This window comes from Anolis carolinensis, chromosome 3 (assembly GCF_035594765.1).
Source record: "Anolis carolinensis isolate JA03-04 chromosome 3, rAnoCar3.1.pri, whole genome shotgun sequence".
In the NCBI taxonomy this organism is placed as follows: Eukaryota; Metazoa; Chordata; class Lepidosauria; order Squamata; family Dactyloidae; genus Anolis; species Anolis carolinensis.
Genome location: NC_085843.1, coordinates 43,848,520 through 44,136,877, shown reverse-complemented (window position 1 = coordinate 44,136,877; position 288,358 = coordinate 43,848,520). Strand labels below are relative to the sequence as shown.

Sequence of the window (288,358 nt, the reverse complement as noted above, 5' to 3'; positions counted from 1 at the left end):
CAAAACTTACACATGGAAAAATTATTGTAGGTAGAAAGATACTTTAATCACAAATAAAGTGTTAAATAAATAGAAATTTATTTATGGAACATGGCCATACAGCCCAGAAAACTCACAGCAACCCAGTGATTTCAGCCCTGAAAGCCTTCGACAACAAATAGAAATAATATCAAGCTCGGGAAAAAACAAAATTCAAAATTCGGTTTATGTATGCATCAGCAATAACATGTTCTGAGCCTAACTTTATACACAATAAGCTTCGATAATACATAGTAAACAGCTCAGTGCACTGGAATCCCTTCAGTGTGCTCTCAGTAGATCTGTCCTTAAACTATCACATGGCATTCTTCTAACACAAAATTGTCTAGATTTAGCTTAGGCAAGTTCCTATTGTAGTCTATATCTAGCCTTAAATTGTTCCATCTCTCAGTCAAATCTCAGTCAAGTTCCTTAAAAAACTTTTTTAGAAAATACCCATGAACCATCTAAAGTTGTACTTTTATCTGCATCATGTCTGCAGAAAGCAATGGCTCTTGTACAGTCAGTTTCCTTCCTGTTGACCAACGTGTAATATATAGTACTTCACAGAAGTATTCACTCTCACGTTTCCACATGCTGTAGTGTTACAAAACTGAAATAGATGTAAGTGGTATTGTTACCAATTGATTTACACCAGCGAAACAACACTGTGAAGGTACAAAATATTTTTATTGTGGCACAGTAAACAAGAACAACTGGCACTTGGTGGCTGCCTAGGGATTTAGCTCTTTACCTTGCTTAGCTCTGATACACCTGAATAAGTTCTGGCATGAAAACCAAGGAACTATCGTACCAAGCACAGGAGAAAGCTTTGCAGAATTTCTAGTTGGGGTTGGGTTCTGAAAATATGTCCCATGCTATGAACATGCTACAGAGCACTATTAAATCTATTATTACACAATGGAAAATAATATGGCTCTACTGTGATTCTGCCTAGAGAAGACTGCCCATGCAAACTCAGTGAGAACTTTAGTCAGAAAAGCAACCAAAAGACCAGTGGGAATTCAGAAACTAGAGAGATCCACAAGTGAAATGGGAAAAATCACTCACTGGACAAATATCACCTGGATACTCCACAAAGCTCAGTTTTATAGAAGCACGGAGAATTAAATCCTGGTCATTTCACAACAAAATGGGGAGGAGTCAAAAGAAGATGACTACTTCTGCAAGAAACGATAAGCCTCTGGCCACCTGAAAATACTGTATGAGAAAACTATCCATGCACAGAATGGTGGCAAGGAAGTCCCCCACCACCACCTTTTCCAGTACCACTCCCATAGAGTAGAACTTCAAATGGTCGCTGCATGGAAAACCCAGGGTGAAATTCTTATACGTTCATCAGTATTTTCTAACCAGGTCTCCATAAGACAAGGCAGGCTGTCTTATAGGGTTAAGCACAGGATGGCGGCTGTTTTCAGTTATGAACCAGTGAGTCAGCAGCAGTCTTTTCAACCCAAATGCCCTGACAACAAAGCTTTCAGGCCCTCAGTACTTTTGTAGTCCCTTTCCTTTTGAAAACAGCTTTCTTCTCCCACCATGATAATTGTGACAAGTGGAACTTTGGACACCTACACATAGAGCTGTCTTGTAAAGTGGTTTGTGTCTGAACAAAAGTGATTTCAAAACTTGGTCCCCAAACACTGGAAATATGAATACTGTGCAGATTAGATGTAGGTTGTGGGCACCAAAATCAGTAGTAACTCATGTTAAAGCAGCAACTCCAGAAGATGTATTTGACACTGAACTACAAAAAAAGATTTGACATTTGATTATGTATTCCCCTTAAGAAGTTATAGGGCGTTTCAGGTGGGCACACAAAAGATAAGAAAGCATCCAGTTGGTTTTTGACAATGACATCATCTGGGTGTAGTTTGTGCGGCAAATAATGTGCTAGCGACATCTCCCAAGCATCCACAAAATGTACTCCAATTCCTGAGAACATTTTCCTCATGATTATGTCAAGCTGAACAGAATACCAGTCACTGTTGAAAAGGCTCACCTCTGGCCCAAGCTCTTGGACATTGGCAGTTTTGATAACTATCTGAGTTTTGGGACTCCGATCCAAAAGTCGGATGATTGACCTGCGAATGTTTCTCAATCTCCTGATATACACTTCTACTGGAAAAGTGCTAAAGTGAGACCAGATAGTTATGGCTATCACAGTATTCTTCCCACCAACAATGCGGTTGAGCTCATTGGCAATGTAGTGCAGCTCGCTGCTAAAAACTGTGAAAAACCGTATAGGAGGGCCATGGCAGCGGAATTTCAGGAGGATGTTATGCTTTGGGTCAACAGCCATGAAAGGACCAATCTTTCGAGCGCTCCCGAGATTTAATTCCATGATATCTACAAAATAAAAAGCATTACTATGTCATTGAGGGCAATTTGTCACCATTTGTAACTGTTAAAATTTTGTATGATACAGGCATACATCAATTATCAAAGTTCTGACAAAAAAGTTAATTCCTGCAAAGTCTTTTAATATCTTCCCAACATTTCCTTTATCCTGTATGCCCTATGTCAAGTTTTAAGTTTTTAAGCAGCACTGATATTGAGAGAATGGTGGGCTAGGAAAGAGATTCACTTCAGGCCAATCCTGCAGTTGCTATTCCTTCCCAAGTAAACAGCAGCTGCTTCAAGATCAGTCAGGATCTAGTACATTTAGGACCTACCTGTACACATATTTGCATTAAATAAGGTGAATATTTTCTTTTAACTGAACCACATGAACAGTTTATTCCTCATTAAAGACAATTTTGGTAATGCTTTACTGGACTTCCTCTGCACTTGATATTTAACCTACCACCAAGATCATGACATTTTTTAAAAAACTGTACAGTTTTTTCAGAACTCTATTCCATACTGTTTCTTCCCTTGACAAAAATTCTGTTTAAATATACAGTGTTCCCTCACTACTTTGCGGTTCACTTTTTGCTGATTCGCTGATTTTCAATAAACTCTAAAAGACTATTATAAAACATAAAAATTACAATTTACAGCCTAAGGAAGGAAGGAAGGAGAAGCCAAAGGGAGAGAAAAGGAGCCCAAGTGGCAATGGGAGGAAAAGGAGGCGATTTATCAACACACGATTGGTTGATAAAGACTTCAAATAACTACTAAAATAAATAAATAAATAACTACTAAAATAATGTATAAATATTAAAATAAATATAGGGTCCCTACTTCATGGATTTTCACTTATTGCAGATGGTCCTGGAACCTAACCCCCACGATAAGTGAGGGAACACTGTATTAACCATGAGGTTGGTGTCTTATACTGCAAATTTTTTTGCCCTGATGTACCAATGGACTCTCTCTGCAGTCAACTAGATGCATGTGTATACATTTGCATACACAATATTTTATATTTTTACTTCTAAATTTCTTTCCTTTCTTCTATCTGCCAACACTATTGTATATACTCAAGTATAAGCCAAACCAAATATAAGCCAAGGCTCGACGTTCAAAGAACATATACAGTATTATTTTTATAAACAAAAGTAAGGCAAAAAGTAATAACCTGGAACAAATGCTGTTAGATATTCAAACCACTGCCTGATTGTAGAGTCCCCAAACAAGTGGATAAGTTTATCCTGTAAACATTCAATGACCTCTGATGACTTGTTAAAATGACGAATCCATTGTGTTCTTGGTTGCCATTCATCCTGGTAAAAATGGCCAGAAGGGAATATATCAGGCTTTTGCGATCTTTCTAGATTGTCCATCTCTGAAAGAAACAAATCTGAATTATCAATCAGAAATAAAAAGGAAATAAGAGTACATTACATCAATCAGAAACTGTTATATAGCCCCAGAAAACCAACTCAGATATAATGACTTTATTATCAGAAGGAGTGTACAAAAATGGAGACGACTGAAAACCACGGTCACTTTACCCAATAATAATAGTTCTATCAAAATCTCCAAGAAAAAAGCTATCTTGGAAATTAGAAACAGTCCCATTGACAGATGGATATGTTTATTTTTATACAGTGCCATCATTTTATGTGGCATTGTACTAGTAAAACAATACTAAAGCCCCCAGGCTTTTCAGGCTTGTAATCGCATTAAAACATGACACAAAAGGAAAAGAGGTGGCAGTGTCTGAAAGGATTTAGCCCAGCTGATACAGACTATGTGTGTAAGGTACATATAAAACACAAATGAATTTTGCCTTTAGACTTGGGACCCATTTCTAAGATATTCCATTATGTATGTGCAAATATTTGAAAATGTGAAAAAAAAATCCAAAATCCCAAACACTCCTGGTCTCAAAGCATATTTGATAATGGATACTCAAAACAGTATATATAAGTGCATTTACAGATAAATTTATTAACTAATAAACAGGTATGATTTTGGGTAATAATACATCTATATATATGAAAGAGTGATGGCATCACGGCGACCCACAAAACAACAAAACTACAGGCCCCACAACCTCGAAATTTGACAACACAACCCATCATCCACGCCTCTAGGTTGATACAACAAAAAGAAAAGAAAAATAAAGTCCTAATTTTAGAGAAAGGAATAATTGCTTTTATCCAATTGCTGCCAGTTAGAAGGCTAAGCTCCTCCAACTTGGTCTCCTAGCAACCCCCCCAAAAAAACACTAAAAAATTAATACAATCTATATATATAAAAGGGTAATGAAATTTCGGCCTAGGACAAAACAACAAAACTATACACCCCAGAAACACTAAACTTGGCAGCACAACCCCTCATCCATGCCTCTACGTTCATACAACAAAAAGAAAAGAAAAATAAAGTCCTAATTAGAGGGAGAGGAATAATTGTTTTTATCCAATTGCTGCGAGTTAGAAGGCTAATCTCTGCCCACTTGGTCTCTTAACAACCCACTCAGCCCAGGGGATAGGCAGAGTTAGGCCTCACTTAGGCCTCTTTCACACTGCCTATAAAATACAGATTATCAGATTTGACCTGGATTATATGGCAGTGTAGACTCAAGGCTCTTCCACACACCTATATAACCCATTTATAATCTTATATTATCTGCTTTGCACTGGATTATCTGGACTCCACACTTCCATATAATCCACTTCAGTGTGCATTTTATACAGCTGTGAAGAAGGGGCCTCATATAATCCAGTTCTAAGCAGATAATATAAGATTATAAATATAACATGTAATAATTACTGTGATATAATAATACAGAACAATATAATCTCTAAAATCAGGACAGTAAATAAAGGGCAACACTCTGAAAGCATAAGCCACAGCAACGCGTGGCCGGGCACAGCTAGTTTATTTTATATAACTGTAGATTATTTTTGTGCCTTATTTTGTGCGCCCCCCCCCCCACCAGAAAACCACAGCAACAGGGATGGGCCACAATAATTTCACAAACCTGAAATTGCCCATCCCGGCCATAGTGATACGAAAAAGAAAATCCTTTACCTGCATGTTTCAAGGGCCTCACAATCACAGTATCAGGGCCATTTGAGGATATTGGCACTTTGATATTCACACCACTATATTTCAAAAAGAAAAAAAAAGAAACACACACAAGTGTTAAAAGAACATTCTATTTGTTAAAGTAATTTTGTATCAGGTCACATGTGTGCGTATATTTAAGGTATTTGGGCCCAACAGGTCAAACACTCAGAGCCCATGATATACTAACAACTTTAGCGCTGTTAACAGTATTAAGTCCTCTTTTGATTGTAGACCTGTATTAAAATACAATCTAGAGTACAGAGCTTCTGCACTATTACACAGCACGTACACAAGCAAAGACCTGTCCATCCTTCAGATGAGGCATGGAATCCAAAATGGTGAGCAGACATAGTCAAAACAAAACACAACCGTTACTTAAATAAAACGCGAATGGGGGAAATGATGTAAATATGTGTTACCAATGGAAAATGTTTTGAATATTTTTTTACAATACTTTTAAAAATAAAAAATGTAAATTAAAATATAAAAATAAAACTCTAATGGCACCAGATCCCAACTAACCTTGGAAGTTAAGCATGGTCAGCCTTGTTTAGCACCTGGATGGGAGACAGCCAATGAATACCTGGTGCTGTAAGCTATATTTAGAAGGAAGAAACTATGAAAAGGCCTCCCAGTATTCTTTGCCTAAGAAAACCCTATGAAATTCATAGGGTCACCATAAATTAACAGGTGGCTCAAAGGTATGCACACACGCATAGTGCTAAATCATTTTTGCCAAATGAGCTTTTTACTACCGTTATGCAACGTCAAAAATAATGGCATGTGCATAATACTGGCAACTAATCCAAGTCAATGGGTGTCTGAGAACTGTAAGCTAGAATTTTTGATTGAAGTGCCCTCACTTATGCTTTTTCAAACAAATTAAAAACATCACAACTAAGCGGCATATATTAATACATTCACTTCTGATTGCCTGGTACTAGGATTAACAGATTAACCAGTTGATTGGGTTTTATCTGAACCTATTGCCCATCTGCATCATTAGCTGGCATGGATTCCAAGCTTTCATTTTTTAAAGCAAGTCTCTAATCCTTATGAGAGCTGAACTATGGAGCAAACTGTGTAGCCCTATTCCCATCAAACAATGATGCTGTGATTTATTGCAAGTGTCTGCCCAGCAGCACCTCTCCAAGTAGTTCCAAAAGAAAACAGTGTGTTGCACAAGCATCAAAGCCAGGGATACCAAAGAGAGAAGGGACAGATGAGGATGTGGCATCTTTTTAAAAGATGTTATGACCCAGGGGAGCTAGAAGTGTGAAAGAACTTTGAGGGCAGCATGGAAGCAGATCAGACCAGGAGCTTGATGGCAACAATTCTATTTACAGCTGGATTACAAGATGGTTTGGTTCCAGCTTGCCCAAACACTTGCAGGAAACTGATGTTGGTATGAGTAAATGAATCTGTTTGAGCTCATGTTTTTTTTTAAGGAACAAACACTTTTTAAATGCACTTGGCAAAAATCAAGTTCGACTGAGTTTAATGAGACGTCCATGATGCAAGATAATTATAATATAGATAAAATAGCATAGATAAAAATAAATTGTAAACCAAAAACATAACAAATGAACAAAAACTACACGTGGAAGAGAAGTATACTACAAATGCCTGAAATCAGGAATAAAATGCTGTTTTGCTGTCAGTTTTCCAATCTAAAGTGTTCAATATTAGCATACACTTGACACAAACATTTAAGTGATACTTAGAAGATCATTTGGAAGGATCTCTATTTGTACAAGAACATTGTAAAATTAAACCAAACTGATTGAAATTGTCTATTTATATTTTGAATAATCTCTTTATTATTGCATCAGTTTTTCTATCAAAGGTAGTGACCAAACTCTCACATCATGGATCAATAGGTATTGAATTGGCTGGCCTCCAATAATCTGTTGGCTATTTCATTGTGCTCCAGTGGGAAAGAAGGAAATTTGGGATTTTTAAAACAACAACAACAACAACAACAACAACTTTATTTTTGTATCCCGCCTCCATCTCCCCAAAGGGACTCGAGGCGGCTAACATCGGGCCAAGCCCAAACAATTACAACAAAGCAGGATAAAATACATACAAAACACACAACAACATCCAATAAAAATGCTTACACAATAAGATAGTAAAACAAAACATAATAACAGTAGCATAAAAAACTTAGTATAAACAATACAAAATTTAAATGAGGGCGAGCTGGGCCAAATTGTGAGGCGTGGAAATTGTAAAACTGTAAAATTGGGTGAGGTAGATAAAGTGCTGCATGTATTGGAAAACTCGGATGGGATAAACAATGAGGTTATTCTCAACTGAGGGATGAGATAAAATGCACCAGGAAAACAGCTTGACACTGGGACGGAACCTGACATAGGAATCAATCTTCAAAAGCACACCGAAAAAGCCAGGTTTTTAAACTTTTCCTAAAGGCTAATAACTTGGCTTTTAAAAAACTATTCATTCTAGAGAAGAGAATTGTTCAGGGCAAACAATTCTAACATCAAATAAAATTCACTATTCAGAATTAGGTGAATCACAGCAGCAATGCACATGTTGCTTTACAAAGTTTTTTATTTCTGATTATCCGCACAAAACATCCCTTTAGGTGGGATTGGCTGAGAAAATGAGATTGCCCAAAAGTCCCAAATAAACTTCATGAGCAGAAAATCTGAACAGAATTTTTTTCTGTTCTATTTCCAAGTCTCTCTTCCTTATTTTACACCAGAGTAGTAGGGGTTTTTTAATATATATTTGCAAGTGTCTGCCCAATATATAAAGAATTCAAAAATCAAAACACCGTAGGAAAATTTACCAAACTCTACTACAATCATGTAACAATTTACAGTACTTTATGCTAAATAGCTATCCAGATTTGTAGAACAAGAACATGGCAACTCTACTTGGCACCCATTTTCATGAGGAATTTCAGCCTTCAAAGACTTCAATACAGGAACCTTTACCACCAATACAAGCAATTTAAGTGGAATTATTGATCTCTAGCGCCAAATCATTTCTGGCAACTTCAGTTCTGGAAGGCAAACCTATCACAGGGTTTTCTTGGCAGAGGAGTTGCCCTTGCCTTCCTCTGAAGCTAAATATGACTTGCCCAAGGTAAACCGCTGGGTTTCCATGGCTGAGCAAGGTTCAAACCCTACTCTTCCAGTGTCCTGGTCCAATACTAAAACCATTATACTATACTGGCTCTCTGAAATGGAACAGGGTTTCTTATTAAACATTACACAAACTAGCAAAAAACTAAACTAAACAGTTGAGTCTCAGCGAATACATACCTTTGGAAAAGTCGACCCTCCTCTGAGGTCACAAGGCCCTTTTGATATCCCCCCTTGTAATGGTTGATTCTGGTGGCACAGGAGAGTTTTCTTGGCTTGTAGCAAAACCATGGCTCCCCTGTGTAGGGATCTGTAAAGTTGCAGACTGGCATATCTCCATGCAAACACACATTGCACTCTGTAGCTTCTGAAATCCTCCCTGATTTGAACAGGCTTTTAAAATAGGCCCTGTCTGGTTTTTCCTCTCGTAAACGTTGCAAGACTTGGATCCCTTCACTTGGGTGGACCAAAGACACAGATACCATGACTTCTCCTGCCCAGAGTAAAGTGAAAAAAAGCCTGTAGGTTCCATTTTGGTAATCTAAAATTCTTCCAATGGCCCCAGCTTTAAGAGGAGCAGAATGGATTCTTGTTTGAAGGTAGTCTCCACCGTACTGCTTTGGCCGCCCTTCATAATCCTGCATGTGAACCAGTACCTCCAGTTGATCTCCAACTTTGTACTGCTTATGAGGATTCAGTATTACAAAGCTGCTAAGGGACGGGTCTGTACTCCTGACAAAGGGGATATTGTCCGCATGAGGTTTGGGCCACTGTAAAGATGCAAATAAAGCCTCTTCTTCCTCTCGTTCTCTTGTGGACAAAACTTGCTGTTCATAGCCGCAATACAACTTTCTGGGTATTTTAGTCCACTGTGATGAAGGCTGCTGGTAATCGTCTTCTATCAACCACTTTAAATCTGTTGTAGTCTATAAAAAAGGAAGCTATTTGAAAAATGCATATACAAAGCATACTTTCATCTCTAACATCAACATACAGTACCACAAGGAACTTCCAACAGAAACAACATACAAATACACTCTTTAAAAGCAAATCAATTGACCAAATTCCTCTAACAGAAAGTTCATCTGTTCCTCTTCTGCCTGCAGGAAAAGATCTATTTATCCAAACAGACTTTTGGTAGGATTGCTGTGGGTTTTCCAGGCTGTATGGCTATGTTCCAGAAGCATTCTCTCCTAACATTTCACCCACATCTAAGACAGGTACCTTCAGAGATTGTGAGACTTTTGGTAGTTCCAGGAGAGTTTTTAGTGTATGTGCATATTTGAGTACTCTATTAAGCCATGTATGTTTACATGCTTTAAATCTGCTTGAATCTGATAGTTTACTTATTTTTAGGGCTTTTAAAAATATAATGACTGATTGTAACTGTATAGTTATACCTCCACAACTGTAACTTTTGGAGATTTGATTAATATGCTCTCTCTAGGAATCCTCAGGATTTCTACCATTACGCTATGGTCCACCTCCACTAAGAGCTGCATTGGGGGACCCAAAGACTCCTAGAAAGGTGCTCTCTCAAATTTAAAAAACAGAATTGTAAATTCATTTTTGTGGAGTTTCTGCACCCCTACCTCATGCGAAAGTGGAGGGCTCATTGCATTCTGCTTTAACATTGGTTATGAAACAGATCTTGCAATGGGAGAAAGACAAGATATAATTAAAATAAAATTATATCAATACCTCAAATATTTAAACTTAAAATGTCATCAAGTGATCTACCCCCCTCCCCATTGTGTGCAAGTAAATGCCAGCACATGGAATGCCAGGTGCCATCAATGGCTCTTTCTGTCAGATTTTATGGCAGGGTTGAATAAAACCAAGTGTTATCAGTGCTTCATTCTTCACCTTTTAATGTCAATGCTCAACTCTAGAATATGTAACAATGAGAAGCTCAAAGCATATTACAGGTGCATTGCAAAAGGTCACAGCTATACTTGTACATCTGAAGTTACACCCACTCTAGATGTTGCCATTTCCACAGGAACTAGTTTTCCTATAGCAAAGTTATTACTTCTATTTCCAAGTGGGATTGTGCATCAGAACTTTGCACACCAAGTAGAAAGTGTGTGCTATAAGTGTGATCAAACGGTACTGAACTACAGTGGCAGAAAAACCCATGATATAATGATTACACTTCAAGCAGCAAATGTACTAATTGGAGGGTTGTTCCTGATTGACCCTCTCCCTAGGGAATGAGAACTACAGCTTTGGCTTGCATTGTAAAAACCTCCTTTACTGGTTTAGGTCCACAAATAAATAAATAAAAACTCTGGCAGATAGTCCATAAACAAAAGCCAACAGGCTTGTCAATATACTCACGAAGTATCTTTTATTTTGTCTTCATAACAAACAGATTTAAGGGCAAATCTTCCAGTCCTTCCTCATCCTCCTTTCCTTCTCGTCCCTATGTCTCCCTTTTCAATCTCCCCTCAGCCCCACCCTCTCCACATATATCCCTTACAATCACCCTGATTGTGATCAAAGCCTCCTGAGCCTCAGCATCCTTATAGGCTCACATATTCCTTTGAAGTAAGGGTGCGTGCTTTATTTTCCCTAATGGCGGTGCCCTCCTTACTGCTCACACTTTTACATGGACCTCCTACCAAGAGGGGACCACCCCTTTCTTGCATCTCAGCTGGCTCACCCTGTCAAGAAAAATAATCCCCATTAGCATGGTCCATTCCATGCCAGTGAGAAATGGTGACAGCTAAAGGTTGGCGGCTAAAACACCACCTAGTCAACCTAAGACTGGCATCCTTCACCCAATGCAACCATTGCAATGGGGCATAATCTATGACCAGCTAAAAGGGAGCACCCCATAGATAGTGTCAGGTTGTATATGGCCCATTTCACTGCCAGGACCTCCTGTTTAATTGTCAAATATTGTTGTTCCCTGGGACTTAATTTCTTGCTTAGATAAAAGATGGGATACGCTTCTGTGCCTTTCTGATGTGCCAAGATTGTCTCCAACTCCTATACCAAAGCATCTGTCTGAACAATAAATGGTTCGGCAAAATCAGGTGCAATTAATACCAGAGCCTGACACAATCTTTCTTTTAAGCCCTGAAATGCCTGCTCCTCTCGTTCTCCCCATCTGATTTTCTTCAGAAATCCCCTTTTAATCCAATCAGTTAAGGGAGCAGCTAAGATGGCAAAATACGGAACAAATTTTAGAACATTCTACCAACTCCAAAAATTGCTGTACCTCTCTCGCAGTTTGAGACCTAGGCCATCAGACCACCTGATCAACCTTTACTGGCACCAGGCCAGTAGCCAGGATTTTGATTGGGGGGCGGGGGGGGGGGGGGCTGAGTCTGAGTGAGAGAGGATCTACCCTAGCAAACCTTTTGTATCATTATCCCAACACCCCCATGTATATGGGATATATTGAGCATGGTGATCAGATCATGATATGAATAAACGTAACAGTTTAAATAATAAATGTAAGGCCTTCTCGCAGACCACCCTGAGAATTTCAGGGGGGGGGGGCGAAGCCCCTCAAGCCCCCGCCCTCCTCCAGCTACATGCCTGACTGGCACTGGTCTAATCTGCCCCATGCTTATGATGTAATACAAGTAAGGCAACTCTGTTTGTGCTGCATTACATTTCTTGAGATTGGCAATGAAAACAGTCTGTTTGTGAACCTCAAGAGCTCTCTGCAAATGAACCAGGTGGGTTTCCATGAGGGGTTGAAAACAATGATGTTCTTGATATATATACAGCAGCACAATCCTGTACTGGTTGTAACACAATATCCATCAAATGCTGCTCCATGCAACCAAAGGGCATGAAGATAAATTGGTAAAGGGCTCTAGGAGTAGCAAAGGTTGTCTTTTCTCATGGCCCCTTCAGTAAAGGAATCTGCCCATACCCTGTTATTAAATCCAAGGAGGTGAAATTTGCACATTTCCCAGCTTGCTCAACAACTCACTAACTCAGGGCATGGGGTAGGCATCTAACTTGGAAATCTCTGCAAAATTGCACACTACTATAATAATAATACTTTATTTGTAGCCCACCTATCTCCCCGAGGGGATTCAGGGTGGCTCTCAACATAATAAAGACAAACATTCAAAGCCTGTATAAAACAGAAGTAAAAATATAAACAAACAATAAAATACATTAGCATCTGGGTGGACATCAATATTGGCTGGCTTCTCCAAGGACTATGAAACTCCTGAATGACTCCCATTTTTAATATGACCTCTGCTTCCATATTGATGGCATCCTTTAATTTTTTGGGCCATACTCGTCCTGGACTCCCTACTATGTTTCCTGGTGTGATGTTGAATTAAACCAGTTCACCCTGGCCTGGTGGAAAAAACATCAGGATATGTTCTTTTCAGCTTTCTCACCTGTATGACCTGTTCTGAAGCAAGCTGTTCTCCTAGAGCAGTTGGAGTGTTCAGTGCTACATCTCCTACAGCAGGTTCAAAACCCTCTTCCTCCATGTCTGCATCCAAAACCTTTAACAGATTAACATGAATGATTTGAGTCCCTTGTCTCAGTCATTCGAGCTTGATCTCATAATCTACAGGACCCACTCTCCTAATCACCACTAAGGGCCCTTGCCATTGGGCAGACAATTTAGCCTCTGAAGAGGGTAGTAGGAGTAGAATCATCTGTCCTGGCTGAAACATATGCAGCCTTACCCTCTGATCTTAATAGGACTTTTGAGTTGTCTGGGCCTTTTCCAAATGCTCTTTCGCCAAATGGAGACTATCTTAAGGTGCTCTCTCATCTCCAGAAGTTGCAATACTAAACGAGTGAAAACGGTTTCCTCTTCCCAACCCTCCTTAACCAGATCTAAAGCTCATTTTGGTTGCCTCCCAAAGAGCAACTCAAAGGGGGAAAAACCAGCGGAAGCTTGGGATACCTCACAGATGGCAAAGGAAGGTCATAATTTGTGTTATTCCCTAGGTCTGGTGCCTGCTAACGTCTTAAGCATGTTTGAGGGTGTGATTGAACCTTTCTACTAATCCATTAGCCTGAGGATGATATATTTAGTTCTTTATAGGTTTGATCTTCAAAGTTTCCCAAATATGCATGACCAGCTGACTTAAGAAATTGGTTTCCTAATCCATTGAGATCTCCTTCAGGAAGCCAACCCTTGAAAAAAATGGGTAACAACTCTTTAACAATGGCCTGAGACGTGGTAGATCTTAAGGGAACTACTTCAGGGTACTTAGTGGCATAATTTATCAGTACCAATATGAGTATGCCCCCTGCTGGACTTCTCCAGTGGTCCCAAGTCCAAGTCCAAAGCAATTCTCCCAAAGGGAACTGTAACCACTGGCATGGGCACTAATGGAGCAGGGATCCAGGGTAAGACATTTGTTTTCTGAATTCAAAACGATCTTAACAGATTAGAGAGATGGGCCAAAACTAACAAAATGAAGTCAATAGGGACAAATACAAGATACTCCACAGGCAGAAAAAATGAAATACAAAGATACAGAATGGGGGACACTTGGCTTAACAGCAGTATGTGTCAAAAAGATCTTAAGAATCCTCATGGACAACAAGTTAAACATGAGCGACAATGTGATGAGGCAGATTAAAAAGCCAATGGGATTTTGGCCTGCATAAATAGGAATATAGTGTATCTATCCAAAGAAGTCAAGCTACCCCACTATTCTGCCTTGGTCAGATCACACCTGGAATACTGTGTCCAATTCTGGGCACTGCAATTTAAGGGAGATGTTGACAAGCTGGAATGTGTTCAGAAGAAGGCGATCAAAATGATGAAGTGTTTGGAGAACCTGTCATATGAGGAGCAGCTTAAAGATTTGTGCATGTTTAGCTGAGAAGGCTGAGAGGAGACATGATGGCCATGATGTGAGGGCAAATCATAGGGAGTGGGAGCAAGCTTGTTTTCTGCTGCCCTGGAGACTAGGACACAGAACAATGGCTTCAAACTACAGGAAAGGAGATTCCACCTAAACATTAGGAATAACTTCCTAATGATGAGAGCTGTTAAGCAGTGGAACTCTATGCCCCCGAGTGTGGTGGAGGCTCCTTTTTTGGAGGCTTAAAAAAAAAAAGCTTGATAGCCATCCGTTAGGGGTGCTTTGAATGCAATTTTCCTGCTTCTTGACAAGGGGTTAGACTGGATGGCCCACAAGGTCTCTTCCAACTCTATGATTCTATGATATCCCTTGCCAATAGAACATTTGGAGTAGTCTGTCTAAGGTCCCTAGCCAAAGATCATGCAATAGGAATATCATGACCCAGCCTCATGATCTCTAGGTGCAAAGCCTGGGGAACTACTAGCTGCCTCCTTTCTTCCCCTATACCTTTCTTCTTAGCTAACCTATACAGTAGATTTCCTACCATCTCAAATTGGGGATTTATGGAGTCTGCAGTTCCCTGAGCCAGACTCAATGTGTAAGTCAAAGAGGAATCATCTTGTTGTTAAGCTACTTATTGGGTTTGAGTTACAATGGCCACATCCCCAATGAAAAAATTATCCCCAGAGAAGGCTTCCCCATCCTCAGACACGCTGGGGTCAGTAGACTTAATAGCTAAATTTGGCCAATCTCTCCCCAGCATGGCCTCTTTTGACAACCTGGGTACAACTCTCACCTTAAGTCATCTTTTCTGCCCTGTTACTCTTATCATAGCCAAGGTGTTATTATATGGCTTCAAACCCCCATGAATGCATTTTACCACAGAATTTCCCACAAGGGAGGGCCAGCATCCTGAATCCACCAAGGCTGTGAATTTGACCCCATCTCCTTCTGCTGGTACCACCCATTCCATCTAGAGACAAAACATCACCTTAGACACTACCCACGTATTTTCCAGCTCACATTCTATAAATGAACAATCCCACTGCACATGTCCCTCCTGTCCATATGTATAACAATCTATGGGGTTGCCAGTTCCCTCTTCCTCGATGTCCCTGGAAAGCACAGAGGAATCCCAAAGAGTCTGTAGCCTCTTCCCGTTGTCTTATTTGTATAATGTGGCAACTTGGATTGTCCTCCCACATGTCTTGGCTTGTGGCAGACATTGGTTAAATTGACTACCACTTGGTTGTTTGGGTGCCTTCAGGGTATACCTGGTTGAAGGTGCCTGCTCTCAGCTTCTTCTGCCCCAGCAAAAGCTTCCATAAACCAGGTTGTTGTGTGTTTTCCAGGCTGTATGGCCATGTTCCAGAAGCATTCTCCTGACGTTTTGCCTACATCTATGGCAGGCATCCTCAGAGGTTGTGAGATGTGGGCAAAACGTCGGGAAAATACTTCTGGAATACTTCCAGCCCAGAGAACAGACAACAACCCTGTGATTCCGGCCATGAAAGCCTTCTTATATGAACAACACTGCAGCTTCTAGCATATCCATCTGATAGCATGGTGTCCAGTTTCAAAGGCAGAATATTGATGAATTCTTCCAGCACTACTTGCTCCACCACTTGTACAGCAATTTTACAGCAATTTCTGAATGACTGCCTTGGATCAATGATAGGCATCCTCTGATAAATTCAGGGTACTCAAAATTGCCTCCTTGACCTTCTCATAATCTGATGTTTCAGTTGGTGCCAAGGAATCAACCACCTCCTGGGCTAGCCCAAACAGACATGGAGCTGGCAGCAGTGGCCACACATTCAAAAGTACTTATAAAGGTCTCAGGATCATTGTCTTGACTCATATTATTCAATGTAATAGGAGGAGATATGTGGAACATAAATATCTCTGTTGGGTGAGTTCTAGCAGGATACACAGCTGCCAACTGCTTTATCATTTCACTTTGAAACTGTTCCCAAGTCTTAATAATCATTCCAAAACTCTAGGGTGTTGCCCTGCCAATTGCTGAAGAGGAACTTGTTCTGCAAACCAAGAAAAAAATCTGCTGTTGAGGGTTTTGTCCTTTTGGAACAGGCCCCACATTGGGCGCCAATGTTGTTGATTGACCCTTTTCCTGGGGAATGCAACTTCAAAAACTTTAGCTTGCATTGAGAAAGCTTTCTTTCTTGTTGTGGGTTCATAAATAAAATGTTTAAAACTCTGGCAGATAGTCCTTAAACAAAAGCTAGCTGGTTTGCCAAAATACTCATAAATGTCTTTTATTTTGTCTTCATAGCAGACAGATTTAAGAGCAAATCTTCCAGTCCTTCTCTCTTCCCCACATCTCCCTTTTCAATTTCCCCTTGGTCCCACATCTCCACACATCTATCACAATCACCAAGGTAATTGTGATAAAAGTCTCTTGAGCCTCAACATCCTTTGAAGTAAGGGCACATGTTTTATTTTCTATAAGGGCAGTGGCCTCCTTACAGCTCAGACTTACTAGAGTAATAATACCCTGTTCCCCCTAAAATAAGACATCCCCAGAAAATAAGACCTAGAAGAGGTTTTGCTGACTTGCTAAATATAAGGCCTCCCCCGAAAGTAAGACCTAGCAAAGTTTTTGTTTGGAAGCATGCCCAATGAACAGAACACCAGAGCATGCAGGATCGGTAAATGTACGTATCATAGAGTGTTGTACATGGAAATATTGGTAGTAACAAGAAATTCTTGATAGGATTCATAGTTTGTCTGGTTATGCTGGTTTGTGATGACAACTACTGTACAGTATATAATAAATGTTCATTTTTTGGTTCAGGAATAAATGTGAATTCTTCATGGAAAAATAAGACATCCCCTGAAAGTAAGACCTAGTGCATCTTTGGGAGCAAAAATTAATATAAGACACTGTCTTATTTTCGGGGAAATACGGTATTAATGAGGTACCTATGTGGAAACATATGCTTTATCCACTACAAAAAATGCATAATAGCAATAGCAGATCTTATAAGAACTGCCTTCCAGGAATACTAGAGTTCTGTCACTTTTCTTTTTAGCGAAGGACCATTATTTCACAAGAGAGAATTTAAAATATTTTCCTTATTGAAAACCTGTTGACCAGAACAGCAAAAACATGCGTTTTGAGGTGACAAGGAATCATCTGGCAATTTTTCAAGTATTTTGATGCAGTAAGCTAGGCTGCAAGTGTGGGAAATGTTTCCATGTTTCGACCAGCCTAAATACCAAGAGCTTAATTGGTTTGGTAATCAGAGAATACACCCTACCACAGCAGGTATGAACATAATGTGTGAAATAACTGATCTGCAAGGGTGGAGAAATTGCCCACACCAGTGAAATCATACACCTTCTGAATATTAAAAACACGGAAGAAGAATAGAACAATACATAAACATGAACTACAAACAATATAAGTAGATTAACAATGAAAAAATAGGGATAAATAAAAAGTTCGGTCCCACTGCCCTATCTTTAAGAGAGTTGAAGGACTCACCTCGACCTGATAAAAGTTATGAACAAAACCTAGGATAGCCAGCACTGTTAGAACCAAGCACAAAATTTGTATTCTGGAGTAAGTGGGCCACATGATCCTTTCCTCTCTCTTTCACTCACGTAAGATGCTGCCACATTGCCCATGCTCTGCAGGCACCAATGTCATTGTTGCTTGGTTTCACACAAGCAAAGTCACCAGGAGCCTTCTGCTGCATTGCATCTTCCTTTGAATATACATATCCTGCTCCAAAAACAGAGCTGAAAGAAAAGCAGATTGTGGAATGACAAGCATTATTTCTTAGCTGTGGCAGAATTGCTTTCAAATATATATCACATTACAGTCAACCTTGCAACTTAATTTTAGTACTGGCTTGGCTAAAAATAAACAGATAATGTGCTTCAAACTGGAGAGTTGTTTTGTGGATCCCTTTTCAAGGGAAGCAAATGCCTTCTGACCTAAATTGAACTTGGGATGAACATATTGATCATGAAAATAATCCTGCACTGGGGCCTCATCCAACTCATCTTGCAGTGCCCTGGTACATATTATAATGGTTTGTTTCTTCTCTTAGAAGTAGGCCTTTCTGACACCATTACAAGAAAACTAATTTTTTATCTTCCACATGAATATAGGTAAAAGTAAAACGGCGCTCCATGCAGTCATGCCGGCCACATGACCTTGGAGGTGTCTACGGACAACGCCGGCTCTTCGGCTTAGAAATGGAGATGAGCACCAACCCCCAGAGTCAGACATGACTGGACTTAACGTCAGGGGAAATCTTTACCTAAAGGTTTCCCACTGACATTAAGTCTAGTCGTGCCTGACTCTGGGGTTGGTGCTCACCTCCATTTCTAAGCCAAAGAAAGCTGGCATTGTCTGTAGACGCCTCCAATGTCATGAGGTCAGCACGACTGCATGGAGTGCTGTTACCTTCCCACTGAAGCGGTATCTATTGATCTACTCACATTTTTGCATGTTTTCGAACCACTAGGTTGGTAGAAGCTGGGGCTAACAGCAAACCATAACCAGTTGCTGACTGTGGGATTCTATATAGCTTTCCCAAGCTCCCTGTCTCAAGGAGCAGTTTGACGCAAGTTTGGCTCAATGTTATGGAATTATAGGAGTTGTAGTTTTACATTGTCTTCAGTCTTCTCTACCAAAAAGTGCTAATGCCTTTACAAACTACAATTCCCATGACTCCATAGCACTGATCCATAGCAATTAAAGTGGCGTCAAACTGCATTAATTCTACAGTATAAGCAACAGTAATTTCAGTACCACATCACCATTTCTGCAAAAATGCAAACATATACATTTCACACAAGCACTCTGCCACACAATATTGTACCCCATTCCTCCACTACACAAGCATACACATATCTCCCATCCCACAATGTTCCTGCAGTTTCACCAGCACTTCCTACAATTGCCTCACTGCTCTAACTGAACACTGCAAGGTCTCCCTGCAAGATTCAACTTTTCAAACACAACAGGCAAAACCAGGGGCTCTTTGCATTTTCTGGGAGGGGGGCACTGTTTGGGCAACTGATGACTATTTTCATTCATTATGAATGCCTCTAGATCTACATGCTATTATTTTACAAAAAAAGAGATAAGATGTAATCCTGAATTTTTTTAATGAGAGTTGAGCAGCAAGAGTGGTGCTTGTAGACAAGCCAGTGGCCACAGGTTTTATACTGGACATCCCAAATCAAGACTGAACTGGTTAGACCTCTTTTCTTCTCCCTGACCTCTTTTCTCTGAACTTCGTCATCATCAACACACTCTGACAGATAATAAAATACTAACTAGAGCATTTTGTTAGAATCAACTTGCTCTGCTAAGCAGTCTGTTAAGAAAATATTGAAATGAAACTGTGTTAAATACATTAAGACTCCATATCCATGGAGTATATGTTCCTGGCTGGCCTGCAGTTATACAAACTGTAGATAAGACCCCATGCCATTAAAATAACTCTACAAGTTAGCTGGCATTGCCCTTCCTGACGTGCGATGGGAAGTTGCTGCTAACGGTGAGAGAAAAAAGGTCGAACATTGTGAAAGCCACCCACTGCATGACTATCAGCCTCCTCCCACCAGACTCAAATCAAGGAAGGGCTTCATGAGAACCACCACTCCTCTTGATGTTCCTCCAGCAGCAGCAAGGGTGTCTCTCTGGGCAGCTAAACCTGGCAATTCTAACTGGATGGCCCCCCAAGAGGGTCTTCCTCCAGGGACAAACCAAGAATGGGCAACTTGGAAGTCCCTGAACAGACTCAGAAGTGGAGTGGGCAGATCAAAAGACAACTTGGCAAGGTGGCACTACCTGGAGGAATCCTCCACCTTGTGTGACTGTGGAGCTGAACAAACAACTCAGCACATGTATGCTTGCCCTCAATGCCCTGCCTCATGTACGGAGGAGGAGTTGTTTAAAGCTACAGACAATGCGGTTGCTGTTGCCCGCTTTTGGTCCAAAACTATTTAGTTGCTTGTGATTTCTTTTTTTTTTCTTCCCCCCCCCCCCCATTATTTGAAATGTATTTGTTGTACAATGCTTTTGACACGAAATAAATATTAAAATAACTCACTTTCAGTTCCAGCAAACCACAGAGTTGCATTTGAGGACCTAGGGATTATTAGAAAGCTGCTAGATGGTCCAGCACAACTCTATAGTAATTTATAGTAGAAGCATACCATCGAATTTGCCTGAAGGACCTGGAAGATGCCTAGTAAAACCAAGGCTATAGGTCTTATTGTAGTTTAAGACAGTGGTTCTCATCCTGTGGGTCCCCAGGTGTTTTGGTCTACAACTCCCAGAAATTCCAGCCAGTTTACCAGCTGTTAGGATTTCTGAGAGTTGAAGGCCAAAACATCCGGGGACCCACAGGATGAGAACCACTGGTTTAAGACTACAATAAGGCTCAGAAGATATTTTCATTAGAGAACACTGAATTAGTTAAAGTTTTATACCCAGACTTCTTCTTCCATTAACTCTTATTGTCTTTCAGTTTCTGTAATAGATCGTCTAATTTCTGTTTATGCTCTAAAATGTTGCAACAGAACTTGAGAAGAGGCAAAGAAAACATTAACAAACAGATGTATTTCATTATGTAATATCCCTGTGGGATAATGGATTGGATTATTTACTTATGAAATGAAGCTAGGAACATGCAAGGATGTACTTTTCAGTTCAGCATTTACAACCTGCTATTGCTGATACAATCACTTTCTCCTTATTAAGAAGCAGCTGTTCCGGAAATGTATTATAAATAAAACATAAATATTTATTTAGTTAAGACTCATTAGCAACATAAAACTATGTTTCTGTACATTCTAATAAGAGTATCAAAGTGTTATTTGAGCTGATGAGTGGAGAGAACTGTAAGCTTCATGAATGTATAGCTACTTTATCTTCTATATAGCAATTTAAAATCATTTTAGAAGGCCATCTTGCTTTCTGCTTTAGGTGCTTTTAGCTCCTTTGGAATCTCACTGTTACTTTTCAACCTGGTGGTTTTTGTTTGTATATATCTTAGTTTTTGGCTTCACTCTGTCAGAGTCTCCTTGCTGTATACCTTGGATTTCCTTCCAGTCTAATATAATTCTCTACCAATGCGGCCTACATTTAGGAGCTGATGAGCGGAGATAATTCTAAACTTCTTAACTCTAAACTTCATTTCTGATATTGTAAATTACTGGAATTGCTTCCACTCAGAGAGAGTTTAACACCATTGCCAATAGGCATTGTGAAGATATCCCATCTCTCCATCCCTTCTTTCCCTCCTTAATATATTTTTGGATGCAGAAAAAGGCAAGATAAATAATAGAGAACTACATGAAGTTTACAAATAAAAATAATGCTGGCAAAATTATTGGCGAAATCAACCAGGGGACGGCTGGGACCGAACAGTCTGTTTCAAAAGAGTGACATTCCCGAGACACCAGTCTGTCTCATCTCATTGGCAACTGTGGTCACATGGAAAGAGCCTTTTGACCCCAGAATTTGCAAAGATACTAATGTATATTCCTTTTGAAATTAACAGATACTAAAGGACAAGAATGAAAGAGAAAGGAGAAAAAGCACATATTTGTATATACAATTAGGTTGCCTTGTAGAAGTAAAGTGCATCATTTTGCATATTATCTTCCATCCCATATCCAGTTGTGTGGGGGCAAAATTGAAAACTAAGTTCTACAGATAATGGAATGGATGAAAGCACTAGTCTTTCTGAAAAACACGGGAGAGGGGTATGACCATGTTTGACCCAAGCCATTGGGCGGGGGGGGGGGGGGGGGATATGTACAAGGAAGTTATTTTTAGTTGGATTCTCTACAAGTCTGTACCTGAGACAATTTCAAGGTAAGTGTTGTCTGAACACTGCTTCTCAGACGACTAGCATGCAGTGCACCCATACAGAAGTAGCCTTTAACAAAATGACAACCTTTCTATCACAACAATGACAATGCTTGAATCAGTTTTTGACTACAGCTCCTAGAATCCCCCATTTAGTATAGCTACTCTGACTACATCTCGGAGGAAATGTTCTTATTTACACTTTTACATAACCCTCTGTCACACTTTTGCCTCCTTGGTTTGATTGATTTTCCATATAATAATTTCTTTTAAATCTAGTAAATATCCTGCGGTGCAAAAAGGTTGTATGTGGCCTATTATGCGGATTATACAAAGTGATTACAGCGATTATAAGCCATTCTGAAAAATGATTCCATGTAATGAAGGGAACACAGATGTGAAAATAAATTTTAAAAAGGAGGGAAAGGCTTGTCATATAAAACTGGACTATTTTCTTAGGATAAATAATCAAAAGAGCATATGTTCAGGGGATGTCAGAATAATATACTTTCTGCTATGATGATGTATAGGGCTGATCTGGAAAGAATAACAACAGTAGCTAAAAGATACTTCCTGTATTCGTTTCTGTTGTTTGAAATGTGGCTGGCATTTCTCCTCTACTTCCTCAAACCAAATAGCACACTATGTATGCTTTATCTTGAAATTCACATGAAAGGCGGCCTGACATATATTTGAGACCAGTCACAGGAGGATCTCCCTACTGGTTCTCTGCACAGCATGACCTATTTTCTAAGGATTTCATAATCATAACACTGACTGGGTAGCTAACAAACCCCTAAGGCTGCAGCAAGCTTCCCTCAGTTTCTCTAAGTTTGTTGTAGCATAGTTATTGGAGACAAGGGTAAAATGAGGGCAAGAATCCCCAAAATAAGAATTTTGCCACTCAATGCCATTTTCATCCATCCCCAAGAATCACTGAGAATGAAAATCATTCCTATCTAGAGCTCTCATGTTTTGCCATGCAGGAACACAAAATCAACACACCATCGAGTCTCTGTTTTAAAAAACCCAAAGGAGGACACTCCATCACACTTTAAGGCAGCATATTCCACTGTCGAACGACATGAATCGCCTTCTGAATGTTTAAGTGAAATCTCTTTTCTTGTAATTTGAACACACTGGCCCATTCCATGCAGCAGATAACAAGCTCGCCTCTTCCTCAATGAGACATCCTTTCAGATATTTAAACATGGCTACCATGACCCCTTTCAACTTTCTCTGCTCCAAGCTAAACATACTCGTATTTCCCCCAAAATAAGACCTACCCAGAAAATGAGACCTATCATGATTTTTCAGCATTTCTGAGGATGCTCAAAATATAAGGCCTATTTCAAAAATAAGCCCTAGATATAGTTAATTTAAAAAGTCAATTTGGAAAAATAAGACTGCCCCTGGAAACAAGCCCTAACACATCTTTTGGAGCAAAAATTGATATAAGACCCTGTCTTATTTTTGGGGAAACATGCTACCTAGCTCCCTAAGCCGGTCCTCAAAGGGCTTTGTTTCCAAACCTTTTATCACTTTGGTTGCCTTTCTCTGGACACGTTCCAGCTTGCCATTCCTTTGATAAGTTTGCTTCCCCCTTTTCTTAGTATTTCAAAAAGCTCGATTAGAATTTTAAGTTACCATAATACCCAACATCTGGAGAATGAAGGTAAATTTTATTAGTGCGCAGAATTCTTATTTGAGAAAACAGTGCCATCACATTGCCTCCTCTATAGCTATATCCCTATTTCATGGTCGGTTTTAGATGTCTCTACACTAATGCACAGAGCGTGAAAGAAAACAAAATGAACCTGAATTCTTAATACAGCAAACTAAACATGATATAATAAGGCATCACTGAAATCTGATGGGTGGGTCTCATGATTAGAATATAGTAATAGAGAGGTATGGTATATTTTTAAAAGACCAAACAGAAAAGAAGGAGGAAGAGAACTGTATATCAAGGATGTTTAAAACTGTGAAGAGATCAAACCCTGGAAGCCAGGTTGAGAGCACCTAGGCAAAAATTAAAGGGGAAATAAACAGCAGAGATGTCATTGCAGGAGCCTACAATAGACTCCCCAGACAGCCTTCCTGCAACAGATGACCACACATTGCAAAATAAAAGATTTAATAGTAATATGAGTTTTCAACTACTGTATCTTATATTTGCTGAAAGTCCAACTCAGTCAAGAATACTAGGTCCAATAAATCCCTCACTTTGATAATTATACTGTCTTGAATGTGGAGGAGACAACAAGGGGATCCACTATTTTAGTTCTGATCCCAACCAAAAGGGATGACCTGGTTAACAGGATGAAACATGGCAAGATCATTAGGTGGAAATGATCATATTCTTCCGAAGCGTTTTATAAAGCAGAAAGGCTCACGCACCCATAGTCAGACACATATTCTAGACTTTAAGAAAGCTAATTTCAGTAAATTTAGGGAGAGCCAAGGTGTGATTCAATGGTTACTAAGCTCTACTGTTATAACCTCTATTTAACAGTATGATCTTAATGATGGCATTGACTGTATGCCTTTTATATGTGTGTAAACCTCCCTGAGTCCCCATGGGGAGAGAGGGCAGTTTAGAAATAAATTATTATTATTATTATTATTATTATTATTATTATTATTATTATTACTACTACTACTACTACTATTGTTATTTTCTTCAGTATTATGGGCACTGACCTGGAGACCTGGTTTTACAAAGACATCACTTCAATACTGTGTATGTGGCCTTTCCACCACTAAGATCATTCCTGGAACTTTTGGTCATTTCTGTTGTTTATCTCTGTGTGTTTCTTGGACACAGCACTTCACAATTCTTATCTCAACACAGTTCATAAAGCAACTGTTCTTTGGTAGCTGACATGCCATCAAAGTTAATTGAGATCATTGCATTGTTGGTCCTGAAAAGGTTTATTTGTCCACTTGTTTGTTTATTTGCATACTGCAAGTCACTTCTGGTGTGAGAGAATTGGCTGTCAACAAAGACGTTGCCCAGGGGACACCCGAATGAGTTACCATCTTGCAGGGAGGCTTCTCTCATACTTGCAGGAACACCTCAGCAAGTGAGAGTCCAAAAGTGGTAGGCTAAAACCCGTGACCTCAATCAGTGACTGACCAGATGAGAAACTCCCTCCTAGGCACACAGAAGACTGGGCAACTTGGAAGGCACTGAACAGACTATGCTCTGGCACCACAAGATGCAGAGACAATCTTAAGAAATGGGGCTACAAAGTGGAGTCCACAGCATGAGTGTGGAGAAGAACAAACCACTGACCACCTACTACAATGGAGTTTGAGCCCTGCCACATGCACAATGGAGGACCTTCTTACAGCACTCCAAGTGGCCAGCTTCTGGTCAAAGGAAATTTAATATACAGTGTTCCCTCACTACTTCGCAGTTCACTTTTCGCTGTTTCGCTGTTTCGCAGTTTTTCAATAAACTTTTAAAGACTATTATAAATCATAAAAATTACAATTTACAGCCTAACGAAGGGAGGAAGGAGAAGCCAAAGAGAGAGAGAAGCCAAAGGAGCCCAAGTGGCAACGGGCGGAGAAGGAGGCGATTTATCAACACACAATTGATTGATAAAGACTTAAAATAGTGTATAACTATTAAAATAATGTATAAATATTAAAATAAATATAGCATCCCTACTTTGCGGATTTTCACTTATTGCGGGTGGTCCTGGAACCTAACCCCAGCGATAAGTGAGGGAACACTGTAATGCCAAGTTTTTAACTTTGTGGTTTTTAAAAATACATTACAACTGTATTCTCTCTTCGCTTCTGAAACGATAAATACATTCTTGTGGTCAGGAATACTAAAAGGGAAGGGAGTTCATGATGGATGAGAGTCTCTTAAAAGTGGGATACTGAAGGCACAACTTTGAACAGTTCCAATAAGGAGGGGATATGGGAGGCATCTAAACAAACCAGAATGGATCAGTAAAGAACTTTCAATTGAATTAAGATTTTAAAAGGACAGGTACAAGAAATAGAAAAAAAGGTGAAATCACAAAAGAAGTATTCAAATGAATAGCCAGGCAGAAAGTCAGAAAAGCAAAAGTGTAGCATGAGTTCAGGCTTGTTAGAAAGATTAAAAACAATATAAGGCTTTTTGGTTTATGTCTTAAGCAAAAGGAAGAAAAACTACAAAGAGAAGATGGTGAAAGCATAACAGAGGAAAAGCAAAACTACTCCAAAATAACAACAAAAGTGCTCAAGCTAGGAAAAATGGAGCAGGTTATATAGAAGGGGTTGTCAGCAAGGCACCACTCCAAAAGAATTATGTCTACCAAATTTGCAAATTTATGGTTAATGGAACATAATTAAGAGTTATGCAAACAAACAGTCTCAGAATAAGACCATAACAAACCCTCTCTGAATCACCCTTATCAAGGTAACCTAATAATAGCTTTGCCTTCAGGTTGCTGTAAGACGGAGATGACTTGAAGAGATACAACAATAACAAACAACAACACTACTAAAACCCAAAAAAATCCTTGCTGAGCTTGAAGATTTTTAAGTAGCTCCAGATCCATTTTAAATTTACTTTTGCAATAACGGATCTCTCGCCAAAGAAATCCATTATTGCAAAAGTCATTTCATCTGGCCTAAAGCCATTTGGAAATTCAGAAAGGAAGACCTAAAACTTCAGCAGCAGTACCAAAAGGTTTTTGCACTGTCAGGAAGGCAGCAAGAAGGGCAAACTCAGTGAAAAAGAAACCCTCTATGGAACTTTAGCTTTGGAGCAAGAGGTAAATTACAACCCTTTCCCTTCAAGATAGTTGTGTTCAAAGTCCCAGCTCAACCATCAGATGCACAAGATTGGTTTGGACAAGTCACTGCATCCCTTCATTTTAGTACATTAGGAGATACCTAGTATTGGTTGAATCTACACTGTAGAATGAAAGCAGTTTGACACCACTTCAACTGCCATGGCTCAATGATAGGGATTCCTGGGATTTTTGGTTTGCTACTCTTTTGAGGAGAAGGCTATGGATATTGTAAAGCTACAACGCCCATGATTTCATAATACTGAGTCATGGGCATTATCGTGATGTCAAACTGCATTAATTCTACAGTGTAGATCAGGCATGGGCAAACTGGGGCCCTCCAGGTGTTTTGGGCTTCAACTCCCACAATTCCTAATAGCCTACCGGCAGTTAGGAATCCTATAGGTTGAAGTCCAAAACACCTGGAGGGCCGAAATTTACCCATGCCTGGTGTAGATGCACCCATGGATGCTTTGGGCAAGTTACTGCATCCTTTATCCCCTTCATTCTGTATCTAACCTGAAAACTGCAGGAGGGAAAAAAGCACCACTAGGAATCTATTATTAGGTTATCAACAAGGATAGAGATACATTGGATTGTAGGCTTCACAGTGCTTTATGACGGAAGGTCGTGGTGATGGCTGCATGGGTATGAGGAAGTGGGTTTATTCAGCGTGGGTTGGGTTTTGGGTTTGTGCATGGTTAGTAAAACATTGTGTTGTCGAAGGCTTTCATGGCCAGAATCACAAGGTTGCTGTGAGTTTTCCGGGCTGTATGGCCATGTTCCAGAAGTATTATCTCCTGACGTTACGCCCACATCTATGGCAGGCATCCTCAGAGGTTGTGGGGTCTGTTTGAAATTAAGCAAGGGAGGTTTATATATCTGTGGAAGGTCCAGGGTGGGAGAAAGGACTCTTGTCTGATGGAGGCAAGTATGAATGTTGCAATTAATCACCTTGGCTAGCATTGAAAAACCTTGCAGCTTCAAGGCCTGGCTGATTCCTGCCTGGGGGATCCTTTGTTGGGAGGTGTTTGCTCAGTGGTTCTCAACCTGGGTTCCCCAGATGTTTTTTGCCCTTCAACTGCGATTTCTGGGAGTTGTAGGCCAAAAACATCTGGGGACCCCAGGTTGAGAACCACTCTGTTAGCTGGTCCTGATTATTTTATTCCTGGAATTCTCATGTTTTCAGAGTTCTGTCTTTATTTACTGTCCCGATTTTAGAGTTTTTAAAATATTGGTAGCCAGATTTCGTTCATTTGTTCAGCCAGGGATCTGCCAGGCCTTGAAGCTGCAAGGCTTTTCAATACTAATCAAGATGATTAATTGCAACATTCACACTTGCCTCCAACAGACAAGAGTCCTTTCTCCTACCCTGGACTTTCCACAGATATATAAACCCCACTTGCCTGGTTTCCAACAGATCTCACAACCTCTGAGGATGCCTGCCATAGATGTGGGCGAAACGTCAGGAGAGAATGCTTCTGGAACATGGCCATACTGTCCGGAAAACTCACAGTAACCTAATAATAATAATAATAATTTTTTAAATGCTGCAGCTCATGAGATTATGACAGAATTTAATACATTCCTTCTGCAACACTCACACCATGCAATCTCTGCGTCAAATCTTGTATAGCTTTTCAATCACAGCAACTACTAAAACCCTTGCACCCAGTGGGAAAAGAGAACAAGCTCCCAGCAAGACCCCCAACTCACCCCACTCAGAGGCCCAGGATTTCCAGCAGTGCCCAGTATCCCTCTCCTCTTGCTCTCTTCCTCCCCCTCCTTCAAGAGGCAAATAGAGACAGCAGAGAAGCTGCTCTCTCTCTCCCCCACGCTGGCCTCGCCCACCTCCCCTCGTTCAGCTTTCTCCTTCTCTGATTGGCTGCTTTCCCTTGGAGAGGCGGGCTCCCAGTAGCGAGATGGACGAGACCACCCCGAATTAGGGGGGGGGGGCCCTCGGGAGGAACTGTTGCGCCCTTTCGCCCCCTTCCATTGGACGCAACTATCAGCCCAACCATCAATGTGCCTGGGCGGTTCCTCGGCATCCCTATCGATCTTCCCTTTCGCTTGCCATAGACTTGCGTTGGGCGGTGGCTTCCCATTCTGTTTCTGCTGCTGCTGCGATGCACCTGCCGATGGTGCATTTAGAGCAGGCCTGGGCAAACTTAGGCCCTCCGGGTGTTTTGGACTCCAACTCCCACCATTCCTAACGGCCTCAAGCCCTTTCTTTTCCCCCTCAGCCGCTTAAGCCACCTTGGTTAGCATTGAATGGCCTTGCAGATTCAAAGCCTGGCTGCTCCCTGCCTGAGGTAATCCTTTGTTGCGAGGTGTTAGCTGACCCTGATTGTTTCTTATCTGGAATTCCTCTCTTCAGAGTGGTGTTCTTTATTTCCTGTCCTGATTTTATATACAGTAGAGTCTCACTTATCCAACATAAACGGGCCGGCAGAACGTTGGATAAGCGAATATGTTGGATAATAAGGAGAGATTAAGAAAAAGCCTATTAAACATCAAAATAGGTTATGATTTTACAAATTAAGCACCACAACATCATGTTATCCAACAAATTTGACAGAAAAAGTAGTTGAATAGGCAGTAATGCTACGTAGTAATTACTGTATTTATGAATTTAGCACCAAAATATCATGATGTATTGAAAACATTGACTACAAAAATGCGTTGGATAATCCAGAACGTTGGATAAGCGAATGTTGGATTAGTGAGACTCTACTGTATACTTGTAGCCAGATTTTGTTCATTTTCATGGTTTCCTCCTTTCTGTTGAAATTGTCCACCTGCTTGTGGATTTCAATGGCATCTCTGTGTAATCTTTCCTAGTTTCCAACAGACCTCACAACCTTAACTTCAGCACCATGATTTGACGACGATTTGGCCTTTGCATCTCGGATTGTGTTTCTTTTGCTTCTGACACTGCAAAACATGCAAAAAAAAATACTGTCACGTTTATGTCCTCCTAATAGGCTTCCCATAGGCAACTATCAGACCACAGTTTAAACAAAAAGTTAGATTAAATATGCTTTTAGTCATATCCAACATATACACTGTAAAGGTCAAGGTTTCCCCTTGACGTTAAGCCTAGTCAAGTCTGGCTCTGGGGGTTGGTGCTCATCTCCATTTCTAAGCCGAAGAGCTGGCATAGGTTATGTGGCCAGCATGACTGCATAGAGCACCCTTACCTTCCCACTAGAGTGGTACCTATTTACTCACATTTGCATGTTTTTGAACTGCTGGGCTAGAAGATGCTGGGCTAAAAACGGGAGCTCACCCCGTCCTACGGATTCGAACTACCAACCTTCCAATCAGCAAGTTCTGCAGCTTAGTAGTTTAACCTGCTGCGCCAGTTTAACTCGCTACTGTATTATAAATATTCCTATATCTATCTTTCTATCTGTATTTGTTATTGCATGTGTGTGTGTATGTGTGTGTATATATATATATAATTTAATACAGATTCTATATAGATAAATATTGAGAGAGATATCTATATCTATATGCACACACACACTTTCTTAGGTACCTGGCATTGCCCAGGTTAGGTCTTTTGTAATGCTATTTATTAGAAATAGCTATTGTTTGTTTGGATTTTATGAATGGTTCTATTATAAAATCTACTACTGAATAATGGGACAATTTATAAAATTGTAACTCATTACAACCTGTATATATTTACACACACATACGGTATATATAGGGATACAGATATTTATATAAAATCTGTATTTTTTATTGTTTGTTGTTCAAAAACAGTCCAGATCCACACTTTGTGTCCTCCTCCCCACCACTAGAATATAGTTTCCCATCCTCCTGTAACTTAATTTAAAGCCCTCCTAATCAGCTTTGCAAGACCCCCTTGCAAGAAGTTGGTTGGAATTCATAGCCCTTGGTAAGAACACGATGCTTTTGTCATTCCAGGCAGTAACAGCAAAATGTGGAGAAGTCAAAGGTGTGGTGGGAGAGAAAGAATGCATACTTCTGCAAGGTGCTGTGAATTGGTACACATGTTTGCACACTCCTTTGCGTAATTTGTGTGTTGCTAGATGACACTGATCAAAGCTATTGTCTGACTAAGGATGTTGTAATTTCGAGATTCAAAGCAAATACAGCAAAGGAAGAGGTAGACATCAAAGCAAAACATGTTATACACCAAAAGACCCCTTTGTGATCCTTCAAAATGGGCTTCGGATGTGTGACAGTATCCATGCAAACTTTACAAGCATGAATTATGCCTGGGGGGTATGAAATAAAACCTCTGAGCACACACAGAGTTTTTCTCCTTCAACCCTGGATATTCTGGATTTTAAAGTGCAAGGACAGCCTTTTAAAGGTATACTTTCAAATAGTAATCAAGGAAAACATCCTTGACAGTTTAGTTGCAGCTTCTCTGTGCTCTTTGCATAGAAACATAAATGGTATTGGCCACATAGCAAAACAGGGTTTTCTATTAGCCACTGTCCAAAAAGGTAATATTTTTTTGAAACAGGAACTGTTAGTTCTATGGAGATAGGAGCTGTCATGGTTTGGAAATTACCTGGCATTTTCTAAGTTAATACCTCCGGCCTAACCACCTGTAAGAGTTACGCCGCTGTAATTAGGGTGTGGTGGTTAATGAAATGAGAGTAGTATATAGGTTGTAGTTATATTGAATAAGTTTGAAGAGTGTTGATGAGGGACAGTTGGTGATTTGTAGTTTGTTGGAGAATTGCTGCTGTGAGTAGTGAGGAAGAAGAAGCTGTAAAGTTTGTACATTTTGTATATAATTGTATACTGATGCAACAAAGGAGAAAGAAAGTATTTACTGCTTATTTGGGAAAGAACAAAGGTCTCTGCGAGTTTTGTTATTCAAGTGGAAAACCACAACTCTGTTTTTGGATACCTGATTCCTTACCCAGAACTAATAGATTCACTTCTGCAAGAACAGGAGTTTTATGATGGCATAGAACCCCTTACAGGGGCAGGACTCAGCAGACATTTGGGTGGTGACTTGCAAAACTCATCTGTCACGACTCTTGAGTTGTACTCTTCGTTATTATTTTCCCATGCCTGATGAAGAGTTACAGAGAACTTCAAAGCCTGAAAAATCCGCAAGGCCTGTGTTTGTAAAAACCTTTACAAAATAAATATTGAATAGCACAAAGTGCATTATGCAAGTTTTTAAAGCTGTACTGGCTTCTTCATCAGAAGAAGTTAAAAATCATACAGAGGAAATATGTTAGAGCCACAGGCCAACATTTGTATCAGATGTTTCTCAGTTTGTTTGGAGGACCATTCCCCATCTTGGCCAAAACTCAATTAGCAGTAGTAAAGCAAGTTCTCTTGGGACCTAGGCTGTCTCCATCCTTTGTGAAGCCATATACTCCCCTTTAAGGCAGGGAACATTGAATTTCTGAAGAAGTCTGCTAATAGAGTTCAAATTTGACTGCTCTTTGTTGGCAAGAATTATCTGATTTTATTTCAGCCTTTTGTAAAAGGCAATTCCTCATAGTCCAGCATTCAGTGACCAGAGCTTCAGAATGGACATGGCCAACTATGAAGGGCTAGGCAAAGACTAGTGCATCAGAATATCACTGGGCCAGGAAGTGGATAAAGTGCAAAGCAGGGTCCTAGTAAAGCCTGGTTTTATCATGCTGACTCCATGTGAAACTTTCAAGCTGTTAAATTGGGAACAGAAGGCTCAGGCAGCCACAGCAGGAACAAAAATAAATCAAGAATAATTCATAAAACAGAGAGCATCCCGCATAATTTGGAAAAAGTGTTTATTCTGTTACATCAATACAAGTTAATCAGAATTGCAAATTTTCAAGATCTATAGCATGCAGGCCATTTTCTTTTTGTAAAAAAATGTTATAAAATTCATATTACACTTTCAGTTTAAAGTGAATAATACTTACATTTGTTCCTGACTGAGCAAACTGAAACAAATTATATTGCCTTTTTTCATAATGGTAACAGCCGTTCATGGACACAAATGTACGTATTTCTCTTAGGCCCTCCTGTGTTGCTTTTTTATATGAAAAAGACATAGTCTTAAGCACTATGTCATTCTGAAAGCTCTGAAGACCTTTCACAGGACTTGCTCAACTTTTCAATTCTGATCATGTTATTATTACCAATATATAATATTCTTAGCTTCTTTTTTTAAAAAGAATTGAAAATTGAGGGCAAAGATGAAAATGCAGTCCTAAAACATTTACAAAAAATGCAGAATCTATTTGATTTTAATAAGTATCTAGATAGTTATGGCTGGAGTTTAAATATAATGCATAAATGAAGCAAATGCTAGAGAACCTTAATTAAATCACTTGAAAATGCACACAGTTATAAGGAGGCTGCTTGTTCTGAGCCTTCCAAATTGTTTGTTATATGGTGACCCTATGAAAAATTTCTTGGCAAGATTTGTTCAGTGGTTTCCTCTGCTTTCCTCTGAGGTTGAGAAAGTGACTTACCCAAGGTCACCCAGTGGGTTTATGGCTGAGCAGGGATTTGAACTCTAGTCTCCAGAGTTGGTAGTCCAATGCTCAAGGGTGTTTAACAGGAAAATATAAATTTTAATGCACTTTAAAAAAAAAAAAACCAGCATTTTGCATAAGTGGCCTTGTTATAAAGTGTGTGTGTGAGGGGGGGGGGGGGGGGAGGGAGGCGTTATGAGAAACAAGGCATATGAGTTTTATGCCTCAGTAGCATAAAACTAGGAGTTCTATATAGCACCGCTTCAATGATCATAACTTCTTGCTGTCCCCTCCAGCAGTTTCATGGAGATTGGCGAGAACTACCGTAGCAGATCATTCCCAAACAAGCAAAATTAAATGCCATGGGATCCTAGACTCAATAGGACATAGCTGTGACTAACAAGAACTAGAGTATGATCCCCTTATCGATGGGACTGGTAGCCATGGCTTCATTTAATCTCTTTGCCAAGATACAGTCTCTCTCAACATTTTTTAGGCCCTCCAGCAAGACTCTGGTATTTTAGGGCTTAATTTCAGTAGGGTTCACTATTATTTGTGGTTTTGCATATCAACCCAGTCTAGGATATCACTTGTGGATTTGTGGATTGTACTACATTTATGGTCTAACTATGTTGCATGTAGCCCACAGGAAACAGTAAATCAAATGCCTGAAAAAAGTTTTCATACTTCTTACTGTTCCTTTGGCCTCCACTGGCAAAAAGAAAGCAGAGGATACGAAGCTCTCTCTTTCTTTGTCACACATACATATACACCCACACATTTTATGAATTCAGTGACAGTTCAAAAGGAACTATTTGAGTTGTTTGCTGGGCTAATACTTGAATACTCTTGCAATTAACTCTTCCTTTCCCAAGCTTATTCTTAATATTTACGCTACAACTTTTTCCTGCATGTTTACATATACTCATATGAGTTACAGGTAGATCTGTAGAAGGTAACCAATATCCTGTAACTGATGCCTACAAGCAAAGCAAAGCATACCAAACGGAACTGTTTAGTATGCCAAAACTGGGAAGAGTATATATTCATATTTTATATTGTGTATATCTTCACACATGCAGATATAAGCATGATAGCAAAAAAACAAAAACAAACCCACACCCTTGTATTAAGTAATATTAATTTGTAAGGAAAAACCTTTGTGCATGACTTTTCAAGCTCAAGCTCCATTGCCATAAATAAAAACTATGGAAATCCTGAAGCTTACTTGTAAATGTGGCTTTTCTGTAGAATCATTATGGTACTTACAAAGACCTTTTGACTTCCTGGGGATGTATTAAAATTGCTACACTATCTAGTTTTTCATTCTGGTTTTATTTCAATGTTCTGTCAATATTTTTACTCCACCTGTCTGCTCTCTGCAACTGTCCAACCATCTAAAATGCTGGCTCTTTCAACTCTCATTCGATTTCTGTGGAAATTGAAGACAAGTTTTATTAAGTTGACTGGAAGGCAGATGTGTTTAATCCCTTTGTTTTTCATGAAAAGAAACAGACATTTTATTTTATAAAGATAATTGTATAGAATTTTTAAAAATGTCAATCGTATTTAACGCCTATCAATTCTGAAGGATGAAATTCAAGCACACTCTTGAAGTAACTTTCCCACTGTAAAAGCTTTGTGCTCAGCCATCTCTCTATAGCATAGAGTAGTCATTTATTCAGTTAATTTCTTATCAACATAATGGATTTATGTGGTTCTGCTTTTATGTACAGAGATTAATTTCATATTTGGAACTGGAAATGGATTATAATCTACACATACTATGAAAGCAATTCTCATAATGCCAAGACATTTTAAAATGAGGGAAGAATGAGTGAAATATTGATGCAATATGAAAACACAATGGGCTTTCTTGAACCAACGCAGCTGAGATAAGGGTTAAAGACCCTCTAAGCAAATCACCAACTGAGCTTTCTCACATTCATCTTTGTTTTTCTAATACAAGATCACAGAATAAAACCTTGAATTCCAAAATACAACAGTAGTACACCTGAAGGTTCAAGTTGAAGTGATGAGCACTTTGACAAAATGCCTCTTTCCATGATTACAGCAAAATGCCATATGGCAATTCTGGCAATTTTCTAAAGAGAAAAACAGTCTGCATGCCACCTCTTGGGAACGTTCAAGACCCAAAGGTCTCTGTAATGCAGTAAAGATGGTTTTTCTAATAAGGAATTGTTCTTTTGTAGCAATCAGCTCCAATCACAGCCCTGTTGCCTTCCTACTGACAAGGACATCTACCAAAGCAATTTCTTTATCTATATTCAGCCCATCTTTCTTACGGTTCAGTTGCCAAATAAATACAGCACACTATACATAGCTAAAAGGCGCACCCACCCATATGACTGACATAAAATAATAAAAATAATTCTACCAGCAACCCTCACTTAGAAAACACTGGAATGTAGTGCTAGAGGATTACTTTCTTCCTCTTTAGCCCTTAAAATCTCCCACTGCATCCATCACCTTTAGAGAACACTTTCCCTGAGTTCTCAAAAAGCATAATTTGTGTACGAATAAGATATATACAAGTAAGCAAATCTTGTATTAAAAAATGAAATGTACCAGAGCTAGGACATAAGCCATTTGTTCTTGTGTCACATTGGCAATTAGTTACTTGTCGTGGCTGTAGTTGTAATTCACTACTATTCAGTAGAATGGAACAAGTTTGCTGCTTGTTATTCATGACTTGATTGATATGCCTTATTCAATCTGAGCAATGGGAGAAGGAGAAAAAGTATCTGCTTCATGCTGCAACTAGGAAGGATTGCTTCATTGTGCATGCATTTTTCTCAGAATTTCCAAGATAATACTATCTGATTTGGCCACTTTGGGGAACCAGAGTGAATTTGCCTATATACTATGGCAAACTCATATATAAATGAGTTACCTTTCTGGACTGCAGTTTAACAGTAATGATGTATTGCCTGATCAGAGCAATGAGTAAAGTAACGAGTGACTTTTGAAATGTAATATTCCAAGTTCTAATATATAGTTGGTCTCTATCTGAGGATCCTGCAGCTACGGATTTAACCATCCATAGTTTCAAAATCATTTTTTTTTAAATCCAAAAAGGACACCTTTTTCTATTTTATAAAAGAGACACCATTTTACTATGGCACTGTATATAATGGAGCTTAAGCACCCCAGATTTTGGTATTCACAGGAGGGCCTAAAATTAAACTCCCACTTACTGCATACATGCAACAGAAAGAGAACATAAAGTAAGATATGGCTTAGTTCCTGAGTTGAAGATTATATTTTTGAACTGTTGGTCAAGACCTATCATTAATTGTGAATGCCTTGTCTTCCTATATGTCTCATATTACAAGTATTCATTATTTTGTTTTATTCCTATAGTTTATTAAAATGAGTATCATAGTAAGAATGTATTATTCATCTTTCTTTGGGGGGGGATAACTGCTTAGTTCAACTAAGATAATATGAAAAGGAGTCAATCTTTTAAATTATATTTCTTAGAAACCTGTCATTGTTCAAATCACATTAAAAAAGTAAGTGCACTGAATTAATCATAGTGAAACATATCTGTTACAGTTTAACACAGTGTTAGAGATTAGGATTAGCAAAGTACTTCACAATCAAATTTGTTTTAACTGTCCCTCATTTCCTCCTTCCCCAAAGTATAGAAAATGTGTATAAATAACAAAAAGTGTGGATCTGCTACACAGATATGCTAACTGCAAATGCTTGGAATGAAGTGTCACAATCTGTCTGTTTTCCTTCTGCCTCATTGTTTTTCAAATGGCTGATTTCTGAAGAATGGTCAATTCCATCTTGTGTTGATGCAAGCACTCCTTGAGAGCCCAACCCAGCACTACATCCAATGTTCGGGTCTTCTGACGAAAGAGCTGTGGTAGGCCTGCTATTTTCTGCTTCACTTGTTTTGTCATCAGCCATATCTAATTGCTCAACAGACTTTAAATACTGTTGGAGAAGACTATTGTCCTGATCACTACTGAAGCTCACTTCACTGCATTCCTTATAGATCGCCTCAGTTTCTGATGGACATCTTGGAAGGTCATCTTCATTTGGTATGATTGTTTCCAAAGAATTCACCAGGGAGCTTTCTTCTACTTTCCCCCATTTTTCTTCAGGGCATTGTGATTCATTAAGGCAATTCTGGTCTGTCACACAGGAATGGAAGCCCGAGTCAGGAAACTGTGGTGTATATTTCGGATGACCAGCCTTAGCATCTGAAACCAGCCACATTGAACTATCAACAGGAGAAGACCTTTGATTGAGTTCCGAAGAGTCCATGGGTAGCTTGGAGGGATTCAAAATATTTGATTTTGGAATGTTACATTGCCAGAGAGCATTCAGATGTGGGTTTACTGAAAGCTGCCACTCCTGGATAGATCTAACCTGTAAATACCACAGAGAGAGAAAATTACAGTATCAGTAAAAGAGTCATACGTGCATATCATGTATTTACAAACATGCAGTTTTCTCTCACCCTATTGAAGATATATAACCAAAAGCAATATCCATAAGAATATGTGTTCTTTAAAATATCCCTTAGCTCAACTGGAGAATACAACACATAGTTCTCTTCCATTTATCTTCTAGGGCACCTTAGTTTTTATTGATATGGAGGAGAAAATGATTTAAATGTATGATTTTTACCTGGTTCCAAAGAAATTTAACAGCTTCTTCTTGCACAAGTCTTTGAAGCTTCTCTTCATCCTTTTCTTTCCTTAATCTACAAATGGTAAATACATAGAGGGTCTTTAATGTGGTTACAAATCCATCCAAACATGTTTACTGAAGCAATGGATGAACTCTTTCATTGACTTTCAAGAGTGGCTTTTGGAAGGTATTATACACTAACTAGGTCAGTGTTTCTCAACCTGGGGGTTGAGATCCTAGGGGGTCACGAGGGGGTATCACGAGGGGGGGGGGGAGGGTTCAGAAGGGTTGCCAGAGACCAGTATTTTCTGTTGGTTCTGGGGGTTGTATGTAGGAAGTTTGGCCCAATTTGATTGTTAGTGGGGTTCAAGGGGCTCTTTGATTGTAGGTGAACTATAAATCCTAGCAACTACAATTCCCAAATGTCAAGGTCTATTTTCCCCAAACTCCACCATTGTTCAAATTTGGGCATATTTACTATTCTTTCCAAGTTTGGTCCAGATCCATCATTATTTGAGTCCACAGTGTTCTCTGGACATAGGGGAACCACAACTCCAAAACTCAAGGTCAATGCCCACCAAACCCTTCCAGTATTTCCTGCTAGTCATGGTAGTTTTGCATGACAATTTTGGTTCAATTCCATCATTGGTGGAGTTCTGAATGCTCATTGATTATAAGTGAACTATAAATCCCTGCAACTACAACTTCCAAATGACAAAATTAATCCCCCCAACCCCACCAGTATTCAAATTTGGATGGATATATTGGGTATTTGTGCCAAATTTAGTCCAGTGAATGAAAATACACCCTGCATATCAGATATTTACATTACGGTTCATACAGTAGCAAAATGACAGTTATGAAGCAGCAACATCAACAGACTTTTTTGAATACAGGGCCTGCAGAAGAGTAATCTGGATTTAATGAACAGTCTTTGAACTATTTTGGACATCTGTCACAGAGTTGGTGATCACTGCTACTTGCCTTATTTAAGGAAGTAGATTGTTCAGTGCCATCATCTGGGGCAGCACTAACTAAGTACCAAGCAAGTATCTTTGCTGAGATACTTCAGTCCTGCTATTTTCTCCTAGGGAGACCCAACACTGTGCTTCTTGAGACATTACTCTTATTTTTTCTGTGGATTCCACTGGATGTTTTACACTTCTTGTATATTAAAAATCAAAAGTATTATTATTTAGAGTAAATTGCCTCATTACTTTTGAGACCTTCTGAAGCTGATGAGCTTTATTGACCTCAATCCCACTTCTACTCCCAACTGTAGATCCATTATATCAACAAAAATTTAAAAGGTACTAACTCACTAAGTTCCTATTTCGTTCATCCATCTACTCTAGTAGAGACAACCACTCAGATTTATTGCTCAGTAACTATCTAACTTGCTCTGAACACAGAATAAGAAACGACACATTAAAACATACACCCTTACCAATTGATAATGAAACAACTGCATCCTGCTACTGTTCTAGTGTCATTGTAAACAAGGTAAAGTTTAAAGATTAACTCCAATTGCAACAGCATAATTTCTATACTATGAACTTTCATCTTGAAAATGGCTGGTCACTTACTGGTTGATTTCTTCTGTTAAATGTATAATATGCTCCTGCATTCTGCGGAGTCTAATCTCATAGCGCGCCTCCTTGGCTTTGAGATTATAGTTCCTTGTATAAAATCCTCTCCAACAGGCTTGAAGCTTGATGGCTGCTCTGTTCATTTCTTCAAGCACACCTTCCCCTTTAATTAATGTAGATACATCAGGAGGGTTAGTAGATGCATCTTCTAGAGGTTTGGCAGAGGTGACAGTTTTGACTAAGTTCTCTTCAGTTGCACTCGATTGCTTGAGGCCATTCAGCTCCAGATGGTCTTCAGAAGGTGCTTGACAACTGCTAATGACAGCAGGTAGAGTGACAGTGGCTACTGATAAACTAGAAGTGGACAATGTGTCCTTGTCTTGATCTTCTTTTTGAGTTTTTATAATGTTTGCTGATTTGATGGCATACTCTCCATGAACCATAGAGGTCTTATCTTTTCCTTTATCTTGTTTATTAATCTCCAGATCGGCAGCCCCTAAGTCCTCCATATCAGCATCTATTCCTTGAAGCCTCAGCTCTCCAATACTAGGAGACACGGGAGATTGTCCTGAAGCAACTGGCATAAAAGTTGATTCAGAGGACAGAAGACTACTGTTCAATTTGTCTTCATCAGTTTGTATGTCATCCAGATAAAAATCCTCACAAGTACTTCCTTCAGCCTGCACTGAGGCTGGAGACACATTCTTGACTGCATAGGAATGGTCATCATTGGACTTTATTGCAACCCAAGTATTCTTCTTGATAACAGGTTCTGGGAAATGTAAATGAAATAGAAATGGACTACAATGCCTTCTATTATTATGTATTTTGTCAGACATAAATTATGCACTAACACACTAATAAACAGAACTGGCTCCCAGAGAGCACCTTCCTGTCAGTCATTACTTCAACATCTGCCCATTACTTTCCATGTACACCAGTCCACCAACTGCAGTAATTACACTGTAGGCAGGACAATGTATACTAAAGTTGAAGATCAGCCATGTCATGAAGGAGAGGAAAAGGTCTCCATTGCAGATGGCAATAATGCAAATGGTACTGCCCCATATTATTAAATGGTGATGACAAATAGTCTGTGTGCATGTCACTGCCAATTTAAGTAGTGGCTGTGACTAGCTGTGTTCAGTTGAAACTATGTATCAGGAAAACAGATCAGAAAGCCCCACTATATTCATAAAATCTGGTTTCCTATATTCTGTCAAACTCCAGTATGAACAAGACAGAACATAGAAAATAAATTTGACCAGACTCATTAAAGAGATTTCAGGTTCTACATCAAGAACTACTCCAAGGGGGCACCTGACCTTGATTACTGTGCACTGTAGAGAAGTTACACACGCAAATAACACCTTGCTGGTCTTTTCAAAAATCTCTAACTGTGCAAACAATCACAATAAAGCAATAAGAAATCAAACACTGGTGTTACATTCACAGTGTGACAAAAGGATAACTCAAAGCAAGGCTGCACTGAAGAAGACCCAGAACTTCAGACAAAACAGAGAGTGACACAGCTGTTTAAGACATTTTACATGTGTTGGTTAAAAAAAGAAAAGAAATCTTTACCTGTTACATTTTATATTACAGATCCATCTATCAGTAGCTCAACATCCCAGACATTTATGCTCTTTAGGTTCAACTCCCTCACACTCATCTGTTGCAAGTAATGTAATGTAAAGCTATAGATTTTTCCTAATGCCCGTTCTATGGCTGTTTGATCCCTAGTCAACAGAAATTGTTATTGTTAACTAGTGTACAATAGACCTATTTCCAGTAGCAGGAGAGTAGGAATCTTACCACTTTCAATCATTATTTGTGGCCTGTGGACAGGACTGTTTGGCTCACTACTAGCAGGCAGCCCTTTCTGCAGAGATGAATATACAGATGGATCTTCAGCTTGACTTTGGTACATGAGTTGCTTCTGGTGCAACCTGAAGATAAATGTCAGAGCCTGGTTTCATTTGTTAACTTAAAATACTGAAGCAGAGAAGTTTGCAGTAAAAATAACAAACACAGGTAAAATATTTTCTATAAAATAGTTCCTTTCATTGATGATGTCCAATATGAAGCCGACAGGTTGTTATTTCATTGCTTTAAATCAGTGGTGCTCAACCACAGATGTTTTAGCCTTCAACTCCCAGAAATCCTAACAGCTGGTAAACTGGCTGGGATTTCTGAGAGTTGTAGGCCAAAACATCTGGGGACCCATGGGTTGAGAACCACTGCTTTAAATAGAAAACCAGAAACGCACAGTTTCGCAAAGGCTAGGAACTTCTTATGACTTCATCACACACAATTAAATTACCGTTAGCAAACAAAATATTCAAAACATTCCGGAGAAAATAGCAAGCATGCAAATCCTGAGCTTTCGGTCTCTGTAACCTAAGCAAGCTTTCAGCTCCCCCTTCCTGTGTCAGGTCATAAAAGTCCTTTTGAACTCTTGCCTGAAACTTCTGCTGTGCTGCTTTTGCCTATCAAAAGGACAGCAGAGAGAGATTTAAGAGAGCTAATGCTTCATTTCCCCCTTCCCACCTGGAAGAAAGCAAGAATAACCCCACTATATATGTTGTTGTTTTTCGGGGTGTAAACTGAAGAGAGTAGTTAAAAAAAGAAAGAAAAGAAAACAGGAGAGGGACAGTGGGAGAAACAAGTCTTTACTATGTGATGGTAAATCGAACCAATAAATCTTGAAGAAAGTGGAGAATGATTAGGTGCTATGGAGGTAGGAAAATCTTCCATTTAATTTCAAAACAGAGTGTACTGAAATTTTATGGAAAACCTACTCTCCCAAACACTTGACATGTTCTGTGGGATGAAGTCCTTAGTGCCTCAACCTATCCCAAGTACTTTTTTTCTCCCTACCTACCTCACAAAAAAAGCTCCTTCACATACCCCAATGTTCTCTCTTTCCTACAGAGTGAAATGTGCTCCTTAGCACCTATGTGTTTTTCCAACATCTTTTGCCACCTCTGTTTTCTCCCCATTCTATGTCTATTTCCCTGGATTTTTTTTCTACTGTATCTTTTCAAGTTGTGCATTTTGGACTTATCTAAGGGCCTTCTGGAGAAATGAACAAGCCAAACTGCAATTTAATCAGCTCTGGAGGTTAAGGAAGCCTACCAAGTAGTGATTAAAGATTCAGCCTATAATCAAATTCCATGTAACTAGAATTAACATATTTTAGAAAACCAAACAAGTTGAAGTGCACAACCTAGGGTCCCCTTAGAATACTTGTTAGTTTCAAGTGCCTAGGTTTCATAGTATGGAGCTAGGGCATAGAAAGGCATAGGCAGAGTGTGGAGATAGAAGCCATGGGAGAAATGGCACAAGTATATAACTGTTTCACAGCTATCATGACAGCTTGCTGTGAAAGAAGTTACATTTCTATATATGTAATCGAATCATGGAGTTGGAAGAGATCACAAAGGCCACTCAGTCCAATCCCATGCCATGGAGGAACACACATCAAAACACTCCTAACAGTTTGACATCCAACCTCCAGCACACTGGGACAGCATATTCCACAGTCAAACAGCTTTATGGTAATAGGTGGATTCTTTTTTCCTGCAATTTGAATCTATTGCTCTGTGTCCTAGTTTCCAGAGCAACAGAAAACAAGTTTTCCCCTTCTCAATATGGACATTCTTTCAAAAAACTGGGTGTTTGAAAAAGAACTCCCTAGTTTTAATGTGTTTTAACTTAAAACTAGGGAGTTCTTTTTCAAACACCCTGTATTTAAATATGGCTATCATGTCCAAGCTGTCTAAGCACACCTCAACGTTTTTGTCTTTTGAACAATTTGGTAATCCTTCCTTGGACACATTCCAGTTTGTCAATATGCTTCTTGAATTATAGTGTCCAGAACCGGAGACAAATGAGGTCTGACCAAAGAAGAATTGAGAGGGACTCTAACTTCCCTCAATCTTGATACTATATTGCAATCAATGCAGCCTAGAGTCACACTGTTTTTTAATCATGTTCAGCTTGTGGTCTATTAAGGCTCCCAGATCCCTTTCACATGTACTGTTTTCAAACCAGGTATCACCTATCCTATATTTCACTTTTTCTGCCTAAGGGGAGTACCTTACATTTCTTCCTGTTGAAATTCATTGTTACATTTGATCCAGGTCACTAATCTGTCATTTTGGATTTTGATCCTGTACTCTGGAGTACTAGCTATCCCTCCCTATTAGGTGTCATCTGCAAATTTGATAAATGTGTCTTCTATTCTGTCATCCAAGTCAGGACAGGACAGAATCCTTTGGCACCCCACTGGTCCCTTCTCTCCAGAATGAAGAAGAACCATTGGTGAGCACCCCTTGGGTTCAGCCAGCTAAAAAAATTCCAACCCACATATCAGTACTACTGTTTAGCCTACATTTTGCTAGCTTGTCATGGGGATCTTGTCAAAGGCCTTTCTAAAATTGAGATATGTTACATTCACAGCATTCCCTTCATGTACCATGCATGTAACTATCATAAAATGAGATAAGGTTCATCTGGCATGACTGCAAACCCATGTTGACTTTTTGTGAGTATAGTATTCCTTTCTAAGTGCTTACAGATTGTCTGTTTAATGATCTGCTCCAGAATCTTTCCTGGTATTGATTTCATGCTGACTGGCAGTACTTGTTTTGGTCCCCTTTTTGAAGATGAGGAAATTTGTCTTCCTCCAGTCTGCTGGAACTTCTATTCTTCAAGAATTCTCAAAGATCATTGCAAGTGATTCTGAAATTACTTCTACATGTTTCTTTAATACCCTTGAATATTATTAGTGCTGGATCCTTCACTTTGCTTCTAAACATTCCAAAGATAACTATTTTTCCCAGCTAAAATGCATGAACTTAATTGGGTTATTCATTCACCCTCCTTTCTTCTCTGTTCTCATGCTGAAGGAGTAGGTGTTTTATTGTAGCTGTTCTGCTATAAAATACCACAGCTTTGCCACATAAATTTGGCTTCTTCACAAAAGAATGGGCCAAGGGTTTCTGGGAAACTTGAGTATTCAGAGGGGACTCCTTTCCTGGTAGCCTTCAGGATAAGTAAGTAACAGACCAGATATGCTAACAGCATAACAATTTTTGCCTGCTTCAATCCAGTATCTAATGCTACAAACCATCTTAATTTTTTTTACAGTAGTGACATTTTTATCATTGGCTATTTACAAATCTATGTAATGATCCATGAATGGATCAGACTCAGACAGACACAGACAAATGCATGTATTTGTTTACTTTATCTACTAACAACAGAATATAATGATCTTACCGTTGTTTATGTAATATTTTTTCCAGTTTGGCATCCTCAGCAGTTTGGAGCCCAAACATAGTAGTAAGGGGACACACACTGGCCAGATACTGTACTAACTGAATGTGCTGGCTTGGCCTAAATGATCTTCCCTTTCCCTGACTGTAAAGCCATTCTGCTTTCAAGCTATAGGAAAGAAATGGACACCCATCAGCTTGGTCGGAAATATTTAATGTGTATTGAAATGTCCTTTATATTTGAAATAGACAATGAGCTATATAATTAAATGCCCCCCCCCCAAAAAAAACAAACAAACAAACCCTCAGAGCCAATTCTAGAAGAAGGAAGCACAGGAAAGCACTGAAAGAAGGATCTTTATACTAAGACCATAATGAAAAGTACATATTAGAATCCATAGGCAAAAGAAGAAACAGATCTTCATGTGACTGATAATGTTCATATTTTATTAAACAGGCTGGTTATTTTGCTTTATATAAAGCCCAACCTGTTTCAGCCTTTATATTACACTACGTTACACAATTTTTGCTCCTTGTCATAAATATCATTTCCTAACTGGATGCATCAAAAAACATGGAAAAGGTTGATTAAACTGCAAAACTTTGTTTTTGCAGGACATCCTGCAGCATATTTTGCTATAGTTCTTCAATGAATATCTCACAGAGTCTCAATCAATTCAACATAGTTTGTGCCAGACACAAAAACAAAATTTCTGGAGTATAACAACTACTTTCAGAGTAAGTACCGCACAATTAAACTGGAAATAGTACTTTCAAACCCAGAACAGAAAATGTTTCAAATTTTGTTACATAGTGTTATTGATTGGCCTTCTTCAGGGGATATGCACCCAATTTAGCAACCACAGAAATGCCTGTAGTTGCTGAAATTGTAGTATACTCCGACCTGAAAAAACATTAAAATCCATGCATATTCTGTACAGCCGTGTTTCTCAGGATATATAATGTGGAGTACCACATTTTTCCCAGTGGACTATGGAACCAGCTTCACATCTGTGCTATTTTGTTACCATTTTAACACCGTTTCTTAGAAATGGGCAATCAATGGCACAGAGACCAGCACATGGACTGTCACCCTTGAATTATACTGCTGTGCAGCTGTTATTTGTCAAACCTAGCTCATGTAAAAGCTGTAGTTCAAAGTCAAAGCAATTAATTTTGATAAAAAACAAACATACAGGATGTTATTGCTGTTTAGTGATATTTATTACCCCTCTGTGGGTAGCACTGCTCTACAGCTGCTATTTGACAAAGCTAGGTAATGACAACAGCAGTAGTTATTTAGATATTCAAAGCAAAAGGAAGTAGGGAGGTAAGTAATTTCATTTTTAAAAACCCCATAAAGGATGTTGTTGCCATTAAGTGATGTTTGTTCCCCCGTGGCTTTAATTTTCTCACCTCTCCTTCTGAGAAATCACATAGCCATCAAGGACTTTAAGACTAAGACACCAACTGACAATATACGGTCGATAATCAAACCCTGGAATAGAAGGTGTGGCCATCACACAGGGATTGTTCATAATTGATAATTGTTCTAGTTCAGGGAGAGAAGCCAAGAAAGAAATCTGGAAAAAAAAATTAAAAAAAGCTTTGTGGGTCAATGTTCAGCAATTTCAAAAACTGAATACAGTACTGTGTCAAGTTATGTTCTATTGATACATAGAGGGTTAGAGGAGTTGCTAGATTGTGACTTTTTTACTGATAAACTGACTTTTTATGTTCTGTGTGACTAGAAGCTTACCACACTTACCACAATCTGATGTTTTCAGAAATGTCACTGTTATTTTGACAGTTGCTTATTTTGGATTTAATAATGATCTAATGCCCAATTATCGCTTTCTTTGGTTTCATTTCACCTTCAAATTAGACAAATTATGACTTTTTATCAAAGCCTTTGCAACCAAATGGCTGTATTCAATTGATACGTATACACGGTTGTGACTACTATGTAGTATTTAGAATTGTTTGATATGCTTCAGAACAAAAGGGAGAGCTGCAGAGCGATCTCTAGAGCATTATAATCAGGAAAACAAAATACAGTAGAGTTCCGGTTATTCGACATAAATGGGTGGGCCGAATGTCGAATAACTAGATCGACTGATAATAGGGAGGCCCATAAGCTACCTACCAACGCGCAGGAGCGCTTCTGCCCCGACTCTTGGGAGGCGCCCGTGCGTGTTGCTAGGTAGATAGCAAGCTATCTAGCAATACATAGAGGCACTTTCTAAGCCGAGTGCTCGCCGCCCCGCCCCTTGGGAGGCACCTGTGCACGTTGCTAGGTGGATAGCAAGCTACCTAGCAACGCGCACGGGCGCCTCTCAAGGGGCCTGGGACGTCAGATAATAGGGAGTGTCGGTTAACCGGAACTCGGTTAACCGGAACTCTACTGTAGCTAGCAGATGCTTCTAGCCCCCACTCTGTCTGCCTTCCACAGGGACCTGAAAACTGGATGATGGTTAGGCCCTGTTCATTAATGCCCAGCCCTAATTTACTGATAGATTGTACTCAGCAATTTACCCCCAGCCCTGGCCCTATAGTCTGCTTTTTGCACAAGTCCATGCCCAGCCTTCTCTAGTCTGATCATGCCCACCATTTTTTTGGTTACTGGTTGTTGTGGTTGGTTTTGATACACTTTTAATGATGTTTTTATACCCTGTTTTTTAAATTGTTTTAATTAGACTGTTATATGTTATGTTTTTAACTGTGTTGTATGCTCTGGGTTTGATCCCACCTCTAAGCTGCCCCGAGTCCCTTCGGGGAGATGGTAGTGGGGTATAAAAACAAAGTTGTTGTTATTATTATTATTATTATTATTATTATTATTGAACTATACATTGCTGAGAAGGGCAGGGTAGAAATATGGTAAATAAATAAATTCATTTCAGCTGTTTGAAATGAAAGCTGTTCTCACCATACAAACACCTCTAAGACAGAATAGTGTGTAGATGCAATATTACGTGTTGATACTATTGACTGACACCCATTAAGGGATTTAAGTTCATTATTTTTACAAAATATTCACATAATCTCAGAGCCATGTTTGATCCAGACATTTAGGTAAACTCAGAATTCCAGGAAGAGGCACCAATTCCTGCCCTATAGTTCAAACTGACAGCATCATTTATTATTGGGGAAGGTTAATCAAAATATTTTGAAAATCAGGGGATTTAAAATCTGTGTTTGAACATGGGTTCATAAAAGCAGTGATGGATTCAAGCAGGAGGAGATTCACTGCAGCAATGCATTTCACTTGAGTTGCTAAAGCAAAAAGGAATCGAAAGCAGAATGTCCTGCAATGCAACATTATATGGTGGAAAGAGAGACGGGATAATGGTCAGTTGAAAAGCCCACCTGGCGTCTGGCTCCCTCTCATTCTTTAGTTGTCATCTCACATAGAACTACAAAAAGAGATGAGACGGTGAAGCTCACTTGGCCCTATCACACTCTAACTTACCGTACTATATTCCACTTTGAATGCCATGTTGACATAATGTAAGTCCTGAGTTTCATAGTTTTAGTGCGACCCAAGAACTCTCTGGCTGAGAATACTAAATGACCCTTCCTAAACCATGAATCCCAGGATTTCATAAAATCTTGCCATTGCAATTAGAGTGGAATATAGTGCTGTAAGAGTGCAGTATGATAGGAATAATTTGGGTTCTTTTTTACTTCATTCAAGCTAGTTGCTATGAGAATGTTTTAATTTTTGAAATTAGTTCCTATATTCTCTTTAAGTATATTCTATCCTCACTATTTCTTTTGTGTCATGCCTATTAAATTATATCATGCAAATAGGGATGGTCTCATTTTAAAAGTTTTTGTACAGTGCTTAATAATTATTAAGGACATTAAAATAATAATGTTAATAATAACAATTCAGGTGTATCACAAAATAATTGTTACTAAAAGAAACTGTCACACATGTCTTCAGAAATAACTGCTTCATAATTGTTAATTATTGATTTAATTTTAGAACCCACAATTGCCCTATGCCAACAGCTACTTTATGGAGTTTCCCTATAGAAAATTAAAAATACAATAAATGAAATTTAGTTGAAAATACAATAGAGCAGTATATAAAATTAATTACTTATTAGGATACTTACATTCATTTTTAATGAGATATATTATTCCTACCTCATTTAAGTCTCTGATTTCATTTTCTGCCAAGGACAGAATAGCTAGACTCTGTGGCAAGCAAGAAGGTGCCATCCGTAATGTTGTTATAATATTTCCATGCAGCAACAGAGTCTTGAGAGACACCAAAAAGAAGAAAATATGTTATAAATGACCTTTGATTCACTCTACATAAAGTGGTTTGAATTTTTAAGAGGTATATTTTATTATTAGAACATATAATTGTGAAATAACAGAATAGAGTACAAATTGCGTTAATAACAGAATTACTTCCACCAATTGAAGAAAGACGGAGATATTTCCTACACTCTAGAGTTCCCCATGCTCTAGAATCCACTCTAAAAAAATAACAGTGCAACATTGGATTCTAGAAATTGTAAAATGTCTGACCACAGTACTTCCATTAAATTTAAGGCAAACAACATACCAAAAGAACAGCTGCCTCTTTATATTCCTTTTGGTTTCAGAGGATAAGATTATCCTCTTTTATCATGTGGCCTCAACTGTCATTTAAGCAGCCCATGGCACTACAATTGCTCCCCCAAAATTCAGTTAGGAATGTGGTTTGTCTTCCCCACTGGAGCTAGAGAAAGACAACACATTTGGGCAACTCTCCTTATGCCTCTAGTTTCTCTGCAGAATTGGGTGCCTGACATCTTATTGAATTGTTAGGAACAATTTTGTGCTGGAAAAAGTGCATTCTGAGTTCTGTTTCCTAGCGAAATCACTGGGATTTCTACAGCATCTTCAATGACAGCAGCTGTTTCAGCAAAAAGAAGGCCCCCAGGAATTCTAGGGATACAAGTGAAGCTCTCAAAGCTGCCCATGCAGCAGTGTGCTAAATGAAATCAAGAAAGCTTATCACAGATTTGATACAGTAAAATGAATAGGACTAGTTATGACTAGAAATCCCAAAGTGTAATGAACATGCTCTAGATTCAACCTATTTTAAAATAATTTGTATATAGAACATCCAAAATTAAATCTGAAAGTGTGTTACCATGCAATCCTATATGTGACCACCCAACAGAAAGTCCCACTGGATACAGTGGAATTTGTCACCTCATAATTGTAGAATATTGTGTCATAATTAAGGGCAGTCATTGCAGCAAAAAAAAATCCAATCCAAAACAACCAAACAGCATTCACCTTTAGAGACAAGAGCTTAGAGATGTCTCCTATTTGGGATATATTGTTGTCTGATAGGTCAAGGTGTTGAAGAGATGTGCAGCAATTGATCTGATCTATAGTCTATATAAAGAGAAAAATGTTAGTATTATGAATGTTCAAAAACATTGCATTTGTTTTTGAATGTGCAATTCAATCATTCGTTTAATATGAAATTAGCAGAAAACATTTTGCAAGTAATTCAAGTGTAATTGAAATCTAACATTCAGGATGAATTTATTTAATGTTCAGGTTCAAGAGAACATAAAACCAAAAATAAACGTACAATACCATTAAAAATAAAAAATCAAGCAGAACAAAAACAAAAACAAAAGATGAAATTGAGGCAATATATAAATATTTTTTAAACCACAGCCTCCCCCTGAATAATGACACAAAATAGATAAAATTAAATCCTAAATTTATTTTATGTTTAAATATAATATTGCATATGCTTGTGTATAATTTGACCTCATGCATAAGTCAAGAGCAGCTATATTTCCAAAAAGCTTTTCAATACCAAAGCACTTTCAGTATAAGACAGGAACATTCAGCAGCAGTTCATAAAAGCTTTAAGACCTTTTAAACAAATGTTGATCTGGTTTGAGCAAAGTGGGCTTCACTGGAGACGGAGTAAGTTTCACTGTCTGAGTTTGACAGCAGAAAAAGCAAGTAATAATCAAACATGAGTTCTAAATTGAAAAGATGTGTAGGTAGTTGTGAGGTTTCTCCACCTGTTCCACTGTTATAGCACCAAATCTGGGAATTTTCTAATCTAGGTGTTCCTGTGCAAGCTTTCATTTATATAATCTTACCACTGTATATCATGAAAACATATAGCATCTGTGATAGCATCATCACTGCTGCCACCATAGATTTTACTGGTTTGGAATAGTCCACATCAATAACACTAATGCTGCATTCTCAGGGGCACAAATGTATAATACAAAAAATAATTCATTCCACAGAAGTTCAACATACAGTAAAAAAAAGTATTTATTCGGCACATATAAATCCTAAATATCTAGTTCTAACATCTATTTCCCTCTCTCATGTTCATCACCTACAAATCATATCTCTTACTCTCATGGATATACCAGTCTTTTGAAACTACATTCAGATCATCTCCAACCAACATATTCTAATTTTCTAATACATGCTATACATTGTCAATATGATTGTATTTTGTTTTAATTACAACATCATTTCTCCCAAGGGTATCTAAATCCCTTGTTGAAAACAATATTAAACATATCCCTCAATATTTACCACTACATCAGTCAAGAAGGTAGGTCCATGTTAATCACAAATTGACCTTTAATACTTTTTGGCATAAAATTTGTATGAAGATTCTCCAATTTGGAAAGATCAGCCCAGTACCTTTGGTAACATCTGCATGCTTTTATATGCTATTTTGAAATAAGGAAATCTTACCTTTAAATTATTTCCTGCCAGGTTTAGCCATTCCAAATGCATGAGATCCTTCAATCCCTCTACATAACCAATACTGTTATTTGGCAAATTTAATATACGAAGCTGAGTCAGCTTGGATACACCATTCATCCTCACCAGCCGATTGCTGGCTACTGATAGCTGCAAAATAGGGAGATAAGAGACTTCATTTTGAGAGTCAACCTATCATGTGAAACTAGCTGAGGACAATCGGTAGGCCAGTCTTATCTATTAGTAGACTTCTGAGATCAGCTAACAAAACCATCATAATCTATATCCTATGTTTCCCCACAAATTTGGGACCCAAGACAGCCTGTAAATTGCATTATAACATAATTAAAACATATAGAAAGTCAGTATCAAAGAGAATGAAACTATTGAAACATACACCTAAAACCCACACCCAGCACAATTCAAAACATAGGACCCTCCAAAAGAAGGGGCTTGTACCAAATCCTAAACCATTATTATTATTATTATTATTATTATTATTATTATTATTATTATTAAACTTTATTTATACCCCGCCACCATCTCCCCAACGGGGACTCGGGGCCGCTTACATGGGGCCATGCCCAGAACAATACAATATAACAAAATATAATAGAACAACAAATAATAGCACATTAAACAACATAATAAAAGAAAATATACACTACATTAAACAAGATCAAAAGAACAATAAAACCAAGGGCGGGCCACATGAACACTAGATTAAAACTCGAGGTGAGAAAGGAAGTAGGACTAAAAACCACAGAGGACAGGGTCATAAAGTGGCGGTGCAATCTTTATGTGTACTAATGTCCACTGAGCTCTTGCCTTAAGATATATACAGCTGGTATATATCTTAAGGCAAGAGCTCAGTGGACATTAGTACTATACAGTAATAATGTAAAATCTTAATTTTACTTGTATCAAATTAAGATTTCAGTACTTTTCAAAAAGTCACGACATAATGAGCACATTTAGAAATTTGAAATATATTTGGAAGCAGAAAATCACCTTGTAAAATATGACGACAACCTCATCCAATGTGAAGACAAGATGTTAAGGCAAATTGATGGCAGTCTTTACTGATAACAAATGGTTCCTTTGCTGTTAGGTAAAGGTAAAGGTTTCCCCTGACGTTAAGTCCAGTCATGTCTGATACTGGGGGTTGGTGCTCATCTCCATTTCTAAGCCGAAGAGCCGACGTTGTCCGTAGACACCTCCAAGGTCATGTGGCCGGCATGACTGCATGGGGCGCCGTTTTACCTTTCCGCCGGAGCAGTACCTATTGATCTACTCACATTGGCATGTTTTCGAACTGCTAGGTTGGCAGAATCTGGAGCTAACAGCGGCCGCTCCCGCCGCTCCCGGGGTTTGAACCTGGGACTTTTCGGTCTGCAATATCAGCAGCTCAGTGCTTTAACACACTTCGCCACCGGGGCTCCAAAAGTGAGTAAGGATTTAGGTTCTGGTCTCCAGAGTCCTAGCCCAATGTTCTAACCACTATACTACACTGCCTCGCAGGATTACCATGGATCTCCATAAAATCGTATGTGAAAAAATTACATGTTACCAAATACTGAAGATGTCATAAGTGCCTATGTTGTACATGGGGGTGCCTTAAAAGACCAAACGGAAATGGCTACTGATTTAAAATAAAGGAGCCATAATCAAAATGCTGCTGACTGCAAAGAGTATATTACAATAGTTCAGTTTTGGGGCTCCATGCAGAGTGCTGACCCTATAGATCAGGGGTTCTCAAGCGTTTTCAGCCATGGAGCTCTTTTTAAAGCAAAAGGTTCTCATGGAGCCCCAATAAGTGTTTATATATATATAAATATATACACACACACACACACACATCTATCAGGCATGGGTTGGGCCAGTGGCAGATGGAGAATGAATGTGTGAACTAATTCACACAGTGCAAAAAAGCAAAGAAAGAACAATATAATATCTAACATGAAAAACAATTTAACCAACATAAACTTAACAGTATTTCAGTAGAAGACCCCCGGGGTCATAATAATAATCTATATATATAAAAGAGTGATGGCATCACGGCAATTCACAAAACAACAAAAGTACAGGCCCCCCAACCTCAAAATTTGACAACACAACCCATCATCCATGCCTCAAGGTTGATACAACAAAAAGAAAAGAAAAATAAAGTCCTAATTAGAGGGAGAGGAATAATTTTTTTTATCCAATGGCTGCCAGTTTAGAGGGCTAATCTCTGCCCACTTGGTTGCCTAGCAACCAAGGGACAGCCAGGTTTCAGTTAGGGGACAGGCAGATTTAGGCCTCACTTAGACTTCTTCCACAGATTATCTAATTTGCACTGGATTATATGGCAGTGTAGACTCAAGGCCCTTCAACACAGCTATATAACCCATTTATAATCTTATATTATCTGCTTTGCACTGGATTATCTTGACTCCACACTGCCATATAATCCACTTCAGTGTGCATTTTATACAGCTGTGAAGAAGGGGCCTCATATAATCCAGTTCTAAGCAGATAATTTAAGATTATCAATATACAGTAGAGTCTCACTTATCCAACGTAAACAGGCCGGCAGGATAAGTGAATATGTTGGATAATAAGAAGGGATTCAGGAAAAGCCAATTAAACATCAAATTAGGTAATCGTTATACAAATTAAGCACCAAAACATCATATTATACAACAAATTTGACATAAAAAGTAGTTCCATGCGCAGTAATGCTATGTAGTATTTACAGTAGAGTCTCACTTATCCAACACTCGCTTATCCAACGTTCTGGATTATCCAACGCATTTTTGTAGTCAATGCTTTCAATATATCGTGATATTTTGGTGCTAAATTCATAAATACAGTAATTACTATATAGCATTACTGTGTACTGAACTACTTTTTCTGACAAATTTGTTGTCTAACATGATGTTTTGGTGCTTAATTTGTAAAATCATAACTTAATTTGATGTTTAATAGGGTTATCCTTAATTCCTCATTATCCAACATATTCGCTTATCCAACGTTTTGCTGGCCCGTTTATGTTGGATAAGTGAGAATCTACTGTACTGTATTGTATTTACAAATTTACCACTAAAATATCACAATGAATTTAAAACACTGACTACAAAAACATTGATTATGAAAAGGCAGACTGCGTTGGATAATCCAGAACATTGTATAAGCGAATGTTGGATAAGTGAGATTCTTCTTTAATATGAAATAATTACTGGGATAGAATAATGCAGAACAATATAATCTCTAAAACCAGGACAGTAAATAAACAGGGGAATTCCACACAGGAAACAATCAGGGCCAGCTAACACCTCCCAACAAAGTATTCCCATCATCAAAGTCTGGCAAATCCTGTTTTCTCAGGGCCACAGACAGTAGAAGCACATAAAATATCGCAAACAACACCACTCTGAAAACAAGGGAATTCCAGACAGGAAACAATCAGGGCCAGCTAACACCTCCCAACAAAAAATTCACTCAGGGAGGAAACAGCCAGGCTTTAAAGCTGCAAGGCCATTACATCCTAATCATTTTTCCTAATTGCAGCATTCATACTTGCCTCCAACAAACAAACAAAAACCAATCAGAAATATTGTATATTCACAACCTTTAGGAAATAATATCCCCTGATGGTGCAGCGTGTTAAAGCGCTGAGCTGCTGAACTTCTGGACCGAAAGGCCACAGGTTTGAATTGGGGGAGCGGAGAGAGCCCCCACTGTTAGCCCCAGCTTCTGCCAACCCAGAAGTTCGAAAACATGCAAATGTGAGTGCATCAATAGGTACTGCTCCGGCAGGAAGGTAACGCCGCTCCATGTAGTCATCCCACATGACCTTGGAGGAGTCTACGGACAACGCCAGCTCTTCGGCTTAGAAATGGAGATGAGCACCAACCTCCAGAGTCAGACACGACTGGACTTAATGTCTGGGGAAAACCTTTACACTTTACCTTAACTACCACCAATTCCTCAATACTTTATTTCCCAGACCACCAGACTTCGCCACAGCAACGCGTGGCTGGGCACAGCTAGTAATAATAATAATAATAATAATAATAATAATAATAATAATAGCAGAAACCCCAGAGGCCATCAAGTCCAACTCTCTTCTATCATGCAGTAAAAACATAATCAATGCACCCCTGAGTGATGGGAGAGAAATAGAGTTTTGGAAGCAGGTGGAGGGCCAGAAAGAAAAGGAGTCTGGGCAGTGAGGGAGGTGGGGGAGAAGAAAGGGTTTGTGCCCCAGGGGACGCTGCTGCTGCTGTTTCTGGCAGCTTAAAACTTTAATTTCCCTGCATCTCTCAGGAGGAGGAAAGAGGAGGTGGTAGGAAGCAGCATAGTGCTGCTAAGCCCCTCACTATCACCTGCCGAGCACCATGGGCTCCAGGGAACAGAGTTTGAGAACCCCTGCCTTAACAGAATATTAGAAATTGAGGGGATCTGAAGTACTGCAGTACATACCCAGATATGTAGGCCAATTCTGTATATATAGTGATGATATAAACCCTGATTTTCAGATAAGATGCTCTTCGAATCTGAGAGAAACTTAAAAGTGTCTTATTTTGTTGGGGGGGGCGTGGGGGAGAGGGGGTAGGACACGATGAATGACTACACATATTTCAGCCCACTCTTGCAACTATAAAATAGTTTTCAAGTGATTACCACAATCTGCCTTTTTTGTGATTCTTGGTGCCCTCAAAACACCCTCACAACCCTCATATAGCATGAACTCAACAATAGTGCCATTAAGATTGTTATTATTGCTGCTGTTGCTGATGCTGTGTGACTTCAAGTCAAATCGAGCCCCAGTGGTGCGATGAGTTAACCCCTTGTGCTGGCTGGACTGCTGACCTGAAGGTTGCCGGTTCGAATCCGAGAGACGTGGTGGAGCTCCCATCTGTCAGCTCTAGCTTGCTGGGATATGAGAGAAGCCCCCCGGCAGGATGGTAACACATCCGTGCGTCCCCTGGACTACGTCTCTGTAGATGGCCAATTCTCTCCTTTTTACTCTCTTTTCTAGCTATTGTCAATTCTTAATAATTAATTTAGTCAGGGGTGGCAATTCTTTTTCTCCTGAGGACTGCATTACACTAGGCTAATCTTTCAGATGCCACATTCATGTGGTGGGTGGAACCAAAGTCAAACCTTTCCCTTTCTTGCCTCCTTTTTCCTGCCAGCCCCTTCTCTTTCTTCCTCCTAGTGAGTGGGCTGCTAAAGGAGCAATAGCTAATTGTTGCTAGAATTCTGCAATGAAAACTTACAAAGCGTTTATGAAAGAGACACAGGTTGCATGCAGAAAGAACTGCCATATATGCAAATGTAAAATATCCTTGAAAATGTTACTATAGTAATACTGATCCCCCCCCCGCCCCGCTAACCAGCATTTGTATGAAACCCCACTTCAAAACAACTGCTTTACTAAAATAAGGACATGTATGCAAAGTTGCAGAGTTCAACATGTTATCTTATATTCATATTTATTAAAGTTGGCATTGCATCAATATGAAAATTACTGAAAATCTACAAAAGGAACTTATACCAAAACATTGGGGCCGCAACCGTAAAAGGGATATTGGCATATTTGTATCACAGAGACAACTAACCTGTAGCAGGTTCCTGAAATTCTCCAGGTGCTCCAATTTAATTAGCTGGTTTTTATCCAGAACCAAAGTATGTGCATCAGCATCACAGGATAAAGTGGGTCCCAACTTCTGTAAACCCTGACCTGACCAGTTAACTAATGAACCTATGAGAATAGAGGAAAGATTAACGTTTATCAGTCTCAAAAATGGTCATGTTACTTACATATCCATGCACACACCAGTGTTAAAAATCATATGTCACCTGCTTCCCAGATTCTAACATTTAAAATAATTTGTGTTTGGTCTGGCTCATTCATCTATCTACTTTCCTGGAATGTTTATTCACTTTGGTGGAACTTTTAAGTCAAACGATGCTTCGCCAACATGGAGTTTTTTGGAGATAACATTAAGCATATGTGAAATGTACCAGGTGCTTTGAAATTTCTCATAGTGTTCAATACACACCAGGGAATAGTTGTATAATAAAGTAAGTTCTACACCTGTCTTCTCCTACTTGCATTTCACTGTTGTTGCCACTGTTGCTAATCTACCATGGTAAAGTAGTTCTGAATGCACTTCTTGAAGATATCAAATTAAATTTTGATATGAAAATGTAGTACAATATAAGGCTGAATTATTTTCTTGTAAGGAATGCTGACTTTAACCGAAGCATATCATAAGTTTTCTTCACACCAGAAAGCTTATTTTACTAAAATAAGAACCCTGGGGCCTAGAGAGTCAAGGAAGGGCCCCTGAATTTCTGATTGCAGAGGGGAAAAAAACGACAGCAGTTTTCCAGGCTTCTACCTGCCCCCAGGACAGTTTTGTTCTGCTTTGAATAATTTTCTTTTAAAACATGCATCTAAAGCCCTATCTACACTGACAACCATCTCACATGAAAGCATACTAAAGAAAATCCTTAATGTACAGCAGTGCTCCATGGTCTGTGTAATCACAATCCAGGTTTCACTGGTTCAAAGTTTTCCTATGGAATCGTCTGGACAGCAAAACCATTTTCTTGAAGAACAAATTGCATTAAATAATTACTGGTAGTGCACATGTGCCCTATGTAGGCATGCATAGGACCACACTTTATGGTTTATTCCAGCAGTATATAGTAGCAAATACAGTGATAACTTTGCATTCCTGAGCATTGAGGATTTTTGGAAACAAACAGTGCAAAATTACATCATAGATCAGAATGTTGATGCTCCAAACCTGCTATAAAACCACACCTTCTGACTTTATCCCCAATTCTAATATTTTTAGGGAAAAGGTTACATCTCATTGTTCAGAAGCTGAGGATGGGCACTCCGTGCATGCTCAAACGCATTCCATTGTCATTACTATTTTATGATACAATATTGTGTTTTACAATAAAAATTATGCTGCATTCCATTGCTACATTTTCACATTTAGGGGTGAAATAAAGCAGATAAGAGTCTGAGCACCAGTGTTCTTCACCCACAGAATTGTTTCCTCCTCTTACCACACTTTCATTTTTTTACCATAAAACCCAGGCATGGGCAAACTTGGGCCCTCCAGGTGTTCTGTACTTCAACTCGCACAATTACTAAAAGCCTACCAGCTGTTATGAATGGTAGAAGTTGAAGTCTAAAACAACTGGAGGGCCCAAGTTTGCCCATGCCTGATAAAACCACACCTACTGACATTTTGGAGGAATGTCATACATCAGAGTTTGAAAATGGGGCCTTTGCACATGATCAAATACACTCCATTATCCCCCATTTCTATAGTTTTTTGGAGAGTCGGATACACCCCCTTGTTCCAGGGCTCAAACACACTAAATTTTAAAGACTACTCATACTTCAAAATACATTCTGCAGAAAATTATATTTTTAAATAAATACTGTACCACCAAAAACTGCATTTTTTGCAGAGGCAACAACAGTCTCTGTGAAAACATTGTTTTCTTTGCAAAAAAAAAATGCTGCCTAAAAAAATTAGTTTGAGCGTTTATTCCTGAAGAATTCCTAACATTCAAATACAGAATCTTCAGCATTTTTAAGTATTCAAAGCTCCATTATCGTTACTACAAAGCAGAAATAAGACAAATAAAGACCCTGTTCCATAGAAATGTTTCTCATTCTAACCACTCTTTCACCTTCAGCATCAGGATCATAATACAGGGGAAAAACAGCTAGATATTTCAAAAGGAATGACAGAAACACCTTCCAGCCATTGTATTGTTGATGCTTTCATGGCCGGAATCACTGGGTTGCTGCGAGTTTTCCGGGCTGTATGGCCATGTTCCAGAAACATTCTTTTCTGACGTTTCACCTGCATCTATGGCAGGCATCCTCAGAGGTAATGAGGTCTGTTGGAAACTAGGCAAGTGTGGCGCATATATATATATATATATATATATATATATATATCTCTATCTATCTATCTATCTATCTATCTATCTTTGGAATGTTCAGTGTGGGAGAAAGAACTCTTGTCCGCTTGAGGCAGGTGTGGATGTTTCAATTGGCCACCTTGATTAGCACTGAATAGCCTTTCAGCTACAAGGTTTGGCTGCTTACTGCTGGGGGAATTGTTAAATAAAGTACACAATTCAGAAAACAGAGGGATTCCAGACATGAATCAATCAGGACCAGCTAACACCTCCCAACAAAGGATTGCCCCAGGCAGGAATCAGCCAGGCCTTGAACAACAAGGCTTTTCAGCGCTAATCAAGGTGATTAATTGCAACATTCGCACTTACCTCCAACAGGCAAGAGTTTTTTCTCCCACCCTGGACATTCCACAGATATATAAACCCCAATTGCCCAGTTTCCAACAGACCTCACAACCTCTGAGGATGCTTGCCATAGATGCAAGCGAAACGTCAGAAGAGAATGCTTCTGGAACATGGCCATACAGCCCGGAAAACTCACAGCAACCCACTTTCAGCCATTGTGTTATGCTTCTATGGCCGACCGCACCTGCCATTAGAAATCCACTTTATATGCACGAAGAGAGAGAAGCCGCAAAGGAGGGAAGATTTAGAGACAAAGGGGTTTCGCTTTTTTCCCCTCACAGCAGACAGAGCTTCCTTGTTCTCCTTCCAAATTGCCTTTGTCACATTATTCCTAATCCTCTCAAAGCAAAGAAAGACAACGGCCCTGCGCAAGACCCTCTGGGATTTGTAGTCTAGCCCTAACAAGACACTTAATACGTCAACCAAGTTGAGCGAGGACAAAGACTACAACTCCCACAAGGCCCCGCGCAGGACCTGCAGAACAACCAAACAGCCGTGGAGGGGTACTTTTTACCGCCTTTCCCCGCTTTGCCTTCATCGCTTAGGCACAACACACCTACTGTACGGATATGCGCACCTTCCTTGCCGCTCATGGCTGCCTTTGCCGCCTCAGGCCTCTTCCCTTCGGTCGCCGCCGCCATATTTCCCGCTTGCTCCCAACGCTAGGCAACGACGCCAGCGCCGGACGCTGATTGGTCAAAACTACTCGGCGAAAAATATATATATTTCCGGCACTTAATAAGCACCTCCCTGTTTCCCGTCGTGCTCCGCGCGGGGAGTATACAAGGCGGTTTCCCATGATCCTCTCGTTCTCTTCGCCGCTGGAGTTATATCCGAGGCGATCCTGCTGCCGCCATGAAGTAAGGACCGGGATGGGTCGCAGTGCTTAATCCGGCGCCATCCTCCGGTTTGGGGGCTCGGTGGGGCGGGAAAGGTTGGGGGTCCCGCGGTTTGTCGCTCGCTGACTCTTCCACACTCTTCCTTTCTTGCGCTTCAGGGTCGAGTTATGCAGCTTCAGTGGGTACAAGATCTACCCGGGCCATGGGCGCCGCTACGCGAGGACGGATGGCAAGGCAAGAAAGAAATACAGACCAAGGAACTGACGAAGGAATACAATGGGGCCTTGGTATCCCCTGGGGCCTGCTTGTAGAGTAGGCATGGGCACACTTCGGCCCTCCCGCCGGGTGTTTTAGACTTCCAACTCCCACCATTCCTAACAGCCTCAGGTCCCTTCATTTCCCCCCTCAGCCGCTTAAGTGGCTGTTCTAGAGTCTCCCCCCCCCCTTTTAATACCAAGATCCCATTCAGTGGAATATTAAAATGGTGTCCATTATATACAATGACAAAACCAAGGTTTGCTTATTGGATGGTTGCGTGTCTGTTGGTACAGAATCTGTGGGTACAGAGAGTCAAAGTGCTTCAGATTTAGGAATATTTCTATTATATATTTATTTTCTTCATTTTTATTTATATATAATTTATCAATCGGTATACACCCTTTTTAAAATATCTTAAACAAGGGAGTATGCCGTATTGTATACAATCCAACAGTAAAAGAAAAAAACAAACATCTTTGAGCACATTTCTCATCAGTTTTTAACTTTCCATTATAGCTTGTACTACATATAACTCCGACACACCTTTTATCTACTTATGCATTTTTATTTATTATTATAATACCTTTCCCCCCTCTTCCCCTTACTCATATTTTGTGCCCCCTTCACCAGGACCAACCAACTCATTGTTTTTCAAAATTTCATTGTTTCTATTGCTGGCTTCTACCCTATCCCTCATTAAAGATATACTCAATAAATTTTCCCCATATTTTCCAAAAATCTGTTTCCATATTCCCTTTTTAATTTTAATATCAGTTGAAGTTGATTTGGCAACAGCTATCCTCCAGATTTCTCAGTACCATTCTTCTAATGAAATTTCCTTTCTTTTTTTTTCTTTCTTTTTTTTTGGCTATCAATAATTTTGTTGCTATTAGCAAATTAGAGGCTAATTCCTCCTCTTGTGAAGGAATTGTATTGTCATGTATGAGTAATGCTGATTTTGGTGCATTCTCTATCTTTATTTTTATTATTGCTCTTCTTTAAATATCCTTTCTCAAAAATTTTGTATAATTTTACATGACCACCACATATGAAGATATGATTCCATTTCCTGACAGCCTCTCCAATACTGATTCGGGTATTTTTTTTATCAATGTGATGTAATCTAATGAAGGTTAGGTACCACCTCCATAATGTTTTGTAATAGTTCTCCTTAATTTGTATGGTCATACTTTATATCCTTGCCCATTCTTGATTATTCACTTTTTTCCCAAGTTTACTTCCCAAACTTCCTTCAAAATAACTTGTTTGTCCATTAATAATAGTTTATAGATGCCGCTTACTGTGCCTTTTAATGTTATATTCTCTTTAACCTCCCTTTGAGTTAGCTTTTTAATTATCTTTTATGTGATACTTTGGAGATGGGGCCCAAATCAAAACATGAAATCCAAATAGGTTTCATATACACTTCTGACATAGCCTAAAATTGATTGTAAGATTAGTTTTTGTGCATTAAATGGTATATATCAAATCATCAGAAAATAGTTGTCACTGGGTGCATCTGCACTGTGGGATTCAGTTTGACAACACTTTAATGCCATACCTTGATGCTGTGGAATCATGGGAGTTGTAGTTTTACAAGCGGTCTCTGCAAAGTTTGCTGGTGTCCCCCAGACTACAAATCCCAGAGCATTTAGCCATAGCAGTTAAAGTGGTGTTAATGTGTAGATGCACCCACTATCTCAGCCACCCACTGCATTTTGGACCAGTAAACAAGTGGTATTCAACCTGTAGTGGTCCAAGTTGTAATCTGATGCCTTAGTGTCATGGCATTTTTTGGACTTATACTATTTTTAGATTCTCTATGAAAGAGCTTTCTAGTCCATATCTTACCATACACAAAGTTTACATATATGATGGAAGCTGGTGTGGACTTGTAAGCTTTTTAATAGGGCCTAAAAGTGACTTTTACATATTCACAGACTGAGAGGATTCCAATGTTTGTTCGTTGTTATAATCAGGTTCATCTATGTACAACATTCATTGTGTTCTGAGAGTTTTGTGGGTTGTCAGCCGGTCATTTGAAGATTTATGAGAAAGAACTTGATTTTGACAGTATTTGGATCTTTATGGTAATGTGAGCTGTTTCTACATTGTTTCCAAACAAAGTAGAAACTTGACTATAAAATTATCTGATGTTCCAGGTTTTTCAGTTTTTGAATGCAAAATGTGAGTCTGCATTCCTCTCCAAGAGAAACCCCCGCCAGATCAACTGGACTGTTCTATACAGGCGGAAGCACAAGAAAGGGCAATCGGTAAATATGCTGTGACATTGTTGAGTCTCTGAAATTGAAAAATTATCATAGTTGCACTGCATTTCTAATCATTTACAGATAAGGACTGTTTCTGAACAGTATTGCTTTGTTAAATGTGATTTTGGAACAGAATTACAAATTACTATTTTGGTTTAACTTTTAAAATATTTTTTGTGTTGTGTTATATCCATGTTCCAGGGATGGTGGCTTGATCTGTTAAAACAGAGCCTTTAATCTTTCATAATCCTTTTCTTAGAGAACTGGATTTAGCATTTTGTTGGCATTTAAGGCCTCCCTTGAACTGCTTTTGAAAAGGAGAGCAGGGCATGTGTATAAGTTGACAAGTATAGTTTGGAAACCCTCTTAAGAAAGGTTCGTTACTAGTAGGCCCATGTTTCCTTAAACATCTGTAGTTAGCTTTTAAAAAGTAGGGTCAAGGGCTTTTCAGCACAGTCCTATATGTTTTCTACTTATAAATAAGTTGAATTTATTGAGGTTTGGTCCCAGATGAGTAGTTCAAGTTTGCATCCCAAAAAACAGAGCAAACAATCTATATATTGCTGTCATGACTCTAGGCTTTGAATTTCAGTGCATCCTTTTGAAGGGATTTAAGCCTTGATTCATTCATACATAGCCAGCCTTTGATTCACTCTCACCTTATCTAAAATAATGCTTAGATGTTTAGTCTTCCAGCAGTATAGAAGTTTCTCTCTATAAAGTTTGTTTTTCTGAAATTAAATTTATTTTAGTTGAAATGTTGAAAGTAGGTAGCAAATTATAAATATCAGATAAAATGACAGAGCATAAAATTGAGAAACACAGTTGGATTGGCTTAGATCAAAATAAAATTGAGCTGTATCACCAATTTTTCTTTTAGTTCTGATTCATTTGCATTTAGTAACAAGAAATCTTGTGAAAGGTAGATATAAAATCTGAGGATCCCACAATAAATACTGTAGTAAAGATTTTTAAAAGGTAGTTGCCTGTTTTTTTCTGGAAGTTATTAAAATTATAACAGCTTTCAAAGATGGCTCTTAAAATATTCTACACAGATGGTTGCACTTTTCTGCCAAGGCTTTTTAATTTAAAGTATGTTAGTAAAGTATAAACTTAAAATATGAGCAGAATCTTCAGGGCTTATGAAAAATTGCACTAACTCATTTCACATGGCTTCAGAAAGTATTTAATGTTCCTTTTTTTAAATTTTTCAGGAAGAAGTACAAAAGAAACGTACCCGCCGTGCTGTTAAGGGCCATAGAGCAATCACAGGAGCCTCTTTGGCTGAAATTATGGCCAAGAGGAATCAGAAGCCTGAGGTGCGAAAAGCTCAACGGGAGCAGGCTATTAGGTGAGCAATTACCACATTTTTCTTGGTTTTCATCTGTCATTCCATGACTACCTCTTTGTATTCAGTGTAAACAAGATACACTTGAATGAATGTTGTTATTAATATGATTCTGAAGCTTTTGGCTAGCCTTAGTAAAAATTGTTATTGTGATCCTATACAACGGGATCTTGTCCTCTCTACTGCTTGTAACTGTGGGCTCGGGCTGTGGCGCAGGCTGGAGAGCAGCTGCAATCAATCACTGCAATGAATCACTCTGACCAGGAGGTCATGAGTTCGAGGCCCAGCTTGGAGCCTATGTTTGTTTGTCTTTGTTCTATGTTAAAAGGCATTGAATCTTTGCCTATATGTGTAATGTGATCCGCCCTGAGTCCCCTTTGGGGTGAGAAGGGCAGAATATAAATGCTGTAAATAAATAAATAAACTATCCTGATTTCCAAGCTTGAAATGCAGAGGGAAATGTATATTACACTGGTTTCATGGCACTTAAGAGTGTTCTCAATTCTCTTACCTAAACAAACTGAATGGAGCCTTGGAGGTTATTCACGGATATTTCTGTAAGGGCTTCCAAGAGTTTTAGAATTTCAGCATCACAGCACAAAATATCACTATAATCGGCTTCTATCTCAGTACTATCTCAGCCAATTAGCATTTATTTTCCTTTTGGTGAATGTTCAAAATGGAATTGCTTTATCAGAAGTCTGAAATGTTCTACTGTGCCCTATTGCTTTATTCTGTTTAAATTGACGTATGCTGTGATTATAATTAACAGGGCTGCCAAGGAAGCAAAGAAGGCTAAGCAGGCAACTAAGAAGACTGTACCTTCCACAACAAAGGTAATGCTTCTTTAGAGATTGATGTTAAAAAATGAAAAGTTGCATGTGCTTTTTCTTTTTCCCCATTTAAAAAAAACAGTGTATTTACAAATAATTACATGCTTTGACTGAGATTTTTCAATCCACAATGTGCAAATATAAAAATTGAGTTTGTGCCATTTTCCTGTATGTTTTATAACAATTTGATGTGGAATTTTGCATTTTCTGTATTCTTTAATTGTTGGTTTGTTTCAAGCTGCTTTTTTAAGATGAGGTTTTGTTTTAATCAACATCAAATGGTAGACTACAAGAATTATTTTCCCAATATGAATTTATCACCTGGTTAGTAATATTTATTACATTGTGCTAATTCTCATGAACTCAATGGGACTCAGTTCAATGTAAAAATATAAATAGGCTATTAAGAATGCACATGGCTTTTGATCTTGGATTTCAAAAGTTTTGAATAGTTCCTCAGTGTAGTACACTAAGCTTTCCCAGCCAGCTCAGGTCAACAATTGAGTAAACACACAGGGGCAGCAATAATGCCAAAACCATAAAATTACAAAAATTTCCTTAGCCTACTTGTCAGTTCAAGAAATGTATAAACAAACTAGCTTCAACCCAGCATGGCTTAGCATACTGCATGGCTCTGCTTGCAAAGCTACTGCTTCCTTGGGTCATTTATTACTTTCCCTGTCCCAGACCTATTGTAAAATTTGCCATGTTGCCAGTATGTGGCTGTGGGGAGTGGGAGGTGTTGCAATAGTATCTGATTTTGTTCTCAGCCAAATGCAAGCCATTATATTCTGCTGGAGTCCTGGAAGTTGACTAATATAATCTGTTCATATCTTGATTATGAAGCATAGGTTGATCAGTGGAGGGAGGAATTCTATAATTGCAGAAGAGAAGTAAATGCCAACCCCTGTAAGAGAAAAGAAATGTACACATAGCAGAACACTGAGTATTCCACATAGTTTTTATTGGGATATCCTGATGGGTAGTCTGGAGTGAGCTTCACTTTTCTGATAGAATTTAATATTCTTACCTAATGATAACTCATACAATCTCATTGTATCTGTCTTTTTACAGGCACCTACAAAGGCTGCACCAAAGCAAAAAATTGCAAAGCCTGTGAAAGTTTCTGCTCCTCGCGTTGGTGGGAAACGCTAACTTGTGCTGATTTGGTTACGTCAAATAAACATTTGACATCAGTTACATGCTTTTAATGACTCCTGATGGTTTTTTTGTACCATTTTTCTTTTTTAAAGGTCTTCAAAATAATTTTCTTTTTTCTTTTTAAACCATATTTTTACTGTTAGTTTTTAATAACATAAAACACATAAAAGAAAACTGCATACACCACAGATATAAGAAACTGTTCAAGTCCAACACATGCAGTACTGTACACTAATCTATGAACACAACATCTACATTTATATTTATATATGAAAAGGACTAAACACAAATGGTAATAACAAGTAACTTCCAACTACTCAGCAAATGGTTCTACATATTTACTTATACAGTGTTCCTTCACTTATTGCTGGGGTTAGGTTCCAGGACCACCCGCAATAAGTGAAAATCCGCGAAGTAGGGACACTATTTATTTTAATATTTATACATTATTTTATTAGTTATACACTATTGTAAGTCTATCAACCAATTGTGTGTTGATAAATTGCCGCCTCCTCCTCCTGTTGCCGCTTGGGCTCCTTTTCTCTCCCTTTGGCTTCTCCTTCCTCCCTTTTTTAGGCTGTAAATTGTAATTTTTTATTTATAATAATCTTTTACTACAGTTTATTGAAAAACCACAAAACAGCGAATCCGCGAAAAGTACTGAGGGAACACTGTATCACTTCCTCTAACAAACTTTCATAAAACATCTAGATTGTAATCATAAACATCCCCAGTACAGCTTGATTTGTTCTTAACTGGAATTTTATTTTCAATTAGTACACTTACCTTATTAAAGACATATAGTACCTAAAAAAATCCTAACCATGCAAGCAATCACGTCCCATTTATCACCCTACACTTAAGAAATGTGGATCCCATATTGCGAGTATAACTCACTCCTGCCTATTTTAAATCCCTACTTTTAACTAGATTAAACTATACAGTGCATCTTTTGAGTGTTTTATTTGAAACGATTTTCAGCTCAATAAAACAAGCAAAATGTAGTTTGTGCAAAGTAGTTCTTGGTCAGATGTGGTCTTATGAGAAGCCTACTGCAAGATGTTTCAGAATGGCAATAGTATCATCAGGAAGCTTTAAAAAATGCTACCTTGAAACTACATTTTGTTCCATTCCACTATTACCTCTGCCTTGCTGAAGTGAACAATGGCTAAATCCCAGTGTACAGCTCCCCAAGGTATAAATAAGATGGGTTCTGTAGGTTTATACTTATGTTGAATTTGTATGTAAGTGGGAAGAGGTACCTATTTTATGTATAACTACAGCCAAAAGTATATTTTAGGTTTGGATAGCATAGGGAAGGGTTAACACCCCAGTGGTATTTGGTTTGCTACCTGTGCCCCTGTTCAGAAGATTTCACCTCGCTTTCTGCCTCTGATAATTGGATTTTGAAAAATGGTTTGTTGTGGAAACGAGGATTGGCGGGAAAGCTTCAGTGGAGACACCTTTTCCCCATGATAACTCCTTAAGGAGTGAATGTTGCCTTCCTAGGGGTAGATTTCTCTCACTTCCTACTGACTCACCCCCGTTTTTAACTTTGAGCCACTTGTAAGTCGAATGTTTGTACCTCGAGGACTGCCTGGACCAGCAATTGTTAATTAAAGCAGATAATACTTAGGAATTGAAATATGCAGAAGAGTTAGAACAATTATCATCATCATCTGGCACACTACATTCCAGTCACTGAACATCACAAAGTCCCGTCTGTTTCAGGTGAAATGCATTGATTTACAGAATTACAGACATGAATCAATCAGGAGCAGCTAACACCTCAAAACAAAGGATTCCCCCAGGCAGGAATAAAGCTGGCAAGGCCATTAAATTACAACATTCACACTGGCCTCTCCAACAGACAAGAGTTTTTTCTCCCTCTCTGGACCTTCCACGGATCTATAAACTACCCTTGCATAGTTTTTCAATATCCCTCACAACTTCTGAGGATGCCTGCCATAGATGCGGGCGAAATGTCAGAAGTGAATGCTTCTGGAACATGGCCATACGGCCCGGAAAATGCACAACAACCTAGTGATTCCGGCCTTGAAATCCTTCAACAGCATTGACTATCAAGCTCTAAAAACGCCGTTTAAACCCTGCAAAGTCTTATGATCGTGATATCCATGATTATAGTTTATAAGAGTTTAAGACAACCCACTTTAATATCAAGGGATTAACAACTGTCATTTTAAAGCTGCTAAGGTCTATGTTGAGTTAATGCCTGACACCCTCTGCAGTTTGGTCGCTTTAATTGGTATCGGTATACACTCTGTGCAATAATGTTCTTATTGGTTTAACTGTTATTTCAAAATTCATTGTATTCACTATGTTATTATTTTTCATTTTTTGATATTAAGCGATGTCGTTCTGGCACTGAATTACGTATTGCCGTTTTATATGTATGTAACCGCCCTGAGTCCCTCTGGGGAAAGAGGGCGGTCTAGAAATAAGGTTTAGTAAGGGTGGGGCATTTGGCCCGCTTCAAAGATGGCCGCCACTAAACCCCGTAGAAGACATCCTACACTAGAACTTAGCCTCTGGGCGCCGCTTTGCCCGCTTCCAAAATGGCGCCAGCGCTTCCACAAAAGAAAACCCCTCCCGCCCGTCCCTTTTCTCTCACCGGGAAGGGCTGAGGCTACATCTTCCCCCGACCTCACTTCCGGTTGTGTAGCAGCCATTTTGTCTTTCCGTTGCTCCTTCCTCGCACCCGCCGCCGCCGCGAACCGCGGAACTCCAGTTCCACTTCTGGATATTATATACTGCTTTTTGAATTTTTTTTAAATCCCCGACAACTAATTTGGGGTTTGCTTTTTTATTTTCCTTTGGGGAAATGGCTCTTTCTTTCCCTCCTTGAACACCTGTGACAGCAGGCATTTCCTCCCCCCCCCCCCCCCCTTTCATATATTCCCTCACTGAGGAAAAACTCGAACGGCCTTGACCTCTCAGTAGGCCTTAGGAGGAGGAAAGAGAGGAAGGCCTGTTATTATTGTCATCCTCGTTATCATGTCGAGCGAGGAGAGCTACCTGGCCATCTTGCGCTACCTGACCAACGAGCGGGAGCCCTACGCGCCGGGCACCGAGGGCAACGCCAAGCGCAAGATCCGCAAGGCCGCGGCCTGCTACGTGGTGCGCGGAGGGGTCCTCTACTACCAGCGCCGCCAACGGGACCAGCAGCGATTCGCCGAGCTCGAGGTGGTGCTGCAGGCCGAGCGGAGGGCCAGGCTCATCCGAGCCGCGCACCTGGAGCCCGGAGGCGCCCACCGCACCCGCCTACAGACCTGGCAGCGCCTCTCCAGGAGGTTCTGGTGGAGAGGTGAGCACCACACGGCGGGGCATGCTCCCTCTCTGTGTGCCTTGGCGCCGGGGCGAAGCGCTTTCGCCCCCTCAGAGAGCCCTCGCTCGCTCCGGCGCCGAATGGCGCCGGAGCGAGCGAGGGCTCTCTGAGGGGGCGAAAGCGCTTCGCCCCGGCGCCAAGGCACACAGAGACAAAAGCCACACCCCCTGTCTCTCTCCTCCTTCGAGAGCACCGCCCTTCAAGCAGCCTCTCTTCTCTCCTGACGTTTCCCCCACATCTGTGGCCAGGCATCCTCAGAGATTGTGAGATCTCTTAGAAACTAGGCAACTGAGGTTTATATATCTGTGGGACAATGTCCAGGGTGGGAGAAAGAACAATTTTCTGTTGGAGGCAAGTGTGAATGTTGCAATTAATCACCTTATTTTATTTATTTGTTGTGTCAGAAACTAACAGAGAGTACAAGTTGTAATGTATTTGAAAGCACAAAATTAACAACAACAACTTGGCATTATGTCCTTTGACCAGAAGCTGGCCTCTTTGAGTGCCTCTGTAAGGTCCTCCATTGTGCATTGTAGTAGATGGTCAGTGGTTTGCTCTTCTCCACACTCACATGTCGCAGACTCCACTTTGTAGGCCCATTTCTTAAGGTGGATGGCCATAGGACGAGGGTGCTTTGAATGCGATTTTCCTGTTTCTTAGCAGGGATTTAGGCCAGATGGTCCACAAGGTCTCTTCCAACTCGGTGATTCTATGACAGGGGAATTCCAGACCAGAAACAATCAGGCCAGCTAATACCTCACAACAAAGGATCCCCTCAGGCAGGAATCAGCCAGCAGAAAGTCATGGTGCCAGAGCACAGTCTTTTCAGTGCCTTCCAAGTCACCCAGTTTTCTGTGTGCCCAGGAGGGAGTCCCATCCGGCGTCATCCACTGATTGGGGTTCTGGGTTTTTAGCCTGCCACTTTTGGACTCTCGCTTGCTGAGGTATTCCTGCAAGTATCTCTGTAGATCTTAGGGAGCTGTGTTGTCGAAGGCTTTCATGGCCAAGATCACAGGGTTGTTGTATGTTTTCCGGGCTGTATAGCCATGTTCTAGAAGTATTCTCTCCTGACGTTTTGCCTACATCTATGGCAGGCATCCTCAGAGGTTGTGAGGTATGGAGAAACTAAGCAAGGAAGGTTTATAAATATCTGTGGAAAGTCCAGGGTGAGAGAAGAACTCTTTGTCAGTTGGAGGCCAGTGCGAATGTTGTAGTTAATCACCCTAATTAGCATTGAATAGCTTCATCTCCTGGCTTCTTTCTGCCAGTTGACGTCCTTTGTTCAAAGTCGTTAGCTGCCCCTAGTTCCCATGTTAGGGAGCTATTTCTTGATTTACGGTGTTGGTGTGCTGGCTTATACCCAAACGGGGTGGGCTAGAGATGTCAATGCCCTGGTCCTTTCATTGCTGGCTGCTACTTCCTGGTGGATGTCAGGTGGTTCAGTGCCACTAAACAGTATAATTTTGCCAGTGGTGTGTGGCATAGACATCCTGTGGTGATGCAGCATGTCTCATTAAGCGCCACATCCACTTTTTTAACGTGGCGAGATGTATTCCACACTGGGCATGCATATTCAGCAGCAGAGTAGCAAAGCGCAAGGGCAGATGTCTTCACGGTGACTGGTTGTGATCCCAGGTTGTGCCAGTCAGCTTTTGTACAATGTTATTTCTAGCTCCCACTTTTTGCTTGATAGTCAAGCAGTGCTTCTTGTAGGTCAGGGCACGCTTCAGGGTAACTCTCAAGTATTTTGGTGTGCTGCAGTGCTCTAGTGGGATTTTTTCCCAGGTAATCCTTGGAGCTCGAATTAATCACCTCAATTATCATTGAAAAGCCTTTCAGCTTCAAAGCCTGGCTGATTCCTGCCTGAGGGATCCTTTGTTGTGAGGTATTAGCTGGCCTGATCGTTTCTGGTCTGGATTTCCCCTGTGATAGAATCACCGAGTTGGAAGAGACCTTGTGGACCATCTGGCCCAAATCCCTGCTAAGAAACAGGAAAATCGCATTCAAAGCACCCTCGTCCTATGGCCATCCACCTTCTGCTTAAAAGCTTCCAAAGAAGGAACCTCCAAAGAAGGAGCCTCCACCACAGTCCGGGGGAGAGAGTTCCACTGCTGAACAGCTCTCACAATGAGGAAATTTTTCCTAATGTTCAGGTGGAATCTCCTTTCCTGTAGTTTGAAGCCATTGTTCCGTGTCCTAGTCTGCAGGGCAGCAGAAAACAAGCTTGCTCCCTCCTCCCTGTGACTTCCCCTTACATATTTATACATGGCTATCATGTCTCCTCTCAGCTTTCTCTTCCGCAGTCTAAATGTACCCAGTTCTTTAAGCTGTTCCTCATAGGGCTTGTTCTCCAGAACTTTGATCATTTTAGTTGTTCTTCTCTGGACACATTCCATCTTGTCAACATCTCTCTTCAATTGTGGTGCCCAGAACTGGACACAGTATTCCAGGTGTGGTCTGACTGTGCAGAATACAGGGGTAGCACAACTTCCCTGGATCTAGACACTAGACTACACAGTATACTCATATTATTGGCATAGCACAATATTAGTATTACATATTACTATATTGTACTATATCACTACATTCCAATATTATTACCGTAGTAATAACACATGTAATATATAATATACAGTTATTATCCTCATCCTCCTCTCCCCCCCCCCCCCCCCAATTGGGACTGGGGCCCCTTTCACACAGCTAAATAAAATCCCACATTTGATATTCTGGGTTATATGGCTGTGTGGAGGGGCCCTGGGACTTCTGTTTTGGGTGAGGGAGAGAGTTAAGGATTATAAAGACGAGAAGGATGACCTCTGGCTTGCAGTTGCCCGTTTGGTGGCCGCTGCCACTGTTGCTTCCACTGGTGTTTCCAGGGACTGCCAACATGCACCTTAGCCTGTGGGGACAGGGGTGGAGCATTTTTAAGCGTCATGTTGGCGGACAACAGCTGACACACCAGTGTGTCGTGACACACAGTTTGGAAAGTACTACTCTAGAGGCTTAAGTCTAGACCAGAGCTTTCACAGAATCCTAGCATTAGAAGAGAACCCCAAGGACCATCCAGTTCAACCTCCTGCCATGCAGGAACACATACTCAAAGCAGACCCGACAGATGGTCATCCAGCCTCATCTTTAAGACCCTCAGAGAAGAAGAGTCCACCACACTACATGGAGGCAGCATACTCCACTACCAAACAGCTCTTTCCATCAGTGAGTTTTTCTAAATATTTAGGTGGAATTACTTTTCCTGTTATTTGAATCCATTACTCCATGTTCTAGTCTCTGGAGCAACTGAAAGCAAGCAGCCTCCCTCTTCAATATGACATTCTTTCAAATATTTTAATATGGCTAAGGACAAATAACACATAAGCCAGTGTACTGAACTCAGTGTTGATAAGTCTTAAAGAGACCAACTTTATTTCATATATGATCATATTACTGAGCCATACAAAAATACATGTTCTTAGGATTCGATGCAATGTTCTTTTCCTACCTCTGAACAAAATGTGTAATAATAATAATAATAATAATAATAATAATAATAATAATAACTTTATTTTTATACCCCGCCCCATCTCCCCAAAGGGACTCGGGGCAGCTTACATGGGGCCTTGCCCGATAAAACAATCAAATATCAAATCACAGCAATTGTCACGACCCAGGCTGCAGAGCACCAATAACCATACACAGAGACCAGAATCTATCTAATATCTTTATTAAGGAAATATATAAAGTTAATAAAAACAAGTATAGGAAATAGTCCAGAAATAGACCTTTCAGGAAAGGTCAAAATTAGTCCAAAAAAGCAATGTCCAATATGAAATATTAAGGTCCAAAGTTGTAATCCAATAACCGAAACACTCACTTGCCAAGCAAGTGAGGGGAGATGACAAGGTCCTTTAGTCCATGAACTTGAGCAAGGCTAGGAAATAACTTGATTCTTGGCACACAAAGCTTGATACAAGGCAACAAGGAAACAAGGAGCAAGAACAAGATCCGTGGTAATTACTTGGCGAGGTCCGGAAAACAAGGCAAGATCCGGGGAGAAAACAAGGCTGAGAACGAAGGCTTGGAACAGGAACAAAGGCTTGAGAGCAGGAGTACCTGTCCACACACGCTGCTCCGGTAGCTGACGAAATTGACTCCGCAAGATTCCTTTGGGAGCAAGGAACCTAAATAGACCTCGTTTTCCCACCAGAGAACACTTCTCTGGGGAATCAGAAACGAAAGTCAATCTCTGTGTCCAGATGTATGACTCCCTAAAATTTCTCATGGGAGCAGGCTTAATCATCTGAATGCTTTGCTGCAATTCTCAAACTCCTGCGATTAGCCTGCTGCACTCCTTTTTGCTGGAGATAATAATTACGGCGCGAAAAAGGGGGAGAAATCGACTCAGGGCTTGTTTGGCAGATTTCTGGAAGACAAGCCTCCTGCAGGTGCAAAGGCTCAATTTCTGGCTGAAATGGTTCCTTTTCTGGCTGAAATGGTGGAAAACCCAAGTTTTCCTCTTCATCAATCACAACAGCACTAGGAATGGGACTACATGGCCCATGAGTCATCACAGCAATAAAACAGTTATCCAATAAAAACATCAATTACAGTAAAAACAATCGTTAAAATTAACATAAAACATACAATATTAACACTGGAGACTAATTCATAGAACCCAGGCAAAGTGCAACATGGGCTGAAATGGGGAAGGTAATTCACAGTTGAAATGGACAAAGTGCAATATAGCATTGGCAACACCTCGAGAATGGGGCTATTATAAAATGGCAGATAGATCAGTCCGACACCAAATTAAGTATCAAAGGCCTTTTGAAAGAGCCAGGTTTTTAAGCTCCTATGGAAGGAGAGGAGGGTAGGGGCCTGCCTGATCTCTCTAGGGAGCGAGTTCCAAAGCCGGGGGGCCACGACAGAGAAGGCCCTCTCATCCCCACCAACCGCAACTGCGAGGGTGGTGGGAGCGACAGAAGGGCCTCCCCCGACGAGCGAAGAGAACATGCGGGTTCGTAGGGGGAGATTCGGTCTCTAAGGTAGGTGGGTCCCAAACCGTTTAGGGCTTTGTAGGTGATAACCTGCACCTTGAATTGGGCCCGGAAAGTAAATGGCAGCCAGTGAAGCTCCTTAAACAGAGGCGTGAACGCGCCCTGTAATTCGCTCCGGTTAGAAGCCTGGCTGCCGAACAGTATGCACTGTTGTTTCTCAGCCAGATGTACAGGAAGCAGCATATAGAATAGAAAGTATGGGCATGATTGTTCCACATATTCTATGTGAATCATGTCATTTCTGCAACATGCATGATTTCCATTATTTTGTGCATGGATTTATGTAAGCTACAGGACTTTGTGTCTTGAGTCAACACACGATGCTCTGATATGTGGTGGGTATTATACAACATTTATTCTGCTTTGATGAATTATCAATAAAATCAAGGATTATTATTAAGGGAAAGATATCAATGGAAATCAAGAATTATTATTATTATTATTATTATTATTATTATTATTATTGAAACAATATCAGTGGAAATCAAGGATTGTTATTTATTATTATTATTATTATTATTATTATTATTATTATTATTATTATTAAGGAAATCATTTCCTAAACAACTGCTAAATATGGTAGTACCAGAAAGACAAAGACATGATTTTCTTATGAATAAGGATTTTTATATTTTTACTTTAGGTATTCTAAAGCAAGTTAAAGATTACATTAAAGAGTGTAGCAAATGCCAGGAAAAACTGGATCGCTCCAGATCTTTATCAGATCCATCTGAAATGCTGGAAGAGCTAGGATTAGATGTGATGTCTCATGAAGACAGTAATGAAACAGATGATGAAATAAGTAACCCAGCACCGATTCCAGCAGCATCCCCAAAACCTGTGAAAAAGAAGCCAATTGCTAAACACGAGCTTGTATTTGTAAGTAAATTTTCATATTAAGTAACTTTTACATTTAATTTTATGTTTGGATAATTTATAAAAGAAAGATAAGTTAAGACTTTAATTCTCATGTCTGATATTTTTTTAAAAAACAGGTTGACAGTAAAGGTCTTGTGAAACAAAGTTCTCCAAAGCATTGTCAGTCAGTGTTGAACCAGCTGAATCAGCAGCGTCTTTCCAATCAATTTTGTGATGTTACTTTGCTAATTGAGGGAGAAGTACACAAAGCACACAAATCTATTTTGGCAGCCAACAGTGAATACTTCAGAGAACTCTTCATTGAAAAGGGAGCTGTTTCTAGTCACGAAGCTGTGGTGGATCTTTCAGGTAACCAGTCCATAAAGAAAATGAGTGTATTACATTTCTACACTGGAGACAATTATTTTAAAATCAACAACTACATGCTGTCCATTTGGAAGTGGTAGGATGGTTTAATTTGACCCTTTATGAAGCTGAAAATCCTGGGTATTTTATTCTATTTCTTTTTATGCACCTGTTTATATTGGCATGCAAGCTGAGTTAGACAGATGTCTCTAACTGCATTTCAAGGTCTTAAATTAAGATGGCTTCCAGCAATAATTTTTAAAAAGTTAAAATCAAGCAAAATAAGTAAGTGGAACTTTAAACATGAACAAATTTATTATATGATAAGACTTTGTGGACATTGTCCACTATTCTTATGCCATAAAAGCTTACTCGTTTTAAAATGTCACAAGAACAGACTTAAAAAGACACCACTTAGAAAGTAATAAACACAGTTTATTTGCTAAGGAAATAGGGAATAATATCTGAACAAACTATTTTAAAGTATTTTTTTCTGATTTGTGCAGGATTCCGTAAGGCCAGTTTTCTACCGTTGCTGGAATTCGCTTATACTTCAGAGTTAATTTTTGATTTCTGCAACATGGCCGCCGTAGCTGAACTAGCTCAACATCTCCTCATGACAGAAGTCCTGGAAATCTGTGAAATTGTGCATAAACAGATGGAAGATAAACAAATCACAGTGTATCAGAAAGGAGATGTTCAAGTAGTAGAGGTAGCGCAGAATCTTTTAGAATCAAGTGAACATGAAGAAACCCCTCTGGACAGAACAGAGCAGCCTTTTTCTATAGAAGAGGCAGTAGCAACTGTGAATGGAACATATTCAAGCAGTGAAATGGAAGCAGAAGCCACGGCTGAGGCTGAGGCGCAAACTGCTTCAGAGGCTATTGTGGAAGATCCTCCAGAACCACCAGTGCAGTCTCCCAGGACAGAAACAACGGAAAGTGAAACAACTGAAAATAAAGGAAATGCTGATGAAACAATGGAATGTACCACAGATCAGAATATACCTATAGTACAGCCCGAGCCTACAGCAGTGGACCAAGAAGTTATCAGTACTCCAACAGAATGTGATCCTGATGAAAATGTAAACAATGAACAAATTAAAAAGGATGAAGCCAACACACAAGCAGCTGAGATTCCTGAAATTTCTGAAGAATCACAGGAAGGACTGAAAAAAAAACGTGGCAGGCCATGTAAAATGCAGAGTATTTCACAATCGCAGTTGGAGACCTCTATTTCCAGTCAAGATGACACTTACAAAAGCAAACTTCGCCAACGTTCTGTTACTGAAGGTGATTATATCCGATTGCACAAAGGTATTGAGAAAAAGCTACAGAATAGAAAGCCAGCCCCTAAATCAGCCATCCAGCAGGTATGATGAGTCTCTTAAAAAATCTTAAATCAAAACCGTTAAACAGATTTTCACATAGAGTGTTTTGTAGACATTTGTGATAAATCTTTTTCTTGAATTTCACTGTCACTTTCCAAGTAGTTGTAATGAAATAAACTGCTGAAAAACAGAAACCATGCCATCATCAAGGCAACAAAACAGTTCCATAACTACTTTTAGTAAATGTCAGTAGCAATTACCTTCATTCATAGTAATTGCCACAAAGATCCTGTATAACATAATCACCTTTACCATTTCCCTAAAAATTGAAAGACAGCGGTAGATCCATAATTGGCAGGATTTGGATCTTGTTCCAATCTGCTTTGAGGAGACTTGCCTTGCTAATGTTTGAGAATGTCAGCAACAAGGTATGAAACACAAGTTGGGGGTCAGCTAAGCCAATTTGTATTCTACATATATAGTAGTACGTAGTTTGGTGGGATGGGCTGTGTATGGAGAAATATTAGTGGTAACTTTCATTTGATTTTTAATGCATAACTGTATATTTGTACACTGTTAAATGTATAAATCTGAATTGATGTGAAGAGGTGGGTTTTATGAGCATAATCACACATCTTCTTCACATCCATTAGACAGTTACAACTGCAGTTGCTATGTATAATGGACCAGTCTTTCTCTTTGGTTGTACAGTTAATTTATTCATTTCTGCCTGTGTAATGTTAATTTTAATTAATAATTTTCCAATTAGGTTGCCATGAAGTTAGTTCAAAGAGGCAGGAAGATGAAGCAGCCCAAGAGAGACACCACAGAGCACAGTGAAAAAGAAGCTCAGCACAAATGCCATGAGTGTGGAGTGATTTTTCAAAGACGTTATGCTCTAATAATGCACACATTGAAACACGAAAGGACGAAAAATTATAAGTGTCCAGTAAGCTGTTCTTAATTTATTCTGCAAGGCACTTCTGAAATGTTGTGCCTTCAAGTCATTTCTGATATATGACTATCCTCAGGTGTACCCATCACCCATCTTGACTTTATATATTTTATTAATGTAATTGGTGTGTAATATTTCATTCTGCCTGGTCTTTTGAATGAGCCATCTATTCTAAATGTGAACTATTTAATGATGCATATGACTCAATTTCCAAGACAGATATAAATTCACAAACCTAAATTCAGTTGCTAGTTCTTACAAGAATATAAACATTGAATTTGTAGAATACATACAAATATTGACTTGCTATATTCCCACTGATTCAGTGGATCTGCTGTAGGTGGAACGAATAGTGTGATTTAGGCCGCAGTCCTTGGATCTTGAAATATTACATGATAAATTAGCTGCTTTCAAGTTTGCATACTGTGAATATATCTAAATCCGGGCAGACCTTAGCATTTTAGATTTAACTGATCTTGAGAGATCTGTATACACATTTGTAGTCATACCATCAGGGCCGGTCCAACAATTAGGCGAATTAAGCGGTCGCTTCGGGCGCAAAACATACAGGGGCGCAGTCGAGACTGCTTTTTCTGTTGATTTCTTGTAAAACATGATGTTTTGGTGCTGAATTTGTAAAATCTTAATGTAATTTGATGTTTAATAGGCTTTTCCTTAATCCCTCCTTATTATCCAACATTTTTGCTTATCCAATGCTTTTATTTTTCAGTGATTGGTTCGGGGGGGGGGGGGTACCAAAATTCTATTTGCCTACACTTGAAAAATACCTAGGGCCGGCTCTGCATACCATACATGTGTACTGTTGTTAATAGGTTTTGTCCCCAAATAAGAAATGCAGACATAGAAGTAACTTTTGCATGTACATGTTCATAACAAGACAGCATGATCTTGGGATTTTTCAGGCTGCTTCCAATTTGAAATCTATACAAACTTTTGTTTCCTTAGCTATGCAAAAAAGAGTTCCAGTATGGGGCCTCACTGCGAGCTCACCTTGTTCGTCACACGCGAAAAAATGAAGTGACTGTTGCAACTGCCAGTATAGAAGAAAGTGGAGGAGCTGTGAAGGGCAGAACTAAGCGGGAGTTCATCTGTGATATCTGTGGAAGAAGTTTGCCTAAACTCTACTCTTTGCGAATCCATATGTTAAAACATACAGGAGTAAAACCACATGCATGTAAGGTAAGGAAAGAAGTAAAACTTGATGTCCCCACCTTTCTAGCATAACTCTCACTATAATTAAACAATGTAACTTATAGTTTAGACTAGCAGTGAACAAAGTGCAGCTCTCTAGATGATTTTGGACCCCTTCTTTTTCCCCTATTTGGTATGCTTGGTCATGTTGGTGGGAGTTGTACTCAGATAATATCTGATGGGCTACACTGCTCACCCTTATTGTATACCAGTGTTGCTCCTCCAGATGGTAAACTGGCTAGGATTTCTGGGAGCTGAAGTCCAAAACACTTTGAGAAACAGTGGTGTATACTGTTCATTCAGTTACTATTTTAAAGTAACAAAAAATTTAACAAATAGCATATTGGCTTCTGAACTTCAGCAGAATAGGCTGGATGATATAATGCCTTAAATTTTAATATGGCTCAGATCTTGACACCATGTTGACACTGAAAACCTAGACTTTTGTAATTTCTGCCATCATCCAGCTCTCCGAATTCCAATGTTATCTAAATAATTCTTTCCAGGACATGTTCAGCTCGCATACAGTAAGTTTACATGCCCATATAGGTGCTGGTTTTTAAGTGCCAATTTTGTAATTTTGCCATTTCAGATTTTGATACTAGAATTTACTTTTTAAAAAAGGGTTTAGATCGTTAATTTCGAGCTAGGTGATTATTACAAAAGACCTCATGTTATGAGAAGTCTTAGTTTTCATGCTGAAATGTTCTTCTTTCTTGGAAAGTTAAAGTGCTTCTGCTCATAAAAGGTTTATCCCCTTCTCAAACAATAAGTTTTTCTTTACTATAAAACTTATTGACATTGATAAAACAGATAGTGTAATCCGCTCCCTGATCATACCACACAAATATATTCAGCACACTGCCCTGTATTCTTGTGTGTTGCTTCCTGTTTTGAACAATATTAACATTAACAACTTTGTATTTTATAGATTTGTGGAAAGTCATTTACTTATAAACATGGTTTAAAAATGCACCTTGCACTCCATGAGGCACAGAAGCAGTTTAAATGTGAATTGTGTGATAAATCCTTTGTCACAAAAAGAAGCCTTCAGGAGCATATAAGTATTCACACAGGTAAATGAAATATTAAATTTCAGTTTTCAGGAATGTGTGTATTGAAAATGGTAAATTGCAAACTTAACCACATAATTTACTAATTAACAATTGGATTCAGAACTCACCTACCATTCGGCAGAAGACTAGAGGCATTTTATAGCAAGTACTTGGATGGATATTCTGAACAAGTATACACAAGTCACTGCTTGTTCTGTATTTGTTGCTTATTGGCACCACATTTATTATTACTGCTTCTCAACTGCCCTGTTAGCTGCTTTGAATTAGCAGAATATAAATCGTATCCTTTTTAATCCTTTATCCTGAAATTGCTTGCATGTCTAGCCTTGTTGGTTAATGCCACACACTCTGTGGTCGGTATGTGTCTCGTTCTGGCTGCAGCTTCTCTCATTTGATTCCCCCTATTTGTAAGCACTCTGACATTTGCAGGAGTTTACAGTGTTTGCAGTGGTGTGCATTCAGCACCTGGAAACTCATGGTGAAAATTAAGTATTTAAGCTTTATGTGTAATTGGTTTGCAAAATGTTGTGGTTTTCACATTCAATGAAAAATCCCACATATACACCCCTTGTATATCCATCTTTTCATAGGCTATTTACGACTCATTCTAGTATTATTGAAATTATCTCTGACTTTTTTCTTTTTATCTTCTGTTCAACATCTATGCATCTATCTTCTGTCAGGATTACAATTTCTGTATCCACTGTTGAACAAATTCTTATTTCATGTCCTCTTCCTCTTCCCTCACAGACATGTTTCTGTTTAACATTTCTTCTTGATATTGAGCAATTATTTATTTTCCTCTTGCCTGGCTGTCCCTTTTTTAAAGACCACTCAGGTTACTGGGAACAAAATCAACAACAAAATGTTTGTTTTATATATTGTTTTATATCCTAGTTTTCAAACTGCTAAAGTGCAGAAGAACAATGTTTTGTGTATAATTAGACTACACTGTAGCTCTGTGTGTACTTATTGCTGTTGTGCCATAAACTGAAATATATTTATCAACTTAAATCCTTTCCTTCAGCCCCTAGCAGTAGCAACCTTTTCCCTGTTTTCTCCAAATTGCTTCTACATCTTTCATCCTAGTTTTATCACACCATCAGCCACTCATAATAACCCACTTTTTTCAATATATGATTTCAACATGTTTATTATTTTAATGTGTAATTAACTCTTTTACAATAAGCTGAACGTAATTGTTCCTATGTCATTCATGGTAGTATTTATTAAAGACAATTCCACTCCTACCTTCCCAGGAGAGTCAAAATATATTTGCTCACAGTGTGGAAAGCCTTTCTACAGAGCTTCAGGACTTAGTAAACACATAAAGAAGCACCAGCCGAAACCAAACATTCGTGGATATCAGTGTACCCAGTAAGTATAAATACAACTTATGGATTTAGAAGTCTTAAAAATTGCTTGGATCCCTCTCATTGGGTATAAAATAAATTCCAGTATTACTATCAAACAAGAAAGCATGAATAGGATAAGTAACTTTTTATTGCTGAGTAAAGTCTTCTGAGAACATAGTGGGAACTATTCAAAATTCTTTAGATTTATTTCTTACTGATTAGTTTTATTTTCTATATAAATGGAACCTACTTATATAGAGTGCTTCTGGATTTGAGTGCTCATGTTCATCCAGCCAATCATTTCTTCTTCCAGGATATTTTGTTCCAGTACTCCTGAAGCAGCCATTGTTTTCTTTATTAATTGAGTATATTCAGTCCTTATGGGGCTATTTGAGTTGGGGAGGGTTCTCCTTTTATTTTTTTCCTGCAGATTTCTTTTTGTACAGTTGGAAATGTGGGGATGTTCCTCATATTTCCCCTCATTTCACAATGGTCAAGTTTTGACTGATATCTTGTCAACATTTTCCCACAGAATATTTAATAATGTTGACAGGAAATGATTTATCAGAAAGATATAGCAAAATGTTATAGTGCATCTTCACCTCCTAGGGAAGAGTAGACTGTTCAGGATTCCAGCAATTCTCCTCCAATATATATTTAGATGTTAGGATCTAAAGCAGGACATTCTGTCTTCCAGATTTTATTGGAACTCAACTTTTTGTGGCTACCGAATATGCTCAGTCTTCACAGAGCATTTTTAGGAAAGAGAGAATTTCCTCAGTAGGTTTTTCAGCAAAGGTTTCAGGATCCTCCAAAGTATGCCTCTGTTGCTTACAGTAGTCTCCTTGCCCCAATCCGTATTAGTATTATTAAAAATATACCTACTATTTTCTAGTGCACCAAATCACAGCATCTTACATGAAGGGAAAGGGGGAAAACCAGTTAGGGTTTTGGATATCCAATGTCTTGCTTAAATAAAATAACTTTCAGTTGCATGTCAAAGGATATCTAAAATGGCAGTGAAATCTATTGTCTGGCACTCTAAACAGACAGCATCATCTCCTGTATCCATCATCCATTTTTTTTAAAAAAAGTAAGCAAAACAATCTAATGAATCATGGCATCTTCATAAAAGACTGAAACTATTAATTAGAAGAAATGTGAAGCATTCCTACAATTATTGACAGTCTTCTATGAAGCTTTACATGTAAACAGTTTTGGTATTGCTATGTTCTCATGTGTCTAAATGAATCATAATTTTATGAATCATTGAATACCATTTAGAATAGCATAGTAAGGGACATTGTGGTGCCAGCGGACTGTTTCTATGAGTAGGAAAGAAAACAAACTTTGATAATTATCTAGAGTTCTTGGAAAGGTTCTAGCATACTAAATGCATTTCGATTTTAAATTTAGTTTCTTTCCCCCCCTCTTGATCCCCAGGTTAGATATTCAATCAGACATATGTTGCACCTTAATAACTTTCCACTGTATAGTCCTTTATTCTAATGTACACATTTAAATTCCATTTCAGATGTGAGAAAAGTTTCTATGAACCTCGAGATCTCAGGCAGCATATGAACAAGCATCTTGGAGTAAAACCTTTCCAGTGTCAATTCTGCGGGAAGTGCTATAGTTGGAAGAAAGACTGGTATTCCCATGTAAAGTCCCATTCTGTGACTGATCCATACAGGTAAGTCAAATTAGCTAATCAAAGCTGAAAATAGTCATGTTATAAAAACCCGTTGTCAAGCCTATGTGCATAATTCTGCTTATGTGTAAATATGTATTTTGGATATATATTTAAAAGATTTATTGAGTAACAGCCAAGGGAAGTAACTAATATGAAGGAACTCTGCTGATTATTGTCATAGCATTGCCATGATGTAAAGTTGATTGTATAGAACTAGGTTTTGCTATACAAGAAAAACTATGTGTTTATGAGAAATGCAAAAACCTTTTTCTTGCTTTATGATGTCCTCAGTGTGTTAAAGAAACAGTACATACCCAAATCATTGATAGCTTCATTTTTGCAGTAATTTCATAAGACTGCCCCATCCTGGTATTTATTCTTTGATAGCAATTTGACAGACTTTGCTTTGAGCCAAATCATTCTCTCTTTGACATACTCCATATGATTCTGACAGCTAATTGCTCAGAATTCCAGAACATTTTTGACGGGAGGTCTGCAGGCAAAGAATATTGGGGGGGGGGGGGGGGGATTCAGTAACTAATGGTTCAGTAACTGGCTAAATAATTCTATTTATGCTCCACTTATCATTACCAGATCACTTTACATTACCAGATCAGTTTTTATGACACACTAGCTGTGCCCAGCCATGCGTTGCTGTGGCAAAGTGGTGGTGGTATTGGTTAAAAATTGTTGTGTAATTTTTATTTGACATTATTTGCATTTTTTAATTAATGTTATTGTCAGTTATATTTTTATATATTATATTTTATTATTTTCTTGTATTATTTTTAGTTATTTTCTGTTATTATAGTATTTTATTGTATTAATTTTTTAGTGTTTTTTATTTATTTATTTTGGGTTGCTAGGAGACCAAGTTGGAGGAGCTTAGCCTTCTAACTGGCAGCAATTGGATAAAAGCAATTATTCCTCTCTCTCTAATTAGGACTTTATTTTTCTTTTCTTTTTGTTGTATCAACCTAGAGGCATGGATGATGGGTTGTGTTGTCAAATTTCGAGGTTGGGGGGCCTGTAGTTTTGTTGTTTTGTGGGTCGCCGTGATGCCATCACTCTCTTATATATATAGATGACAATAAACTAGTATTCCAAATCATTTAAAATACTAAGATATTTCATGTACTGTACCTTTTCATGTACTGTACCCTGGTGGCACAGTGCATTAAAGTGCTGAGCTGCTGAACTTGCGGACCAAAAGGTCCCAGGTTCAAATCCCGGGAGTGGAATGAGCGCCCACTGTTAGCCACAGCTCCTGCCAACCTAGCAGTTCGAAAACATGCAAATGTGAGATCAATAGGTACCGCTCTGGCGGAAAGGTAACGGCGCTCCATGCAGTCATGCCGGCCACATGACCTTGGAGGTGTCTACGGACAACACCGGCTCTTTGGCTTAGAAATGGAGATGAGCACCAACCCCCAGAGTCAGTCACGACTGGATTTAACATCAGGGGAAAACCTTTACCTTTTACCTTACCTTTAAAATGAGCAGAAAGCAATGATATAAGAAGAAATTAAAGGTAGAAATAAATGGTCAGTTACCAAAAAAGAGGGAAATAAACAATAGGGTGGGATTTCCAGCCAAAATCAAATACTAAACAGTTCCCCATGCAAAATATTAATGCTGTGATCCAGGTTCTTGGCCTTTAAATATATTGCTAGAAAAGGGGTTTTAAAGAAACCAGCTAACAAAAGTATGCCTTTGTGCACATCTAGTCTGACCAGATCCAGAATTCTGTATAAGGTACCTGTCAATTTGTCTCAGAAAAAAACACTGAAGAATGGGAAAAGAAGCAGGAACAAACAGAATGCTGAAATATATTTCTACAGTTGAAAGTCAAAATTGTGTGGGGGGGGGGGGGGGGAAGAGCCGTGATAAGAGGTTTCTGAAATTGTACAGCTTTGGGGTATATATTTATTGCGTTGTTACAGCACTAAATAGCCCAAAGCCACCAGGTCCTATCTGATCTTGGAAGCTAAGCAGAGTCTGTTTGAACACCAGGTGATATATGCTACATTTCAGAGGATGGAACTAACAACAGCATCTGAGTATTGCTTGCCTAAAAAAACTCTGTGAAATTCCTGAGGTTGCCATAAGTCAACAAGTGTCTTGGAGGTGCACACATACACTTATAGTAATAGGTTACTCAATGAAACTTGCAGTAGATGCAGAAAAGGCCAAAAAGAAGCACTTATTTATTTATTTACAGCATTTCTATCCCGCCTTTCTCACCCGAGGGGACTCAAGGCAGCTAACAAAACTGGCAAAATTCAATGCCAATAACACAATACAGTAAGATAAAACATAAAACATTTAAAACAACTGGGCATTAATCAAATAAAAAAAAAATATATACAAAGCTTCAAACATGTGAAATGCTTAGATCCATTCATCCAAGAGCCTTGTGCATAATCCTTAGTTCATACAAGATGTCCTCAGTTTAAATGTAATTAACTGCTGCAAGATTGTCTACTAATGGCGTGAATATGGGATTGGAGTAACTCATGGAGGATTGCTTTATCACTAGATATTGGTCATGATAATTTAATAGAACCACTAGATTCAAGGGCAATATTCCTTTGGTTACCAGATCTTGTAGGGAGTCCCCGTCATCTGGTTTTGTACAAAATTGTTTGTATTATTATTCCCGTATTAGAGATGCTATAATCCATATTAGAGAATCAGCATGGTGTAGTGGTTTGAATGTCTGATTAGGTATTTGAGGCCTACACTACCCTATATCCCAGAATCTGATTTGAATATCTGCTTGTTCCAGATTATCTGGCAGTGTAGAATCATGTACTCCAGTTCAAAGTAGATAATCTGGAATCAGATTCTGAGATATAGGGCAATGTAGATTCAGCCTGAGAGACTAGGAATAGAATCCCCACTTGGAAATGTAAACCCATTGGGTGACCTTGAGTAAGTCAAACACTTTCATCTCAGAGTGTAGTAAGGGGAATGTCTTTTGAACAAATCCTGCCAAGAAAATCCAGGGATAGGTTTGCCTTGGGGTTGCCATAAATCAGAAATGACAATTAGAAATGGGAGCACGAGACTGAGGAAACAACTTGTAGAAAACTATCTAGAAAATTTATGGCTTATACCAAATTTGAACAAGGGAGTAGAAATACTTACGGTAACTTAACCATTTCCCCCCAGAAGTTGCTTAAAATTTGATTTAGTTTCAAAAATTGCCTGTCTATATTCATAGTGATTGGAAGATATTCTAACTTGCTTTATGAAGATAGGATTCTTAATATCTAAATTTGTCTAACAGATTGACCTAGATGATAGATGAATGCAGCTGACAGCTACTATGCAGGTTGCTTCAAGGATCAAGAAAAATCTATATTAGGCAGAGAACTTTGTGGATAAGAGTAAATTTAGAATGACATTTTTGGGAAACCATGGGTCAGGTGATCATGATTTTGGATTCATGAGGTCATTTGATCTGGGTGAAAACTAGGCCAAGTATTATTAATCTTCAAGTATGAAAACAGATCCAATGAGTCTACCCAATTTTTTTTTTGTTATTTAACACCCCACCTTCAGCCTTATTCATATTCAGAGAAGATAACAACTGTAGAATCCCATTATCATATGGCTGTTATGAAAGCAGATTAAAACTTGCACTGTAGCAGTTATTCTCAAAAGAATTGCCCATCTTTGCAGGGTTTTTTGAGATGCAGCTTTTTCCACCTGTTCTTTTAGGTGCAATGTTTGTGGCAAAGAATTCTATGAGAAGGCTTTGTACAGAAGGCATGTCAAGAAAGCCACGCACGGGAAGAAAGGGAGAGCAAAGCAAAATTTGGAGCGTGTTTGCGAGCACTGTGGCAGAAAATTCACTCAATTGCGAGAATACAGAAGACACATGAATAATCATGAGGGTAAACGGAACATGTTTGACTTTTAAAATATATATATTTTATTTAAAGGCAAGAACAAAAATTATTATTTTAGCCTAGAAATTAAAATACTTGTAATGCTGGAGAAAAAAAATCTACTGAGCACTATTGTAATATAGAACAAAGATAAACATGATGTAGTGGCTTAACTGCTGGACTAAAACTCCAGACCAGCATTTGAATCTCTGCTCAGTCACAGCAAACAACTGGGTAACCTTTGGGCAGGTTGCAATATATATAACCTCAATGCATACAGCAACAGGAGCAAAAAATAATTAGCTAGATATAAATGCTGCACTTGTGTAGACTTAAGCAGTGAATTAAATGGATAGGTGGGATTTTACCAGAGAAAACACACCCAAGATCTTAACTCTGATATGTCTTTGGAGCAGAGGTTGCAGTGCCTTTCAAGTTGTACTCTAGTTCTGTAAAGCTTTTTAAAATCTGTTTTTAAAAAATACCTTTGGCACCCAAATAACAAAATTATAAAAGGGCATGCCACATGTTAGTGATGTATCAGAATGTGAATCAATGAAATCGTTAGAAAAGTGTTTAGTTACTGTTAATTTTGAGATGACTTTGCTTAGTGTTTGCAAAATTGGCAACTTCCCCCCCCTTCTGTATCTTGTTGAATAGGTGTTAAACCCTTTGAGTGCCTGACTTGTGGAGTGGCCTGGGCTGATGCACGTTCTTTAAAGCGCCATGTGAGATCCCATACAGGAGAGAGGCCCTATGTGTGTCCCGTATGCAACGAAGCCTACATTGACGCTCGCACCTTAAGGAAACATATGACCAAATTCCACCGGGATTACGTACCTTGTAAAATAATGCTGGAAAAGGACACACTGCAGTTTCATAACCAAGGGACACAAGTTGAACATGCCATCAGTATTTTAACATCTGATGCAGCTGAACAAGAGGCAGAGGTTTGTAGTGAGGATATTGAGACTGTAGTAATGACTGAAGAAACACTTGACACTGTTGCAGCTACTGAAGAGTGTACTACAGTTTCTACTCTTTCTGACCAAAGTATTATGCAGGTAGTCAATTATGTATTGGCACAACAGGGACAGAAAATGACTGAAGTTACAGAAGCTATTCAGACTGTAGAAGTGGAGGTAGAACATGTCTCCGATCAGGACTAAATACAAGCATTTGTTAATGCAGAAAATAACGTAGGTGAAGCAGCATGTGCAATTTTCCAAGTATTAATGCTCTGACTGGATGTTTACAGTAATACAGTAATTCCAGAACCATCCCTTGAATTTCTTGGAAGTTTTAGTACTAACTTCTATTAATTGCAAAGTAAAACCGATGAAGCCGACAGAATAAGCCATGTAGACTTACATGGAAACTACTGCATCACTTGTAATCTTGGTTAAAAAATAAAGTCATTTGTGTGCTAGTGGTAAGTATGGTGTACTTCTTGTTTTCCTCTTCAAACAGTTTGCTTTTATGCAAATATTCTGCTCTGTAGAATGTTTTGGTAATCCAAAGGATAGGAATGTGATCCACAAATTAAACTTTTAGCTAGGTGTTGGTATACAAAGCATTATGTTCATGAAGGTGCTCACAGGTCAGTATGATTATGGCTCATCTGTCAAACCTACATAGCTTTTTGGGCACAAATATGAATGATGTAAATCTGTTATTTTCTTATATGTCAAGGCTTCTATAAAACAATGTCTGTAATATTCAAAATGTAATCAAGTTCAGATGTTTGGTAGTTCTGACTAATCAGTTACAGGCAGTATTGTAAGGAAGCTGGCTAGTATCAGTGACTTGTGTACATTCTTGCACTGTTTTGTTTTTTGTACATCCTGACAATTATTTCAAGGTAGTATTTCTTGAGACACAAGTAAACATGTATGTATACTTTATATTTAAACTGCTGAGATTATGCTTTATTTAAGAAACCATAACCCAAAAATGAACAAGGGAAAAGATGTTGTGTATATGAAAACAAAGTGTGCTTATTTATATTGATACATTTAGAACAGGAGTGAGCAAAATGTGAGCTACAGACTACAATTCTTTTATGCAACTCGGAAGTCTACTTGCATGAAATTTTGTTCAATATACTATTTATGGATAAAAACAATAGAGAGCCATTCCCTAGAAAGCCTTACAATATCATAAAAAGCAGCTCCCCCCACTTTTAAATGGCCAATTTTGGATTAGTTCAGAGTCTGCAAAACAGCATGACCTAACAAATGGCTTGAATCCTCTTATATAAAGAATATCCCTCTAGTAAAGGTGCCGAGTCTGTTTTATGCAAATTCTGATAGGTGGTATACAACTGAAGGAACAGCTATTCAAAAACCATTTTTGTAGTATCTTAAGTATGTCACAGAACTTAACTATATCTTCTATACAGCTCACTACACTCATCGTGCCTTAAGTAAGTATATCTGATGAAATGAGGACAGGATCCACGTTCAGTTCTTCCTTGCCTAAGAAAACTATGAAATTCATGACTGCCATAAATTGACATGTGACATAAAAGCGAATATGCACATTGCTAAACTAGAATCTTCCAGTCCAGTCACTTTTTTTAGTAAACAGACTTTTTCCATTGGAACACTTACTGGACTTTATATTAAAGCATGTTCAGGATTGAACACAAAAACCACACATTTAAAAATCTCTAGTTATTTATGGACACATTGAGGAGCTCGCACTGTGCTCTCTTCAACAAATATTCCTGCAATGTGGAATTCCTTTGATAATCATAATAACTGCATCCCTCAATTTAATGCTTGCTAAAAGATTCGTAATTTAAGATTGGAAAGATAAACATTCACCACCCACCTTTCAATGTCAGAAAAGCTCACTGCTTTGGCTAAGCATGACTGCAGTTTATAGACATCAACATCAAGAAAATGCATTCTTGTTCATATGGTCAGGTTATGTCAATGTCTAGCTAATGCTTATATCCACTACAGAATTTTTGTAATACATATTTTAAAAAATAAAATTAAAAATATAAAGGATTTTATTATAAACTGACCTTACTATTAAGCAGAGCATGTTTTAGTCAATCAGTAAGACTAACTCAGTCATATTTTAGATAAAACTTGTATCAGCAGGTATACTCTAAATACAATTAAGATTAGATCTACTCACTATCAAATTTTAGATAGTTTGTCTGAGCCAGATTTAGAAGAAAAATTATATATTTGTGAGTGCACAAAGGGGCCTAAGCCAAGGGATTTTGAAGAGACTTGTGTTTCTAAGTTTAATTAAAGAAACCATTCCCTTTGTTCAGAATATATGCAATTGACATGGAATCTAGTTTTACTTGCCAAATTTTTATATTTAAAATACAAGTCCCAGTAGCTAGAATTCATCTTGTACAACATTAACACAGGCAAAGCTCAATAAATAGTTACATCCTTTGATTCCCAATTTTTTTCTTCCCTAACTTGAAATGAATCATGGAAAATACTCAAAACTCTTCCCTATACTTATGATTACAATTATGAAACTTCAAGAGATTTGTAATTTTAGGCCCAAATTACAAGGTACACATAACAGCAGAGAGAGCACAGGACAAATTAAGTGCCCAAAACTGAAAAATCCCAGAGAACTGGTTACACACCAAAAAGGTTTTTTTCAGGAAGGCACTAATAGACTAAAATGTTTTCTTCTATGCCTGCTTAAATAAAATTCTGTTAAGGGTTTTTGCCATTAGTTTCAGTTACAGGGAGCCAAACAGACTTCAGAATACCTTTCCCCCCAAAAGTCTTGAACTTTCACATGTAGTTGAATAACTGCAGCTAAAGAGAAATCGCATTTACATTTATGTTTATAACAAAGAGAAAATATAATAGGCTTTTAACTCCAAACAAAAATTGCATACAAATATAAAAATACAAAAATGTTTAGAACTTAAAACACAAAGCTCTACATATTGGAATAATCTAAAATGCAAGAAGAAAATTTGGATGCAATGGTCTTAATCCAACAATTTCATTAATCTATATTTGTTGGGTTACCACAAGGGAGGGATCCAGTAGTTTTTCACTGTCCAATGCAAATCACACATGTGTTCTGTCTCTTGTGCTACACCTGTGTAACAGCGACATTCAGCTCAATTATGCTATTGGAGCATTTCATTCTTTTATCATCATGCTGTCTCTAGGCCTATTTGTCTTCAGCTACACTAAACCTTAGCACAATGAAAGATGTCAGTTACCTTGAATATATTCATAAGGTTCAAGCCAAATCTATAAGCTGCAGTTTTATCAAATACCATCAAGTAATGTAGACCCATATAATATTTTAGATGTGTTTATTTCCACTAGATGTGGCAATAGTGGCTATTGGTGCCAAGACAAACTAAATCCTGCTAAAAGACGTTATGTGTTTAAGACTGAAGGTAGATGAGAACGAACAGCTTTAATACCCTCTGCCATAAAACTTTACTTTTAAAAAAGGATAGTGTTGATAGTGTTTCAGCAATAAGAATAAAACAGCGTTAAAGATGTAATATTACTCACATTCTAACTCTATTTAATAAACAGCAATACTAATGTGGATTAAATGGTTGTCTTTCAATTTGATAGTATCTTAATTAAAAATATAAGGAAAAGTTTCTGCTAGCATTCAAAGTAAAGTTTCAAACTATCAATATATGGAAGCACATTTCTAATTTTTGCACTTCAGCAATCAACTACAGGTCTACTTGTGTGCAGCTTCTATTCCCCTTAAAGGGTTACAGAGGATAGCGAAACTAAAGTAGAATATGGAAAGTTATTCTTTTGGTAATTTCTTTGCGTGCTGATGATTACTGCATGAATCTGTTGCAAACTGACAAAAGAACACTAACAAACATTCATCAAGACGGACTCTTGATTACAAAAACATCAAAAATACTGATTTACCTTTTGTTATTATTTTTTGCTCTTTTCTAATATTGATACATATGCAAGACCCATCTCTAGGAGTGAAACAAGCTACAGAGTTTACATAGTTTGAAAACAGAATTATAGAGCTAAAATACCACATCCAGAAGTTTTTAGGTTATGTTTGAATGTACTAAATGATTTTACAGTACTCTAGTTTACAGATTGTATGCAGATTAGAATCGGAAGTAGTCTAGTAAGACTTGACTTATACACAGTGTTCTCCCTCTAAGAAAATAGCTTTAAGGAGATAAGCAACTCATTTATTACAGAAGAGGAGCTGGAAAGTTGAGTGCAGCAGCATTTAACTTAAACTGATTAAAGAGACAGTAACCTTTTCTCTGTCTTCATATAAGAATAGTTGTAAAAAGAAAATTCTTTTAAAAGGTACCACTTCCAATGTCTTTATTTTCCATAACCTTGTGAAATTAAATGCACAAAGCTACAAAATTAGCAAATGCTTTGAAATCTGTATACAAAACATAAATTACCTCTACTTTTAAACTCATTTTGTGCACCCAAAATAGCCTTAGACCACTCTAAAAAAGGAAACTGTTCCTTTAATATCATACCCTCCTGTTTCCCCAACACCCTAGATCTTAGTACAGAACTAATCTTCTTGTTCACGGACATTTCCAAGGTGGGATTTCATGTTCCTTTCCCATAGCTTCTGGTTGTCCGAAAATCCATGCTTTCCTTTGTTGAAAGAATTTGGTCCTGCTGAAGTTGGAGTATCCCTGTGGTAAAATATACCAAAGGAACTGGTTAATTTGAACCAGTATCAGTCATGTTTCAGAAATTTTAGTGCACATGGCTAAATCTTTTAACATAGACTGTACTAGTAGGTACTTTCAGAGGTCTGTTACACAGAAAAAAGCAAGATGTCACATTTTTCATTGTGATTGTTAGGAATAAGGCAAATTCAAAGATGCCTCTCCAGAGCAATTCTCACATGGAGGATACAGCGACTGAAGCAGATCTCCTTAATATCTCTAGAAAACACCAGGTAATGCCACTATGTTCAAGTTTCACAAATAATTAAGTAGTTAACTTGAATACACTCACTGAAATCTTGCATCACACTAGCAGAGACTTTACAATTATCTATGGGTAACTTCTCCCTCATCCCAACTGCTTCCTCACTGTAGACCTATTGCCAAGTTACACTGCTCTTGAATAGAGAGAGAAGCAGGGTTTGTCTCTAGTTCAATACTGCTCCTTCCTCTGCCAGGCTCAAGAATAGCTACAATGAGCCTACAGATAGATTGTGTTTGGCAGCTTCCAACTCTTGTCATATGCCAAGGTGGGGCCTTGGTAAAGAAGATATTGGATACCTCCTTCTGCAAAGTCTGATGGCTATACTCAGGTCTAACCCAATTATGACTTCATATGTTGCCTACAAGATGTGGGCCACTAGGTAGTGGAGGCGACAAAGAAAGGACTATTTGGTGTTCTGGTGTATTTAATACTCTCTGAGTGACACAGGAAAGGTACAAGGTATTGCAGGTTGCAAGATGTTGCAGGTTCTGTCCTTGGCACCTCTAAGTAGAAGACTTGCATATTTAACCTTGGATAATTGTGCTAGGTGGTAGGAACAGAGTTAACTGACTCAGTAGAGGAAAATTTCTATGATAGGAGTTGTATCTATATAATGAAATGTCACAGCCAGTGAACTGAATTTGCTACATTAGCTGCCATGAAAACTCCGTTTTGGTTTACTATAATGAGGGGGGGAGGCTAAATTAGTTTGAAAAATATTGTACTCAGATACAAAACCTAAATTTGGGGGGGGGGGGATGATAACGAGAAAAGTAAGGGATCAATTCTGGCTGTAGTTAGTTAAATCTGTGACAGGTTTTACATTTTTCTTGTAACAGAAAACAAAATTATAAAATGTTTTTGGACATTCATTCAATTATCAACATGCAAGAAATCCTGCAGATATTCCACTCCTTCCCACAAATGAACATGAGTTACTCTACCTTCCAATGTTCTTCATACGCATTTTAGCTTCTGGGGGCATCTCTTCAGGTTCACTCTAGTTACAAAGACAATATGAACAGAAGAAATAACTACAAATGCTAACTATTGATAATTTCCTGTCAATGCAATACATGACAAGTCTAATTCAACTTAAAGTACTTTGTTTGCATGTGGGAAGCAAAGTATATCTCAATATCCAGGCTCAGAAATTCAATTGGATATAGGTGGGGCTCATGTGCCTTTTTCAAAATTCTCATATTTCTCAAACACAACAATGTTGACAACATTACCAATAGCATACCGCCCCCCCAAATATATATAGATAGGTAAAGGAAGGGAGGGAGAAAGAAGGATTTTCCCGATAAATCAAAAACCTTTACATTTCTCCTATACTCAGATGCAGAGATCTAGGCTCAGAAATTCAACTCAGATAGCAATTGAATTAATATATAGATACCAGATGGCACTGATCATTTTTAGTTAGAGAAGTGGAAGTACAGACAATCACCTCTACCAGGTATGAAAGAGAACATCAAGAAGATGCATCAGAGTTTTTACAATATGCCATGTATGTGCAAGAATGTGAGAAATGCCAGAATTCTTGCATGTGAACAATCAAGTTCACAGAACGACTACAGGTTCCCAAAAGAACATTTACATATTTTCCATTTTATGAAAAACATAAGCCAGTTTGATCAGTAATCTGATAGACACACAACTCAGACTCTCTCTACCTAATTTAATTAGGTTTCCATTCTATGAGGAATTATTGACTTACATCATCATCTTCATTGAAGATTGCTGCTACAGAAATTGGTTTTGCAGCTAGGTTGGGAGTAGGCTCTTTAGGTTTCTGCAAGGGATCACAATTATGTTATTACTGTCAGAAATTCAAATGCAAATTGGTAATGTAAGGAACAATGCATGCTGTAGAGAATTATTATGATACCAATCTTAATTATTGCATGGTAAGTATTACAGAACTTTAACACTAGTTCCCAGTTCTCCAAGAGCCATTTCGGAACAGGAATCTTCCCTCTCCTCCCCATTGCTTGGCAAAAGAGACCAACACCATATGCAGGCCAGCCACTTGAAAAATATTTAAAATGCAAATGAACTACCTAAACAAAGAATAAGATCCAAGTGCATGCTGGGATAACTTCTCCTGTATCAATTTGCTAAGACTCTTCTCCAAGTGCCCCTGATGTCAAGGGTACCAGTAACCAAACAGGCTGTCTATTCAATGGTGCTTCCTCTTCTGTGTAATGCCCTCCCAAGGGAAGCACGTCTGCCTGCTCTGCTATTATTTTGATGCCAGGCAAACACTCCTAAATGCCAATGAAGCGTGTTTTTGATTCTTTCAAGCTGTTGTGAATTTTTGTTCAGTGTTGTGCTGCTTTACCATGCAAAATTTGTTTTTACTATTTCGTAAGCCTCCCTGGGAATCCTTACTGGCAGGGAATATTATTACACAGTACATATTGTTGCTGCTGTTGTTAATATAAGAAAACACTATTAAATGTTTTAGTAGCACTATCATCTCATGACTCTATTGACCAAGACTAAGCTGGATATCAATGAACACAATGCAGTACATTAAATCAAGCAGCACTTGTTATTAACATATGAATTAGCACAATGTGCATAACAACAAAATTATTTTGCTACAAACTAAGTACTAAGTAGAGACTACATTATTATATAATACATGTGTCAAACTCAAGGCCTAAGGACTGAATGTGATTTTATGTGGCCATCCAAGATGCTGGATTACAACTCCTGTACTCCCCAGCATTAAACATCATGACTAGAGCTGATGGGAGTTTATTTATTTATTTACTTTATTTCTATCCCACTCTATCTCAACCTGAGGGAGTTGTGATACAGTAATACCTGGAATCCTGCACTTTGTTCTGTTTAGTCTGAATAGTGAGGTTTGAATTTGGACAAAAAGCTTGTGGATATGATGTCTGACTTTAAAATGACATCTGGGATAAAAACAAAAGAGCACTGACCACTATGTTAATTATGATTAATCCTCTGTATCCATGGATTCTCCATTCATGGATTCAAAGGCTCTTTGAAGGCAAGCATAAGGCTGATGTGGCCCTCACTGAAAATGAATTTGACACTGTTGATATACGTAATGCATATTAGAGCAGAAGTCATCAGTTCCTCAAATATTCCAAGCAAATGTTACGACAATTAAGTAAATTCAGAAAATTTGGAAAATATATGGTAACAATGTTTTCCCAAACACTTATGGCCCAATTAAGTCTCAATATAAAATATTTTGAAGTTTTTACCTTTTTGCCAGAATTTCTACATTGTTAAAAACAAACATTTTATTCACATGAAAACAATCTAAGATCTTACATTTGCTCCAAGTTTGATGGATATTGCAGGTGGTTTTTTTGCAACCTGTGTGCCAATTGCAAATCCAACCTTGGACATTTTGGCTGGAGCTGGCTTTGTTGAGAAGTCTTCAGCTTCTTCCTCAGGTGCCTGCTTCTCCACGCTGCGACTGGAGCTTTCCCCTCCATTACTGGAAGAAACAGTCTTAGTTTTCACAGGTTTTTCTGCCTCTTCTTCAGGTCCTGGTGAAGTCGAAACAACTTACCAAGATGAGCTATTTTTACTGAGTGGACTGATGGGAGCAGCAACCTCATAAAGCACTGTTATGCAGAGGAGACTTTTGCACTTACAGTGTCAGCATCTCCACAACTGTTTATACAAAGCACACTGTAAGGATACAGACATATAGTGAAGGGAGCTCCAATCACTTGACTAATGTATAACATAAAAAAGAATCCAGTTACACAGAGAAAATATCAAAATATTTTGGATAGGCATTGAAAAAAGATGCAGCTTTAGTGAGGTATGGCACTATGGTAGTAACCGCAAGAGCCATTCAAGGCAAATCAATTTATGTGCAGATTTGTCCTTCTGGAATATTTAATAATCTGTTTCAGAACAGTCTCTTTTTACAATAATCACTGTGTCTGTCTTGGATTCCATATTCTCCTGATATATCAGTAGCTTAAATTAATAGCTGCAACAGTGCCCTCTAAATTAAAGATATGCATATTGAAAAGTTCTTGTTCAAGATGCTACAAAACTCTTGTTCTACTGTAATGAAAAACAAATGGCTCCACTTCTGCAGTTGTTATTTAAGAGGTTCAGCTCAAAAACAGCTCAACATCTTCAAAGAATATATAGCATTTGTTTATATTCAGAGATAGGAATACCAATTGTTCACGTATTTGAGCAAAATATATAACTTAGGTCTGGTGGGAATTGGAAAAACAATGGGGATTAGATAAGCAAAATCAATGAGGAACACAACCCTGAGGAAGGTACCATTCAAGCTACAGAACTATTTAAGAGGAAATTATTGAGAGCAAATGCGAAGTTAAAAGCAGTGTGTTAAATCCAGCTTAATTTGACATATGAAAAGACCTGTTGAAATAGACATGCATTACTCTTAACCAGTGGTTCTCAACCTGGGGTCCCCAGATATTTTTGGCCTTCAACTCCCAGAAATCCTAACAACTGGTAAACTGGCTGGGATTTTTGGACGTTGTAGACCAAAAACATCTCGGGACCCCAGGTTGAGAACCACTGCTCTTCACTACATGAAATCTTATTCCTTTCAGTAAGTTTTTTCTAAGACTAAATAAAACTCATTGTTTACGGCAATGTTCAATCTCTTAAAAATGTGTCAATATTTTTCTTTGATATAATACTGTGACATGACTTGCATAATTGAAGAAGTTTTGGGCCATAAATAAAACTTTCATAGAATTGTATTAAGGATTACTAAGCCTTAAACAAAAAAAGCCAGTTATTTCCCCTTTAACTATTTTAATCTCCATTGCCAAGCTAGCACTTGCCCCAAATCTTCATGCTATACGTTCTATTTGTGCTGAACTAAAGCCAAAGGAATACTAGCAGGGCAACACCAGCATAACAGATGACCCTCTTAAGCTGCAGCTCTCAGCTTTGTCTGAAAATTGGCTCTGAAGGTTTTGGGGTGCAAAGAAAAAGATGCAATAAGGAGTGGAAATTGCACACACACACACACACCCCATTTATCTGACATAAATAGTGATATCAGCTCTTATACCTTACTGGACCCCAGCCAACTCTGCATCCTCTGGATAACTGCTTTTCATTGGTTCCAAATAAAAAAAACCCAGCATTTGTTCTACAAAAATTAAACATTCTTTCATAAACAGTATATGGTCCAATTATGGACAGCAAAGATATGGAATATACATCCTCCACGGAGTCCAACATGGCTGTTTTTGTGACATAAACATTTTTGGGAGAAAGTCAAAAAGGTACCCCAGGCCTGTATTGTGCATGAGAGGTGATTCCTCCAGCCCCCCCCCCCCCCCCCCAGGCAATTTAGGCCCAGGAAATGTCTTTCTGAAAACAGGAAATTATCTAGAAACCCCAATAAAAGTCTTTAGTGGCCCTTAAAATTGTCCCTGCACCTCCATGACACTAAAAAAAACCCCTGATTTAGCCCTGCATCCCAAAGTACAGTCTGAATAGGTAGACCTTAAAATACTCCTAAAAGCAGAAAGGAGGAAACCATGAAAATGAACAAAATCTGGCTACCAGTAATAAAAAAAAACCTCTAAAATCAGGAGAGTAAATAAAGAACAACACTCAGAAAACAGAGGAATTCCAGACATGAATCAATCAGGGATATCTAACACATCAAATGATTCCCCAGGCAGGAAGCAGCCAAGCTTTGACGCTGCAAGGCTATTCAATGCTAATCAAGGTGGCCAATTGCACTATTCACATTTGCCTCAAACAGATAAGAGTTCTTTCTCCCTCCATGGACATTCCACAGATATATAAACCCCAACTGCCTAGTTTCCAACAGACCCCACAACCTCTGAGGATGCTGGCCATAGATGTGGGTGAAAGAACAGAGAGAATGCTTCTGGAACATACAGCCCGGAAAACTCATAGCAACCCAATGATTCCAGCCATGCAAGCCTTTGACAACACTTTGTTCAAATTATTAAAAATTACTGTATAAGATTATCTTTACAGTATGTGTAAAAAGTATATAAAGAAATACGAATGAATTTCTTGTTTGGACTTGTGTTCCATCTCCAAGACATCTGTTTATGTACATAAGGGAAAATGCAGGTATTTCCAAATAAAACCCAAAAATTGAACTCGGAAACATTTCAGTGAAAGGATATTCATCTCATAATATAATTCTAATTGTTTTTATTCTGATCCTTTAATTCAGGCACGGGCAAACTTGAGCCCTCTAGGTGTTTTGGACTTCAACTTCCACCATTCCTGACAGCCTCAGCCCCCTTCCTTTCCCTCTCGGCCGCTTAAGCGCTGTTAAGAATGGTGGGAGTTGAAGTCCAAAACACCTGGAGGGCCCAAGTTTGCCCGTGCCTGCTTTATCTCACGACGCTTGGATACGCAGATGGGCATCCCAAAACCGCGAGAAAAACCCAAACAAAACCAAAAAACCGAAATCAAAAATATTTCTGGTTCCCAGCATTTTGGAGAAGGGCGACTCAACCTGGGCAGCGCGCTTTAAATGGATCCATGGATTCATATGTGCCCCTGGCTTCCCAAGTTCAGCAATGCAATCCTTCAGGAGATTGCTGCGTTTTTCCTGAAGCGATGCGTTGCTGGACTTGGGAAGCCAGAGGCGCCAATCAATCACCCAACTCCTTCGGGCCATGAAGGCGAAAGGACGGACGTTATTTGTGCTGTCCATAAGAGCGCGGTGCCTTTAAGAGCGGGCCCACCACCCGAGGGAGAACGGGGATGCTTGAAGCCCACCGCCCGCCGACCCGCTCTCCCGGCCTGGAACCCCTGCAAACCCAATCCTTGCTCTAATCCCACCCCACATTCCCACCGCAGCCTCACAGGCAGGAAAAACGCTTCTGGAGCTCGAGATAACGGCGCAAGTTTTACCTTCGTCAAGCCGCGGTCGTTTCAGCTTCACCTCGCCTGCCTTGCTGTCCGCCATTTTCCCCCGCCGCCGCCTCCTCCTCGCCGCCGCTGCCTTCGCGTTCTGAGCATGCGCCGTAGCGTCCCTTTACTCCGTATGTTGAGATCTGTGCCTTGAGGCGCCGAGACTTCCGGTTTGAGAAACGTTGGTTCTTGGGACTTCAACTCCCAGCATTCCTGGCAATCGACCAAACCGGCTGGGACTTCTGGGAGTTGAGGTTTCAAAGCAAAGAGAGCCAATAAAGGGACCACAACTGGGGGGCTGAGCAGTTCAATACCAATGTGTTGTCGGAGGCTTTCATGGCCGGGATCACTGGGTTGCTGTGAGTTTTCCTGGTTGTATGGCCATTTTCTAGAAACGTTCCTCCTGATGTTTCACCCACATCTATGGCAGGCATCCTCAGAGGTTGTGAGGTTTGTTGTAAACTAGGCAAATGGGGTTTTATATATCTGTGGAAGGTCCAAGATGGCAGAAAGAACATTTGTCTGTTTGAGGCAAGTGTGACTGTTGCAATTGATCACCCTGATTAGCATTGAATAGCCTTGTAGCTTCAAAGCTTGGCTGCTTACTGCCAACGTCAACCAGAGAAGTCAGCCATAGCAGAGCACTTGATGAACCAAGCTGGACACAGCATATTATTCGAGAAATGCTGGACCACTCTAACAACTACCATGTATCTACACAGAGAAGCCATTGAAATCCACGAGCCTGTGGACACTCCAGAAGACAGGAGCAGAATTCGAAACGATTTTAACAGACTAGAGAGATGGGCCGAAACTAAAAAAAAATGAAGTTCAACAGGGACAAATGCAAGGTATTTCACTTTGGCAGAAAAAATGGAATGCAAAGATACAGAATGGGGGATGCCTGGCTCGACAGCAGTACGTGTGAAAAAGATCTTGGAGTCCTCGTGGACAACAAGTTAAACATGAGCCAACAATGTGATGCAGCTGCTAAAAAAAGCCAACGGGATTCTGGCCTGCATAAATAGGGGTATAGCATCTAGATCCAGGGAAGTCATGCTCCCCCTCTATTCTGCCTTGGTCAGACCACACCTGGAATACTGTGTCCAATTCTGGGCACCACAGTTGAAGGGAGATGTTGACAAGCTGGAAAGCGTCCAGAGGAGGGCAACTAAAATGATCAAGGGTCTGGAGAACAAACCCTACGAGGAGCGGCTTAAAGAGCTGGGTATGTTTAGCCTGCAGAAGAGAAGGCTGAGAGGAGACATGATAGCCATATACAACTATGTGAGGGGAAGTCATAGGGAGGAGGGAGCAAGCTTGTTTTCTGCTGCCCTGCAGACTAGGACGCGGAACAATGGCTTCAAACTATAGGAAAGGAGATTCCACCTGAACATTAGGAAGAACTTCCTCACTGTGAGAGCTGTTCAGCAGTGGAACTCTCTCCCCCGAACTGTGATGGAGGCTCCTTCTTTGGAGGCTTTTAAGCAGAGGCTGGGTGGCCATCTGTCGGGGGTGCTTTCAATGCGATTTCCTGCTTCTTGGCAGGGGGTTGGACTGGATGGCCCATGAAGTCTCTTCCAACTCTACTATTCTATGATTCTTACAGACCCCACAATCTCAAGAGGCTGCCTCCCATAGATATGGGCGAAACATCAGGAGAGAATGCTTCTGGAAAATGGCCATACAGCCCAGAAAACTCACAGCAACCCAGTTTGATGCCACTTTAAATGCCATGTCTTGGTTCTATGGAATCCTGGGAGTCTTCAGCCTTTTCTGCCAAAGAGTATTTAACTATGTATTTTCATAGCCCTATATTTAATTATATTTTAATGTTTACATTATTTTAACTTTTAGAAGGGGGTTGTATGAAAAAGTTAAAATTATCTTTTCTGGGCATATTTCATTCTGAACAGTATCTCCAAGAAAAAGGTGCTGTTATCCACAAAATGGAATAAAGGAAAAAGTACCCAATACAGTATATCCTCATTCAATACTGTTGTGACTGCGCCTTCAGGGATTATGGTTGATGGTGATGGGATTCGAAGAGGAAGAAAAAACCCTCGTGATGAGGGTTCACTGGAGGAGTTGCGCAGGAAGCGACTTAGAGAGCTATATGGGGGATCTTCTGAGGAAGATTCAGATGGGGAGTTTGGGGAAATGGATGCTGAGGAACAGGTGGTGGCTGGGGAAGTGGGCGCTGAATGGGCACAGCCACCGGAGATGTCTGGGGATTTGGGGCCTATGGATACCACTGAACCTGGGGTTTCTGCAGGAGCTGATCCCACTTGGGATGCTTGGAGAAGGGAGGATGGTTCTTTAAGTGTTCATGGGGCTAAGTGTGGGCAGGATGATTGGGACTCCGACGAATTGCTAGGTACTCCGGATCCACGAGCTCTAGCTGTCGATTTGGGACACCTGGTGTTTGGGTGTGAGTGTTTGGTCACCCAGGAGGAAGGGGAATAAAATGGGAATGTTTGGCCACTGCACTTTGCGTGTGGCAAGGTGTTGCTGAGGCGCCATTGGGATCTCTGTGTTTCCGTGAAGACTGGACTTGGACTGTGATTCGGATCTGCTGATACCATCTGGCTTGGCTCTCGCTGTGTCTTATCGTGGACCTGATTTGGATGACTGCACCCTCTTCGGACTTTGTATTGAATTTGACCTGGCTTCTGTCTACGCCCTCTGACTGACGACTACTCCCGGCTTCTGACTACTGGTTTGCCTTTCGGAATTTGCTGCTGTCTCCTGACCTGACCTTGGATTCTCCTGACAACGGCTATTCATCATCCCTTTGAAGCTTTCGGCTTTATCTGCACCGTGGAAGCAGTTTACTGCTCTTCTAGTTTGTATGTTTACAAGCCAGTTTGCTGTTTTTCTTTTGGGAACTGTCCCTTTAAATCTGCAGAGCCGGCTGTCTGTTTTCAGAAACGGTTTGAAGCCAAAAGAGGCTTTTGCACTTTCAGTTATACTCTGCAGCTTCTGAGCCTTTGTTTATTTTGCATATTTTCTTGCAGTCAACTCTATTTGTTCTCCAAAGCTGAATTGAAGCGTCTTTTAGTTTTTATTTGAATGCCAGCATGGGAAAATAGCGTGGCTTGTTTTGAGTTATTTTTGTCCAAACTACTCTTGAAACACTGATAAGTGAAGTGTTTCAAGGTTACTTTCTGTGTTTATGTTATTTTTGGCTTATCTTCGGAATAAACTCTGTTTTGTTTGTTAACTGGCGTCTGACTCTTGACAATACTCTGCAAAAAATATTGGCTTAAACTATATATTTTAACAGTACTGTATTATATTTAATATTTTAAGAAGTGTATGTTTAAGTTTCAATTTACACTTCTTAGAATTTTTAGTGTTGCCCTTCGTGTGTCTTCTTTGAGAAAAAATATATTTATATAATACCTATACCTCACCAAACCACAACTTGTAGGATTCCATAGCATTGAGCCATGGAAAATTGGTGTCAAACTGCATTCTTTCTACAGTGTGTATGCACCCTTAGACACAATATTGACTCTCCTTAAAAGCTGCAAAGTGGTTTCCTGTTCTATCTGGTGAAGCAAAAGTGGGACCGAAATCTCATTTTCTCATGATTGTAGAACTCAGTTATGAGCAGTACGTTTTGGACAAAGAAATATCCCAAAGCTACACATTGCCTGATCTTGGAAGCTTAGCAGGATCTGCCCTCTTGGATGGGAGACCACCAACGAATACCAGGGGCTGTAGGCTTTATTTCAGAGGAAGAAATTGGCAAAACCACTTCCAAGTATTCTTTGCCTAAGAAAACTCTATGAAATTAATGAGGTCATCATAAATTGACAGGCATTTTGAAGGCAATACACCTGGCTTATGCTGACCCCATGAATTTAATCAGAGTTGTATACACACATTCACACCGAGTATCCCCATGTGCTTGGGACAAGATGTTTTTTGGACTTTGGAATACCTGTATTTGTATATACACAGATGAGATATCTCAGATATGAGACTCAAATCTAAACACAAACTTTATGTTTTATATTATTTTTATATACCTTATACACATAGCTTTAAGGTAGATTTATACAATGGCTTTAATAATTTTTGTGCATGAAACAAAATTTGTGCACACTTAATCGTCAGCAAAGATGTCACTATCTCAGCCACACATGGAGTTTTCAATTTTGAGAGTGTTTTGATTTCAGAATTCCAGATTGGGAATGCTCAATCTATATATATACACCAGGCATGGGCAAACTGGGTAGGCTATTAGCAATTGTGGGAGCTGAAGTCCAAAACACCTGGAGGGTCTCAGTTTGCTCATGCCGTATATACACAGACACAGCTTTTGCACATAAAATGGCCAATATGTCATAACAGACACAAATTAAGGTGACTTAGGAGAGGATAAACCACATCCATGGTAAATTATGCCTATCATCAATTCAGTGCCAATTAGCACTAGTTTCTGGGAGAAAAAGAGAGAACTACTTAAGTTCCATAGAAAGTGTGGTTCAGAAGCAGCGCTTCTGTGCTCATCTTAAGATTTCTATGAATGCACTTTGAAGCAGCACCATCCCAATAGAAAACTCAGCAATCACAAGGCCTGGGTTTTAAGTAAAAAAAAACCCTCTAATTTTTTGAGCAAATATTATATTCAGCTATCTCCTTATGAAGAAACACTGACACCACAGTTGTAAGCAAAATGCTGAAAGATCTAGTTGGATACCTCTGAATTTCAGATTGACTATGTTTTTACTTAATCCTGCCACCTCATTGTCAAGAGACCTGGCATCGTATCTGCTGTTAGCTGCCCTGAGTCCCAATATTGGAGAAAGGCTGGAGGAAAATAAAGCAAATAAATAAAAATAAGCCAAACTAGACTTTATTTTCTAGCATAATCACAGCTATACAAATACTTATACATACCCACAATATTTATAAACCCCATAAAATTGGCGGAATTGTAAACTACCAAATCATGGGCTCATTGCTCAAACAAGGTATTTTAAAGCAACTGCAAGTTATATTGCCTCAAGTGTGGGAAACTGGCCATTACATTGCTTTTCCTTCTCTATGTCTATGGATTTCTAAATTTTTATTTACTTATTTATTGCATCATGAAATTTGCAGTTATGAATACAAATCTTTTCTGGCCCCATCATATATTATTGTTAGAAAAAAAATGGCTGCCAGGGCCAGAAATCATTGATTCCCTCACTAGAAATCGGGGAAGAGGGGCTACACAGTAGTGAAAGGCATAACGTCCACATTTTTTTGTCATTGGGTTTTTCAATCTCTTTATTTTCTCCTGTCACTAAACAGTGAATGACACTAGGCACAATTCAAGGGAATTTCTCCAACTTTTGAAGAAAAGTTGAACACGTTCTTGTCAAAACCACGGTGTCTTGAGAGTGCTAGAGAAACTTTTCAAATAGTGAAAAGCTAAACAATGATTTAAATTAGATTTCAATCAGGCATAACAGGCTGACTAATATGCTATTCAGATATATCTTCCCACCACTTCTTCTGTACTTGTTGTCTGGAAGAATCTGCTGAAAATGATTTCTGAGACTTTTCTTGGCTCACTCTTCTCTCATGTATTTTCGACTTCTTCCATGCCTCAATCTGATTCTTTGAAAAAGACACATCCATGAAGCCTGCATGTTTCCTGGTTGGAACAAACTGCAAAGCTTTCTTCCAGTCTCCAGTATCTTTCAGGGTTAGTAAGATAGACACCATCTGATTCAGAGTGAGATTTTTCGCTCCTTCCTCCCACTGCAAGTATTTGTCCAAAGGAAGTCGGGCTGTTGCCAAGTTCAGCCGTTTTGCACGTGCGAGGGAGACCCCTGTCTGTATAGACTTATCAACTAGGGATCCAATTATATAGATTTTATCATGCTCAAACCTTTGCATTACATTGGGAGAATCGGCAGTCAAATACACAAGTTGATCTTGTGGGAAGACCTCAACATGAGCCTTTTCCGTCACTGTCACAAATAACTTGTCCCATGCATCACCATAGCGTTTGATCAATTCTTTGTGATAGGCACCATCTGTCTTGAAATTGCAATAATGCAAGTGAAATGGGTCCAGAGCCCTACGATTCATGCCTTCAGATTCCAACAACTGTTTTACTGCATTTTCCATTTCTCTACGTGACATACAGTTTTCATAATCCATGTCAAACACCAGAGGCTGACCAAAGATCATAGCCTGTGCAGCTCTCCAATTGTAGAGAGCATCTTCTGATCTGGACCAAAACTTTAAGAGAAATGTATTTTTTAGTTCACGATCACCATCTTCCTGAGTTGGTGGATTTAATTCTCTTTTTTCTGCCTTTTGTTTCTCCTTCTTTTCTTTCTTGACTTTCTTCAGAATTTCTTTTTTAGCCAAGAATTGTAAATATTTCTTTTTGGAAGTTTTAGTTGGAGATTCTATTAGGATCTTTAAGTCCTGTTCACTGATATTTTCTGGAACAGCTTTACCTGAAAGCCTCCACATCTCAATAAGTTCCCTAGTAGCTGCAACACGGGGGTCTTCCTCACTCTCGGATGTTCCTTCCCTGATTTCTTCTTGCACAGTAGTTCGCATTACATCTTTCCATCCATCCAAGTCTAATTTCTCCGTTATACTTGGTGCAGTATTTTTGTTCAACCAAGCAGACAAAAACAATGTCCTGCAAGTCATCACCTTGCTGGGTGTTACTAAAAATATATCCTTTTTCATTCTATTTTGTATAGCCAACTGTACAGATCTTCGGACAACATTCAATAGATACATATTTAAAGTATTCATAGTAGGAAATATGGTGTGCAGCACTTCTGCAATATAGAAAGAAAATAAGAAAAAATCAGTATTAGTACATGGAAGCACAAATGCAATTGGATCTATTCTGTATTGGTCAGACTTCATCTGGAGTACTATGTCCAGTTCTGTGCACCACAATTCAAGAAGGATATTGACAAGTTGGAACATGTCCAGAGGAGGGCAACCAAAATGGCCAAAGGTCTAAAAGCAAAGCTGAGGAAGCTGGGTATGTTTAGCTTGGAGAAGAGATGGTTGAGAAAGGACATGATAGCCATGCCTAAATATTTGAGAGGCTATCATACTGAGGAGGGGGAAAGCTTGCTTTCTGCTGCTGTGGAGACAAAGGGTACATCTACACTGTAGAATTAATGCAGTTTGACACCACTTTAATGGCCCAGGCTCAATACTATGGAATCACGAGTTTATCTTTTAAAGGTCTTTAGCCTTCTCCATCAAAGTGTTGGTGTCACCCCAAACTACAAATCCCATGATTCTAATAGCATTGAGCCATGGCGGTTAATTTTACAATGTAGATACACCCTGGGCTATGAAGCAATGAATTCACGCTGCAGGAAAAGAGATTCCACCTAAACATTATGAAAACGTTCCTGATGGTAAGAGCTTTTCAGCAGTGAATATGCTGCTTGGGAATACAGGAGTCACTTCTTCTCTGTGGGTTTTTAAGAGGAGACTGGATGTGCATCTGTCGAGGGTACTTGCATTGTGTGTCCTTCACATGGCAGGGATTAGACTGGGTGGCCCTTATGGTCTCTTCCAACTATGATCTTAATCAACATAAAAGCCAGGAACAGATATTGCCACCATGGGATCTCTTATGTTTCCAGAAATAAACATGCATACCATTCAATCTATGTGATTATTGGGCTATTGGATTATGACCTGTAAGGATCACAACTTAATGGTGATTATGACCTGTTAGGATCATAACCTATTGGGTAGCAGAGTTTCAGGAATGTTCTTTTAGTTTCTTGGGAAATGGATGATCACTGGGCACACACACACACACACACACATATATATATTGTTTCTATTGATGCTTTCAGCAGACAAAGATTCAAGCAGACTTCTTTGAAAATAATATGTTTGTTTACTCATAACTTCATGTATTTAAAGATACAGGTACATTTCTTGTCAGGTTAAGCTTTAAAACATTTCAGTTTGTACCTTTAACTTATTGTCTTTAACAGTCTCTTCCAAACTATATTGCTCTGTATAGCTTTCTTTTATAACAATCTACTTCTAAAGAAACCCAACCCTTAACTGACTTCTAACTTCTAACATTGGCTTCTGCACTCTAACAGACTTGAGCCTCAACTGTCTTCTGTCATCTTTTAAAAACTAAACATTTCAAACTAGGCATGGGCAAACTTCTTTGCCTTGAGGCCACATTGTGGGATCAGCCAGAAGGGCTGGACAAGAAGGGAGCTGGGCCGGGCACATGCTGGGTGGGGAGGGCCAGGGAGAAGGCAGGGCCAAGAGAGGTCCAGGCCATCCTCAGATTGTCCTCCCTGCACAAGGAGGAGCCTGCTCGCCCCATCCTTATGCCAGGAGAAAGGCAAGACATGCAGTGCCGACCCTATCCTCCCTCCTGATTCTTGGGCTGTCCTCCTGGCACAGGCAGCAGCTGAGAGTGCTCTGGAGGTCTTTCACCCGCTGTGTGCCTTCCTCGAGCCGTCCTCCTGACATACAAAAGAGGTTGCACCATCCCTATGTCGGGAAGAGAACAAGACACATGGTGGCCGAGAGCGCTCCAGAGGGTTCTCGGCTATTATATGCCTTCCTTCCCCCATCTTTTTGGCATAAGGACATGACGAGCCACCATGTTATTTTGCCAAAAAGACAGGAAAAAGAGGGGGCCCTGAGATAAGCACTCGGGGGGGGGGGATTTCCCCCCCCCCCGCCTTAGTTTTCCCATGCCTATTCTAAACTGTAACTGAACCAGTCACATGGTCTACAGGCCTTCCCACTCTGTTAAGTACATAGAGCCAAGATAACTGCAAACCAAATAAGACATATACTTCAGGAAATAAACTGACACATTATAAAATAAACGATCATTAAATATAGGAGACTTGAGAAGGTTGCTATCTCCAAAAGTGATCACCTGAAGTATGGATTCCAGCCTTCTAATACAGAAAGAAAGAATGGGTGAATCTGTCTAACAGCCAGATGGCAAACATGAAGAAGTATTACACCAAAAATAATGGCTAAAAAAGGAGAGAGAGAAATGGCAAATCTAAGATATAAGAATTGTGAGTGTTGTTGTTGTTATTATTAATTCATTTCTATCCTGCTTTTCTTCTGTGGGTGGGATTCAAAGCAGCATACAACATAAAAAATTCATTGTGGTGCAGAAGCGAAATTGGAAATTTGGTGTAGGAATTTACATGCAGAAATTCAAGCACAAGCGCCGGAGACTCCCAGCCAACAGTCCCTGTTATGGTTACTTTCACACACACAAAACAAAATATGCACCACGTTCCTTAACTTACATCTGCTAAATAAGCAGTGTCTAATTCACAAGTGAAGTCCAAAAGCCATGCCAACTGGAGAAAACATGACAGTCAATAATCTAAAGGAAAAAAAAATGAAAGGGATAATAAATATATATGAAAGAGATACGTACATTTTATTGATAACGCGATCTTTAAGCATTAGCTCCTAATATTTGTGCATATTTTTGTTATTGTACATAATGAAGATACAAAACCCAATCCCAGCGGATACCAAGGGGGTAATGTACCTTCTCCCCCTATGTGGGAAAGGAGTACCGTTAAGACCAGGCATGGGCAAACTTGGGCCCTCCAGGTGTTTTGGACTTCAACTCCCACCATTCCTCACAGCCTCAGGCCCCTTCCTTTTCCCCCTCAGTCGCTTAAGCGGGAAAGGAAAGGGCCTGAGGCTGTGAGGAATGGTGGGAGTTGAAGTCCAAAACACCTGGAGGGCCCAAGTTTGCCCATTCCTGGTTAAGACTCACCTAAAGAACTGAGGCCGCGCGGGCTCCACACATGTTAGGTCCGCCCAAAATCACCTTCCCCGGAAGTCAGTACGCTGCTCGATAGTTCCGTTAACAGGCGAAGGGAAAGTGAGGCGCTAAATTGTATTTCGACGATTGGTCACATTCCTAGCCAATCAGAAGGCACTGCAGTTGGACGACGAAGCTGCTTCTTCCCAGGAAAGATTTTTGGGCGCATGCGTACGAGCTCCTTCGGCGCATGCGTACTAGCTCCTTGGGAGCCTTCCCTGTTTACCTCGCCATGAGTTTCTTTCTCCCCAAACTCACCAACAAGGAGGAGGTCGATGGGGCGATCAAAGCCGTGGCGGAGAAAGTCCTGGTCCTTCGCTTTGGCAAGGACGACGACCTCGTCTGTATGCAGCTGGATGATATCGTGAGCAGCTTTTGTTTCTTGTCTCTATGTCTTTCCACAGGAGGAGAAAAACGATGCACTTCCCTCAGGCTGGATCTATACTGGGTTGCTGTGAGTTTTCCGGACTGTATGGCCATGTTCCAGAAGCATTCTTTCCTGACGTTTCGCCCACATCTGTGACAGGCATCCTCAGAGGTTGTGAGGTCTGTTGGAAACCAGGCAAATGGAAGGCCCAGGATGGGAGAAAGAACTCTTGTCTGCCTGAGATAAGTGTGAGCGTTGCAATTGTCCAGCTGGATTACCATTGAATGGCCCTTCAGCTTCAAAGCCCGGCTGCTTCCTGCCTGAACCAACCTAGACACAGCATATTATTTGAGAACATGCTGGACCACTTTAACAACTAGCATGCCAGAGTACACACAGAGAAGCCATTGACATCCACAAGCACGTGGACAATTTCAACAGAAAAGAGGAAACCATGAAAATGAATAAAATCTGGCTACCAGTATTTTTAAAAACTCTAAAAATCAGGACAGTAAATAAAGAACAACGCTCTGAAAACAGGGGAATTCCAGACAGGAAACAATCAGGACCAGTTAACACCTCCCAACAAAGGATTCTCCCAGGCTTTGAAGCTGCAAGGCCATTCAGTTCTAATCAGGGTGGCCAATTGCAACATTCTCAATTGCCTCAGGCAGACATTAGCTTTCTCTCCCACCCTAGACATTCCACAGATATATAAACCCCACTTGCCTAGTTTCCAACAGACTTCACAACCTCTGAAGATGCCTGTCATAGATGTGGGTGAAAGGTCAGGAGAGAATGCTTTTGGAACATGGCCATACAGCCCGGAAAACTCACCGCAACCCATTGATTCCTGCCATGAAAGCCTTCGACTACACATTGGATCTATACTGCCATGTAATCCAGTTTCTGGATGTAAATTAGCTTCTTTTAAGTGGATACTATGGGTCTGCACTGCCATATAAAACTAGTTCCATGCAGTTAACCTGTATTCAGAAACTGGATTATATAGCAGTGGCATAAAGATATTATATGACCCTCTTTCATGTCAGTCAGTCTGGGTTCTGTTTGCAAAAGGATCTTGTGGCACTTACTACAATAATAAAAAGTATTATCAGTTTATCTTATATCAGTAGTATTATAATTAATATACAGTATTAATATTGTATTATATTACAATATTATATATTATATTGTATTCTTACTAGATTGTATTACATTACAATATTAATATATGTATCTACAATATATGTTATATTATTAGCATTGCATCTATATATATAAAAGAGTGATGGCATCACGGCGATGGACAAAACAACAAATCTACAGCCCCCCCAAACTCGAAAATTGGCAACGCAATCCATCATCCCCGCCTCCAGTAAGATACAACAAATTTACACATAAAATACTATCACAACACCAAAAAATGCCAAAACTAAGTACGCATGCGCAAAAACACCATGCTTCAACCCTTTATGGCGCTCGCGCGGCTCCAGTAAGATTTATATGACAAACACAATCACAGGGCCACAAACGGCCAAAAACTGCAACAGGCGATGTGCGCCTGCGCGCACCCCCCCATCCCTTCCCGCGCGCGCACACACACACCTCGCCTCAGAGCTGAAGGAAGGAAGGCAGGAAGGCCGATTCCTTGCTGGGCGCGGGATGGAGGAGGCCACGCTGGGAGGCGTGCGGGCCTCACGTCGCTCTCTGCCCTCTCCCCCTCAATCTCCCCCCCCTCAGGGCCCATGGAGGGCCCCGGTTGCCGTTCAGGCCCCCTCCTCCCGCCCCTCTCCCCTCCCCCCAATGCGAGGAAGGCCCCGCAGAGCCCCCCCCCCCGCCTCACCCTCTCTCCTCCTCCTCCCTTCTCGGTTCTTCTCGGAGGTCTTCAAGCTCTTCAAGGTGAGGGGGGAAGAGGAGGGCACGGCCCTCGAGCAGGCCTGGACCTCCCCTCGAGTTGTTTGGGGCGCCAACCCCCGCCCTTCCTGGCCTCAGAGCCCTTCCTTTTCCCCCTCACCCGGTTAAACGGCTGATGGGGAAAAGGAAAGAGCCTCAGGCCAGGAAGGGTGGAAGTTGGCGCCCAAAACAAGTCAAGGGAAGGCCCCAGTTGGCCCAGGCTGAGCTTCCCCCTTTTCTGTTGTTGTTATTGTTGTTGTTGTTCTCACCCACAAATTACAACCCCTCCAATGCCTCAGAAGCCCCCCTTTTTCCCCTCTCAAACCCTATCGCCCTCACCTTTCCCTTCCCTGTAATAATTATTAATATAATAACTGATCATCAGTTAAGAATGTAATAATCACCAATAATAATACTAATTTATTATTAGTATAATACTGATAATCATTCGAGAACATAATAATTCATAATAATAGTCAGTTCTTATTATTATAACACTGACAATCATTCAACAATGTATTAACAAATCGTAATAATAGAAAATTATTATTATTATTATTATAGTAATAATCATTCACAAATTAATAATTATTATTATAACATTGATAATCATTCAACAATATAATAACAACTAATAAGTAGTTATTATTTTTATCACAATGATAATCATTCAAGACTATAATAATTATTATTGTTATAACAGAAGGCGCCTCATATAATCCACTTCTAAACAAATAATATCACATTATAAATATACACTAGAATCTCACTTATCCAACATAAACAAGCCGGCAGAACGTTGCATAAATAAATATGTTGGATAATAAGAAGGGATTCAGGAAAACCAATTACACATCGAATTAGGTCATCATTATACAAATTAAACACCAAAACATCATGTTATACAACAAATTTGACACAAAAAGTAGTTCCATGCGCAGTAATGCTATGTAGTAATTACTGTATTTGCAAATTTACCACCAAAATATCACAATACATTAAAAACACTCACTCCAAAAACATTGACTATTAAAAGGCAGACTCCATTGCATAATCCAGAACATTGCATAAACGAATGTTGGGTGAGATTCTACTGTAATATGAAATAATTACTGTGGTACAATAATACACAACAATATCATCTCAGGACAGTAAATAAAGATCAACACTCTAAAAACACAGCTATTCCATCCAGGAAACAATCAGGGCCATCTAACACCTCCCACCAAAGGATTCCCCCCTTCACACAGGAAACCACCCACACTTTGAACCTACAAGGCCATTCCGTACTCATCACTCTCTCATCTCAGCACAGTAAATAAACAACAACAGTCTGAAAACACACAAATTCCATCCAGGAAACAATCAGGACCACCTAGCACCTCCCAACAAAGCATTCCCCCCCTCTAACACATGGAACCACCCAAGCTTTGAAACTACAAGGCCATTCCGTACTCTGGGGCCAATTTGCAATATATTAATATATATAATAATACAATACATATATAATACAATACATTGTATATACATATAATACTGCTAATAATATTATAATACACTACAATATAATACTAATAACAAAACAAAACAATATATATATATATATATATATTACTACTAATATTGTGAAATAGTCGTATATGTTATAGCGTAATATCCTATCATATGTCTTTAATGTAATAAATGAATAAATAATACTGTATAATTTTTGTTGACGGTCACAACAAAAATAAAACCCAATGTAGATTGACCAACATCACTAAAAAAAAGCCACAGCAACGCGTGGCCGGGCACAGCTAGTAATATTATATATTATTGTACTATATTATTATACACAATGTGAGTATGGAGAAGAACAAACCACAGACTACTTACCGCAATGCAGTTTGGGCCCTGCGACATGCACAATGGAGGATCTTGTTACAGCAACACCAGAGGCACTTAAGTGGCCAGCTTCTGGTCAAGGGGAATTTAGCGTAATGCCAAGTTTTTATCTTTGTGTTTTTTTAAACATTATAGCTGTATGCTCAATTTGGTTCTGACACAATAAATAAATAAATATGTTATTATACCACAAAACATACAATATACCACCAGTATATTATACTATTAGTATTATATATTTTATTAAAAGTTGTAGTATATACAATATGTAATATAAATAGTAGTCTGTCAAGGGATCTGAAGCACCTTAGAGAATACTAGGGGGGTTCATCTACACCAGTGATTCCCAAAGTGGGCGCTACTGCCCCCTGGTGAGCGCTGCAGCAATACAGGGGGGCGGTGATGGCACCTATTAGGGCATGGGGCGGAGCCAGGGGAGGGGCGGGGCTTCTTCCCAAGAGCCCGAGACAGGGCTGAGAATCTATACCTCTCCCGTCAGGACCCAGGCTACAGAACACCAATAACCATGCACAGAGGCCGGATTCTATCTAATATCTTTATTGTAGGAATATATAAAGTCAATAAAAACAAGTGAAGAATATAGTTCAGAAGTAGACCTTTCAGGAAAGGTCAAATATAGTCCAGGAAAGTAATGTCCAATATGCGATATTAAGGTCCAAAGTTATAATCCAATAACCGAAACACACACTTTGCCAAGCAATAGTGTGGGGAGATGACAAGGTCTTTTAGTCCATTGAAGCTTGACAACAAGGCTGGAAAACAAACTAGATTCTTGGCGAAACAAGAGTTGGTACGAGGCAAACAAGAAGCAAGAACAAGGTCCGTGGCGAGGTCCGCGGTCAAACGTGAAGCAAGGCAGGCTTGGAACTTGGTCCGGGAAACAAGGAACTGGGATTACTAAGTCCACACACGATCTCACTCCTCAAGCTGACGAGTTGACTCCGCAAGGTTTCCTTCGCGGCAAAACACCTAAATAGGGTCTCGTTTCCCGCCCGAAGAACACTTTCCCTGGAGAACTAGAAGTGAAACCCAACTCTGTCCAGATGCATGACTCCTTAGAATTTCCCAAGGGAAGCAGACCTAATCAGCTAATTGTTTGGCTGCGATTCTGGCGCTCCGGCGATTCGCCTCCCTAGCTCCTCTATCTCTATTATAATTGTCCTTTCGAGAAAACGGGGGAGAATTCTGCCCAAGGCTTGTTTGGCTGACTTCTTGAGGGCAAACATCCTCCAGGTGCAGGGGCTCCGATTCTGGCTGAACCGGTGGAAATCCCATGTTTTCCTCCTCGTCTGCCACAATAGTACTAGGAAGGGGACTACAAGGCCCATGAGACATCACATCTCCTGAGAGGCCTTTTAGGACTAAAGGGCAGGGCGGGGCCTCTTCCCAAGAGTGCGAGACAGGGCTGAGCCTCTGTATACCTCCCCTCAGGCGTTTGTTAGAACACGGGATGGGGTATAGAGGTTCAGCCCTGTCAGGCAATTGGGAAGAGGCCCTGCCCCCTGTGTCCTGGCAGGCACTGCAGGACAGGGATAGAAGCTCAGCCCTGCCTCAGAGCTCGTAACTCCACCCATCCCAGTCCTGGCTGCCCATTTGTGGCCCCGCCCACCTCCCCCTCCCCACCCTGCATCTTGGGCTAGGGGAGAGGCTCAGCCCGGCCTCTTGAGCAGGAGCCACGCCCACCCCTCTAAGCCACACACCCCCTTTTCAGGGGGCGCTGAGTAATATTTTTTCTGGAAAGGGGGAGGTAGGCCAAATAAGTTTGGGAACCACTGATCTACGTTGTAAAATGAATGCAGTCTGATACCACTTTAACTGCCATGGGTCTATACCATGGAATCTGGGATTTGTCATTTGGTAAGGCACCAGAGTTAGAGAAGGCTAAAATTTTTGTAAAACTGCAAATTCTGCGACTCCATAGCATTAAGACATGGTAGATAAAGTGCTGTCAAACTGCAGTAATTTTACAGCGCAGATGCACCCTAACTTAAAGAAATATGCAAAGGGATCTTGCAGTACCTTAAGAAACTGAGAAAAAGAACTATGCAAATAGATCGTATAGAACTTAGTAACCGAGGGGGAAAAGGCATAAAGGAAGTTACTCTTTGAAAACATGTGTTACCAATTTCTTTCTTTTAAAAAGTCTCTAAGGTACTACAAAATCCCTTTGTGTACCGATATTCCAGACTTACATGGCTATTATGTCTTTGAATTTTATCCCAATGGGATCTGTTGTTACTGCTTTCCAAATAACTAAATAAGGGGTTGTCAATTAAAGACTTGGTTTCTTATTCTCTTTAGTTATGCAGCACCTATTTTTCCTTGTCCACAGCTTGCAAAGACATCTCATGACTTAAGCAAAATGGCCACAATTTATTTGGTGGATGTAAGCAAAGTACCAGTTTACACACAATATTTTGACATCAGCTATATTCCATCAACAGTCTTCTTTTTCAACGGGCAGCACATGAAAGTTGATTATGGGTAAGTTGGCTTGTATGTAATCCATGTGTAGTTCAATTGGGTGTTCATTGCTTGTGGGAGATAATTTATGATGCTAAAATTGTGCCAGTGATCAAACTATGTGTCAGTTCCTTAAGTGTATGCATATTATGATTCCCTCTGCCCATTGCTTTGCATTTCCAAACTGTTACAGCAGGAAATATTTGTGTCATTCATTCATCTATGCTATGTGTATAGATCTCATTTCATTGTGAATTTCAATCCTGGAGTATTCTGTACGTACAAATTTAAATTGTATGTACTTCAAAATACCAGGAAACTTTATCTTCAATCCTAAATATATATGTGGATATGTGCCTTCAAATTGCCTGTTAATTTATAGTGATCCCCTGATTTTTCAAAATGTTTTATTTAAAAGATTAATAGATGAGTTTAAAGTTCAGATTTCAAATCATAAATATTTAAAATGTACACTCCAAATTATTATTGCTTTCATTTACATTTGAGTTTTTTTCCCCCTACTTAGATCTCCAGATCACACAAAATTTGTGGGAAGTTTCAAAACAAAACAAGACTTCATAGATTTGATTGAGGTGATTTACCGTGGAGCAATGCGTGGAAAACTCATTGTACGAAGTCCAATTGATCCAAAGAATATTCCCAAATATGACCTTCTCTACCAAGACATTTAAATGCCTCATCTGAAGAAAAGAGAGACTGCTTATTCAAGTCTTTATTGAATGTTTTATCACCTTTGAAGGAATATATTTATATTTATTTATCCTGAGGATCATATTGATCATCTTCCAGGGGGACAGACATTCTGTCATTTGTTCATTCTCTGAATAAAGTTATGTACATAAGTAAGTTGATGAATCTCTAATTTCACTTGTTCAGGATTGCAATATACTTACTAGTTTTAATCAGGAAAACTGCAATAGGGGTATTTGTTGGTATATATAGAAATAATTCTACTGGTTGTGTATCCTATTAAAACAAAATTAGTTCCAGGCAATTCAATGAACACATTATGTCCAAAACCACAATCATGTAAATCATGCAGTTCACAAACTTTTCAGACCCAGTGTTTTGCATCTATTACTGTCATATATTGATATATTCATACAGAATGACAATCTCATATCAGTGCGAGTTGAAAGGACGAGTGCTGTTTTTGAGGTTCTTGACACAGTGTTTTGTAATATGTTAAGTACAAAGGAATGCTACATTTCGAAATACACTCAACTGAAATAGAACATAAACAACTGTAATTCAGAATTAGATATTTCATAACTTAGTTATAACCAAACCTCCTCAAAATAAGTAGTTTCCCATACTTAAATAAAATATGCATTGCAAATGGGCTTGAGGAGTCTATGGCAGTGTACATCTTCCGCAGAAGAAGAAAAACAGGCATAAATCACATACACTCTTACATTTTCATTACTTTTCTGCTCCTTGTTGCAATAGGCGAACGAACAAAACGTTTTCTACTGCCAACTTTCAGTTTATTTTTTAAATACTTGAAGATGGACTGTAGACTAAAAGAAGGCACCAAGCTGTATTTTTCAGTTCCTGCAGAAACACTAGGGCAATCGACTTTCATAAAGCAGCCAACTGTCTTATCCAAAGGCTTACTGTCTGCTACCCACTTTCGACAGTGTCTCTGTATCCATTCCTGCAGCTGGGAATCACCTTGCGTCTGGTGCATTATGTGGTGTTTGGAATCAATAAGCGCAACAGCATATACTTTGTTCATCACCTCTAAAGATCTCTGCCTAAGCAAGTTGACGAAAACCAATCCCCCATAGCCATGGGCAATGAAAGCCACATTTCTAGCTGTGGTTTTTGAAATGAAGTGGTCCCAAACATATGTTGTATGTTCTTCAGGGCTTTTGCTGCACCTCTTTGGGATTACCCAAGGTAACTGCAGAGAAGAGGCAGAATCTTCCTCAGAGAAGTCTGGGATTTTGGATTCCATTTTTAGATCAATGAAATTGTCATTGGGGTTTAAAACAATCACACCCCAAGAGCACTGCAGAGCCATTGCAATGAATGGTATTTGAGATCCGTGTTGGAGACCTTCATGAATTATGGTCTTCTGTCCCCACTGACCCGCACGAGATGGTCCTTGGTCTTGAAGAAGGACAACTAGAGTGGAGCAATTTGTTAATGCATTCTCACTCATAAAAAAGAAAGTGCAAAGGTTACTGACCGGAGCATCTATTGGGATATAAGTCTTTTGCAGCTTAAAAGCCTTTTCCAGAAGTTCATATATATACTGAGTAATCGAATATCCAAGAATTTGATAGCGTTTGTGATTGCCATTATAAGAATGGTAATAATTAAAAATAAAAGGTTCATTGGTATCTTCATGTCTGAGTTCACCGTTTTTGTTAAAGTCATATTTGAGGTTTTCTGGACACCCTGAATCATTTATAAACCTCTTCAAGCTCAGGTCTTCATTTAGTTGTAACCACTGCAAATTCAAGGAAAATATGTCAAAAACATAATTTTTGAAGTATTTTCAGATTCTGATAACGAAATCACCTTTTATCTGTTCAGGTAATGAGGCTAAAAAAGGAGGAATGATAGGTGAAAATGTGTTGTGTGTGGTCTAGTTGTCTTACTGTTGTTTTGGTGTGTGTTGTGTGTGTTGACTGTGTGTGTGTATGCAGAGCTGATTTACTTTGCAGACATAAATATTTTGCTTGGTTTTTCTGCATGTTTTACTTGTGGGTCCTTGTTGGAATTATGTGGTTTTTTGGCTCAGAAGTAAGTACAGTGAAGTGGCAATTGATTAATACATGAAGATGAGTGATTTTTTTAAAAGGTGAAATCAATGTTGAGGGTATTGTTGAAGGCCATGGACAACAGTCACAGATGAAAGAGTATCTGAAAGATTGTTCCGTTGTAGGGGAACTTGGCTGTGGTCACAGTGCTGCCAAGACCACAGAATTTCACTGGAGGACTCAAAGATTCCTAGAAATAACATCTTAATAAAATTTGCCAATAATCAAATTGCCAAAAGTCAAACTCACAAACGTGTTGTGTGTGTGTGTGTATCTGGTATGGGAATGGAAAAATGTAGCATTGCACATCTGTTTTTGGTTCAAGAGTGGAGGTGAAGATGTAATTGACTGAAATATAATTTTTAGCAATTTTAGGATAATTTCTGTATTGCCATTTTGAAATGTGATTTCAAGTCCTGGCTAAATTCGGCTTGGGAAAATAACAGATAAAAAGAGTTGCAAAAATGCTCAGTGCAGCAACTAGGAGAGACAAAATCAGGAGATGGAACTGGGAGGAGTTGAGAGGTGGGCCAAGAAGAAAAGTATGTTAGTATATTTCTGTATGATTGTCTGTGAACTATAAATTGCAACAATTTTCTTTGTGCTGGGTGTGGTACATCTGGCTGTCCAGAGAGCACCCGTTAGTTTTCTGCTGAAGTAATAAAACTTCTGTAATTTTGGGAATTGGGAAACAAGATCAGAAATATTCAAAAGGAAAACCTGCCTTAACAGTGAGATCAATATTTAACCTATGTGTTTCTCTTTGTTCATTACTTTCGTTTTATGTAAAATTGGTATTTTATTTCGCTTTATGTGATTTTCAATTAAAAAAACAACCCCACCCCCATCTTGTACTCAGTTTCAGGGATTTGTTGCTTATTTCTGGACATTGTGAGCTTGACCTTCTGAAACATGGTTGGATCAGAAGATTGAAAATTCAGAAGAGTACTTTGGTGCCGGGGAACACCCTCTCTTGACTCTACCTTTTAGTCATATTAATTTGCCTTCTGGATTGTGACTGGCCAGATATTCCATGACAGTAATTCAAGCCTCCCATGACAGTCATTTCATGAAAGTGTCTTTGTTTCAAAAAATAAACGATTCCAAGAACTCCAGAATGCTGGGAACATCTGTAGTATTAAGAACCATTAGATATCCTGGTACTATCTGTAGGCAGCTGGGCACAGAAGCAGCTGATAGAAATACAGACAATTTCAGAGTGGAGGCCAGAGTTACCCAGTCAGAACTGTGCCAGGTCCAAAACCTGAGAGCTAGGGATGACCCATCATCACAGAAAAGGGGGCCTAGTGATGCAACAAAGGGGAGTCTCTGGTGATGCTATTAAGTATGCTATATTAAGCATCAACCAGAATAGAGGGCTGCCATTCAATTAAAAAACCCCACTAAGCTTGAATTAAGAAAAAATATGCAGCATTCGGAGCTTGAGATTCCTATTCCTTGCCCCAAGAACTGGGAATCTAAGGGCTGAGACAATTTTTTTTTCCTGTTGTTGACATGATTAACTTGTTCATCCTTACTTATTTCTATAGTATTGTTCTGTCACCCTGTTCCAAAAAAGGGGAGTGCAGTTATCATAAACTTTGATATCTAGAACATACTTACATTCATGTTGCTTGAAAGGAAAAGCAAAGGCTTCTTGAAAATTCAGTCTATATTTGCTTCAGAGATCTGTCTAAAGAGATTCAACAGTTGAATTGTTTAGTTTTATCTTGGTGGCAATCTCAAGTAAAGCACACCAACTGAATCAAACATTCACACTTGCCTCAAACAGACAAGAGTTCTTTCTCCTACCCTGGACATAAACCCCACTGGCCTAGTTTCCAACAGACCTCACAACTTCTGAGGATGCTTGCCATAGATGTGGGCAAAACATCAGGAGAGAATGCTTCAGGGAGATGGCCATACAGCCTGGAAAACACATAGCAAGCCAGTGATTCCGGCCATGAAAGCCTTCGACGACACATGAAATCAATAATAAGTGTTCACATACCAATTTAATAAGCCAATTGCAACTTGACAGCTGCATTATATCTTTGTATTAATAATAATCATAATGTGCATGAAATGTGCTTGTGCAGGTGGAATCCTTAGAAAGCAAAGTGTCAACATCTCAGCCTCCCAGGTGGACAATTTTGGATTTCTGCTGAATATCAGAGGCCTTTTACAAGGAATCTGGCCCCTTCCACACAGCTGTATAAAATCCCACATTATCTGCTTTGAACTGGGTTATATGGCAGTGTGGACTCAGATAACCCAGTTCAGATATTGTGGATTGTCTGCCTTGATATTCTGGGTTATATGTCTGTGTGGAAGAGCCTCTGGGAGATTTCTCATTTTCTCAGGAACTACCATCCAATAGTTAGCTCTTATAAATAGTTGGCACTGTCAACACATGCCTGGACTGCACAATGGCTTTAAATTAAGCATGGACAAACTTGGGCCTTCCAGATGTTTTGGACTTCAACTCCCATAATTCCTAACAGCTCATGCCTGCTTTAAAGTACACTTTTTCCAGCTGAACTCAGTCTCTTTCTCCTCTGATTGAAGAGTGGGGGAATGTGTGTTGTTGAAGGCTTTAATGACTGGAATCACTGGGTTGCTGTGAGTTTTCCGTGTTGTATGGCCATGTTCCAGAAGCATTCTTGCCTGACATTTCGCCCACATCTATGGCAGGCATCCTCAGAGGTTGTTAGGCCTGTTGGAAAGGAGGCAAGTGGGGTTTATATATTTGTGGAACGTTCAGCATGGGAGAAAGAACTCTTGCCTGCTTGAAGCAAATGTAAATGGTGCAATTGGCCACCTTGATTAGCACTGAATAGCCTTGAAGCTTCAAAGCCTGGCTGCTTCCTGCCTGGGGGAATCTTTGTTGGGAGGTGTCAGCTGGCCCTAATTGTTTCTTGTCTGGAATTCCCCTGTTCTCGAGTGTTGTTCTTTATATATATACTGTCCTGATTTTATAGCTTTTTAATACTGGTAGCCAGGTTTTGTTCATTTTCATGGTTTCATCCTTTCTGTTGAAAGGGCCTGGGCTGTGGCGCAGGCGGGAGAGCAAGCCAGCTGCCATTAACTGCAATGAATCACTCTGACCAGGAGGTCATGAGTTTGTGGCTGCTCGGAGCCTATGTTTGTTTGTCTTTGTTCTATGTTAAAAGGCATTGAATGTTTGCCTATATGTGTAATGTGATCCGCCCTGAGTCCCCTTTGGGGTGAGAAGGGCGGAATATAAATGCTGTAAATAAATAAATAAACTGTCCGCATGCTTGTGGATTTCAACGGCTTCTCTGTGTAGTGTAACATGGTAGTTGTTAGAGTGGTCCAGCATTTCTTTGAAGCTGCAAGGACATTAAATACTAATCAAGGTGGCCAGTTACAATATTCACACTGGCGTCCAACAGACAAGAGTTCTTTTTCCCACCCTGGACATTCCACAGATACATAAACCTCACTTGCCTAGTTTCTACAGAACCCTCAACCTCTCAGGATGCCTGCCATAGTTGTGGGCGAAATATCAGGAGAGAATGCTTCTCGAACATGGCCATACAGCCTGGAAAACTCACAGCAACCCAGCTGGGGAAGGATCTCCCAAACATAAACAGCTCTTCATGGCCTATCTCTGAAACGAGGAGTTAAATCCCCACGAAAATAACTCTATCGTGCACACAGCTATAGCTCTATACTCCACTTGGCCCCACCCTCTAGATCCCTGGGGCTTGTAGTTCAATCAGACTCAACAGCTCGGCGGATGTACATTGTAAATGGCCCCGCTCTAAACTACACACCCCAGAACCCCATTCGGTGTTGCCATGGCAGTTTTGAAAAAGAGCGGTGGGGGCTGAGGGGGCGTTGTCTGTACCGGAAGCGGCCCGCAAAGGTCCTTCAGGAATAGCGGCCGTCAGCGTAAACAAAAGCGGGGGCGGCGTGAGCGGGCTAGAGCCGGGCAGGTGAGCAGGGGAAGGCCCAAAGCGAGGGGCGGACTTGCCTCGCTGCCTGCTCTGTTGTCTTCCTCGGAACAGCCGGAAACGCTTCTTCCTCCTGCGCTCCTTAAATGCGTCGGCAGCCCTCCGAGGGTTTGGACTTAAAGGGGACGAGCGGGAGGCTTTGAGGGCCTCGGCTCGAGGAGGAAGGCCAAGGTTGGAGTCAATCCATATACCTTTTTAAAGTTGTAGTTTTTACAGTATTTTAGCATTGGCTTGCCGTGAGTTTTCCGGGTTGTATGGCCATGTTTCAGAAGCATTTTCTCCTGACGTTTCGCCCACATTTATGGCAGGCACCCTCAGAGGTTTATAGGCAAGGGAGGTTTATATATCTGTGGAATGTCCAGGGTGCGAGAATGAACTCTTGTCTGTTGGAGGCAGACAATGTTGTAATTAATCACCTTGATTAGCATTGAAAAGCCTTGCAGCTTCAAGGCCTGATGATTCCTGCCTTTGGGAATCCTTTGTTGTGATTTGTTAGCTGGTTCTGATTGTTTCATGTCTAGAATTCCCCTGTTTTCAGAGTGTTCTTTATTTACTGTCCTGATTTTAGAGGTGTTTTAATACTGGTAGCCAGATTTTGTTCAGATTTTATTTTAGCATTCTCTACTAAATAACACTGATGCCTCACCAGACTGCAAACCCCATGCTTCCATAGCACTGAGCTGTGGCAGTTCAAGTGTCAAACTGTATGAATTCTACAGTGCAGATCAGGCATGGAAAACTTCGACCATGGACAATTCCTACTGGCTGTTAGGAATTGTGGGATTTGAAGTCCAAAACACCTGAAGGGCCAAGATTTCCCCATGCCAGGTGGAGATGCACATAATAATAATAATAATAATAATAATAATAATGCTTTATTTGTAACCTACCCTACCTCCCCAGGGGAACTCAAAATTACAGAATGTTGTACCATCTCGGGTGGCTTAAAATGCAAAGTTAAAATATGAAGAAATTATGAAACCATATTAAATTCAAGTAGGTAATAAAAGTCTAATAAAATTGTGGGCACTCTTTAGGATGATATAGGGGGTAGCACCTGCTTAGATTTATAAAGGTACTAGCTGTGCCCGGCCACGCGTTGCTGTGGCGTCGTCCTTAGTGGGTTTTTGTTTATGGAGGCAAGTATGAACATTGTAATTAGTCACCTTGATTAGCATTGAATGGGCTTGCAGCTTCAAAGTGTGTTTGTTTCCTCCCTGGGGGGCTCCTTTGTTGGGAGGTGTTAGCTGGCTCTGGTTGTTTCCTGTCTGGAATGTAAAGGATGCACTGCATTCTTCTCATTCTGGTTCTGCTTTCCCAGTGCTTTTGGCTTGGTTGCTTTAAGGGGAGGGGCATCTACACTGATCTAATAAATGCGGTTTCAAACAGCTATGGAAAAAAGTGGTTTCACAGTGCAAAATATCATATGGGAATTTTAGATTTAGTTTGAGGCCTAGATGGTGATTGCACAAATGACAGAACACTGATGCACATCAAGATTTTTTTCTGTGTGATTTTGTGTGAGTTAATTGTCCGGCTGCCACAGTTTGAACTTCAAACTACATTAAATGGTCAGTGTAGGTGAAGCATAAGAAAGAAATACTGACCTACTTAGCTAGAGTAGATGTGTTGAATCAGTTGCTAAATAATGTTAGCATTGAAATACACCCTATTCAGTCAATGAGTTTATTCTAGATAGGACTTGAAATTGAACTTTATTTATTTGCTCTCTTCTCTTTGCATGTGTATAGCTTAAGACAGGGGTCCCCAAACTAAGGCCCAGGGGCCACATTTGGCCATCGAAGCCATTTATTTGGTCCTTGCGGTGGCAGCTCCCTCCTCCGCCGAGGAAGGCGCATGCGGCGCGAGGGGGGAGGGAAAGGTGTGCACCTTACAAAGCTTTGCTTGTTTATAATGGTATTTTAACTATTATTTAATAAATAAATAATTAATTATTAAGGGGTGCACTGCTTTGCTAGTGATTTTGGTGCACAAAGGCAGCAGGAGGTTGGACTAAATGGCCCAAGGGGTCTCTTCCAACCCTCTTTATTATTTTGATTATGATTATGATTAACATTGAGGTTGTATTTATTCCTGTTTTGTTTTATTTCCTTCAAAATAAGATATGTGCAATGTGCACTGCATAGGAATTTATTCATGGTTTTTTAAAAAAACTATAGTTTGGCCTCCAATGGTCTGAGGGACCGTGAACTAGGCCCCTGTTTAAAAAGTTTGGGGACCCCTGGCTTAAGACATTGCATCCAACCACGGATAATTATCTCAATCACACCCATATAGGTGTACTTCCTGTAGTGCTCGATGCTTCAACAGCTTTAAAGAAACATTCTGGATGAAAGCATGCAAGGCAGCAGTTTCAATTTCTCTTTTGATTGTGATATCTACTGTGAAGAATGACCCACTGATTTTATATGAAAGCTACCTGTTTACGTGGGGCTCCTCTACACTCCCATATAATGCAGTTGCATAATGCAGTTTAATTGTATTGAACTGCATTATATGGCAGTGTGGACTCATATAATGCAGTTCATTGAGTTAAACTACATTGTATGGCAGTGTAGATGGGGCCTCGGAAGCAAACTTCATGAACTTCAGTGGGACTGATTCAAGGTAAATGTTGAAAGGATTCTGATTTAATCTCTAGAGAGGCAAAAGTGTCAGTGTAACTGACTCCCTCCTGTATTCAGGAGCACTGTACTCGCCTCTTAATAGAAACAACATATGCAAGACTGAGAGATCAAGTTATGTTGGGAAGAATTAGGAGGTGCTTCTGCTTTCCTTTGACGGATGTTTTGGCGTGAGGGAGCACACACACGCGCGCGCGCGCACACACACACCTTGGCCAGAAATTGTGCTCAGTGGAAATGGAGAGAATGTGAGAAGGCAAAAACTGAGGGAGCGCGCACACAACCACACACCTTGGGCAGAAAATGTGCTCAGTGGATGTGGAAATAATGTGAGAAGGCAAAAACTGTGGCAACGAAACACATTCCACAAAGGAATCAGAAGGAGACAGAGTATCTATTCTCGTATTTCTAATGAAGGTGATCATAACTTGTGTTGTATGAAAGCGTATTTTAAAAGCACCAGATCTAGTAGACATAATTTTTATCCTGTTTGGATTCACCCCATGATTTGTTGTTAGATCTAGATTCTAGAACAACAAACCACAATTTATATCACTCAGCACATCATCTCTTCAATCTCGACTACCAAAATGATCTGGTGGGCTACATTAGAAACCACTTAGAGAAGCAAATGCATTGGAAAATATGGGTCCGTTTTAGTCAGCTTACGTGTAATGTGTATTCTTTCATTTGTTTTTCTGAGAACTTGCCAAACAGCCAATAAATCAGTCACCTTAAAATAGCAAAAATAGAGGCAGGATCCACCCATAGACTGCCACTAGTGAAAAATGTTTTGCATTGGAGGGGGCTGATCCATATCACTTCTCATGTATCTCAAAACAAGACTTTAAAACCATCTGGAGACCCTTTTAAATGGCATGCTGTTTTGCCAAAGGAAAGTGTTATTTTCTTCTTTTTTGGATCCGGAGGCAATACGTCCTCAAGTAATTTACAATTAAAAAAAGCAATTTATTGTAGAAACAGGTATAATATCAGAATCACAGGAAAAAATACAAACGAAACATGTTTCTCCATCAAGATGACAGGGGAAGAAAGTTCCAAAAGTTTCACCAGCAAAGCATTAAATCTACGAGGATTGAATGAAAAGTAATGCGTCCACCTTCGTTACTTGGGTTTGGATAGGAATATTTTAATAAATCAAATGCAGAAATTATCCTTAGAATGTGCTCTTTAACTACCACTATTCACTATTTCACATAATTACCAGACAATTGGATACATTTCTGCCAACGATGAACAAGTTTTCTGAAGCCGTCACAGAAGAAGTTGACACTCTTTTTCTGCAACCAGCGTCTCACAGTTCTCTCAACGTCTTCATCAGAAGCATAATGATGTCCCTGCAGATCTTCTTTCATTATCGGGAACAGATGGAAGTCAGACGGTGCTAAATCTGGACTGTATGGAGGATGCTGTACGGTGGTGAGATCTAATCTGTGGAGTTCTGCTGTGGTGGCATGTGAAGTGTATGGTCTGGCATTGTCATGCTGAAGGAAAACACTTCCCTTTTTCTTTTGGACCCTTGTTAGCCGTCATTTCAAAGTTCGCAGTATTGTGATGTAATTCTCTGAATTTATTGTTGTTCCACGTTCAAGAAAATCAACATGAATAACACCATCTGCATCCCAGAACACTGTTGCCATGAGCTGAGGGCTGTGTCTTGAATTTCTTTTTCTGGGCGAGTCTTTGTGTCGATATTCCATAGACTGACGCTTCGTCTCCAGGTCGTAATGGTGTACCCACGTTCCATCTCCTGTCACAATTGAATGGAGAACGGCGTCACCTTCATTCTTGTAACACAAGAGGAGTTCCTGGCAAATTCCAAGTCTGCAATTTCATTTCAGGTGTCAGCATCCTGGGTACCCATTGTGCACAGATCTTCCGATAGCCAAGCAAAGCAATAATGTGACCCACACGTTCTTGTGAAATGCAACTCGGTGGTTGCTGTCACAGGTTGTCCAACTCTTTGTTTGTCACACAAGTCAGATGTTCCCACCTCAACATCTTTAAACTTACTTGCCCAATGATGCACAGTACTCACATCAACACAATCACCATAAACAGCTTGCATTCTGTGATGAATCTCCTTTGGGGTGACACCTTCTGCTGTCAAGAATTCAATGACTGCACGTTGCTTAAGTCGCATTGACTGACCGTCTGCGCAGGGTTGCATACTTCACACTTTAACAACACAACGGTTCAATGCTAAGGCTTCCCGCCAAATGGAACTGTAGAGGAGAGTCTCCTGAACAAGCCAGTACCTGCTACATACCAGTACTGCCATCTGTTGAGGCATTACGAAGGTGGAGGCATTACTTTTCATTCAACCCTCGTAGCTACCACATAAGAGATCAGTCCTTGAATTTCTCTTTATTTTTTGACTACTTTTTTATCTCTGTACAGAAGAGCAATTATCCAAGAAGTGTTTTTATTCACAAGGGATGTGCGTATCTTTAAGACCTAGAAATAGGTTCTGTCTAATAGGTTGAATCATTCTTAATTAGTTGTTTTTGACAATGCTTTCTTATAGCAAAATGCAGAATATTGTTTGTTTTTTATCTTTTCCATGTAGCAGCAATTATGGAAGGACATGAGAAAAAGTCATCTTTAGTTCAACAAAAAGTAAGTGGCTCCTAAGGTATATCCCTTATTTTGGCAATATGGCTGATGGTATTCTGCAGGTTTCCTAACAAATAGAGGAAGTAATGTATAGAAGTAAATTTTAAAATGTATGAAACATTTTTAGAAATTAAACATGCATGTCTGTAGCTACAAAGGCAGAATTATAATACCAAAAATATTTGGGAAATTAAAATTATACATCTAATGAAGATTGGCTTTATAAATAATGGTAATTAATGAATACTTTACTTGTGTTCTGTAAAATCACCAAATAATGAATCTTAACTTGTTTTTGTACTTTAAAATTTGGGAGCTATTGTTTCCTGCTTGTATAAGCAATGTGTGTACATTAACTTGCTTGTTTCAGTATCGAATACCAAAGAAGGTATCAGGAACACAATCAGATGATGTCCATGCTCAATCTCCATTATCAAGACTCGCAGATTCTCATCAGTGGGATAACCCATTTCAAGGGGTAAATACATAACATAACTCATTACTAGGGGTAAATAGCATTTATGGTCAGTTCTACTCTGACTTCAGTAGAGTAGAAATATTTTTAAATAAGCATTGATAATTTTTTGAAAAAAAAATATTCTATAATTGTTGAAAATGTACAATTTTGCAATTTTCTGAAACCAAGTGAACCATTGATACATTGGCAAAAGCATTTTAAAAATATGGTGAAGAAGGAAACCTTCTAATTAGCAACTTACTTCCATATTTTGGATTATAGTTAATGAACATATGAAGCTAGGTTTTTCAAGTCAGGAAGAAAAGGAATAATAGTGATTGGAAATATTTGGGACACACAACATTTGTAAAAATGGGAGACTATTATTTGTCTTAGAAACTGAAATATTTAAAAATGTTTTGAAAGATTTTTCAGCTGATAGAATTGGTGATTTAGTGGAAGCTATGGTGGTGAAATGGGGGAGATTACCAGGCCTGTTGGCATGATCAGTCTTCAACATCCTGAGATTTGTAATTTGGAGAGGCATCAGTACTTTTTACAGAGAAGACTACAGATCTTATAAAACGACAACTCCCATGGTTCTAGAACAGGGGTCCCCAAACTAAGGCCCGGGGGCCGGATGCAGCCCTCCAAGGTCATTTACCTGGCCCCATCCTAAACTTTAGACTTAAGGTTGACCTAAGTCTACTTGGTCTTTGGAGGTCTCTTTGCTTACCTATGGTCTTACGAGATCATCTAGATGGTCTTTGAATGTCTCTTTGCTTAGCTACGGCCTTATGAGACAATCTAGATGGCTTTTGGAAGTCACTTTCCTTACCTAGGGTCCTATGAGACCATCTAGATGGCCTTTGAGGGTCCCTTTCCTTACCTATGGTTTTATGAGATTGTCTAGATGGTCTTTGGGGGGCCCTTTCCTTACCTATAGTCCTATGAAACCATCTAGATGGCTTTTGAGGGTCCCTTTCCTTACCTATGGTCTTATGAGACCATCTAGATGGTCTTTGGAGGTCTCTTTGCTTACGTATGGTCTTATGAGATCATCTAGATCAGGGGTCACCAAACTAAGGCCCATGGGCCGAATGCAGCTCTCCAAGGTCATTTACCTGGCCTTTTAGGTTGACCTAAGTCTGAAATGACTTGAAGGCACACAAAAACAATCCTAATTTTTGACTATTTCATCATAGTCCGGCCCCCCAACAGTCTGAGGGACCGTGATCCGGCCCTCCACTTAAAAAGTTTGAGGACCCCTGTTCTAGAACATTGAGCCATGCCAGCTACAGTGGTGTCAGACTGTATTAATTATATGGTGTCTAATTCCTGAATTAATATCCTTGTTTATATTTTGGACTAATATGTTTATTCCTACTGAGTAGAAAACAACATATTTTCATTCATGTTGATGTCATAGTGTTACATTGTTACACTAGGATGTTGTATTATTTGAAAAAATTACAGTGAAATCTTAATATTTGTTGGGTTTTTTTTGTTTGCAATTTTAAGGTAATTTCTTTTTCAATTTTCTATTTGCTTCCTTTTCTATCTTTTCATATACTTAATATCTGTCTATTCGATTTCCTCTACCTATTTCAGTGGACATCAAGATCACAAAATAAGTTACACCCAAACTGGAAAAAGAAAAGACACTCAGAGAAGTATGGCTTTAGTGATGAAGAATCTGGATATGGGTAAGTGATGAGACTTCAGAAAGCAGGGACAATCAACTCACTAACTCATAGTCACACAATTTGATTACAGAAACTTCTATTTCTTATGTTGTGTGTGTCCCCAAAATGTAAGGTGGGATTTTCTTTTCTTCATCTATCATCGTATAGATAGTGCTATCAGTTTTATCAAGCAAATCAATTCCCTATAGCCACTATGTTATTGTAGCACTAAGTTATTGCATTTTTTTAAAATGTGCTTTAGTGGAACATCCTCTTTTTCTCTGTAATATCCTATTAATATTTACACAAACTCTCTTTAAAAGGGCAACTAGTGTAGTTCTTTTCAAGCGTTATGCCAACATAACATGGTTAGTAGCATTGCAGTGGTCAAACTGGTGTGCCTTATGCTAAGCAGTGTAATAAGCCAGATTGGAGAACCATGTTTTTCACCTGTCTTGTTTAGAAATTAGCCAAAGTTTGTTATAAGCTATGATCTCTGTTTCACATGCAAAAGCAAACTGAAATTGGGAGAAACTTTTTTTTTTCATGTCAGGAGCGACTTGTGTCACTTCTGGAGTGAGAGAATTGGGCGTCTACAAGGACGTTGCTCAGAGGACACCCGGATGTTTTGATGTTTTTACCATCCTTGTGGGAGGCTTCTCTCATGTCTCCGCATGGAGCAGATAGAGGGAGCTCATCCGCGCTGTCCCCGGGTGGGAGAAACTAAAGCAAAATACTGCCAGAGTTATCCCCCAGAGCATTGTGTTAGCAGCTAGTGAAATGCTCTCATTATGAAAGTCAATGGATGATAGCAATAGAACCTATATTTTACAAGGATCCTTGTGAATACAATGGTTTTTGTTGGTTTTGGTGTAATTTCCCCACATTTAGTGTGACAAATAATGTGACTAAAATGAGTATGTTTATCACTGACAATTATTTGTGTAAAGTAGGCCTGCATTTGTCACATAATAAGAATTTCACATAATGTCTAGAATCCCTTTTTTCTGATGTAGCTGGTTGGGTCTTCCCCACAGCTGGTGTTCCACTAAAGCTGAAAATATTCTATAACCAGAATATCCTCCTGCCTCGCCTGCTACTTCATGGATGGGAGAGTAGCCAAAGGGACAAGTCATATATTGAGGCACTTGCTGCTCTCAAAACTGAACTCCTCAAAGCAGTCCTTTCCCCAGATGCCAAATCCTGTGGGAAGCCCTGCTGCATGGAGCCATAGACCTCTCTGCCAAGAAGGGAGTTCATTCCCCCCTACTGAGAGAAGTGCAGCTGTTTCTTCCATTTTTATCAACTGAGAAAGGAGGTTATCTCCTTCCTCTTCTGAAAGAAATGCAGCCAGGATTCAATTGATTTTCTCAGCTGAGATGGGAGTTCTCCTTCCTCTGCCAAGGGAGGCTTATGGCTCCATGCAGAGATGGTTACTTTCAGAAGTTCAGCATAGGCAGTCCCCCACTGCTCTAGCTTTTGTCTAAGGAGTGGTTTTCATGTATAACAATCTGCATACTACAAGTGCAAATAATAAGCGAGCATACTATCATTTACAGTTATCTAGGTATAATTGTAAAACCAAAGAATGTGCCTATACCAGTATCACAATTCACCACATATTAGTCACCACCGCATAATAGTTTCATCCCTTTCCTTTCCTCCAAAAATTGGCTCACAGTCTTTCTTCGCATAATCGTCTCACAGCCCTTTGGGGCTCAAATTCTGCCTTATTTCCTTCTTTTTCTGAAGACAAGGCAGTTTCCAAAATCTAAAGTGGAGTTCTTTGGAGCTCATATCTTCCTCCTCTTCTCTGTGGCAAGACAGTTTTTTAAAAAAAACAAAAAAACCCAGAATTGAGCTGTTTGTTTGGGGCTGGATCATCCCTCATCCTTGGCAGTTTTTAAAAAAAGAGTCTCCTCCTTTTTTGGTAAAAAAGGCATAAATGTGTGACTATTATGCGAGGAAATACAGTATACTTATTTCATTGGGTTCTTTTTCATTTTTATTCGGTGTTAGGTTTAAGATACAATATACTCTAGCTTATATCATTCTGACCAAGTTTGTTACCATGCGCTATACAAATGTTGAGTGCTGAAATGTGAAATTTTGCATCATTCTGGCCACAGAAGCCCCATTTTCACTGACCATTTAATGCAGTTCAAAGATAGTTTCAAACTGCAGCAGCCATACAGCAGACGCCAACTAAAATGCATGAAAGAAAGACCTTATTAATGCTCTGGTTTGTGTCATTATCATCTGGTCCTCAAATTGGTTTCAGGATTTCTTATGTAATCATCTCAACAGTGAAACCACTTTTTTCAATACTGGTTTGAAACTATGTTAAATGGTCAGTGTAGGTGGCCTAAAATTAGCTTTGTCTAAGAAGCTGAAAGTGTTTTAATTTTCTGTGGGACATTAACTTTTTGGATATGTGAAGGGTTTTTTAAAAACATATTTAGTTGTGAGAAAAGCAAGTGACTTTTCAGTACTCAGAACCTTCTTTGTATGTGCCATATATCAACACATGCAACACAAATATTTATATGTTTAAGAAATGTAGTTAAACAGATCCTTTTCTTTTTTTGCCAAGGAAATATTCTCCTCATAAATAAAGATTGTTGTGATTTTGTTATCAGAAATTAAAGAGTTCCCTCTATCAAAGGAAGACTCTTTATCCCTTTCCTTTTTCTGAAGTCACTAAAACAATCAGAGCAGTTTGTTCTGTTAAGGAGTCATTGCCACACACCCATCTGGAGGAACCTTGAAGGGGTATCGACAATGAGAAAAGCAGAAGTAATTGTTGATTAGTAAAAAAAGTTACATTTTACACAAGAATTCCTACAGATGGGCCTATTACTACACGAGTCCTTGGCCTTTGGTTTCCAGAGCTCAGAAATAAAAGTTAGCTTTAACCTAGAGGACTCAATTGTTCTGAAAGTATTACCCTGTTTCCCCTAAAATAAGACATCCCCAGAAAATAAGACCTAGTAAAGGTTTTGCTGAATTGCTAAATATAAGGCCTCCCCCGAAAGTAAGACCTAGCAAAGTTTTTGTTTGGAAGCATGCCCAACGAACAGAACACCAGAGCATGCAGGATCAGTAAATGTACGTACCATAGAGTATTGTACATGGAAATAATGGTAGTAACAAGAAATTCTTTTTAAGATTCACAGTTTGTTTGGTTATGCTGGCTTATGATGACAACTGCTGTAAAGTATATAATAAATGTTCATTTTTTTGTTCAACAATAAAAGTGAATTCTTCTTCATGGAAAAATAAGACATTCCCTGAAAATAAGACCTAGAGCATCTTTGGGATCAAAAATTAATATAAGACACTGTCTTATTTTTGGGGAAACACGGTAGAACTTGTCTTAATCCCCATCTACACTGACCATTTCATTCAGTTAAAAGATAGCTTCAAACTGGCGGCTAGACAAACTCACAAAAGTGCGGATAAGAAAAATTTCAGTGTGCATCAGTGCTCTGTGGTTTGTGCGATCACCATCCAGGCCCTGGTTTAAAGGATTTCCTATGTCATTATCTGCAGAGCAAAGCTAGTTTGTTTAATACTGGTTCGAAACTGCATTTAAATGTTCAATGTAGATGGACCTTAGAAGCTCTGGAATGTGCATCCTAGCATAATGGATTTTGCTGCAAGTTATAGGCTATTTTTATAAGATTAGTCGGTGTATATGTGTGCCCTCAGGTCTCCTGTTGAGTTGTAGCAAGCCTATCAATTTCATAGTGTTTTCTTAGAGGGGCTATTCTTATGATGTAGTTTTGGTTATTCTTTCACTATGAAATGCAGCATATAGCAATGTTCTGCTAGCATTTTGTGAGCACACCGCTTGGTGTTGTGCCTCTTCGTATCATTCTGACTAGGTTTTTTTTTCTTGGCAAGATTTATTCAGGGAAAGGGCTTTTCCCCATTTCCTTCCTCATGGATTGGTAGAATGTGACTTGCAAGTGGGGTTTCTTGGCCAAATGGGGATTTATGCCTGGTCTCCCATTCCAGCACTTAGCCCACACACTGTGCTATCTATTAACACATATGCTCAAATTTGATACTATAAAATTCCATAGTTGAAGGGTTTCCTTCTACATGTGCAGAGATTTCTCAAAGGTTTGTTATTACTTGCTCTGTCTTTAGCATCAGTCACTTCCCGGGACCTATACACATCCTGACAGTTCTGATGATTCCACCATTTAAACATCTACAGCAGTGGTTACCAATCTTTTTTTGACCAGGACCCACTTTGACCGGGACCACTTTGACCAGGGACCACTCTCTAACATTAGTACCAAAAGGGTTACAGATCGGTTTTTGGTCAACTTTAGATTTGTTTTGGCTATTTGGGGTGCTGATTCAGAAAATAACATTGGATAACATGAGCTCTAGTTTCTGATATAGAAGATAAGCTATTCAGTAGTCACCATCTGCTTGCCCACAGAAAATCATATTTATTAATCTAGAGCTGATGTGGTCTATCCAATGCAATGGTCAGCTCTGCAGAAAGGAGTGTAAATAAAATTAATATAATTAAATAAACAAATAAAGAGGGAGGAGTTTTGTGGACCGGATTTTTATTCTCTCGGCCCACTGCTGGGCCGTAGCCGACAGGCTGAGAACCACTGATCTACGGGAATGCTTTCTAAAGCACCTATTCTGTAAGATTTTCCCCCTGACTGCTGTTACCTTGCTAAACAGACAGCCACAGCTAGGTACCCTGCCAGTGCACAAAGATCTCTCTATCATTCATTCTGACTCTGTGGTGGCCAGTTTTCATTCCCAGTGTATATTTCGCCTTCCATAGGTTACAGGAAGTAGTCCTCTCACCCTTCAGCCCTTGGCCATCGAAAGAATTGAAAAAGATATAGTGCAACTTGAATGCCTGCAGGTGCTCTGCATATAAGAGGTACGACAGAAAAGTAATGAGACTGGCAATGTTGTGCACAAACCAACGAATTGTTAGCTCTCCCTTCACGTGGCAATTAGGGTAACTCCTGCCGTAAACTCAGTACAAGTTTAAACTTGGTTGCAGTTGCTATGCAATTGTTAAAAGTGCCTGATGTGACTTTGTGTTTGTGAGGTGCATTACAAAATGGACTGGCAAAAATTAGAGCAACGTTGTGCTATCAAATTTTGTGTAAAGCTTGGCAAATCCGCTGTTGTGACTTCTGAAAAATTACAAAGGGTTTCTGGAAGGCTTTCGTCATTCAGGCCACAAGTTCAGATGCAACAAAGCCTTTTTAGAGGGCAAAGAATAAATGGAAGATGAATCTCGTGCAAGGAGATCTTCAAACTCAAAAACGGACAACAATGTGGAAAGCATGAGGACTCTGATGTAAGATCGTTGACAAAGTGTCAATCAAACTCATTTTTTTGACAGGATCATCAACAAGGAATTTTTGCCTCCAAGACAAAGTGTCAATCAAACTTTTTATCAGGAATCCTTGAAAGCCACAGGAAAAGGGTGGTACGTGTGCAACCAGGCATTACATGAACTTGGATGTTGCACCACAACAACTCCCTGTGTTGGATGGCAATCTCTATTAATGAATTTTTGGCAGAAAAAGGCATTCCCATGGTTCCCCAGCCTCCTTGTTAGACAAACCTCAATCCCTGTTACTTCTTTTTACTTTCCAAGCTCAAAAATTACCTGAGAGAGCACTATTATGATACTTTGGATAATATTCAGAGTTCCAGGAGAAGCCTCCTAGCTCTTCTACAAACAATGGAAACAATGCCTTTCACTGTGTAGCTGCCCAAGAAAACTACTTTGAAGGGGATAATCTTGATTTGGACACAGAATAAAACTCATGGTTAAAATAAAATCAGTCTCATTACTTTTTGTTATACCTCATATCTGAAAATGACAATCAGTTTTTGCTTCACCGAAGCCATTTGTCTTCAAGCCACATAGGTGGAACAGACCCTGCATTATAACCTGCTATGACTCCCTGGAAATTCCACCTCTAAGGAATATAGTTAGGCACTCCACTAGGAATGGGGCTACAACAGCAGTGTTGTCCACTAATGTTCTTCTAACAGAAATCTCCAGTGCTGCCACGTGTAGGCCGCCTGTCATCACTATAAGCTCAACTACCTTTAATCAGGTGATATTGGCTTTGATAACAGGGTCCTACAGTAGGCAGTAAAAACCAAGAATATTGGGATCCAGCACCATTCACTCTAATGTGGGAAGCTCTGACAAATCCCAATATTTTTGGACATTACTCCTTTTGTCCACTGGAAAAAGAACATTTTTCTTACATTTTCAGCAGACAAGGAACTAATGTCCTTCCCATCCTTTGAGGTGCTGACATGCAAAGATGTTAGATTGTACATGGCTCTTGCCCGTAAGAAGCAGTTATACCTCAGACTTACCTGGCTTCATATCTGTTTAGGTTTATATGCTAATAAATTATTAAAGGTTTTCTCTACCTCTGGAGCATTCATTTCTTCATTTCTAAGCATAGTTCTCTCACATAATTTTCGGTCTATCTGGAGTGAGTGAAAGGAACCCCCAATCCTGTAGGATATTTCTCCCCTGTCAGATGAAAATGAATTTATCACAGGTAAGATAAAAGTTCCTTTATCTTCATTTGTGTTGAACTGGACCCAGAAGAAGAAACTCCGGCTTTGCCACTTCTGGCTATTATTTTGGACTAGATGGTTCTCATTAAATTCTTTTTTTTTAATATATATTTTTTATTGAAGTTTTGCCTTATAAGATAGAGTAAATTAACATTGAAAGAGTGAGAAGATTTGATTGTATAGAAAGTGGGAAAACTAAGATTTAAAAAGGATCAAAAAGGGAGAGAGAGAAAACCAAAAACCAAAAACAGCTAAAATGTCCATCTATATATATAAAAGAGTGATGGCATCACGGCGATTCACAAAACAACAAAAGTACAGGCCCCCCAACCTCAAAATTTGACAACACAACCCATCATCCACGCCTCAAGGTTGATACAACAAAAAGAAAAGAAAAATAAAGTCCTAATTAGAGGGAGAGCAATAATTTTTTTTATCTAATTGCTGCCAGTTTAGAGGGCTAATCTCTGCCCACTTGGTTGCCTAGCAACCAAGGGACAGCCAGGTTTCAGTTAGGGGACAGGCAGATTTAGGCCTCACTTAGACTTCTTCCAGAGATTATCTAATTTGCACTGGATTATATGGCAGTGTAGACTCAAGGCCCTTCAACACAGCTATATAACCCATTTATAATCTTATATTATCTGCTTTGCACTGTATTATCTTGACTCCACACTACCATATAATCCACTTCAGTGTGCATTTTATACAGCTGTGAAGAAGGAGCCTCATATAATCCAGTTCTGAGCAGATAATATAAGATTAGAAATATACAGTAGAGTCTCACTTATCCAACGTAAACAGGCCGGCAGGATAAGTGAATATGTTGGATAATAAGAAGGGATTCAGGAAAAGCCAATTAAACATCAAATTAGGTAATCGTTATACAAATTAAGCACCAAAACATCATATTATACAACAAATTTGACAGAAAAAGTAGTTCCATGCGCAGTAATGCTATGTAGTATTTACAGTAGAGTCTCACTTATCCAACACTCGTTTATCCAACGTTCTGGATTATCCAACGCATTTTTGTAGTCAATGCTTTCAATATATCGTGATATTTTGGTGCTAAATTCATAAATACAGTAATTACTATATAGCATTACTGTGTACTGAACTACTTTTTCTGACAAATTTGTTGTCTAACATGATGTTTTGGTGCTTAATTTGTAAAATCATAGCTTAATTTGATGTTTAATAGGGTTATCCTTAATTCCTCATTATCCAACATATTCGCTTATCCAACGTTCTGCCGGCCCGTTTATGTTGGATAAGTGAGACTCTACTGTACTGTATTTACAAATTTCCCACTAAAATATCACAATGAATTTAAAATACTGACTACAAAAACATTGATTATGAAAAGGCAGACTGCGTTGGATAATCCAGAACATTGTATAAGCGAATGTTGGATAAGTGAGATTCTTCTTTAATATGAAATAATTACTGGGATAGAATAATGCAGAACAATATAATCTCTAAAACCAGGACAGTAAATAAACAGGGGAATTCCACACAGGAAACAATCAGGGCCAGCTAACACCTCCCAACAAAGTATTCCCATCATCAAAGTCTGGCAAATCCTGTTTTCTCAGGGCCACAGACAGTAGAAGCACATAAAATATCGCAAACATCACCACTCTGAAAACAAGGGAATTCCAGACAGGAAACAATCAGGGCCAGCTAACACCTCCCAACAAAGTATTCCCATCATCAAAGTCTGGAAAATCCTCTGTTTTCTCAGGGCCACAGACAGTAGAAGCACATAAAATATCGCAAACAACACCACTCTGAAAACAAGGGAATTCCAGACAGGAAACAATCAGGGCCAGCTAACACCTCCCAACAAAAAATTCACTCAAGGAGGAAACAGCCAGGCTTTAAAGCTGCAAGGCCATTACATCCTAATCATTTTTCCTAATTGCAGCATTCATAGTTGCCTCCAACAAACAAAAAAACCCAATCAGAAATATTGTATATTCACAACCTTTAGGAAATAATATCCCCTGATGGCGCAGCGTGTTAAAGCGCTGAGCTGCTGAACTTCTGGACCGAAAGGCCACAGGTTTGAATTGGGGGAGCGGAGAGAGCCCCCACTGTTAGCCCCAGCTTCTGCCAACCCAGAAGTTCGAAAACATGCAAATGTGAGTGCATCAATAGGTACTGCTCCGGCGGGAAGGTAACGCCGCTCCATGTAGTCATCCCACATGACCTTGGAGGAGTCTACGGACAACGCCGGCTCTTTGGCTTAGAAATGGAGATGAGCACCAACCTCCAGAGTAAGACACGACTGGACTTAATGTCTGGGGAAAACCTTTACCCTTGACCTTAACTACCACCAATTCCTCAATACTTTATTTCCCATACCACCATACTTCGCCACAGCAACGCGTGGCCGGGCACAGCTAGTATTTATATAAAAAAGAAAAAAATCTGAACAAATGGCAATATAAAAATGCAAAGTACTTGGCAAAGAAATACACCAAAAAGCAAAAGCAAAAAGCTCACTGTTTCACAACCTGTTCACAAGCCACCAGCAATTGTGAACTGTAGTTCTTTTTTTTTCTTCATCATGACCTCTCTTTTTTTTTTTAACAGAAGGAAGTTCTCATTAAATTCTTGATTTCTCTGGCTTCTTCAGGATTTATCTATGACAAAGGGATCTTGTGTCTCAGACAGTCTAAGCTTTACTTTACTACATTCCTATATGTTCATGATTTTTCAATTAAGGCATAGCATATGGACATGGCACAAATGCAGATGTTGCCCAAACAAGACTTGATAAACCTTTCAGGCATAATTCTCAAGCATCATTTTAAAGAAAATCGAAGTGACCAAATGCTAAATATGAAGTGAGGAAAGTTATCTCAAGGATGAATATGCAGAAATATTATATGAAGAAGAAACTTAACTTCTTCCATTATAGTAAGATACAGTACATGTTTTTGGTTGAAGTATTCTAAAATGAGGATATAACATTTGGATTAGTATAGGAAACTTCACTGAATTCATGTCTCTTATTTAGACTTCATTATTTATCGTTATCATTATTATATGTATGGCAGGCAACCCAAAGTTATCTTGACGAATGTCCTGAAGACGGATGTAGGAAGAAAATACACACAGACACAGCTTATAACTGATGCTAATTTATCTCATGGTGTCAAGTTGCAATCAGATCAACAAACCCCATCGTCTGTTGACACTGTAGAGATATGGCAAATATTCAGTCCTCTTCATGAAAGCCTTTTTATATCTAAAAGGTATGTTTTGCTAAGTCTGACTGTTTCAGGCAGCTTTGCCTAAATATTGTTAAAAGAAATTGCATGTTAATGTTTTTCGTGAATAGGTATTCCATATTACACTGTTGTCATTAGCCATTTTTCACTTTCAGTAAAGTGTTATGAGGCATCTTTGGAACATCTTTTTTCAGTTGAGAAAGAATTTGTCAACTCGCATATCTTGTGAGACTCAAAATTAGTTGCTTTCTAACAGTGAAACTAATTTATTTGCACTCCTGGTGAATTCCTCCTCTTATTCACTTAAATAGCAGTATATATTAACATCCTTCTGTATCCTAGGAAAGGAAACACTTCAGTTTTTCCTCTCATTTTTAATATCCTCTTTGGGCTATTACTTCAGTTCTCCTCTTTGCCCAGAAGGCATATCAATGGCTTACCCATTCTTTTATCAACCTCTTTCCTCTTCCATAGGACTTTCAGTATAGAACTGAACATTGTGTTTTTCATTAAAAATGCCATTTGATATCTCTATAAGAGTGCAGAGAATGAAAATAATTTATTGGTTGATAAGGATTAAAAGCAGCCTCATACCAGTGCTTGAAATTCCTTTGTAATGTACCTCTTTCAAAATGCCTCAGCCCTGCTTGTCCTCTTCCTTACCTTTTATCCACTCTCTAATTAAAGAAGCAGTGGCAAGAAATTGGAGCAGCAGTTTCTACTTGCCTTACACACTCCCTTTGAGCGCTGGATGCTAGTTAGATCAAAGAGGCTTGGCTAGGATTAGTCGGGACTTTGGCAGGGGGCCACAGGGAGGAGAACAGGTTGTCTTTGAGGCATCTAAAAGCATCTTGTCAAGGATCCCCCAAATTCATATGGAAAATTGGAGAGCAATTTCTCTTTGTATTAAAATTACAACTATAGATTTCATCTACATCTTAATGAATACTGATGGAGAATCTGTTAAAATACATCCAAGTGGAAAGTAAAATAATAGCTGAGATAATTTCACAGTCTGCTTAACTGATGGCTGCAAAAATAGAGATCTACTTTGATTAAAGATACCTTTCTAATTTTCAGAATTCAGTGTCTTAGTTTATTTAGTATGTAACTTTATGCATGCTGGAGTTTTTCTTGATATGAAATGAAAAGCCAACAGCTAAAATGGCAAAGGCAAATTAAAATTAACATTAACATTTCTAGTTGATCTGATCTTCATCTGTCCATTGGGACCCTTCACTTACTTGTCATCTCCTGTTTTCACTCATTGTTGTCAGCTTCTTGGTAGTTTCACTTAATAAAAATTGGAATTCCTTAAACAGCTGTGATATAATCATCCAAACCAAACATTCCTTTGATGGATTTCAGAATTTTAATTATTATATGTACGGCAGGCAACCCAAAGTTATGTTGACGAATGTTCTGAGGACGAAAATGGGAAGAAAATACATGCAAAAGGATCTTTTAACTGATGCTAATCTATCTGATGCTAACAAGCTGCAATCAGGTGAACCAGCCTCCTCATCTATTGCCAGCCTAGACTCATGTAAAAAAATAAGCTCTCAACAAAGACGTATTTTATCTAAAAGGTATGTTGTTCAGCACAGTCTTTTTATTTTTTTTATTCTTATAAATAAAACTGGTATCTGATTGTAATTGGTGTATGCAGGAATATTTTTTGAATGATAATGGTAAAGCACAGTCCACAGTACTTCTAGTTTTAAGTGATTTAAAAAGGTGTAAACATGTTTAATTCCATAACTGAAATTAGTGGCATTTGAGATAACTGGTTTTATTTATATCTGACAGCGAGCAGATATGCATGCTCCTTTAGCACCTCTTTTCATTCATAGTCATGTTTTAGAGTGATTTTTGTGAAACACATGGATGTTTTGAAGAATTTGCCCAGATTTAACATCTTTTATCTGCATTTGTTTGAAAGGTTAAATCAGAGGTGTATCTTCATATGGATAAATGTGAATCCTTTAAGTCTCTACATATATATACCGGGCCTGAAGTTATATTTAAGCATATCAAGAAGAAGAATATCGGAGTTCAGCTTACTATATGTATAGCTACTTATTGAGCACATAAAATGCAAGCCTTGCTGAAATAGAATTAATATGATTTCTGCAAAAATAGGTCCTGTCTTGCCAACATTTTACTGTTCTTTGAAAAGGTCTTATAAGCATGTGGACAGATATGGTCTTGTGAATGTTTTTCTAATAGGACCTTTGAAAGGCTTTTGTTAGAATACCACTCAGAAGTTCCTGAACAGACTTCAACTCCTCCTATGCATCAAAAACTGGTTAAAAAACAGAAAGCAAGTGTAAATAGTTTTTGAAATAGAGGACAGTGTTAGGATGGGGGTCCTAAAAGATTTATACTAGGACAATTTGACCTTTTATAGGGGGATTACAAACATGTCGGCTAAGGTTACTGACAACATTAAATTATTAGGAAATAGATTGCAAAGGGATCGGAATATCTCCCCAAACCAAGAGAATGGGCAGTGTAATGTCACGTGAGAATCAGTGGAGGTAAATTGTGTATGTGTTGGGTGCAGTGCCAGCTTTATAAAATTATAGAGTCTGAAGGGCTCTTTGAGACATTGGGTCCAGTCTGCAGGATCTCCAGCTATAGCAGTAGTTCTCAACCTGGGGTCCCCAGATGTTTTTGACCTTCAATTCCCAGAAATCCTAACAGCTGGTAAACTGGCTGGGATTTCTTGGAATTGTAGGCCAAAAACATCTGGGAACCCCAGGTTGAGAACCACTGAGCTATAGCATCCCCAGCAGGTAGCTGTCCAACCTCTTTTTGAAGACATCTAGAGATGGGACGTCACCATCTCACTAAGGCAATCAGCTCCATTGCTGAACTGCTCTCACTATTCCTTCTAACGTTCAGTCAAAACCAGTAATTGAAAATATAAACACTGATGGGGTATTAGCTGGCTGTAGCTGATCATGAAGGAATCTCATGATGATTTCCATGTGAAAATGTCAACTCAGTGTATGCTGCTTTTGTCCTCCTGTATTGCACTGCTTCAAAACTGGAAGCAAATGAATGGGGAAATTTTATGTTGAACATGATTAGGAAAGGATTTTGAAATATTACTGTCAATATAATACTGTCCTTATAGAAACCTATAGTTGAATTTTATCTTGAAAACTATATGCAGTATTGGTCACCATAAAAGAGAATATTGTAGAATTGGAGAAAGATTCAGAAAAGAGTAATCAAATAAAAACAAGTTAGGGAGACATAATAGAGGTAAGGAAATTACACATAATTGGGGAAAAGAGACAGGGAAGAGCTTTTCTTCTCTCATCAAGTCATCTGAAGAAACTGTACCATGGGATATTCATAACAGATAAATCTGTTCCCTTTATCCATTTTGTGTTGGGATCATTTACTACACCTGGAATATACACACCTACTAAAATGGCACAAGCCTTCTTTGTTAGTCCAAATTAATAGCTATTTCTTGGAATATTGGGTATTTGTATATTGATGAACAACGTCCTGAATCTAAGTAAATAAATATTTGTAAGTAAATGAAGCTGAAGGCAGTATATTTCAGGAAGCATGCAGTTAAACTACATGTAGGGTACCGAACATCTTTATGCAGGTTAGGGCTGGCAAATGGCTAATATCTGGGATGCTTATGCATCAGTATGCCTCTGCACCATTTACTGGAAGTACAGCCACATTCTGGTGATGGGTTTTCCAAGGACAAGTTTGTGGACATTGTGGGACTTCTAATCCTACATGACACTTCTTTTTGGTCTTACAATCTTAAACCATTTTTTTTTTAAATTCAGAAAGGAGTCTATGGATTGCTTTGAAAAGGGTAGGGTTTTTGACATTTCTGAAAGTACTTGTCAAAAATAACAACCGACTGGGAAAAAAGCATGAAAAGAGGGAAGGCCAATAGTGGACATCAACCTAAAGCCCTGAACTGTTATGTCAGATGCCTGCCAGCAATGCTGCTAATTGTGTGATATAACATTAATGTAGAGTTTTTTTATATTGCAGTTGAATTGGGCTTTCAGTTCTCATCATAACTTTGGATTAGCCACATTCAAAATAAGTACAGTAGAGTCTTGCTTATCCAACATAAAGGGCCAGCACAACGTTGGATAAGCGAAAATGTTGGATAATAAGGAAGGATTAAGGAAAAGCCTATTAAATGTCAAATTATGTTATGATTTTACAAATTAAGCACCAAAACATCATGTTTTACAACAAATCAACAGAAAGAGCAGTTCAATACATAGTAACGATATGTAGTAATTACTGTATTTACGAATTTAGCACAAAAACATCGCAATGTGTTGAAAACACTACAAAAACACTGACTACTAAAAGGCAGAATGCGTTGGATAATATAGAATGTTGGATAAGCAAAGGTTGGATAAGCGAAACTTTACTGTAATGTTTAATAATGGTTTCCTTTTTCATAAAATATTCGGAAAATGGGAATCCATGGTTTTCTTTAATAGTATGATGTCTGGGAGAAAACAGTTTCTAGATAATCAAAATGTTTTAAGAGTAAGATTATCAAAGAATATATACAGAGATTCCCAACTGTCATTTTAAATTAAGTTAAGAATAGCTTTGTGTTCAATATGCTTGCAGAATTTGTGAAAATGGGCAGACAGAATAGAAAATAGAAAACAGAACAGAACAGAACAGAAGATACATAGTAAAAAATTAAACATGTGTTTAACGAGTGCTTCTTACTTTAAGCTTTCATAAGCTTGTTTATTTGAGTTGAATAGCAAGTTTAGTTTTCTGTACATCCTTTTGTCCCCCTGTATTGCACTACTTCAAAATTGGAAGCAAATGAAGATGCTATTCCTTTTGAACCTTTATGGGGACATTTGAAATCCTGTGGAGCATGTTTTTTTCCTGGAGTCAAATAAATCTATTGTGAAAACATTGACATTGAAATAAAGAATACAATTTTGTTTCTTGGGACTGTTTTTTTCAGTGCAATTTTTAGAAAGGAAAACGAAATATATTAACAAATACATTTTAAAGGGAATATGGTGCTTTCCTTTAAAAAGCTAATTATACTCTTTATTTGATATTAAAGTATCTGTTAATTGTGATATTTGAATGTTAAGGAAAATTCAGAGTTCTGTCTAACACTACTGTAATGGATCTCTTGCTATTTGACTCCATCACAAACTATGCATTTACATTTTGGAGCGGAATTATAATTTGCAATGATGAAGAAAGTATTTTGTAGATGCTAACTTTGGTTGGGTTATTATTAATGCTAGAATAATGACATACTTTTCAGACCAAGTATTTGCACAGAACATAGCTTTGGACATGCCACAAAAACTTGGGTGATCATGATTATGACTCTTATTCTTGGTTGTCTCCTATAGAATCCAGGCATTGCCTGGATGCACTGAACATATGAACCATCTTATTTTGTGTACTACAGTACAACATGGAAAGTTTTGAGCTAAAAAAGCCACTAAAGCAAACTTATAGCAAAAGAATTAAAATAATATAAAATAATCCAATAGACATTATGACACTAATAACATGCATTAACATTAAAACATATACCCTGTAAGATAATTAAAATACATTAAAAATGGCTATCATAGGTGTTCTGACTCTGGGGATTGGTGCTCATCTCCATTTCTAAGCCAAAGAGTTGGCGTTGTCCGAAGACACCTCCAAGGTCATGTGGTTGGCATGACCTCATGCAGTGCCGTTACCTTTCCGCCAGAGCGGTTTTTGAGCTGCTGGGTTAGCAGAAGCTGGGGCTAACAGTGGGAGGTCATTCCTCTCCCCAGATTTGAACCGCTGACCTTTTGGCCAGCAAGTTCAGTAGCTCAGTGGTTTAATCCGCTACGCCACTGGGGGTTCAGAGCCGGACATGACTAGACTTAATTTCAGAGGAAAACCTTTAACCTTTTATCATAGGTGTTCACCTAAAATATGTCATAGCCTCTATGAAGGGAAAATATGTTATCCAACAATCTGATGGAATTAATTTAAAGTGTCCTAGTCATCCTCCAAAATCCAAATTTCAAATTGATTTACTGCATTTTATTTTAAATTAATAACAAAATTTAGGCCAGAATTGTTTCTTTTATTTGGAAAATATGCACATTAATAATTAGTGTAAGATATGATCTACCTTCCAATATCTGTTTTCCTTTAAAAAAGATATTTTACAATGGAGGAGCCTTTAGTCATATGAGCTATCCATCATCTGAAGAGGTATGATTCAAACTCAGTTTTTTTTATCTCCTTGAAAATTAGGCCTAGGTATCAATATAAATGTGTCCAATGGTACTTACGACCTCATCAGATGGCTGCCGAGGTCACTCCACTTCGTATAGGGGTGTGGGTAATCCGACGCCCCATGCCCTGCATTGCCTAACTCCAGCCAAGGGCGATCAGATGTGGGGAAGCGTGAGCTTGTGGCTTCCCCCCATGCATTGCCATGGCAACTCAAGAGTCCTTCCATGTATGCCCTGCCTGCATCATCCACCGGCTCCGCCCTCCTTCACCCATGGAGCCAGCATGGCATCATGTGATGGGAGCTGGCTGGCTCGGTGGGTGACCAGGGCATGCCACTGAAGTTAGCCCTGTGTAATGAGGTGGTTAGTCACCAGTAACTGGGATTGAAGCATTAATGTCTGTGTATATACTAACTAACATAAAGGAAAGCAGAAAAATATCTCCAGTCATCTTTTCATTCTTTCCTTGTAGTGCAAACAAAAATAAGGGGGTGGGGGGGGGTGTTAGACTCATATTATCGAAATTCTTACAGATCTGACCATTGGACATATTTACATTGACATTTAATTTTACAACTCTGACGTGAATTTTGGCAAGAACTAGGAGTCTTGTTGAGATTTGTTTGGGGACAAATACATTAAATTAAGTGAGGCTTTAGAAATCTACAAGTCCAATGGATAGTTGTGACATTAAGGAATACCTGTAAAAACTATCATGCTTGAAATATGGGGGATATTTACATTTTGATGTTTTTCTGCCCAGATATGAAAGATATCGGAGAAAGCCAAACAACCAAAACTACTCAAAGGATGCCGAAAGTAATAATGCTTTGTTCTCTCTACGAAGATGCGATGTGGTGCTAGAAGGTTTGCTATTAAGAAATTTTTTGACGAATTATTCAGATGTGAAAGTGGTAAAGCCACCATTTTCCTAGGTCCTCCAGCAGAGTTCTGTGGTCAGCTTCCAATAGAAGCATTCTGGAAGACCTATAAATACCTTGAAAAGTGTGCTCTCTAGAAATCTCTAGGTCCCCAGTGCAACTCTGTAGTGACCATTGATTTGTAGTGGAGGACCTAGAGATTCTTGGTTATTATTTATTAATCTAATCCATGAACAATCAAAGTAGCAATAATAATAATAATAATAATAATAACAACAACAACTTTATTTTTTATCCCGCCCCATCTGCCCAAGGGGACCCGGGGCAGCTCGCATGGGGACCAAGCCCAACAACATACAATAAAATACAGCGGTATAAAATACATAGTATAAAATACAACAATATAAAATACATAACAATCACAACAGATTAATTAACATTCACTACAACACAGCTTCACAGAGTAAAAGCATGGCCAGTGAAATCTACAGATGTCGAGGGCCACCTGTAATATCTGAATAAAGCAGACCAATAAGGTTTCTTGAGAAAGTATTCTCCTGTGTTCAAATAGAGACACTGTTTCTAACAGGATTACAGCAATAAAACAAAGATAGTACTTATTTGTTATAAAAATATTGAACAATAACTATTAGGACCAATAAGAATGCTGCATATCTGTGCAACACTTGAACTTCTCTAGAATCAGATAATGGGAGAAGAAGCAAAGAAAAAAGACTAAAAATTAGGCAAATTCTTTGACTGTGAGGCTGACAGTGTAAACCAAGTCTTAGGATGTCTACTGATCAGTAATCAGAGATAACAGTAGGACCTCCCCATCCCTCCATTTCCATTGTTGCAAAGTCAGAATTCAGCTTGGAACTGGTGAGGAAGCTGCTTTTAAGCTACCATCTTATAACTTCTTAGCACAAGTGAGCATCACTGAATACACCAGGAATTATGTCCAGGTAACATGCAAAGGACTGCAGTGTTTTGTCCTATTTAATTTAGATTTTTCTTCCAGAAGTTTTAGATTTAAAGTAGTAAAACTGTTCTTAAATAAATGTTAGCCTGTATTTAACTATTGATTTTTGTTGTTATTGTTGTTTTTAAATAAAGACTGTAGTGTAAAAAATAAAGGAAATTGGCCAGTGAAAGGAAGAAGAGATGCCAAGAGCCTTTGTCTCAGGGAAGCAAGCTTTCAGAATAATGAGAGCAGAAAAAGAAGGAGTGATACTTTCCCAAATCAACAGAATGCATATTCACCACCGCCAAGTGTAAGTAACTTGTGCATGTTTTTTTGTATACATTCTGTATATAATCCGTATATACTAATTTGCGGATATGACATCTTTCTTTCTACAGAATTCACATTACTGTAGTCAGAACTTGAGATAGGTCACAGTTTGCATCCCAGGAAGCAAAAAACAAAAACAATTATTTCCTGCCTCAAACCATGAGGAGGCATAAAAAACAAAAGTATTATTATCATTATTATATTTTGAAAAATGAATGTGATCAGAATACATGAGTGTAACAAGAGTAAAACCCACTATACAGGACTAAGAGGTTCCATTGTCTCCCCGCCCAAGTGACATCCAGTGTATATACTAGTACTAAGAGGTCTTAGTATTTCTCCTCCCAACTTGAATGGAGCCTCTCTACACTTGTCACTTGTATTTCATCTGGTTTGATAAGGCAGCTTATATTGTTTAAAGTTTATTAATAACAAGATGTGAGGAAATCATCACTAAGGGGAAAAAATCATCATGCTTTGTTTTTGTTTTCTGTTTTGATAGAAGGAAGAAAGGAGGGATCAAATCCAATCATTTGTTTGCAGAGACTTAAACAAGAACCATATGAATAATTCCCAGCAGGAAAATAATCCCAAACCTGTGGAATTGGATAGTACTGAAAAAATCATGACCATTAAACAAGACATTCATGTCAACAGTCCAGAGGAAAATTCCTCAAACTCTTCTTCCAGCAGATGTCAGCATTCTGTCACCAGGAAACGCAAGGAGGTTTCACCAGTCGCCAATTCTCCTAGAAAGAAGGAAGTGAATATAACTTTGCCTCCAGAAGAGCTTCTAAATGAATCTGAAAGAAATAAAGACACAGTAGATTCAATTGATCCAAGTACATAACTCCTCTCTCTTTGTGTAGAAAACAGATAGCTAGACAAAAATAAATATTATTAAATTAAATTATAGCAATAACATGCTCCTGTGTTGCTGTGTTTCAGTTGTTCTGTCTAGTGATGAAGAAGGATGTGCTGAAGCAAAAGAGCCAGTATATTTGCAAATTGGGAAAGGCCATGCTCCCCTGAAGAAAGAATCAGAACAAGAATATGAACTGCCTTTATCAGAAGAGCTATCACAGAGCATACCTGGAGGCAAAACAGAACAAGTAAACCATATTGCTCTATATGCAGTCTGTGTAATGCAATCATGATGGTTTTATATGTTTACTTCTATGCACCAAAAAGAATCTATATTTATATGTCACTCCAATGACTGATGTTTTTCTGTTTTGCTTGTTGAGAGCAGTAAGAATACTATATTAGTTCCAAGCATGTTTTCAGTGTATGTTGCTTTCAGCAACTCTGTTTCAGAAAATTGTGGGCCTATAATGAATTGCATTTGTAAAAACCCTCCTAACATCAGAATTAGAATGCAGACCACACTTCTCTTGATTAATAAATATGTAAATGGCATCACCATGTGATTAAAAAGTAAAATTGCATGTTCAGTGTCTCACTGTGATATATTTACTTGTATAGATTGTATAGTAACTGATTGTTATCCATATAAACTTGGAATATGGAGAAGTTCTTTTTTATAGAGTTTGGAAACATCAGTTTTGGATGGCATCTCCCAGAATCTACTAGACAGTATGACCATTGGCTTTAAATCTCCCCCAACCTTTCCAAACTTTGATTTGAAAAAAGAAATTAAAAGTATCTTTATAGCTATTTCAAATTGATAGAGAAAAAACAGTTAAGACATGTATTACATCTTTATATTTCATAGGTTTCAGAAGAACCACTAAAACATCAGCCCTCCACAGACTATAGTTCCTCCAGTGAAATGATGGATCTTGCCTTAGATATAGAGTTTGAAAAGGTTTTCTTTGGAAGACATAAAGGAAAAGCAACAGGCCATGCCAGAGTAAGTTTATTTTTATTTATTAAAATGAAAATTGAAAGAACTCTGAACGATATACCTGAAAGAAACTTGTATGGTTTGATCAGAAGCCTCTCTTCATTTTGCATAGAAAACTACAGGCTAAATCTAAGGTCTTGTTAGATGTTTGGAATTTTCTTCCCCAAGCTAGTTGTATAGAAGAGTTTTCCTTTTCTGGTTCTGTTGGATTTTGCTAATAGAAGTCCTCTGTTCAAGTCCACTCTGCCTTTGAAACTGAGGGAAGAAGATCAAAATAAATGTGTGAATATGGCATTCAGGTTGACTGTTCAAAAGTCCAGTATTTCACTTGACTAAGAATAGAGGCTTTTATGTGAGCCTATGCAGCTCTTTGAATTCTAGCCTAGGTTTCTAGTTCAGCACTCTACATACATATCCTGATGGAATTCAGAGTGTACTTACTGAGAGCTAGGTATATCTAACAAGTGCAAGATTACTACAACGATGATATAAAAGTATGATTAGTTGCATGTAATACAATCATAAACTGAAAGTTCTGTTAGTCACAAAATAGTTGTCACTTTGTTAAGCTGGGGTCAGGAATACAGGTGTTTAGTGCTGGATCCTAATAATTGATTTTGAAATAAATTGACCAGATATGCATGGTCATTATAGAAAAGACTTTGAGGTGACTGTACTACGAATTCATAGGCAATTACTAATGTTGAAAAGTCAGATTTTAGCATTTCTAACAAAATCTCATTTTTGTGAGGTCAACTATGAAATGCAATAGTTCTTTTCACAATATTAATTTTATGTTCTGTTTTTTTTACTTTCAAGTTTACACCTACATATGGCAAGATCCCATTTGAAGGTAAGAAAATTTACTGATTGACAGCATCTTAAAAAGGGCTGCTTCAAATAGGTTTTCACAAAAAAATTCGTATTTGATGTTTTAATGTAAGCTGTTGGTATTAAATCAAAGGATGCTCTTGAAGGTGTTTTGAGCCATAAAATTAGAATACTTAATCCAAACTATTTCTACAGCTGGAATTGGAATTTTTGGACCTTTAGCCTAGAAGTTGCAATAGCCTTACCCAGCATTATCAGTAAAACTATAGTAACTGTAGTCTAAACAGAGTAGAATACTGTTATAGCAGAAATAGTGATAGATTATATGCTTCACCTACAAAAGCTGCCTGGTTCAATATTGAGTATCTCTAGTTCAAGTTGTATGAACCAGTCAGCAGAAACTCTTTGCCTAAGATTCTGGCAAGCCAAAGCAGTCAGTGCTAGACTAAATAAAGCAGTAGCCTGACCTGGTGTAAATGTATGTATGTATGCACTTAATAAATGGTATAAAGAAGCACCAGTTGTAAAATACTACTCATTAAATTTGACTTAATAGGCTAATTGATTTTTTGAAAGAAATGCTATTTGAGATATTTAGTATTCAAGTTGAGAAGACTATATATTTCAAATATGACAGTTGTGATTAATTTCCATTTACAATCTTAAACTTGTTTATGAGTAGTTCAAAGTTTGAGTTTGGTAAATGAAGTAATAATCTGGCATTTTCAAAGCCCTACTGGGTCATACAGTCATGGAATATCTCCCCACCCCAGAAGTGCTTTATTTGTTATTGTTTCTCTTTCATGGATTTCAAGGATTAGGGGATTCCTTTTGTCAGCTATACACTATAAATAATAATAATAATAATAATAATAATAATAATAATAATAATAATAAGCTTTTATTTATACCCCACCACAATCTCCCATAGGGACTTGGGGTGGCTTACAAATAGCACATATGGTGCCACACCACATATAAAATACAGTATATCAATATTAAAAATACAATAACATACCCTGTTTCCCCGAAAATAAGACAGGGTCTTGTATTAATTTTTGCTCCCAAAGATGCACTAGGTCTTATTTTCAGGGGATGTCTTATTTTTCCATGAAGAAGAGCTCACATTTATTGTTGAACAACAAAATGAACATTTATTATATACTGTAAAGTAGTTGTCATCACAAACCAGCATAACAAACTATGAATCCTATCAAGAATTTCTTGTTACTACCATTATTTACATGTGCAACAATCTATGGTACCTCTTGCAGTTTAGGTTTCACAAGGTTTCCATGCTGATTTCTCTCTATTCTAGTTTCAATGTAGTCATGAATGATGAATAATATAATATACTATAATAATAATATGATAATATAATAATAATATAATGATATACAATATATTAATGAGATAATATAATATAGGATATAATAATAACAGAAAATGATAATAATATGGTATTAATAGGATAATATAATAATGGGATATAATAACAGAATAGCATAATAATATAATAATAATAGGATAATATAATAGAATAATAGAATGGAATAGAATGATATAAAATATATTAATAGGATAATATAAAATGGGATATAATAATAATAACAGAATATGCTAATAATAATAAAATAATAATATGATAATATAATAGAATAATAGTATAGAATATAATGATATAAAATATATTAATAGGGTAATATAAAATGGAATTTAATAATAACAGAATAATAATATAATAATATGAAAATATAATAGAATAATAATAGAATAATAATATAATGATATAATAATAATAATAGAAAAATATAATATAATGATTTAAAATATATTAATAGGATAATATAATAATGGGATATAATAATAGTAACAGAATATGATGATAATAATATGGCAATAGAATAATAGTATAAAATAATCAGTTTCATGGCATAGGATAGGAAGATGAGAGGAGAATCCCAATGCGTCCTGTACCTTTAAGGAGCGAAAGCAGCAGGACGAAAGCCCTCTTCCTTCCCTCCCTCCCACCCTCCCTTGCCCTGGCTCCAGGAGCCAATCAGAAGCCTCTGGGAAGCAAGGCAGCATGGCCAGGAGGGAGACGGAAGGAAGGAAGAAACGGCAGTGCAGTAGCAGCCACGGAAGGTTTTTCAAGCCTCGGCTGGGGGACAGGCAAAGAAAGGCAAGGCAGGGAGGGAGGCACAGAAAGCAAGCACTTTCCCTCCCTCCCTCCCTCCCTCCCTCCCTCCCTCCCTCCGGTGTGTGTATGAGTGCTGGTTCTGCCCGGCAGCCATGCTTCCCAATGGAACTCTGCTGCAGCCTTAGTTGCTAGGTCTTACTTTCAGGGGAGGCCTTATATTTGGCAATCCCCCCAAAACCCTGCTAGGTCTTATTCTTTGGGGAGGTCTTATTTTCGGGGAAACACGGTACTTAAAGCCAGACATATAAAATTGACAAAAATAAAATACAGAAATAGTCATAGATTAAAAATCCATGCAATCAATTTAGCCTTCCCTGGCTAAAGAATACTTTGGCTGCTATCTTATATGGTAGAGTCTCACTTATCCAACATTCGCTTATCCAACGTTCTGGATTATCCAATGCATTTTTGTAGTCAGTGTGTTCAATACATCGTGATATTTTGGTGCTAAATTCGTAAATACAGTAATTACTATGTAGCATTACTCCACATTGAACTATTTTTTTCTGTCAAATTTTTTGTATAACATGATGTTTTAGTGCTTAATTTGTAAAATCATAACCTAATTTGGTGTTTAATAGGCTTCTCCTTAATCTCTCCTTATTATCCAACATATTCTGTCGGCCCATTTATGTTGGATAAGTGAGACTCTACTGTACTTCAGTTTGCGTAATGGCCACTAGGAGGAAAGTGAGTGTGTGGGTGGGATGGGATTTTGAACCTAAGAAGTCCAAGGTTTCTTCCAATCTTCCTCCTGAATGTCACATTTTGAGGTATATTTGCAGTAGATCTACACTTATAGACCTTTTCATAAGTATATCAAAGACCGATATATAACTCCCTTGGTGGAGGAATTTCTCTCTGCCAATGGAAAGATCCTCCTCATTTTTCCCTAATCCCGCCAACCAAATAATCTGGGAATGAGATGCTACCTAGAGTTATTATTTTAAAAAATTGTAATGTTTCAATTCAATCTTTTATGTTGGTGTTGATTTAAAATTTTCTTCCTCACAGTGGACCCTGGCGAGAAAATGGAACTGTCTCTTGATTTACTGCATTTAAGAAGGTTTGGACTGTGGATGAACAGTGATCTGGGGAGTGGGGCTGTTCTTTTCCTTTGGCTGTCATCGGATTATATTGAACAGATTGAAAACGAAAGAGAAACTTCCACCATAAACAAGCAAGGTGTGTGTTTGCTATAGTTATAATTAAAATGTATTTAGGCTTTCTTAGAAATGTGTAGTTATATATTAACGGCATTTAGATTTAGCTGTATAATGTATAAATTGACCTCATTTATAAATTGAGGACAGGTTTGGAGGCCAAATATATGGATTTTGAGATGACCATGGATAAGTCATTTATGGAGAGGGAAAAGCACCTAAGCTGCCTCAGGAGGTGAGCCACCCCTAGTTATCGCCACCATTTCTCAACCAAGGCATTTTTAAAGGCCAAACTATTCTCTCTGCAGCAGAGAGAGTAGTTTGCACTTCTTTTAAGTTTTCTTGCTTTCATCACTGTACTCACAAATGGGGATGGTTCCTTTTTAAAAAAATAAAAAAAATAAAAGTTAAAGTGCAGTGACCCATGGTTAAGCCAGTTCAGGTTTTGGGGATTCATTTTGACTTTCTAAACTTGTTAAATGGATATATAGGATAATAAAACAATTGTCTATGCTAAAGAGAACAAACCTTTGTATATCTTATAATGCATTTGCTGTGGGAGGTTTTGTATCAGATAAATTTGAAATCTTTTAAACATTTTAATATTTTTTTATAATTTCTTTATATAGTATCTGCATAAAACCCAGAGTAACATTCTAGCATACTGTTTCCCCCCCTGAAACATTGTTTATTCTTCTTACAGCTAAAAGCACTGAGTTCATTTTTATTTTAATGCCTGAGCCACTTACAGACAAAGAGCTTGTCATGCTGAACAAAATAATTGTGGAAGTGAGCAAGAAAAACATATCCCCAGAGCTCACTGAATCCTTACTTTGGGAGCAAGCCGTAAAAGAAATTTCATGGGAAGAAAACTCCTTCATGAATTATTGCTATCAGTCATATCATATGCAGTTACAAAAGGATAATGCATCCATTCTGACAGAGCAGCCATCACAGGTAAATTAATTAATCTCGACTGAAACATTTCAGTTAAGAATAATTGTGAAAAATTTACATGAAAACGCCGTTTTGCCAGTGAGAGCATTTTTAACAGCTTTAATGTTTACAGCTTGGAATCTTTACAACTATTTTAGAAATATAGCTTTGTTTAATGAATTGGAACAAACGTCTTGAGGCACATTACAGATTAAGAAGTTTTTCAGGACATAATTTTTCCTCTGTTTAAAAATTAGGTAGTATATGAAGTTCTCACTAGCCTTAGTGTGTTTACAACTTGGATATTATAGATCTAATCCCTGATTATAAATTATTTTGAATTAAGGGGTTAGTAATGTGTTAGCCAGTTTGCTGATGACTCTGAATAATTAATTTTTTATATATTATACAAAAGCAAAGTACAGTTTATCTAAAGCTTTTCTCCAAATCATGACAATAGGTGTATTGCAAATCGGATTTAGTGTAAACAAGTATAAAGTTATGCATATTGGGGCAAAAAAAAATCTAGCTTTATAGACATTAATACTAAGATGTCAGTGTCTAAGTAGGAAAGAAACCTTGGAGTTGTGGTGGATATGTACAACTGACACAAGAAACTCAGATTTGATACTGGGCATAATAGAAAAGGAACTTAAAATAAAACTGAAGTAGGGGAAGATATGACATAGGTGTGTGAAATGAGGCTTAGTGTGTGTAATAGTAGAAATTAATGCTATCTATTGAATCTGAACATTGGAAGATTCAGGGCAGATAGAAGGAGGTATTTCTCCACACAATGCATAGTTAAAGTGTTGATTTTGCCACCAGAAGTAGTAGTGATAATCATAGAATAATAGAGTTGGAAGAGACCACATGAACATGCAGGAAAAGCACAATTAAAGTAACCCTGACAGATGGCCACCTCTGTTTAAAAGCCTCCAAGGAAGGAGCTTCCTTCACACTCCAAGGCAAAGAGTACCACTGCTGAACAGCTCTTACAGCGAGGAAGTTCTTCCTAATGTCCAACTTAAACAGCTTTAAAACAGTATTGAATAAATTTCTGGAGGATGGAGGTGGTTACTTGTCATGACTGCTATGTACTTCTTCCAGTACCACTTGTTTCAGTGGTACACCATTTTCTGAGGAACTTGAACAGAGGTGCTGTCTCTGTCTTGCCATATGCAATTACTTAACTGCTAGGCTAGTCTTTGGTCTGATCCAACATTATGATGTTTATGTTTTACTTTCTTATTGCAACCCAGCTCTTGTTTTTTGAATGAGGAGGTATAAGGCATAGAGTTTTCATTATTGTGGACCTTCATTGGTGACTGCAGGAACAAACTAAGAATTTTGAGCACATCAGCAGAATTTCAGTCGTCTCTTGTTAAAACGTGTTATGCAGAATGTATAGTAAATATAGATGAGATAACAATAGTATTTTGACAATTCTAAGAATTTGTTTAGCACTTTAATGGTGTATTCCAGTCAACGAGAAATCCAAGTTAAGGTTCAATATAATACCAGGTGTTAGGAATTCCTAGATATGTTCTCATTTCTACCTTTGGATTGCTTTTTCTCCAGACATGTCTCTTAAAGGCTAGGGCAGGTTTTTAATGGTACCAATTCTCTGGGGCCTGAGCATTGTTGGCAATTACTCAACTCCATTTCAGTTTCTATAAAATTGATGATAACCCTCTACATTGCATGGCTGGTTGAGGCATCAACATTTATAAGCCATTTCCAAGGGGAGGTGACATGTAAAGGCAATAAACTGTATTTTTTGTTTTATATATATATATAAATCATGATCAAATGTTTACAAAATGGGAATCCATCAGGTTATTTGGTAAAATACCTCAATAACAGTAGGATATTGTTTCAGGCTGCTGAATGTCAATGTTAGAAATGTCTAGATGAGAAGCTATCTTTCTTCTGAAGATATTTATATTTTGACTTGGCATGATTGACAGATAGGGGTTATAGGCAGAAGACACGCACAAGCAATTTAAAATAAGGGTTGAAAAGTAGGCAAGTGATAGAGGTTATTTTATCATGAATCTTGCAGTACAAATTACAGATTTTGTGAAAGACAAGAAATCTCTTACTGATTTTTTTTTTTAAATAAACTATCACGAGCTGTTTCTTGCAGTCAGCATTACAGTTTTGGTGGTCCTACTTGCATTCTCTTATACAGTTAATGGTTGAACATATGGTTGGTTTCTTTCTTTCTAGCAGGAACCAAAGGCTATCCCTGCCAAACCCAATTACACTCTACTGCAGAAGCAAAGTAGTGGACTATATTCCTTTTCTATTTCTTCGACAAAAATGAACAAATGGAAGGAACTGAAGGAAAATGGTCCTGTAAAAAAGTATGTTTTGTTACTTACATGATATTGAAATATCCAGAAGTTGAAGGACAACTTAATTAATTGCTCTAAATTATCATGGTACTTGTGCTCAAAAGGCAATATGAATGCTACAACGGATTTTAAAAATAATTAAAAACGAGTAAACTATATACAAATTCAAAATTAAAACTAAATGAACGCCGTAGCACAACAAAAATAACAATTGCATAATCTAGCCCATTGCATAAGACCCACTCACCTAAACAATCAGTCTTTAAAGGCCTGTTAAAGCAGAAAGGGCTTCACCTGTTTGCAGAAATAGAAGAAGGAAGATGCCAGTCTAACCTTTCTGAAAGAGGAGTGTCAAAGACGGGGCAGCTATTTAGAAGGTGCTTTCCTGTTTTCCTGCCAGATATTCTGACTGGTGCTTCATTAGACCTACTCCCAAGTTTTCTGCCAACATTGCTTAATGGCCTTCTCACTTGTTTCATCATTACCAGGTCCTGGAAAACCAGGAATCGTCTTGGCTCCTCTTCCAATAAAACATGTGATTATGTCAGTCATCCTGGCTGCTTCCTCATTCCAGAAGTTGGCTATCACATTAGAGTTGACAGAGTGGATAAAGAGTATGCATCCCATCTGAAATCCTGTTGGTGTCTCCTGCAGAAATCTGGGGCTTGTAGTTTAGAAAGACCCAGGATCTCTCTGGCTGAGCATTTTAATCCCCCACCACCACCACCACCAGCTACAAGCCCCTGAATTTTGCAGGAGGCAGCCACAGGATTTCACATAGGATGCATACTCTTTGCCTACCCTTTCACCTCTAGTGTGATAGCAGCCTAAGACTGAGACAGAATCACATGTCAGCACAGCAGTAAGCTCCCCAAGAGCTATCAAGAACCCATTAGGATCCACAAGTCTCCTGTGGAGACCATCTCAATGTGTCTCCCATCCTGGAAAGAGTCTGAGTCCCAGCAAATACTAAACACTGGTTGGTGATCTATCCATAACAGCAGAACTATAGACGATTATTCCTTTCCCAGATCACACTCACCTCATCACTACAGAAAACGGTTTAGATTGTGCCCACAAACATCAGTAGGAGCAGATCCATATTTTCCTTTTGATTCTCTTAAGCCTTGGAATTCCACCATGTTTATTGTCATTTTTGTCTTCCAGCTTGATCATTTATCCCCCTCCACCTGCCAAAGGGGGACTAGGTGTCACAAGAGAGGATTTGGAATGTTTAGAATATGGAGAATACCTGAATGATGTGATCATTGACTTTTACCTTCGGTAAGTAATATGATACATTCATTTCATTCTCAAGTGTTGTCCACTTAATGTCAAGGCAGTCTTTTACCACTGAATGCCAGGACAATAGACACTGGGGCTAAATGAAGTTTTAGCATTGAGACTGATTTTATTTCCTTTATGAGAAAAATGTTCTTTTAAAATAGTGTCTAGTAATATAGTCTGAAGAATCTGTGGTATCAGTACAGTTATGAGTTTATGAAATAAACTGGTTTAGAAAAGGTTTCAGTGTAAGAAACCTGTCCATCTTTTATTGTTTTGTTAGGTATCTATTATTGGAAAAGGCCCCCAAAGAACTTGCTGACCGCTCACATATATTTAGCAGTTTCTTCTATAAGTGCCTGACCAGGACAGAGAAAAACTCAGAGGAAAATCCAAGTCTTTCGTAAGTTGTATTTAAATTGTTCTTTGTTGTTTGTTTGCTGTTGAGGCAACTTTAACTTATGGTATATTTTGGATAAGAGCTATCCAAGAGTCTCAGTCATCAGTTGCCCTGCTCAGGTCTTGTAAAGTCAGGACCTTGACTTCCTTTGACTGGATCAATCCAACTCTAATGTGTTATCCCTCTTTTTCCTCTTTTTCACTTTACCAAACATTGTTGTCTTTTCCACAAATCATGTCATTTTGTGATGAAACTGAAATATGATAGTCTCCTTTCAGTCATTTCAGCTTCTAGCGAGAGTTTGGGCTTTATTTTAGCTAGGAGTCATTTTTTGGTAATTTTGGCAGTCTATGGTATCCACATGACTCTCCTCTAGTACTGCATTTCAAATGAGTTGATTCTTTACATGTAAGGTTCCTTCCCTGTCCAGTTTTCACAACTGTACATATAAATTGGAAATTGATATAAATGCATTAATACATTTATGTATTTTAACTGAAAGTGAGCCCACCACAAAATAATCATGCATCATCTGATGTTCTACACCACATGTCAGATTCAAGGCCCACAGGCCAAATACGGCCCACCATGTCATTTTATGTGACCCTCCAGATGCTTTACTACAACTTCATCACTAGACATCATGATTAGATCTGATGTTGTGATACATTAACGTCTGGAAGTCTGCAATTTGTTCTGTTTAGTCCGGATAGTGGGGTTTGGATTTAGATACAAGCCTTGTGGCTATGATGTCTGACGTTCACATGTCCTTTGACCTTTCCTTAACCTCAGAGCTACAAGTATTGTTGGGTTACAATTCCCATTATCCCCACCCCAGTCCACATGGCAGATGTCGTTCCATGACATATGGGGACCCAAATTGGGTAAAAACTAAAGATCACGACCACTATGTTAAAAAAAATTATAGTTGACCCTCTGTATTTTTCATCCATGGATTCAAAGGCCGTTTGAAGGCAACCATAAAGCTGATGTGACCTTCGATGAAAATGAGTTTGATACCCTTGCTCTAGAGCAGGGGTCCTCAAACTTTTAAAGTAGAGGGCCGGTTCATAGTCCCTGAGACGGTTGAGGGGCCGAATTATCATTTGAAAAAAAATTACCAACAAATTCCTATGCACACTGCACATGTCTTATTTGTGGTGCAAACCTCCCCCCAAACAACAATTATTTATTTATTTATTTACTACATTTATACCCCACCCTATCTTGCCCCGAAGGGGACTCAAGAGCGGCTTACAAGTTGTATGTACATACCATGTATTATATTAGTGTTATAGCACAATATTAGCATTATATATTACTATATTGTATTATACCACTATACTGTAATATTATTAGTAATATTACATTTAATATATAATGCATAATTAATATTATTATGTTGCATTATTATAAGTATTATATTGTATGGCATTATAATATTAGTATCAATATTATATGTACATACAATATATTATATTACTAGAATAGCACAATATTAGCATTACATATTACTATATTGTATTATACGACTATACCGTAATATTATTAGTGATATTACATTTAATATATAATGTATAATTAATATTATTATGTTGCACTATTATTAGTATTATATTGTATGACATTATAATATTAGTATCAATATTATATGTATACACAATATATTCCATTATTACCATAGCACAATATTAGTAAATGAAAGAACAATACAATATTTAAAAATAAAAACAATTTTAACCAACATACAGTAAACCTATCAGGATTTCAATGGGAAGTGTGGGCCTGCTTCTGGCCAGTGAGATAGTCAAGTTAAGTAGGATTGTTGTTGGTGTTGTTGTTGTGTGCCTTCAAGTCATTTTAGATTTTGGATGAGCCTAAGTCTAAAACTGAGAGCAGGGGCCAGGTAAATGACCTTGGAGGGCCGCATCCGGCCCCCGGGCCTTAGTTTGGGGACCCCTGCTCTAGAGCATAGCTTGGAGGGGTTGGCAGGGAAAAGGGTGACATTCTTCCCCAGTAATATATAGGGAGTTCTCCCAGTTCAGCATTTGTGTCTTTGTTTCTTTTGAAGACAGTCCTATATTTAGGTAACACAAATTAATGTTTCTTTCAATCAGATCTGACTTACTAACACATCTCCCAGTTCTGGGGACAGACATAGGAATGATTCAAATGATAAGCTCTGCTGTTCTGAAAAGTTGAACAGCTTGTCCAAAAAGCTGAATTTACTTATCTTGCCAGTTAAGGATTATATAAAACAGTTTAGATCCCCTATGATGGATGTGGGCAGAAAAATAAACATATTTCATTCAGTCTCTGACAAGTATCGTGTAACCATTGTTTTATATCCATACAGAATAGCACAACGAAGACACAGAGGAGTAAAAAGGTGGACACGCTATGTAAACATTTTTAGTAAAGACTACATCTTTGTACCTGTGAATGAAGAGTAAGTTTGCTTCATTGAGACCTCTGTCTTTGTAATTTGTACTAAGGAAGAATAAAATTACAGGTGTACCTCAGTGATGAAGTACATATGTTTCTGAATATAGTTTCTTTAACAGAAAGAAACTGTATTAGTACCAGAGACAAAAATAACATGGAAATAATAGGAATAAGTTCCTATACCACATGAAAAAAGCAGTTCAATATTTTTTCTCTGTTATGCTTTTCTTATAGTAAAGAATATGTATAATCATACCGCTCCTCCTCCATATTTTCGCTTATGTGACTTATGCCTAAAACTGTTTTAACTAACATGGCTCTGTAACTTATATAGTATGCCTTCTCTTGTTTCCCATCTCCCCCTTCTTTTTTCCTTTTTACTGTTCATTTGAGTTAAAAATATTTTTCTCTTTTTTAAAAAACAAAATAAAATTTATTTGAAGACCAAAAAAAGCCCCATAATTCAGCAAACCTTTGACCCCAAATCAATCATATGCACATGTGAATTTCTTTTAAAAAATAGATCACGGAAACTTTGCATAAGTAAACAAAAACTTTAGAATTTTTTTGAGACAATTTGGAAGTTCTTTACAAAGTGCATCCCAGGATGATTTCCTTCTTTTATCGGCCTTTGCTTTTTTTTCTTATTTCCATTTTGGTGACCAACCTTAGATAGCTTTTCGAAAAAAAACTTATTGAAGGTAGCTGTTGAAACAGAACTATCTGCTTTCTCCTTTTCCTCTCTGTTCATGCATGCTTAGTAAGGGATTCTGGGGGCAGCAACTACTTCTTACCTTGCCTGTTGTAGGCAGGTATACGGAGTTACAGTAGGATCAGATAGAGTAAAACACTATTCTTTCCCACTTCAAGATGTATTGCATTGTTTACTGCAGACAATTTGCTATAACCTAATATCAGAAGTCTGTTTCTCAAGCTCTCCTTCACCATCTTCCTAATGCTAATTTTCTTTCCGTGTCAGGAGCGACTTGAGAAACTGCAAGTCGCTTCTGGTGTGAGAGAATTGACCATCTGCAAGGACGTTGCCCAGGGGACGCCCGGATGTTTGATGTTTTACCATCCTTGTGGGAGGCTTCTTTCATGTCCCCTAATGCTGATGCAACTAAATTACTTAGAGCTAGATAGGGCAGTAAGAAGGAAAAGCAGGGCTAGACAGGCATAAACAGATTTTTAAAAAAGTATCTTCTTTATCATAGACTTTGTTAGCTGAGGTATGCCTGTGGATGTTTCTCTTGATTATAATTAATTAGGTAATTGCATATCATGTAATTAGGTATCATGATGATAATGAAAAAAACTGGGAGCAGTGGACTCAGGATTGTTTCCTACAAAATGAATATCTTGATTGCTGTGCCTTAATGAAAATTACAGCACATTCATAGTCCTTTCATTAATTCACTTGTTCATTCCTATTAGAATAGCCAATCCTGAAGTTTTCTTCCTTTGCTTACCAGGTCACATTGGTACATTGCAATCATTTGCTTCCCTTGGCTAGAAGAAGTTATAGAAGACTCTCCAGACCAGTGTTCACTGCAATCAAACTTTCAGAAAGCTCCACATCAGACAGACATTAAAACTGAGTCTGTTAGAACAGAAAGTGTCTTGGTTTTCAATGATGCCTGGAGTGATAAAGAGGAACCAGGCATAAACAGCAGCCTACAAGCCAGTGGTAAGGAGAAGAACATATGCTGGATAATGTTATATGGTTTTTGGGGCAGAGGTTGAAAAACAATGTGTAGATCTCATACACATCAGTAAGCCTTTGGTTTCTTTGGTTTCTTTATAGCCCATGTACACTGGAAAAAAAAGTTTAATGGCTCATGATTATACCTTAAACCAGGGGTCCCCAAACTAAGGCCCAGGGGCCACATGCGGCCCATCGAAGCCATTTATTTGGCCCTTGCGGTGGCGGCTCTCTCCTCCTCCACCAAGGAAGGTGCTTGCGGCACAAGGGAGGAGGGAAAGGTGCGTGCCTTTCCCACCTCCTGCCTCGCCTGGTGCGCGCCTTCCAAAGCTTTGCTTGTTTATAATGGTATTTTAATTATTATTTAATTAATTATTAAGGGGTGCTTTTCTAGTGCTTTTGGTGCAGAGGGGATTGGATTAAATGGCTCAAGGGGTCTCTTCCAACCATCTTGATGATGATGATGATGATGATTATTATTATTATTATTATTGACAGAAGGACACAATATATAACACAGCAAATGAGATATATATGCTGGATTTCGTATCACAAATTCACAAGTTGAACACTTCCCAAGAAGTTAGGACTGTGTGATTTATTATTATTATTATTATTATTAATATTAACATTGAGGCTTTATTTGTTCCTGTTTTGTTTTTTTACTTCAAAATAAGATATGTGCAGTGTGCATGGGAATTTGTTCATTGTTTCTTTTAAAAACTATAGTCCAGCCCTCCAACAGTCTGAGGGACCGTGAACTGGCCCCCTGTTTAAAAAGTTTGGGGACCCCTGCCTTAAACATTCAACATAAGAATAGATCCATTGAAATCAGTAGAAAGCAATGAATTGTTGAATCACAAGTGGCATTGTCAATGACCACAAATGCAGATGAAGTTCATATACTTTTTATGTTGAAAGCCACTTTTGTCCCTGGGGAAAATGGGCTGTAAATAGTGGTGGTGGTAGTAGTAGTAGTAGTAGTATTAATAGTATTATTAATAGACATATAGTAGCTGAGAGACTGAGCATTCAATCAGGAAATGTCCAATTCAGATCTTTCCATGGCCATAATCTTCACTAGAGGGCCTTCAAACCATCATTCTCCTCAGTCCTATAGCTGGAACAAGCAACTTGTACTACTGACCTATTTAACAAGATCTGTATAAGGGTTACGAAAAGATATTGTAACTGGAACTTCTTCATATTTTAAACAGCATTTCTCAGGCTATGTGCTGCAGCAGTATTTTGGGTTTTTGCTCCCCCTGGCTTACATGTTATAGCTATTAATTTTATACTATAATACTATTGTGGTTAGATTATTATTATTAAAATATACAGAAAGGGTGAAGGTATAGTTTTGCTCATGCCATACATTTTGGGTATAAGTCCGACCCATAAAATTGGGGTTTTTTAAACTTCCAGACGTTCAACCAGCAACTGTATCTCCAGGACTGGATTCCAGTATATCCAAAGTAAGTGCCTTTGAAAACATTAAGGTTCTCTTATTTTGCTGAAGTATAATCATTTTATTTGTGCATGTAGCTCCTTCACTCTCTTTATGGTATAAGCAATAAAACCATATTTAATGAACCTTCCTTCCTGGTTTTGCCTGTATCAGGAAACTGGAATAAGCTGGGGTATTACATGTACATATAATTGTGGTTTCCTGGTTTGGAAGGACTGGAAAAAAATTCCAAATTCTTCTTACAATTGACAGGAGGAATGAAGAGGCTGCATGCATGGGAAAATATCATAGTTTGCTTTATTTCTCCTAACACAGGAGTATAATTGATTTACAATATAGTTAAAACAAGCCAGAGATAAAAATCTGATGAGTAAAAAAATCAAAAAGCAATTTATGAGGCTGTCATATTAAAACGCCGTTGATTTTTTAAAATATAAAATAGTACAAACCCTTTATCTATGGATTCAGAGTTCAGTGGTTTCACTTATCCATGTTCAAAACCAGACCCCCACCTATAAGTCTTTGTGGGCCTCCTAGGTTGTCCAGTGTGCATCTGGCCCAAGGGTTTGCTATTATCTGCAGTTTTAGATAAACACAGTGGGTCTTGCAATGTATCTCTTGTGGGTACAGGAGTCGTACTGTAGAATAAAGAGGACTCCCCACAACCAATTAATCATCAGATGCCTGTTTAAATAAGAAAGGTCTTTACATGGAAGAGGGAGAACAATCTAATCTCCAGTGAAAGGGAATTTCACAGCAATTATAGAATCCAGTTTTGAAATAGTTGAAATAGCAATTACAAACATTGTCAGGTGGAAGAGCATTTTTTTCCTGCTTACCAGAAGTTTAAAAGGTCTGCTTTAATTTCCAGTGTGTGTGTGTGTGTGTGTGTGTGGGGGGGGGGGGGGTTCTATATTTGAGGCAATGCTACAGAGAAAGCCTTGTTACATATACCCCTCAATCTAACTTCACAAGTATTGGGATATGCAATAGGGCCTCCTCCTAAGATCTTGCAGGCTCATGTGGGAAGAGTTATCTTTCTGATATCATGGCCCCAAGTCATTTAGGGCATTTAATGAATGGTGCAGTAGCTGTTTTTGTTGTTTGTTCAGGCCAAGAGTCATAACATAGAGAAAATAATTGCAAAAACAAATTGATGACTGAAAGCAATTACTTGCTATAATAACAGTATGTCACAGCCATATTAAACAACTGCAGTGCACCTGGGGGTGTAGAAAGGCAAGCTTTTCAGTATTACTGTAGTTTTTTTAAAAAAAATTTGGCTAATAGAACACAGTATTTCTTCTTTGTGGTCTCTGACACACATAAAAGAGAGACTAGCAAGCTGCTAACCATAGGTGGCAGGAGTGTCTTGCTGCAGATGAGGAAAATACTTGTCTCCCTGATGCTATGTCAAACCAGAAAACAGTAAGTTCTCCCAAAGGCAGCATCTGCCCTGGCCTAACATCTATAAGAGAGATAAAGGATTCTTTAGCTTATTTATGATTCTTATATTTGCTTCTTCTGATTTGTGAATGTTTTTCAGAGCTCTTCAAGCAGTTCCAAAATCAAGAAACTTTGTAAACGGTAAGCATTTGCATGTTTAATAATAATTCAATACAATGTAGTTTGTAAAAAGAACCAGAACAGAGTAGTGGTTTGAATGTTGGACTAAGTTAGGGGGAGACTAGGGATGAAATCCCTGCTCAGTCATTAAAAACCACTGGGTGAATCCGGCAAGTCATGTTCTCCCAACCCCAGAAGAAGGCAAAAGGAAGCCCTCTTTGATCAAGTCTTGCCATGAAAACCCTGCAAGAGGTTCATCTTAGGGTCGCCAGTAGTCAAAAACGACCTGAAGGCACAAAGCAACAACTGAGTTAGCTTTTATTAATTTTTTAATAACAATTTTAAATTTCAGCTAAAATTTCCCCTGGAATAGAACAAATAAGAATGGAATAGAACAAATAAGAATGGAACTACTGAGCAGTGGAAACTGAAAATAGTTTTTTTTTCCTCCCTTTTATGTAGGGCATGCATCCTCATCTTAGATTCTCTGAAGGCAAGTTCTTCACGGAATACAGTTCAGGTCTTGAGAGAGTGAGTAGCATTTTATTTGATTCTGCATTTTCACAGTTTATGTCAGATTAATTTATAGGACAAGAGATGCTCCATCATAACATGTGAAAATCCTGTAGTCCCGCAATGCTTTGTGTTCCTTAGGCCCTGAAGGCTCCCCCCTCCCATGAGCCAAAAAACATAAGATTTGTCTCCAAGAAGCTTGCATAGCTTCCCCACCTGCATTTTACTTGCATTAATCAGCATTAAATATTCAAGATGGGCAATTTTTTCTCCCAATTTAAAAAGCAAAATTTCACATGCATTTTTTGGGTTTTCAGATCGTAAATATTTGTGTAATAAGGCTAGGTATGTTCTAAACATCTGTACAGCAAGGCTGTATGAAACAGAATTGAACATGCAAGATACTATCCAACCTATCAATACGTGTTAAAGAAAATTATAAACTGGTTTGGAAATGGTATTTAACACCAGTAAAGGTAGCAAACATCAATAAAAATGCCACAAAAATTGTTGGAGAGGTTGCCAGGAGGTGGGAACATAAGTGGCAATGTAAATATGTAAATGTATTTTGGGGGAAGGTATTTAGAGAAATAGAAGTTATAATGGATAAGAAGATAGAAAAAAGTGCAGGTATTGCATTGTTATCATTATATAATGTCAAGAATTTAAAAAAAAACAGAAGGATGCAATAAATAATATGTTAACTGCAGCAAGGTTGTTGATAGCAAGGAACTGGAAAGGTAAAATAAACATACAAATAGAAGAATGGTATAAAGAACTATGGAAATTAGCAATAAACGATAAGTTGATATGTAGGTTGTTAGGAAAGGGGTACGGAAGGAAAATGACTTTGATGAGGTTTGGGGAAAATTAGTTGAGAATGGTTTAAAAGAAGTAGATGGGAAATTACCTTCACAAGAAAAAATGGTATTTTGGAAAGAGAATGCAAATGGAAGTGGCTGGGGGGGCACAGAGGTGAATAAAAGTGAATAAAACAACATACAAGATATATATACATATATAGTTGATGCAATGAATTAAGTGTGAAATATAAGAGTATGAAAGGTATTGATGTATTTTAAGAAAACTAATAAAAAAATCTAAAAAAAACATGACTCTTAAATTATTTATCAAGTATCCAAAGAGTGCGTTGGATTTAGGTAAGTCTAGTCATATTTAGGTTTTATTGGTGTGAAATTTAGTCAGCCATTACTAACTTTTCACATTGATTGAAATGGGACATAATGACAACTAACTTTGGATTCACCCCACCACTTTTATTACAGATACCTAGAAGCAGAATGGGAAGCAAAATGCAAAACACGCCGTGAGTTCAGCAAAACTACGATGGTGTCTTTCTATCCAAGAGTCCCTAAACAGGATAATAACAGTGACTGTGGAGTATATTTACTGCAATATGTAGAAACTTTCTTCCAGGTGCAAAGAATTTTATTGTTTGTTTTTTAAAAAACTTTTCTGGGAAATTGATAACTGAAAAGGCCAGTCAGTTTTGATATGTTCCACTTATTTCTGTGGGGAAGTATAGATGCAACCCACTATTCTTATATCTGTCTCTTGATTTTTCTAGTTTTTAATATAGTAGATATAGGATTGACCAGCTTGGTAGAACTGATTCTATTGGTTTGAATCAAATTAGTCTTCTTGGAAATTTGTCTTGATTATGCTGAAGTCCTTCAGGCTCGTAGTTTCATAATTCCAGGGAAAAAAACTTTAACCAAGCACATATCTGTAATGTCTTCCAGTATAATGTTGAGTGCATGGGTCTGTCCTATCCCAGTGCCTTTCAAATGGGTTATTCACTTGCTGATGCAACAATCACACTTCTATCCATCGTTGAGCAGCCATTTTCATAACAGTAATGAAATGTTTACTGTTTTTAGATTATATAATAATAATAATAATGCTTTATAACCTGCCGTCTTTCCCCGAAAGGACTCAGGGCGGTTGAGAATATATACAGTTGTCCTTCCCCCTTTGCGTTTTGTTTTTTTATTTTTATGGATTTGATTATTCATGGATTTGATTAAAATCCTCTCTAGGAATTTCTGGATCCTCCTGTGTGACTCTCTAGTCAACTTTTCCAGTCATACTGGAGGAGTTAGTGCAGGTCTGTACAACCTGTGGCCCTCCTAGTTATTGGGCCTCCCAACTCCCAGAAGCTCCAGCAAGCTTATCCAGTGGTCAGGAATTCTGGGAGATGAAGTCCAAAGCACCTGGAGGGCCTAGGGTGTGCAGACCTGACTTAGATATTTCAAGAGAGGACAATGCCATTCTACAGTCAGCCTCTTGGGTAATAAAATAGTAATTTTTCATGGTTTTTCATTTTCATGGTGATCCTTTGCCTCTAACCCCCGCAAATGTGGAGGGTTGGCTGTATTTCTTCTTCAGGTAACTTTTTTTTTTAACATTAGGGACATCTGACATTTTTGCCAAGAGATAGTGATATTTGACTTTAGTCCTCAGAATAATATTATAACATTTCTCTCCCTTTTAAATCATCAGAACCCTATTGTTAACTTTGAGTTCCCAATGCGCTTGGAGCGATGGTTCCCTCGTCAACTAGTGCGAAGCAAGCGGGAAGAAATTAGAGACTTGATCTTGCAACTTCATTTGCAGCAACAGAGGGGCAACAAAAGTTAGCCAGATTTTTCTTCTGACCTTGAGAAACAAGACTTGTCCTGACATATTGGAAATCCAAACAGCAGATGTTATGCTTCCATCTTTGAAAAGAGGAACAACTGCATACAACGTTGTATTTCTGTGTTTGTCTTGGGTTTTATATTTGCTTTGTATTGCAGGAAATGTAGGCATATGAATTATAATGATGTAATGTAAATATTGGTTATACTGTCTAATTGGATTTTTATTTGGAAAAGCAGAAGCAGCATAACAGAAATGTGCTTCCTTCCTTCACTAAAAGATCTGTGCCTGCATGAAAGAAAGAGATTGAGAGAGAGCCATAAAGGTACCATCTTAGGAATGTTTTCCATGCTGAAAAAATCAAACTGTGTGCTCTTTCAAATACCATAAAAGATGTAGACAAAAGTTTTATATTTGTAGTTACTATAGGAGAATATCTATCTGCTTCAGAGTACTTGATATATATTGGCTTTTTTCAGATACTGATGCCCACTAAAGCGTTCTATTTTTCATTTCTAAAACTTGGAAATTAGGAAATCACTTTTGGACTACAGCTTCTATAATGCCCCAGCTGCCATGACCATTGGCCATGCTAGGGTATGAGATTCTGGGATGTATAGATCACATACTATTTTTGCCAGGGTTTGCTAAAATTTAAGAACAAAATATGGAATTATGCCAAAAAGGTAATGAGCTTTTTTGGGAGTGCAGAGGAAGGCAAAGCTGATGTCACTTTTTCCATGTCTGATGATCACTTACACCAGATTTAAAGTCCTATTCTTTCTGCTGTGCAGCACTTAGTATGAATACTGTGTATTTTAATATATACTAATACAAGACTCTGTGATCTTTGCTGTACTGGGTGCAGCTGTAGCTTACAGCTGGCAAAGTGTCATCTTGATAAAAGTTGTTAATGTTTTGTGATATTTATCTCAATAGTGAGGAGTAGGTGTTTTTGCCACAGTCCTGTGCACAGAGCTGGGAGTAAGTCCCAGTGAACTTATTTAAACCAACTGATGTTAATAATGTAAACAAATGTTATGTAAAGAATAGCCTTGATTTTAAAACAAACGTTCACTTTGTTGCTCAAAAGATTTATAATGATTCAAGACAATATGTGTTGAAAAGCAGAATATTTGTGAATCTCAAGTACTCATACTTGTCGCTAAATCTATTCATTTTTTTTCGTGTCAGGAGCGACTTGAGAAACTTGTGTGAGAGAATTGGCCGTCTGCTAGGACGTTGCCCAGGGGACGCACGGATGTTTTGATGTTTTTACCATCCTTGTGGGAGGCTTCTCTCATGTCCCCGTATGGAGCTGAAGCTGAAAGAGGGAGCTCATCCGCATTCTCCCCAGGTGGGATTCAAACCTGGCAGCCTTCACGTCAGCAACCCAACCTTCAAGTCACAAGGCTTTAACCCACTACACCACCAGGGGCTCCTCAATCTATTCATGGAATAGATATAGAGAAGTAAAGCTTTGTGAAGTGGTTACATATTTAAATCTGGATTGGGTCCATATTTGATAAACTAACTGAATAAATAGATATTTTTTCAAAAAGATTTGAGCTCATTTATCTGCATGTTTCTGCTGCGTTTGTTCACAGAAGGAATAAGGAAACTGCTACTGGAAAAAGGTTTTTTGTTTTGTTTTAAAATAAATTACTAATACACTGTTTCAAAATATTTTTTTTCTTTCAAAAATTAAAATCCCTACATTGTAAGGTGTTCCTGTCTATCATTTCAAGTCATTTCTGACTTATGCCCTGAGAATATGTGATTTGCCCAAGCTCACTCAGTGGGTTTTTACGGCTGCCTGGGAAATCAAACCATGTCTCCAGAGTTGTAATCTACTGCTCAACTACTGCACCATGCAATATCATAGCATTAATTATTCAGATAGAATAAAAGGCCAAAACCTGAAGTGAAAATTTATTTTACCACAGACATACTTGTTGTTTTCAACATACTACTTATACTGGATCACTACATTCCCTTAGTACCTGGCAAAAATGTTGCCTGCTAAAATGTCAAAGTCAAATGATTTTGAAGGCTCAGTTCATATGACCTTTGAGATAATTGGTGCCAACTGCATGTACGCTGACAGTTCTGAAAATGGCAAGATGTATGTATTAGGTTAGTATTTGAAATCTGCAGTAGGTTACAAAACAAGTGTGACCTTAGCAAAAGAGACCTTTGATGTTGCATCCAAAAATATATTTCTCTGTTCTATAAAGCGAGTTACTTCTATGTAGCAAAAATGGTTTGTGTGGAGTGGCATTAATCCAAAACAGTAAGTGTCCAAATGTCATAGGAAGAAGAAAAAGTTGTAATGAGCACCGTATTAAGACCCTTAAGGACATTCAGGCACTCGAGCTCTTCTTGGACACTGCACAACACGCTGCTGTAGATCTGCAGCCTGCATCACACCAACACCACCGTGACCATGATCAGGAACCTTATGGGGAGATCAACTCAAAGGTAGACAACCCTCAGGCTTGGAAGGAGGTCACCCATAGAAGGAGACACAGGACCAGGCAGCCTCCGCAGAACTCCTCTGCTCAGCTGCATTTACACAACAGATTTGAAATTCTAACACCATTAACATACAATCAGGAAACACATCTTGTGGAGGACCACAGTTTCTTAGATACCACTCAGTGGGCCACCCTTGATCAATGCGCAGGGGATAGCCCTGACGGGGACAGTGCATCACCACATTCACACTTATGTAATCATGCAAATGCTCCATCCCCAATCGTAGACCAGGAGCAACAGGAACATCCTTGGGAGAGTAATGGGCTCTTGGATGTATCTCAATGGATTGTCATTGATGAATGCACTGGGGATGTTGAGGAGGAGGACAACACTTTACACCTGCATGATTCACTTCAACAGGAACACTCTTCAGGGGACATACACACTGTCTTACACAAAAGGGACCCTTGTCAATCCTCAAAGGAAACAGGTCTTGGTAGTAGGTGACTCCCTCCTTAGAGGAACGGAAGCCATCATTTCCAGACCGGATGGGATGGCTCGAGAAACATGCTGCCTCCCGGGGGCAAAAATACACCATATCACTCAGAGGCTCAGCAGGCTCCTAAAGCCCCATCACCCTCCCCACCTTATGTTGATTCATGTAGGTACCAATGACACCGCTAGGCATACTTTTCAAAAGATCACAAATGATTTTCAAGCTCTGGGAACAAGGCTAAAACTGTATAATGTACATGTGATCTTTTCATCCCTCCTCCCCGTTGTAGGGCACGGCTCTACAAGGGCCGGAAAAATAGTACAGGTCAATAACTGGCTCAGAAAATGGTGCCAAGAGGAGCATTTTGGCTTCCTTGACCATGGTCTACTCTTCCAGGAGGATGGCCTATTGGCAAGTGATGGGGTGCATCTCACACAAGCAGGAAAACATCTTTTTGCACACAGACTCACAAATCTCATCAAGCGCACTTTAAACTAGATCCACTGGGGGAGGGGAACAACAGCCTGGCGAACACTATATTACCCACGACCACAGGGAACCGCCAAAAGGCTAAACGGAGGGCTGCACAAACACAGCAAGGACCAAGTACGGAGAGCACAATAATCCCAAATAAACAGCTCAAGGGGAGGTCACAGGGGCTTACATGTCTTTACACCAACGCTCAGAGCATGGGAAATAAGCAAGACGAACTCCAACTCTTAGCACAGCACCACACATACGATGTCATAGGCATCACTGAAACCTGGTGGGATGACTCCCATCACTGGAATGTAGCCATTGAGGGCTATAACCTCTTTCACAGAAATAGAACAAAAGGGAGAGGAGAGGGAGTAGCTTTATATGTCAAAAACAGTTACGTTGCAGAAGAAATGCAAGACTGTAATCCGGGAAACCAGCTTGAAAGCATCTGGATAAGAATCAAGGGAACCGGGACTCAAAAATATCTTGTCGTGGGTGTCTACTACAGACCTCCGAGTCAGGATGAAGGACTTGATGAAGCCTTCTGTCAACAGCTGACCAAACAGGCACAAAGAAGAGATATAGTAGTCATGGGCGATTTCAATTATTCCGATATCTGCTGGAAAACAAACTCAGCCGAGAGTACAAAGTCCAACAAATTCCTCACTTGCCTTGCAGACAATTTTATGGTCCAGAAGGTAGAAGAGGCAACAAGAGGATCAGCAACTCTTGATCTAATCTTAACAAATGTGGAAGACCTGATCAACACAGTTGAAGTGGTTGGATCCTTAGGGGCAAGTGACCATGTGCTCTTGCAGTTTGCAATACAAAGGAATGCTGAAACTAAGACAAGTCAAACACGCATTCTCGACTTTAAGAGAGCTGACTTCCAAAAAATGAAGGAATTACTGAGCGGCATTCCATGGACGCCAATATTAAAAAACAAGGGAGTTAAGGATGGATGGGAGTTTTTCAAAAGTGAAATACTCAAGGCGCAAATGCAAACAGTGCCAACAAAGAAGAAAAATAAGACAAGTGCAAAGAAGCCAGAATGGATGTCCAAAGAACTTCTAACTGAGCTAAAGCTCAAAAGTGACATGCACAAGAAGTGGAAAAGGGGAGAAATCACCAAAGAAGAATTCAAACATATAGCCAACACCTGTAGGGAAAAGGTTCGCAAGGCTAAAGCACAAAATGAGCTCAGGCTTGCCAGGGACATAAAAAACAACAAAAAAGGCTTTTTTGCTTACGTTGGTAGAAAAAGGAAGAAAAAGGAGGCTATAGGGCCTCTGCAAGGAGAAGATGGGGTGATGGCGACAGGGGACAGGGAAAAGGCAGAACTGCTCAATGCCTTCTTTGCCTCGGTCTTCTCACAAAAAGAAAGCCATCTTCAACCTCAGCAACATGGAATGGATGAAGGATTGGGGGAAATCCAACCCCAAATAGGGAAACAAGCTGTCCAGGAACACCTGGCCTCTCTAAACGAATTCAAGTCCCCAGGGCCAGACCAGCTACATCCAAGAGTATTGAAGGAATTAGCGGAAGTTATTTCAGAACCACTAGCAATTATCTTCGAGAGTTCTTGGAGAACGGAAGAAGTCCCAGCAGATTGGAGGAGGGCGAATGTGGTCCCTATCTTCAAGAAGGGAAAAAAGAACGACCCAAACAATTACCGTCCGGTCAGCCTCACATCGATACCAGGCAAGATTCTGGAAAAGATCATCAAGGAAGTGGTCTGCGAACACTTAGAAACAAATGCGGTCATTGCTAATAGTCAACATGGATTTACCAAAAACAAGTCATGCCAGACTAATCTGATCTCTTTTTTCGATAGAGTTACGAGTTGGGTCGATACAGGGAATGCTGTGGATGTAGCCTACCTGGATTTCAGTAAGGCCTTCGACAAAGTCCCCCACGACCTTCTGGCAAATAAACTAGTAAAATGTGGGCTAGACAAAACTACGGTTAGGTGGATCTGTAATTGGCTAAGCGAACGAACCCAAAGGGTGCTCACCAATGCGTCGTCTTCATCATGGAAAGAAGTCACGAGTGGAGTGCCGCAGGGTTCCGTCCTGGGCCCGGTTCTGTTCAACATCTTTATTAACGACTTAGACGAAGGGTTAGAAGGCACGATCATCAAGTTTGCAGACGACACAAAACTAGGAGGGATAGCTAACACTCCAGAAGACAGGAGCAGAATTCAAAACGATCTTGACAGACTAGAGAGATGGGCCGAAACTAACAAAATGAAGTTCAACAGGGACAAATGCAAGATACTTCATTTCGGCAGAAAAAATGGAAATCAAAGATACAGAATGGGGGACACCGGGCTTGACAGCAGTGTGTGCGAAAAAGACCTTGGAGTCCTCGTGGACAACAAGTTAAACATGAGCCAACAATGTGATGCAGCAGCTAAAAAAGCCAACGGAATTCTGGCCTGCATCAATAGGGGTATAACGTCTAGATCCAGGGAAGTCATGCCCCCCCCTCTAGTCTGCCTTGGTCAGACCACACCTGGAATACTGCGTCCAATTCTGGGCACCGCAGATGAAGGGAGATGTTGACAAGCTGGAAAGCGTCCAGAGGAGGGCGACTAAAATGATTAAGGGTCTGGAGAACAAGCCCTATGAGGAGCGGCTTAAAGAGCTGGGCATGTTTAGCCTGCAGAAGAGAAGGCTGAGAGGAGACATGATAGCCATGTACAAATACGTGAAGGGAAGTCATAGGGAGGAGGGAGCAAGCTTGTTTTCTGCTGCCCTGCAGACTAGGACACGGAACAATGGCTTCAAACTACAGGAAAGGAGATTCCACCTGAACATCAGGAAGAACTTCCTCACTGTGAGGGCTGTTTGACAGTGGAACTCTCTCCCCGGGGCTGTGGTGGAGGCTCCTTCCTTGGAGGCTTTTAAGCAGAGGCTGGATGGCCATCTGTCGGGGGTGCTTTGAATGCGATTTCCTGCTTCTTGGCAGGGGGTTGGACTGGATGGCCCATGAGGTCTCTTCCAACTCTACTATTCTATGATTCTATGATACCTTAACTATTTCTAATATAATTAACAAGTAGTGGTCTTTAGCAGCAGTACTTGGCCTATATTTTGTGGCCTAAATTTGCTGTTTGGATTTCTACTCTGATTTCTTTGCTCTTCATGTGTCAATTAAGAGTTGCAGTGTGACCTTCAGCATTTTAATCTACGTATTTTGTCTTTTTAGACTTAGGTATGCTTGATACTCGTCAACATACACATTCTGGTTTGCAAGCACATGTTAATCCTATGTATGTATATGTCTGTTTTTGGAAGCCGCAGAGGCTGGGGTTGCGTTTTTCCACACCCAGAACACCTAAACATCCCCCACTTCCCCCAGACCTACAATAGACCTTCTGAAGCCTCTCCTGGGGTGGGGGGGGGGGGGGAGGATAACCAGAGGAATCTGGCTATGTCCCCATAGCCAGATGAGAAATGTGAAATGTTTTGAACTATGAAGGATATTGGTGGATGAAATTGCTTCATGTCTGGCAATGGACATGGCCAGACACTTCTGTTCTGTGTTTCCTCCAGAATGGACATCCCAGGGTTCCTTAATTTGCATGACCCCACCCACTGCCTCTACCTTAACCTTTCCCTATGGCACACAGCAAATAGAGGAATTGATCAGAAGCTGAACACGAGGTTTGGGGAGAATTCACCATGATTTACAGGCATTGTTCCTTACCTACATCCAGAGTATAGTGAACCCAACCAACGATGCATCTGGACCACACTTGCCATGGATGATGGGACTTCATGTGTATGTTGTCCAGAGGAAAGGAAGCAACACAATTTCCCATATTTGTGTCATTTTGTTGCTGTCAAGCAGCTTGGGTTGGTATACATGATCCCCCTTCTGAAAAATCCTCACAACAACCCTGTAAAGTAGTGGGTTTGGCCAATGTTCCATTGCAGAGTGTATTTTAAAACCTGTATTTCTTCAATGCTGCATATCTTTTCAATGCTGCATTAACGCTATAATGTTGGTTCTTGCCACAAGATTTGTATTACAATGTGAAAGATTTCCCTTTAAGAAAAGGTTGGATCCAAATAAATGTGTATATAGAAGGACTTACCTTTCCTCTTAGCATATTTCCCAAAAGGCTCCTTCAAGAGTTACATGATCCCTCTAAATGAGGATGAAGTAAAGAAGAAAATTGCCAAAAATCAGATAACTATTTACTTAAGTGAAAATTCAGCTGCAGGAAAGCACTTGGCCAGCACTATATAATCATAGCAACAAAATAAATTGCTTTATATTGAACCAGACGAAAGATGACCAGTTCATTTAGTTTAACGTCTATATAAGGGTTCCCTAAGCAATTTTCCATTTGAAATGAAATGAAAGCATGAGTTTCATTGCAGAAAGGTCGCCATGGGGTGAAGAGGTAAACATTCAGAAAATGGTTGCTGTGGCAGTGATTCTAGAAGACAATATGCCTTAACTTGAATGCAATCCACTTAAAACTACTGCCTTCTCTGAATCAATCCGTAACACCCATCTCTTCATATTGTGCAAACACAGAAGACTCGTGCATGCACATTCTCACTCATTTTTAAAAAATCTATACATCCATTCACAGGCTTTCCATTCAACCATTGCTTTACCATGTGCAACTTCTCTTCCCTGCTACCCATTAGTTGCTCTCTAACCAGTCCAATGTAGTTTATGAGGAATCTCCCTAAAAACTCAACATTCTCACAAACCTTTCTGTAATGTGAGCAGGAAATAGTAAATGCCATTTTCCTGAGGACTTTTAAGGGAAGCATCTGGCTTGCATCTCCCCCATGTTCAAATGGGAATGGATGGTCCTTGTGGTATTTTCCAGCTCTGTGGTTGTATGATTCTACATTTTACTGGAATATTTTCAATATATTTACAACTTGGGAGTCCTTATCACATTCATGGGACTCCTTGTAATCAATGTCTGTTGCCAGTAATGGATTGTGTCAGGGCGAACAAATTGAAATTAAATCCAGACAAGACAGAGGTGATCCCAGTTAGTCAGAAGGCTGATCAGGGAAAAGGGTTTCCGTCTTGTGCTGAATGGGATGAAATCTCAGGCTTGTGGTTTGGGTATGTTCCTGGACTCAGATGTGAATCTGAATGACCAGGCTTCAGCTGTAGCAAGGAGTGTATTTGCAGTTAAAACTAGGGTGCCAGCTGCATCCATTTCTTGAGAAGTTAGATCTGGCTAGGATGGCACACACTTCAATTACATCTCATTTTGGCTGTTCTAATGCAGTTTACTTAGACTGCCTTTTGAAACTGTTTGGATCTTGCTTTAGACCTTGCCTTTAGATGACGTGTCTCATATTGGAATGTATTTTAATTATATTTTATGTCTGCTTTAATTTTTATAATTTTATTTCATGTATGTGTTTTATGCCCAAGGCACTGTATAAGTGCCGTTTGTAAGCCTTCTTGAGTCCCCTTCGGGATAGAGAAAGGCAGGATATAAATATGATAAATAAAGTAGGTTCAAAATACTGCACTCAGGCCATTGACCGGGACTGATTACAGGGATCATGTGATTTCCCGTTGAAACAGCTGCCTTTGCTACTAGACTATTTCCAGGCAGAATTTAGAATGCTGGTCCCCTTAAATGGCCACCCGGAAATGAAAGTATAATTGATTAAAAAGAATGGTCAAACAAGTAAACAAATCAACTTTTTTGTAGTTTCCAGTGCACATGTAGTGGTTAATGTCAATGGGTTTCTTAAAGTCAAAATATAATATGCAAAAGACAATGATTGCTATGGAGCTACATGCTTCTGCCTTACCACCTGAAAGAGTGAGAAACATCACAAAAGAATCACCAACAGGCCCTTCCTTCATTATACCTAGTCATAATGCTAAATCAAATCAATTGTGCTTTTTCATGCTCTCATATTGTAACCCATGAATAGCTTGAGAAGTTGCTGCAAACCATGATGCTAGCATACATTATTTGCCTGGACAACAAGCTTTTTTTAAAAGGAAGTCAATCAAAATTGTGCTTAATTAAGTGTGAAAGGTACTGTCCTTGCAAAGGCTGCCAGTTAACAACATGACAAGCTCTAGTAAAGCTGGCTTAGCAGGCAGCTTAGAACAAAAAAATTGTCTCCGTGGTCCATTGGCTAACATCAAGACGCTTCTCCTGCAGCACATTTGGTGATTTCCAAAATGAAAATGAAATCGTTCCTTTTAAACAGGAAATAATCTAGGCATTTTGGCATGCTTTTTGGGGTGTTGGTAGAAAATAATCCTAACCTTTTATGAAAGGCAATTAGATGTGACGCCAGAGCCTCTCCAAGAAGAAAATCTCCCTGGATGTTTAACACATCCAGGACAGTTGACACTTCTAAAAAGGGATTTTGTTCTTTTCCCTTTGCCTTAAAAGAAAGGACAGAATTATGTGTGACTTTTCTTGGAAAATCTATTTAGGGATGTGTTTACTAGTGCTGTTTGAAGGAGATTTTCAAGCATTTGCAGGTAAGAAAATGTTCCATATTTTTATTTCTAGCCCTTATTGTGTGTATTTGAATATTTGGCTGATTTTGAACTGAGTTATATTTAGAGTAGACTCCGTGAAATCAAGTCTAATTGTAATAATAGCTAAATTTAGACCCATTTATTTGAGCGATTCTGCTCAAGGCTTCACTGAATCTGGGTCAAATCATGATGTTTAATTTCATTTTTTAATTTGGATGAGAAGAAATATACTTAACAGATATGACACTCAGATTCTGTCTCTTTCTTGAGGCTTTCAACAAGATCTGCCATACTTGACAGGAAAAATTAGTAAAAGCTATTATATATAGCCTTCTTTAATATGTTAACATATATTTATACAATATTTGCCATTGAAATATATATACTCTTTAAGATTTTAATAACTGAGTATCTGTTTATTTTGCCTTAATATCACAGATTCAATATTAAAACATATTTAAATTTCAAGGATTTCTTTTATATTAGTTACTATATACCAGGGGTCCCCAAACTTTTTAAACAGGGGGCCAGTTCACAATCCTTCGGACCATTGGAGGGCCGGACTATGGTTGGCCACCGAGCAATAATAATAATAATAATAATAATAATAATAATAATAATAATAATAATAAACAACAATAATAAAAAGAGGGTTGGCAGAGACCCTTTGGGCCATTGAGTCCAATCCCCTTCTGCCTTTGTGCACCAAAAGCACAAGCACAGCACCCCTGACAGATGGCCACCCAGCTTCAATGTTAATAATAATAACAATAATAATAATAATAATAATAAGGGTTGGAAGAGACCCCTTGGGCCATTTAGTCCAACCCCTTTCTGCCTTTGTGCACCAAAAGCACAAGCAAAGCATCCCTGACAGATGGCCACCCAGCCTCAATGTTAATAATAATAATAACAATAATAATAATACAGGGTTTTGGAACACAATACTCCTGACCTCACAATCATGTTAAAAAACAAAGTATAGATTGTCGATGTTGCAATCCCAGGTGACAGCAGGATTGAGGAGAAACAACTGGAAAAGCTGACATGATATGAGGATTTAAATATCGAATTACGAAGACTCTGGCACAAGCCAGTCAAGGTGGTCCCAGTGGTGATCGGCACACTGGGTGCAGTGCCTAAAGGCCTTGGCCTGCACTTGAACACAATAGGTGCTGACAAAATTACCATCTGCCAGCTGCAGAAGGCCACCTTACTGGGATCTGCCCTCATTATTCGCCGATACATCACACAGCCCTAGACACTTGGGAAGTGTCCGACGTGTGATCCAATTCAACAGCCAGCAGAGTGTCTGCTGTGGACTCATCTTGTTGTGTTTGTAATAATAATAATAATAATAATAATAATAATAATAATAATAATAATAATGGGAGAAGAGACCTCTTGGGTCATTTAGCCCAACCCCCTTCTGCCCTTGTGCCATGGGGGCCGGATAAATGGCTTCGATGGGCCGCATCCGGCCCCCGGGCCTTAGTTTGGGAACCCCTGCTATATACCATCTGACTACTGATTATCACCCAAATTACCACACTATCATCTTAAAAGTCTTACGTTAATATTTTAAAGAACACTGAGATCTGGTAATCCCCACTGAATATATTTGCTGTCATTCACTGGTCAACAATTGTTTTGATATCCCCCACTCCACCTAAGTTTAAGTTAATTTTGATTTAAAATTATTATTTTGCCAATATGAAAAATAGTCACTTCAGCCACACCATATGAATTCACAAAACCTTATTCATTCCAAATATATCATAAGAACTTATTCTCAAACTCATTTTTCAAACATTCATAACTAATTTTAACTGGTTCATTCTTTTATGAAATCAGACTATGCACATAATGTATCTGTGTATGTGCTTTTTGTTACTGTCTGCTTATAAAAATAGCTATACATTTTTCATATAAAACAAGCTGTTGGAAACCCTGTAACATGGTGGGATCAATCTGCAACAACAATAGTGTTTCATGATATGACCAATGGTACCATAATGCATACCTCTGGGTGGAAAACAATTGGGCAGAATGCAGAAGATCCTAAGCAGCAAAACAAGATATCTTGGCAATCGAGTTGGATGAAGCATTTGTGCTTTCTTGGAACTCAAAGTCTTCTCTGTTAGTTTCCAAGTTATCTAAATGGATAAAGAAATAAGCACAATACTTTGTAAAAAAAGTTTTGTTAAGGACTTTATTTCTTACTAAACCTCAGTGGTATTGTGACTTTGTTATGTGTGACTATTTAAAAGGATATGTTTGCGGTGTCCTTTTTCAGATGTGACCCAATTACCTGCAGAAGATATAGACATGAAGGAACCTACACCAGATCTTCCACCTAATGGCTGGCGATCAGTTAGAAGCCACCCCCAGTTTCTCGATTCTAGGCATCTCCTTGATTTCAGGGAATCTGAGAAATTAAGCAAGCGCATGCGCTTTCGAAGAAAAAGATCAATTTTCTTTCCTACTGGAGTTAAAATATGTCCAGATGAGTCTATGGAACAGGCTCTTGTCAACCATTTGAAATATTTCAAACTCAGAGGTAAGCAAGCAATACAAGACTCACATTCTTACAAGCCATACTTTGAGATGTAGGTATTCTAACATTGAATGTCTGAAAATAACCAATTATACAAATTATTCAAATTGATGTCTGGTGAATAATTTCCCTATTAGGGGCCTATTTGAATGACTTTTAGTTCTATTGTTTTTCCTTTGTCTAAAGGTGTTTCTCCATGATATAGCCTTAAGCATTCCTGAGGACATTTTAGGGATGCGATCTGGCCACAGACGATACAGAGGGTCCCCTAAAGTTATAGTAGTGAAATAATCAGCAATAGAAGTAATTTTAGCTATCAGACTAAGTAAGGGAAATAATAATAATAATAATAATAATAATAATAATAATAATAATAATAATAATAGGAGATTAAGAAGAGTTATGTTGATATGAGTGTGGTAATGTAGGGCAATGGGAAATATAAAAGAGATAGATCTCCATGATTTACTTGGATAAGCAAGGAACACAAAGAACGTTGAAGACGGAGTACTCCAATTTACTCTTGCCTAGACTTTGATGGTATACTTTAAATAGATAGCTAGAACTGAAGGAGGGAATACTACATGTATTTTTTCAACCCAATTATGGCATGATTTATAGATCTTTACTATCAAGGAGAGGTCTCCATCTACTATCCCATCCAACCAGATCATTATGATTGCAGAAGATTCATATGTAAGCACAATACTTACTTCCTTTTTTCACCAAATATGTTTCTTAAGCATATTTTTGGACGTCAGCACTTTCTCAGCTCCTTGAGACATGTGATCTATTTTATACATGTGTGAATCTCTTCGTCTCTGAGATTTGTATACTCAGGAAAAGAGACCACTCATATGTATGAAATAATAATGTTCCCTTAAAAGGGATTCAGTATAGGTCCAGCCATTCAAGGCACTGGACCTGCTGACCTGGAGATGATGCATGTGTACGTGTGAGGGAGAGAGACTGCAAGATCACAGATACAAGCATAAGCTATATGCTGAGGTTAGGGCCAGAGCCTATATGAGCATGTGGGTGGAGGTTTAAGATTAACATCCTTGCTGCCGCTAGAGATTTAAGTGATCTGGGGATAGTGATATATTATTATATTACTACTACAGAAGTTTGAAATGCACCATGATAGACATTTATGAAAGTGAATGACAAGGAGGTGCAGTCCCAATAATACATGGCAAGCTTCATACCTGCAACAGAGTTTCCTAAGCCATCCATTTCTAAAATGTATTTGTGCCGACCTGTCATTCCTTTAAACCAGGAAATGTTTAAAAGCAGCCTCTAACAGCTGTTCCTGGGATGACAAAAGGTGAGCATAGATGGAAATGCTTAGGGCACCAGATCTCATCTAAATCTTGGAGGCTAAGTAGAATCAGACCTAATTATTACTTGAATGTGAGACCTGCAATGAATACCACATGTTGTAGGTTATATTTTGGGGAAAGGAACTGTCACAGCCACTTCTGAGTATTCCTTGTCTAAGAAAATCCTATGAAATTAATGGGGTCATCATAGGTCCACAGGTGATTTGAAGGCAAACACGCACACACAGATGAAAATATCAGTATAGTGAAAGCAACTTTGTTAGATGACTTTTGTTGACAGTGTGTATATATCCATCAGTTACAAAATATAGTATGTTTAAGATGTAATTGTTCTTGTGTGCTATTATGTATGGAACTGGCTCATCTCCTGAATCTCTTTTCCATTGTCTGTGAAGATGAGAAGCCATAGAACAGTGATTCTCAACCTGGGGGTCGGGACCCCTGGATAGGTCACGAGGGGGGGGGGTGTCAGAGGGGTTGCTAAAGACCATCAGAAAACACATATTTCTGATGGTCTTAGGACCCCTTTGGCAGAGAAGGCTGGATGTAGGTGAACTACAACTCCAAAACTCAAGGTCAATGCCCACCAAACCTTTCCAGTAATTTCTGTTGGTCATGGGAGTTCTGTGTGTCAATTTTGATATAATTACATTGTCGGTGTAATGCTCTTCAATTGTAGGTGAACTATACATCCCAACAAGGACAACTCCCAAATGTCAAGGTCTATTTTCCACAAACTTCACTAGTGTTCACATTTGGGCATATTGAGCATTTGTGCCAAGTTTGGTCTAGATCCGTCATTGTTTGGGTCCACAGTGTTCTATGGATGTAGATGAACTACAGCTCCAAAACTCAAAGTCAATGCCCACCAAACCCTTCCAGTATTTCCTGTTGGTCTTGGGAGTTCTGTCTGCTAGTTTTGGTTCAATTCCATCACTGGTGGAGTTCAGAATGCTCTTTGAGTGTAGGTGAATCCCAGCAACTACAACTCCCAAATGACAAAATCAGCGCCCCCCTTATCCCACCAATATTCAAATTTGGGCGTATTGAGTATTTGGGCTAAATTTGGTCCAGTGAATGAAAATACATCGTGCATATCAGATATTTACATCACGATGCATAACCGTAGCAAAATTACAGTTATGAAGTAGCAATGAAAATAATTTTATGATTGGGGAGGTTGAGAACCACTGCTGTAGAAGATAAACATCTATCTGCATATAATACACTGTTTCTTTGACTAGGTGGGCCCAAGGCCTTACCTCACAGAGGCAATCAGAGCTGATTGCCCTGTGAGGAAAAGCAACAGGACCTTCTCTTTTGATGGCATGATGATAGGTATCCTTCAGTCCTCCAGAAACCTTTACTGCAGTGGCTGCAAGAACAGGAAAGTAGCAGATTCCAGCTAGGCCTCAGATGGTTGATGTTCCAACTGGGACGACTTGATAACTTTCAGCTAAATTTAAAGTATTGTTTAAAAAATCGGCTATTTCTTCAAGACTTTTTGAGGTCTTTTGTAAAAACTAGCCATCTCCTGCAAAATTGGTCAGTACATAAACTGTATAACACTGAGAATTGGTGCTTGGGCTTTCCTTCTCCATCACTTCTTTCCCTTATATGTTGTGTCTTTGTAGGTTATGATCCTGAGGAGGGAAATACTCTGTGCTGAACATTTGTTAATATAGGAAAAGGATTGTTTTCTCCAGCATTTGCAGTTTGCACCTGTACAATGTTATAAATTCTCTTTTCCCGCCATTGGTATGATCTAAGTTTAAGGATGTTGATAAAGCTGTCTTTCCTTATGTCAAGGAATATGTTGATATAGGCGAGAGCTAAAAGGATACTAATTTGTGCTTCTTATAAACTTGTTGTACACCTGCCTGTATCTGACAACACTGACTATTTAGGAGTAAGAGAATGCATAGGTCCTGCTAGAAAGCTTTATTTGATGGAAGTACTTCCTTGACTCTAATCCCCAGCATTAATTTAGCAATTGTACAGCAATACAATCCTCAGGAGTGAGGCTCCCTGGAGGTATCCCTTATTACTGACTTGAATCCTCAGCTCTAGTACATTTGGCTGTTCAGTTTTCAAGGAGGATAGTTTTTCCGAGTGAATATACTCCTAGTTGCCATACATGGTTCAGCCCTTAAGAAGTACAAATTGGATTACATCTGGATTAAATCTGAGCACTGCTCATTTACACAAATGAGCAAGGCACCCCACCCCCTAACAGCCATCAAGTGCTTGTCATGTACTGTCCCTCCAGTTAACCTAGCAAATCCCTTTCTGTAGAATCAGATGTAATAGGCTAAATCACTCTTACTCTTTGGGCAGATAAATAGATCTTGAACAATAAAATCTGTGCCAAATGGGCACTTCCTGAAAAGAACAATGCCTATTCTTATTAACTGTCCCCTTTAAATAAATAGCGATAGGCAGTATTATGAATACTTCAGCCATGTTAATTCAGGCATGGAGTACAATCAAAACAGTTAATAGAAGCATTTCTTTAGATCAGTGGTTCTCGACCTGTGGGTCCCCAGATGTTTTGGCCTTCAATTTCCAGAAATTCTAACAATTGGTATACTGGCTGGGATTTCTGGGAGTTGTAGGCCAAACACGTGGAGACCTACAGGTTGAGAACCACTGCTTTAGATGAAATCTGTTCTCACCTCATACCCCCTAAATGTGGTGGTTGAGAGTTGTGAAATGGCTGTAGTCATTGAGAAGGAATTCCTCATCAAAGGTAATTGTTACAGTCGCCTGTTGGCACTTGTAACACCTTTCAAATAGTTTTACAAATTGCAATGACTATACTTGCTGGAGAAAGAATAACATTTTCCTGTTAACACATACCACCTAGATTTCAGTACTGGGAAAATGCAGTATGTACAGTATTTGAAACAGAAACTTGATGATCCCACAATACAAATGAGCAACAATTGCACATTTATTGCTTAATGCATAATTTTCTTGTGGTACGCAGAGCATTTCCAGTAGCTGATGTACAGCAAAATTCAGGTTTTTCCCTTGGGAACCAATTCACAGTCACTTGGCTTCTGTCAAATTTTAAATACTGGACATCAGCTAACAAACTATTAGAAAACTAGATTGTACAAAGCAGGGGTCCTCAAACTTTTAAAGTAGAGGGCCAGTCCACAATCCTTCACACTGTTGAGGGGCCGAATTATCATTTGAAAAAAATATATGAACAAATCTCTATGCACACTGCACATGTCTTATTTGTAGGGCAACCCCCCCCCCCAACAACAATGAAAGAACAATATTTAAAAATAAAAATAATTTTGACCAACATAAACCTATCAGGATTTCAATGGGAAGTGTGAGCCTGCTTCTGGCCAATGAGATAGTCAAGTTAATTAGGATTGTTGTTTTTTTGTTGTTGTGTGCCTTCAAGTAATTTCATACTTTGTGCGCGCCTAAGTCTAAAACTAAGGCCCGGGGCCAGGTAAATGACCTTGGAGGGCCGTATCTGGCCCACAGGGCTTAGTTTGGGGACTCCTGATACAAAGGGATCAAATTCCAGTAATTCTAAATCCATCCATTCTTAGAGAAAAATGGAGGGTGCAATCCCTCCTGGACAACTTCATGTTGTCCTATCCAGCAATCATATATCCTGATCTCATTGGGCAGGGAGAACTTGTTTAAATCACCTCATCTCTGTATGTGCTTCTGATTCAGAGCATGTATGGAATGCAAAAGAGTTGCAAAAGCCTAAACAAAGACTAGAAAAAGTAGACTGCTCGTGGTTTGATCATGTGTATGTTGTATGTTTGGGGTAGGGGAGAGCTACTTTAGGATCATTTTAAAAATATTTCCTCATGAGCCACAGTACCTTCCATCACACCCATGAAAACTCATTGAACTTCATATGGAGATCCATCCAAAGGTAGGGGTGCCAGAGTGAAAACTGGAAAATGTTCCAATGCCTTTAATGGAGATGATTTCAGCCAATCTTGCTTATTACCTGTTTCACACAACAGTTAATGGTTCAGAAGCCCTTTTCAGTTTCCTATCTTGCATCCCTAACTGGGCACCACCCTCTAGTAGGAAGACTCTGACAGACATACTTTTTTGTATATCCACTGCTCCTTTGCTTCCTAATAAATACAATATGACACAAAAATTGGAGAAAATAAGGACATAACGTTTTATTGGTTATAGCTGCATGAAATGTTGGTATTGCCATGGGACCATATCTATATATTAGTTAACTTGCCTTTGGCTGAAGAGCCAATACTCAGGATGATAGTTATGGGAGTTTACATGGGCAGATGCCACTGTGTAGCTTCCTTCTCATGTGATGGTGTGGGATCACAACATCCCCATAACCCAGCCTCAATGTTAGTTAATGGGACCCTGCAATACTTTTTTGGGTTCCCGTAACATATAAATGCTTTCCTCCTGGATCCGGAAACTATGCCTACCTACCAAAGAGTTGTGACCAGGGCCGTACCCAGAAAAAAATTTCGGGGGGGAGGGGGTTTGAAAATTTGGGGGGGGTGGTGGTTAACCCCTTGCTCACACCCCTCCCCGCTACAAACCTGTCAATATCTGCTTGAGATAGTGCCTGGGGGGACTCTTAATGTTTTGTGTCTCATAGACTCAGCATGGGGATTTGGTTAACCAGTTAAAATTCATGAGTAAACCAGGTTTTTTTTATAACCTGAAAAATTTCGGGGGGGGGGGGTGAACCCCTAAAACCGCCCCCTCGCTACAGGCCTGGTTGTGACAATAAATCATGTGCACAACAGTTAGCCCTGGATCATGAAGGTCTGACACAAACTGATGTTGGTGCACTGGGGGACATTTTATATATATTATATATAAGGTTCTGCTGAACAGTCAATGGTTTTAATTCCATTAATTCAGTGGTTCTCAACCTGTGGGTCCCCAGGTGTTTTGATCTACAGCTCCCAGAAATCCCAGCCAGTTTATCAGATGTTAGGATTTCTGGGAGTTGAAGGCCAAAACATCTGGGGACCTACAGGTTGAGAACCACCGCATTAGCTATTAGTTCCCCTCTTCCCAGAGCCTATGCAGGCTGTTTTCTGGGGAGGAGATGCAAGCATGGCACCAATCAGAAAATGGCATCACTCATTCCACAGTTAAACCTCCCCCTTCAGAATGCAAACCTTCCTTCTAGTAACTCAGGGATCATGCTTTTGAAAACAAATGGGGCGGGGGGAATGTTTCTGAATACATTTCAAAAGAGGGTTTGCCTTTAGTTTAGCCTCAAATGTGCTCATGGTAGAACTGGTTGTGTTTAGAGTATTCATTACATTGGACTTCAGTAACATACAAAAGTAAAGACTGACAATGTGACACTCTTTTAGTATCTGCTTCATGAGTTAGTCCCAATTGATGTGCTGTTGCTTATCCTCAGAATTTATAGTAGTAGTAGTAGTAGTAGTAGTAGAAGTAGTAGTAGTAGTAGTTATATTTATTTCTATCTCCCCTATTCTCTCTAAAAATAAACCCAAGGTGGCTAGTTTGGAAGAATGCTATGATTTAGATCCATTTGAGGAGGCAAATGGCAAATTGTTCTTTTTACCTATTAGACAGATCCTTCCAACCACATTCAGCAGTTTGAAAATGAAAAATAAGACCTTTCTTTCTCTTTCTTTCTTTCTTTCTTTCTTTCTTTCTTTCTTTCTTTCTTTCTTTCTTTTTTAAAAAATACTTATATTGCCAAATGCAGACCCAAGGAGCTCTACATACTGTATATCCCATTTTCCTAAGTAATGAAAGTGGAAATCTACAATCCGTTTGGATTTGCCCGACACAGCAGAAGGTGCACTGGCCTCCCAAAGCTTTATCCTTTCTGTCTGCAAGAAAGGCCTACCTTCCTAAGTTCACGTTTGGTTAATGCAATAAGAACCTACAGATGGTGCTGAGATTTTGCAAGTGGACACAGTGGGGTGGCTGTCACACTAACTATTACTAACTGGAAGGGCAGATACTAAATCCCTAAGCTAGCAAGAGCTGATTGAAGCAGTTAGAGGAAAAGAACAGCTTGCATTTCAATACAATAGCTTTACTTAATTCATCCAAAAATTAATGAGAAGATGATGAACTAAAAAGCATCATCAACATAATCATCATGAGGACCCTCACGGAAATCAACAGGGGTCCCCAATAAGAACATTCTTTCATGTTAAAGTAATTTGCCCTTAATGAACTCTTCCAATTACTCTTAAGCTTCTCATTCGTCAGGTAATTGTTTGTTAGCATTTGTCAATTCTGCACAGGCACATAAACCTCTTCAGAAATCTGAATGCAATAACTTGAAAATGTTGTACACTTGTATATATCTATGTGTCTCTAGAGCAAAATAGAGAATGTTTAGGTTAATGGGCACCTTATCTATGATATTAGAGAAGCTATCCAGCTGGAGTCCTCGTGGACAACAAGTTAAACATGAGCCAACAATGTGATGCGGCAGCTAAAAAAGCCAATGGGATTCTGGCCTGCATAAATAGGGGTATAGCATCTAGATCCAGGGAAGTCATGCTCCCCCTCTATTCTGCCTTGGTCAGACCACACCTGGAATACTGTGTCCAATTTTGGGCACCGCAATTGAAGGGAGATGTTGACAAGCTGGAAAGCGTCCAGAGGAGGGCGACTAAAATAATTAAGGGTCTGGAGAACAAGCCCTATGAGGAGCGGCTTAAAGAGCTGGGCATGTTTAACCTGCAGAAGAGAAGGCTAGGAGGAGACATGATAGCCATGTACAAATATGTGAGGGGAAGTCATAGGGAGGAGGGAGCAAGCTTGTTTTCTGCTGCCCTGCAGACTAGGACACGGAACAATGGCTTCAAACTTCAGGAAAGGAGATTCCACCTGAACATCAAGAAGAACTTCCTCACTGTGAGCGCAGTTCGACAGTGGAACTCTCTTCCCCGGACTGTGGTGGAGGCTCCTCCTTTGGAGGCTTTTAAGCAGAGACTGGATGGCCATCTGTCGGGGGTGCTTTGAATGCGATTTCCTGCTTCTTAGCGGGGGGTTGGACTAGATGGCCCATGAGGTCTCTTCCAACGCTACTATTATATAATTCTATGATTCTATGGAGGCAAATGCTATTAATATACTTATAGCCTTAGCATTCTTCAATGCATTGTTAAAGGTAGCAGGGAAGCCTGTATTCCAAAAAGTTATAGTGTAAAGTTACATATAAGAGAGAGTGAGACCTAGGTAGAGGAGGAAAATTCAAGTACAGTTGGACCCCAATATCTATGGGGAATACATTCCTGGACTTTGCATAGATATGCAAAACCTATTGAAATGAAAGACTTCTTACCCAAGATACAATAGAATCATGCTGGAGGACATAAAATGCCTAGAGAGGACATATCTTGTCATTTGTCTATAAATGAAACTGTGGATACAGGTCCTGTGGATTCAGGAGTTGTACTGTATTACAAAATAATGTCATGATACAGTCTTTTCCTTCCATAACATTCCTCTCCTCCTCCTCATATTGTCACACAGAGGGGTCTTATTCCCTAAGACATCAAGCAAGTTGTTGATTCATTAACACTTTTATTGAATTAGATTGGTTTTCTAAAGTTTTATTGTAAAAATATCCCATACAAGAAACCCTGTTTGTCTCTTTCTTTGAAAGTCTGGGGATTGTCACCACACCATTTCTCTTTAATTATGGAAAATGGGCAATATGGAGTTACATCATATAACAAAAACTCTTATTCTCTCTCTCTCTCTCTCTCTCTCTCTCTCTCTCTCTCTCTCTCTCTCTCTTTGAAATTCCAAAGATTGTCAGCATGCTACTTTTCTCTAATAATGAAAAATTGTTGATATGTTTTTTTTGGTTTGGGTGAGGAATGACAGCATTAATGATAAGAGATACTATCTCAGCAGCTAAGGTGGCCAGGTGCAAAGTCGATCAAAGCTACTGTGCTTTTAAGAGCTGCAGTTAACAGAAGTGCAACATTCTCTTCCCCATAGCAAACACCTACAGCATTACATGATAGGAGAAGCCCAGATGATCCAAATTCTCTATTCTTCACAGCCAGTTAAAAATACCATCTTGTTTCAGTGTGTCAATTACAACCAATTTAGCTGTCTCAAGTGGAACCCAGATGTCCACCACTGACTACTACTGACTACTATTAAGAAAAAAAATTCTGCACTACTCCATCCTAGTTCTTATTTTTATCTGTCACCTCTTATGCTAGTGCACAATAGCTTTTTCTTGGACTTAAAAAAATTGAATTCTACTAAAGACATAATTGTTGAACTGAAAGCTAAAGTATCTATAAAATTCACAAAAAGGGTGCCTGATTGCTGTGCTGTCTTTATTATACTTAGGACTCATCCTGTTTGGGGGAGAAAGCAGGTAAAAGTGGGTAGAACTTCCTGGAGTTGCATTCCGTGACTTTCCATGTTGTTTAAAAACAGAGAATTTAGGTAAGGTATCATCATACGTGATAGAATCCTACCGTCTCAACAGCAAACACCCGCTTTAGTTAAAATCACACAGGGAAATGTAGTTTCCACCTATATCGCTTTCTTTTTTTTAAAGGAAACTGCCCAATAGCTGAAGTGTGAAGTCTCGTGATTCTTGACAAAATGCGACCTAGCAAATTCACGTGGTTTTTCCCCCCTGGGATCATATAGTTCGTGATTTCTTATAGCTGTGACAACTTTTAATAATGGAAACAGTTTTATCTGTACTGCTGGTGACCAAGGCCTAAAGAAGAGAAGACTAAGAGGAGACATGATGGTCATATATAACGATGTGAGGGGAAGTCATAGGTAGGAGGGAGCAGGATTGTTTTCTTCTGCCCTGGAGACTAGGATGCGGAACAATGGCTTCAAACTACAGGAAAGGAGATTCCACCTGAACATTAGGAAGAACTTCCTCACTGTGAGAGCTGTTCAGCAGTGGAACTCTCTGCCCCAGAGTGTGGTGGAGGCTCCTTATTTGGAGGCTTTTAAACAGAGGCTGGATGGCCATATGTGCTTCGAATGCGATTTTCCTACTTCTTGCAGGGGGTTGGACTGGATGGCCCACAAGATGTCTTCCAACTCTATGATTCTATGATTCTAAGAGTCCGTCCTTGTGGAGTAGAAAAGTAGAAATTAGGAAAACTTAAGACCATCCAATTGAATGCCCACAAATAAACATAATAAAATGATACTACATGAGAAATCCAACAGTTGTCATCACACCTTAAAGTATGGGTCTTTTCCTGCTTCTAAGCACATAAAAATGTCTGATTTGATAGCTGCCCACCTCCAAAAATGCCCCATTTCTAAACATATTAAAATTGAAGTCCCATGGGCAACCCCCAGAAATAGTCTTGTGTCATTTACCAGCCTCAGTAGGACTCTCAATTTAAAGTGTTTAGAAATTGGGAAAGGTCTGCAAGGATGAAGTCCTTAGAAAATATATCCTTTTAAATATAGTTCAGACTACATATATCTTAAAGGTGTGGAATTGGGTAGCGGGGTATAGTTGCCTCTAGTATAAATTCTGAATATCATGAAAGACAGCACATGTGGTCAGTTGCTTACATTTATCATTGTTGTTACTACCATGAAGTCAGAGAGACAATTAAGGAAACAGTGAAACAAAATGTATATCAACGAACAGAAAAATACAGAGAGAACAATTACTTTAAATTACATAGAGTTTGATTAGGTTGAGCTGATACCACAAGGAGTTGATTTGTCTTTAAAATTAAGTTCAGATTATTTGCAAGAGCAGGCAATTGAGAATTGTTCTGTTATCCACCCTTTCTTAGCAGTCTGAATGTACAGGTAAAACATCCTTTTCCTAGAATTCCAAAATTCGAAATACTCCAAATCCAAAATTGTCCTCCTGGGAAGCTAGGACAGTAACACATCTGCTTTCTGATGATTTGGTGTACACAAACTTTGTTTCATGCATAAAAGTATTTAAAATACTGTGTATAAAATTACATTCAGAGTGTGTGTATATTATGTATATGAATAATATGTGAACTTTACATTTTGATTATATGTATATACAGTAGAGTCTCACTTATCCAAGCTAAACGGGCCGGCAGAAGCTTGGATAAGCGAATATCTTGGATAATAAGGAGGGATTAAGGAAAAGCCTATTAAACATCAAATTAGGTTATGATTTTACAAATTAAGCACCAAAACATCATGTAATACAACAAATTTGACAGAAAAAGTAGTTGAATACGCAGTAATGTTATGTTGTAATTACTGTATTTACGAATTTAGCACCAAAATATCACGATATATTGAAAACATTGACAACAAAAATGGCTTGGATTATCCAGAGGCTTGGATAAGCGAGGCTTGGACAAGTGAGACTCTACTGTATAAGCAAATACAAATATTCTCAAATCCAAAACCCTTTTGGTCCCAAGCATGTTAGATAAGGAGCACTCAAACTGTATTTGCTTAAAATAGCTTCAAAGTCAGCCTTTTTCATGTCCTGGCTCTGAATCTAAAAACTTTCACATAAGAAAAAAAAACCTCTTCTGAATAGAGTCCCACAATCAGATCCACCGGCATTATAGCTGAGATTCAATTTGCAGGCTGAATAGAAAGCCATTTCAATTCTATCCCATTTTTTCTTTTTTTATTAAGCAACTAGGAAAATCCTTCCTGTTCCTTTATTTATCCTGGGTCACAGAAAGGTTCCTGTGTGAACATGATGTAACCAACTGTTCTGACTGGCAGAGAGAAGAGGGCGGAAAGGGAGGGAGAGTCGCTAGGTAGGAGCTCAATGCACAGTAACAAGAAATCTATTCCTGCTAAAGGTGAGCTATCTTTTTACTGAGAGCCACAGGAGCTTTATTCTCTTCTCCGTGAATGGCAGTCGGTGACTGTCATGTCAGCAGGCCTAATTGCAAACTTTAAAGGAGCTATCCAAAGCACAGAACCTATTTTGGGGATAAGGTTCAGCACCTTTGATAGCTCCATTAAAATGTAGACTAAAGACAGCACTCACCCATTCACTGCAGTGGCAGCTTCTGGCTTCCACTTGTCTCTGCACACTTTTGCAGAGTAACCATTTGGCCTTGGTGCAATTCTCTATCTATTTCAGTTTCATGTGTATTGAGAATGCTTTGAAGACTATGCTAAAATATTTAGTGAGGTTTCTCCCAGCATGGTACCCTCCAAATATGTTGGCTATAAATCCTATAAATCATAATCGAAACCACTGCTTCCTAAACTGTGGGTCTGGACCCACGTTGGGATTTCCTTAGCTCAGTGTTGGGGTCACAAAATTTTGCCAAAGTAAAAGTTTTTTGAATGTAAATCATTTACACAAATCCATTAGCAACACCGTGCCATGTTTACAGTGAACTCTGCAGGAAATGCTTCAGCTTTACTTCACAAAAAGAAAAATCAACCAGTTTAGCAAGCCTTGCAAATGCTGATTTTTTTCAATAAATGTTTGATTTTTATTCCTATTTTATATGCCTAAATATCTGGGGTCAGATAAAAAATTATCAGGCAGAAAGGAGTTGTGAGTGGAAAAAGGTCAAGAAGCCGTGATCTAAACTATTTGGAGTTGTAGACCAACACATGCAGAGTCGATCAGGTTAGGGGAGTGTTCCCTAGTATAAATTTGCTTTGGGGGGTATCCCTATTTTTTTATCTCCATTTGTATTCTTGTTCCATTAATTAGACAGAAGCATAAGGTCCAGCCAGATCATACTGTGATCTGCAGGGCTGAAGATTCTATGTGTGGTGGGTGAGGATAAGCACTAATCGATGTCCTATATACTGGCTATATATCTGAATTGTTTGCTTGGGTTTTTTTTTTAAAAAAAAACTTATGGGATTTCCCGACATCTGTCTGTTCACTCTAAATTTTATGTGACTCTCCAAAATCTACTCCTGAAGGGTGAACAACCATTTATAACAGAACAATATGGTATGGTGGGTGTAGCAAGAAGGGGAAACACCAGAAATTGGTGTGGACTTTGCAATTTTTTTTTGCTCCCAAAGCATATAAAATGTGCTTTTTGGATTATAACTCCAGGATTACTCTAGCCGACATGCTAAATGTAGGAGTTTCGGTAGTTATGGTCCAAAAATAACTTTTCAAAGCAGTTTTCCCCCTTGCCCTGCTGAAAAGGTGGTGCTAGATAAAACAGCTGTGTGTACTAGTTTGATTCAGCGGGGAACTGTATAGTGATAGATAATCACAACAACTGCAGATTAAAAATATACATTTTTCCTCTTCCTCAGTGTGTCAGGAGGCAGTCTGGGAAGTCTTCAAAACTTTCTGGGATAGGCTTCCAGGACATGAAGAATACCAAAAGTGGCTGAATCTGTGTGAGGAGGGAACAATGAGTATATTTGAGATGGGCTCCAACTTCAGTCAGTCAGAGGAACATCAAAACCTCTTATTGAAGGTAAGAACAAATAGATTTTACAAAATCTTTACCATTTTTTCAAAATTTCTGTTCTTCACAAACTTTCTGAACTCTGTGGGATAACTAGTAAGAGATAAAGAACAGAGAGATTTCGTGCAATCCTACATGATAATATAACTCCGATATAAACTTCTGAGTTCAGTAGGACTCCATCACAGGTAAGTGGCAATAGCACTGGAGCCCTAATTACCAGTGATGCTTCCTTAGGTCTCAGTGACATTGAAGAAATGTGTTTCATGCATGTTGCTTCATAAACACTAGCATGAACACCCTCCAAACTGATATGTTTCCACTTGGCAACAATTCCGTTATTTTATTTCTCTCTAATTTTCTCTTTTCTTCATTAGCCTCATGAGTCTTTTGTTCAACTTTCCCCAATAGTTCCAGTAACAAGTACAGTCACCCTTGCATTGTTTAACGTGGAGATTTAGCTTGCTCTCTTGTTATTTTTCTGATAATTTTGATATTCTGATTAGTTGTGCATGTTTTTGCATTCTTTTTAGTGTTGCTGTTGTTGTTAATTTACTCAATTTCAAATTATTCTGTGTTGCTTTGTGAATGCCATCTGATGCTCATTCTAGAGCAAGGGTGGAAATTGTTCAGCCTTTTTGATGTTATTGGACTGCAACTCCCATCAATACACAGTTCATAGTAAAGATGGTGTGAATGCTGCTTCTCTAACACCTGGAGGAATGCATTTTTCCCACTTGTGCTGTAAATTAAGACTATACAGGAATTAAAATTGGTTTGTCAAGCCACACATGGGACTTAGTTGTTATTTCCTTAATATTAATCTTAATTTTGATTTTAGGACAGGAAGATATAGTCTAAATGTTTTTTCCCTCACCCCTCTTTTGCTGCAACCCAGTATGACCTCCTGCCCAATATGTCTATTCGTAGGCTGCTGGAGTGTGGGAAGGGTAGCAGACAATTGTGTAGCTATGCTTCTAAAATTGGAAGCAAAGACCTGAACTCATCCTTTGATGTCATGTGTTCAGTCATAGGAACATAGTTGGACGTTTCTCCAGTGCCTTCATCTCCATCAGCAGCTAAATGATGTTGTTGCAGAAGATGCTGCACCTGAAGTATGGGTTTGGAAGGAGAAGGAAGGGAATTTTGTGCAGAACTTTACATTATATCTTCCTGTTCAAGGATTTGTTAATATTAAAGATATGGAATCCCTGTTCTGTATTCATTGTGGTAATCCTCGCTGTGAATAAAACTAATCTCTGTGTTGTCGAAGGCTTTCATGGCCGGGATCACAGGGTTGTTGTATGTTTTCTGAGGATGCCTGCCATAGATGTGGGTGAAACATCAGGAGAGAATGCTTCTGGAACATGGCCATGCAGCCCGGAAAACATACAACAAAGCTAATCTCTGTTCACAAGAACACAGTCAGAGGGAATATTGTTGATCTGGGTTAAACCTTTAAAGTTAGTTGGCATCCCTCATGCTTTTTTTGTTCTTCAGATACCATATTTTTAGACAGTAAACCTGTTTCAGATTATGGAACAATACGTCTGGCTCAAGGGTTGCTGGTGCTCCAGTTTGGACAGAGGGGTGGACTGAATCAGTTTTCTTTCTTTTTTTGGTCACTCTCCATATCTGATTCCTTCCTTGGTTTTTCCTAAACTCAACATTTTTCTAAGGCTCAGCATGCCAAGAAAATATAGACAAAGTAGAACTGATCTTTCAGCCAAGAAGCTAATTGCTCTTGTCAGAGAAAATAATCTTATGACATCCAGATGGTATCTATTAGTCTCAAACGTGGATTTGTAAAGTGATAGGGTGATGAGGATGGGCTGTTGACCAAATTTTATATCTGTCTAAAAACCTTATCAGGGAATTAGTTGTATACAACTCTATTACGAAATACTATCAAAGAGCTGTTCAAACTCCTTTTTCTATTGGCTGCATTATTTTCAGCAAGCACAGTAAGTGTTGGTATGGACCAAATTCCTTCGGCATAATGTAGAAGAGTGACTGAGATAGACATAAGGGTAAAACAAATAGCAAAAATAATATTGTGGTGTCATTTAGAGCTGCCCTCATATTTTCTCAAAGATAGTACTAAATTATACCACAGTATTATTTTTGTTATACTACTGGAGGGGGTGGCATAAAGAGTTGTATAAAAAAAAGCCAACTGAGAGCACAGTGGTATTGTATCAGATGGGATAATCTACTATTACGCTAAAATACTGCTGATGTGTGGAGTTCTTTTTATACACTTAAAACATATTTTTAATGATGTGATTTATATATAATTTAATAGTGACAGCTACAGGCATCAGATCCCATCTGATCTTGGAAGCAAAATGTGGACAGCCCTTGTTAGTATGAGATGATGGAGCACAGACAAATGCCAGATGCCATGAGCTATATTTTAGAGGAAGTATCTGGCATAACCATCTCTAAATATTCCTTGCCTAAGAAAACTCAAGGAATATGAGGAAATCACCTTAACAGTCGGCACAAAATAGCTCCTTGAAATATTCAGTCAGATTTCATATGCACAAGCACACACCACTGTTCATGTGCACAGAATTAAACTAATACCAGATCAGAAAGGCGATATCCTAATCCTCAGAGGCTTAATTGTCAAGAACATATTCCCTTTCTTCCTCCTTTGTGGAGCGCTGTAGTAAATGAACAGCAGTGCCAGGACAATGAACTCAAGCAAAATTACTCAGAGGTGGGAGGGGTAACGGTCTTTCCAGACCTCCAGTCTTTCAAAGACTGTTTGCCACTTCTAGTAGTTGTGGGAAAGTTTTAGTCTCAGCGGAAGGGGGAGAGGGTTTACATCAGGCATGGGCAAACTTCAGCCCTCCAGGTGTTTTTACTTTAACTCTCACAATTCCTAACAGCTGATAGGAGTTGAAGTCCAAAGCACCTGGTGTGCCGAGGTTTGCCCATGACTGGTTTACATACATGCATGTGCAACCCATGGGCTTCCAGCCAATGCAAGATAAAGCTCTCAGGGCCCCCATAAATTGTATGTCTCAGGCATACACAATGGTGAGTTGAGATTAATATTTCAACCCTGAGCAAGAGAAACAGCACAAAATCATTTGTAATGATTGATGCTGCTGTTCCATCCTTGTCAATATCAGTGTTGACTGTTAACATATTGTTATTCAAGTTATCTGATGCAGCATTTTTTTTCTTAATGTGCCATGAGATAGACATAAGGGTAAAACATGAGATTATCAGGAGAGTCTTTTCTCTCAGTCCCATCACCATCACAAGCACGGTTGGTGGAGATGTATGAGAGGGCCTCTTTGGCAGCTGTATCTATACCTTGGAACTCATTTCCCAGGGAGGCCAGAAGGGTCCTCTCCTTGTCCTTCTTGTCACAGAGTAAACCCTTTTTTGAATAAGGCTTTTAAAACAGAAAGTTTTTAAAGAAAGGACCAATGCTTTGGTTTAATGAATTGATTTAAACAGATTTTTATTGTTTATTCAAACTGAATTGTTTTTATATTTGTATAAGTTTAATTTCATTTTAATATTTACCCTTTCAACATATTAAATTGCATTGGTTTTAAATGTGTGGCAAATTAGGCCTCAGTCCTAAGGGGGGGGGGGGGAAGTGAATTATAACTAATTAAACAAAGTGCTGCTTGGCTACATTTTTTTTTAACTTGGTGGAAATTCTTCATGGATCAGCAGTCAGTGTCATGGGCAATGGCACTTGTCATGGGACCACTTTGAGCAGTACCATCTTAAGCCCCATCTACACAGCCATATAATGCAGTTTCAGAATGCAGGTTAACTGCTTTGAAGTATATTATATGGCAGTATAGATTCATATAATCCAATTCAATGCAGTTCAGTCTTGATTATACGCGTCTACACAGAGCATTATAATGCAGATCAAACTGCATTATATGGCAGTGTAGATCGGGCCTTAGAGATCTACCACCAATAGCACTTTCTCTCTTTTTTTCATTCTGTGTAATCTCTTGGTTTCTAGATCCTCAGTGTGCTTTCTTCAGGAACACAAATTTCCAGAAATACACAATCACTCCCATCTTCCTTTAGTTACTTCACAAAACGTCCAAAACATGATGTTCAGCATCAAATTGTTGCATTAATATGAGAAGTGCATAATGTTCAGCATCAAGTTGTCATACTGCCATAGCAAGTGACTTCCTCTGGAACTCTTTGGCAAGGATTATTGGATAGAAATGAATATGTCACAGAGAGGATATGAGCAAGCTGGATTTTTATTGTATTTTTTCATAAGTAATATATCCAAACGGCTTGTATGATGATGTCCACACAGCTATAATGTCTTGGAATCTAGCACATATGGTGAATTAATTTACTAATCTACAATTCCAGTTTCAAGCCAGACATTTAATATTATCATAGGTTTGCCAAGATAGAATGCCTTTGTGAGATTTATTGGTAAATTCTATGAATTATAGTACAAATATATCTGTACTGACATATATAAGCATTATATGATATTGCATACATTATTATATGATACTAAGAAACTGACCTGCTGTTTTGAATCATGACATGAATTAATTAAAAGTTTGAAGAGAAGCACCAAGAATCCTTTACATTTCTAATTTCCATGCAAAATGAAACTCAAGCAATGTTTATCAGGGGGAGATAATGTTTTCCAATCAGTCCCAAACTTGCATGAAAATCTGTGGGATATCTATCTAAACATAAATATCAGGCACAGGTCAATATCAGTTCACAAATCTGCTCCCTACAAAATGGCAAAATCTCAAATGTTTGGGAGAGATATTAAGAAACTGGCAAAATTACTCCAAAATCTGACTATGTTTCTCTTTCATTAAAGTATCTGATCAAGAATGTGGATTTATTTGTATAGCACAACAAACACTTTAAATTATAGTATAGATTAGGCACTATTAGTTAAATAGTGATGATTGTAATGTTTCTCATTTTTTTTTATTTTAAAAACATTAAATAGATTTAACTGTAAGAGGCTGACATTTGTAAACAGGACAGTTATAGCTTTCCCCCCCTCAGAATCAAATGTAATGAACTGTCCAATAGATCTATTCCCAAGATGTTCAGTGGCAGCAGGCATCCTTTCAATGGATCAGGCAGCTCTACACATGTGTGATTGTAATTCTTATTTCCATTAAAGTGAACAGAATCCACTGCAGACAAAAAAGTTCTTTATGAATATTGATGTGAAGGAAGTTGTTATTGTCGTTTCTGAGTTATAGCAACCCTAAGGTGAAACTATGATGGCAAGACAGGAGGATACATGAAAATAGTCCCAACAGCAATGAGAACACTATAATTCCCCCAAATACCTCCATTTTCTACCACAATCATTCTCAAAATGGTTAAAGGAAATGATGGGATTTGCAGAAAAACATAGAAGTATGTGGGGTTGCTCTGTGTAGTCCCTAGGAGGTTCAGAGGAGTGGGATTGGCCACAGTACATTTGCCCACCACAGATTGTTTTGTTTGACTTAAAATCCCTCAAACAGTTGAAAGTCAAGAAATCTACTAGGAATGAATCAAAGGGAGCTTGCTGTTGCGCCACAGGGACTGCAACAAAGGCTTTCAAAAGAAAGAAACTAAGGATTTCATCACAATAGAGCATCTATCCACTTTAAACTGGGTTGCTGCCTCCTGTAGTATTTGGGGGTTGGTAGTTTAGGGAGGGACCTTTAAAATGCTCAGCCAGAGAGGTCCTGGACCTCACTAAACTAAAAACCTCAGAATTCTGCAGGAGGCAGCAACCTGATTTAAAGCGGATAGATGCTAGTGTGATGAGGTCCTAAATGAAATAAGTATATAAATTATGGGCATCAATATTAATGTCAAAGCTTCTGATGAATTCCATTAGTATTGTTAAGTACTGTACTCCACATGAAGCCCTGATTTTAAACTCATCTATTCAATATATTACATTTAAAATCAGTATATTTTCTAAATATTTATATCTTGCAGTTATAAAAGTATTTTTGACTCTACAGATTATTTTGTGCACTCTGTAAAAGCCAGTTCCTCAAGATCCCTAAGCCTAGACAAGAGGAGTAGATGCTTAATCCTTCAAAATCCAGCATGACAGCACATTTAAATTTACTATCAACCCCAAACACTTCTGGTAACTGTTATTTAAAGCCTGCTATTCTTGACCGGGTCAGTTGTCTAAGCAAGGTACAGGGAAGTGTGTTTCAGAGAAATAGCTTTTATGCTATTCATGTTGTGCTAGATTCTGTTTCTGAGGAACTGTAAAGTTGTAAAGCAGATTAGTGGATATAATAATAGGCAACTACAGTCAGCTAATACTTTCTGGTATTTTGTTGCATTATTCAGTAGTTCTAGTACTTGTTTCAGAAAGCTGTGCAAAACAGAAAAATATATTCATATTGTTTGTTCATCAAAAGTTACAGCAATAATAAGATATAAATGCAAATGTATATTTTAACATGTATTTTTTATAAGAACGTTATTAAAGATATTAAAGATACTATATATCAAACTCCTTTCATCCATGTAAAGGTATATGTGACTTAAAGAATCCAACTACATTGTAGAATTAATGCAGTTTGACACTGCTACAACAATCATGGGAGTTGTCGTTTGTCAAGGCACAAAAACTATTTGTCAAAGAAGGCTAAAGACCTTGCAAAAAATACAACTTCTAGCATTCCATAGCATTGTGTCATGCCAGTTATAGTGGTGTCAAAAAGCATTAATTGCATAGTGTAGATGCACCCTGAGAAAGAATTGCCCACTGTAAATCTAAACTTTGTGGACAGTCTTTTTTACATGAGTTTTTCTACATCTAGTGTGATGGCACGCTGGGGGGAAAAGAAAACTATATGTCTGGCTAACCGGTGGCTATCGGTATACCCGCTGATGTACTTCAGTTCTTAAAATAAAGACTCTTGACAATAAATAAAGTTAACCAAATAGGTTTACTGAGACAAAGGCAAAGTTAACTTCAGTCAGGATTCTTGAAAGGTTAATCAAAATAATATATTACAGAGATGAGGTTTGTTGATTGAATTTAGTTACACTGGAAATAAACACTTGACTATATTTGTATAGTATGAGGTAAAATACTTGAATATAATTGTGGTAAGCCACTTGGTTATTAATACAATACAGAATCAAGATGGCAAAGTACTAAACTATAATGAACTACACTATGTTATAATGCTATGATGTGGAATACTCCAAACTATAATGATATGGTACTATTTTGATGAAAAATGAAGGTTATAGTGGTAAATGCTAGGCTATATTGTCTATAAAGTGAACTAATTGGCTATAAAGGGGTTTTTTAGGCTCCACCCCTAAAACTAAGTGCAAATGGAAAAGTCCACACCAAAGGGAGAGTTAAACCAGGAAATGAACAGAGGAGGGAAAACCTAGGCAAGACATCACACCTAGAATGTTCATAAATTATTTTAAAAATATAATAATTGAAGTTTCTAAATGATATATTTGTCACTAAGATATTATTTCATTTCCAAGTTCTGCAAGTTCTAGGGATGGTATGTAGATTTCTGCATGCACACACTTCCAGCAGTAGCCTTTGAACTGTCTGCTTTCTAAAGAGTTTGGCAAGACATAAACAATTGTATTCACTTGGGATTTTAACAAATTTTCAGAATCTTTTCAGACTGTATGAGCTGACTGTATTGATGCTTTCATGAGTGCATCAGCTAAATTACATTGTTCAATCGCAAGCTTTTTAACCTTGAATTGAATACAAATTGAGTACAACCTAGTAAAAGTGATTTCTCACATAAAAAGCCAACAAAATGTTACTGGTAATTTTCTTCCTACCACTTTGCGCTGGATTATGGTACTTTAATTGAAATGAAATACACCTTGGATTTGGCAAAGAAATGGCTTCTATTACAACACTAATACTACTTTCTGTTATTTCTTTCGTATTAGAAATAGTGGCTTAGATCCAAAGATGTATGCATATATGTTTACAGCAGTGGTTCCCAACCTGGTGGGCTGCAAGACCTAAAATTAGGTCCGTGAGACATGCGGGGAAAATCATCTCAAGATTATTAAATGTGGTTTTCTGTGGGTGAGCATATGGTGACTACTGAATGGCATAGGTTCTGTATCAGAAACTAGAGCTGGTGTGGTCTATTCAATGCAATTTTCTGAATCAGCACCTCAAATAACCGAACTGAATCTAAAGTTGACCAAAACTGTTTTCTAACCCCTTTGGTTCTAATGTTGAAGAATGGTCCCTGGTCAAAGTGGTCCCTGGTCAATAAAAGGTTGGGAACCACTGGTTTACAGGGACCCCAGAACTGTTTTAAAAGTGGTTGAGTTCAACACTGGAAAACATGTTTGTAGTAATTTTGTCTACCTACAGACAACAGGCAAAATACTTTCCTTATCCATTATCATGAAACATCTTTACATGTGCTGACCCTTATAAACACAACAGGTACTCAGAAGTACCATCCAAGTGTTTAGTGTAGCTTATTCCCAAGCAAGGGTGAATAATATAGACTGCAAGCAGTCTATAATATTTCTAGAAGGGTTCAACAAATAGCTCTCGTAATATTTCTTAGTGCTTGATCATTTAATACATTCCTCATTATATATTTCAGAGAAGGCTCAACTACATAGGAGTATTCATGATCTAGTTTTGTCACATCATTGCATGGTTGGGGACAGGCTTGTGCTTTCCCAACCACCCGGAGTTGTCCACGTGAGCCAACTGCATTGCAGTTGTAACCAATAAGTTGTGGCCTGATAGCTATCTGTCTGTCTATCTATCTATCTATCTATCTATCTATCTATCTATCTATCTATCTATCTATCTATCTCCAACATATATATCTGTTTTCCAATTGTATCTGGAACAATGGTGTGGTATTGCAGAGATGTCTTGCCCTAAACAAGCAATTTGCCAGCATGGCTATGGACCTCCTCTCATGAACAACGGGAAAGCAGAAGGAACCGTCTTACCCCATTCCCTGCTGTCTTTCCCCATCTTTTAGGATGGCCAGCCATCCTAAGTCCTTTCAGCAACATGGTCTGCCTTTCCCCTGCAAGGTCTGCATTTGGAGTAAGGTAACGGCCAACTCCTGAATTGGTTTTAGTACTCCATTTCCATGTGCAACAAAAATGGAGCCCTGCGGAATCCTACCAGACGTGCCCTCTTCATCATGTGATAGCCTCCATGGGATTCCCGTGTGGCTCTGTTTCCAAAACGCATGGAAATAGCCCTAAAGCCATGGAATGAAGTCCTTACTGTGCTGGACCATTTGCAGGAACAGCAGAGTGATGTTGGATGGGCTGCCATATGCAGCTATCAGCTTCTTCCTCCTCCTGACAAGTTATGTGCCGTTGCTTGCCTGGAAGGAGAAGGAAGTGGCAGCCAATAGGTTTAAACCTCAGTATTGGCCAAGGGGGTGGGGTAGAATGAATACTACAGTATTTACTCAGGTCTGCCCCTGGGGTATATAGGCTGTTCTGGGAACTTGGGCAGGCCTTTAAGTGCTTTCCCACCCACCTATCTTTCTATGCTTGCTTTTTTTTTTAGCATGCAGATGTTTCTTTTCATTGGTTCCATTATTGTATGTTATCAACTTGTTTTTTTCTAATCTTGTCCCAACTAAAGGTGGTGGCCTTTGGCATGGGTCCTGGTGCATTAGGGCATATGAGGGGTGCCAGCTGAGGCAGGTCTGGTGGGGTACCAAGGTCAACTGCCTTCACAAGGCCAGGAGAGGTGGCCATATGGGATGGGTCCCCATGTTGTAAATCCCTGTCATCTTCAAGGATCTAGTATCAGGCTGGATGAATGGTTTCATCCATCAACAGTCAGATCGATCAGTGCCAGTATCTGGGACCCATGTGTTGCACTACTTGCATTGCAGCTGTAACTAATGAATTGTGGCCTTTTATTCACCACATATATCCGTTTTCCAATTGTAACAATTATGGTGTGTTATTGCGGAGGTGGAGCTGCCTCGCTTTGTATACAAAAATCACATAACTTTTTCAGTGTATAAAGAAGAGACATTCATTTTATCATTGAACATTTTTAAGACTCTGAAGCATATTTATTGTAATCTGTATTAGTATTTAATCTATATTGGTATTAGTAATCAGAACTTTCAAATACAGATGACTGGTTTAACTGTTCCTAGCCTGGTTTTGCCAACACACTTCTAAAGGTGTTTCAAATCTTTTAGTTATATTCTTTCAATTCTACATGTGGTCTGGAAAAAAATAGAGTTTGATCTCAACATAAAGAAAACAATTTTGTCTTGCGCTATATATATTTTTTCCCCCTGGAACTCCCAAATTTAATATGTCCAGATTGTGGGAAATGATCTTTTAACCTAAAGTCTAAATAACCACACCTAGCATGTAGCTGTTGAAGTTTAATAATAATACATTGGATTGAAATAGCCCTCTACTCTGCAGAGCCTTAACATACAGTCAACACCTTTGTGTCTGTGAACTTGTTCAACCTGAAGATCCCCTAGATTTATGTTTCACTGTAACTTCTATCATGATAGGAATTGTAATCTACCACATCTGGTGAGCACAACACAAGAGAAGGCTATGTATGCTCTTCTACAATAAAAACTATGGTAATGCTATTAGCAAGGGTGCAAAAAAAATTAAAATTTCATACTGAAAATACTTATTTGGACTTCGCTTTTATCTCTTTTTTTCTAGAAACTATCCTATGCTAAAGAAGCAATGGGTGGGTGAGTATCTAAATGTCATCTATTTTAGAATACATTGTGAGAGGTATGAAGCACCATTTCATTCATTTATACACCTTTTATTCTGATTTCTTGTCAGTTCCTGCAGTGATTGGTCCTGTGGGTAAGTCACTTACTCTATATTTAAGCTTCTGTGCCATAACTATATTTCAATAATCATTGTAGGATCTTTTTAAAAATCTTTAATCTGTTTCTTTAAGATCCATAAGCTTTATTAGAGGCTCAGACAAACTGAAGATCCTACATGGAGATTTCAACCAAGTCTAGCCCACATGTTCTGTTGTGCCTCTGTGCTCAATATACCACTTAAACTTAACATCATGCTACATGCTAATGCATGAAATGTGTTCCCTCAGTAGTGCCTTGTGGTCTGAGCTGGAGGAACCATCACCTTGAAGTGGTGATGTGCCTCCTCTGCTCTGTGTTTTAATTACAACAGAGAACCTTTTGAAGGATATAAACAGTGCAGATGGAAAGAGCCTTGTTTGTTCAGACTTTTGGCCTGATGTCCAATAACTTCATACCTATGAAGGAAAAATTAAAAACTCCTATTCTGTTCATTGGTGTTTGACAAGGAACCCTTCAGTTTTGAAATCAAAGAGTTGGGTAGCTCATGTCCTGCACCTAAAGGAGTTTGGCCAAGATATATTTGGATAGCAGCCACTCCTCCCACATGCTAAATAATTTTCAAAACTGAAAGGGTTTTCAAAACCAATTTGTGATGTAACATAGAGGTCTACTATTCAAAGGAAAATAGTCTTTAAAAAATCTTACTGGGTCTCTTGAAATGCCTTTCCAAATATTACACATAAGGGGTACCGCAACCATTGACCATCATTACAAATAAATTATTTGACAGAAGATCGAGGTATGTAAGTCTACAATAATATACAGATAATATAAATGGTTCATTAAAACAAAATATAACTGATCTTATAAAATGATTGCATAACCGCAGTAGTAATAAAAATGTGAAATTACAAAATTTGACCAGGTTAGGTACTAAACTAAATTAAGCACATGTTGTTTTCCACACACGACTGAATGTTTTGCCTTTTCTCATTTTTACAAATTCTGTGATTTAAAACAAATTTCAGGAAATGAGATCTACCCAGTTTCCCCTGCCACGTGTTTTGTTCCATACAATGCCAAAGAAGTTATTTTTAAACAAAGTTCTTAGGGCACTGGCTAGGAGAATGGATTCATTTTAGGTACCTTCCAATGTTGCTGGACTCAGTACTCCCATCATATGTATTTATAGTAACATAACACTTGTATTTGGTGGCAGTTGTATCATTTCTATGCCAGCATAAGTAGTTACAGATTTAGTAATATGACTTGCCCAACAACAAGAACAGTAGTACAGAAGGTTTACATTGAATGTTATCCCTGTAAAACATTAAACCCCAAAGAAGATAAGAAAGGAGAACAGAAATTATTTTCAGCATCTGTCTTTAAGGGCTATTGTAAGTGTGTTTGCACAGAAACCCTCCCTCATTGATTTTCACACTTGAGAGTCCACATGAGATTTCAAACTCAAACTCAACCTCCTAAAAATTTGGACTAAAATAGTGATCTGTTTGTTATATCAGATTACTTCTACCTTATGAGCCTTTTACTTAAGAAGTTTGCTATGAAGTGTCTTTAAGTTATTTCGAAAGTATGGTGAACCTAACGGAACCCATCATGTCCTCTGGACATATCTTGCAAAGAAAACTCCATGATGGGTTCTTTGAGTGTGACATGCCCAAGGTGACCTAGTGGCTTTCAATGCCCATGTGGGGATTCGAACTCTAGTTTCCCGGAGTCCTTATCCAACCCCCAAACCTGTTCTATCCCATTGGTTCTTTATAACTGATGAGTACAGTAGAGTCTCACTTATCCAAGCCTCGCTTATCCAAGCTTCTGGATAATCCAAGCCATTTTTGTAGTCAATGTTTTCAATATATCATGATATTTTGGTGCTAAATTCGTAAATACAGTAATTACAACATAACATTACTGCATATTGAACTACTTTTTCTGTCAATTTTGTTGTATAACATGATGTTTTGGCGCTTAATTTGTAAAATCATAACCTAATTTGATGTTTAATAGGCTTTTCCTTAATCAATCCTTATTATCCAAGATATTTGCTTATCCAAGCTTCTGCCGGCCCGTTTAACTTGGATAAGTGAGACTCTATTGTACTTTCATGTTAAATTGCTGCTGAAAGTTCCTGTCATAACGTATGGCTCAAGCCAGCATCTTGTGCATTGATGGCAACTCAGGGCCCATCTACACATACCACAAAATCCCAGACGTGGCCACACATTCTGCGTCTATCCTGCAGTAGTGGCAAGGTGGAGTCCTGCTTGGCTGAAGCTGATTTGGACATTGGCGGAACATCACCTTACCCTTCTTGTCCCTGTTACCAATACTGGAGCTCTGTGGCCATCTGCTGCAGTGTCAAGAGGCAACATGGCCCAACCCCTTCCCCTTTTCCTGTGGGAAATGGGTATGATGGCACAGCCTTTGTGAACAGTGGATTAGTTTGCTTTAGAGCAGGTCATGCTGTCTGCACTCTGTCCAAAGTGTGCGGTTGCTCTGGAGTTTTACCATATTAAGGACCAGAAATCCTGTAACATTGTTTGGGCACTCAAGAGCAACTTCAGGTCTACTTTGGGTTTTAAAGCCTGTGTAGACAAAACCTTGGTTTTCAAAAAGGCAGTACAGATTTATCCCAGACAGCTTTGGCACAGATATTTTGGGCAGAAGTAGGTTTGGAACATACGTTGTAGTGAACACTTGCACCAATGGGCAGGAAGGGACTGCAGGCACCAGTATGATTATGGGACAATTCGGATTCTTCCAAGTTCTAGTTTACCATATGAATGTCAAGATTATTTTCATAGATTTGCATCTTTTTGCGGTATTCTTGCCCATGCTACCTTAGCAGGTCTTCTTCCAAAATATATTTAGGTCTTTCTTATATACTCCAGGAAAATGGTACCCACATGATCTCTTCTGTTCTGTGTCTAGTCATGCCTCTGTATTTACTCCAACATCCAATTCACTACTTTATGAATTATGCATTGTTGTGATAACAGAAGCACCAATCCCTCTTGTAGCAAGAATTAGGAGAATGTCCTGTCCATAAACAGTATGGTTTTTTTTGGCTTTGCCCTTTTTTGTTTTCCCTGAGTCTGGAGAAAAAACCAAAAGTAAAGCTTGACAAACTGGTTATTTGTGGTTGTATGCATAGATGGTTTTATATCCTTAGCTTTTGCACTTTTACATCTTTCTGAAGCCAAAGAAACAGTAAATGAAACTGCACAATGGAGCCATATATACTGATTTACTTTGATTAGTATTTTCCAGCTATGAACTATTTTACATAACCTGACATTTAGCCATTAAAAATGACCACAAAGAGCTAATTAAGCTGATGCCCTGTTTTAGGAACAAAAAAAATTAATGCAAAGAATGATTTGTTAAAAATGAGCCATTTCCTCTGTAGTACAAACAAGTATAAGTCATTTTAAAAGACATATTTACAACATAGTGCCTTTAGAAGAACTGGAACATGTGTACCCAAGTGCCAGGAACTTGGATTCTGTTTCCAAGGCTGAAATGCCAATATATGTTCATTTTCACCCAATCAGTTGAAGGCCTGGGAGTCTTTCCAAGCCCTGACATTCCAAGAAGCGATGAACTGGCATTGTAACTAGTGATTGTATTTAGACGTCAAAGAACTATGCTGCAGTGCTTTCTATTAAACATGACAGGAAAAGCTGATCCTTTTCAAAGAGCAGCTAGAGAATAATAAAAATATGTCTGAAATAGAATTAATTTTAATATAGTTGCTTGTTCTCACTTTCATTGCTGTCTAACTATACAAATAATCTGGAGACTAAGATGATTCCCACTGTACAACAGTTTTGTTGAGTTGCTAATACATGCAAATTGTAAAGCACAATCACGCATAATCAAATTGTAATGGCTGCCAATGTTTGCATGTGCACATTTCCACATGTAATGTTGATGGAGGCATCAAACCTGACTCTTATTCCATACCAACACTTCACTTATTCTTTTAGAATCTAAATAGTAGTTCAGTGTTTCTATAAACAATCTAACATAAAATTGCAGAACTGCAGCCATGATCATACCGTATCTTCCCAAGACTTCACCTATGTTTCTTGTGACATTATTTATATAATTGAGACATGACTGTCATTTTATATACAAGTTCACCGTTTATATTAGTATATTTTCTTTAGTATGAATTCTACAATGCTGATATCAATCCTACAGCCTTTCCCTTCTCTAATCCACATGGTGCTCCCTCCTCTTAATTTTCCTTAAAATGTCTGGCCACTGCTGTTTTTACTTCTGTGATCTATATGTATTTCCACACCTTTCCTTTAAATGATTTCTAACAAAAATGTTTCTGCGGTGGTTGGGTCTAGAGGTCACTAGCACTTATTCCACCATAGAGAGACAGCCGTGAATGCCGATGTGTTGTGCACTTTAAATACACACAATCATCCAGGTATACTGTTAATTTTATCTACGGTATCTCCCACACTTGTTTTATTTTTCTATTATATCTCTTTTTATTGTGTAAAAGTGATATACAGAATGTAAAAGAAATACATCAAATACACATAATACAAATATATCTCCCTACCACACTCACCTCCCACTTGTAACTGGCTTTGTCTTTCTGAATGCTGTGCTTTTGTCTGTGCTGCCCAGTAACATTATTTTAAAAGACATATTTACAAAAAAATATGGACGGAGAGAGAAAAGACAGGGCAGATCCCTGCCTCAGGTATATTGCAGACTTAACTCCTTCCAGGAACTGATAAAATCCTGCTCCTTTAATCTGTTTGCCGGGTTTTGCGGTTCTCTCATCCCTGTTCTGTTTTCGGAGATTATATAAAATGGTCCACCGAATATTACAAATAATTTATGTTCAATCTGATTCGGTCCCAAGCCTACTTTTCAGTCCCGATCCCTTTTCTAAAATAAGGTCATAAGATCTGTTTCCCACTGTATTCTGAACTGTGTCCTATGCTTTTCCATGTGAACTTCACTGGTTGTGCACAGACTTTCTCTCATTTATAGAGTGCCTTCAGTCTTCAGCTTATTTGTCAACTCATGCCACTTGTTTTATCTGCTAATCTTTCAGCTGCTCCCAGATATTGTTATCCCATCCCCATTTTGGTTGTAATAGGCATAACTTTAGTAGATATTCAGTACTACATCATATATTTTTATATATTCAACATTTCACAGATGAAAACCAGGACATATGTGGCCAAAAATTAGTGTGTGATCAAGAGGGCAAAGGTCATTAATGAAGAAGAACATGTAAGCTAGGAAAGGCTGCAGTGGCTTGCTTTTTCTTGAGTCTTCTGGGAAGGGCAAGATTCTGTGTCTTCTTCTCCGCTCCTATCCCCATATTGAGTGACGTTTTGGAAAAGTTTACCTTATAAGATGGCAGTGGGGTGTGTGTGTGTGTGTGTGTGTGTGTGATCATTTCATAAAGTAAAGGGAGAAATTGTGAAGAGATAGTACCTTTCAGTCCTCCATCGCCCCGTTTCATGACCTTTCCCCTCATCAGACTATCAAACTTTGGAGTGCTTCCCCATAGGCACCCGATATCTTCCTTATCATACAGAGCCAAGAAGTCTCTGACTGCCGCATGTTTTTTTTTTTTTTGCTACATCTTAAAATTTCTATAATATCCGGACAAGATTCCTTACCCAGGACTGCATATGTATCATAACAGGAAATAATAACAAAAAGTTCTTTAATATTTATTACCACTTGGATTTGGAGTTCCTACATGGACAAAATAAAAACAGATTCTATTACTATCAAATTACATTTTGAAATACAAGTTTAGGACAGGAGTGCAATAAGAAAGCCAAGTATTTTTTTTTGAAAACAATTAAAGAATTTAAGAGTAAAAAATAATAATTTTAAACCAACTAGCAAAGGAAAATCATCCGTTCTTTCAGTTCTCCAATGCCTCTATTCTGCAATATCTGTCATTTCTAATTTTAAAAATTTGCAATGACAGGGATGACAGCTCACTGCTCTAAGGACCACCAATCAGAATGGCAACCACAAAAACGGACGGAGACAGTCATGCACCCCATCACATGTCATTTTAAGACAAAATAATGGGTCCTTCATGCTTTTTGTGTGTGTGCTAATTTCACGATTTCTCTCTGTGATCACAGATCAGCCCAAATGAATGATAGATATGTAGTTGTGTGACTTGGGGGGGGGGAGGTCATCAACGACTGGAAGTATGGCATCTGATGGCAGCCTTGACTCCCCATTATTTTATGGTAGCTGACAGTGAAATGGAGGGAGCGGGGAGAAGATTGTCCGTCTGATGAGGTCATCTGAGGACAAAGGGAGAAGTGTGGAAGATGAGAGAGAAACTTGGACATTTAAAAATTATTTGAAAAAGTTGGACAACAGAGTATTAATCAGGACTGTTTTTGCCAAATATGGATAGTTAGAGTATGCATTTTATCACCATACAATGAAATATAACCTATGTCACAACAAAACTAGAACTGGAACTCTCCTCCTCTAGCAATGTGAATATCAAATAAGAGCCTGTAACAAAGATGGAAATCATTTAACTCTCAAGCTGCCATTCCAATATCCCTGACCAATAGCTTTGCTGCTTAGATCTTAAAGTTAAACATCATCCAGAGGCTTACACAATTCCCGCTTCTGGCCTATAGACAAGAGTGAGAAGCATAGATTATCATATTATTACTTAGAATTGCTTTTAATTAAAAGTTAAATGGCATTTTATTCCCATTAAACCAGTATCTAAATATTCTGTTCTTGGAACAGTACTACTTACTGTATGTATTCTTACCCTTTCAATATGAGATATTCAAAGGAACTCTACTAAGGTGATCAGAGTCAGCACTTTTATCTTTCAGACACCATACTGAATTCTCTACTTGGAAAAGTTCAGTGTCAATTTCTCTCCCGTGCTGTCATCTGGTATTCTTTAAAACTTGATACAGACGTACTGCCTTTTTTGTACTTACTGCCACCATTGTTATGCCAGCTCATCAGAGTCAGTTTGGACACTATAGTGTATTTGTAATATAAATAATTACAGATGCTATTTTTTGGTAACATTTGACAGATGTGAAGCTGGCATGTTGTTTTTAATAGTTGTATTCTTTAAATTTTATGGTCTTATGTTACATTTCAGAGTTTGCTGTATAGCCAGGTAGTATATTAATTGTCAGTATAAAATTGTTGTTGTTGTTGTAATAGACATGGCGCCTTACAAGTTAAATAACCACAAAACCCATCCAGATGTTCCAAATAAATAAATTTATTTTATTTTAACAAGAGTAAGCAAAGCAGATGTTAGGATAAGGAGATTAATTTTCCAGTCATAAACAAAGATATTTGGATAGGTTTTCTTCAGTTGTATCACCCTATACCTTTACCTAACTTTGACAGCATGAACAGTGACTTCTTCTGTAGCATCTATAGTAAAGTTATATTTTGGAACGAGACAGGACCTGCCATCCAGTGAGTTTGAATCTGCTTCGGACTCATTTATAGGTGGGCCCAGCTGGAGTGGTAGGTTTCATTCCAGTAGGTTTGGTGTATAGATTTTTGCATGCACGCACTTTCAGCAGTAGTCTTTGAAGTGACTGCTTTATGGTAGGTTTCACTCTGGTAGGGACAGTATATAGGTTATTGCATGCACACTCTTTCAGCAGTAGCTTTTGGAGTGTCTGCTTTCTAAACAGTCTGGCAAAGCTTAAACAATTGTATTCACTTGGGATTTTAGCAAATGGAGGACACCATATTGCTTATGATGTTTGTATGTTTTTCATGTTTCATAATGCCAGTGATACTTATCTTTGTTTTACCTGGAATTCTACATCTTCCTTTATTCTAGGCTGGTTTCCTTTGACTGCAAACCATCTTGTAAATCCATTTGATTGAATGTAGATCCACATTCCTGAAATAGATACAACTGAATGTAAAAATGTAGGAGACTAATTTTCTAATCCTGAAAGATAGGTAGGAGATTCTTTGATGTCATGATTACTTTTTTAAAGTGGAACATTTCAGTTTAATGAGTTAAACCATTACATAAAATGCTTTACCACTTTACTTCAGTTGTGAAACACATGATATGTTAGATCTAGATTGCTATCTCAGTGTTATTTAATTATTTATTTCTTACACATATATCCTTCATTTCTAACAAATAGTGCTCCAGGTAACTAATAACAATAAAACAGAATATAGTGTAGATGAATTGTTGCTGAATGTGGAAAATGGCATCAGCCAATTGAACTAACAAAGCCAATTGCATAGAAGACTGGCTAAATTGAATGTATAGATTTTTTTCCATATGCACACTCTTACCTCCTTTTTTCATGCACATGATGTTTAATGCATCCTTTTGGAGGGATTTTATAACTAGTAAAGAGATACAGAAAATGGGGAATACACAATAAAATTATTTCTGGCATCACATATTCATTATTGATTTTCTAAATAGTATATCTTTTTATGGTGTATTACACCATACTATGATGTACAATGAAAAATAATCAAAGATAATAAAATGATGATAAAATGCAAAATTAAAAGTACATAAAACAAAGCAACTAAAACATCAATAACCTCCATTACAGCAATCGGGTGACATGAATTGATTCACAAATCAGCAAGAAAAAGAACCAGAGTATGGGGCCAGCCAACAGAACAAAGTTATGCTTTTTTAATGATTATGCAAGAAAAATGTTTCAAGGACTCTTTAAATGGAACACAAGGATATCTCAATCTTATTTTAGTTCCTTTGAAGTTCTACTGGAATCACAACAAATAATAGAGTCCTTAAGATATCATAAAAATAAGATAATGTTGTTGAGCAGATTGTAAAACCATAGAGTGGGGTACAATTTATAAGGATTGTTCAATTGTTTTGGACTTGCATGTTTACCTTACAGAACTTCAAATGTTGGATTGTAGTTTGGGGAGATTATGATGAAGGGAAGATTATTCTGTTGGACACCATCCTCCCCACGCTACTTCCCCTCTAACACAACAAATAGCTATGGGATGTAATGGACGTCTCTCAATATTGTGCTTTAAGATTTTAAATACAATGAAAAACCCTTTGTCTCCATGCTCCCCTTCTTCATCAGACTAGCTCTTCTAGTTTGTAAAAATTTAAAAATTAAACATGCAAGTCCAAACTACAAATTTAACTGTGTAATTTCACCTTTATTGGAGTACTAGGGATTGAGTGACACCACAGTTAAATCTGCTTGTTTATTTTATTTACAGAGATTTTGTTCCAACTGGAATTAACAACCAATATTTTTCAGCACTGAACATTTTCAGAAGCTGAGCTCTCTTCATCATACTTCACTTTGACAACAACAAGCACTAGTATACTATGAAAGAAGGCGATTGATTTACTTCATGGGCTGAAAATCTCTGTAAAAATTAACAGGCAAATTTCCTCCAGTATTTTATAGAATTGAGTCTGACTTCTCATATTTGGGGCACTACTGTGGCTGGATGACCTCCAAATTTTAAGATACATAGTCTTGAATGAATGAACTCCTCTGTTTTATCTGATGTTTAGTTTTCTATTATTCATTATCCATTTTTAAGAACCTGCTCGTGCATGGATACATGTATACATTAATATTTTGCTTAATATCCAGCCAAGCTGGTCCAGAGCTTCATATATGCAGGTAGGCAATAGATGTTCTTGTTGTGTCCTTCTATCTAGATGTTACCGCAGCTGGACCAAATTTTTCTCACTGAAGTCATTGGGCTGTGTGACTGTAGCTAAGGACAAGCTCTTCTTCCAATGCACAGCTTGGTATTCTATTATAACTAACTATATGTTTTCTGGTAAAATACAATAAAAGGCAAACATCTATTTACCAGTATGTTTATTTAAAGGGTAATAGATATTTCATTTTGAATATCATAATTAGAAATGTCTGGATGTTGGGTCTGGGCTTTCAGAAGAATTTCAGTTCTTCAAGAGATACAGAGGTGTGTAGTCTGTTATGCCCTCTCTGAACCAACTCGGCCTATATTTCTGTTTATAATTTTAATATATATAAGGGAAGACTAAGGCAATTAAAAAACAGCTTCTGTTCTTATGGTTACATAATTGACTTCAGAAGTATGCATTTAAGGATAAATTTGGTCCTCTTACTTTTTGTCTGATTTGTTCTTAGGATTTCTTTAAATATAGCAACATTGCATCACTTAACAGGTATCTAAATACTTCCGGTTTTGGTATTTTTATCTGCATATTAAAAGCCTAATAGATTTCATTTTCTTCTTCTGTAAATAATAAAACTCAGAATTTGTTTTTTTACTACATCATTTGTGTAGCGAGGTAGCATTGTCAACAAAGATTGGGCCTTCTCAGTATTTATCTGAAGCCAAATGTTATTACTTTTTGATATTCAGTGGAAGTGTTCTTGTTTTCCTGTGATTTTAATGGCTTTTAATAGTGTTCTTGTTACTTTTAGTGGCATGGTGGTTTTATAATGGCCCAGGACAATCTGCGTTATTGTTGGAAAATGCTGAGTTTTTTTTTATTTTCCATATGCTTTTCTTTCATTTTTTATGATTTTGCAAACCAACGTGGTAATGTTGTATTGGAAATTGGATATTTTCCTACCAAATAACATCCAGTAGTAAACTGGTGAAAATGGTCTTAGCACAATCTACCTGGCAAACTAGCTTTCCTTTTACAGAATTTATTTATTACTTAATGTGAAGAATAAGGATGCAAGTCAAGGTGCCCTCAAGCCACTTTACACCACTTTTAGAGGGATGTAGTGTCACTCAACTTCTTTGTCTCTGAGACCCTTCCAACTTTTAGACCTCTTTACAAATTCTTTTCAATCCCAGTCCATTTCCTGGCAACATTTTCTAGATTCATAAGGAGAGTGTTCCTTGTGAAGTGTCCGTGCCTTGGATCAAAGAAGAATGGTGGTCCTCCATCACAATATAGTTCTTCCTCCTATGGATAACTGACTAGTGAAACCAACCTGGTCTGGCTTCTTCCCAAAATAATTTGATGAATTATAACCTGCTTCTGTCAATGGAGATTTTGGCAAACTGTCGGTCTCCCTCCCATATGTCAGAAAAGCAAGTAAGGAGTTGTAGGAGAGAATGTGTACTGATGTTTATTTTATGAAAACAAGAAGTCACCCAGAGCTATTTTAGTCATCCCAAAAGGTGATCTTTAGTTTCTTTGTGATTTGTCCTGCTTGAGAAGCAATGACTTCACAGGTTTTATGTGAATGTTTGACCTTTGACTACCTCTTCCAGCTTGCATGCTGCACATAAAAACTTCTTGTTGATTGAAGGGAAAGAGGGCAGCACTCATCTGCCAAAAGCCATCCCAGCATCCAGAGATTTTGAGTGTAGTCCTGTCTTTAAAGTAGAGAATAGAACTGAACTTCTTTGTTGTTCCCTTTGTGATGGTTACAATGCACACATTTTGCCAACCATCTGGATTTTAAATTTGCTCTTTAGAGAATCAAAAATGCTAAGCATGTCTGAAGGTTCCCTTGTGACAAAATCAGTCAGAATCTGATTATACACAAAGTCAGAGCGGTAGTAAAAAAAAAAGGTAGTAATTGATAGTTTGATGCACTTGAGTGATTCTTAAAATTTGAAGGTAGCCCACTTTTACACGTATCATAGTACAACGGGCCCTAATATGGATACCAAACTTGAATATGCATCTCCTGATATTGGGGTGTAACTGTGACTATCTGTAAAAGTAACGCCCAGCTTTATGGAATCAAAGTCATCCCCCTAGACCCTTTTTCCCAATGCCAACAAAGGATTCTACTATTGTTGTCATTACTATGTTCCCTTAAATGCTAATTTCCACAGTAGACAATGAAATCAGTAAAAGAGGTGTATTGGACACACATATATGATTTAATCAGTGTTACTCTCTGAATGGAAGGTAGATATAGAATAAATATAACATAAATATATTTTTGTTACCACAATAATCCCGGGTCATTTGCTGTTTGTGTGTGAACCGCAATAAGTATGTTTTTTAATTCCCGTAGTTCCTTGTTTCTTATCTTGTTCATATTCCTCTACTGTTAACCCATTCAAGTTCTGTTCAAGGCCACACTTTACTGTTGTTCTTGACCAAAATCTAGCATTTCACATGCAAGAGATATGTTTATATCCAGTGCAACCCAGTTCAGATGTCAGCTCAGTCATTGGTATATTGTGTGTCTTTGTTCAGAGCTGATTGTTTCATTTTATATTTGGATGTTATCAGAGTTGAAAGAGACACGGGAAGTGCTAATCAGTAGCATTTCATCTTTGATTCCTTCATTAGTGTTGAAGCAGAGCCCACTCTTTTCCGTTCAGAGTAAAATATTCAAATAAATAGTTTTATATAGGCATCCCTGTATGTTTGGGTTACGGTATTGGTATGGTGACTGTGCCGTCCGCCGGACAATAAAAAACTATAAAACTGAAACGTGCTGTCCTTTATCCGGGCGAACTGCAAATCCCTATAAGCTGTCCTATAGATATTGAACGACTGAGTCTGGATAACTTCAAAAAGGATGTTTATTCATACAAGGTTGTAAACCTGGCACAGATCTTAAAGTTGCAGAAAATGAAACAAATTTCTATAGGTTTTAGGTACAGAATTATCCCTGGTTCCAGAAAGCAAAGGTGATTATAAAACCACTATACCCTAATCACGCTGCCTATATTAGAAGGAGAAACTCTTTCCTTCCCTATCTTTACAGCAAAGATTAGTTCTAGAAGCGACAGAATAACCCTGCTCCTCCAACTAGATTTCCTATTCCAGATCAATATAATTCAATACTTATCTAATTTGGATAGGCTTAGATTGGCCTGGTTTTGAGGATGATTTGTCCCAGTTAGCCTTGCACAGCTCCAGCACGTTGGAAGACTATAGCCAGAATGAAGCTCCAAAATGGAGACTAGACCCTGGTAAAAAGGGCGGTCCTAAGATGTTGCACTCTTTGACCAATCACTGCAAAGAAAACTGCAGCCAGCTATTGCAGATTCCAAGCCACTTTTCCTAGGCTTTTGCAGCCAGAGGCTCAAACAAAATGTAAAGGAGGGAAAACAAACAAACGACCAATAGGTAAGGCAAACCATCGTCCTGGGGGACGGAACACTCCCCGCTAAATTCCCAGGATGTGGGAATTTACCAATCAAAAACATACAAACACCTTTGTATACACAACACAAACACTAGAACTTTAAACATCTCCAATAAGCAACACGAGGTCACTAATTGGTCTGTCCAAAATGGACACTTTGCCTCTGTTGCAAGTCTTTAATTGAACTTTCCTGACCTTACCATCCGGGCAAGGAAAGGTCTTTAATACAATGCCCATGGGCCATGCATGGCGGGGCAAGTCTTTGTCCTTTAACAACACAACGTTGTTAACCTCAATGTTGTCCTGTGGGCTTTGCCAGATTCTTCTAGCTTGAAGCTGGTTTAAGTACTCAGCTTTCCACCTTTTCCAAAAGTGGTTGGCCAAGGACTGCACCTGTTTCCACAGGGCACGGTGAGTTCCGTCCGGAACTGGCAACATGACGTCCTTCCATCCTGGCACCTTTTGTGTCAAAATAAGTGCAGGAGTCAGTGGTTGTAAGTTCTCAGGGTCACTGGTAAGGGGAACCAGCGGCCGGTTGTTGATAATTGCGGTAACTTCCGCCATAAGTGTCACCAAAACATCATGCGTCAATGACCTATGACTCAAAAACATGGCATTAAGGATTTTGCGACTAATACCAATCATCCTCTCCCAAACACCACCCATATGGGAGGCGTGAGGAACATTGAAAGTCCACATAATTTGTTCAGTATTCGTAAAGTTCTGAACCTTTGGGTCTCTCCCAAACCTAGACACACAATTGAGTTCTTTGGTCGCACCTACAAAATTGGTGCCACAGTCCGACCGAATTGACTTAATTGGCCCTCTGAGGGCTATGAACCTTTTTAATGCGTTTAAAAATGATGAAGTGTCCATCCCTTCTATGACTTCTATATGGACAGCTCGTATTACTAAACAAGTAAACAAAACTGCCCACCTCTTGTTATTTACAACACCACCCCTGGTTTTCCTAGTGACAACCTCCCAAGGACCAAACACATCGATTCCCACATGGGAAAAGGGTGGGTCTGTCAAAGTCCTATCCTGAGGTAGTTCTGCCATCAACTGACTTTGACAGTTTCGCCTAAGGCGCCTGCATTTAACACATTTGAAAATACAACTGTTGACCAACCTTTTGGCATTAACTACCCACAGACCTTCATTTCTAAGGGCTGCCTCAGTTAGAGTTCTACCCTGATGATGGATCCTTTCATGGTGATGCCGAACGAGCAGCAATGCAGTGTGACTATTAGGGGGTATGATGATGGGGTTTTTTATGCACGCCTTGAGTTTAGCTTTGGCTAACCTTCCTCCAACTCTCAAAATACCCTCCTTGTCTAGAAATGGGTTTAACTCATTTAGAAGACTTTGATTAGGGATGTTGAGCCCTTGCTCTAGCCTAGCTATTTCCTGCTTGAAAGCAGATCTCTGTACTGACTTGAATATGACGCTCTTAGCCTTTATCATATCCTGGACCTGTAAAGGCTCACTATCTTTGCAAGCTAAACGATGTATAAGCCTAGCTACTGCTCTAAGAAGACTGTGCCACTCCGAAAAACGTTCAAAACGGTGCGGTTCCAGGCAAGATCTTTGGCCCATCTTGATTTCTGTGGTTGATTTGCAGGCTTTCACCTCTGCACTTCGTGAGACTTGAGCATTCATAATGTCCGAAACCCTTTGCTCATCTTTCGAGAGCGCTGTGGCTTCGTCTCTCTCAGAGACTTTGAAGATGGAGGAATACTCTGGAGTTATTGCTTGGCAGTAGACTGAGATGTGACTTAGGCAACTGCGCACAAGTGTAGGACGTCCACCTTTAAGCACCTGTGCTTGATTGGAGTCCAACGACGATGGTGGGTGCATCTTGTTTATACACACTGGGCCTATGACTGTCCAGCCTAATGGTAGCAGCTGAGCAATGGGCGCCCCTGGAGGTCCCTTAACTTGGTCGTTCACATAGAACAAGTTCGGACAGTCCGCACCAAGCAGAAGGGCAATGTCCACATCTGGACGGAAAGCAGGTATGGCATTCTTTAATCGTCGCAAATGTGGATGAGCCTCCACAACTTCTCTAGTTACAATTTGTTTTTTGTTCCGAGGGATGGAGGAACACTCAATCAGGTCTGGCAACTTGAACTGCCTCTTCTGGTCGCAAGAGGAGACAACAAAGCCAGATGCTATGCGACCCTGCAACTTCTTTTTTCCTGCACACGTAGTCATAGTGTAGTCAACCATCTTGGTTTTAAGGTCAAACATGCGGAAAAACTCTGGAGTCGCCAGGGAGGCGTCGCTTTGTGAATCCAAAGCCACGTAAAGTCTCTTTTTAAGCCAAGGTCTTCTGGCTGGATATACATCCGCTAGGCAGATAGGATGACAAACTCTGTACTGGTGCGAGTCAGAACACAGCTCTGTACAGGCGACTGCTGAAACCTCCACCTGCATCTCTGGTACGACTGGCTTGTCGGTGTCTTCGACTGCTGACTTTTCTTTTGGTGAAACGTTCCCTTTGGGGTGGGAGATGACACTGGAGTTGTGCATTGCGGTGCAATGCTTGAGGCTGTTGCATTTCTCACACTTGACGTTTTCTTTGCAGTTGGACGCAAAGTGTGGAGTTGCTCCACAGCATCTAAAGCAGATTCCCTGCTTTTGAACTAGCTGTTGCCTCTCTTTGTATGACTTTCTACTAAACTCCCTGCAGTTGGCCAAGCTGTGAGGCTTTTGGTGGATAGGGCAAAGCAACTCTTTTACCTCCGACCTGGGTTCATCAGTCTTGTGTTGAGTTTCGACTGCCTTTACGCTGACAGGTCTATTGGCCTCTCTAGGTGGTTTCTTGTCCACTTCAGATGCCTTCCCTGGATGGGTCCCTTGGTATAAGGTGGGGAGGCCCGTCTGCGGATCATTCCTTTCTCTGGCTGCCCTGGTGATGAACTGGACCAAATGAGAAAATGGAGGGTATGCCTGGGAGTGGGCCTCCTTGTAGTTGAAGACCTCCTGTCCCCAGCGTTCTTGCAAAGTGAAGGGCAGCTTGGTCAAGATCTGCCTCTGGGACAGGTGCTGATCGAGGCACTTCAAACCGGGCAGTTCTGGATTCTCCTTGGCCGACTCTAATTCCGTAAGGAGATCGCAAAGGTCCCACAAGAGTTTGAAGTCTTTGAGTTTCAAAGCTGGGAACCTTTGGAGCTTGTCCATAAGAGATGCTTCAATCTCTGTGCTGGCCCCATACCTCTGCTGCAACCTGGCCCAGGCCTTTTCCAGGGCTTTGTCGGGATCGGCTACGTGGGCTGCGTAGATCTTCTTAACTTGTGAGGATGAGGCTGGGCCCAACCATGCAGCCAGAAGAGTCAGTTCTTCCTCAGGCAATAACTTTAAGTCTCTGATTGCTCTCTGGAAGGTGGCCTTCCAGAGAAGAAATTCCTCAGGCTTGTCCGAAAACTTTTCGACACCCTTGTCCTTAAGATCTCTTCTGGGGCTTCTGATGATGGAGACAAGCTGGGACTCTGGCGTCGAAGGGAACAATTGAGGAGTTTGCTGTTGTGGAGTGGACTCCCACCGTGCACCTTGCGTCAACCTTTGGCCTCTTGGAGGGATGACATCGACCACTGACGAATCGGTGGCTCCCTGTGCAGCTGTCTGTAAGGGCCAACTAGCACTTGGCCTTGAGGCCCTGATTGACTGACCTAGGGATTTAGCAGGAGGCACAGGTAGCTCGGGCAAGGGTGAGCTCCCCGCTATGACGCTCTGCTCTGCAGGAAACTCAAAAGTGACTTTGGGGCCCTGCTCTGGGTAAGGAGAGAAGTCTTCCTGTTCCTCATCCGAAAACTGGCTGTTTAAGCTATTAAGATGCACAAGCACCTTGGAAGAAGGGTCCTGCTTCGGCAACTGACTTACATTTTCTTCTGTGAGTGGCTCAATTAGGGCCTTGGCCAAAGTCTCAGCCCTTACCTTTTTGGCAGTAGCATCCATCCTTATTCTAAGCATTTCTATTTCACCTTGCCTTTGGGCCTGTTCCATTTGCATTTCGCTTTGTCTACGGGCCTGTTCTATTTGCATTTCGCTTTGTCTACGGGCCTGTTCTATTTGCAGTCGTTGCTCTTCTTCTTTAAAGGGAAGGGTGAGATCAGCTGCCTTAGCATCAGCCTCCGCCCCCGCTACCTTGCTCTTTAGCTTCAGACGTGCAGCCTCCTTAATGTGCAAGGCAGCTAGGGAAGAGATGGCACTCCCAGCAGCAGAAGACTTGCTAGAGTGGCTATGTTTAGATGATGCACACTCCCTTAGCTTAGATACCTGGCTAGAGCGGTTGGACTTAAGACTAAGTGCCACAGCAGGTGATTTTAAAAGATTGGTCTCATGGCTGCATAAGGAAGACTGATTTCCTTTTGGCTCAGACCTTAGATTAACAGGTGGAGAACTAAATTCCAAGGCATCTAGAATTGCCCTCACCTTATTTTCTTTCTCATTAGTGTCAGCTAAGACACTCACTATTTCTAACTCTGAATCCTTGGCGTTAATGCGCTCGAGGACCTGGACTATCTTAGACACCAAACCCCTCCAAATACCGAAGGTCTCTTCAAGGTCGGTCTGTAATATGGATGGCACCCTTGTAATACCCAAGCTCTCAATTCTGTCCATCAATGTTACAATTCGCTCCCATGCCGAACCTAACCTCACATGGAGGAGCTCCTTTTCACCTATTAGATGGGCTAGCATCTTGGCTGAAGGGTGCTTTATCCTTTGGGGCCTTTCATTCCTACTTTCAGCCTCAGAAGGAGGTATACCATCTGTATCATCTTGAAATTGCATAGACATTATGTATTCTTAATAGCAAGTAAATTTACAACAAAAGCAAATACAACATACCAGCAAGTAAATTTACAATAAAAGCAAATGCAATATATAATACAATGCACAACACTTAACCATAGCAATATATATCACTAAGTAACTATACTTTACAAAGATTGTGACCTTTGGCGCCAGATTTTAGTGGGCAAGCTGCAAAATGCCAACTGACAGCAACTTGCCACTTGATACCTCCCTTGCCCGAGTGACGTAAACTGCCAAAATGGCGACTTCGCCAAATTTTCAAGCACCTCGTGCTCTGCGGCTCGAGGCCTGCCGCCGAAGGAGCACCGAGGCTGGCTTTGGAAAGGAGGAGAGAAAAGACGCCTCCTCCCCGCTGTGAAGGGAGGTCACCACCGCAGGACGATGAAGCAGGTCACCACCGCAGGACGATGAGGCAGGTCACCACCGCAGGACGATGAGGCAGGTCACCACCGCAGGACGATGAGGCAGGTCACCACCGCAGGACGATGAGGCAGGTCACCACCGCCAGGCGATGAGGCAGGTCACCACCGCAGGACGATGAGGCAGGTCACCACCGCAGGACGATGAGGTAGGTCGAAGCCGGCCGAGTGCTCCGGCCGAACTCGCAGCAGCGTTGCCAGGCCTGTCCAGGTTCTAGCCTGGTTCTGGTGGGCTTCACGCCTCAGAGCCAGCCAAAGAACTGTCGCTGGTGCTCCGCGGCTCGAGGTCTACCGCCGAGGGAGCCCTGGACGTTGCTGGGAACTGCACAGCCTGTGCAAACCCAGAAAGCCACTGGGCCACGTGCGCACACGCGAGCCAAATAGCAAGGAAATAGAGCCCCACTATTTGACTCCTTCAGGTCTGAGAGCGGGCTCCACTGCCTCAGACGCTGGTAGAGTCTTTAGGTATGCAGACTGAGCTCAGGCGGAAAAGCCGCGGCCTGAACTAAACTTCCTAAACTATAAAAAACTATAAGCCGTGCAAGCTAGCTCAAGCGGAAAAACCGCTGATCTACCTCAAAACTGTGCCGTCCGCCGGACAATAAAAAACTATAAAACTGAAACGTGCTGTCCTTTATCCGGGCGAACTGCAAATCCCTATAAGCTGTCCTATAGATATTGAACGACTGAGTCTGGATAACTTCAAAAAGGATGTTTATTCATACAAGGTTGTAAACCTGGCACAGATCTTAAAGTTGCAGAAAATGAAACAAATTTCTATAGGTTTTAGGTACAGAATTATCCCTGGTTCCAGAAAGCAAAGGTGATTATAAAACCACTATACCCTAATCACGCTGCCTATATTAGAAGGAGAAACTCTTTCCTTCCCTATCTTTACAGCAAAGATTAGTTCTAGAAGCGACAGAATAACCCTGCTCCTCCAACTAGATTTCCTATTCCAGATCAATATAATTCAATACTTATCTAATTTGGATAGGCTTAGATTGGCCTGGTTTTGAGGATGATTTGTCCCAGTTAGCCTTGCACAGCTCCAGCACGTTGGAAGACTATAGCCAGAATGAAGCTCCAAAATGGAGACTAGACCCTGGTAAAAAGGGCGGTCCTAAGATGTTGCACTCTTTGACCAATCACTGCAAAGAAAACTGCAGCCAGCTATTGCAGATTCCAAGCCACTTTTCCTAGGCTTTTGCAGCCAGAGGCTCAAACAAAATGTAAAGGAGGGAAAACAAACAAACGACCAATAGGTAAGGCAAACCATCGTCCTGGGGGACGGAACAGTGACAGTGTGCATGCAGATTTTGGACTTCATCACATGGACCTTGAGAAGCACGGAGGACCATCTGTCTAGCAAAAGGAATTGTACCTTTTGATCCCCAATCACCCCATTTCAAGTTCTGTCTTCTCATCACATGTGTTTCCCTCTTCAATTTCTCCCCAATTTTTCCCCATTGTTGCCCGCCTTTGAACCGTCACACGTAGAATCCTTTCCTCCATCCTCTCCATATTTCTTTCTTTTTAAAAAAAATCAGAGAAAACTTCAATATCAAAAGCCAAGATTCCTATGGACCTCATTCCCGGGGGGGGGGGGGGAGGGGGAGGGGAATTTTAAACCTCTTTGGCTTGATATCTCTTTCCCATGCCTTCCTTCCCTTCATTAGACCAGCATAATCTTAAACCCCTTTGCAACTATTCCCTCTTGCAAGACTGTGCTTCCCTTCATTGGATCAGTGTCATTTTTAGATACTTTGGCTTGATAAGTCTTTCTCATGCCCTCCTTCCCTTCATTAGACCAGAGTTATGTTAAAAACCTAGCAATAGCACTATCTCGAGCCTAGATTCTTGTTTACTTGTAGTATGCAAGTGGAAAGCAACAGACATGTGCTCCAGCTCCTCCCTATCCCTTCCACTCCCATCCTCCCTGTGTGAATGGAGAAGGACTGCAAAGAAACAAATGCTAGCTGTATGTCAACATGGTTACAGAGGCCCCTTTGATTGAGAACTCTGCCTTATCAACAGTCCTGCTTTCATGAGATATACAAGCAGAGTAATTTGTAAGGTGTATGGTCAGATTAATTGTTTATCTTTTCTGTATCACTTGTCATACATCTCTGAGAATGAAAATGCATTTTCAAAGAATTTTTGTTGCATAACTTCAAGTCGTTTGTGTGTCATTGTGGTGATCCTATCAAAAGTTTTTTTTTGTTTTTTGAAAGAGAGAGGTTGCCCTTACCTCCTCTGAAGATGAAAGAATGTGACTTGCCCAAGGTGGGTTTCCATGATCAAGTGGGGATTTGAATTACCCTAATTCTCTTCCGAGAATTGCCTATCACCTCAAAACAGATCAAAGCCTCTCTTTTTCTTTCCCCAGCATTGATTCTCTACTGATTTCCAGTGATGTCCTATTTGTTTTATCATGTTACAGCTTACAATAATAATACTGAGAAATCTTCACTAAGAAAATGTCATCAAAGTTCTGTAGCAGCTGCAGCAACAGTCTACATGTTAAGCAACTGCCATGGCTTATGCCACTATAGCCAAGGAAAGTTTCTCATTGTAACACTTCTCCCCATCATCACTTCAAATTCCTGTTTCTCATTCTCTGGCCTTCTCCCTAAACTTGGAGTAGGAATGGGAACAATAGTGAAGAAGACGCAGTGCTGACTCCACCTATAGCATACCCTCCAACATTTTACAGATGTTGAATGTAAACTATTTTTGTACTTTTAACTCAATTTGCAGCAATTGGAGTGAACCAAGGACTAAATGAGAATGCGGGATCAGGACATTTTAAAAACATGAAAAGTTGGATGATAGAGGATTAATTGGGACTATCATCAAATCGGGACAGTTACAGCATATGCTATATTATAACCCCCTTGTCTCATGGAATGGGAGGCACAATGCAGAAGGGGCCTATTACCCATCCTTCATACTTTAAAAACAACCTATCCCTGTTTTGTGGTGCTCCCAGCACAGCTTGAGAAAATTAGAACTTGCATTGCATTAAAGTTATATGATGAGCCAGTCTTCCCAGTTTGTTAAAGTTCTCCCAGGGCTTATATGAGGTTTTGTTTTGTTTTGTTTTTTTAAAAAAGAAGAAATACATACATCCCATTTTTACCATTAACCTTTTTTTGATCTTTGATTTTCAGTTTTGGGATGCCAACACCTTCTCCACCTGGTGATGCTACCACATTAAGAGGTCAGTTCTTCCATATTTAATTATTCATTGCTTATTAAATTGATGGAGAGAGTGACACCTTCAATTTTCAATGAAAGGAATGATTCATAGGATATCAAAGTACCCTTTAGTATCTTCTGCCCTCTCTAGATGACACAATTTTCTGTACAGTGGGGTGTGCATCATTCACAATGAGAGAACTCAATATTTGTGTTGCTGCAGCTTACAAAAATCCATAGGATGAATAATACTAGTCATATGTCAAGTACACTTGTTGAAATCAATAGAACTTGAGCTAGTCACTATAAACTTAAATACAAATTATTTCAGTCTTGTCAAGGCACAGTATAGCTAGGTCTGATTCTCACCAATTTAGTATTTTTAAAGCTTTATTGTGTGATGTGAACTAGAGTAGAGGAGATAATATTCTACCATAGAGCTAAAATAGTCATCCTTCCACATTCGCTGAGTTGGGGCACAGAACCACTGCGAAAGTGAAAAACTGTGAATAAAAAAATTGCTATTTTTTTTTTACCTGAGGGAACACTTTTCTGGAAATATCTAGGTCTTCCAACACAATCCTATGAACAGCTTCCAGTTGAAGTTGTCCATAGAGTTGTGCTGGAGAGAGATGTTCTCTCTAGAACTCTAGGTCCTCCAACATAACTGGAGAAAGTTGACCACTGACAAACCTAGAGATTTCTAGATAGAACATTTTAATCAAATCTGTAAATCATCAAATTCATAAGAGTAAAACCTGCAAATATGGCAGTACAGTGATGTTTTATTAACTAAGGCATGTTATATTTTTCCTCTCTAGATGCAGCTGCTAATGTTCCACCACCAGATGTAGTGTCAGTTGAGAGTCCTTCAGACATTACCACTGAAAAGATTGAATATTTTGAAGTATGTGCAATGGGCTCTATGTTATACTTGTCCAGTAGAGTGGAAAGGCACTTCTAGAATTGTTGTCACTTTTAAATAAAATATGTTTATGGCTCCACAGTATTTCAGGGAAGTGAAAGTGTTCTTCCTGAGCCAGTACCCTCCAATATAACACATTTCCCCTTCTCAAATACTCCTGTACTAAGCTCACAACAGAATAAGAGACAAAAATGTGAACTTTATTTTCTTAACTTCCTTCTACTCACGAGATCCACTTTACCCTCTTCACCCAGCTCCCCAATATGTTCCCTCAACATCACCCTGCGGGGTAGAGGGGAGGAAGCTACTGCTGCCATTTCCCTTCCCAGGCATTCAAACAGGCCAGAAGCAGTGCCATGGCAAAGAGAGTGGGGGAGGGGTCAGTGCTTCTTTCAGTGCTTCCCTTGGACAGATGAAGTTCTTACCTGTCACCACTTGCCCCAGAGAAAAAAGTTAAGGTACATTATTCACATTTACCTTGAATAAATTGACCCAGATTTTGGGGGCTGATTTTTTTTGACTGAAATTTCTGGACTTATACATGAGTAGATAGGGCAATCTGTTTCAAAAACTGTACTATTGAATGGAAGATTTCTAAATCCATTAACTATTTTTTTGCTAGATCAATAATGAGATAAAGCGAGATGATGAAAAACTGGTGAAACCATCACCTGAACAGATGGTCGAGTTCAGCATACTTCTTCCAGAGGAGAAATACACCGATGAGCTGAGTGACCCCTTTACAGAAGAGTACCAGCAACTCTCACTACAATTTGTTTCTGAAGTAATTGTGTTACCTGTACACTTTTGCTATATGCTTTAAGTATCAGGGAAATTGTTTGAGTTGCTTTGGGGAGGGGGATACTAGTTAAATTCTTCAAGGATTTGAGCTTCAGATCTATACAGTGAGAACAATGCATGGTTTCCACTGAGACCAGTATGCTCTTGGTAAAATCTATTATCATATAATGTGAGATCATCATGGTTGAATTCTGATCCAATAAGGTGAAGTAGTTGAAACAAAACTCTATTAACATGCTGGCTCACATATCTCTTTGAGCTGAATGCTATGACTTCATCACATGGGCAAAATTGCCCACAATGTAGATCTACTTCTGGTGGGGCTCTGTGCCTGAAGTCATAAGAGAAGAACAGGAGGAAGCCAGGCGGCAACACTTCCCCCCTGTGGGATGAGGTGGGGGGCAATGTGATGAAGCGGATAGTGGGTTCCCCACACCCCATGCTGGATTCGCCACTATTCATGGTGAATTCCCCTGCTATCGCCCGTAGTTGGGACCTCAACGTGATGAGGTCCTTAATGGTGAGATATAGAATTAGTGGCAGTTGGGTTTTCCTCAAGACATTAATTTGTACCTAATGATGCTTCCAGATGGAGGAATTTAAAATCCCAGGAGTTTCTGTTTAGCATAAGTGTTTAGTAGCTGTTAGTACAAAATATAGACTGAGGCTATGTCTACATGAGCCAAATAGTGTGGGCTCTGTGTTGTCGAAGGTTTTCATGGCCGGAATCACAGGGTGGTTGTGTGTTTTCTGGGCTGTATGGCCATGTTCCAGAAGTATTTTCTCCTGATGTTTCGCCCACATCTATGGCAGGCATCCTCAGAAGTTGTGAGATATACCTCACAACCTCTGAGGATGCCTGCCATAGATGTGGGCGAAACGTCAGGAGAGAATACTTCTGGAACATAGCCATACAGCCCGGAAAACACACAACAACCCAGTGTGGGCTCTCCTTTAAGTTGCTTTAGGGAATCCACCTGACATGCAGCTGGATTTGTTTGTAGAGGTGCTATATCCAGTTTTTAATCTAGTTCAAGGATAGATGGGATTTACACTGGCGCTTCCAGAAAGCTCTGGTGTAATCAGGTTGGATCGACTCCCAATTCATTGCCCAGGTGACCCGTTGCTATGTTGCTGGTGACAAGCAGCTTCCTTGCAGAGGCTTGCTGGCAACATAGCTTCTGGGGAGGTAACAATCATGTGACCAGGGAAAGTGATGTTACCAGCAAGCCTCTGGGAGAGAGTGTCTTGTGGCTGGTGACATAGTGTCAGTGGTAGCACCAATGTCCCCTTGGCCTAGCTGGTTGTCTGGACACCAAAAGGGCTCTGGGCAGCTCCAGAGCAGTTTATTATGGAATATCTGGTCTAGAATGTGGCATAATTTTCACATTCCAAGACACTCTTCTACAAAAGTCCAGTTCAAGTTGGTACTCATTTATTTTGGTATATGTCCCCCGTTTCTGTGTATCGCTGCAGCACAAAACCAGCTTTATAGTTGTCTGCAAATACTGATGATACAGTTGTGAGAGTGATGTCAACGTTTTCATTACTTTATGTAGTTTATGAATGCCAATGGCAGAGAAAGCTATCATTTCAATGCCTTAAAGCAATTCACCCTTTCAAAATATCACAATGAGCACATCATTATGCCAATCATCACCTAAGAGCTCAAGTAGAACAAAATCAAATATACCACCTTATTTTGGGAGTTTAAAAATTAAAACAGTGAAAAAGCCACTGTCTGGTTTACCCACCTTTATTGATAGGCTTTGGGTCACATACCTGTACACGGGCATACTGCCTTCTAATTAAGGGAGCCCGTCCGTACACCTCTACACTTGCCCTTCTCTCACTTGTTCATTCATCCTTTGTATGAAGTTACGAAATCTGAGGATTTTATTTTTCTCTTAATCTGGGATCCTTGTTGAGGGAGGTGGACACTGAAATAAAATATGTTATTTGTGATCTGGAAATCCCCTTAGCTTCCTCTGCCCTCTCACAGGAGATAACTCACCCATGCAGGTGTGTTCATACTGCTGTAATATTATTGAAGTAACTGTAAACCTTCCTCTTTTCATCAAAAATTTTGCCCTTTCCCATGACCTTGACTTTTGTTTATATTGCAGGCTGCTTGAAAGAGAAAAACAATAAGTTTTGATCTATTTTTCTTTATTGAGGCACGGATTAGCTCAGCCTGGGTGATCGAATTAGTAAAAGAAATGGACAGTCTCATTCACAAATACCATCTTCCAAGAATGTAACATTATCTTGATCTTCCCAGCCAGTTGGCATGACGAGATGTGTATGATCATTACCTAGGGGTACTTTTTCACTAACCTTGTCAACTTACCAAGACAGCTATTTTATATAATTTTTGAAATAAGAGATATGGAATCTTTTTTCCAACTTACCTTGATCTTGTCTTGGCTAGTCCTGTTGAATGTATATACTGGTCTAGTATTTTGACAGTGTTTCATATGGAAAATAGACACCCACTTCATCCCATAGCCAAAGAGAATCACTGCAACAGTTATCCATGGCCACATTAGTCCAGACATCTAAGTTTTCTTGGAAATGCGACCACAAAGCAGTGCCATACTATAAATGAAAGAAATGTCTGATCAGACAAAAGCCACTTTGGCAGCTGGATGTTTCTTTCATCCTTTGCCTAGTTCTCTCTGTGCTTGGACAGAGACACCTTTCCAATTTGGCAGCACTTGGATAGTTTTGATTCTACGCAGAGATTTTTACTGAAAAGAAATAAATACTAAGGTAAAAAGGCAGATTGTTTTCCTGTGCATGAAGTCGCCTTGTCCTTAGATTTAAAACACATTCTTATAATTCCTTCATTTTTCATTTCTAAACTGAAATGCCACCTTTGCAAGTTTGTTTATAGAATTCAGTGGCTAGCACAACCTGTTTTCTAATTAAACTGTATTTTAATTTAAACACTATGAAAATAAAGTTTTTACTTGTCTGAATGGCACTATCTATAGATGGGGAGGATTGCTTTTCATATATCAAAACCTTTACAGACAATAACATAGCATTTGTGACGCATTCCAATAGGCCTTGATGTCTCCTTTCATGAAGATCTCATTAGATTATTTATGTAAATGAAAATCAGAAAGCTTTCATTGCAAGTAGAAGGAAGAAACCAGATGTATCTTTCTTCTGTGATAATTTTGTTTCTTATGGATCATTACATTAAATGAAAAAGTTGGTCTTGCTGGTGTCTGTCCCTTTGAAAAATTAGGAATTCAGGAAATGGGGAAGTTGAACCTCTAAACCGGTGAAAAAGATTTTGAAAACCTAGAATAAAACGTTAAATCCAATGTTGTACAAATGTACATCTACTCTGCCTAAATACTGTAAGGCATCTGATCCTGGCTGATCTTGGAAGTCAAACAGGATCAACCTCGGCTAGTACTTGGATGGAAGACCTCCACCAAATAGAAGACACTGAGACTATATTTCAGAGAAAGGAATAGGGAAAACAACCTCTGAGTATTTCTTGCCTACAGTCAATAGTTGACTTGAAGGTACCTATGTACACATATCTTGTAGAAAAATAGAATTTTCTCCTTGGGTTAAATCCTTGTGCCAGCAGGACTGCTGACCTGAAGGTTAGGTTGCTGACCTGAAGATTGGCAGTTTGAATCCGAGTAGTGTGCGGATGAGCTCCCTCTGTCAGCTCCAGCTACCCGTGCAGGGACATGAAAGAAGCCTCCCATAAGGATGGTAAAACATCAAATATCCAGGCGTCCCCTGGGCAACGTCCTGGCAGACAGCCAATTCTCTCACACCAGAAGCGACTTGCAGTTTTTCAAGTCACTCTTGATATCAAAAAAATCTTGTTTAGCCTTCTGAATCATCCAACATCTTCTGTGATTATTTCTCAACATCATATAACAGATTAAATGGCATACAGGAGGTTATAGCAGAGTGAAAGGAAAAGGAAAGGAATTGCCCAACTCCCAATTCTGCTGGTATAACTTACTGTGTTTAATTTTGACCACAATATCCATATGGGGGGAAATTTATGTTGCTTTTTGTCTCTCTATATTTATTTCTGTCTTGATCTAGCTCCCACTGGAGACCTTAGTTTTACAACAATTCTTTGAGATAACATAGGCTGCACAGTAATTCAAGGCCACTTGTTAAACTTCAAGGTTGAACAAGGATTTGGAACTGTTCTTGGTTCTCTTAGCATAAATACATCACATTTTTGCATTTGCAATATAATGATAAGAGAAGGAAAACAACTTTACTTTACTTTGTGCCTTTCAGATGCATTGGAATACACCATAGCCACCTGAATGCAACTTAAATGGAGAGTGTAAAACAAATTAAATAACAACTGAATATGGTGCAATAAACAAGAAGCACCTAGAAAGGGAAAGTTTCTTATTATTTTTGTCTTTGTCTTAAAAATAGATTCAAAATGCATATGAAGGTCTGCCTGGATACAAGAATATTCATGTAAATGAATTCAGGTATGACATTCTCTAAGCAAAGGAAAATAAATCTTTTTCTACTGTATGTTAATGTAATTGATGCTACTGATATAATCCAGACTTAATTGAATCTTGATTTACACCAGCTTGATAAACTATAGCTTGTTGAACTACGTATTTTATGTCAAAGAAACCACATGATCTGTTATAATAGCAATAACAGCTGACACTAATAATGAGAGATTTCCAAACCCCAGTCATATACTGCCTTGCCCATGACTTGTAAATTCAGGACCATGGCTTCCTTGATTGAGTCTGTCCACCTGTAATGTGGTCTTCCTCTTCTCCCTGTGCCTTCCACTTTCCCTTGCATGTTCTAGTTAGCTATGTCAATTAATGATATGTCCAAAGTATCTTAGCCTCCATATAATAATGGCTTTCACTGATATCCAGACTTTATTTGCAGTCTATAGTATCTGTAGAACTCTCTTCCAACACCACATTGCACATGAATCAATCAAATCTTTCCCTGCCAGCTGTTCAGTTATCTAGTGATTAGAAATCAAGTACTTAAATATGTGCTTCACAGTAGTGCTTTGATAGAAATCATGGAAATGTGTTGCTTTATTTCTAACTTTTCTTTAGCATTTGATAGTTTGTCTTAGGTCCAGAACTTTGTATATTACATCACAGACCTAGAAAAATTGTATATTTATGGATTTTCAGATTTTAAAATTTATTGAATTGTACTAGAGGTGGAATTTTGTTCAGTATGAAAAAAGTGTATATTTAATTTTGTACTGTTGTCTTAAAAACATCCTAGTTTGTCTAATGCTAGCTTTTAGTGGGTTGGTGATGGACTGATAAATAGTGATTACTTTGGAAGCATATTATTATTTTACTTTTTTCCTATCCCATCATTTAGGCCTTCTCAGGATGACAGGTAAAAAAAATCTAAATAATTATTTTTGCATATGGTATATTATTAATTTTCCATGTTACAAGAGACTGGTCAAGTGAAACGCACCATTGCATTGAAGCTAAGCATTTTTTAAAAAAGCTATTGGAATAAATAAACTCCAGACTTCTTTAGTTGAGCCGAATGTTACTCAGGAATTCTACAGTGTTCCAAAGCAGCAGCTATGTAGTCAAAGCCATGCTGTGATATCAGAGCAGGCTATGAAATGTGATGCTAATTGTAACGTCAGAGCAGCTGTGCCCGTGGCAGCCAGAAGCTGATACTTGAACAACTGACTCATTTGTAACATCCATTATGACCTCAAGAGGCCTTTTGCGATGAAATGAAATAGCTGACAATAGGTATTGGAACCAGTGGAAGCTATTTTCCCAAGGCTAATTACCTTAGTTGGTTTTTGTAATGATCACAGCCAGAGTAGGGAGATAGCCGTTGGCACTTACTTCATCCTGAGCTGTAGTCCCAATGTAAATCATGCCACTGGTTAAAAATATTCTTAAGTTTAAATATGCAATATGAGCAATATCTAATACAGTTCTCAGGCTTGGAAAATGTTGTTCCGAAGAATGTAGCAGCTATTTAAAATACATTGATAGTCCCAGGGCTGGAGAAAAACTGAGATTTGATAGATAGGTAGATGATAAAAATAGATTATAAGATCATAAATATTATATAATTGTATATAATTGGTGAAAATTGCCTACAAGTGGGAAAAAAGATCTTAACAGAAGCAGTACAGTATGTGCTTCTTTCTAATAGTTCCCTTTTAAAATGTTTAGTGGCATGGAAGTTCTATATACAGTGGTTTTTGATGGGGAAGCTATCAGCAATGCCACCTGGGACCTCATCAATCTTCAGTCCAACAAAGTGGAGGACAACGCCTTTTTAGAGATTGAAGATAACCCAACTGTTGTTTACACAGTCAGTGACTTCAGGCATTATATTGCTGAAATCCTCCACAAGAACACTTTGCTTGAGAATGCTTCATTGAACTTGGATCCTGATTCTCTCCAACTCATTAATGGTGTGTATTAAATAAAAATAAAATTCCGATGCGTTTAGTGAAATATGTGCTATGACACTACCAACAACCTACAGTAATTTAGTTGGATGTGATAAGTTCCAAGTCTACTGTTTGATCTCTATGGCAAAAATTATGTTTTGCTTGTCAACATCAGAACTCTACAAGTCTCATATACATTTACTCAAGTATAATGCACCATCAAATGTTATGCACACTTCAATTTTGAAGGCATATATTACAAAAAAAATGGACCCCTCCCCCCCAACAGCTTGCACCCAACAGCTCAGTCATATCCCGTCAGGGGAGCAGGCGGCACGAATGATGCCATTTGGGAAGTCATGCCACTCCATCAGGCCAAGGCTAGTGAACTCACCAGCCTTGAATGATTCCTAATTGGCCTCATTCACGAGGCTTTCAAACCCAAGAAGGAGGTTTTGAAGGCCTCGTGAATGAGGCCAGTTGGACTGAGCATGTGACTGAGCATAGGTGGGTGGGGGGTGGAGGGCAAAAGACCCTGAGGGATGTCCGGGAGGCAGAGTCTATGGACTAGCAGCAGGAATGACTGGGTCACCAACTGGGTACCACAGAGCCCCGAGGCTGCTGCCAGCACTGGGAACAGCCTCTTCATGCCCCCCTGCCCCCCCCCAGCCCAGGTTCTTCCAGTCCTTTTCACGCAGGTGGGTTTATGTGTGCCATTCTAATTCACCACTGACTATAATATGCACCTCCATTTTGGCAATGTAATTTAGCCAAAAAGGGTGAACATTGTACTAAAGTAAATATGGCATGTTAATATATCATTAAGTGATTGTTGCCTTTAATTGTCTAACAAAAACAATTCTAAGTAATTACTTTTTGCATATGGTAGATTATTGCCTAACTAAGGCAATTAAATTCAGATGGCCTTCCACATTTGAAAGCCAGACTTTTTGCTGATTTCATTATTTACAGATTTAATTAAAGTTTTGTCTGTAGGGAAATCTATGTCCTTCAGTGTTATTCTGTAGTGAATTCCCACCAGAAGTTGACCATAGCACCATGCTAGAGGTTTTAGAGAATCATAGAGGAATCTCTAGATTCTGCAACGAGATTCTTTGGTGGAAGATGAACATAAGTTAAAAAACAAAACAAAACAGGGAAAGTACTTTGTATGTATGTCCCAGGGAATATTAAGAATATTTGTTCTGACATGAATTTAAGTGGCCTACAGAGACCATGTTCTCCTTTGCCAAAAGCCAAAGAGCAACCTAACTCTGTGACTGTGTGGTGCAATCATGGATATTGGATTAACTCCCAATCCAGGGAAACCGGCTCTAAGGAAAACACAAACAAGCAATTGTCACTTAAGTTAATCAGCGCTCTTTTTATTCAGAAATACAGATATTTTGCATAAGCTTATGGGTGCCCTTTGCAAGGGACATTGAGAGGGGAGTTTCATACACTTTTATATCCATAGGTTGTGAGGAAGTTTTTGCGTCAGCTATTGTGACTGCACCTATGTAGACCAATGCATTTTTAAGGGAGGGGAATATACTGGCCAATTGAAATGCTGGGCACTAGGCATTCAGCCTAGAGATGCGTGTGCACTTTTGCATTACATGATTGGCATTATCTGTTTGTAAAAATATGTGGCCCTACTAGATAGAGATGTCTCCTGACCTCATCCTCTCTGTTTTCAAACTCCATTTTAAGTCTTTCTTCTCAGGATGGACTAATGAGTCTTTGTAGAAATAGTTGAGTTGTATACCTCTGCTCTACATTTGCTTCCCTTCAAATGCTTCCTACCCATATTAATTAAAAGCATATGTGTTTCTTTATCAAGTTAATAAAAAAGAGTCAATTTGGAACCCCAATAGTTTAAGTGACTGTTTTCTTTCTTTATGCACAGTAAGAGAAGTGGACTCATCTGTGACTGAAACTCCATCGCGAATCACGACTAAGCCTATTGATTACGTACGTTCATTTTCCTGCATTGTCATCTTATTCTAGTTGATCTTTGCCTTCCAACAATTTACCAAATAATCTAAATAGTTTAAAGTATAATAAAGTTAAACCTGGTCATTAAATGTTCTTTAGAAAATCAAAATGTTTTCAAAGTCTGCATTTAGCAAGTACTTGATATGATTTTGATCATTTGCGATGGTTTTATGTTAAATTGTTTTGCACATTTCTGTGAGGCAGTATAATATAAGACTGAGTACAACGTCTTGCTGGCAGAAAATGGTGGAAAATATTTTGTTTTTGCAGAATGGTTTTTTTCCCCCTGTTAATCAGGGTGTCCCGCCTCCTTCAAACAGCATGTGCAATAACTTGCCAAAATAATATTACCTCACTTAAGGTGATGTGCCATTCTGAGAATCACTTGAAAAATATTAATGCCATAGGAACATGTCTCTGCATTGAAATAAATGATGAAGTGTAATTCTTGGCAGCCATATTCAAATGTTCAAACATTTCTATTGAAAACTAATTGCTCCCAGTCTTTCTGGGTATTTTGGTACTTCATTCTGAATATTTTCTCTAGGGTTGCACAGTATTATATTTTCAGTTATGCTCACATTTTTGAGATTCCTTTAAGTGTGATAAACAGTGGATATAAGGGAAGAGTAGAAGAGGAGCATTAAAATAAATCTGTCTGCTTCACACCATGTTTTATGAAAATATATGCACTGAGGCCCTAGCTGCTTTTTAAATTAAAGAGTTCGGTGGAGAGAGGAGCTGAGCAGAGAAGTGGAGACGGATGCTTAATCATTTCTCCAGTTGCCATTTTCCTGTCCATATTTTCCATTTTCAAGTTTTCCATCCTTTGGGGTCCTAAAGGCATGATTCTGGGGGAAGATGTTAATCTTTCTGTGTTTTTAATTTGTTCATTTTACCTATTTGATGTTGGTTGTATATGCATTTTATTTTGTTTACTGTTTGTTCTTTGAGCTTGGCCCCATGTAAGCTGCCCCGAGTCCCTGCAAGAAGATGGAGGCAGGATAGAAAAATAAATTATTATCATCATCATCATCATCATTATATCCATATTTGCAAAGTGGTCTGGGGTCCATTCACACTCCACTAACTGCCATGGAAATTCCTATGGAATCCTGAGATTTCAGAATATACTCCAACTGTGCCAATTTGTCAAAGACCATCCTATTTAATCCTCTGTCACTCCACTTTTCAGCTGCTTTTAAAGTTTTCTTCTTCCACCTTCCCTCTTGTCCCCGACTGCCCGGCTTACTTCAGTTGGTACAAATTGAATTCAAAGTACAAATATAGTTTGTTTTCTATTAATTCAACAAGGAGTGAAGAGATGAGGATCACAATCTTGCCCTTTTCAGCAGCATCAGGCAAAAGTAAATTGCTCCGGCCTCTGCTAACATCTTTGTTCTTCCTCATTAATAGCTTGTCATTTTGACCATACACTAATGCTGCTTAGCCATAAGTGTCTCATTTTTCATATGTGAAATGTTGGAAAGTATAGGTTTTTTGCAGCTTTCGAGCTCTCTGGCTGATAATTTTACCCCCCCCCCCCCCCCTCACACAACTGCCATGACATTTAAAGTGGGATGTAGCACTATAAATCTCTAATGTGAATGGACCCTTGGACAGAACTGGGTAAGGAAGCCCCTCTCTATTTCTTTGTTTACTCTTTGTTGCATTCTTGGAATGTAGAATGCATCTTTTCCCCAAGACTATGGATTGCTGCAGGTGAAAGACAAAAAGGAGTTATAGCATTTAGAGCTGAGACAACTATAGCTCCAGTCTTTGTCTTTCCATTTTGAAAAAGAGCTTATATCTTTGTATATCTAGAATTGCTTCCACAGTTCTGTGAAAGCTATGGATTAAATGTTGATGGACCAACTTGTCAAAGTTTCTCCCTTGTAAATTATTTTATTGCCACCAAATTGTAAAAGAGTATATAGAAAATCAATTTAATTGTCCAGAATTACCTGATGAAAGCAGTTATCTTTATCAGAATGCTAGCTGGCAGCTCAAACCTTGCCCTTGATAACAATTTAGAAAATGGAGCAAAGTGGGGATAATAGCTATGGTAATAATGGCATTAGCGTTCTGTGTTCCCTTCTGTTTTTTTTAATGTTAAAAATATGGAGGTCAAACATCTGAAGGAGATGTAGACTGTCAATCACCACCATGTCCTCCATCACCACAGCTCTCCACTGTGCTAGTGGTGGACAGCTGTGTTGTTGGTGAACACTTCTAAAACCAGTTCCTTCAGTACAGGTCTTTATATATAGGTTTACAAGTAAAATGTGGAAGTGAGTTACACACCTTATGATTTGTACAGTCATATCACACTATCATTGTTTCATCTATAACTGTGATGCTGCTGTATTTTAGGATCATGCTGTGGTATCTGAATGGCCCTCTGCAGATGAGTCAACTGTAAGCAACATCCTGCCACTTGATTTCACCAGACCAGGTTTTGTCTATGATACGGAACAATTCAATGGCAATGAAATCTGGCTAAGACCAGATGGTTCTGTGAGCCCTGAAAGTAACCTGAGTTCAACACCAAAGCCTACTTTACATTCAAAAGATGGCACCACAATTTCTCCAGATGATTTACTTTTTGAGGATGAAGAACAGACATTGCATCTTGTCACACCATCAGTATTAGAGACTGACTCCCCTGTCAGCACGGATGGCCTTTCTAATTTGTCTTTGTCAGAACATGGTAAGTTATTTTGTTGTGCTTCCTAAGAGCAGAGTTACATGTCTCAGAAAGACTTTTTTCTAGGCACCCTCATAGATGGGATTTTAAAAACATTAGGTTGCTTCGGAGCTTCATATTTAAAAGGCATATAGCAGGGCCTTTTCAGCAGTGGTCCAAACACTAAGAAATTCCCCAATGAACATATAAAAATGCATCAGAGGTAATTGATATTTTGTAAACAATGCATTTAGATTCTTTTGAGAGGATTCATATTTCTTAGTAGTCCTTGATGATATTACAGATATTGACAATATAGATATTTTACAATGCAGATTGCTTAGAGGAGAAAACTGCTTTGGTTGTTCCGGTGGATGACTTCCATGGGCAGATGGATGGGGGAGTGTGATCTGTTGTTTCCAGAAACCTCTCAAAGCATTTAATACTTTGGTATCCTTCATGGGAATGGACACTGCATCAGTTTGGTTCCAATTGGTCCTGGGAGGGAGGACCCAGAAGGTAGCTCTGACAATCTAATGCTCTTCCTCTTGGTTGGTGCCCCTTGAGGTTCACTGAGTTCCACCTTATTCTCCTTGCTATTCAACATCTATATCAGGGAACGTTGGCTCTTACCGTGATACGTTCATTTTCAGCAGTGAACGGAGGACATCCTCTGGCCATACCCCAGATCCAGTCTACAGGGGTCCTCTACCTGGCCTACAAGCTTCTTCTGCTGTTGTCTCTGATCAGTGGTTAGAGATAAGAGGGTATTTGAAGGTATTCAAACATTAATGAGCCTACATAGAAGCAAGCAGTGATTTGCAGGCAGGAAAGCTGTTGCATTAGGGGTCATTTCTGAGTGAACATGAATAGAAAAGCTGTGCTTTGAATGCTTCTTGGGTAAATGTCCAACTTGGTAAGAAACATATGTCATCCCTCCTGCTTCATTTTGCTTCCCTACTCTGTACTTGACCCTACCCTGTTCCTCCTGAATGAAAGTCAGGCTCCAGGCAGAAAAAGTTCCTTAACTCTTGCTCAATGTGAAACCACTGGATTAAGTCTTTCATAGATTTGGGTTGTGCATCTAATGTGTAGATGTTACCCAGTTTTGTCTGTAATTCACATCTGATCCCAGGGAGCCTATAAATCTTGAGCTATTGTTCATCTAATGTGAAAAAAGGGATGGAGTTGAACAAGCTGCAATTTAATCCAAGAGGAATGAGAGTACCCTTGTTAGGTGAAATGTCTTATTTTGGTTTGGGTTTGCAGCCTGTTTCAGATGAGACTGTAATCCTTCTCCACACATTAGGCTTAAGATTGGGGGTGTTCTTTGGACTGACACTCCTGTTAGATGCTCAGTTGACAACACTGACAAAGGATGCCTTTAGTTGAACCATCAACAGGCATTCCTGATGTATAGGTCTTCCTTGAAATGAATTTGGATATTGCAGCAGATGTGAGATGTTCAGACCAAACTGAGTCTATTTTGTTTGATTAGCACTGGTAGTAAAGTCAAGATTCAAAGACAGTTGATATTTAAAGTTCAAGAAAGTTTGGGACTGAGATAATTTATGGACCACTTTCCTCCATATATTCACTCACATGTCTTTAAAATCTGAAGCTTGCTCTGAATCTTTCAGTGCTGCAAATCATGTTGAGCAGTCACCTGGGTAAGGTCTTTTCTTTGCTGTCACCCAACTTGTGGAATGCCTTACCGAGCGAGAATGGCATATTCTGAAGCTTTGATGTTTGGGGAAATAGGTTAAGACATGTCTAGATGAAAAGTCTGTTGGTTGTGTGTCGCCTTGCTTTACATTGTTAATGTTGCTCTTTTTATCACTATTATTTTAGGAATTATTCTTATGTTGCTTTTCTTGGCTTATTATATGTGTTGTCTTCTGTTATTGTTTGCTATCCTATTTTTATATCTTGTATGATTTTTTGCTTTGCAAGCTACCTTGAATCCAAAATTCTGGGGGTCTGAGGGCATAAAGTCTCATGAGATACATTTTAACTTTGCACTTGTTTATTTTTTAGGGTTTGAGGATGTTGATGAATCAGAAGGTTTGCTTTTGCCTTCAAGTCCTACCAGTCACATTGTGCCAAAAGAAATCTCACCCACAAGTGAGTCTGTGGTTCCTTTCACTCCTATGCCACCAATGGCCTCTGTATCAGCCATAGAGGCTAGCACTGCTGAAGTGTTACCTACAAGTTTTGTAGAAGAGGAAACTCTACAACCTTACATATATGTAGAGGAAGAAAATATTGATGATTATGGTTCTGGTTCAGGATTTGAACCACAAACAAACATATGGCCTTGGTATACACCTACATTGGAGACAGATGGGTCGGGTATGTATGACTATAAAGATTCAAATTTTATATTGGATTCTTCAAAAGACTATGTACCTGAGAACATAGTAGATGAAGTCATCTCTCAGTCACCTTTTGAAATAGAAGACATCTCAGTAGAAAATGTTCTTGCTACATCTACCGAGATGTATAGCATAGTGCAGTTGGAAGATTCCACTGAGGATCTACAAATAATAACAGAGCATTCACCAACAGATTCTCCTCCTGTAGCCATTACAATAATACAGCCAGACAGCAGCTCTCCAAGAATGGGACTTGAGAAACCAGAAATAATTTTAACAGCAAAACCTTCTGTGGAAAGTCCAGTAACTGACAATTTTATGACGGAACATCAGATGCCTGATTCAACAGCTCAAGAAGTTTCCGGCTCAATTGATTTGAAACATGTTGTTACTCCTCCTGTTTTTACTGAGGGTGCCACCAGTGAGCCTGCGGATGAATTTGCAACTTCAGTAATGTCAACTGGTTTTGAAATTTCAACTGTGGCTCCTTATTTAATAGAAGTAATAACTGGTTCTAAAGACTTCACTGAAGAGTACAGTACAACCCACATCACCAGTATTGCTAGCAGCTTTGACAGTGATGTACATTCACCCACAACTATAACTATAACAGAGTATTCTGTCCATGTACTCTCTGATGTGCCTACCACACAATCAACTGTGTTTCAGCCTACAGTTATCTCACCTAAAATGGATGAAGAGTTATTCACAGAAGTATTGGATGTTACAGAACAAGGCCGCATAGACACGACATATTACTCCCCAGAAATGAACCAAGAAGGAAGAAGTATGACAGACAGTCATTTGGAGTTGTCTACAAGTGCCCATTCTACAGAAATGGCCAGTGTAGCTGGGGCTACTCACGAAAATCTCAGCAATGTTACTGTCCCTGCACGTGCTTTAGTGGTATTCTTTAGCCTTCGAGTTACCAACATGATGTTTTCTGAGGACTTGTTTAATAAAAATTCCCCTGAATATAAAGCCCTGGAACAGAGATTCTTAGAACTGGTAAGAAATGTTTTACAATCCAGTTTCGTTTTGTTTATTCATGAGTTTGCCATTGGCTGTTGTAAGTATGAACATGTACCCTTTTGAGAGGCTAATTGAAAGTCATTCACTTTTGAGATGCATATAGTGCAGTAGTTAACTCTGGGCTTGTGCTGACATTTAAATTATTTGATTCAGAGATTCAGATTTCTCAAGAAAAGGAAACATTTCAAGAAATAACATGCATTACATTTGCATCTCTTTATGTCCAGATGAATTGCTTTGTCTGATGGATCACCTAAATGACTAAACAAAGCATAAGTTAAATGGTATGAAGATAATACTGTAGTTTTATGGTCAACTAGGCCAATTGGGGATAACATGTTACTTTAAAAATCTGGATTCAGATTAGTGACATCCGCTCCCAATGTGAAGCCAACATGCATTGCCAATAAAATGCAACTATTTTATTACTAATTGGTTTTTGAATGATAACTGTAAGTCTTAAAAAAGCACATGCACTTAGATAATATAAAACATATAAAGGAGAAAAGCTGAATTGTATTGAAGAAGCAAGTGCTATTGTGTTAAACAGGGTTATTATTATTACTGTATTATTATTATTATTATTATTATTATTATTATTTTATTGTGGAATACACACACACACAAATACAGTCTTTGATATTACACAGTCAAAATACAAGTATCTTTCCCCAGTCCCGCCACCTCTCCATTCCCACCCATGAACCCCCACCCTTGACCTCTCCTTATGTAATATGAAGGTACAGGAATACTATTGAATATTTATACCTCAGTATGATCAAGCATGTAATTATTTCCCTTGATTTCACCAGCTATTCTATTATCACTCAGAGTCCTATTAATCTTATACATAGCTGTCTGTCTGAGGCTCTCAAAAGTACTCATTTTATTTTCTTTATTATCCTGCATCCCATTTTACACTGTTTCCCTTCTTTCTTCCCCCCCCCCCCCAGAACAGTTTAGTAATCCTACTATACTTCTTATAGTTGTTCAATCATGAGGATAATCTTATTTAATTCCTTATATTTATCTTTCTCCTTTGTTCTGGAAATGAGACCTTTCCATTTTGCCTCCCAGGTGTTAAATAGGGTTTACTCCCAGGTAAAGATGCACCAAATTACAGCCTTAGACTATGTGTGTAGAAAAGGATGCATATTTCATTCTATTAATTCATTCATTCATTCCTGTATTGTAGCTTGTTCCTTATCTACAGTCCAATCTAACAGGCTTCCAGAATCTAGAAATCCTGAACTTCAGAAATGGTAGTATTGTAGTCAATAGCCGAATGAAGTTTGCAAGACCTGTTCCTCGCAATGTGACAAATGCTGTGTACCTGATTCTGGAAGATTTTTGCAACACTGCCTACCAGACCATGAACCTGGCTATTGATAAGTACTCTCTTGATGTAGAATCAGGTATGATTCATTCCTGCTTGCTTCAAGACACTGAGGACTTGTTCTGAATGAAATGGCAAACTCTTGTCTGGGCTGTACTACATATTTCAGACTAGTCTTAAGTAACTGAATGCTCTTAAAAACAAGCAAACAAAAAACTCCCTCCATATAGAAAATGTGATATTAAAGAGGCAACTTCCACATTAGTCTCATTTCTAGCATATGCTGGGCTTTAACATTTAATTCTGTGAGCTCTCGGCTTCAGATTGAAGGGAAAAAGCCCAGCACAGGGTTACTACCTCAGTGGGAATTAGGTACAAATGGGATATGAGGAGTGATCATGATAGTGCTTCTTGAATGTTCAAAGGGCTTCACACATACCATCTCAGTAATCCCTATAAGAAATCTGTGAGATCATAAATGAAGTTAAATTTGGCTTTGAGGCTTTCTGATCCACATTTTATTTGTTCATTTATTTATTTGTTTTATCTGAAGTATCTATACCTTTCTCTTCAGTCACAAAGGCTCTCAGGGCAATTTGCAAATTCTAAATTTGACAGGTCCCTAACTAGGTTTACAATCTAAAGAAGACATGACACACACTCAAAAGGAAATGTCAATGTGGGAGAGTATTAGGTCTAGCAGATACTGCTTCTTCTTTTCTCCCTCTGAGGCCAGGGCAGAGGCTATTGAGATGTAGTAAGGGCTTCAGTTCACCAATCTCTTAAATTTCTTCCATAAGAACATCATTGCTCTTTGTGAATAGACAGTGCTTTCCAAATTTCAAAACATGCTGTTCAATAAGTACAAATGAAAATTTCCTATACAGGTGCCATTCAGCATAGACCCAGAGGGTGTATACATTTGACTTGAGTAGCAATAGTATCATTCTTTCCAATCAGATTTTATAATAGCAAAAATGTTTTATATATTGGTTTTAATATTGTAGTTGTTTCATTAAAAATCCTTTGTTATATTTATGATAATTAAAATATAAGTTGAACATTTTTCAACATGTCTAATAAAGGTACTGTCCTATTTGCATTGCCTGTCTTTTGGCATTCTCAGGAGAACAAGCTGATCCTTGCAAATTCCAAGCATGCAATGAGTTCTCTGAATGCCTGGTGAACCAGTGGAGTGGAGAAGCTGAATGTGTTTGTTATCCTGGATATCTAAGCATTGAAGGATTGCCATGTAATAGCATTTGTGATCTGCAACCAGACTTTTGTCAAAATGATGGCAAATGTGACATAATTCCAGGGCAAGGGGCAATATGTAGGTGAGTAAACATTTGTTCAACTAATTTACAAAACCAGAAAAATCACATGGTTTGGTTGATCAATTTTACTCTAGTTTTGACATGTATGTTGAGATTAAAATATAAATTATATCCAATTTATTTGTCTTGCAATAGTATTTGGTTTGCCTTCTAATGACATTACTTTATCAATTTTACATAAAACTACATGCTAAAAATAAAATTTCATGACATCCATCAGTAGGAAATATATTGTAACTCAAGCCTGCCTGATAACGTCTCTTTCCTCTTTTCAAACAATTCAGATATAACCAGTAGAACAATGTCTGGTACTTTGCTTAGTTAATCTGTAGTGGTGAATACTAGCCGTTCCTATGCCCTTTATTATAAGAGGTTCACAATATAATAACATTGGTTTTTTTATCAATTCTCTAATGGTGTTCATGGAGAATAGATGCCGTGTAGGTGAAAATTGGTGGTACAGAGGAGAGCACTGTGAAGAGTATGTCTCAGAGCCACTTGTTGTGGGTATTGCAATTGCTTCAGTGGCTGGCTTCCTTCTTGTAGCATCTGCAGTCATTTTCTTCCTAGCAAGAACCCTTCGAGATCAGTACTCAAAGAGTGAAATTGAAGACTCCTTGGCGTAAGTATCAATCAGAAGTAATTTACTGTTTATACTCATGTATAAATCTAGTGGGCCTTCTTAATTGATAGTACAATTGGTCTTCTACATTAGTGGTTTTAACTTTTACGAATTTGTTGTCGAAGGCTTTCATGGCCGGGATCACAGGGTTGTTATATGTTTTCTGGGCTGTGTGGCCATGTTCTAGAAGTATTCTCCTCTGACGTTTTGCCCACATCTATGGCAGGCATCCTCAGAGGTTGTAAGGTATGGAGAAACTCAGCAAGGAAAGTTTTATATATATATATATATATATATATATATATATATATATATATATCTGTGGGAAGCCCAGATATGGCAGGCATCCTCACCCAGGACTTCCCACAGATATATATAAACCTTCCTTGCTGAGTTTCTCCATACCTCACAACCTCTGAGGATGCCTGCCATAGATGTGGGCGAAATGTCAGAAGAGAATACTTCTAGAACATGGCCATACAGCCTGGAAAACATACAACAACCCTGTTTTACGAATTTGATTATTCACAGATTTGTATAATACTAGCTGTGCCCGGCCACGCGTTGCTGGGGCGAAGTATGGTGGTATGGGAAATAAAGTATTGAGGAATTGGTGGTAGTTAAGGTCAAGGGTAAAGGTTTTCCCCAGACATTAAGTCCAGTCGTGTCTGACTCTGGAGGTTGGTGCTCATCTCCATTTCTAAGCCGAAGAGCCGGCGTTGTCCGTAGACTCCTCCAAGGTCATGTGGGATGACTACATGGAGTGGCGTTACCTTCCCGCCGGAGCAGTACCTATTGATGCACTCACATTTGCATGTTTTCGAACTTCTGGGTTGGCAGAAGCTGGGGCTAACAGTGGGGGCTCTCTCCGCTCCCCCAATTCAAACCTGTGGCCTTTCGGTCCAGAAGTTCAGCAGCTCAGCGCTTTAACACGCTGCGCCATCAGGGGATATTATTTCCTAAAGGTTGTGAATATACAATATTTCTGATTGGTTTTTTTTGTTTGTTGGAGGCAAGTATGAATGCTGCAATTAGGAAAAATGATTAGGATGTAATGGTCTTGCAGCTTTAAAGCCTGGCTGTTTCCTCCCTGAGTGAATTTTTTGTTGGGAGGTGTTAGCTGGCCCTGATTGTTTCCTGTCTGGAATTCCCTTGTTTTCAGAGTGGTGTTGTTTGCGATATTTTATGTGCTTCTACTGTCTGTGGCCCTGAGAAAACAGAGGATTTTCCAGACTTTGATGATGGAAATACTTTGTTGGGAGGTGTTAGCTGGCCCTGATTGTTTCCTGTCTGGAATTCCCTTGTTTTCAGAGTGGTGTTGTTTGCGATATTTTATGTGCTTCTACTGTCTGTGGCCCTGAGAAAACAGGATTTGCCAGACTTTGATGATGGGAATACTTTGTTGGGAGGTGTTAGCTGGCCCCGATTGTTTCTTGTGTGGAATTCCCCTGTTTATTTACTGTCCTGGTTTTAGAGATTATATTGTTCTGCATTATTCTATCCCAGTAATTATTTCATATTAAAGAAGAATCTCACTTATCCAACATTCGCTTATACAATGTTCTGGATTATCCAACGCAGTCTGCCTTTTCATAATCAATGTTTTTGTAGTCAGTTTTTTAAATTCATTGTGATATTTTAGTGGTAAATTTGTAAATACAGTACAGTAGAGTCTCACTTATCCAACATAAACGGGCCGGCAGAACGTTGGATAAGCGAATATGTTGGATAATGAGGAATTAAGGATAACCCTATTAAACATCAAATTAAGTTATGATTTTACAAATTAAGCACCAAAACATCATGTTAGACAACAAATTTGTCAGAAAAGTAGTTCAGTACACAGTAATGCTATATAGTAATTACTGTATTTATGAATTTAGCACCAAAATATCACGATATATTGAAAGCATTGACTACAAAAATGCGTTGGATAATCCAGAACGTTGGATAAGCGAGTGCTGGATAAGTGAGACTCTACTGTAAATACTACATAGCATTACTGCGCATGGAACTACTTTTTCTGTCAAATTTGTTGTATAATATGATGTTTTGGTGCTTAATTTGTATAACGATTACCTAATTTGATGTTTAATTGGCTTTTCCTGAATCCCTTATTATTATCCAACATATTCACTTATCCTGCCGGCCTGTTTACGTTGGATAAGTGAGACTCTACTGTATATTGATAATCTTAAATTATCTGCTTAGAACTGGATTATATGAGGCCCCTTCTTCACAGCTGTATAAAATGCACACTGAAGTGGATTATATGGTAGTGTGGAGTCAAGATAATCCAGTGCAAAGCAGATAATATAAGATTATAAATGGGTTATATAGCTGTGTGGAAGGGCCTTGAGTCTACACTGCCATATAATCCAGTGCAAATTAGATAATCTGTGGAAGAAGTCTAAGTGAGGCCTAAATCTGCCTGTCCCCTAACTGAAACCTGGCTGTCCCTTGGTTGCTAGGCAACCAAGTGGGCAGAGATTAGCCCTCTAAACTGGCAGCAATTGGATAAAAAAATTATTGCTCTCCCTCTAATTAGGACTTTATTTTTCTTTTCTTTTTGTTGTATCAACCTTGAGGCATGGATGATGGGTTGTGTTGTCAAATTTTGAGGTTGGGGGGCCTGTACTTTTGTTGTTTTGTGAATTGCCGTGATGCCATCACTCTTTTATATATATAGATATTTGTTCTAGGTTTGACACATTTTGTATAATCTGCCATTGTACCAAATGTTAGGAACTGATTGGGTTATAGCAAAAATGGCAGTCTTAGTATAAAGAGAGGGAATGGGAAATTACAGGGAAATAAAGGAAGCAATAATTGAGTGCACACAAGCAGTGATAGTATTGGGATGGAAAGATAAATCAAAGTGGAGAGTAAATAAATGATATGAGTATATGGTGGACCAAATGGAATTCGAAATTATGGATGTAAAATTAAATGATTCAAAAGGTAATGAAAATAGAATGCAAAAAGTTGAAGAAAAATGGAACCGGGTCAAGAATTATATTATGAATAAGTCTAGAGATCAGGCCATAAGAAATAGGATACAAATATTATACAGTATGTAAATCTAGAAGGATTGTCTCAAACAGGATTAATATCTAAAAGAAAATAATCCTCATGGTGGTGGTGGGAATTGTAAATGTTATGTATGTGTATGTCCTAAAATAATTTTTTTAAAAAATAATATATTTGTTCTATGAACTTCTGGATCCTCCAGTGTGACTTTATGATAAACTGCTGGAAGTTCACTATAGAGTCACACTGGAGGACCTTGAGATTCCTAAATAATAAAAGTGGGTTTTTTTATTCATGGGTTTTTCACTTTTGTGGGGTCCTGCATCTCTAACCCTAGCTAATGTGAAAAGCCTGCAGTATTTTCAAGTGGGCCTCAATATTTGAACATGTTTATAGAGAAATTATACTGTCAATTCGGTTTTGGAAAATATTTTATGAAGGAAGATAGACAATATTTGACATGTTCTTTGTTAGCCAAGGAGACAGCCTCTCATCAATTGAAAATGCAGTAAAATACAACCCAATGTATGAAAGTGATGCCACTGGACATAGCCATTACTATCGGAGATATCCCCAGCTTACTTCATACAGCTCAACAAGCAATGAAACATCTACTGAGTACAGCAGTGATGAGATTAGACATATTTATGAACACAGTGAGCTAACTAAAGAGGTGTGTACATCTATCTACTTGATTTGATTTCCCTTCAGTCCTTTCCTAGATTTTAGTTATAATAAAGCACACTTAAAAGTGCTGAAAAGAATACATTTAGAATTTGGATATTCTATATCATAATAAGCATAATGAATTATAATAAGCATAGTGCATCTTTAATATGTGTTTTTGCATTTCATTTAGATTTAAAAATTATTCTGTAATTATGTTTTTTCTTTTGTTCTGAAGGAGATTCAGGACAGGATACGAATTATAGAACTTTATGCAAAAGATCGGCAGTTTGCAGAGTTTGTAAGACAGCATCAGATGTGAGTTCTATCTTCACTGTCTTCCCTTTTAAAGAGCACATCTGGAGTTCATTTGATTTTATTAAAAATTAGTGTGAATAGCATTCTGTATTAAATTTCTGTAGATCTCCAGTGCTCAGCTAAATTATCATATTGTAGTAGGCAAGTACACTACAGTATAAGAGTAAGTACAAGGTTGATTCTACATGATGGGGATACAATACTATGAAAAAAGTAATAGGTATGAGTAGAAATTAAGCATCATATACTTTCTTCATTATTACAGTAGAATTTATTTATTTTTCTTCATTATTTTCATTTCTTACAAGACTTGCAGTGTATACTGTGACTTTAATTTCAGCATGGCTATAGATTGATTCTTTGGCAATGTTAATTATAGTACACAGGACATATTATTAAATATATAGTTATGCGTTGACAATGACACATCAGTATTCCCTCTCACCTTAATTCCCAACACAGTATTCCTCTACATTATGTGTCATAAATTTTATCCAGATTTTCTTAACATTATTTTAAAAATAATAAAACTGAGCTGAGCCTGGATATTTTTTTGATACTGACATAAAACCTCCCTGTTTGGGAAGCCATTCAACAAAAGACATGGTATAATTTTGACACTTACTATGAACCTTTAGTATTAGCTGATTATGGACAATTATACAGTTATGAGTTCAAACTATTCTTACCTTACCTGAACATAAAGGAAAATAGTTACATATTCAAAAGGTGGTACAGTAGAGTCTCGCTTATCCAACATAAACGGGCCAGCAGAACGTCGAATAAATGAAACTGTTGGATAATACGGAGGCTTCTGGGAGTTGAAGTCCATATCTCTATCCTGGCAGAGATAAGTGATGAGTGATTTCTTCTTCTGTTTGGTTTTCGAGACACAAGAAGAGAACTCACTCACCACTGATGGAAAAAAAGCAACAAACAAGGAATTCTAATTAAAAGGTAGATAGTACACTTATTCAAATCTTCAAGACAACTTTTTCATTCTTTTTTTCTCTTCCCATATTTCCTATAAACCCCAGCGTAGCCACAGCCCCTCCTTCCAACTCGAACTGAACCATTACTGCGTGTGGGGGAGGACAGGCAGAACCATTATGCTCTGGCTTCTCCTTAGAAGTATGCACAATGTACTGGCCAAAATGGGGAAGAAAGAAAGAAATTAAAAACATGGCTTCTGAAGGGGAAAGGGGGCGCGCGGTGGCACTGGATAAGAGCATCGGATAAGACAGAAAGTCGGATAAGTAAAGGTTGGATAAGCGAGACTCTACTGTAGAAATGTTATTAAATGTTATTAAGAATCTCAAAGTTAAAAACAAAGAATTCTTAGAAAACAACTGAGGCATTTCAGTTTCTCTGTTTAAGACTAGCGAATATTCAATAGTTTTTCCTTTAAAATAGGAGTTTGAAAGCTGTCAGAAACCCAAATCCTACAAGTTAGTCCTTCTTGAACTCTACAAATCCAACAAGGTAATACATGAAGAATGCATAGTCATTTATAAAACACCATGTCTGTTATTGTGGTTGCTAAACAATCTTGTTAACATTAAAATAGGGGGAAGAATTGTATCACTCATCAGATATGGCTGGATTGCCACTTCTGGTAACTTGTGTGTGTGTGTGTAAGATTCCTACTCCTTTGTAAAAGGGTTGCAGTCTCATTGCAGTCTTACTTGAAGCAAACTATTAGGTGGTTCTTGTGTTCAATAATGGGGTGGGCAGCCTGAAAGAGCAGGTGTACAGTTAATTGAATTAGAGCCAATAAATTGAGGCTGGATCCCATCAAAAGGAAAGCCTATTAGGTAGTTGGTTCTTGTGTTCAAGAACCAGATGTGCAGCCTGTGCCAGATGGGATTGCACTCAGTATGAAAGAGCAGGGACACAACAATGTACCTCTTAATCTAACATTGTTGCTTGAGATTCAGATTCCTCTCAAGGAGCAAATAAGACAAAGTCATTTTCTACCAGCTTTGGCTCATTGGACAATCACCACTTTTCCTGGAGAGGAATAGCATGGTCCCACTACATTACTGGAGGGATTTATATATGGAGCTGCACTTCAAGATGATATAAATGTTTAACCAAATGCAGAATGTAATAGACAGAATTATGATCAATGTAGCCAGGTGGGATTATATTCCCATCAGTTCTGAAAGAGCTGCACTGGCTGCCTATTTACTTCTGAACTTAGTTGAAGGTGTTTGATGCTCAATCCCTAAACATTATAAAGATAAAATATCTGCATGCACCCTTTCCTTGTATCAGCCTGCCTTTTCCCAATTATCCTAGGTACATTATGTTACAACAAAACATCACACCCTTCTCAGTTGTGGAACTCCAAGTAAGGAGGCCCAAACCCTCAGACAAATGCATCTGGCACCAATGCTGCAATTGTTCTCAAAACCTTTTTATTTTGGCAAGCAGTTTTAATTGGCTGCTTTTTTGTTCTTAGTGCTTTTCTTTGTTCTGATGAAATGTTTTGTAAGATTTATGGTTTTAATTTGCTGCCATAGTATTCAGAAGGGTGAAGGACAGTTTTAAAATCGAAAATTATACAAGCATCATTCTTATATTTAAATACGGATCTGCATAGCTGTTCTTTTTCTGTATTTCAGTTCAGTGGGTGGCAACCTCTTAGTCAATTATGATGTTATAGATAAGATGTACAACCTTGGTATTCACATTTATGATCATTGGACAATTGCTCTGATCACAAATGCCCCCTTCTCCAAATCTATATTAAAATCCAAACATCAACACCAAGGTGCAGAGTTGAAGGATGTCCTGTAACCCCCTCCCACCATGCAGTCAGTAAATGTCCTAAGTTCTCAAACTGTGTTCCTCCTGGTGTTTTGGACTTCAGCTCCCAGAAATCCCAGCTAGCTTGCCAAATGTTAGGAATTGTGGGAACTAAAGTCCAAAACATCTGGAGGAACACAATTTGAGAAACTCTGTCCTAGGTGGTTAGAATAAGAGAGCTATTGTGTAATTAATTCAGTCTAGGTCAACCACAGGGGATCCAGCAGGATAAAAGGAGAAGCAACAGACTAGCCAGTCTAGAAGTTGTTCAGCAAGTCAGTAATCCAGATAAACAAAGCCAACAAGTAAAACAACTGTAAATCTTAGCCAATCTAAGGTCAGGAAGAACACGAACTTTGAAGAGTTTTGCTAGTTGCCAAGAAAGACAGTTGAAAGCAACAAATATGCCAGAGTGGCTGAGAGATTTATAGCAAGCTGGTTCAAGATATCAAGAGCCTAATTAGATCAGTTTCATTTACTTAATGACTGCTGGGAGAGACAAAATCTCTCCTTATTTCTTCATCACTTCATAAATGATGACAATAGAACTTCGTCACCTTCAGCCTCCTGCTAGGGAGCAAGGATACCCTCTGCCTCAACCGCTGACTCTTCAGACTCAGTGAGACAATAAATATCAGGAGCTGTAGATTCCCGACAGCCAACTCCCTCCTCTCTGTCTGAGTTATCTGAATCCAGAGGGTGGGTTATGATGCAGTGAGCCGCAGTGTGACAAGGAGTTGGGATGATTCACATGCCTCCATTTTACTAGTAATCAGCCCCTGAAGATATTTTTTAATGTTAGGGCTTCATAGCCCTGAAGCCATGCTGTTTAATATGTTTAAAAAACATGGTCTCTTGTAGGACTTAAAAGATTTAACATTTATTATGCATAAGGCATGATTATGTAAGCATATAATGAATTGGATGTTAATGTCCATGAATGGAAATGTCAGTAGTAAATTTGTTAGTCTTCAATGCTATGAAAAAACCCCTGGCTATCGTAGCATTTAGGCTGAGTTAGAAATTATATTAAAGATGGGAACTCTTTCTTCAACAACTGAGTAGCCCTGCTGAATAGTAGCATGATTGAGATTGCTTTTACATCAGGCAGATTTCTACAGCAAATATCAGCATTGGAACCTCCCTGGACTCAGCACCTACTTGCTGAATCGGAGACCAGTGTCTAGACCAGCGGTCCCCAAACTAAGGTCTGTGGGCTGTTAATTTGCATGGCCACAACCTAACCTTTAGACATAGGGTTGCCCTAAATCTGAATCGACTTGAAGGCACACGACAACAACAATCCTAATTAACTTGACTATCTCATCAGCCAAACGCAGGCTCACACTTCTCATTGTAATACTGGCAAGTTTATGTTGGTTAAAAATGTTCTTCATTTTAAATATTGTATTGTTCTTTCATGGTTTTTTGCACCACAAATGAAATATGTGCACTGTGCATAGAAATTTGTTCTTTTTTTTCAAACTATAGTCCAGTCTGGTCCCATCCCATCCCACAATTTGAGGGACCGTGAACTGGCCTTTTGCTTAAAAGGTTTGAGAACTCCTGTTCTCAACAGTCCAGGCTGTTCTCATGCTGGCCCATCTGCTGCCACTCCTTGCCAGCAGTGGCACTCACTTAGGAATGTCTATTTCGCACCTATTGTGTCTGCTGATGCCATAACAAGGCACTTGTGCAACTAGCAAGGGGGGGGGGTAGATTGACTGTCAAAGACAGAACGCCACAAGATAAAAGATAACAAAGTTTTTTGGAGTTACAGAACCAAAAATGCCCGTAAAAGACAAGGGCTAGGCAAACACTGGCCTTAAAAGTAAAAAGAGACAAGAAAAACGTTCAAAAGATAAACCGGATTAAACCGGAGTTTAATCCGAGTTAAATCAAAACAGCTTGCTTCAGCCTGGGAATAAACAAACAGAAGCTGGTGAACAAAAAGTTCAAAGGAATGCAACTAATTGGCAGCAGATGCTTCTCTGCTGCCAAGAGCTATGTTTGAGTAACTTAGAGGTTACTCCTCCACACAGCAGGCAATTTCCCAATACAAACACAGCAGACGAGGGCAGAAGCAGTCAGCGAAGTCCCAATCCGTTCCGAAGGTCGTAAGGCAGATGCAGACGTTTGTAGTTCACCAGTTCCAACGATAGACACAGGTAGGAGAATCCGAGGCCATAGTCAGTCAGTCTGTAAGTCCAGAGCAAGCAGATGGCGTCCGTCAAGAAGACGACGGAAGGTCAAAGCTATTAAGATTAAGCAGAGGTTGCACAACAAAACCCCACGCAATTCCTCCCGCCGTCTGAGCCCAATGTCCAGGATAACTTACGTAGTCAGCAAACAAAACACACCTGTCTTCAGGAAAACTTCCCACACAGATCCCAAGCGTTCGTCCAGATTACCTTGCCCAACGCAATTTGCTATTGCTCCCAAACCCCATTTTATGCCAGTTACAAGTCCTCATCGCTATCAGCTGTTCTCCTTAGCCCGGGCGTTTCCTCATCACTTTCCTCATCAGAACTGGAACACCTTTGACTACGCCCCACAGCATCCCCAGCTGTGGATCCCGTCCCATCCCTCCAGCTTGTCCACGGGTCTAATCCTGAAGGTCCCCAATCGCCTTCCATACTATCATTGCCAGTGGCACCCAAATCCTCCCTTACACGAGTCCATTCCATGTCATCCTCTTCCGAACTAACCATCTCTTCCTCCATTCTCTCAGTAAACCCCTCAAAAGAATCCTCGTCAGATGGTTCTGCAAAGATATCTCGCAGCCGCTTCCTTTCTCGCTCCTCGAGAGTATCTGACTCTCGAGGAGTCTTACGCCCACGTCTCCCAGTAGTAGAGCCATGAGGCTCAACCATAACACTATCCCCTCTCACAAAGGCCTCCTCCTCCGAAGGCGGAGAGACGGCAGTGATGTCCTCAGCTACAGCACCACGACGACTGGAGGTATCTAACTTTAACAGAGAACGATGGAAAACTGGATGGATTTTAAAAGTAGAAGGTAAACGCAAACGAAATGCTACGGAAGAAATCTTTTTAACAATAGGAAAGGGTCCCAAATACCGTGGCGCAAACTTTCCCCCAGCCTGTTTAATGTACTTAGAAGATAACCACACTAAATCCCCTTCTTCCAACTCTTCCCCTGCCTGCCTATGACGGTCGGCCTGAGTCTTTTGCGTTGCCTTGGCTTCCAATAGTAAACGACGGGTAACATCATGCAACGCAGCCATTTCAGAGGAACGGTACACCGGGTCAGAGGAAACCACATTGGTTGACGGCGCCACACCTCCCCGCGGGTGAAAACCATAAGTCAGTTCAAATGGAGTATGCTGACTAGACGTTTGCACAGCGTTGTTGTAGGCGAACTCAGCCACCGGTAGCCATTTTACCCAAGCAGTGGGTTGATCTAAACAAAAACAACGTAAATATTGCTCCAACAACCCATTAACCCTTTCCGATTGACCATCCGTTTGTGAATGAAACGCTGAGGAGACGTTCAATTTAGTACCTAAACACTCATGGAAGTGTCTCCAAAAGCGTGACACAAATTGTGGAGCCCTATCAGAAATAATCACCTCAGGAGCTCCGTGCAAACGATAAATGTGTTTGGTAAACAATAAAGCCAATGTAGGGGCCGCCGGAATGGTCGAACAAGGAATAAAATGAGCCAGTTTAGAAAATAAATCCACCACCACCCAAATACATGTGTAACCCCCAGACTTGAAATGAAATCCATGGAAATAATTTGCCATGGTCTCTCGGGAACAGGCAAAGACGACAACAACCCTCTAGGGCACCCAACAGGCGTCTTACTCTGCTGGCAAACAGCGCAGCTATCACAAAAGCGAAGAATGTCTTGCCGCATCTTTGGCCACCAGTAGTTCCTGGTGATGAGCTGCACGGTCTTAAATCTGCCAAAATGCCCAGCCATGGGTTCGTCATGGTGGGCTCTAATAACCTCCAACCTGAGTGCCCCCACCGGTACATAGACCTGTCCCCTGCGTACCAATACTCCATTCTGATCTTGCAAATGAGGCAGTATTGTACGATTCCCTGCTGACAACAGCATGAGTTGCTCTTGAGTCCAAACATCTTCTTTCTGAGCCTCTATGATTTGATCATGTAACCCGATCTCATTTTCCACAACACATAAAGAGGCAGTAGGCAAAATGGTCTGGCACACTACCTGCTCATTAGTCTTAAACTCAGGCTTGCGGGACAATGCATCGGCCCGCAAGTTTGCCTTCCCTTCCACGAATTGAACTTTGAAATTAAACCTGGAGAAAAACAAAGCCCATCGGATTTGACGTTGGTTTAACTTCTTGGCCGTTTGCAAATGTTCCAGATTCTTGTGATCAGACCTGACCACGATTTGGTGCTGCGCCCCCTCTAGCCAGTGCCGCCACACCTCAAACGCCACCTTGATCGCCAATAATTCTTTCTCCCATATGGTATAGTTTTGCTCAAATGGTGTTAGTTGCAGAGAGTAAAATCCACAGGGACGCAAAGTCCATTCCATGTCATCCTCTTCCGAACTAACCATCTCTTCCTCCATTCTCTCAGTAAACCCCTCAAAAGAATCCTCGTCAGATGGTTCTGCAAAGATATCTCGCAGCCGCTTCCTTTCTCGCTCCTCGAGAGTATCTGACTCTTGAGGAGTCTTACGCCCACGTCTCCCAGTAGTAGAGCCATGAGGCTCAACCATAACATTGACTCCCTCCTTCTTGTTAGTTGCACAGATGCCCTATTATGACATCAACAGACATGTCTACAACAGCCAGACACTTGCAGCAAACTCCATGATCTTTGGGAAGTAGAAGTGGTGACATGGGGATGAGCCATCCCCTTCCCACACACTGATCAGTACAGGAAAAGGATGATGGTGGTGGTGGTGGACAGTGCATCAGACTGAAACAGACCAAATCCAGTTTTTACAGAATGCCTTAAAGTTCCATAACATGGGTTAAAGCCAGAAAACACAGAATACTTACCGGAGATTGCCAAAAATAGCAACTACTGGATTGGACATGAATCCTGATTTTTCCATCAATGTAGCCAATCCCTGAGATTAGTCAGGAGAGGATAGCTTCAACTGAGGTTTAGTTTTTAGCACTTAGAAATTGTGACTATGCTTGCTTTTAAAAATAATATGGGCAATAAGGGCTCTAGAAGAATCTATTTCTGTCTGAGTTTCATCTGTTGACAATCAATTAATCCCTGGTGTCTTTATTTATCTTTAGGAAGGTGCTTTAAAAACTGGATCCAGTAGAAAGATTGCAGGAGACCATGATGGACAGTATTACTACAAGGAGGATATGCTGATCTTGCTGCAAAGTTAGAGTATTTTCTGTGCAGTGTGTGGATCTTAATTGCTCGTGAATGGATTCTCCTTTCCTCTGAATGGATAACTATGGAAAGCTATGTAACATTGAACTTTATGAATGCAATTGAACATTGTGAAAGACAACCAGGAGCTCCAAAGATCATTAAAGTCAGTTTCACATACTTGTCACAAAGGACAATTTTTTAAAACAATTAAATAAAAACGGAATGTTCCACAGTTATTTTGTTCTTTTCCTGTGGAGAGAGTTTTCATTCTTCTTTTTTATATATAAATAAAATTTAAAAATATGGATTGATATCCGATGATCCCTACTTTGGATGGCCTTTTTGCTGTTGGTAGGGATATCAATGCTGGATTGCATGTGACAAGTTTAGATACTTGTTTTCTGTGCAAGCAATCTTTGAGGAAATGATTTGGTCCATTAGTAAGTAAAAATAAACCCAGATGTTAAGTTATTTAGTTGTCTTGTGCGTAACGTAGACTTAACTTCTCTTGCCAATAAAATAAAATAAGATAAATTTTCCAAAATAAAATATTTTCCAAGGAACATGTTAAGGTTGGAATTAACCGTACTTCCTTCTGACTGCATGTGTATAGAATTCCACTGTAGAAAGGGAATTTCTTATTGCTATGATCCTTACACTTTTGTAGCTTTCCTACTGTTGCCTTTCATTTTATACCTAAGTTCGAGAAATTGGATCAAACCATTTAGGACATTATCCTCTCCACCAGAAAAAATAGCAGAATGACAGGCTATTAGTTTTGTACATATATCACAGATGCCTGGAGGCAAGGACAGCAGAATATCCTGGAATTAATTAAAAGCTTTTCTCTCTAAACTAACAAGAGTTTAACTTGTTGGATGTTGAATTAAAGACATGAGAGTTAAAAATTAGATATTAACTTAGTGTATGTATTGTATATTTCTATTTTCCCCCAGTTACTGGCTCTTTTCAGAATAGTTTAGTATATGTCATAGCCAGATATTATTCAACTTCTTAATTCTTTAGGACTGCTATGAAGGTTTCCCCTCAAGCTTTGTGTATGTTCTGTCCTTCTTGAGTGAAATGGTTTTGAAACGAATGCAAAAACTTATTACTTTTCTCAGCAAAGTACATACTAATTTTTCTGGATAGAAAAAAATATATATATTATGGACTTGTGACAGAGAACCATGTAGTTTTATTATATGCAACAAATAGAGAACCCAGCGGATATAATAGGTGAAGCATGTACTTACGTGAACTCACATAGACTTTTTGTTTGGTAAATCACTTCTGTAAAGTAGCTGGCATTACAATATGATGCCATGTGGCATGGAAGGGTAAGGAAAAGTAATTCTGCTAAAGATAAAAGTGGCTCAAATCCAGCACAGTTACTCTTTAAAAAAAATAGTACTGTAGATATGCTCCTTGTTCAGGAATCAAGGCACATTCAAAGCTTTTACTCAAACCAATGTGGGTGGTTCCCTCCCCACACTTGAAATAGCTTCTGTTTTGTGATTATTGTTCTGTTACTCCATCCCACAGCCTTAAAATTATGATGTTTGCAAGTCTGGGCTTCCCAAAGCCATTACAATGCATTTGAACAATTGAGGAATTCCTCAAAACTTATTGAGCAACAAATGGAAGGAAGACTACTCCAATGTCCTTTAGGAATTTGCAGCTAGAGGTACGTCCTAGGACAGCATTCCCCAACTAGTACCACTTAAAATAAGTTGGATTACAGCACTTATCAACCTTTGCCCACACCACCAATGGTTTTGATACCAGGAATGGCAGGTGCTTTAATTCAGCACATCTGGACATCACTTGGGGAACTCTGTCCTAAGATATGGTTCTGAAATGTATTAATGGTAATAATGGTGCATGAGAAATTACTCATATCTTCATGTTTCTTGCTTGCCTTTGTACTCTACCAAAAATCTGCCATTTAGGACTGGTCTGCACTGTTGCTTTACAGCACACAAATCTTCAATTGGGGTGAATTAGAAGTGCCTTTCCCCTGCACAACTGGACTTCAGGCACTGAGCAATCTTATCTTTAAAATCACTCCAATTTAAAGAGTCCCCCCCCCAAAGTACCACATCAGTATTTGGCTCAGCAAAACACAACAGTAAAGGTTCTCATAGTAGGGTGAAAATGAAAGTACTCTTTCATTTAATTCGCTCCTCAATATTGCTTGTCCACAATGTCTACAACATGCTATTGTTATGTAGCTGGTATGTTTATAATTCTTGTAATTTATTTATTGTTCTCCCTCCCATAGGGTCCCCTATGTCTCTCACACACATACATATGCATTCTAGCCCTTGTATCTCAAAGCGCATCTCAGTTATCCTAGTACAATCTAGCAAAAAGAGAAAGGAAAAGAGATAATTCACAGAAAAACAGAACCTACTAAATGTTCTGATAGCAGTACAAACTAAAGCTGCATAACATGTAAGCTGGTATAATTTGCAGTGCAGACACAGCTTCAGATATACCAATAGTTGTAGAGATTGACCTTAATCATGATAGCAGATTTAAAACCTGCAAACAGAGATGGATTTAAAGTAATGTATCAAATAGTGTGGGAGATATTTTGTAGTATAGCTCAAATCCCCATATTGTGTCCTATGCATTTTTCTCAACAATAGTTTCTGATTGCCTGAATGCTAGCCTTGAACAGGTTCCAGTCAGACCAAAATTACTATTTCTATGTGTATAAAGGAAATATTTTTTTCGTAATATGTATAATATCTGCTTATTTTCACTGCAATAAAACTTTTTTTGTTTCAAGAATGTATGAGATTATTATTGAACACCTATTAGCATTGTTGCCTGTATATAATTGTTGAAGAATTGACTGATAATTTTTTTCATTTTTGACCAGTTGTAGCCTCCTGTGGAATTCAAGGGCAGTGGATTACACTGGAGTTCTCTTTTGTCTAAGAAGTCTCCAAAATTGCTAGAGCCTATTTTGGCATATCTATAGTATTTGGTGATTTCAGACATTGGTGATTTCAGCGTGCAGCAAGGCCTAGATCAGTGGTTCTCAACCTATGGGTCCCCAGGTGTTTTGGCCTACAACTCCCAGAAATCCCAGCCAATTTACCAGCTGTTAGGATTTCTGGGAGTTGAAGGCCAAGACATCTGGGGACCCACAGATTGAGAACCACTGTGTTAGTCTGTTGCAGTAGAAATGACAGTTATGTTTGCTCTTAATATATGTGTTGACTTCTCAGGTGTCACAAAGCTACTTTGATTTTGCATCATCTTGATGCATAATTAATCCCAGATGTCAAAAACAATATTGTAAAATGCATTCAGGTGTGTGAAGAGTCTGGGCCTCCTGCTTTGCAACTTTCATGATAGAAACCAGAACTTCTAGTGATTCCCATGTCAGTAGGGAATTTTAATAGGAACTTTAAAGGAACAATCCAAAGTTGTGGACATATCAGGCTCAGCATCTTGGATAGTTGTTTTTTTCAGGCTGAAATGAAATGCTGGAATTGACTGGTTCTTTAAAGACAGGAAGCTGCCAGCTATTACTGCTAGCTATGGGGGAAATTTCCTGCACTGGGAAAATAGAAAGTGTAGCTGATGCTATTCAGATTCTAGGAGTTATGGACCTTGACCATTCTCACCTAAACATGCTACCTAAATTGTGTAATGTCAGTCCTACATCAATTAGACCAATTGAAATCACTCAGAATTAAATACATTGAACTAATTGCATCTATTGCAGTCGGTCTAATCTACAGAGGACCTAAAAGTAAGCTCCTATGTAGGAGAGTGGCCATGGAGGAGAAGTGGGGCAATTAGTTCTGCCCTACCAAATGAATAATGAACTTATTCTTGAGCACCCAAATTTCTTAAGGGGCAGGCAAAGGTATCAAAGGAATTCAAACACAGCAAACAAAATTTGAGATGTAAATCATTTTGCTATGCTGAAAATTCCCTCTCCCTATACTTAGCTACATTTGCATTCCTAGTTCCAGTCTGCTCACTATGGTAGGAGGAAATCCTATAACTTTGCTCTCCAGCATGATTGTTTAGGGAGTAAGAGCAGAGCCAGAGGGATAGTTGAGGCTGAAACCATGTGATCCTGAGAAAACCCATGAGATGTTATTGTTCAACTCCTTTATCACTGAAAATTCCCTCTTTCCATTTGCCTTTGAAACTATTTTTTGGTTTTATCTGCAGGAGGGAGAAGGTTTAGCAGGTTGATAGTACAGGAAGAAAGTATTACAGCTTCTTGCCCAGCTGAGGTCTAGAGCCAGATTTCATCCCCACTCCTTATTTGTCATGTAAATATATGAACAACTCTAAGACTGTGGTAAACTTCAAATCTGGGTAATATGACTGAGAAAGGGAAAAGTGTATAACTGTGAAGAAAACCCAGTCCATATTTATTTTTCCATAGACAGTCTTGTGAAAGCAAGTCACAAAAGGACTCTCTTGGCTTGATGAAAGAGGATTAGACCAAAGAATATTGTGAAAGATTAGTTGTCTCTCACTGAGAAGGAGGGCACCACAAAGCAGTTCCTAAGGCAGCTCAAGCCTGGCAGAGGACTAAGTGAAGGGTTTTCCTTGTTTGACCTGCAGGTAGTCATTTCCTAGTACACACTGCAAGCGTCCATAAGCATTTGCTCAGGAAGCAAGCACCTTTCCCATTCTACTCCTTCCAGAAAGAGAGATAATGCTAATAGGTTTATACGACTAAACTGGAATGTTTATATATAACTCCAAAGTACACTGAATATATCTGTGGTACCATATTTCCCTGAAAACAAGGCTGGGTCTTATGTTAATTTTTGCTTCAAAAAATGCATTATGACTTATTTTCAGAGGATGTCTTATTTTTTCATATAGAACAATCTAAATTTATTCCTTTATTCGTGTACAAAAATATGTAGTCCAATAGCACACACTTGGGTATTTACAAATACATAATTATAATTTATATTATCATTTTTAAAGTATCAACATCAATATTATTTATTTATATTTCATTATATATTGATATCAGTATTTTAAAATTCAATACATCTGTTGTGTGTTATAATGAATGTACTCAATGTATCCGTCTGGCTGACAGTCTTAATTGGAACTGATATTGAGGGTAGAGCTTATACTATGAGCATCCTGAAAAATCATGTTAGGGCTTATTTTCCAGGATTTGGATAGTACATCTGGCCTGGATTTAAAAATAAAAATGGCTATCCCATAGAAATTTTCTCAAGGTAGGAAGAAATAGTCACAACAAATATTATTCTAACAATTTGGCACTGTGGAGGTAAAGTACTAGTTGCCCTAGTACAGACATGAACAAACTTTGGCCCTTCAGTTAAGTTTTCCTATGCTTTCTCTAGTATCAGTCATTTGCCACATGATCACTAACTGCAGCTATTGTTTCTCATGAAGAAGAACAGGAACAAGAAGTCCAATTTGACCCCATATTGGACAGAGACGAAACACAGGGTGCTTCACACTTTCCTGCTAAAAAGACATACCTATGAACTAATTTGTGCCTACATTTCCTTTTCTGTCTAAACACCCTAAAGGCACCCGGTTCTGTCTGAATTGGGAAGTTAGGCAGGATCACCACCAGTTAGGACTTGATTGAGAAGCCACCAACTAATGCCAGGTGTTATGGGCAAAACTATCTCTGAGGATCCTTGCCTAAGAAAAACTTTTGGAATGCATGGAGTCATTTTATGTCAACAGGCAACTTGAAGGTGCATACACACACACACACCTGCTTTTCTGGACCTGTGTGGTATAGTGGTTTGAATGTTGGACTAGAGCTCTGGGAAATCAGGATTTGATTCCCTGCTCAGTACTGGCTTCTTGGGTGATCTTGAGCAAGATATAATTTCTCAGCCTTAGAAGAAATTTAATAGGTAACCATAAATTGGAGTCACTTGATCAATTAACCATAAGTTGGAGTCAGTTTGAAGGCACATAACAACAAATATTACTTTCCCTGTTTCTTCTAATTTTGTTATATTTTGTGTGGTGTCTTTTACATTATATGACCAACTATATTTTTTAGCTGAAGAGGAGGGAGAAATGTCTGAAATAAATAAGATATTCAAGGGCTACGCTTTGAACAGTGGTAAACACATTTTCATCATATATATGTCTGGAATTTCACAGATATATATAAAATGCGGAACAAGTAATGTAAAGGAAACCAAATGAGTAAAGGCATCAGAAGCCACGCATTCCTCCAATTAGTGTCTAACAGAACTAACACCAGACACAGGCTGGTGGAGGCTCTTGCATAAAACGCTCATTGAAATAGAAGTAGCTGGGCCATGACAAGATCGTTCAATTCCTAATAATGGATTGTAGCTCCATGTGAGTTAAAGACTTCTGACAAGACTTTGTAACCACCAGCACATATGGTTTTCTGAGATTTACTGCAGTGGTGCTGCTCAGTGAAATTAATTCTGCATCATTTTGTGGTTCAGGGCTATTAGCAAAATCAATGAATTTCTTTTTCCGATGATCTATAAATAGGTCAGCATTCTTCCCATGCAGATAACTGTCACTCTGAACACCGGCAACTATTAGAAACATGAGCACCTGCCAACCAGTTTTTCAATTACTTGCAGCACTAAAGGAAGGCTTCTCAATATGTAAAATACTTGTAGTAAGGGGAAGAGGAACAATTACTTTTGTAAGGTACACATTCTAGTATCCCCAACCAACATGGCCAGTACAGAGGTTAGGCCACTCTGTGAGCTATAGTCCAAAAATGTAGGTTCTCCAAGTTATATTTTAAGCTTCTATGCACTGTAATATCTGTTGACATCAAATATGAAAATGAAATGCCAAAAAGATTAAATGAAGTAATATAAAACTGTATGTTTTGGCTTTGAAACTCATATTTATACATTTATTGAAATATATTTTAAACACATGATGGGCTGAACACTAGTCTTTATATGTTTAGACCTTTATAAGGTGACCCAGATCTTTGTTGTATACAGATTTACAATATGGGAGAAAATTGTATGGGACAAAGTTTCTGATGAGCAGAGAAGGAAAGTAGTCAAATAGCTAAAACCTTTTTATTCAGGTAGGCTTTTAAAGATGAAGGTTTTTAAGATTAAGTCTGGGGGTGCTGTGATTTTTAACTTTGAATATGTTTTAATGGTTTTAAACTGGGAATTTTTAATACTGTTTATATTTAATCCTGTTTTAATGTTTGTGTATTTGTATATTTTAAATTGTACTATGTTAAGCCACTTTGAGTCTCTTGCAGGGAAGATAAAGTGAGGTATAAATAATAATAATAATACTAATACTAATAATAATACTAATAATAATAATGTAGAAGCATGACTGTTCTATGGACTAAACAGGAAATATAAAGCCATGGTGATGTGCCTTTTTGACAAAAGTTTCTTTGCACAGTCCTGGATTTTGCAATTTGATAAGCAACTTAGGCTCTCCGGCAGAGAATTCTAATTACTGCTCTATCAAATACAAGCAGACTGCAGCCAGGAAATCAGAAGATGTTTACTTCTTGGGAGGAGAGCAACAGCAAACCTTGATAAAATAGTGAAGAGTAGAGACATCACACTGGCAACGAAGGTCCACATAGTTAAAGTGATGGATCATAAGGAAGGGTGAGTGAATGAAAATAGATGCTTTTGAAGTGTGGTGTTGGAAGAAAATTCTGAGAGTGCTTTGGATCGCAAGAAGATTCAACCAGTCCATACTCCAGGAAATAATGCCCAACTGCTCACTGGCGAGAAGGATATTAGAAGCAAAGATGAAGTACTTTGGCCACATGAAAAGACAGGTGTGATGACTCATGGGCCTTGTAGTCCTGTTCCTAGTACTATTGTGGCAGACGAAGAGGAAAACATGGGATTTTCGCCGGTTCAGCAAGAGCCGGAGTCTCTTCACCTGCAGGATGTTGATGTTTGCCCTCAAGAATTCAGCCAAACAGGCCTTGGGCAGAACTCCCCCCCGTTTTCCAGGAGGGAAAATTATTCTAAAGATAGGGGAGTCAGGGAGGCTAATCGGAGAAGCCTGAGAATCGCTGCCAAACAAATGGCTGATTAGGTCTGCTTCCCTTGGGAAATTCTAAGGAGTCATGCATCTGGACAGAGTTGGGTTTCGCTTCTCGTTGTCTAGGGAAAGAGTTCTGTTGGCGGGAAAACGAGACCCAATATAGGTGTTTGGCGCGAGGGATTCTTTGCGGAGTCAATTGATCAGCTTGAGGAGAGAGATCGTGTGTGGACTTCGTAATCCCAGTTCCTTGCTTCCCGGATCAAGCTTCAAGCCTTGCCTTGTCTCACGGTTTTACCACGGACTCTGTTTCATGCTTCATGTTCGTCTTGCCTCCAGTCACGGATCTAGTCAAGAATCAAGTTTATTTCCAGCCTTGTTGTCAAGCTTCATTGGACTTTAAAGACTCTGTTATTTCCCCACACTATTGCTTGGCAAAGTGTGTGTTTCGGTCAAGTGGATTAAAACTTTGAACTCTAATATCTTATATTGGACAATACATTTCTGGACTATATTTGACCTTATCTGAAAGGTCTGCTTCTAAACTATATTCTTCACTTGTTTTTATTGATTTTATATATTTCTTTAATAAAGATATTAGATAGAGACTGGCCTCTGTGTAAGGTTATTGGTGCTCTGCAGCCAGGGTCCTGACAACTGGAAAGCTTGGAGAAGAGGGTGATGCTGGGGAAAATGGAAGGAAAAAGGAGAGGCCGACCAAAGGCAAGATGGATGGATGGTATCCTTGAAGTGACAGGTTTGACCTTGAAGGAGCTGGGGGTGGCGATGCCCGACACGGAGCTCTGGCGTAGTCTGGTCCATGAGGTCACAAAGAGTTGGAAGTGACTGAATGAATATACAACAACAAAATACTAGCGTTCGAAGTCCACAGCTGTTAAAGTGGAATTATATAGTGGGAAAAGACCCCTAAATAGTAACGCTGACAATGGAAATATTGTGTCATTAAAACCACTAAACATTAAAATATTAAAATGTATTAAAACTCTACACCCTCCAAAATTCCAGTCATCAGCCCCAAAACTTGCCTCTCATCAGTCCATAAATGCCAGAAGGCAGAGGAACATTTTCACCTGCCCACAGAAGACAACCAGGGATGGGGCCACTCTGGTGTCTCTAAGAAGAGAATTCTACAGTCTGGGATCAGCCACCAAAAATGCTTTGTCCGTACCAGAGATGGAGAACGTGATGGGATGGAGAGAAGGCTCTTTCCAGGTGACTGTAGTATTCTGAGCATAAAGATACGGTCCTTCAGATAACCTGGATCCAAGCCATATAGGGCTTTATAGGTCAAAGCCAGTACTTCGAGTTATGTCTGGAAATGAATTGGCAGCCAATGGAGCTGTTGCAACAGGAGACTTGTGTGCTCCCTGTAGCCATGTAATAACAACCATGAATATATTGTTTGAATAAGAGAAATTTTTGAAACTATCCATATTGTTGACAGAACCAGAAGTGCAAATTTAGTGATGCAACATACTAAAAACAAAACAAAAAACCTTTCTCGTGTAGATGTCTGCAGCATTTGTTATTTGTTTCAGGGTTGTTGGGTTTTTATTTGCTTTCACTTCAAGAAATGTTATTTAACGCACTCTAGGACAAGAACAGATGTTTTCTCTATAATGCTAAACTGTAAACCATATGCTTATTATTTCAATATGCCTCCTGTTCATCTGAGCAGCCATAGAAACATTTTCCCATAGTTCAAATTTTTCTTCTTGTTACTCAAGTTATTCTGTTGTTTGGAACTCTTTAGCTGATTAATTTAAACAGTCTTGTGTAATTTAAATAGTTTGCCACACATTGGGTCAAAATATAGATTTTCAAGGTTGAGACATTTAGTTTATGAGGAGGTATGTACCACTAGCATATATTAAAGCAACTGAAAAATGTGGATGTCATTTCAGCATTGTTGAAGCTTCAGTTTTATTTCCCATCTATACATCAACACCCTATCTCTTTTGCTTCTTGCTATTTTTACAAGTTTGCTTCTCTCATATTTAAAAAGAACATATGTTGGGTGGAATTCTGTATCAGCTAGTTAGTTAAGTAAGTATACTTAAGTACTTAGCTAAATAACTCGTGGTCCTTCTCTCAATGGAGCAAATGCTTGCAAAGTAGGTTTGGGGGAGTTACAACCATAGCAACGACAAAGTGTAACTAAATAGGGATAATAAATATAGAATAAATTGCAATTGTTTTATATTCATGATTTCTACTTAGTCAACAATTTTGACATAATTGCCACAATTGTAACTCCCTTCCTCTCTTTACTGGGCACCAGCTGCGTGGCAAGAAAGAGGTCTACTTATTTTTTTATTAAAAGAAAGTCCATTGTGCTAGCAATTCGAGCAAGGGTAAATGATGTAAGTGAGAACAAAGTAACTGATATGGAATTCTTGCCCCTGTCATTAGTTAAGTTTACATGGTTAACTTCTTTGTCAAGCACAATATACATTATGGTAATTTTTCTTTTGCAATATCAACTCATTGATACTTACTGCAAAGTAGAGTGACACCTTATAATCTGGCATACTATGGACCATGTAGTCAGTAATGCCAATAAAGCAAATCAAGGAATTTAGTGGAGCCATTAGAACCATCAATTTGGAGAAATGCAATCATAAAAGTAAGTGTAGTGGATCTCTGGATCTGAGGGCTTCAGAGCCACAACCTCAACCAACTGAAAATTGGCATATCCTGTATCTAAAATTTTAATTATGAGAATATAGAACTTCTAAAGTGTCCATGCATATGTTGCCATCATATACAGGTAGCTCCCAAATCACGAACAAGATAGGGTCTGTAGGTTTGTTCTTAAGCTAAATTTATTTGTATCTAGTAAATGGTCCCCTGGTTCACGATCCTTTGGACCATTGGAGGGCCAGACTATAGTTGGCCACCGAGCAATAATAATAATAACAACAACAACAACAATAAAAAAGAGTGTTGGAAGAGACCCTTTGGGCCATTGAGTCCAATCCCCTTCTGCCTTTGTGCACCGAAAGCACAAGCAAAGCACCCCTGACAGATGGCCAACCAGCCTCAATGTTTATTATTATTATTATTATTATTATTATTATTATTATTATTAATAATAATAATAATAATAATAATAATAATAATAAAAAAGAGGGTTGGAAGAGACCCCTTGGGCCATTATGTCCAACCCCCTTTTGCCTTTGTGAACCAAAAGCACAAGCAACGCACCCCTGACAGATTGCCACCCAGCCTCAATGTTAATAATAATAATGATGATGATGATGATGATGATGAGGGTTGGAAGAGACCCCTTGGGCCATTAAGTCCAACCCCCTTTTGCCTTTGTGCACCAAAAGCACTAGCAAAGCACCCCTGACAGATGGCCACCCAGCCTCAATGTTAATAATAATAATAATAATAATAATAATAATAATAATAATAATAATAATAATAACAATGTGATTTTGTGATAAGAAGTCCAGCATATCTATTTTTTTGCTGTGTCATACAATATAATAATAATAATAATAATAATAATAATAATAATAATAATAATAATACAGTAGAGTCTCACTTATCCCAGCCTCGCTTATCCAAGCTTCTGGATTATCCAAGCCATTTTTGTAGTCAATGTTTTCAATATATCATAATATTTTGGTGCTGAATTCGTAAATACAGTCATTACAACATAATATTACTGTGTATTGAACTACTTTTTCTGTCAAATTTGTTGTATAACATGATGTTTTGGTGCTTAATTTGTAAAATCATAACCTAATTTGATGTTTAATAGGCTTTTCCTTAATCCCTCCTTATTATCCAAGATATTCGCTTATCCAAGCTTCTGCCAGCCCGTTTAGCTTGGATAAGTGAGACTCTACTGTAATAATAATAATAATAATAATAATAATAATAATAATAATAATAATGGGTTGTAAGAGAAGAAGAGACCCCTTGGGTCATTTAGTCCAATCCCCTTCTGCCCTTGTGCCATGGGGGCTGGATAAATAGCTTCGATGGGCCGCGTCCGGCCCCCAGGCCTTAGTTTGGGGACCCCTGTTTTAAACCATAGACAAGATCAACTAAAGTTTGTTTACTAATCTGACACCTTCACAAGACATGTACTCTGCCTGCATTAAACTTTCATTAATAACAGACTGTATATATTTGATATAACTTTAATTAACAGACTGTTTTTATTTGGCAGTGTCTAGCTCCAGTAAGCTTTCTTATTATTATAGCTAAAACCCCAAAATAGGAACATCTTGTGAAAAATTATGAATGGATAGAAATTCCAGTTACAAAGTATTATGACAAACCTAGTATTCAGAGACCATTTAGCTGCCCATTGAATGGGTTTTATGTATTAACTCAGGCTAGTACGAACAAGTTATTTCTAAAGCAAGATATTTTTATTTCTTCAAGTAGTCATGCACGGATGTCAAGTGCCAGTATATCATCTGGTAAGTGCTAACAGAAGAATTGCTTTAAGTCATGATTAAAAAGAGGTGTGCTGAGGGCCCCTTTGCTTCCGGAGATTAACATCGGCATATGGTACCTTTCTCCTCCCAATTACTGGTTCAAATCCAGCTAGATCAGCATTTACCATCTGTTAATTTATTAGTGCAAAGAATTTAAGTGGGGCATAAGGGGAGTCTCAATCCAGTTTAGAATAGACAGGTGGTGTGATACAGTTCAGCTCTGTAATCATCAAAAGGGAGATCTGATTTTTCTGAGCAGCCTAAACATACTGACAGTCTCAGACAGATTCATTCCCCAGGGAAGACAGGGCAGGTTATAAATAAAATATCATCATCATCATCATCATCATCATCATCATCATCATCATCACCACCCTGAAAAATAAATCCCAATATGCTTTCTCCAGCCAAATAAACATCTTCCATTAGAAGAAACTGCTGCCTGACAAATCTACAGAGCTCTAAACTTCATCTTTGAATGTAACACTTGTATCTCTGTCTCTTTCCAAATAGATTGGGGAAGAGCCAAATTATGTGGATTTTCAGAAGTCTGCAAAAGCAAATATACTAGACATATTACACTGATGTGGTATCATATGAGAAGAACTCAATAAATTTGGATAGGTTTGAGTGAGCTGAAAAGTCAAGGCTTTATTTTGTGAAAATTGCTTTTAACTATTGTTCAAGGAGACCACAAAATTTGAAGACAATATCTCCCTGCCCAGAAAGAGGGGATGAAGCATTCCTCACACTTTTGCAATTAGCAATTGGTGATATCATTATGTACTACAAGCTGACTAGCTATATGGATCCACAAAGCAAACCTTTTGGTCCTTATCATGCCTACATAAGTTTCAGAAAAGTTTGGAGAACAAGTCTGGTTGGGTATTCTGGCAATTGTGTACCACAAGATAACTTGTAGATTATTTCAAACAGTGTATGGACTCAATTCTTGCCTGGGAATTTATTTTTAGTCTTATCCATGTGAATTACTCCTTTCACTTTTTTATGCTAAAAATTAATCATTTATCTTGTTTTTTTAAAAAAAATGTTGAAATAGGCTGTCTTTAGCATCTCCATTTTTTCAAAGAGCATAGGGATATAGAAGCGCGTCATACTATTGGGATTGGCAGCCATTCCCCCCAGTTCTATTTCTATGAATTCAAGGCCCATACATACCTCCACCAGAAAGGTAATGCTTCTTGGAGGCAACAAGTTTGCCTTTAAGAGGAAGCCATATTAAAGACGGAGCGAGCTTGTTTTCTGTTGCTCTAGAGCAGGCATGGGCAAACTTTGGCTCTCAGGTGTTTTGGATTTTAACTCTTACAATTTTTAGCAGTTGGTAAGCTGGCTGGGATTTATAGGAGTTAAAGTCCAAAATATTCAGAGATGTGAAGTTTGCCCATGCCTGCTCTAGAAACTAGGACATGGAACAATTGATTCAAACTGCAAGAAAAGATTATACCTGAATATTAGGGAGAAAAAAACTACCCGATGGTAAGAACTGTTCAGCACTGAAATATGCTGCCGCAGCCTTTGGTGGAGTCTCCTTCTCTAGAAATTTATAAGCAAAGGCTGGTTAGCCAAGAGTGCGCTGATTGTGCAGGAGCAGGAGGTTGGATTGATGGTTCTTGTAGTCTCTTCCAACTCCATGATTCTATGATTATAGGGTTAAATTTGTTAAATAATTCATAAATTTTGTTTAACGTTGTGAGCCAGAGTGCCTTACAGATTAGTCCTTGATTCAGGAATTTAAATGTTTTTCTCTTGCTAAAGTTGGTCTTCTGCATCCAAGGATTCCATATTCATTCATGGCTTGAACTAAACTCAGTTTGGAAATACCTCCCTCACCACAAAGAAATCCCAAATAAAAACCTTGATTTTTGATATTTCATATAAAGGATTCTATCTTACTAAGCCATTGTATCCAATGAGACTTCAGCATTCACAAATTTTGGTATCCAGGGGAGGTCCTGGAAACAAACCCTATTAGATGTCAAGAGCTCACTGTATCATTATTAGCAGTAATTGTAAAACCTTTCTAGAGAGATGCTGTCACTCATTTCACAATGTTGGGTTAGATACAGTATGAAGCAATTTCCTGTGTTTCTAGATCTTTCCTCTCATCTTTGTGAAATAGATCAGGCTGAGAACAAGGTTCTGACTCAAAGTTGCAGAGTTAATTCCATGGTTTATTTTGGGATTTCTACCTGGATCTTCCAAATCCAGCACTATAATTACAAAACAAACAAGGCTTTATTTTGTTGTAGCAATGTTGCGGTCCTATTCTTGCCAAAGGGCCAGCCAGCATGGTGTAGTTGTTTGAGCATTGGCCTTGCATTCTGGAGAACAGGGTTTAAATCTCTGCTCAGCCATGGGAACTCACTGGATGACCTTGAGCAAGTTACACTTGGCATCAGAGGATGGTAAACACCTTCCTAAAAAGTCTTGCCACCCCCCTCCCCACACAATAGGTCAACTTTAGGGTTGCCATAAATCAGAACAACTTGAAGGCACACAACAATAAATTTCTGACAAGTGTTACAAACCTACTGTCACTATATAGGGCAGGAATACAACAGTAATTAAATTTGTGATTCCATAGCAGAAAAGAACATATCAAATGTTATGTGCAATAAACATTTGCACATAACATTTGCACACAACACCCTACAAAATATATAAGAAGGCTAGAGACAACATCACCTTCTGCTTTTCCACTGCCCTTTATTGCCTTGAGATGCATATTACAGACATCAAACCTCAGGATAGAGTAAAGGAAGATAGTGCACAAAGATTGCAATAAAGCAACATACTTGCACCAGGTATAATTGTGGTATGCCATAATTGCATGAATTGAAATACAATATTCTACTGTCGTAAAAAGTGCAGATACTTATATTAGAGTTTGTGAAGTTTACACATGGGAAACGACGCAAACAGTTTTTCCGGTTACTGTCATCCACCCACATCATTATGCTATTTCCTCAGACACAACAGAGTACTTGCTTGTCACCTTTCTTGTTCACCCTTCCGCCTAGGCATTTTACCTTAGCGACACCTTATTAAGAAGTGATGTCAAAGCCCAGTGTCCTGGACAGTAAGGTCATTCATGATCTTTGGCTCAAAACTGAAGCGCTTAGATTCATGCTCGAAATGAATGAATAAACCAGATTTGTAGAAGAGTGTGTCTTCTATACTTCAGTTTATAGGATTTTAATGTTCCAATGAAAAATAATAAGAAAAGGTTATAAGTTGTCACAGTCACTGTTGTGTAATCTGTCAGCTTCTCTCTGTTTCCTCCTACTCTTCTGTCCTGAGGCTGGGAAAAAAGTATATTGCAAAGTTCCCGTCAATCAGATGAGATCCTTTTCCCCATTTGATGGAAAACGCTGGGTTAAATATAGTTGGCTATCATGCTTGCAGCTGACTAATCAAGCATAAGGCTCAGTAGGCACTTGCCAGAAATGAATTGATCTGAACATTAATCAGATGGTGTCTTCTTGCTCCTGGAAAGCTATAGCAGCGAATAAATACCATTGTCACAATGACATGAACACCTATATTGCTTGTCTTGACTTTTATTTCCTCAGTCAAAGCAGAATACTTGCTTGTTACCTCTGTTGTATGCCTTTCCATGTTCATATGTACATTCTATACATTTACTTTCAATGTTTAGCCCACAAAAATATGAGTATTTTTCCTTTTTTTATAATATTATAAAAGTATGTGATGCTTCCCTTGGTTCTAGTTTGACACCAACCACAGATATCAATATCCAGAAGGCTTTTGCAGATTGTAATGCCCAGTCAAGTGGCAACAGATATATTTAGTAGCAAGGTACATTTCTTTTTTTAGAAGGTGGAGATTGCAGGCTGCTGGACACCTGGAGCTGATATAGCATGCTGAATGCAGATTGTGTGGGAAGGACTGAATCATGAACTCACAGACACACAGCTTACCCTGTGTGACTGCTGGTTCCCACCAAGAGGGAATTCCATCCACACTCCCACAGAAGTGTCATTATTATAGTATGGTCCAAATTGGGATTAGCAAAACGCTTGGTGGAACTGACGAGCTTTAAAACACTGGTAATTCGAGACTTGATAAACAGCAAAAAAAAAAAAAAAGAGAGAGAGAGAGAGAGAGAGAGAGAGAGAGAGAGAGAATGAGAGAGTACAATCAGTCCTTCATATTCATTGGAGCTGTGGCACAGGACTTCCACGAAAGTGTAAAAATGCCAACAAAAATCCCTTAAAAAAAACAACACCTTAGAGATCAATGATCTAGGAATCTCTATGGTCAACTTCCACCAGACTATTAACTATGAATTCATGGCTGCCCAAATGAATACATTTTTATGCACGTAAGAGTCCATTGTCACCTTTACGTAATTTTGAGATATATATATATATATATATATATATATATATATATATATATATATAAAATCTTCTGATATAGTAGAAAACAGAATATTCTTATAATTGCATAATTTTAGTTGAACTTAGGCACAGAGACAATGGCCAGAATCATGCTCTCTTACAGAGCTTTAGGTTCTACTATGGAACCAGTTGGAAATTTTTGTCTATGCATATTATCCACTTTCAACTTGCACAATATTGCTTTTGTATTTTTTGCCAGTCTGCAGGTGAAGGTGCATTCTTGCCCAGTCTTTATCTATATGATCCTGCTGAACAGGTTTAGTTGCATATGTGGTGGCATATCTAATTGTGCAATGTTTTCACTCAACACAAAGGGCACATAACTCCATATGCAGATATTTACACTCTGCAATCCTAGTGTAAGATCTTCGCCCCTGTCAACTAGATGGGTGGAAGTGAGATCTGACATTGGAGTAACCATGCTATGTTCAGGTAATACTGGAGGGGCAGATGTAAAGGAAGCATAGGATTGTTGCCATTATGGTCCACTACAAAAAGAAGCAGAAGCAGACAAAGCCTCCCATTTCTTTACATTTTAGATTTATTTTTTTTCGTGTCAGGAGCAACCAGAGTTGCTTCTGGAGTGAGAGAATTGGCCGTCTGCAAGGACGTTGCCCAGGGGACGCCCGGATGTTTTGATGTTTTATCATCCTTGTGGGAGGCTTCTCTCATGTCCCCGCATGGAGCTGGAGCTGATAGAGGGAGCTCATCCGCACTCTCCCCAGGTGGGATTCGAACCTGGCAGCTTTCAGGTCAGCAACCCAACCTTCAAGTTACTAGGCTTTTATCCCCTTGGCCACAGGGGGCTCCTTTCAGAAATAATCCAAGGGGATGATTGAGATAATTAATCTGCAATATAAGGGTGTTATCTAATCACCTCCAGATTTGGTGCATTTCCCTTTAGGTAGATAAAGCAGGGTATAAATAAATATAACAACAACAATAATAATAGTTGGTTTTGGGCATGTATGAAGATAGGCATGGCTGGAGATCCTGTTTAATGTGTAGGTTGAGTAGGTCTTATCCGAAATACTTGAGACCAGAAGTGGTTGGAATGTTGGTTTTTTTAATCCATATTTTAAATAATTGCATTCAGATAATGTGATATGTTGGAGATGGAGCCCAAAGGTAAACAGAAAATTAATTTATGTTTCATATATACACATAGCCTGAAGATAATTTTATGCAATATATATAAAAGGTGTGCATGAAACAAAGTTTTTGTACACTGGAACCATCAGAAAGTAAAGGCATCTCAGTCTTTCAATTTTGGATTTTGGATAAGGGATGTTAAACTCGTACATACTCAGAATGCCTCTGAACAACTGACCACAGAGGTGCCTGCAGTACTGTAAGTGGCCAGGGACAGGTCTCTGATATAGCATTTACCCCCCGGGAGACCTTACCAGGCTCTCAGAACAGGAGCATTAATTAATTAAGCACCTGTATGGGAAGCTTATCCAGCTGATACTGAAAAAAGTATTGGTTATATCCATCATAAAAATGGAATGGAATGAATCACATATGTTTGACTTTCTCTAGTCCTGTTCCAAGCATTAAAAATATCAGTGAATCTTGGGGAAGTAATTCAGGAATCTCAGATTCTGCTGGTAAAGGTCAAATCAATTCTGCGATTGCAAAACAAACAATTTTACTTTTCCTATATTCCTTTTTGGTACAGTTTTACCCTCATACACCTAACACTTTGCATGATAATTGTGGTATAATGTTGTGAGAGACAATTATCACATTCCTTTCATATATTTCATGCACCAATTGTATATTTATATGTATATTTTTATAATGTTTATTGTATTTAATTTAATTGATTGAATGTCCTGTATTATTTTTATATATGTGTTTTTATTGTAAGCCGCCCTGAGTCCCCTATTGAGTGAAAAGGGCGGGATTCAAGTACTGTAATAAATAAATAAATAAATAAATAAATATTAGTCTAAACAAATCGCATTCATGTGCAATCCTCCACAGTTATAATGGCAGCAAAGACTGTAAAGCTGAATTTCCTCATCTGGTGTTATCAGCCACAGATGGATAATTCACTGGACCTTGATCACATGCATTCTGCTGACTAAAAAAACCCTGCTGCTTTCCCATATGTTGCTTCTGCTTGGAAGTCAGCAAAAGGACACTGATCCTATTTACAGAGCTCTTGCAATCAACTAGATTACAGCTTGTGCGCTGATAGGACTAAAAGAATTGTATTGCCTAGTCTTAGTTAAGATAGGCGTACAATACTGAGAGCTACTTAAGAAGAAGGAAAATTAAATCTGCTACTGCTTACACCTTCCAAGAGCTTCTGACAGTGATGCAAACAAGAAAAGGAATGTAGGAAGGAATAGGGCTGTAACATGAGAGTTTTCAGTCCCAGGCTGCAGCAGTTTGCTTTAACTTTCCTTGTACCTGTGCCGGCATTTCAAATTCAGTCAGAAAGTTCCCAGAAGCCCATAGCTCATAATATCAGAGCTAAGAAAGGTCTGTATGTGTTGTCGAAGGCTTTCATGGCCGGGATCACAGGGTTGTTGTATGTCTTTCGGGCTGTGTGGCCATGTTCCAGAAGCATTCTCTCCTGACGTTTCGCCCACATCTATGGCAGGCATCCTCAGAGGTTGTGAGGTATGGAGAAAACTAAGCAAAGAGGTTAATATATATCTGTGGAAAGTCTAGGGTGAGAGAGGTCAGTGTGAATGTGTAGTTAATCACTTAAATTAGCATTGAAAAGCTTATCTGCTGTCTTCTTCCTGCCTCTGGGGCATCCTTTGTTTAGAGTCGTTAACTGCCCTTGGTTGATTCATGTCTGGAAACCCTCTGTTTTCAGAGTATTGCTTTTTATTTACTGTTCTGATTTTTGAGTTTTGTAATACTGGTAGCCAGATTTTGTTCATTTTCATGGTTTCTTCCTTTCTGTTGAAGTTGTCCACATGCTTGTGGATTTCAATGGCTTCTCTGTGTAGTCTGACATGATAGTTGTTAGAATGGTCCAGCATTTTTGTGTTCTCAAATAGTATTCTGTGTCCAGGCTGGTTCATCAAATGCTCTGCTATGGCTGATTTCTCTGGTTGAATTAGTCTGCAGTGCCTTTCATGTTCTTTGACTCTTGTTTGGGCGCTGCGTTTGGTGGTCCCTATGTAGACTTGTCCACAGCTGCATGGTATCCGGTAGACTCCTGCAGAAGAGAGAGGATCCCTCTTGTCCTTCGCTGACCGTAGCATTTGTTGGATTTTCTTCGTGGGTCTGTAGATAGTTTGTAGGTTGTGCTTCTTCATCAGCTTCCCTATGCGGTCAGTAGTTCCCTTGATGTATGGTAAGTACACCTTTCCTCTGGGTGGATCTTTGTCTTGACTCTCATGGCTTGTTCTTGGCCTTGCAGCTCTTCTGATGTCTGTGGTGGAGTATCCATTGGCCTGTAGAGCCCAGTTTAGGTGGTTGAGTTCACCTTGGAGGAGGTGAGGTTCGCAGATTCTTTGTGCACGGTCTGTCAGGGCTTTGATTGTGCTCCTTTTTTGACTTGGGTGATGGTTGGAGTTTTTATGAAGGTATCTATCTGTGTGTGTAGGTTTTCTGTAAACTGTGTGGCCCAATTGTTGATTGGGTTTGCGGATGACCAGGACATCTAGAAATGGCAGTTTTCCTTCCTTTTCTTTTTCCATGGTGAATTGGATGTTTGGGTGGATGCTGTTAAGATGGTCCAGGAACTTGCTGAGTTCTTCCTCTCCATGGCTCCAAATCGTGAAGGTGTCATCTACGTATCTGAACCAAACAGTTGGCTTTTTTGGTGCTGTTTCTAGGGCCTGTTTTTCAAAGTATTCCATATAGAAATTTGCTACTACTGGGCTGAGAGGGCTCCCCATGGCCACTCCATCCTTCTGTTCATAGAATCCAGTGTCCCACTGAAAGTAGCTAGTGGTGAGGCAATGGTGAAACAGGGCTGTGATGTCTTCTGGGAAGTTTTGTTTGATTAGTGTGAGGGTGTCAGCTACTGGGACTTTGGTAAAAAGGGACACCACATCAAAGCTGATCAGGATGTCCTTGGTGCTTAGATTGAGGTTGCTGATCTTTTCTATAAAGTGTGTAGAGTCCTTGATATAATGTGCAGTGAGCCCAATGTGGGTTTGTAGCTGTGTAGCCAGAAACGTCAGGAGAGAATGCTTCTGGAACATGGCCACACAGCCCGAAAGACATACAACAACCCAAAGGTCTGTATATTTGTCATTCAGCATAATGGTAAATCTTCATTTTCTGGAAATTCATATGCCTAGATTGGCTGAACTTGAAAATACTCACCGATCACTTTAAGCCATGGGGCAAATATGCACCAAGATGTATAACGATTCACGCATGCATGAATGTCAGTGGAATTCTGAGAAATGGAATGAAAATGAGTACTTGTTATTCTTTGTACAGATTTCAGGTCTGTGTCAACATTAGTAATCTATGCTACTTGTTGCCCAAAAGATAGAGGGCTTGGTTATTGTAACATCATATGTTTTAACAGATAGAAATAACAGAGCAGGACTATATATTCCTATAGAATTGTAGAGTTTAACCCCTACCATGCAGAAACCCACAATTACAACAACAACAACAAATTTATTCTTACCCACTTCTGTTTGAGGTGGGGCACAACATTGTTAAAATGCTTCATAAAACATTATATAAAATACATACATTAAAATGCACAGAACAAAGTAAAATACAGTAAACAAAGGACATGTGTTCAAAATTCATAGTTAAAAATTGACTGAGTAGGCAACACTCATGAAAGATTTCCTAACAACCCCTATTTAAAGACTTCCAAAGAAGAAGAGTCTACGGACTTTATTCCATGGGGGAGGGGAGGACCGTCATGTAATCATGGTGTTTAGCCTTGTAGCATTGCAAATCGCTATATTCTGTTGTTCATTAGTTAGCAACTGTCTGAATTTGCTGGTTTCTCCCTTACTAACCGTTTTCATCCTTATCCCATGAGTGAGTGGATTGTCCGTATCGTGCGATATACTCCACCACTTTTCATTGCCTCAATGGTTTAGAAATGTTTTAAAACCAGGGAGAGGGACAGGGCTGGGATAAGGTCCTACCTCTCCCCCTCAAAGCAGTCTATTCCACTGTTGAACTGTCTTGCTCTATATTAAGCTTAGTCTACATCAGTGGTTCTCAACCTGTGGGTCCCCAGATGTTTTGGCCTTCAACTTCCAGAAATCCTAACAGCTGGTGAACTGGCTGGGATTTCTGGAAGTTGTAGGCCAAAACGCCTGGGGACCTACAGGTTGAGAACCACTGGTCTAGATAATATTAAGTTCACACAAGTCCCACTAAAAGCAATGATATTTAAATCATATCTAACTTGAGTCATGGTTTTCAATGGACTCTATATGCACTTAACAATTTGCATGTAGACTGATATTGTTGGAGGGCTAGATTTTGTCAAGGAAAAATACAGTAAATTGTAAGTAACTGCAAATTGCTTTCAAATGTTGACATTGCATTTGGGCCACTATGCACCAATCCTGAATATTTAGGGCAGTTAACACATGTTTGCAAGTAGCAAAACAGTCGTTTAGTCGTTTCTGACTCTTTGTGACCTCATGGATCAGTCCACGCCAGAGCTCCCTGTCGGCCGTCGCCGCCCCCATTTCCTTCAAGGTCAAGCCAGTCACTTCAAGGATACCGTCCATCCATCTCGCCCTTGGTCTTCCTCTCTTCCTTTTTCCTTCCATTTTCCCCAGCATCGTGATCTTCTCCAAGCTTTCCTGTCTTCTCATGATGTGACCAAAATACTTCAGTTTTGCCTCTAATAGCCTTCCCTCCAATGAGCAGCCGGGCATTATTTCCTGGAGGATGGACTGGTTGGATCTTCTTGTGGTCCAAGGCACTCTCAGGATTTTCCTTCAGCACCAGAGTTCAAAAGTGTCTATCCTCCTTCACTCAGCCTTCCTTATGGTCCAGCTCTCACATCCATAGGTTACTATGGGGAATACCATTGCTTTGACTATGCGGACTTTCGTTGCCACTGTGATTATTTGATAGTGGAAAATTATGTCACATTTGCTAGTAGCTGTAATCAGCAATCTAGCGTATGTTAAAACTTAACTGATTTAATGGACTTAACTGCTTTAGTTAAGCAAACAAACTCTGAACAGAAATCAAATATAGTTGAACTAAGACTGCACTGAAATAAATAGGTTGTCCTGGTCATAAACTAAGTTGTTTTTATGTCAGTGAGAAGTATATGCAATGAACTTATGTCAGTGAGAAGTATATGCTCCTTCTTTGGAGGCTTTTAAGCAGAGGCTGGATGGCCATCTGTCAGGGTGCTTTGAACGCAATTTTCCTGCTTCTTGGCAGGGGGTTGGACTGGAGGGCCCATGAGGTTTCTTTCTATGATTCTATGATCATACGCAATGCATTTTATTGCAGCTAATAGATACCCCCCAAATATTCTATTTCTATGGCTTTACAACTACTGTGATGCATAATTAGGAGTGTTCACTCCTCAAATATTCATTTGAAATGAAAAACTGTCTTTTAAAAAAAGGCTGGTTTTGCATTATTTCTGCCAATGCAATAATGTTTCAAAAGTTGGAAATATTTTTCTTTTATGAAATATAACAGTCTCTCACTAGAGGGCAGAAGATATTCACATATCTGTGACACCATATTATCAGCAATACATGAAATTAAGAGAAACACTTAGTAGTTAACCATACTTAAGGGTCAAGTACACCACTTGGGGAAGATAGCAAAGTATTTAGTGGTAATAGAGACAACCCAGAACAGTTCAATTTCTACTATTCCTCAACTGTTTCCCACAAAGGAAAATAAAATCAATCTGGGGCATTTAAAAAAAATGACATCATGTGGGATGTGTAATTTAAGATATGTTTTACAGTGGTTCTCAACCTGTGAGTCCCCAGGTGTTTTGTCCTATAAGTCCCAGTAATCCCAGCCAGTTTACCAGCTGTTAGGATTCTGGGAGTCAAAGGCCAAAACATCTGGACCCACAGGTTGAGAACTCCTAACCTAGATGCTTATAGAGACAAACCTAGTGCTAGCATCCAGTCGAGCACTGATGAATACATAAGCTAGATTTCCATTTGTGTTTGAAATCCATGTTTACAATCATGACACTATTGTTTTCAAAGGACAAGGCTGGAAGCAAGGTATGGAAATTTCAGGGAAGCAGATTTCCTATAAGATCATATCAATTAGATATATTAACGGTAGATTTAAACACAATAGTTTGAAGGTCTTCAGTATCTACTGAAACATCAGAAAGTTTTACTTAGTACTGAAACATCATACGGTTCTAAACAGGGACTTCCAAAACAGTACACTGGAAGAATGAGAATATGAACATGCACATGTTTTCATTCTGCCAACAAATGTTTTTGGAGTTTCCGATGTTTTGATTCTAAGAGGCACCCTGAGAAAGACTTTAAGAAGACATGTAGGACAAAATGCATCAAGCTTCTTACTTTAGCATCTTGACACCCCGATTCACAGATGCCTGCAGAGATAAGTCCATTTCTGCTTGGGAGCAGAATTATCTAGAATCAGTTCATTCATTGAGTGAGTATATCACCCTTAAATTATTCCAGGTACTAAATTTCCAGCAGAAAACAGTGTAGGACATGAAATAATTTGCAAATTTTAGCTGAATCAAACAAGTCATAACTGTTCCAGCAATGTTGTAATTAAAACACATAGGTTGGTATTCTGTTCAGTAATTATGGTAGTGTAAGTCTGACTTTCAACATCACAATTCACATACACAGTGGTTTTATGTGGAAAAACTAAATGTATTACCCAAAACCTACCTTGTAAGAGTACATCCCCACCCACCCCAGTCATTTCTATATTGCTGGAAACAAAAGGGATGATATGAGAGGCATCCAGTTTTTTCTGTATCTTGCAGGTGCTGTATGAAGACACATATCTGTTCTTTTCCCTCCTCACCAGTAAAATGAAAATGGTCATGGGAGATATGCTACATTGCTGAAAATGGTAGGTTTTGGGGAATAGCTCAATCTCCATAGCTAGGTCTCCCTACTTAAGATCTCAGTCATAGTTGAGGATGGAATAAAGATTCTTACATGCTCCAAACATAAGGTGTTTTAAGATCCCGTGCCACAATAGAAGGACAATCATAGAATTACAGAATCATAGAATAGTAGAGTTGGAAGAGACCTCACGGGCCATCCAGTCCAACCCCCTGCCAAGAAGCAGGAAATCGCATTCAAAGCACCCCCGACAGATGGCCATCCAGCCTCTGCTTAAAAGCCTCCAAGGAAGGAGCCTCCACCACAGTCTGGGGGAGAGAGTTCCACTGTCGAACAGCCCTCACAGTGAGGAAGTTCTTCCTGATGTTCAGGTGGAATCTCCTTTCCTGTAGTTTGAAGCCATTGTTCCGTGTCCTAGTCTGCAGGGCAGCAGAAAACAAGCTTGCTCCCTCCTCCCTATGACTTCCCTTCACGTATTTGTACATGGCTATCATGTCTCCTCTCAGCCTTCTCTTCTGCAGGCTAAACATGCCAAGCTCTTTAAGCCGCTCCTCATAGGGCTTGTTCTCCAGACCCTTAATCATTTTAGTCGCCCTCCTCTGGACGCTTTCCAGCTTGTCAACATCTCCCTTCAACTGCGGTGCCCAAAATTGGACACAGTATTCCAGGTGTGGTCTGACCAAGGTAGAATAGAGGGGGAGCATGACTTCCCTGGATCTAGACGCTATTCCCCTATTGATGCAGGCCAGAATCCCGTTGGCTTTTTTAGCTGCTGCATCACATTGTTGGCTCATGTTTAACTTGTTGTCCACGAGGACTCCAAGGTCTTTTTCGCACACACTGCTGTCAAGCCAGGCGTCCCCCATTCTGTATCTTTGATTTCCATTTTTTCTGCCGAAATGAAGTATCTTGCATTTGTCCCTGTTGAACTTCATTTTGTTAGTTTCGGCCCATCTCTCTAGTCTGTCAAGATCATTTTGAATTCTGCTCCTGTCTTCTGGAGTGTTGGCTATCCCTCCCAGTTTTGTGTCGTCTGCAAACTTGATGATCGTGCCTTCTAACCCTTCGTCTAAGTCGTTAATAAAGATGTTGAACAGAACCGGGCCCAGGACGGAGCCCTGCGGCACTCCACTTGTCACTTCTTTCCATGATGAAGATGACGCATTGGTAAGCACCCTTTGGGTTCGTTCGCTTAGCCAATTGCAGATCCACCTAACCGTAGTTTTGTCTAGCCCACATTTTACTAGTTTATTTGCCAGAAGGTCGTGGGGGACTTTGTCCATTGGTGAACAGAGACATTTTTTTTCATGTCAAGAGCGACTTGAGAAACTGCAAGTCACTTCTGGTGTGAGAGAATTGGCCGTCTGCAAGGATATTGCCCAGGGGATGCCCGGATGTTTTTGATGTTTTTACCATCCTTGTGGGAGTCTTCTCTCATGTCCCCGCATGGAGCTGGAGCTGATAGAGGAAGCTCATCTCCCCAGGTTGGATTCAAACCGGCAACCTTTAGGTCAGCAACCCAACCTTCAAGTCATCAGTCCTGCCAACACAAGGGTTTAACCCACTGTGCCACCGGGGGCTCCATAACAAAGATATATAATTTTCCTTTTGGTTATTCAAAAGGAAAAACATGTGTTTTTCATGTTTTTGTGTTTTTCATGTTTTTCCTCCCTTCCCTTACACATGGAG

General features: G+C 39.0%; 10 protein-coding genes and 1 long non-coding RNA gene across 27 annotated transcripts; 6 read left to right on the top strand and 5 right to left on the bottom strand.

Annotated features, from left to right (window-relative positions):
- Positions 1-54: 54 nt before the first annotated feature.
- Positions 55-28,939, bottom strand: nxpe3 (neurexophilin and PC-esterase domain family member 3). Of its 2 annotated transcripts, XM_008107808.2 has the most exons (7): positions 28,802-28,939; positions 17,934-18,190; positions 12,992-13,102; positions 8,796-9,541; positions 5,461-5,534; positions 3,560-3,766; positions 55-2,385 (listed from the first exon to the last, which is right to left on the bottom strand). In XM_008107808.2, exons 2-7 carry the CDS (start codon positions 18,024-18,026, stop codon positions 1,784-1,786), a joined length of 1,833 nt encoding a protein of 610 aa, XP_008106015.2. In that variant the 5' UTR covers positions 18,027-18,190; positions 28,802-28,939; the 3' UTR covers positions 55-1,783. The 2 variants fall into 2 exon arrangements, with proteins under 2 accessions (XP_008106015.2, XP_008106017.2); XM_008107810.2 differs by lacking the exon at positions 12,992-13,102.
- A 58-nt stretch (positions 28,940-28,997) lies between these two features.
- Positions 28,998-40,697, top strand: LOC103278403 (uncharacterized). 4 transcript variants are annotated; one of them, XR_010004109.1, is made up of 3 exons: positions 28,998-29,397; positions 37,359-37,859; positions 40,301-40,697. It is a non-coding gene; the product is annotated as an uncharacterized LOC103278403 (long non-coding RNA). The 4 variants fall into 4 exon arrangements; XR_010004110.1 differs by adding an exon at positions 31,022-31,088 and having other exon boundaries at positions 37,359-40,697; XR_010004107.1 differs by having other exon boundaries at positions 29,016-29,397; positions 37,359-37,453.
- On the bottom strand, positions 32,846-60,937 carry cep97 (centrosomal protein 97). 3 transcript variants are annotated; one of them, XM_008107812.2, is made up of 11 exons: positions 60,795-60,937; positions 57,472-57,614; positions 51,854-52,012; positions 50,402-50,503; positions 49,253-49,366; positions 46,514-46,680; positions 45,102-45,266; positions 41,631-41,764; positions 39,813-40,587; positions 38,224-38,299; positions 32,846-37,962 (listed from the first exon to the last, which is right to left on the bottom strand). In XM_008107812.2, exons 1-11 carry the CDS (start codon positions 60,856-60,858, stop codon positions 37,261-37,263), a joined length of 2,601 nt encoding a protein of 866 aa, XP_008106019.1. In that variant the 5' UTR covers positions 60,859-60,937; the 3' UTR covers positions 32,846-37,260. The 3 variants fall into 3 exon arrangements, with proteins under 3 accessions (XP_008106019.1, XP_016848060.1, XP_003219224.1); XM_016992571.2 differs by having other exon boundaries at positions 60,774-60,918; XM_003219176.4 differs by lacking the exon at positions 60,795-60,937 and adding an exon at positions 60,402-60,582.
- Positions 60,938-60,952: 15 nt separating this feature from the next.
- Positions 60,953-66,965, top strand: rpl24 (ribosomal protein L24). The gene is made up of 6 exons (XM_003219177.4): positions 60,953-61,077; positions 61,215-61,290; positions 63,477-63,587; positions 64,799-64,935; positions 65,705-65,768; positions 66,840-66,965. Exons 1-6 carry the CDS (start codon positions 61,073-61,075, stop codon positions 66,918-66,920), a joined length of 474 nt encoding a protein of 157 aa, XP_003219225.1. The 5' UTR covers positions 60,953-61,072; the 3' UTR covers positions 66,921-66,965.
- Positions 66,966-69,578: 2,613 nt separating this feature from the next.
- Positions 69,579-89,968, top strand: zbtb11 (zinc finger and BTB domain containing 11). Its single transcript, XM_003219178.4, has 11 exons — positions 69,579-70,251; positions 75,967-76,202; positions 76,319-76,550; positions 77,054-77,919; positions 78,647-78,826; positions 79,799-80,032; positions 80,976-81,120; positions 82,380-82,497; positions 84,010-84,168; positions 87,895-88,070; positions 88,725-89,968. Exons 1-11 carry the CDS (start codon positions 69,942-69,944, stop codon positions 89,231-89,233), a joined length of 3,165 nt encoding a protein of 1,054 aa, XP_003219226.1. The 5' UTR covers positions 69,579-69,941; the 3' UTR covers positions 89,234-89,968.
- Positions 89,969-91,378: 1,410 nt separating this feature from the next.
- Positions 91,379-101,099, bottom strand: pcnp (PEST proteolytic signal containing nuclear protein). Its single transcript, XM_003219153.4, has 5 exons — positions 100,946-101,099; positions 97,355-97,575; positions 95,757-95,831; positions 94,978-95,033; positions 91,379-93,732 (listed from the first exon to the last, which is right to left on the bottom strand). The coding sequence occupies exons 1-5, from the start codon at positions 100,998-101,000 to the stop codon at positions 93,606-93,608; spliced, it is 534 nt and encodes a 177-aa protein (XP_003219201.1). The 5' UTR covers positions 101,001-101,099; the 3' UTR covers positions 91,379-93,605.
- A 4,691-nt stretch (positions 101,100-105,790) lies between these two features.
- Positions 105,791-110,892, bottom strand: trmt10c (tRNA methyltransferase 10C, mitochondrial RNase P subunit). 2 transcript variants are annotated; one of them, XM_062974822.1, is made up of 3 exons: positions 110,736-110,892; positions 110,251-110,330; positions 105,791-107,751 (listed from the first exon to the last, which is right to left on the bottom strand). In XM_062974822.1, the coding sequence occupies exon 3, from the start codon at positions 107,723-107,725 to the stop codon at positions 106,427-106,429; it is 1,299 nt and encodes a 432-aa protein (XP_062830892.1). In that variant the 5' UTR covers positions 107,726-107,751; positions 110,251-110,330; positions 110,736-110,892; the 3' UTR covers positions 105,791-106,426. The 2 variants fall into 2 exon arrangements, with proteins under 2 accessions (XP_062830892.1, XP_062830893.1); XM_062974823.1 differs by lacking the exon at positions 110,251-110,330 and having other exon boundaries at positions 110,736-110,867.
- A 58-nt stretch (positions 110,893-110,950) lies between these two features.
- On the top strand, positions 110,951-118,281 carry txnl4b (thioredoxin like 4B). Its single transcript, XM_062974824.1, has 3 exons — positions 110,951-111,147; positions 117,284-117,435; positions 117,941-118,281. Exons 1-3 carry the CDS (start codon positions 110,974-110,976, stop codon positions 118,104-118,106), a joined length of 492 nt encoding a protein of 163 aa, XP_062830894.1. The 5' UTR covers positions 110,951-110,973; the 3' UTR covers positions 118,107-118,281.
- LOC100553416 (putative protein FAM172B) lies at positions 118,133-124,220 on the bottom strand. Of its 2 annotated transcripts, none has more exons than XM_008125106.3 (3): positions 124,081-124,220; positions 121,830-121,899; positions 118,133-119,893 (listed from the first exon to the last, which is right to left on the bottom strand). In XM_008125106.3, exons 2-3 carry the CDS (start codon positions 121,833-121,835, stop codon positions 118,847-118,849), a joined length of 1,053 nt encoding a protein of 350 aa, XP_008123313.2. In that variant the 5' UTR covers positions 121,836-121,899; positions 124,081-124,220; the 3' UTR covers positions 118,133-118,846. The 2 variants fall into 2 exon arrangements, with proteins under 2 accessions (XP_008123313.2, XP_008123315.2); XM_008125108.3 differs by having other exon boundaries at positions 121,830-121,895; positions 124,081-124,169.
- On the top strand, positions 124,071-173,029 carry senp7 (SUMO specific peptidase 7). 7 transcript variants are annotated; one of them, XM_062974816.1, is made up of 24 exons: positions 124,071-124,168; positions 129,422-129,471; positions 129,839-129,946; positions 131,537-131,631; positions 141,282-141,479; positions 142,850-143,044; positions 148,494-148,597; positions 149,728-149,885; positions 150,408-150,747; positions 150,854-151,017; positions 151,641-151,778; positions 152,592-152,625; positions 155,818-155,988; positions 156,670-156,923; positions 159,135-159,271; positions 160,430-160,546; positions 160,830-160,949; positions 163,303-163,395; positions 164,864-165,078; positions 166,519-166,568; positions 168,108-168,148; positions 168,590-168,658; positions 169,927-170,077; positions 171,164-173,029. In XM_062974816.1, exons 2-24 carry the CDS (start codon positions 129,430-129,432, stop codon positions 171,299-171,301), a joined length of 3,132 nt encoding a protein of 1,043 aa, XP_062830886.1. In that variant the 5' UTR covers positions 124,071-124,168; positions 129,422-129,429; the 3' UTR covers positions 171,302-173,029. The 7 variants fall into 7 exon arrangements, with proteins under 7 accessions (XP_062830886.1, XP_062830888.1, XP_062830885.1 ...); XM_062974818.1 differs by lacking the exon at positions 124,071-124,168 and adding an exon at positions 124,218-124,357 and having other exon boundaries at positions 159,138-159,271; XM_062974815.1 differs by lacking the exon at positions 124,071-124,168 and adding an exon at positions 124,218-124,357.
- Positions 173,030-180,847: 7,818 nt separating this feature from the next.
- On the top strand, positions 180,848-264,496 carry impg2 (interphotoreceptor matrix proteoglycan 2). Of its 3 annotated transcripts, XM_062974813.1 has the most exons (21): positions 180,848-181,256; positions 183,553-183,816; positions 197,403-197,569; positions 208,274-208,305; positions 208,403-208,426; positions 229,954-230,003; positions 230,803-230,888; positions 231,529-231,690; positions 236,145-236,203; positions 237,090-237,107; positions 237,920-238,164; positions 240,053-240,117; positions 242,515-242,851; positions 244,865-246,210; positions 247,430-247,649; positions 248,697-248,907; positions 249,341-249,529; positions 253,034-253,232; positions 253,464-253,543; positions 254,957-255,025; positions 261,610-264,496. In XM_062974813.1, the coding sequence occupies exons 1-20, from the start codon at positions 181,178-181,180 to the stop codon at positions 254,994-254,996; spliced, it is 3,873 nt and encodes a 1,290-aa protein (XP_062830883.1). In that variant the 5' UTR covers positions 180,848-181,177; the 3' UTR covers positions 254,997-255,025; positions 261,610-264,496. The 3 variants fall into 3 exon arrangements, with proteins under 3 accessions (XP_062830883.1, XP_016848065.1, XP_062830884.1); XM_016992576.2 differs by lacking the exon at positions 254,957-255,025; XM_062974814.1 differs by lacking the exons at positions 180,848-181,256; positions 183,553-183,816; positions 197,403-197,569; positions 208,274-208,305; positions 208,403-208,426 and adding an exon at positions 217,982-218,090.
- The last annotated feature ends 23,862 nt before the right edge of the window (positions 264,497-288,358 follow it).

Excerpts from the sequence above, each read along its gene's own strand:
- senp7 (XM_062974816.1), top strand. The coding sequence starts at position 129,430 with ATGGAAGGACATGAGAAAAAGTCATCTTTAGTTCAACAAAAA. Across the intron at positions 160,547-160,829 it reads ATCATTGACTTTTACCTTCG|GTATCTATTATTGGAAAAGG; the intron begins GTAAGTAATATG and ends TTGTTTTGTTAG. Across the intron at positions 168,149-168,589 it reads ATCAAGAAACTTTGTAAACG|GGCATGCATCCTCATCTTAG; the intron begins GTAAGCATTTGC and ends CCTTTTATGTAG.
- trmt10c (XM_062974822.1), bottom strand. The coding sequence starts at position 107,725 with ATGAATACTTTAAATATGTATCTATTGAATGTTGTCCGAAGATCTGTA.
- txnl4b (XM_062974824.1), top strand. The coding sequence starts at position 110,974 with ATGCGTACTAGCTCCTTGGGAGCCTTCCCTGTTTACCTCGCCATGAGT. Across the intron at positions 111,148-117,283 it reads GTATGCAGCTGGATGATATC|CTTGCAAAGACATCTCATGA; the intron begins GTGAGCAGCTTT and ends CCTTGTCCACAG. Across the intron at positions 117,436-117,940 it reads CACATGAAAGTTGATTATGG|ATCTCCAGATCACACAAAAT; the intron begins GTAAGTTGGCTT and ends CCCCCTACTTAG.
- pcnp (XM_003219153.4), bottom strand. The coding sequence starts at position 101,000 with ATGGCGGACAGCAAGGCAGGCGAGGTGAAGCTGAAACGACCGCGGCTT. Across the intron at positions 97,576-100,945 it reads ACGACCGCGGCTTGACGAAG|GACCTGAAGAAGAGGCAGAA; the intron begins GTAAAACTTGCG and ends CGACTTCACCAG. Across the intron at positions 95,034-95,756 it reads TCTTCAATGAAGATGATGAT|AGTGAACCTGAAGAGATGCC; the intron begins GTAAGTCAATAA and ends CTTTGTAACTAG.
- cep97 (XM_016992571.2), bottom strand. The coding sequence starts at position 60,858 with ATGGCGGCGGCGACCGAAGGGAAGAGGCCTGAGGCGGCAAAGGCAGCC. Across the intron at positions 40,588-41,630 it reads ACAAATAATGATTGAAAGTG|AACCTGTTATCAAGAAGAAT; the intron begins GTAAGATTCCTA and ends TACATTTCCCAG. Across the intron at positions 38,300-39,812 it reads TTAACAGAAGAAATCAACCA|ATTAAGGAAAGAAAAGGATG; the intron begins GTAAGTGACCAG and ends TACCATTTGTAG.
- nxpe3 (XM_008107808.2), bottom strand. The coding sequence starts at position 18,026 with ATGTGGCCCACTTACTCCAGAATACAAATTTTGTGCTTGGTTCTAACA. Across the intron at positions 5,535-8,795 it reads GAGGGTCGACTTTTCCAAAG|TGGTGTGAATATCAAAGTGC; the intron begins GTATGTATTCGC and ends TTTGAAATATAG. Across the intron at positions 3,767-5,460 it reads GAGGCCCTTGAAACATGCAG|AGATGGACAATCTAGAAAGA; the intron begins GTAAAGGATTTT and ends TGTTTCTTTCAG.
- impg2 (XM_062974813.1), top strand. The coding sequence starts at position 181,178 with ATGTGTGACTTTTCTTGGAAAATCTATTTAGGGATGTGTTTACTAGTG. Across the intron at positions 230,889-231,528 it reads AAAAGATTGAATATTTTGAA|ATCAATAATGAGATAAAGCG; the intron begins GTATGTGCAATG and ends TTTTTTTGCTAG. Across the intron at positions 238,165-240,052 it reads TTCTCTCCAACTCATTAATG|TAAGAGAAGTGGACTCATCT; the intron begins GTGTGTATTAAA and ends CTTTATGCACAG.
- zbtb11 (XM_003219178.4), top strand. The coding sequence starts at position 69,942 with ATGTCGAGCGAGGAGAGCTACCTGGCCATCTTGCGCTACCTGACCAAC. Across the intron at positions 70,252-75,966 it reads CAGGAGGTTCTGGTGGAGAG|GTATTCTAAAGCAAGTTAAA; the intron begins GTGAGCACCACA and ends TTTTTACTTTAG. Across the intron at positions 82,498-84,009 it reads CGTGGATATCAGTGTACCCA|ATGTGAGAAAAGTTTCTATG; the intron begins GTAAGTATAAAT and ends ATTCCATTTCAG.
- rpl24 (XM_003219177.4), top strand. Across the intron at positions 61,291-63,476 it reads ACGCGAGGACGGATGGCAAG|GTTTTTCAGTTTTTGAATGC; the intron begins GCAAGAAAGAAA and ends CTGATGTTCCAG. Across the intron at positions 65,769-66,839 it reads CTGTACCTTCCACAACAAAG|GCACCTACAAAGGCTGCACC; the intron begins GTAATGCTTCTT and ends GTCTTTTTACAG.